The following is a 288358-nucleotide window of genomic DNA, read 5'->3' on the forward strand; positions in this document are numbered from 1 at the left end:
CGCGCTGTTCGGATGAACGTTTGTTTTGCATAATTCGATGGAAATTAGAGGTATTCGAACAAGAATAGAAGAATCGAGAGGCAAATCCGCAGTCGATTGTTTGAACTGAAATGCAAAAATCGTGATCAATGAAAAAAAAAAGAAAAAAGAAACAGTATCGAAAAACCACGTAGATAAATGTACATATATATTTGTAACGTGTGCATGTAGTTCGATCCTACAGCACGTATGGGTAAATATGCAAATTTGGCATCAACCGGTCGGAATTCAATTGAACGTGGACTTTGGACGGCGTCCAATTCGCGTAACACAAGCGGACTTTTGAAAAATGCCTCGTTCCGTCAAAAACGTGTCAATATATCGTTATGTGAAAAAACAGAAATGAGAACGAAGCTAAACGAATCATACTGCCCGTATAATTCGTGCTTTCCGCTTACGCAATTTGCAGAATAAATAACATTACTATACAATATAGTACGTGAGAAAACCACGTGATGAATATCTCCGATTGCATTGATCGTGAAATCTCGTCCTTCCGGCTTTTTATACAATAACGACAATAGCAATATTAGTAATAATAAGACAGGATAATACAACGGAATAGAGCGGATGGTTATAAGAAGAAAGTGCGTAGGTATAAGTGGGTTGTATAAAACCGCGATCTGTAATACGGGTACGAGGTAATTTCTTAGTCGCCAAACCGTAAGAACTCCCATAGCGATAAATTTTAGCGCTGCGGCATAAAACCGGCTCGATCTTTCCGCCGCCCCCGCCGCACTCTCTCATCTTCGCGATCCTACTCGATAAAGGAGTATATTTTAGGGGGATGAAAATCTCTCTCTCTCTCTCTCTATCTCCTTCTCTCTCGCCCCCCAAAGCAAGGTGGTAACCTTGTTTCCGACGGTTGACTCGTGAGGGAACGCTTAACGCTTACATACCTCGAGCTTTCCTCGACGTCGCGAAACCTGAATCGTCGAGGGCGAAGCAAGACGAAGAGGAGAAACGGAAAGAAACGAGTGAAGGAATATGAAAATAAAATAAAATAAAAATAAAGAAATAACCGGACAATACCAAACGTTGTTCAGCCCCTCGACGAATGCGCATCTTCTATTCCAACGCTGCACGTTAGCCATTATTATACAGTGAGCGGTAGAATAGAATTCTACGGTATTATCTACGCTGCAGCAATAATCCCTCTGTATTCTCTGCATCCGAATTATTCCGAACATTCTTGGGACGGGTTTTCGCGTATATCATCCACACACGAGGTACGAAGTTGGCAGGAAAGCTTCTGGCTCGTGTATCCTTTGAAGGGGAAGGGGGTGGTACGGGGTGGGTTAAAATTTTCCCTTGCGTGCGGAGTAAGTTTTTCTAACGTAAGATCGTCGTTACACGCGTTACGCGGATTCGCGTGGACTTGTATTATTGGAAAAATAATACAGATCGTGTTGTTGCATGCTTTGTACGAATACGTAGCTTCACACACGTCTGTTCGTATTGTTTCCCGAACCGAGCGGTTTCAGTGCTCACTGAACTGTTTGGATTAAATTGGATTGGGTGGTGATTTATAAGTACGTTGTGCGCGGAAATAGAGTGGAAAAAAATTTGAGTGGCGGGTTGAAAGGCGGGGAACAAAGTCAACGGAATTTCTTATTAAAAATGTGCGAATTTTCTGTTCAAGTACCGCGAGGATATTTGATTATACTAATTTTGTTTTTTTTCACTCTGATAGTTCAGAATCTGGTATATAGTCGTTTGACGTGAAAAGTTATTCGGCTGAGAGTGCTTGTTTACAGCGCGGTGATTTTGCAAGTAATCGTGTATTGAAATTCGGTAGAAGAATCCACAAGAAGCTAACCTTCGTATTTTCTGATCAAACCGTTTACAATATTGAAAAAATTGCAACTTCGCGAAAGAGAAATGCAAATATTCAAAATTTAAAAAGGCCAACGCTGAGGTGATTATGCAAAATGATCAGGATCGTGAGAATATATTCTTTATTTGTATATAAAATGCCGATCTTTGATGTCAAGCTTATCGGAATTAAAATTTAGGTCGTCAATGTTGCTCGTTCGAGGTCTTCACTCTTTACCGTTTAGACTTCGATTTTCTACATCAATAGACTTCCTTCAAATTTCCATGATTAATATAATTTAAATTCAACGTTTTCGCAAATCTGTAATATTCAACTTTTCACAAGTTACAGTTCCTATAAATTTCAACCTCTGTAATTGAATTTTTATTTTATTTTCTTCAAGATCCACTTCGTACAAACTTTAACGAAACTTAACTTTCGCAAATTAACGCCCCGTAATATTGATCATTTACTTTTTTTGCTTATTGCCAAATTTTTCTCCATCCCCACTAAATATCGATACAGGTTTGTGAAATCACCTGTCAATACCTCGCTTATACGCATAAATTCTGCCAACAATATCTAACTTCTTCGCGTGATTTACCAAAAGTTTTACATTTCATTAATTCAACCAAACACGAATATAAATTCAATAAAAATTTCAGCTATACCGTAAGTTAAATCCCGCTGCAGTATATAAATAAATATAATCAGTTACACGATTATTTAAAGTTTTAAAAAATTTAGGGCTAATTTTCTTTGTTCTTCTTACCAAACGAATTATAACGAATATTTATTACTCCCTGTGCACGTATAATAAATATCTCTCTTGCGCAATCAGTGCTAAATTTTCTCTTGTTTTCATTTTGATACACACACACACACACACACACGTATACGTGTATATTATTTTTTTATTCTTTGTTCTTTATAAAATAACAATCTTTTCTCGTTAAGCTTAACGAGAAGATAAATGAACGTCGAAACATACACAACAGGCAACTTATACAGCACACCGAAAGCTGATATATTACGATACCGAAGCTCTTTTGTATTGCAGAGGCGAGACACGAGTGTAACATTGATCTCACGTGTGCAATGTCGGAAATTAATAAGACCCGCGCGTGTATGCGTGTATATATATATATATAGTTTACGATACATTATATTAGCCTCAATAGTCGGCGAGTGATGTGCGCGAAATATCGCCCTTTCATATAATACGGGTGCATGTAATAAAATTGCGAAAGGTACTATCGGGGATTGTCTGAAATTATCCGAAAGATTGGAAAAGTAAAGGGAAAAGGAGAAGGAAAAATAAAAAAATAAAAAAATAATAATAAACAAGGGCTGCAGGTACATCGTGCTCATACGTATTGTCGGCGAAGCGTCGCTGTATCCAATACAGATAAATGTGTTCCCGTTTTTCGTACGCCGAAGGAACTCGAATCGCTGACGGTGGTGTAAATTCAGAGCTGCCTCATTCCTGCTCCGCGGGTTTTATTCTCCGCAATCTTATAGAAATGCTATTTCCAAGATCTACGGGCGAACCTGAAAACGTATTATACATTTCCGGTATATCGCTTACGCTCCGTCGACCATATTTCTAACGCGTCAAAACATTCCCTCTCCGCAATCGAGTTCCACCATTATTGCAATTCGCAAACACCTCGCATTAATATCAATACAGATCAAGGATACAGGCACAATGCCACGGATAACATGGCTCGAACATTTCGGAATCGAGAAAAAGTATTGGTCGCGTGGATTCTGTCGAGTTGTAATTGATTTTAAAAAAAGGATAGAAAAGAAAGAAAAAAAAAAATAAATGAAAAAAAAAAAGTGTAATCAACGATACATTAATCCAGAATTCAACTCCTTATGTAAGCAAAAAGATGCCTCTTGTTACGCGAACATTGAGACTATCGATGTAAATTTCTTTCACCGATTCCTTCATTCGTTATTCGAACACCTTGGTACGAGAAACACGATTTGTTAAAATTTCCTCATTTCTTTTTTTTACGACGGTGATTCCCGTTTTGTAAGAAAATATAACCTATCAGCGGAATTAAATCCGCCAATTATCTTTACTTCCGTAAAATTGTAATCGAGTGTGAAAAATGCAGTACTTTTTATTTCGGCGATCAATGAAATGACAAAAGCGTGACCGAGCATGCTTGATCCCAATTTGTCAAAGTCCTGGACTCGCTCTGGTCCCCTCGAAGCGGGACTCGTTAGTTTATTTTCTTTTTTTTTTACTTCTCTCTTCTTTTTTTTCCGGTAAAACGTAACAATCATTTAGTCGTGCCTCGAATTTCGCACACGTGTATCTGTTTCACACGGGTTAACGCTTAGGGTCGGTAAAATCACAATTTCGGCCGTTTTCCCGATGGCAATTACGTGAAAGCCAATGATCCGTGACGAAAAGTTTTCCCACGCGACCATTTATGTAGGTATATAGATGTAACGAAGGTACAATTATATACGTCGGCCTACTTTTGCAACCTTTAATTGATAAGTAAACGAGCTGCGACTTCAGAACTGCCGAATCCTTTTACGTAACATCGCGTGTTTTATTCTTTCATTGGTAATTCCAAGCCCCAGTAATTTTTTCGTTAAATTTTCCACCAGTCATTGTGAAGAAATATTGATAAATACAAAAGTTACTCCGTTAGCCAAATTTCTGGGCAACGTAACACAATTACTATTTTATCTATTTGTCTTGCATTGCCGGCTTCGATTATCACGGTGCACGTTTACTCTAGTTCATTTTTCAACCCTGTCGGATTTTGACAATATGGGGCGGGATTAAAGTTCCGAAAGCGCCTAATTCTGTATTATTTGGCGGCGAAACTTGAAGGAAAGAATTCAAACTTTTACCAAACAACTGTTCGTTGAACGGACGAAAATCCGACGGCTCAAAATTCCGAAATCCAAGATTCCGAAAATTCAACGTACGATTGGGCAAAATTTTGACGAGTAAAATTCCGACAGAGTGAAATTCGGAAAGTTGAAATATACTCGCACACCGTAGTTTACTCAACGAGTGGGTGCAAAAAATCAGAAAAACCGAAAATCAGAGTGACCAGGATTCTGAACGTATAAATATCGAAGATGAAAAATAGAGAAGGATCAAAGTGGTGAAATTTCACCAAGTCAGAAATTCACGGAACAGAAAATCTTCGATAATTCGGAATTTCAATGTTTCGGATCTTTAAATTTTCTCGTTCTCGCGCTTTCGGAACTTTGAATCGTCGGTTTTCGGACCATTCGAAACTTTCATGTTTCGCCAAAGTGTCATTTCTATACTTAAAAAATAAAATTTTTAAAATCGGTACTTCAACACCGCCCCCGCAATATAAGGGATCGTTTTCCAACAGCCTGTTATATTACACCTCATACGCGCACGGATCTCGCCGAGTAATTAGCCAAAGTAATTGGCTGGCGTAGCCGTCAGCGAGGCTGTTGAATTTATTAATTATCGATTACTTGTAATTAGATTGAGACTAGGCCCCGATATAAGTAGATTTCAGGAGCGCCCCTGCTCCGATCTAAAAGTACGATTCGTACCTGCCGTCGCACGTGGTTCCATCAAGTGTATGGGGAAATCTACGGTCTCCCGTACACGTGCCTTTACCTACTACGCCTGCGAGAGCACGTGCCTATCGACTAAGACATCTTACATACGGCTGCAGCCTCGGTGATAACGAGCTGTTAACAATTATCGAAGCATTCTGGTATCAGGATTACGATGATTCTGCTAATCGTATGGTTAGGCGTACCTCGTTTTTCGTAATTCCAACAATATTCGAACAGTTCTTTTAACGATACCTGTTTTACTCAATTCTTCTAGTTACTGTAACAATTGAAATTTTTTTCAGTGTATATATCGTCAGCTGTATCCTGCGCATGTTGAATATGATAAAAGTTGACCGAATAGTGGTTTGAAGTTTTTGTTTTTCAAAGTAACAAAATCTCGGAGGTTGGAACAAACTTCATCACGCAAAGGCATAAAATTTCACGATTTCTCTGATCTTTGATTACTGTATCTAATTGGGGTGATTTTTCATGAACGGCCATTGAATATATATATATATACGTGATTGAATATTTGAGGGTAAAATATTTCTGATATTCGTATGAATAATGAATATGGATAATATTTAATTTTAAACCGTACCAAATAATGATACACTCCTACAACGAATCTTAAAAATTGAATACCCGAGTATAATATTCCAACAAAACTCTACATACATGATGATAAACTGGAAGCAACGGCTTGTACTTGTGAACTTGGAAAAACCGACCGATATTGCAAATGCAGTGTGACAGAATTTTTTTTTTTTCTTACGTATACTTTAATATATTTCTCGAAGAGATGAAGCACAGAGTTGCCGTTTCATATTATGCGACGAAGTTATCGTTGACTTTATTGTACGTCTGTCTACCCTTTCCATGCATATGCAGCTGTCCCACATACGATTCGCATCGTCGCAATGCGATTGCGATTTCATTTTATTCCCCGATCGCGAAAGGATCGCGTATCAGCGATGTCGGTTCTTCTGTTCCATGCAAATTTCACCACCAAAATAGCACCTGTGCTTTGATTATATTCGCGGCGGAAAAGTTTTTACTTTATTTATCTTATTGCTAAAAAGAACAACAAACCGCGATCCCCTTTGTTGCAGATACGCCTTTGGCGGAACCCAGTGGCATAGAAAACGGCTGACACAGGGTGGAAGCACAATCGGCTACTTCGCGGGGTAAAAGTGCATCGACGTTGTCTACATGTTATTGCGTATGCAAGCACGCGAAAATAACCGTTGCAAAAAGCCGCGTAAAGAGCGTGAAAACGAATGTACAATATAATAATATTAATAACAATAAGGCTTTACAAAGAGAATTAAGAAATCGTAATTTTCATCCCGATAAGTCACCGACGGTTTTAAGTATAAATATAAAATATATCCTGTACATGCTGCAGCAGCTAGTCATTGACTCAAATTTGATTTCAATTTAACTTTGTCACAGACGTACATGTGATACGATGCGCAAAACGAAGAGAGGGAGAGAGAGACTCGCGAGAAGAAATTAATAACTTACAAGCTAAATAATAAGAAAGAAAACCAAAATTAAAATTAACGCTGTACTAAGATAGTAGGAGAAAAGAGAAAACAAAACTATGGTTAACTAGTGAGTAGGTGAAAATGAATGAATATAAATATGCAGAAACGTAAAAATAAATAGATAAATAAAAATATACGTTACAATATTAAAACAAGATATCAATAAAAGGACTGGTATAAAGGTCAAAATAAAATCAAAATGGAGAAGTGAATAAAAATATGAATACGCAGAAATGGGATACGTGGGTAAAGTAAAATAAAGTAAAGAGAGAGAAAGAGAGAGAGAGGAAGAGAGAGAAATCTCGCGATGGGACAACTTTTGGTAAATTTATTATTGGCCGCGAATCTTGATATACAATATCCGTTTTTTATTCAATCGATTTCTTTGCCGTTCAGTTTTTCACGTAAAAACTTGGTTGTTTATCCACATACATATATGCATATATATATTGTAACATATTTCTTAGTAACCAAACGCGTAACTTGTACAGTTGCTTGAAATAAATATTGATTTTTACTCACGACACGAATCCTCTTCCCAATCCTCATTCCAATTGACTGAATTTTTTAAGTGATTTTCTACATTGTGTGTATATATAAATATATACATGTACTTGGTGATCCCCTATATAGACTTTATACCTATGTATTCCTATATACCTGTATGTATAATAAACTTGCACCTAATTTACGTATAATACTTGAATCGTAGGACATCGCCGGAAGACTAAAATGATTGGGCTGGATCAATTTCACGGTAAATTGGGTCAGATATTATTAATCCGCAGAGATATTCGAGTTTTGTATGATATTTTTTACATCGAGTACGCCGGAGGCTAAACGTACGAATTGGGGGTAAAAACGCGCGTAATTACAAAGTATCAGACCTACCTGCGTGAGTGATCCAGGAGAGATATAAAATTCCGTCTATAAACAGAAGTTTTTCGATCGACCGTGTCGACGGTAAGTTATTAAATAAAAATGAAACACAAGTCTTTCGCCAGTAAATTAAATTTCCAAATTTGCTTACAAAGGATTGCTTACTCAATTAATTATATCCGCATTCGACTTCCCCTTAATCATCAATTATTTGGACATTCATCGACCGTTGTCAGAAAATAGCGAAAACGCGGCTGCGGGTTCCGAATTATAACCTACGGGGTTTTGATGAAGACGAATTTCAACAACAAAAAGAAACTCGCCGTTGTAGGTAGTTACCTACCAACAACTCACTGTTACGTCTGCAGCTGGGGTGTAATTAGGGTAATTTAATTATATCGTTACATCATCCCCTCGCCTTTGCCGGTCCGCACGGACTCCGATGATAACAAAGGTATAACAATAGCGATAATAATTATAAAAAAATTCAACGAATGTTTCCTCGATCGATCTTTTTTACCGGTTCGCAAATTATTTTTCATCATATCCAGGCGGTTTTTCCCACAAAAATTAAACGTAGTAACAGCGACGGATTTGTTCCCGTTTAACTGCGCATCTGCACGTGAAAATTTAATTTATTCGAATAAAGCTTTCGCATCGAACTCGTTTCTCAGGCTTGCCAGTCTCAGCACACACAATCACGTAACGTTTATCAACACCTCGAGGTAGGATTGCTAAGACGACACTTATATAACTGCTGAAATCTCACCTAAATGGGTTCAGGATGAGCAGCAGCGACGCTCATCCGAGATGGATGACAGGTTCTTCGCTGATCGTCTTAAATCGACTATCGATTGTATTCATATACATACATACACACTTTGTATAAGTTCGAGCGTATAATAAGTGAAATTTCGCAGATTTAATTATCAGTGATAAGATAATATTCACATTCCCTGAGTATTTTGACGACTTTTCTGCGCGAGAATAAAAAAAACCAATCAACTTCTTCCGATTCGTTTACATCCTCGAACCCAATTAAGATCTCTTATTATCGTCCGTTAATTGCAAAACGAAATTTTCCCCTCATTTGTCATTTATTTTTCGTCCGAATAACACGTGACAGTTACATTGAAATACTGCCTCTTTTCTGTAATCAATTATCGAATAGAAAAATTCTAATAAAGTTGCGTCATAAAAATCTTGAAGCCCCGTAAAAATTATTACTCTCCACTCCAGCATTACGACTTATTTTCGTCGTCATCGGATTTGCGAAAATCTTGGACGGAGAAAAACCCGTCACAGGCAGACATATTTTCAGAGTTCGGCTCGTTAAAGTAAGTAAGTAAAAGGAGAAAAGTACCGTATTATTTTACTTGTTTACTTTATATTAAATACACCAGCCGTGTAATTTCATTTTTAACAAGGAAATAAATTCCTCGATTGAAAATGTTTAACGCTTGTTCTATTCGGCTTGAGGAGAGTTATCCAGTTTTATGGTTAGACATAGAGAGAACCCCTGGAGGCTCTTAGCTCCGTCAGCAAGGGCCATAGGTCTGTATACCTAAACTCGATACGAGTCGGAGAATGTCTTCTTTTCACCGCGATAGAGTAGCTGAAGCAGGATGAAATGACCCTCTAACGTTGTACTAAAGGCGACAGCTTCTCCCTTCGAGAGCCGTGTGTGCGCATTTATATCGACGATTTAACCCTTCACTTTTTTCACCACCAATCGCTGCAGAAATCCATATATATATACATATACATATATATATATATATATATATATATGTGTGTAAGAGGAACGCTCGCAGAAAATATGTAGGTATACGAATTGTACGTGCGGAACACGGTGGCAATTCTGTTTCCGTGCAAGGAATTATTTTACCCATACTAAACGACATTTCAGACTATTCGAAGCGGAGTTTATATCAAATTTTTCAACAGCGAAAGTTTCGACGGATTGCGTAAATTTGTTGTTTTTTAATGTCTGTACGATAGAATGGGAAAAGTATAAAGATGTTAGTATTTTTTTTTTTCTTCTCAACATTCAAACGAAACATGATGCAAATTTTCAAATTCCTAGTTTTACTAAAATATCGAAACGTACAATTTTCATTTCGTTTATACAGCGTATCGAAAAATATTTTATCAACTATTTTAACGCGGACATCGGAGTTTGAATAGTTTTTCAATATTTTCATACTTACTGTCGATGTCATTTCGGAACAATATAATGATTTTATTTCTGAGTTTGTCAAATCTTATTTAAGAACTAAACCGTACGTAAGATGATAAATTTAGTGAGTAAACTTATACCGTCCGACGAAAAAACGTCCCTGACACGCTCCACGGTCATTCGAAATTAGAATAATGACTTACAAAAATATGTTGGATGTTTAATTTTCCACGCGAATGCTTTGAAATTATCTCATTAACAACTGAATATAATTACCATACGTATATCGGTGTACGGGAAGACGTGATACTCTATAGTCAGTGTTGTATACCTAACACTCGGGAACACGTACAGAGTAAAGATCTCTCGGCGAAGTCGTAATAACGGAAATTATGCGAACGGATGTGAATCCACGCGTGTGTGTATGTGTGTGTTTGTGCAAGGGATGCTCAGTTTGAATTAAGTTACTCAACCTACTTCTGATAAAATGAAAACATGAAAATCTTTGCAAAGTCAGTGACGAAAACTTCTATTCAAGCCAGATTCGATGCTGGCTATAATGTTTCAGATCAGATTTTATCTCCTGACTGTGAGAAATTTTACAGGATTAATAGAACGCAAAATTCACACCACGATTTGTTTCGTAAACCTGACTAGTTACAGAATTGCAAGCAATCGCAAACGAATTTTTGCCAACTTCAATCCCTGGTCTTATTTATTGAAATTTTAAACTTTGAGTGTATCGAAAAATTTTCGAATACGTGGAATAATTTTTTTGCATTTTGCTAGCAAAGTTTTACAATAAAACCATGTTGAAGATCGTTAATTTTCTCGAAATTGCCTCAAGGTAATCAACAACGCAATTTCGAGATAGTTTTTGATCCCTCAACGAACGTACCGGAATTTTTAACTCTCCGATAAGTTGCAATATAGTAAACTTGGCGAAAATCTGATCTCAAAATTTGTTCATCTGAATTTCAAACTTTAACAAAGTACGTAGAAATTACACGTACCTGGAAATTTAATTTTGAACAACAATTTTACTCGACGATCTTTCCCTCTCACCCCGCGAACTAAAAGGAACCGAGTCTGCGCATGGATACGTGATATAAACTATAACAAACAACAACCGAGGCGCAATTAATTACTGGGCTTGGTAAAACGGTTGGTGAACAAGGAAATAGACGTACGCAGAGTGGGACGAGGTGGGAGGAGGGCAGAACTCGAAGGTCTAGCACACCTTTGGGGGTAGTTGTTCAAGTATCGTACTCGTAAGAAGTAACAACCCCTGAACCCGGGGGCCCTTGTATGCCGGCGGGGTGAAAGGCGAACCACCTCTGCCTTAGGATAATTTGCATAATTAAGGAAAGAATTTGTTATTGAGCTCTGACTTGTTGCCAAGAATCTGCTCCGAGCCTCCTCCTCTCACGTCCGTCGAACTCTGTCTCTAACGGCATTCGGCAATTCGGCCAAACTTTTGACGAGAAAAATAAGAAAATATTTTCACCATTTACAAATGTCGAGGAGAAGAATTATACAAGAGTTTTGTAAGTGCTTGTAACTAAAAATTTAATGAAAAAGGCGGTGAAAGCGGTTTTTTTTTTTTTTTTTGTTTCTCGCTGCACAGTCATTTATCGCTTGAATTTCTTTTTTCAAAAAACACGCACCGACGGCCTCTTTTGTTCTCATCTTTGAATATTCTTTTTTTCTCATAATGTAACTCACCGAACGATTCGGATAGATATTTTTTTTTATTCTCGTTAGAAGAAAACTAATTTCTTTTTTCCATTCAAATCGTTGCACTGCGATTAACGACGATTGCACTTTGATGTTTAAATAAATAACACGCGTATACAGGACGGTATTTAAGGTTGGACCGTGTCTGTGAAACTGTATATTTCATAGGCGTACTTAAAAACGAGTAATTGTTTGATTTTTATTTTTATTGTTTGGGCAAATATTCTGTTGACAGAAATAAACGGTGTGTATATGGTTGTGTTGTTAGTTCGCGACTGGGAAACTATATTTATATATGTACTATATTCAAGAGGTTAGTTAATTCCGTTAACTAACAATAAGAGGATAATAATTATTAATTCAATTTGCATTAATTAACATTAAGAGTTTATAAGACAGTGATAGCTAATCGCTATTTATGCCGACTCGTTTTCTATAAGCATTATATAAGAAACGTGATCAACTCTTTTACGTTTAGTTCGTTTCCGTTTGCTGTGTGTGTGTGGTTTTTTTTTTTTTTCTTTTTCATTATCGTTATTAAGTATATATAATGAAATCTTAAATTTAGTTACCCCTTAAATTATTTACACAGAATTGAGGTATGCGTATAATCTATATAATATATGTATGTATGCATACAATCAATATTCATATTCATTAGATTAAATAGAATTTTCTTCTACTCTCTATCTCTCTCTCTCTTTTTTTATCGATTTTTTTTTTTTGTTTTTCTTCAAAGAACGTTAAAATTTTTACCAATGTTTTTCATCACAATTATCATTACCTCGGAATTCAGAAGTCTTCGTATATATATGTACACGCCTTAAATAGGATATCGAAAATGTGAATTACTTTTTTATACTCTGTAATATTAATTTTTTTTTTTTTTTTTCTCTTCTCATTCAACCTCAGTATCGCGTTACAATTTTATAAATCGCATAAGAAAATATAAACCAAATTACCTTTTTTCAGACTTTTGGGTTCAAACAGTCGCGTTTTAACTCCTTAAACTTGTTCTTCCATTATTTTAATCTTATAACAATTATTACATGCATTAATAATTTAGATATTCTTCAAAATATGTACGTAGATGTTTTTTCTTGAAAATATATCGACTTACTCGTGACAATTATATTACCTCTAGACAATATTCATTTGAATTTCTCTTATACACTTAGTGCTGTTAAAATTTTTCAAAACCATGCAAATATGAACGGAATTTTGAAAGGGCTTTTGAAAACCCTCACGATTCAGGTAGACTAAGAGTGCTGGTGGTATACTTTTATTCAATTAATCGTCGTATCTAAATCTTAATCTAGTTGAAGAAGAAAAAACATACGGAAATAATAATTCGTACAGACGTTTCTTCTTCGCTAATTAAATTCATGAACCGCCTCAATTCCATGTAAATTCTAAAAGTCGCGATTTTTGAAAACCCCGGTATCTCTCAGAAATAATTCTGTTTTGCTGTTTTTTTTTTGTTTTTTTTTTCTTTCTTTCGTTCAATTCATCGAATCGTAGAAGTTTTAACGTATTTGTTACATTATTTGTCATGTCTCCGAGTCACTTTACATCGATCATTTTCATTTAATCTACGATTGGTAATCATCACGTTTTATATACTCGTAGTTACGATTGTACAGAAAAATTTAGTCACGCCACGGGGTTATAGAATAATTTTGCCAAGCGATACCGTCGTTTCCGAACTACTCGAACTATTTACAAATCTACAAGCAATTTACATATTCATTTCAATGTTTCGTTTCTTTTTCTTTTTTCTTCTCTTCATATTTTATCAAATATCTAAATATCTTGTAATCTTGTATCTGTTAGGTTCTAAATCTGAGCTAAATAATTACGTTTTTATGGAAAAATACTATATACTAACTACTTATTGATTAATTTTTTTTATAATATACATGCACCTCAGTGTGTATATTGTGTATATATATTTAAATATGTATACATACATATTACAAACCGAAAAGAAAAAATATATATATATATAACGATATATATATATATATATATATTCGTTAAACCATTATGGACAGATTAATCAAAATATTTCAATTACTTCTGAATTGTTTCTTTACTCTATAAATTCAATTAAGTGCGTCTTAAGTGTATATATTTTTTTTCCTCACTCACTTCTACCTTAATATGCGTATAATATATGCGCCGATGTTTATTCATATATCTGTATTATATATAATATAATTACTAATGTATATACCTATGTACATAAAAAATTACAATGGCTATAAGTATCTTTTTGTTTCTCATCATACACTTTTCGTACTCCGTATTTCATATTTATTGTTTTTTACTTTGTACTAGATTGTACTTTAATATGCTCAAGTACTAAATATCAAACGTGTGTTTATAATGGAAATTTCATTGAAATTAGTATACCGTTCGTAAGTCTTATCGAATTGATTGAAGGGGTTGGGTGAAAAAAAAAACAAAAAAAAAAAAAAGGAAAAATTAAGGAGAAAAAGAAACGGAAAATAATATAGGTTTTAACTAACGAATACGTAACAATGTCGCGTCGATCAATAAAAGGAAATAAAAAATTCGATACTGACCGAGATACACTAACACGTGAAGCGATGTATCGATCAAGCCGATGATAATGATACGATGATATTTCACATATGTGAATAAAAGCGAAAAAGAAATACACACCTTGAAACCGACAGGCGCGTGTAAATAATTGATGCATACATGTATATAATTTAATAATAATAATAATTCAAAGATATTCTCAATTCAATATAAAAGCTATGTATATATAATAGAAAAGTTTGCCTTAATCTAAATTCTTGCACAGAACAACGACCAAAGTGGCGTTTCAAGCGTATAAACCGAACAACTTGTAACCTTGTGAAACTTAAGAGTTATGATATATAGTTTACTTAACATATCTGTTAACTTCAACTCAAACTGTATATTATTATGTGATTGCTATTCAACGTAATACCTTATTTCCTCGGTAAGTGATTAGTAACATTGATTAGAAAAAAAAAAGAAAAAAAAAGAAAGAAAGAAAACGAACTACAGACTACTTAGCACCGTGTCTCGTATCACTAATGTTTTTGTTTTTTCTGTTTTTTTTTTTTTACTCTGTGCCCTTACTTTTATAAACAATAATAATATGTTATTTCATATGTACGCATATATGTTTTTTTTCATACGTACGGATTATGTACAATTGGGAAGAAGCACGGTAGCGCGTAAGTTTAAATTGATAGGAAAACTTTGTGAGTGATAAACTAATTAACAATGAAGATTAATATTAGCAAGAAGAAAAATATGAAATTAAACTTAAAAATGGAGACCGTCGCGCGTCGTAATGATTACGTGTTGGACCATTTGGGTAATTTTATTGTTAATACGACACGTCAATGTTCGTAAATCAGTTATCATTTTTGTGTAATTTAAAAAGGTTCGCCTTTTTTATTACTTTTTTCTTTTTCTTAAATAGCATTTACGTTCGATAAGCTGTGTAAAATTCGATTCTGAATATTTAACCCGGATCGTTATGTCAATTTACTTATATTCATTAAAGTCATGCCTCAGATCGTAATTGATTATGGTATCGAAATTCGCAGAGCATGTAAACACGAAATGATTACTAATTGTAAGTAATATTCCACGAAATTTCAATAGTTGCATCAGTTGAAAAACTTGTTCCGCAAGCGTAGAAATTACATATCTATTCATTTGACGAACTTTCACCGTGACCTGTGAGTGTCGAGGCAGATTATTTGATAGGAAAGAATTTTTTCGCATCGTATAGCCGGAATAAACAAAATTTTTGTAAAGGGCAACAACAGACGTCACGCGTGACTTGGAAAAAGCTGGTCCTGACGGCGAAAACTCTTTACACGATATCCTGCGTTCTCTTCGGCATAACTGATTTCTTGAATGGTAAATTAATCTTAAGCGAATAGGCGTTTTCTTAAATCTATGGTACAATCTATCATTACGATTGTTATTATTATTATTGTTGTTGTTGTGTTGTTGTTGTTGTTATTACTATTATTATTATTATTATTATTATTATTATTATTATTATTATAGTATTTTTGTACAACTATAAATCAACGATAAAAATTCAAATATATTTACAATATTTACAGATTCTTTAGCCACCATTGTTTGCATTTAATGCCTTTCGGTGCAGTTTATTATTGCATCTCTTCCGATTTTAGCTGCACTTACCAATCTTGAAGTTGATTGGAATCGGATGAAAAAATGAAAACATAAACAATATTGAAACATCACCGTTCAGTAACGTGTTCCGGCGATAGATCTCGCCTCATTAAATTTAAATACTGTGTGTATGTTGAAAATACAAATATTCACTTGTATTAAAATGTCGTCCCTGTTTCATATACGTGTCAAGTGTTAAACTTGTATTTCATTATGTAATTTGAACTTTCGCGATATTATCTCGTCAAGCGAAGGCTCAAGGTCATGGCGATTATCAAGACAATTTTTATAAGCCGACTACACGGAGAGAAAAAAAATGTCTTCTTGTTTTTCACTCGCGTCATTGTAGCGTTTCAAAATCTCTAAGACGCTTCGCATGACTTCCGCTGGTAAATATTTACCACACAAGGATAATGGTCATATAACACATTTGCCAGGTTTCAAACTTCGTCCAGATTTCTTATTCCATTTTGTCAAATTTATTTCGACAACTTCTGAGTAGGTGTACTCAGAATTTATAAACTTTACGCGATTTAAACGTTGACGAAAATCATTTTGCCAGTCATTGTTCTTGACCCAATTACGAAATCATTGCGTGATATCTGGATGAATGACAGGTGAACACGATGGGTTTTTTTAGGCCAAGATGATGATCTCGCCGCGACACTGACACCGATCAACAATAAGGCCTTCACCGACGACGATGTTTGTCACGTTACACTTCGACTTGAGGTCATATATTTAATGTGATTTTTAACTTCGTCGCAAATTTTGTTACACGGGGTTCTGAGTCGAAGACATTATCATCAATTTAGCAAATTTTGACAGCTGACACGCGATTAAGTTACCCCGGACAACTTAATCCTCAGCTTAAGCTGTTCTCAAACAACACCCGGCTGCATATTCAACAGGTAAGTTGTAGGATCGTAGTATCCGGCTAAATAATATATGTCATTGTTGTCATATATCGTCAAGTATCTGTGGGGCTCTTTGCTCAATTTTTCAGCGTACGGTTCAAGCGGCAGTACTTCGCATTTATGCGATATTGTTTGCACGTCGTTCTCGTCCGTATGAGGCGATTCGAAAAGCGCGCCCTGAAATAAGAAAAAATAGGTCATTAAGTCAAACTGCTAAAAATGCTTGCCTAGTAAATTGTCTGCAAAAATATTTGTGCAAAATCAAGCATGTCCCAAATTTTATTCCGTGCATTAACTTTGTAAAAATATCACTGCAAGAATATGGAAATTCGGAGACAGTAGATAAAAATTGCTTGAATACTCTCTACAGAGTTTTGAGGGGTAATAATGACAGCAATTAAATGGGCCAAATTTTCACAATTAGATATAGAATAAACGACGTCTTTTCAATGTTTCTCAAAATTTTCTATGCTACAAATATTATTTCAACCGTCAATAGACAACCCGCACAAGTTTTTAAGATCAACTCACTGGATATTTCAGGTTTGTGGGACAGCCGACGGTTTCTTCGGGATGATAGAACCATTTAACTTTGACAATCATGTTTGAGCTAGACGTTTCCCACATGGATTTGATCCTTCCGATATAAGGTCGGTCCGGTCTTCCGGTGGAGAGAAAAACGGCGCTGTCACCGATCTGGATGGTCTCGTTTCCTCGTTTTATTGCCTTGTAAAACTGTTTCTTTGCTCTTCCCTTAGCACCTGGCCTCCGATATCCTTTACCCGCCCAACCCCACAACTGTCTGGCTGGCAAGAAAGCTGCCATTTTGCTACGACTTTCAACCGATTCCTGCCGTTCACGAGGCTTTGCTTTTTTATCATTCTTTTTCGACTTGTCTTGTTTCTCTTCAACCATTTCTTCATCTTCCTCAACGATGTCCTCTAGTATCTGCTGTGGCGTTTCCACCGCGACTTGCTTTTCCTCCGCTTGAATCTCTGCTTCTACCTCTACTTTCGAATGACTCGATGATTCTTCCTCACTTTTTTGGCCCGAACAACTTTCCGCTCCACTGTGGAATCAAAGAAAACTGTGTGAGATTGATTGTGAAGTGAAATTTTACAAGGATCACAAGAGTTACGAAAGAGTGATGGATAAGGCCTGGACAAGTTTGTATTTAAAATTACAAAATACATATGTACGGATGTATATAGACTTAAAAAACTAGAATATGGAAAATAGACTCTGCATTTTCTGGCTCCAAGCAACACAATTTACGTAGACAACCAAATGAGGAACGAAAATGAATGAAACAAAAAAATATGTGTTTGAATATTAATCCAGACCCTAGTGATGGATATAAAGACCTTGTGGAACCATAACACCTGATTCGATTTACATATCAAGTATTATTACCTGTTCGCGCAACTTCATTATTATTATATTAGTTTGTAAATTTATCACAGCAAATACTTTAGTTTCGTTATTTTCGTATGTTGTACCTATTTACCACGTATATATTCAATCTAGTTGACAAGGAACGCACCAGCGACTGTATTATCCTGTTTTATGATGATCTGATTTGCAGTTAATAAACACTTGTCTTGCTTCGGCTTTTCCCTCTGCACCGTGAGGGTTTTTATACCGAAGCAAGCGTCTTGTCTTTCCCGCGAAATCATGTTATTTATTTATTCACCCTCTCACTCACTCATCCCATCCCGATTGAAGTTAGAGAAGAACTCTGGTCAAACGACCAAAACATGGTGCCCCGGGTGAGGAATGAGTGATTGGGTTTTTCTTGTTCGTCAAGTTCGTGTTAACTTGTCATCTGGTACTGGCTGGTGCGTGTTGTGTATGTCCTGTACGTGTGTAAGCCGAGACGAGGCTTAGGGATTAGGATTAGCGTGGCACAAAGGCCTTCGCGCGACACTCACTAACAGGCGATGTATTGTAATACGTGGTCGTATTGTCATCGTGTATGCCTATTACCTTTGCTTTCCTCGTTCAGTTGCGTTTGGTTCTTCGACTGTGATACACGTTCGTTTGGACCTTTCGAGTTATAATAGTTTTCAATCAAACTTCATCGCGACATGGCTCCAGTAGCCTTACAGAAGCTTACTGCATTGCAGCGGGCTCGTGAAGGCGAAATAGAAGGCTTGCGGCAGAGGTTATTAAGCAAACCGCGAGATACGCTTACGAAACGAGTCATTAAATCGCGACTTGACGCTCTAAATGAAATTTGGACAGAGGTTCGTAAGGCTCACGCTGAGATCATCGTTCGAGAAAACGCGGATGCCGACCCGTACGTCACCGATAATTGGTTCGGGCGAATTCAGGGTGTATATGAGAACGCCCTTGACGAGTTTTTGGCGCTTCTGACTTCCGCGGAAAAGGTGGAAACAGAGGCCGTCACTGGACCCGCGGAGGCAAGCACCTCTGGAACTACCGGAACAGATGTCGCGAAACTCCCTCGCATTCCTCTCCCAACCTTTTCGGGAAAGTATGAGGATTGGGCAAGTTTTTGCGACCTCTTCACTACGTTGGTGCATGACGTAGCTTCTCTATCTGACGCAACCAAGCTGCAGTATTTGAAGCGTTGCTTGACCGGTAGTGCCGCGGACCTAATAAAGGACGTCGCTACGACCAGTGCGAATTACATCAGCACATGGCAGGCGTTAAAGACTCGATATCACAACCCTCGATTGATAATAAATAAACATTTGGCTTCGTTCATGCGGATCCCGCATTTGAAAAACGAGTCCGCTTCCGAGCTCCGTTCCTTCGTCGATGAAGCTCAGCGAATAGTTCGTGCGTTAGCAAATTTAAAATTACCAGTGGAGCATTGGGATGTCTGGTTTGTCTTCGTGCTCTCTGAACGCTTAGATTCGGAGTCGCGAAGGTTGTGGGAAGCGGAGCTGAGCCAGGGTGACCTCTCGGAGGGTACCAGCTCTCTTGGTTCACTCCCGAAATTCACGGACTTGATAAGGTTTTTGGAACGGAGAACTCAGGCCTTGAATATGATCGCGCTCGAGTGTCGAACGGAGAAGAGGTCGGCTTCAACACCTTCTGCGGGACCCCAACCCCGTAAGGTTTTCCACGCTAGTTCTCCTCGATCACCGAATCCAACGCCGTACAAATGCCCGCTCTGCTCTGGTGCTCACCCCATCTTAAAGTGTTTCAAGTTTCAGGCGAAGGCTCCTTCTGAGCGGTTCGCTAGTATTAGACACTTACGGCTTTGTTTCATTTGTCTGAAACCACATCAGGCGAGAGATTGTCCGTCAAGCGGAAGATGCGCGGTTTGTCAAGGACGACATCACACGATCTTGCATCGCTGCGCTCGAGGAAAATATCAAGGGTCGAGCCGAAGTTCGGGAGGTTCTCGAGGCCCAGAAGGAGGTGGACCTTCGGCACCCCCCCCTGTCGTAAACTTGCATGCGGCGTGTCATTCGGTTGTCGGGCGAAGAGTTCTGCTCGCCACGGCGCGAGTGCAGGTAATGGGTCCGAACGGAAGCAGCACCTACGCGCGAGCACTCCTCGATCAGGGCTGGAAGTAGTCATTTGCTTCGGAATCCATAGTGCAGTTGTTGGGGTTATCAAGGAGACGCGCTTCCGTAACACTGTCGGGACTTGGTTCCGCTGAGACAGGAACTGCGACCGCGAGGACGCAGCTGGTGCTGCGGTCCTGCGGCAATCCTAAATTCGAATTTGGAACAGACGCGCTCGTCCTCCCAAAGCTCACCTCACGTCTCCCATCCGATAGATTTGGTGATCTAGATTTGCAACAATTTGAGGGTCTCGCGCTGGCGGATCCGGACTTTTCGATTTCCCAAAATGTAGACGTGATTTTGGGCGCTGATGTTTATGGCCAGTTGCTCCGTCCCGGCTTGAAACGGTTCCCTACCTCACAACTTGTCGCTCAAAGTACGGCTTTCGGTTGGGTGATTTCCGGTATGGTGCGGTGAGAAAAACGGCGGGCGGACAGAACTCTCTCTTCGTCGCCAACACAGGCACTTCACTGCTCGGTTGAACCGGATTTGGAGCAGACCCTGCAACGCTTTTGGTCTCTCGAAGATATTGCTCCGAATTCGAGTAGGCTGAGGCCCGAGGACGAGATCGCTGAGCATTTATTCAAGGAGACTCACAATCGCGACTCACGAGGTCGGTACGAAGTCCGGCTTCCTGTGAAACCAGACCGCCCTAGGGTAGCTAACGAGACTAGGTCAATGGCGCTTAAATCTCTTTCTAGTATGCAACGTCGATTTTCGCGATTGGCTGAGGCATACGGTAGCTTCATGAGGGACTACGAACGCCTGGGACATATGACTCGAGTCCCGGCCTCAGAAATACGGTGCGAGGACGCGTGGTACCTTCCACATCACGCAGTGATTCAGGCTTCGGGCGACAAATGGAAACTTCGCGTTGTGTTTGATGCCTCTCGGAAAACTCGCGAAGGGCACTGTCTGAATAACTTTTTGTGGTCAGGACCCTCCCTCCAGAGCGATCTGTCATTGATCCTCTTAAATTGGCGAAAATACCGTTTTGCGTTTACCGCGGACACAGTGAAAATGTTCCGGCAAGTCTTGGTCAAGCGCGAAGACCAGGATTTGCAGAGAATTGTGTGGGCCCCGACCGCTGATGCCAGTCCTGTTGATTACCGTTTACATACTGTCACGTACGGGACAACTTGTGCTCCATATCTGGCCATCCGCACGCTTTCGCAGTTGGCTGTTGATGAAGGGGTTAACCTCCCCCTCGGAGCTGAATGTCTCAAAGCAGAGACGTATGTTGACGACACCTTCGCAGGGGCGGAAGACCTTTCTACCGCGGTTCAGAAAAGACTCGAACTTATAGAATTGTTAAGATTGGGTGGTCTCGAGCTCGACAAATGGTCCGCCAATCATCCCGATCTTCTGCCACCTCAGGCACGACAGAACTCACCGAAAGAAATCGACGGCGACGCGTTGGTCAAAACCCTCGGGATCCATTGGATCCCATCGCAGGATGATTTTAAGGTGTATAAGGTGACTAAAGAGTCACAACAGCAGATTTACTTTCTTAACCGGATATCACTCACTCATCCCATCCCGATTGAAGTTAGAGAAGAACTCTGGTCGAACGACCTAAACATTACCTGTGATGACTCGCTTCGCTGTGACTGCTGTGACCGCTGTGATGACTGTGCCTGTGTCGATGTTTCCTATGCTTCCTATGTTTATGTTTTCTGTGTTCCTCGCAGAGATTGTGCTTCTTGTGTTTCTTCTTTCCATCCTGAGCGTCCTGGAGCCTTTTCAGTTTGTCTTTTCTTCGTTTCTTCAATCGTTTTCTCTCGCGATAATCATCGTTAACCTTCGAATCCGCATCTTCAGTTTTCGAAGGTTCATTAGGCTTGATTTCCCTGCTAGTACTCGGTGCGTTGAGAGCCTGTTGTTGATTCCGCGTTGGCACTCGTTTTTCTTCCGTCGATGAGGAAGTCTGTCTGCGACGCTTACCGAGGGTGAGAAGAGGGTTTGGGTCGTATTCTAAAAAATAGGAATCACTGAATTAGAACAAAGAAATTGACCGTGAAATTTGTTTCAGGAGCAAAGTAGATTTAATAAATGAATACTGTGAAAGTATCGTTCTAAACTAGCGTCAGACGAAAAGACCGATCGTTTCGCAAAACAAAATCCAACCCGAGAAAAAGCTAGAATAATCCATTACTACGTACCAACAACCGGATAGTCAGGTTGCAGTAGTCTTATATCATCTAAAGCAATCCTACCGCTATCCCCGTCATCGAATTCCACGCTAACAAATTTCGCATCTAATTCAGGATCAGGTTCGGAAGATTCAACGGATGTTCCCGGGTACAGACAACGATACTGCTGACTCCAGTAGGCGCAAAGTCTCGTTCCGGGTGTTATTTCACTTGTAGAGGCTGGGCAGACTTCCACAATCTAAGAAGAAAGAAAAGTAAACGTCAGTTGAATCGAAGCGTAACTTTTGGAAGAATTAATTTCACACTAAACAGCTTTCTTCGTCGTTCCATCGTCTAATAGACGTCTAAGAAAAAAAGGGGAATCAACTTACAGCATCTCGGAATATTTCTTCTCTCGGATGAATGTGTGGTCTGTTCCCCCTTTCGCCGTCCAAAGTTATGGCGTAAACGTCAGGAGGCTCGACGGCGCTAAGCCTACCGGCATAAAAGAGGCCACCCATTGCTGTAAGAACTCTTAGCTGATCAATAGCCAAGTGAGCGGAAGTCAATTTGCACCTGTTCATGACACTCTCGGTTCTCTCCGCAGTCTTTTCACTTTTCTCAGTTTTCGCGACCTTCGCACATTCCTTGCACTCCTTGTACTCCATTGATTTCCGCCGTTTCGAGTCTTTCGTATCCCGGTCACCCGACTTTCGTCTCTTCGGCGATGATGAGCAGGATTTGCGTTTCTTCTTTTTCGATTTTTCATGCTTATCTTTGTCCCGTTCGCTCTTTTCGACTGGCACGACTTTCGTTTCCTCTGCAGATTCAACCCGCGACGAGGTGTCCGATGGTGGAATATTCTCAGCCACGTTGCTCCATTCCCCGTTTTCGTCATCTTTCCAGGTCTTCAGCTTTGCCTCGGCCTTCAATTTCGGTTTCACCTTGTTCACCTGTTTTTCAAGCTTTGCATTCGTGCTGAATTTTTCCTTCTCCGCTATTATTGAGCTGATCACACTTTTGTTATGCAACGGCGTTTGCTTTGCCGGTTTCGATTTACCTTTTCCCGAATTCTTTGAAGTTTTTTGTACTTTAGTATTTGCCTTTGCGGCAGATACACCCGACGATTTAAATGGCAGAGGTGTGTAACCCGTCTTATTAACCAACTGGAATAAAAACAATGAATATCACTTTCCACTTAAATTCGAATAACGAAATATCTTACTTTCAAATAATTTCGTCGAATACAAATTCACTTTTATCGTTACCTTGTTTTGGAGGTGACGATTTTTTGCTGCCAGTAAATAACTAACCAGCGAGGCTTTGCTCTTCGGTTTCTTTGCCACGATCGTTTCCGTCAGATGCCTTATGCTGCCGGAAGCGCACATAAGTTTCCTGGGTCTTCCGACCTTTCGTTTTTTCGATGCCGAGCTTAGGCCGGTGAGAGTCGGGGCGGGCGAAGACGTGTCGTATTCAAGCTGAAAATATTCAATCGATATTATTGTAAAGATATCGAGCTGCATATTTTCGTAATGTTTGGTACATCTTACGTATTCCCTTTGGATGGACTGCGTTAAACAAAGGGAAAAGTTGCTCGTTTTATGGTATATGCGCATTAAGCCTAAACAAACGATTCCTACCCTTGTCAAACTCTTCTCTTCGGTGTCCTGCAATATTGTACTAGTTGGTAAGACGGTGATTGGTGATGCAACCGGTGGCACTGGGATCGGTATGCTCGGGATGCTATCCAGAAGCTTGATGTGACTTCGGGGCTCACCGAGTTTCACCAAATTCACGTTACATCGTGGCATTCCTACCACGCCAGTTGTCAGAGGCGGCGATACTGCCTCCGGAGAACGCACCCGTGACTTTTGAGGAGATTCAATCACCTCCAGAGGCGGTGACGATGAAATAATGCGGTCACATTCCGAGCTGATGCAAATCAGAGTTATGAGAAAATTACAGAGATCTATCGATAACTTGATATTTCTTTAAAACCTTGTAATTCGAGTGTCAATGAAACGAACGGTTTTATGGAAACCATACTCGAAGTCTTCGAAAGAATTTCACGTTCCACAATTTTTTCTGCAGCATATTTATTTATTTTTCGAAGAGTATCATCACTTCTTCGGATTGAAAAGTGTAGCTCGACAGTCTGTGCAACGTGAAGCTTTCTTTTTTTCAAATTCTGAATATGCAGTTCGGATCATTCTACGGCGACCGATACTTATTGGTGTAGAAAAAGCTCGGTATTTCTTAGTAGATAAAAATTAAGTAAATAAGAATTGTGAACTACTAAAAAATATGAATCAGTCCATAAAAGAAACCTTCAACTTTCACGGGAGTGTTTAAACAAAAAAACGACAATTGATTCTAAGGTATTCTCACCTTGAAGAATGACTCTTTCTCCTGGGTCTTCCAGGGCCCTTTTTGTCGTCCTTTTTCGGTGTCAGCCTGGACAGTTCCTTTTGCTTTTCTTTGTACTTTTTCTGAATATCGGCAAGCTTTACTCGCATATCAAGCTCCATGGCGTCCATGTTCGGCCATTCGGTGTCTCCATCGGGTTGTCCTTTACGAGCGATGAATTTCTTCGCCTCCACTTCGGCCTGCTGACTTCGATACCTGTGATGAGAATCACGGGAGTCGTCGATGGTCGCAGGGTTGACATTTTTCAAACTCCCGTTTTCAGGTATCGAGTGTTTGTTATTACTAACGATACGGTCACCGTCCGGCGCGTTTTGCTCGGCTTCGGAATCCGTGAAATCGTTATCGCGACATCTCTCGTCGATGGAATCCTTGCTGTTGCGTATGTAGTATTCGTATTTCTTTTTGTACGTACCATGGACCCGACCATTTTCAACTTCGAAATTTTTCACAGGTCGGAGACCCCGTTCCTGCCCGTTCATTCCACTGGGTTTAAACGCCTTGCGATCAGTAGACGAATCCACTATCTTTTCGTCCTCTTCTTTCTTAGCCGTATTAAAACCGAGAAAATTTCCGTTCGAGAAATCGATCTGGCGTCTCGTTTTCTCTTTAAATTCGTGCCACTGCTCCGTCGGCTCATCGGTTTGCTTACGTTTCGCTGATTCTTCGTACGGTTTGTGAAGACTGTTCTTCGAGCTCTCGTCGATCCGCGGTTTCTTCGCGTCCTCGTAACTCTCGTCTTCGCCGACACCGTTCTCGGAGTGTTTCCTCTTCTCGACGCGAAACGTGTCTTCCTTTAAAACGGCGTTCCCCTTTCCCAAATTCAACAACAATCTTCCGGCGTGCGATACCTCCTCAGAATTATCGACCGCCGATGATTTCTTTGGCTCATCTCCGACGACTTCCTCCATAAATCTCTGCTCCGCCAACGCGCAAAGCAGCCCCAAAGGACTCTCGACGTTGTTGTTGTTGCTTTCGCTCTGCGGCGATATTGTTCCCAGCTTTGTCGGCGATTCCGGATACTCATTGCCAGACTCGGCTTCCTGGGATCGCGCGGCTTCGAAGCCGGGTTTCAGGTGTTCGAACTGCTCGATACTGTTCGAAAGCAATTCAAGCCCGCTCAAATCGACCGCCAGTTTAACTTTCGAAACGTTCGATTTCGTGGACTTTACCGGAAGCTTTGCTCCTTTGTCCTTTGTCAAAATGGCGCCACTTTTTACCGCCGATATTTTCGATACGTACTCCTTCTTCGGAGGCGAAGGATAGACCTGCGGCTGAGTAACCAAAGATTCGGATTTCACAGATGAAATATCGTTATCGGGTTGTTCCTCGATATTGTTGTTCAACGTGTAATTGTTGAATACGTAATTTTTTTTCGGTGAATTATAACTGTGATTTTCCGGTCGTTTCAAGTTCAGCGTTTTGTTGTTCAAAGGGATCCGCTTTCCGGTTTCGTCAGACTTTCGCAAATGATCGTTCTTCTCCTCGCACTTGACTCTCTCGTTAAAAGTATCCCCGTTTTCCGTCACGTAAGAAACATTCTCCATATTCTCACCGGAATTCACCCGACAACCGTTATCCTCTACTTTCAAAACGCGCAAATGATTCTCGGTATTCATCGATATTCGATTCACCTGTTCATCGTCCTCCGATTTTCTAATATCCTGCAAAGCTGCCGCCGCGTTTTTCTTCAATTTTTCAACCACATTCTCGATACCGGGATGATACTTTTCCGCCGAGTGTCGTTTCGCCGGTTCGCTAATCCTCTCCTGGCACTTTGATTTCTCCGTAATTTGCAGCTGACCGTGATGCAGGATCGGTTGCATTTGCGGTTGCAATTTCTGCGAGTAAATACAATCGGTAAACGTGTCGTCTTTTTCCATTTTGACAACGACTTGCTTGCAATTTTGTTCCTCGGCGTCAATCGACGGCATGTCAAAAGACTTCTTGACAACATCGGAATGATTATGAATACTCGGAGCTTCCAATTTCGCGTGACAGCTCACGCAGTTTGAATTCTGCACCGAGCCCTTCGACGAAGTTTCGAAATTAATCTTCTTCGTCGAAACGTTCGAATTCTCAACTTTAAGTTCATCGACCCTAACGGCGATAGCCTCGACGGTTTCGACCTTGGTCCTGACCTCGACGATGTTCGTTGTTCCGCAACCCTTCTCCTTCCTCTCTTCAACAGGCAAAGTTTGAGTTCTGCCAAGTTCGCTAACTTTCACCGAATGATCGGAGCTTCTCCGCCTGCTAAAGAATTCCAAATTCTCGTGAAAACTGTCGCAGTTCTCCTCCGTGATCTCGATTATCTTGAGCCCGGATCTCAGATCCGAGACCATCTTCTCCTCCTGACCATGGCAGTTGACAACGTGTTCAATCGTTCTGTCAACAGACGTAATGCTCCTCACTACGTCGGATTCCAGCCTCGTTGGACTCGTCGTCGGGTACCTGGGAGAATCGGTAACGCCGATTGACGTGTTATCGTTCTTCTCAACCTTACCGACAACGTTGGAAACACTGATGCCGTTAACGCTTGCGACTTTCACGATGTTGTTGCAGAACTTCTCCGGCGACGAGACTATCTCGAAATTCGTCGTGTTCGCGTTGCCGCTGCCGTTGCCGTTGATACTTCCGTGCATTTGGCAGGGGCTCAAGTTCTGCTCCTGCTTGACGATCGCGTCGAGAACCGGAAGCTCCTCATCGTCAGGTGAATCCGTCTGATTCGAGGCGTCCTGAACACCGATCGGCGTCACTTCCGGCGTTTCGATGACCGGTGTCGGCGTTGATTCCGGAGGCGGTGTGAGGCAGGAAACCGGTGAGGTCGCCTGGAACCAAGGATGAAAAAAACTCGTTAGTTTAATGTGAGAAATTGGCGCGCAAGGCGATTCGACGAATTTCGCTACCTTCTTGCCGATAGTTAATTCTTGCTCACGGCGAGAAACTGAGCGTCGAACCGAGCTCACCTGTGACCTGCAGTGGGCAGGTTCCGCCTGGCTGATTTGTACCAGAGCTGGTGCATGCGGGTAATAATGGAGCGTGGTAACGAGCGGCGAGTCGGGAATCAGTGCGCCGGACATCGATGTCACGGTTTGCAGAGCTTTCGTCGATTCGGCGGATGCTGAAAATCGTTCGAATTCTCAATAATTTTCCAAATTTCACTTCCTTTTTTTTTGTATGTAACTTTATTAAACTCTGAGAGTTGGGCACGAGATACCTATTTCAAGATAGACAAAAAAGTGTCGTGGTTTTTTGTTTTTTTTGATAATCTGCTCCAACATGTTCTAACAAAAGCATTTTGCGTTCTAAGTACATATATGAAAAAAATATATATATATATATATATATTATATATATTTTACTCAATAAGGGTTATCAGGACGCATGTCATGAAAATTTTATTCCTCACTATTCCCGAGGGTTTTTCTTTGCCGAAAATTCTGTTCACGAATAAGAAACTTTCACGATTCGCTACGTACATTGTTGTATCTAATATGAACTACACACAAGAGTCATGTGCGAAATATCCGTACTGTAGAAGTTTTACGTATTTTTTACCCCGAAATAATTTTAAAATCCCCACGAGACGCATAAAAATTTTCAGAAATAAACTTTTCTGACAATTAAAAATTGTCAAAATTTAATTCCAGCTGACGGCCATCCTGATTAATAGGTTCCTTATTTATACATATACGTGCAAAACGTAGGTTGGCGATTTGCACAGTGTTTTGTTTTGTTTTTTTGTCTCTTTCAAAATGAAAACTTGATTGAAACTCAAGTGACAAAACGAGAATATGTCACATATGTGTGTGATTCGAATCATATTTATTTGAGTATCTGTGCTATGAGAAAAGAATAATAATAACGACAACAACAACAATAATAATAATAATAAAGAATCGAACGTTTCTCTTTAACGAACTAGCAATTGACTAGCCGTAACAGAGTCAAGATAGCGAATGAAATACGGTATAAAGGACCTTTATACGAACGGGTGAAACTTACTAATGATAGTAGTTGGACTGTTGCTGCAATCAGCTTCGATTTTGACAATGGGTAAATTGTTCTGCTGTTTCCGTTTGTTGTCGGTGAGGACGATACGAGCACCCCCAATATCACTGAGAAGTTGTAGAGACGGGGGCGGCGGCGGAGGCAGTAAAAGCGGGGGCGGGCCAACGTTGCCTCCGTTGTTACCAGCGTAGTTTGGCCAAACCACGGCCTGCTGAACTTGTTCTGCTGCGGCAAAGCGTGTAAACAATCATTCGTAAGCTGTTGTCGTTGGTTCAACTTTGTTAGTTTGTTAATTTTAGTTTTACGATATTCTTTAAACACTCCATCTTTACCATCCCCGCGTCGGTAGCGAGACAACGTGGAGTGAATGTGACGTAACGGAAGAAAATTAACGACAGCTACGTAGGGTTGCAATATTATATATCTAATACTGGAGAGCACAATTTTCGTTGCGATACATATAAATATAATAATACATCATGCGTGTGTTTGATCATCGTTTATTTATTTTGACACGCGGTGTATATACATACTGCATACAGAAGTATTTATATTTATACGTGACAAGTTCATCGTGCGGGATTATAAACGACGATGAAAATATTTGTAAAGTTGGTGTGTATATTTCAAGTTTAAGCGAGATAAAAATCAAGTTCAATTGTCATCGCGATTCCGTACAATAATCTACATATATGCAAGCGGTATTTGCACAGTGAGTATATGAAAAAAAAATACATATAGACAATTTTTTACACGGATCGCGTTTTAAATTAGGAACTATACGCGCTCTACCTGTATATCGGCTTGGGAAAAACGTCAGGTGATCTATACGATAAGAAAATACACGAAACTTGGGTACATCAGATATCGGTGAAGAATAACGTGTTGAAAATCAAAGAAATATTTACCCAAACACGTAGGTGTATATAAATAAAAAAATTTATATATATATGTGTGCAGGTTAAATTTAAAATTTTCATCAAAGTTCCAAAAAATATAATATGACAAGTGTTAGTCCAACGATCATAGAATACAGTCATTGGAAAATAAATTTGATTTCACGCATAATACAAGTCATAAAATACGATAGAAACCCGACGTTTTCAAATATTTTAACACTTCCGTTACAGATTATATTTGTTATATAGATCGACTGAAAAAAGTCGTTCGGTTCAATAATCACTGATATGTATACACAAAATCAATTATATATATATACAGGAATTTACAGATGATCCACAGTACAAATTGCGTCACACTGAGAGAAATTTTTATTTCCGGTTACCGCTCGGTCCTTAACTATTTTCATTCTTTTACCACAATTGAAAAATATAGTTATCATTAATTAAGTTACGAACGCTCGGATGCAATTCAAAACCGAGTCACACAAACGTGTATATATATATATATAATAAAGTTGCACCTGCCGCTTAATTTTTTAAATATCAATCGATCTTCTTCGTAACGCAGCTGCTCGATTATACACATCGGTCATGCAAACGTGCATGTGTATACCATTTGATAGGAGCACACAGAGACCGCAGGCTGCTGATACGCGTACGAAATATGCGCTGCTGTCGGACTGCAGCAACAGGCCTTGCATTCAGCCTTAGTCCTACATGTCACACGTGTACTCGTGTACGTATAACCGCGTGCCTGAACCTATGACGCTTTAGGGTATATTTATAAAGCGGACGATAATGGTGGTGTGGATGGCATGGTCGTCGGCCAGTCCAGCGGCATAATATAGCCGCGGCCCCGCTTCGTTATATGGCGGTCATAAATGCGATAATAAATGAAGAGGCCGCTGATGACGGTCTGCGCGTATATGCGTGTTACATACGAATGTATGCAGAGAGAAATGTGTAGCCAAGTAAGATGAGAAATAAGAAAAAGACCGAAACAGCGGAAACTGAGGCCATGATCTTTGTATTATCCCATCGCTGACACGCCGTAAAACATGCAAAAAGCCCCGTTTACGAAATTTTGCGGCTAGAAATGAAGAAACAAAAAAAAAAAAAACAAACAAACAAATCCGAACAAATTTAACATGTCTAATTGTAAATCAATGCAACAATATAAAATTGTTTCGCGCGGTTTTGTACATTGTTTTTTTTTTTTCTTATTCTACATGCACATAATACATATGTATTCGTGGACGGCTATGATGTAATTAACCCAGATACTTGGGAATATCGTGCGAATTGTTATTTTTATTCATTTATTTATTTATTTATTTATTTTTTTACCTGTAGCGTGTATGAGAAGAAGGTGGCCGGTTGACGGGTCTCTGACGAGCTGAAGACCGCCTTGAAGACCTCCGATTCCCATTTGAGGGAAGCCCACAGGGTCCATCGGCATCGCTGTCAGATGAAAGACGATAATGAGTTTGATATATAGGCGCGTGGGGAGGGGGAGGAGGAGGTTTTATCTGAAACTCGTTCGCCCGTCAGGCCTTCAGCCTCGAGATCCAGGGAATGGTCTATATGTATATGTATACGCGTATATATATATAAATGTAATAATTTTTTTTTTCCTTCCACAGTTTCTTTTGAAAATTTTAACTGCTTTTTGTTTTTTTTTCTTTTTTTTTTCTCCAACGCTAAGGTTTTTACCCTTCAGCGGGATTTACGACCCACGGTATTATACGTTTTCGAAACTTATCGGGAACCCGGCGCCTGCTTATTAGATATACCTACGAAATTTCAAGTCAGTATCGTGAGCGGATCATTTTCAAGTTCACCGCGTCTAATGATGAATATGCCGAGTGTGTTGGGTAATCAGTACCCTACCTATATATATATATATATACCCATAACCGAGTCAATCGACTCGGTACATACCGACAAAATGATACACCTACTTTATAGGTATATAATGTACAGGGTATGTAATTATAATAGCATCGTTGTATAAGATGCGTTAATTGAGAGCATCATAAATCCGAGGCGAACTATAAAAATGGGTGAATTTTGGTAAGATGCCCGAGTGGTGGAAACTCGTTGATTTTTGTTTGGCCAAAAAAAACTTTCAGAACTAGACACGAAATTCTGGTGAAACGCGTCATTCCCGATGGATAAGTTGTATTTTCACGGCTCGCTTAACCGGGGCACGTTCAAAACTGCGAGACGCGGTTTGGCGCGATTTATACACAAGGCAATTACTGCGGTCCGCGGATCACGTTGGGCAAATTGTCAAATTGCACTGTACGAAAACATTTTCATTATTATTATTATTAATACGGGAATACGATGCGAATCGCGAAGATCAACGATTCTCTCGACGCAACGTCGCTGTATCCGCAGGATCAAAATCAAGAAAATTTTGTTCCTTTAAAGCTGCCGTAAAAATTCGCGTAGTAACGTTTATACTTTAACGCGAACACACATTCATGAGAAAACGTTTTTGTCTTGTAATTTTTGGCCCTCACGCCCTGTTCGGAAACTTGAGAGGTTTATCTTTTTCACAGTAGGACCCCTATAACGGATCTTGACGTCCAATTACAACCTATTCCGGTACTCCGTGTGAGATACTCCTCTGATATTAGAGCCTGTTTAACGTCTCGTGGCACTAAAAAAGTATTAGTGATTACATTATTCTACTTACTCGGAATAATTAAGCTGCGATAAGGAACCAAGGTTGCGAAAATGTAATAATTCAAATATCAACGCGCTATCTGTTAACAAAATAATAAATGAGGCGCCAAACCCAGGACTTTTAATCACCCGAAAAATCGAGTAACGCAATTGATAATTGTCACAGTGTGAAAAATGAATTTAAATTACATTAATTATTATCAAAGTAACGAGTATTTTCTTTTTTTTGTAAGCGAATTTTTGGAAGTATCGCTTTTAATATCCGATGATCGAAATTGATGTCCGTCCTACATTGAACCTAAACGTGGAAGAAACGGAAGTGTCGGTCAAGTTTATGTCTAGAACAGGTTCTCTTTTCATAGGACTCGCGATGCGTACTAGACGAGGATGTAATTTTCAAATCGAGCTGGTACGTAAAGAACTCGATACGATCGCGAAAATACGGACAGCAATTCCGAGAGAAGCTAGGAGCGGTGAACCTGCGTTTTAAACACGTCGTAAAAGTGCGGACAGATGTGTTGCGTATATAATCTGCATAGCCAATGGTATTCGGGGTGCGTGAAAAACCGGGTCAAATATATATAAAACTATCGATACATGTGCATCATGACCATTGTAAGAAGTAGGTGCATTTGTTATACTTACATGTAATTATACAGGATATGTATGTACGTATATGTTCGCATATTGCTCTATAATACGTATAATATAAGTTACGTAACAAAACGTTGAGGCTTTATTGTATTATAATATAGTTTCACGAGAGATCGAAACCTAGATTGAATTGTACATACCTACGTACGTAAAATATATATATATATATATGTATATATACGGAAATAGAGCTGACTTGGTTGACATTTCATGAAACCGTCACAGAATTTATTATCGCACCGGGTCAGATCATTGCCGCGATTCCGAATACCACGTGCTTTACGATTGATAATTAAATCGAAGAAATCAACTGCCTTCCTCAATTAACGGCTATAACAAGTTAGCCACTATCCGACCTTGACCCTGGAACTTTTACCTTCAATTTTTATCTATACATACACTCGCAATTATAGTAATTCTCCGCGTTTCAAGTTTGAGGTAAAAGAAGGAGAAAAAAAAAAAAACAAATGCGCCGGTTGTACGGTAGTTAACAATAAGTGTCCGCAAAGCGATACCTACGCGATTTGCTTTTTTTTTTTTTTATCATTTTCTTTTATTTAATTCTTTTTTTGTTTTCGTCAAAGTTCGATCTGTTTCACTGCACATGATTCGATTCGCATGCATGACTCTTGGAAATTGTATGGGTACTGTCGCGGTAATGATGACTCAGGATTCGATCATTCTCACGGGTTTATATACATAGATATACAGATGTAGAAAATCGACGCGCGGTCTGAGTGAATTTACGGTTTTTGAGGAAGAACCCGCGGACTGACCATTAATTGCTGTTCGATATCGATCGAATAAAGGATCGGAACTTTACACCGACTGCAAGCTTTTATCGTAGAAAAATTCCCTGCTACATATATATCCATATACCTACAAGGCTGTTCCGTTAGGCGTACATACTTTAGAGATTAGAATTCAATAATTATTTGAAAATAATTTTTCAAACTATTTTCCATACGATGAAAAGTAAGTCCCAATTTAAATCCACAGATCGTACGATTTTACGACAGTATTTTTAATTATACTTATTATACACAATACGATAGAATCTAATTTCAAGTGTATTTATAATCACTGCGATTCATCTGTACGGTTTATAGTTCTCAGATTGTCGCAAAAAAATTTCTTGTTAAACTTTTCATATCGGGCAACAATTTTCAGCAACTTTAATTCAATCATTTTCGATCGTAATTAATATCCGTGACATTACACTACAGTTATACATATAATGCAACTTTCCGTAGTCGCATATAAATGTACATTCTGTATAAAAATCGATCAGAAACGAGTATAAATAAACCGTTGAACTATCTCTGAGGTACACGTTCCGCGGAATGATCTGAGCGATGAAATTGGTAAAGGTCAACGCTGTATTCAAATTTCGATATTTAGATTTGGAATAATCGAAAACCGTGACCGTAACATTCGATTTTCTACACTGAGAGAAATTTTTAGCTCCGTTTACCCCTCAGTCCTTAACTATTTTCATTCTTTGACCAAAATCGAAAAATACAGTTCTAGGTAGAAATTGAAAATTAGTTTTCTAGCCGTTACCGAAAAGTCTAGTATCCGTTGCTATTCCTTCTCGTTACGATCGCTGTTGCGAAAATTTAACGCTCGCGCAACGATAAATTGACGTTAAAGCCTGACTGATTTTGCGTCGCGATTAGCAAAAAAGGACCGACGATAGCGCAAAATGTTTAGGCGTGCCTCGTTTTCCCTAATCTCATCAATATTAAAAACACTGTTTTTTCAACGATAACCGTTAATTACCAAATTCAAGTTCAAAGACCCTCTCGGCCCCGTCGTCGTGGTCTTTACCCCTTTACTTCCGGGTACGTCGACCTTCGACAGGGTCGAGACCTTGACCCGACGTCCAACGTTTCGTGACCTCACCTGCGGTTGGATACTGCCAAAAAGTGTGGGGCCAAGCGGTGGCGGTGGTGGCGCCGTTCCCGAGACTCCCGAGGGTTGCATTCAGGGATGAATTGAGGGCGGCGTTGAGCCCGGGCGGAAGTGTGGCTGAGGGTATGGTCAGGTGGGCCGGCCGATCTTCCCCCGCGGCCCCACAATGCACCAGCGTAGCCCCGCCCACTGTCATGGCCGCGGCACCTCCTGGACGCCCCCAGAAACAAACACACAAAGACCCCTTCTTAAACAGCCTTCGGTTGGAAACATGGCCGAACCTTCTACGCCGGCCGCAGATATGCGTTATACCTACACCTATACCTATTCCTATACGTGTACGTACGAATATACGAATATACAAATATATATATATATATATATATACACAGGTACGCGCGTGTACAAATAACTGCACAATTAGTGAAATTGGCGGTGCGTTGTTTGAAATTTTACATGTACGGTAAATCGGTCGTAATTTCTTTTCCGTATCGGTGCGGTTTGACCCTTTCAGTCGCACATTTTTCGACTCGATATTTTGGCCACTGGGGAGGGGGGGAATTTTTGGAGTCACTGATCCCGGATCTGACGTCGGAATTTGGTCATTTCGATATCCAAAATGGCGGATCCAATATTGATGATGTAAAATCGAAAAAATTATAAAAACACGATGATTTTGGTCGAAACTTGTTACCTGATGGGTTTTTTTTGTTTTTTTTTGTTTTTGTTTTTGGGTTATACGAAGTAACGAAGATCATCCGAAATTGTAAATAAACTGTGATAAGGCAGGGCGTGAAAATTTTTGAAGCGGGACGCTGAACGTTTGACGTTATGTTACGTATACAAGAGGAAAGAAAGATATTACAACCGATTTATTAAATCAAATTTCGAACAATTCGCCGCAGTTATCGTCAGTTATTGTGCGGCTATAAGAATCGATTAGTGCACTGATATACCTATAATAAGTGAACAAGTAAAACCAGACATACATATAGCATTATTATATTTGCAATTACAATACATCTGTATAGATTAGGAATCGACATCGAAATTTCATATTATATACTCACGGTGCATGGATCGGTATAATTTTGTTTGAAATTTTTAAATGTACCGCAGGTATAATAATACGATACGGCTCTCTGATGAAATTCCATCTAATTTCCGGGCTTTCTGGACACGCAGCTACGTCATACATAAATCGCTGCCGGATACCGTTGCAACAATAATTGACCGACAAATCGCGGTTTCGGTTCAGTTCGGTTTGGAATTCCTGAAAATTTACTCCACGTTATGCACAATGATCAATAACAGTTGTGCGTTTGTACACGCGAACTTGTTACAACTTCGTTACGCGCATTCCCGTGCAGCGCTAATTGCATTTATATAGGTCAGTTTACCGCAGTGCAAAATGCATATAAAGATTTTTCTATTTCGCGATAAATTTTACTATTATTAGTATCAGAAGGCACCAACTTTGTTTCGCTCGTTTCGGTGTGATGATATAAAAATGCACTGTTATTATATGATTATTATACAAGTAGCTGTAATGTTACATCTTCGATTTGGCATACCACTTAATAAATGACGAGAACTTTCATAGCGCCGTGCAGATGTATGATTCATGTGTGATTGTAATCGCGGACGATTAAACCGGATGTAGGTACATTAATATAACTCAATAACGCGCAGCAACGAAATTCGTCCGCGTCTTTGTTACATAACAGAGCCGAAATTTACAACAATTACACCGAGGAGGCTTGAAATTGCGTTAGAAATAATGGGAGATCAATCGTTATTTTATACAACCAACATAAATTGCGTATAGAAATGTAACTGCGATATATATATGCTATATGCTGTACATTAAGACGATTAAATTGACTTTCTACTACGCTGTTAAAAATTTCTGTACGAAACTTCCTACTCTGTATCAGAAGTTTCATTCGTATACGGAACATTGAATTCACCATACATTTACAGTTTATTCAATTTACTAAACAATTTAGTAAATTCAAATAACTTTTTTCTATATTTCCGTTAAATTTTTTTTTATAATCAAATTTTTATTTCAAACTTAACACAAGTACATAGTATTTAGAATTATTAAATTTGTATCTTGGTTTCGCAATTTGACAACTCTTTCGTACAGCAAACGTATAGTAAATTCCAAATAATTTTTAACAGTTTTAATATTTTACATAAAACCTTCCTGTAAATATATATATATATATATATGCATATAATATTACATATAATCGATGAACACGTATCGTGTAATACACGTATATCATACATGTATATAAGCAGGCTCACTTTCGACCCTTGTTAATATTCCATGTCCGATATTTGAAACATTTCATCCTGCGGCGCAGTCGACGGAATTTCGATATAAATAGTTGTAGCCATGCAGAGCTGGCTGTAGTATAGGTGGGGTATTAACTGAATATCGTCAAATATATTCGTCGTGCACGTTGCATTGAATCGCTCGTCTAATTCGCGACTCGATTAACTTTTCATCTATAAATAACGTAAAACCGCGTTATCAAACGAGTGTCATAAAAAAAAAAAAGAAAAGAAATATTAATTAAACTATAAAGATTTCTCTCTAATTTCGGCGAATATGTATAATTATCCGGAAACACTCGACAATTTATCGATTACAGATACGTACACGGTACTGCGGTGCGGAATGTTATTTTTTTCTTTTCTTTTCTTTCTTTTACGAGAAACTTGTCGGAAAGGATTTTTCGACGGTAATCAGACGTCGTGTAAAGCGGCAGTTCTATTTCTACGTCCGTTGACGGGAATCGCGACGTCGTCGTCGAGAGTATAATATTTTAGGTGTGTATAAACTTGACGTTGACGTCGGCCTGGTTTTCTCGCGGCTTTCAACCGGAAAATAATTAAGGTCAGCCGCGTTGAAATAATAATCAAGGTACAGGTGTGTATGCATGCGATATAACGCGTATCGGTATTAAGGTTTCGCTTACCCATATTATCCGGCTGGAAGTGATGATAGCTCGCGTGATGCGACGTGTGATGACTCAAGGAGACGTTCCTCGTCGTCGACGACGAAGTTTCCTGATGCTGCAGCCTCTGACGGGCGACTGCTATTCCCACGGGAATACCGCTCCCCGAATTCGACACTACGATACCTGTAACGACGAGGTAACGATAAACGAATCAATTAACGTACAGATATTTTTTATATAATATATGGTCCAATTTGCCGATTACGAACGCATGAATGGGACGTTACCGTGTGCACTAAATCAAGATTGAAAAGTTGACAAAGTTTGAAACTTCCCTTGGCAAAAAATGCCACATCAAAGTTTATCGTTTCGACCTAATTGAGTTTTAAACGCGAATTGTTCTCGTATAGTTATAATTGGCGAACCTGGCCCAAATATTTACGTTCAATTCAACTGTTCTTAATTTAGCATTTCGGGTTGATAAGCCAAAGGTGAAGCAAGTAATTGACAAGTGAGAACAAATCGTATTAAACGTAAATTTGTTTATTTTCGAAATTCATATCTAATTCGATTTTTCTCACCGTCCAAATGACTCGTCTAACCTCTAGCTTCTAAAACAAAAACTTGCCCACTTCCGCATGTTGTTCCCAAAAATTTTCATTTCTAAACAAATAATTCATGAGGAAAATTTCAAACGAATCGATCAGGTCATCATTATATAAATCAAACTCATGGTGCCGAAACACCTATAAAGACTCGGTGAATGGGACGATTTTTTTTTTTTTCACGTACAACACTCTACGCCATATTTATAAATAAATAAAATCGCCGATGGTGAGAGTAATACGCGTGGAATGCCTCACATATAATATCCAACCCCCTGCCGCATGCAGGGTGTTTCCGCAAAGCGTTTGGGGGAATCACGATGCCGGTCTTGTGTTTGGTTGGCGATGCGTGTCGCCGCCGTACGGAACGTGAGGCGTTGTTTCTTTTTCATTTTTTATTTTTGTACTTTCGTTTCTTTCTTTTTTCCCTCCACTTGTACCTTATTTATTTCCCTCTCAAATTCTCTGCAACTCTCCTATATGTACACACACACATGTATATGTAATACATGTATCGTACAAATTACTTTTAACGTAGTTATTAATTACATATACTGAGAAAAATTTCATTCGTTACGGTAACTGGAAAAATTGAGTAAAACAGATATCGTTATAAAAACTGTTTGAATATCGTTGGAATTAGAAAAAACAAGGTACGTCTAACCATTTTGCGCTATCGTCGATCCTTTTTTGGTAATCGCAACGCAAAATCAGTTTCTGAAGTTTACTCTAGTTGCAAGAAAATCTAGTAAGAGCGATCGTAACGAGAAAGAATAGTAACGGATACTAGAAAACTAATTTTCATTTTGGTACCTCGAACTATATTTTTCGATTCTGGTTAAAAAATGAAAATAGTTAAGGACCGAGCGATAACCGGAACAAAAAATTTCTCTCAGTGTACGTAATATTGTATTCAACTCTGTGCTACACTGCACAATCCTGTAAGGCTGCAGCACGCGTTTCCTCGACAGCTCTGCAGAGCGTAATGAGAGGGTTTTTCCTGCGTGGAGGGTGCGTACCTCTTTACCTTACACACGTATAACTCGGGAGGAACCCTGATTGGATCAAATCCCGCAAACCCCCGACCATCGAAGGACCCCCCCTTCGCTCTCCCATCTCACCGCCGATATGCCTCCACGTATATAACTGCTTCTGCACTGCAAGCTTCCACCCGGCGTTTGCAAATGAAGGTGCGAACTCGAAGCTCGATCTACGCCCCTTCATTTTTCATTTTTTTCTTTACTCGTTCTCCCTTCGCTCGCAATCACCAGCAATGAGTCTCGGATTAGTTTCAACCACTGCACTTTTAAATATCACCGCATATACGTATGCATATATATACAATATACATATATATATATATATATATATATATATATATATATATATATATATATCATGCACCTTGAGCCGCTATCTGAATTGCAGGCATTTCACGACATCACGATTGGTTTTATAACTATTATTATTATTATTATCATTTTTTTTTTCTTTTTGTATGAAAGTAAAACGTGACGCAAAAAAACGCAGTCGAAATTTTTTATTCCAGAACTTTTCGACCCAGCGTATATCTCAATTATTGTATGAGAATTTGAAAAAAAAAGAAAAGAAAAACAAAACCACTGTCCGAAATCTGAAAAAATTCAGAACGATCTTATAAAAATATTTAAAATAATGTTGACGCCTGTTAGAAGATGGAGATTTCTTTGATTCAAAAAAAAAAATCGTATAATTTTCAGTAAACCGATCAAACACTCAGACATAATAAGGTAAATTCTTTTATACATAAATATTTTTATGTATGTATATACGTATAACATCGCGGACCTAAGAATTGGTTGAGAAAAAAAAAACAAACCTGCAGTGAAGCGAAAACCTTAACAGCCTCGTTCGTAACCACACAACTAATTCTAAATTGTCGTTGCGTAAGCGAATGACAAAATTTGACCCAACGAAATATTTTATTGTATGTATATATATTATATGTGTAAGTATATATGTATACTATATATGCGTATGTACATACAATACATAGTTAGGTATTCGCAGCTGTATGTTTTATAATAACGAGGCGCCACGCAATGTTGGCTAATCTATAGTAATTAATATCAGCGTGTACACATGTGCAGTGCCGGCAAAAGTGGGTGGCTGTCCGGTAACGCCATAAATATCACGCGCAGCACAGCGTGCGGTGTAACATACCTATACCCCTTATATATTATTTTATAAATATTTAGAGGCCTCTACCAATTATTGAAATATTTTATAATTTATTTTTATCTGTGCACCTTACTGACTTATATATATGTCTGTATAATTGTTTTTTTTGTTGTTCTTTTTTTTTTTGTATTTTATGTATACAGGTTCCAAAAAATATGTACTTCCGATAGGCGAAGTGAATTCCTAACGACTGCGTGGCGCGTCCGTCGTCTGCTTAATTTTAATGCGCGCGCGCTACAATTCGAGAGCAATTACCAGGGTGACCGACCCTCGTAAATATAACGTGAAAAACTTTGACAATTCTGCTCTATTCGTAACTGTCAAGAAAATGTAGGTTCAGAGACAGTTGGTCACCCTGGAAAACAGTTTCTCTCCGATAGTTGCGCGGGTGCGTTAAATTTTACCTATTGCGAGATAAATCTGTAGCTAAACATTTAAATATAAGTCAGTTGACTGAAATATTTGTCGTTCGAGGTTACCTGCGGACCAATATTATCGTTACATGCACATATTTTGCATAATTTAAAATTTCCTATTGTGGAAAACTACTTTTTTTTTTTTTACATCGGGTTCGAACAATCACTCGGCACCTGATGAATAATTCACGGTTAGATATCGATGAAACAATTTTTAATAGTGAAAATATATATATATCTAATCCAAATTTTCAACACATTTTTTTTTCTTTCTTCTTTCGTACTTGTCTTTATTAATTTACTTTACAGAAAAGCAACAGTTTATACTTCTTCTGTCGCCATATTATATATTTGTGCGGTTTGTAGTTATAAAAATTATACCTTAGCCATGGATAAAATGGAATATAAGAGTCCCGAGCGCGGCTTTAGCTGTAGAAAAACCGACGCACATATATATATGTATATATATATATATATACCGCCTACTATACAGCATAGCTGTAATCCTAGGTAAGCCGAGCAGCAGGATATTCCTGCCTATTTTAACAGCCCGATGTTCCGCCGTTCTCCGCTTCACGCTATCGTGAGTTTTTTGCTTTGACTTTTTCTTCATTTATTTTTCATTGCTCACCCTTGTATTTACTCGTATTACTTAGATTTTCGCTTCAATTTTATCGATAAATTTTTTTCACTGTTTTATATTTAATCATTTGAGTTTTAAACACGTTATATTTTGCATGTAGGAGGAAAAAAATTAACGCGCAAACGACTAAATTGGAATACCGAAGGAATAACGTAATTTCGCGTTGGTTTTCCTTATATTAATATCGTGGAACTATACATCAACTTCAATATTACAAAAAGATTTATAAACTCGGCGAACCGCAGGCAGGAACGTTACAATAAAAACACACTCATTCTTGTCGTGAATTATTATAAAACTGCAGCGAATTGTTGTCAAACGGCTATGAAAATAGTTGAAGAATAAAAACGACATTTCCTAATTATGCACGCAAGGAAATGATTTCTTAAAATTACAAAATTCGGCGAAAGAATTAATATTCGATTAGGCAAAAAAAAATATAAAAAATTGGTCGGAAGCGGGAATGATTTGTGTTACCAACCGCGAAACGACATTTAATTTTCATTCTAAAAATATTTGGTAAGTACCTGCAGTTAGATTATTTTATTTACTTTCTGTGCAGAATCGCGAACGAATAAATAAATTTATGTAAAGAATAAAACAAAAATTAATTGATATTGTTGAGATACTTTTTTTTTCAAAAAGCTCTGTTTTACTTGACGAGGTGCGTGTGAAAAGAAAAACCTCTCCCGTTCACAACGACGAACTCTTCTAACATTTTATTACAACGTATAATCGACGGTCAGATTTCACCTTAAACCGATTTCCGCAATATTTTATGTAATTTTTTTTTTTTGCTACTATGTCGAAGCTTTGCAGACTTTATAAAACCAGAAACGCGTGAAACTGGAATCATAGACAGGTCGCACTCACCGTTTTCCGACTTCGGTGGGAGTGGTTCGATTTTAACAGCGGTTGCAGTGGCGTGCAAGGACGTGGAGACTTCGGCGACCTGGCACGGAACCGAGGTAATAGGTTCCCTCTTGACGAGGGTTGCCGCCGAGCTGATTGCGCTGCAATTCGTCCCGATATTATCCTGCTGCCCGTTCCAGGACGAGACGATCGGCAGAGTTCTGCTGCATCCGGCGTCGGAATGGACGACTTTCGTCTTGCCTGGAGTAAATCGATGTGAAAATAGATCGTGGAAAAATATGTCGGAAATAGGGGAAAAAGGTAGGTTAATTTCGCTGTTCAATATGAATGAGAAATAAGTAAAATAAACGCAAGGTGCGCGCATTGGGTGAAATGAAAAATCGGATTTTTCGCGAGAGGCGAAATATAAACCTGAAAATATCTACGATATACTTCGTAAGGAAATTTAACGATATTAACTTTTCGAAATATTAAGTCTATAAGAAGTTCGTCATCATCGCTAATTATTCGACGAGGAATTCGGAATCCGGATAAAAGCGAAACCTAAACTGTAACTTTCAGCGACTAAAACCGAGTTGTAAGAAAGTGTTACTTTTCTCATCTTTTTAAACAATTCCTATCTCTCCGCATGAACCCCGTTTCCGTCATCAAATATCTATAGATCATACGTATATCTATCTTAATCGCTTTCCGTTGCTGCGAATCTTTAATATTTAACCGTTCGCAACTCGAAGCATATAACGCGTATATATATATATATATATATATATATATATATGGATATGGTACGTAGATATCGTACGTATTGCAGAGATATAAATATCAAAGCATCGATCAGACAGACTCGGTGTATATTATAAACGAAGTCTTAGGCGCTGGCAGGTTTTCCCTGAAAGTGCGTATATATAACGCCACTAGATCCGATTGCGGAAAATATTCTATCCTTTGTCAGTATCATGCACGTAAGTATCGGGTATAATAGGTACGCAGTTCACAGAAGAATTCCGGATATTGAGTTACCCGATCGGTGCTTCAACATTTCTCCGCACATCGCATTATACCTGCGTATAAGACCTTCGGATCACTGCAGCTTTTCTTGATCTACGTTCCGCGAGTTTCGCACGACGCTTATAAATCCTGCATCAAACTGTAAATCTGTACCTACGTTGTATACGCGTACTATACGTACATATATGTGTATACATTGTGTAATAAAATATTCTGCGTCTCCGATTTCATTCGTACGCACGAAGTAAACTTGAGTATAATTTAATATTAGTTTTGGTAAATCAAAAGCATCGATTTTTACCTATTACGTACGTTATACGTGTATACTGAAATTGTGGAGAAAAGTTGTATCGTTAGATGTCGGTGCTTCGTTTAAAATTGATTCAAAATGGTTAGAAAATATCTGCAACCAGATTCGTTCGACGGTCATTCTTCGATCATGTCTCATTTCATTGGAAATACAAATTTCCATGGAAAAGAATTTACCAAAACACTTTTCATCAACTATTAAATATTACAATGTTGCGAAGATATTTACGTGGATCAACTCAAGTGACTGTGTAAAAAAAATAAAACAGCAGTCTTCCGAATAAAATGTTTCGTCGAAGAATAAAATCGACCGAATCTGTAACGATAGATTTTTCAAAATATTCGAATCGATCTTATCTACAAGCGTAAAATATTCGTTTCTTATTTCATAATAATTTGATAAATACTTAAAATTAATACAATTATCGTGTAAAAAAAAGTATCGATCCTTTTAACAATCTTCATAAGATCCGATCATTATTATACGTCATATCTCCCGAAATCATGTCTGAAATTTGATTCTCGTGATCCATAAAAAACACACGGTGAAACGTCTACGCGGTGTAAGATCGTTAATAGAGAAAGAGAGAGAGAGAGAGAGAGACTCGGCCCGCAGCCAGACCGGCATTTGTTCCTGGTTCTTAATTAGTCGCTAATTACTCACCATTAGTGTTCCTGCAGACGCAAGGCTGCCTGCTTTTGTTTTCAAGTTTAATCGGCTGCCCTTGACTGGGTAAAAAGGCCTCTCTCCTCTTGGCGATGCCCTGGTAAGTCGTTCCCTGTATCAGCATCGCGTTGCCGCTCGTCGTCGCTCCGTTAACGGGCCCCGACGTCGACGTGCCGAGAGACGTCGGGCAGCTGATCGTGTTCGAGGATATCGGCGACTGGTAATCCTGGAGGAGGACGCCCGTCGTCGGCGAGGCTGCCGAATTCGGTGAGGAAAAACTGTTTATCGTCAAGGCAGGCGCGCTTCCGGTAACGAGCGAAAGCTGCGGCGAAAATCCGGCACTCTGGTGAATTCCGCCTGAAAATAAATTCAATCTCGACTGTTGTTAACCTGCACCGAGAGAAATTCTTATTTACGCTTGCCGCTCGGTCCTTGAACATTTTTTGTCACGATCGAAAAATATAGTTCTAGGTAGAAAATGAAGTAGTAGGGAAGTAACGTGCTTTCCGTCAAATGCGCAAGTCGACAGCGTCGATATAAGTAAAAAGAATGTCCATTTGACAATTCTGACGAACCATCGAAGCTTTTTCCTCCATTATACGTATGTATGAACCGATCGACCGCGAAGTTATAAATTTAATTTTACGGGGATAATTAATTCACCGTGATGAAGATGATGAAGCCCGGCGAGGTTTAGAGTGTGCTGAGTGTGCTGAGTGTGCTGGGCGTGATGCAAGCTCCCTACGTTCACCCCGACGCCCTGAAGGCCGAGAGCTTGTTGCGCCGGAGGCGCAAGACTCGCCAGATTCTTGGCCAAAAGCTCCAGCTGCGTCACGGGTCCAGGGCTGTAGGGCGAACCGGGGGGCGGGGTGGGAGCTCCCCATGTGTATCCACCGACGCCGACGCCGACGCCGACGGCCGCTGAAAACACGCTCTCTGAAACTGAGGGGGAAGAAGAGAGAGGAAACGATGAAAAAATTATTAAGCATAGGTAAGGAAGTCGTGGGATTGGTTCGTCGGGGCGGTGTTGAATTTACGAATTTTTCAAGAGTTACGAAAGCAACTTGAAGCGAAGATGTCGAGCTTTGAAGAGACGACAAAGTTTTGAGACGTCGGAAACTCGAAATGAAGGATTCCGAAATAATTCTAATTACGATTGAGCAATGTTCGATAGAGTAAAATTCAGAAAATTAAAATATACTCGCAGAGCGCGGTTTACTCAACGAGCGTGTGTGAAGAATCAGAAATGCCGAAAATCGGAATTTTACCAAGATTCCGAACGTGAAGATGTCGAAAATCCAAAACAACGAAAGATCAGAGTGATGAAATTTCACCGAGTCAAAAATTCAAGGGAATGAGAATCTCGTTTCGGACGATTCGAAACTTTGCTGTTTCGTAAAAGCTTGACTTCTTTGCTTCAAGTTTCGCCATCGAAAAAATTCGGAATTCAGCGCTTTTGAAACTTGTCAAGTTCGGAACTTCAACCCCGCCCTGCTTCAGTTGCTTATAAAATTCTATCGTTCCTATGTAACACACAATGCAAAGTATGTCAACAGTTAAATTTTCATACCGTACAATATCTTTTATTTCCTCATTTTATCTCAACGAGGATAATCTCACCGTATACACATTTCGACATTGACGTACGCGATTATTTTGCAACTATAACCGCTGTCTGCGACTTTTTAATCACTTCGTTTTCATATTTGCACCATTACATTGTCACATAGGTACGTATAAAAAGTTGTAATGATATATAAATGCAGATTTCTATGATTAAAAATGCATAATTATGCGTATATGTTTGTACCATAAAAAATTGCAGCATCTGCAGGGTTCTAACTGCAGTTCAGAATGCGAAACGTATATGAACCGATATGATATAAATTCATTTATCTTTCACTTATGCAAGTGTATTAATTCATCAACTTCTAGCCTGTATTACCGGTTATCCAAGAATCCATTTGTTTCATTTACACATAATAAACTTCGATAAACTTTATTCTCCGATCATATACCACAAAGTTACCGTGCTGTCCTCGACTGTTTCCACTTTTTATCCCGACCGGGAAATGTGATTTCATCATTGAGCTAAGAAAATTTATAAATGATTTAATCTTTCAATAGCAAAGTGGATAAAACGGTAATAACACCGGAAGAAAGTTTAAATGATGTGCGACATTTATTACGTGTGCGTTAATTATTTGAAAAATATTTAATCGTTATCGTGTCCGATACTGTAAGGAATTTATCCAATCACTGTAAGAGAAAACGAAGTTTCACCCAGTAAATAAATCTCTGTTAAATCGAATACGATTTAGTACTTCGTTAAATACTTACATACCTGTGTATATTATATAAACGCCCCCGCGGGCGTCCGTCCGAGGCATGAAATTGCAAATAACAAAGAAAGAATTAGTTTTACAAAAAAATCTTTCAACACGCGTACGTTGATAAAACCTTCTGCAATTAATCGTTGAACAGAATTGAAATATGTAAATATATAAGATAAGAGTGTAAAACTGAAATGCGAGTAAGACTAAATTACACTCTCGAGTAATCCAGACCCTAGACAGCAAGCAGTTCCTCGGTACAAACACGGATTAAAGGAAAGCGCGCCTAATTCAGTCGACGTATAACAAGAGGAAGAAAAAATAACTAAACCTCTGCAGATTGTATATATCGTTTTAGATTCAATTTTAGACAAGTCTTTGATCGTCTCGAAGAGTGGGCGAGTTTGGCAGCCGGTCGGTTGGTACGAATCCATTAGGCCAAAGACTCGATGGTAAAAGAGGGTGGATAATGGTGAGAGGAGGTGGTGGTGGTGGAAGAAAAGTTTAAAGTCCCGAAGAAGAATTATTTTCATTCGCGTGATGCTACGAATAATTGCAATGGAAAATGTGTGAAATGCAACGTGCAACTCTAAGTTGCAACACTTTGCAATTAAACACGCGGTATAGAAATGTTGTAGGAAACGAGTCGAATACCGTAAATTACGTGTGTTAAAAGAAGAAACAAAAAAAAACAAGCATAACATATGTTAGAATCTAGCGACATGAACATTCGCAGGGAAAAGAATAAGAGCGAGCGTGAATTGAATGTGAAGAAAGAGAGAAAGAGAGAGAGAGAGAGAGAGAGAGAGAGAGAGAGAGAGAGATAGAGAGAGAAAAGAAAAAGTGTTGAACGAACTGTGCTGGAAGTGGTATGTATGTATGTATATATATATATATATATTAGAGTAATTCCCTGGTTCTTTTCTTTTACTTTCTTCCTTTTTTCCTTTTACTTTTCTTTTTCTTAATCTTTTACTGCGGATATTTCGCCGGTTTCGGGCACCGGAACTCCGGGAATCCCGAGTAATCCGAATGCGAAGGGGGCGTTTAGGATTACGCCTTGGACAATAATGCCCGACTCGTTAAGGAATCCCATCCTACTACTTGTCGCATTGTCCATGGCATGCAGAAGCTATACACCCGTGCTAAACTTCTATTTACGCACACCTATACATAACGTACGTATATTTTATGTACGTATGTAATACAGTTGGGAGTATTTCGGAACGCTGCGGAGCTCCATTCACATCTATAATTGAATAATTGCTCTATTGTGTGTATATTCTATATACATATGCATATATGCAGGTAACGCAATGCGGGGATTGTAATGAAATAACGAATAGATGATTGAACGAATTAAATTTTTCATTAATACTTTATATTATTCTTCTTTTACCTTCTCTATAAATATTAGCGCCGTTTTACTATATACTTGCAATGTTCACTGTTTTACTCGTATTTTTACCTGTGTCATCAACTTTCGTGATATAGATAGAAAATTATTGATTTCGGTCGGAATAAATTTCTTTTACCACTTTAACCTAAGAATCGCGACTTTTTGGTGTTTTTTTTTTTGGATCTCATGATAAAAAATACAGCATTATACTCGTTACAAAATGTACTATTTCTAATTTCCACGAATCCTTACGTTTTCCAGCCTCTCAAGTCCGAAAAATGTGTTTTTAAACAAACGTCGATCTCGGAAACGGCCGGATGAAAAAATGTGAAACTCGCAGGAACTAAGAAAAAAAAAAAAAAAAAACAAAAAAAAGAAAGTCTGATTTTTCTTTCAAAACTTTTTCACCCCGCTGCAAATTCCTATCGGTTTCAGTTTTTTGTTTTCCACTCAAAACCCTGTTTGTTCCGCCTTGATTTATACAACATTTTCGTTTTCATTTTTTACTACGAACTCGCTTTGCTGAATTAATTGTAGGCAAAGGCCTGCGGAGGAGTGGTTAAAAAATGTTTATAATAAAATAAGAATGGCAGGCGAGATTAAACAATTACCCTTGTGCGTTGTCGCGTGATAAGCTCTGGCAGGCGGTGGTCCAGGTGTTGCCGGTGTTGCGGCAACGTAACCCCCGGGATTACTACCGGGAAACAACGAGTACAATCCATATCGATTCACGCCTGTAACGATAAACCATATAAATCGTTAATTTTTCAATAATTTGTCAAACAAATTTTAGTGCTTGCGATGAGAGAGAAATTGTTTATAATTAATGAAAATGCGCAAAACAGTTCGGGCATAATACATGAGATGCTGTTGCCAAAATATTATGATTTATAAGTGTAACAATAATCAAATAACACTTGAATTATTGACGTCTAATTACGTACGAAAATTTCTTTACGATAGTTTCTTTTTTTCTTCTTCTTCTTCTTTGAAACAAGTATCCAAAATAATTTTATTATACCAATTAAACTTGACGTTATAAAGTTTGTTGAGAAACTCGTAACGATTTTCAAGTGATTAAGTACGCACGTTAAATTGACGTTAATTGGCGACGTGTCGACTTCTGGTTCTGATTAAATTCAAGATTTTCTTGTTTCGTTTTTTCTTAATTAACGGATACAGGGACAAAAAAACATATTTCTCAAAACTTTCTAAAATGAGAGCCACAACGTTACTTGGGCTGTATTATCAAAAACAGTTTTACCCGACTCGTCTTCTCTATCTTGCGCAAGGGGAAGTGGTGGTCACGGATAAACGTATCTGACGATGTAAATTGCGGTAATTTTTTCCATTACTCATTTCGTCATGTTTCACTTTCTTCGCTTTCCCGCAATAGCGGTATTAGATTCTTATCCCCGTGTTAAACGAGTCAGCTGGCCGCAAGAAGGATGATAAAAGAATAAAAAAAAAGTTAACAAAATATAGATTATTTTCGCAATGCGATCGTAACTTATTATCGTTAGCTCGTTCACAGATCGCAAATGCGTTAGTAGAAGGATCGAAACAACATAACGAGCAGGGTCTTATTGTTATTACGGATTTCCTCTGATACGAACAAAACCGCAACGCGTGTCTTTACATGATATTAAAACACGCATAATAATATCATTCTTCAGAGTTTCAAAAACGTCGTTGTTATTATAATAACGTTTTCCAATTACTTCAATTTACACAAACATATCATATCCACAATTATTCGCAAACTGAACTTACTTGATCTCAAAGTTGTTCGAAAATTATTGCAAGACGAGATCATTTTTCATTCGGTGTTGACAACATAGTCACGACAACGTTAATTATATTTAACTTCGAACAGCTGCTCGTTGGAAATTTTCTTCTTTTAATAACTATTAGTTACACACATTAGGTAGACGCAACGATCAATTATTTATTAACGTTTTAATCATTGGTTTACATTAAACACCTGCAAACATTTCCCAGGGTTTTCGGAAAATTGTGAAAATAAACAAAAATAATAAAAAAAAAAAATAAAATAAATCCCCGACCGTTCCCGCACGTTTTAAATTTTACCCTTTTCTGCTCGTATAATTAACAATATATCTATTCCTAGCCAACCGAGACGTTTGACACGTGAAGAAGTGAGTTCAAGATTGAGAATCTTTTGACGTCTCGTGCAGAGTCGTCGTAATTATATAAAATATCGTACAGTTCGGCGCTTGTTATTACGTATTAATGCGTGCAGATTCTCTGCTCGTTCATGAACTGTATTATATTATCAGTAGATATATATATATATATATATGCATGTAGATGTATGATATATCAGATCGCTGTATTCTTATATTAGATATTCTACACCTAGACTTATCCGTAAAATTTCACGTCGCCCTTTTCCGTATACGCGCATAATAAGCGACACCGTGTCACTTAATTAGTTAATTAAATCCAGGTATGGTTAAAAAAAAAAAAAAAAAACATTTCTTTTCAAAATCGCCGACTTTTTCCACGGTTTTCTTATCCAGTTACAAAACAAAAAATCCCCGACTATTCCTGACAGCGCATGAATTTATGTAATTTTTTTTTTGATAACGAAGAAACAAGCTGCGCCGTGACTGACGTTCGTTCGATTCGAATGAATTTGGTGAACATGCAACGTACTTGCTTAATCAAACAAACTACTTTTGTTGGGGTCTCGTTTACGATTCAAAGTAAAGTAAAGCTCGAAAACTGACATTGCGTCGCGGTTAGCAAAATGTGTCAGGCGTGCCTCGTTTGTTCCCAATTCCAACAATATTCGAACATTGCGTTAATATAGGATAAAAGGGAATTAGGGAATCGATAATTACCTTGGGTGTGGGCAGGCGCTGGGGTGGCTGGAAGCGGCGGCGTGCCCTGGGACTGTCCGTTGGGTGGAACCGACGACTGCGTCGGGGTCAAAGGCCAAAGCGCGGCCGCGGGGCCGACGGACTGTTGTTGTCCGCGATTTCCCAGGCCTCCTGCACCGACACCTGCACCGCCGACGGGCCGTCCTGCGGGCCCCTGGGCCACGGGAGGGGCCAACATCGGACCACCCCCTCCCGAGGCTGAAACCAAACGAAACGGAACGGAGGATTATTGCAAATGGCCGACGAGGCGAGGGACGCGAGAGGCGAGAGGCGAGAGTCGGATTTTCCTACCTATTGTACAAAAATATTTGTGTAAGAGCCGATCGAACGTTCGCTGCGAGAGAAGTCGACGTTCCCGATACGTCGCGACGACTTCACGTTGTACGATACGTGCGAACGTTGGTATCGATGATAATAAATAATCCACGTTTTATGTAAGTGGTTTAAGTTTGTCATCAGATATAGGTGCGATGGTGGCGAAATTTCTTGTTTTTCGTTAAAAAGACATTCGTTTTGCTTCGAGATACGTGTTTCGGTAGTTTTCCGTGTAATTCTTTTGGTTGTGCGTGTAATGATAGATATGTACGGAAAGAGAGATGAGAAAATAAAATGTCTATTTCGTCTTACAAATACAAGGATTTTTATTTCACATTGTTATGATAATTTACATTTCATTTAGTTATGAATAATGTCGGCTTTTGTAGCACTTCTCCTTTACGTTCTTTTCGTAATCATCCCGATAATTGGAGCGTGTTTCCTTTTTCTTTTTTTTTTTTTGTTCTACCAGACGGATGAATAAAGAAGAAAGATTCATCGATTGTTGGTCGAATATATTTTATACTACGTAACGACGTTTCGGCAATAATTGTAACAAAATGCTGCGAGGATGAAGTTTGGTAGCGTTATTGTAACGAATAACGTTTCGGAAGAAGCGTTATTTCACAATTACAGGAATTTCTGAAATTCAGTGGAGACGAGTTCATATTTTGAAAATTTGACTACTTCAAAGTCACTATAAACTCGCGAAACAGTGATTTCTCTCCCCCCGATGTGTCTTTTCCGATTTCGGCTTCACGATCATCGTAACAAAAATCGGAAAATTGATGAAAGAATTTAAAAAAAAAAAACACACACACAAAAACAAGAGATTCGGCTACAGAATTAACTTACCCTTGTACATAAATTTCTTTATAAATTCTCCAAACTTTTCTTATAATAATGACAAATTATACGTACAAACACAATTCCAAACTCTGTAATAATCATTTCCCAATGTTGGACATTGTAACATTTATCATAACACGGTGAGAAAATACGATTTGCATGCAGCTTTGTACAGTATTGTCCGATTACAAGTTACTAGATCCGTACGTTTGAAATTTCAGAAAAGAACGCTTGTTCACAGAGTGAAAACACTCTTCTGTACAAAACAATTTCAACGCGCGGTATAACAACATCGTTCATATATTTTCATACAAACGAACTGTATAAATACATATTCGGAATTTCAAGCACTGAAACTTATCGTAGAAACCGCGTGAAATAGCAACAGACGGTATTAAAATTTCGTTATTCATCATCGTTGGAGAAACTATATAAATATATATATTTTTAACTCTAAAAATTCCAATATGCGCAAAGGCGTAAAGTGTCCCCATACAATATAAGTTACCGGTACACCTATATACAGGAATTTACGTAAATTGAATGATAGATTAGCCTGCCGGATCCGACTGTGTTTCATCGTACGTTACATGCAAGGATATGCAACATCACGTGTGACGTTCGGTAATAGAACAAAATGATGGAGAACGGGAAGAGACGTAACGAGACTTGCGGAGCGAGTGCAACGGTCAGGAGAGAGGAAAGGCGAGAAGAGGTGAAGGGAAGAAAAAGAGAAAAAGAGAGAGAGAGAGAGAGAGTGACGGTGAGGGGCAAAGGGGGGTAAAGGGGGGAAAAGGGAGAGCGTAGGTAGAAACCGAGGAGGGACAGCAACAGGTCGACCGGCGTGATAATGCTGCGCATACTTATTGTGAGATAGGTGCAACAGCGTGTGCAATGCTGCACGCCTATATATATGTGTGTGTGTGTGTGTGCGTGTGCGTGCGTGTGCGGAACCGCACCGCAATTCGTACGCGGGCGTCTCGCGACGCAGGGATTTACGTCGGCGAAACTTGTATTATTATTGTTATTATTATAATATCTACCTAGGATGTCTATAGTTGTATACATATATAATACATGTGTTGGGTTGTTTGTGGAAAAAAATAATTTGCGATTTTTCGCCGCCGATTGTTGGACCGCCTGACGAGCTTGTTTAGGTTGAATGAAAGTGTCCGGAAAAAGATGAGCTTTCTACGTTACGCGGAATATCGCGATCAGATGATTTTAAACTTTTGTACATATTTTTTTTTTCTTTCTTAATTTATGAAGAATCGTGAATGAAATTTTTTTTTTTTTTTTTGGTCAATTACGCTTACATCAATCGTAATATCGATTTGCGTCGCTGAGAAGACACGCATTTGTAACGCGAATTATCTAATCATTGTTTTTGAAGTACATCGCTGACGATATTTTCTCATTATTAATTCAATCTCGTAACGTAGTTGTTATTTGTTACGAACTTTTAATTTAAGAGAATAAGATTCCCGGATGATATATCGTTGCGTTGTCGGTCGTGATCTTTGGATTGAATGTAAAGGTCAGAGAAAGAAATAGTTAGTCAAGTGCCACAATGTGTTTCTTCGCATATTCAAAGAAATTGTGAAAAAGAAACAGTGAAAAATCAAATGACCGCGATCTTCCGCGTAACGCGGAACGCTCGTCATTTTACAGAATCTTTCCTACGACCTGAACAAACTTTTCAGAGAGTGCCACGGTGGAAAATCAAAAACAAAGGGGGGTTTTTTTAATTGGTAATTTTTCGAATTATGACTTGTCCCTCTCCCCACATCCGGATTAGTTTCAAATGAATGAATAAAAATCGCCTGCAAAGCACATATCTAATACGGTTTCTCATACAGTTTTATTGATTGCAAGAAAAAAATTAAAAAAAAAAAAAATTAAAAAAAACTGTTACGGTGATAAATCAGTGATCATTGATTCTAATATTGAATGAAAATATCAGCATCGTCTGTAGAGAATTCTATGCCAGCTGTAGCCGATTATAACACAACTTATTTGCGAGTTTGATATCAATGGACTATTGGCATAAAACGCTTCATTGACGATGCGGATATTTTTTTTTTTTTTTTTTTTGTATCAAATATTGGCACTAATGCCGATTGAATTTTTACGCTCGTAGATTTTTTTCAAATAATAACTCCCCCCCAAAAAAAAAGCACCTCTGGTACAAAAACCTTCCGACAATTACATTGAAAATGTGTTCTCATCCTGACCAAAAAAAAAAAAAAGATTGAAATCAGATACTAGCGTACATATCCGTTAATTGACAATGAGAGCCTGATCGAAACTTGATCCTTAGCTTCCACATTTCTCTGGAATCACACTGCTGACAAATTGGGATCGAACTGATCCTAAACTTATCCAACAGCAAACGATAGTTAAATGTGAATAATAAACAAAATAACTTGTACATTGATAAAAATCCTGAACAAAATATCGAGCGTTGATATATAAAGACACATTGTGCTTTTGAGAAGATTTAGATTTACTTGTTTTTAAACAATTTGGGAAGCACCTCGGTCGAAAACTACAAAGTTACACTCTATGCATGTGCGTATATATCTATGCATATGACCCATATGTATCCGGGGATACGGGATAAGCTACATTGTAGGATCTGAGAGCCAATAAAAGACACGCGAGACTTGTTCGCGATCTATTTTAGCTGGAATGTGTGGCTATTCTAAGCGAGAAAAAGAGAGAGAGAGAGAGATATCGATATGCATACATAATACGGGTCTCTTGTGACTACTTGAGATAAAAATCAGGTTTTGCAGAGATTCAAATTCGAATTCCTCCGAGTCACATTTATTATTCAACCGTTATATTATCCGGTGCTAATTCGAATCGTATACACGTATACATATACGAACCTCGCGCAACGTTGCGATAAATATTTTAAGGTTTTCGGATTTAAGACGCGGAGTTTCCTTCGTCCTTCTCTCTTCCTTCTCTCGCATGCGTAAATATTCGGCGAAAATTTGTCTTATACGGATACAACCGGCGTTACGGCAGCTAATATCGCAAGCGTTTCGCACTGCGAGCCCTCTCGACGCGAGTTTGAATCCGTACGTTGGCGTGCGATGATAATACATACGTGTAAATACGTACCCGATATACGTGCGCGTACACGCATACACGCAAGAGCGTATATCTCTGCCCGGCGTGAGGGACCGACGCGTTTTTTTAAGATAAACCCACTGCCGTGCCCTTGTGCGGGATGACGTCCGTGTGCACGCGCGTGCATACACGTGTGCAGCGTGTAAACGCGTGGGTACGCGGCACGTAAGTGTATTCCCTGTATGCGTGCACGTATATTGGGACCACCCCAAGCGGCGACGAAATAGAAGAATAATAAAAAGTGAGGAAAAGAAAGACGGGTGGCGAAGGGGGGAAAAGGAGGAAGAGGAGGTGAAAAAAAACGAGGCACGAAAGAAGTGAGGAGGGAGAGTGAGAGAGAGGATAGGGGAATGCGTTACGCATACATACGTGTGTACGTGAAAGGTACACACACGTGCGTTTCGACGCGAAATATTGCACGATTCCTCTATATATGCACAATATTGTACGTAATGCAGAGATTCGCGTGAATCGGATTGGCAAAATGCACTGAGAGAAATTTTTATTTACATTTACCGCTCGGTCCAGTATGAGTATTTTTCATTTTTTACCACAATCGAAAAACATACTTCTAGGTAGAAAATGAAAATTAGTTTATTATATATTTATATATTAGCTATTCTTTCTCATTACGATCACTCTTGCTAGATTTTCTCGCAACTGTTGCGAAAATTTAACGCTCGTGCAACGATAAATTGACGCTAAAGCCTCGTTTAACTAATAAAGTACAGTAAACCTCGAAAACTGATTTTGTGTTTCAATTAGCAAAAAAGGATCGATGATAGCGCAAACAGTTTTTTTTAACAACACCTGTTTTACTCAATTTTTCTAGTTACTGTAACAAATGAAATTTTTCTCAGTGTGCGTATATATATATATATCGAAATATGCATGTACGACGTTGCAACACGTATAATAAATAAGGTAAACTTATACCGCACACTTGCATGTTGTACAGACGTCGGTAAAATGCGTGGGCGTGGATTTGTGACGTAATCTGGAATCGCTGGGTGATTCGCGGAGGGTAATTCCCCGGTATTGCGTCATTGTCGTGAAACTTTCTGCCCCGGACGGGTTACGTTCTTTATTTTTATATTATGGTTTTACTTTCTTCATTTCTCTATATTTGTTTATTTATTTATTTTTTCTCACCTTTACGTAACGCTCAATTCCGTCCATAACTGGCATTATAATATGCGTTATGTGAATCATGTATATGGACACGTGTATATAGTATAACAACTAACCTAAGACACTGAATAAAATATAATAATAAAACCTATAATTAATTTCAAATGGAAGTTGTAAAATTGATGAAGGAGTGGAAGGTTTTTCAAGTTTTCAAAACTGCCTTCTGTGACTGACGATGAATTAATAATGGAGGCTTGAAAAATCTCAGTACATACGTATGTACAATTTCATTATTCTAAAATTATCGCGCCGAGATCGGTAAAAAGTGAAAATAAACGCGAAACCTTTGACGAGTTTTGTACGTTTATATATTTTAAGAGTGCTTTTGTGGTGTTTTGGGGAAAATGCTAGGAGGTGATTAAACGAAAATATACATGCTGCGAGAACTTTATTCCGACTGACTTCGATTGTGGTAAAAAATGAAAATGCTCAAGGACCGAGCGGTAACCGGAACTAAAAATTTCTCTCAGTGTGGAATATACAGAAAACTCGTCTCTCGTTGAACAACGCATTTCGTACACAATCCGAAAGAATATCAGAGCCAGTGTTGAAAGGTTTGTAAATGTATGAAATATATCAGTAAATATAATTTACATCGATTTTTTCATCTGTAATAATATTGCGGCGTAAAAATGCATCTGGTATTGCTTCGCTTTTTTGAACAACGATGCCTTCAATGAGTGACCCTTGCGATCATAGTCGTAAAATCTGTCCGCAGAATTCTTCTTACAACTACGTATAGTTGCATAAAAATTAGTTTGATAATATCGCTTTAGTAAAGTTTGAAATTCTTACATTTTCAGAATCTAAAATCAAACGTTCGTCACTTCGAAGTAAAATTTCACAAGACGCAACGATTACTTCTTCATCGCTTTATATCGAGGAATCTTCTAATATCAAGTCTCGTGCTACGTGACGTTTGCTATCGAAATTTTTCATTTCCATACTGCCAGATTGAGAGTCTTACCTGGGAAAACGGTTGATAAATTTGTATCGAAAACTAAATTCTGTGATTATTTCACGATAAATATTTGAATAATTAAAACTTGGGTAGCTTGAACACTCGGCAAATATTGGAGCTACAATTTGTATTTGCTAACTTTAAAGGCGCGTCTATTCATCTTAGGTTCGTGGTTCGTTCCCAATTTTAAAAAAATCCGGTCAAGTACCGCTTACTGATTTAATTTTTTTTCTGGATCTTTAATTCCATTAGGTAGCAGTTTACAATCACGCAGTGACAGCAAGATTCTGTACCACACTTATAGTCGTTCGTTTGATTAAAAATTATCCGACATTTACTTGGAAACCGTATATGATTTAAATCGTTTTTATACAAAGTATCATGAGATTTATTTGTGAAAAGCGTTTTTGTTTTTTTGTGTTGAATGTCGTTTATTCTTGCATAACGTGATGGAACGCGTACATTTATTCCACGAAACAAGTTATTTGGCGAAAGGTTTTTGCAACAGATATATTTTTTGCGCGAGTGTTAGATTTTTAATTGTAAATTTAAGAAAATATTTCACGCGGGGAAAAAACATATCGCAAAGTTATGACTGTGAGAACTTTTGTTTTCGTCTTCCCAATTTTATCCAGCTATACGTATACGCGGATTATACAAGCCTGCATTTAATTGGATCCTGAATACAATTGGCAATCAATTAAATTGTAAGTATGTAATCCGCTTTATCAGTTTCCACACCGCGAAGGGTATTCCTATAAAATTGAAATTAGCGCACCTCGCGAAATTACGATAGACGAAGAGAGAGAGAGAGAGAGAGAGAGAGATAAATGGATAGAGATTTATACAAACGGATCGTAGATAAATATTCCTAATGAAGTCGGCGACGTGTAATACAGTTTACAACGGTTCCATTCCAGTAAAAACTTAATCAATATCACAGTTTATTTCTGTTATTTTCTACATGAAAATTTATAATTTACCGTATTTCGGATGATTAATTATTTGGCTAAGTATGCACGCGGTAAGAAAAATTTCAATACTAAATTCGAACATGTCGCTGATTTAAAAGGCGGTTGAGAGAGAAAAAAGAAATACAGCGTCATTTTTTAAATTATTTTCACCAATATCCCGTACACTGGGAGTAAAAGAATACGAGGGAAAATAAATTTACTGAAAAATCTAAGCCAGCTGCTGCACATGTCGCGGGTGTGTTATTATAAGCTTCAAAATTTATTATATATATATACACATATGATCCAATTTGTTACACTTGTGTCGAATATTTTCATTTTTCCAATTTCCTTGTATTTTGTTTACAGTTTACAAATATATATTATACATACACACATATTTTTTTTAATCGAACCTACGCGCCCCTGATATATTCTAGTAATACACATACGTAACCATGCACAAGTCTTGTATCCGATTCTGGGAGCAAATCGCCTCACATCGATCAAAACGTGGGTTACACTGTTTGTGAGAAATTTTTATTTCCGGTTACCGCTCAGATCTTGACTATTTTCATTTGTTACCACGATCGAAAAATATAGTTCTAGGTAAAAAATGAAAATTAGTTTTCCAGCCGTTACCGGAAAGTCTAGTATCCGTTGCTATTATTTCTCATTACGATCACTGTTGCTATATTTTCTTACAACTGTTGCGAAAATTTAACGCTCGTGCAACGATAAATTGACGTTAAAGCCTTGTTTAACTAAAAAAGTATAGTAAACCTCGCAAACTGATTTCGCTATGCAATAACCAAAAAATGATCGATGATAGCGCAAAATGGTTAGGCGTACCTCGATTATTCCTAATTCCAAAAATATTCAAACAGTTTTTTTTAACGATACTTGTTTTACTCAATTTTCCTACTTACTGTAACAAATGAATTTTTTGTCGGAACACCCTTGAATTTTCTCGGTCAAGGCCGAAGGAAGTGATTGAGGGATGGCGGGGTGGGGGAGAGGCGAGGCGCCTGACTTTCCAGCGTGCATGTTAACAACATGCGCTATACGTATGCATGTATATACATATATGTACGTACCTAGGCATGTATAACAAAGTTTAACCACCGCCGGGGTTTTTATATACATTATATGTATATGTATATGCATATATATATGTATATATACAATTATACATAAATATAAGGTCGTCGGCCCGCGGAATGAGAAGACAATATATATATATATAACATAAAGAAAGTACCGACTGATAAATGACCGGGACTATTTAATTCTTATTTAATTATTATTGTTATCATCATCATCATCATCATCATCATCATCATCATCATCATCATCATCATCATCATCATCATCATTATCATTATTATTATCGTCATCACGGAGCTTGGAATTCATTTGCTGTTCTACGTTTTTACTTTTACTATATATGTATATATTTCTTTATTTATTTATTTATTTATTTACTATATATAACATTCGTGCAAAAATTATAAACTGGTACATGAAAAAATAAATAAATAAATAAATAATACGAATAAAACGTTTGGAAAATAATTAATGAATTTTCGATTAATATTCGAAACTAGTGGCTTCGTTTACGATGATGAAAAATGCGTACGAGTGCAAATAAGAATAGCGATTGCAAATGTGTTATAGGGTCGAAGAGACGTAAGCGAAACTCGTTAAACGAAAAATTCGTGAGCCAACAGAGACGAGTGGAGAGAAGCGATGTGTTGTAGGTCTCTTATACATACACATATACATATATATACATATGTATATGTATACCCGCATATATAATATACCTGCATAGGATATAAAGCACTCGGGGAGAAAGGAGAACGGCTATTGCTGGTCAAACGAGGGCATAAAATTGAGCCTAAAAATTTCACGCGGTATGTTAAAAATTGAAAAATTAAGCAATGGCGGTTCCTCGTCGAGTGTTAAGCCATCGTACCGAAAAACAGAGAGAGAGAGAGAGAGAGAGAGAGAGAGACTGACATCATCCTAGGTGGTGGATGCATGCCTATTTGTACATTATGTATGGTAGGCGTGAGTTAATGCCGGCGTGTGTTGTCTCGAGGTGCGGAGGTACGTGCTTAGTCGTGTGGCCCGCGGAGAGAGAAATTGAGGGAAGATGAGGGGGGGGGGGGGGGGGGGAGAGGGGGGGGGGGGGAGGCGGCGTTGTTTAGCTCGTCGCATGCATACGTGTGCTTAGAAATAGGTGTCGGGTGTATTCGTTTATATATATATACATATATATATACCCTGTGCAAGCGCGTGCAGTGAGACAAAGTGAATTATCGCGTTTGCTCTCGAAAAAAAAAGGAAAAGAATAAGGTACACAAAAATGTTGGAGAAGGAGGACTGAGTGAAAAAAACAAAAGCGAAAAATAAAACACAAAAGTTGAGGAAGGGATGAAAAAAAAAATCTACACCGCGCGTCTCACGCCTGTTTTATATAACAAACGAAGTTGAACTTCGTGACTCGACCTAAAACCTATAAATAATAAATATGTATATTTATTACATATATATGCATGTATGTATGTATACATATTCACTGTGAACAACGCACGCGTATAAGGTTGAAGTAATCGTGCAACGTATAACAATGCAATTTTTCTTTCTTTTCTTTTCTTTTCTTTGCTGTTCATTTCCGCAACATTGTACGTACAAGGATATGCAAGATTAGGTAAGTCATATTTCTCAAATTCTGATAATTGGAATTAGTCATTTCGAATTGGTCTAAAATATGTTAATTTTTCGTTCAACTCTGACTTACGTAACTTTGAACGTGCGTAGTGAAAAAAACAAACAAAATAACAACAACAACAACAAACTATCATATCTCACAATTTGTTTGCACATATGGGTTCAATCGACCCATGATTTATGACTATCGATGCTGATTTCTGACAAGAAAATATTCATATACGTACGAATAAAAGTACAATTACCTGTAAGGTGAAATATTTCTTTTTTACTTTATTCCTGCAACGCGTCCGTGGTTTTATATTTTCCCCCTTCTTTGGTTTCCTGATCACTGTCTTTTTTATTCTTCTTTCTTTCTTTCTTTTTCTTTTTTTTTTTTTTTTTGTTATGTTTCACCACTCAATTATCGAAACAAAGGGCGACTAATTGCGCGGACAAAACGAATAAATTATTATAATTATATTTCCCCGGTTCCTCATTCTGTATTCAGTGCGAGGCCAGGACGTCGGGGAGGAAGGGAGGTTGGGTGGGTCCCATTCGGGATTTTTCGTAGCACCTGTTCAACGTTTTCCACCCTAAAGAGCGCCCCTGGCACAGGTAGAGGCAGGCACTCAGTCGCCCACCTCGGTCCCGAGGCCTGACCTAACTCGAAAACCTGTTTCATTCCATCCCGCGACGCGTTTCCACATGCATATGCATGCGCGTGTGTAACGCGTACGTAGGTATCTAGATATAGATATATATATATATATATATATATATATACATACATATATATAATATATAAGAGCGTTCGTTCACGGGGCCGAAAACGCGCGGCGGGCGAGATCGGGGACTAGAAATAAGGCCGCTGTTGGGACTATCGCGCGAAAAATACAACTTGTTGGAATTTCGCGAGTCTCGTCGACTGAGGCAAAAAAGAACAAAAAAAAAAAAAAAAGAACACCAAAGGAAAGGAAAAAGAAAATGGTAAATTTTTTAGAAAATTGATAGTTTTTCACATCAAAGAGGGGGGGCGCGTAAATCAGTACAATTTCTATATTTCTAATTTCGTTTCTTACACATTGTACCAATTTTTCGAGAGGATCGTACGTTTTACACTCAAACTCGGAGAAAACTTTATCCTTTTTGAGAAGAAAAAGAAAATAAAAATAAAAAACACACAACCAATTCGTAGAAGCATTTTGTTGAAAAATTTCTCTCGGGATCGCAATACTTTTGTTGTAAATACCAAAATTAGTGAAACGATTGTTTTTGGAATTGGACAAAAAAAAAAAATTTAATGGAATAAAATATAATTGTAAATACGAAAATTCTCGATATTAATCTAGTCGATTTAATGAAATAATACGTTTTTCACAGTACCATCAATATATCGAATATCCTCCGATAGATTCGACCGAATTGCATCATACAGTTCACTAAATTCATTCGGTGGATAGAGATTATTCAAATTTACTAAATCGCGAGAACTACCAATCGATTACCGCTGTCAAATAACAGGCCACACGGTAAGTCTGCATAATTTTTTCGTTCGAGTGGCAAAATACTATTTGCGACGAGTCGAAGATCCTTTCTCGCAAGAGAAGCAAGATGTGCAGTTATTAGGAGAGGCTCGAGACATCCGTCTAGTATAATCAGCAGAACTAAATCATTCGTGGTCTAATACGATTGAATCGGCTTGTCGAATCGCAACGGCATATTTCTTTGTCGTTGTTTGGACTGACTCTTAATTCATGTAACATAAATTACAATCGAACGGTAATTTTATCAGTTACAAAAATTAAACAATCATTTTTCAATCTTTACAAAATTATTTCGCTGCGTAGATCTGATATAGCAATCGCAACAGAATCTATGGGATTGTGGTTTCGAACCTTTTTTCGGACATTAGTGTAACATTCTGTTTCCCACGCACTACAAAATCAACTCAACTCTTTCGTTGTGTGAAAATAATGTGCCTGGTCGGGCTTATATTAACCCGGAAATTTCGTTCATCAAGACCAAATTTTCCTCATTACGGTTAAATTTTTTGTAATACTTCTACCGCGATACAGTAACTTTGAATCCAACGTTCCGAATAACGATCAACTTTTTTTTATTTTCTACAACCCCGCAACTAGCAGCCTGTTTAATACCAACTTCAGAAACTGAAAATTTCTTTCATCGCGTCCACGATACACATACTACATGATTCAACAGCTTCTCCGAAAAATTAAAGGGCGTGAAAAAAGAGTCGAGTGTGAAAAACGTTATGCGTATATTTCTAATTTTCATCTAAATCTCGATGATCTTAATATTCACTGGCGCATGCTAATCAAGAAATAATTATCCCGTGTATACCCCCGAGACTTACAATTAGTTCCGTCGTATAAATCTAGCATGTAACAAGTTCTGTGAATCGTACCGTTATAAAGAGAAAAAAAAAACAGACTTGTAATAATTGTAAGATCTTAGATAGACAAGCCTTCCGCAATTTGTGAGAAAATTTATGTCATGAAACGTCTTTTGACCCGGTTTACAAATATCTTATATTACCTGCGTATAGACGACAAAATATGTGTGCATAATATGCGCAAATTCGTCATCGTGCTTAAAGCGCAACTCCATACTTCGTCCAATCGATTTATTTTTTTTCCACTCGCTTGGAATAGAAAATAACACAACCTGCAATCACGAAATTCAATCAAATGTACCTTGTCTGAAGTTGGAAAAATAAAAATAAAAATATGTATATATGTAGGTATGTAACATGTCGCAAAAGGAAAATCACTGCGCAAGAAAAGGAAAGGAAAAAACTTCGCACTAATTCTATGCAGGCTTACATGACACATTAAAATTTAAACTTTTGAATTAGTTATTAACGTTATCGTATCGAAACGTTGAAAGAAGAATTACTATTTTACACCATTCGAATAACCGGTGAAGTTGAATTTAAAAAATCTAATTGTAAGTTTGTTCGTGCTTTATTACACCGTCAGCGAAATATCACTAAAGATAATGTCCGATCAGGTTCACTTTTTATTTGTACTATTGCTTACATTTTGCGTTAGTGAATATGACAAAAAATTTTTTACTTCCAACAATTAAATTATCATACTAACATGTGATTCGTAATTTTTCCTTTATTTTCACTTGGTATTCGATTGAAAAAATAATCAAATCAATAAAAAAATTTTAGCAGATATGCTGGGATATTTTTTTTCTAACCGTCCAACAGTTTCCTAAATTTCAGATAATCCTAAAATTGCGAAATAACAAGTTTTTTTTTTTTTTTTTAAATCCATTATTAAAACAACGTTACAAACTTCACCATGATCACAATAATCGGAAAATAAAATTAATCGATCCGATCGCAGCTGACAGGATTAATTATTTTCCGCAATTGAAATTCCATTATTACTACCAATAATTTCCCCACGCAACGACGACGACGACCACGATGATGATGATGATGATGATGATGATGATGTCCAACCGAATGATAATGATAAATTGATTCCAAAGTATATACGGTGGGCGTGCAGGGGTTTTCATTGAACGAGGTGAAAAATGCATACGTGCAAATGATTGTCGCGTCTATAGGACGGTTCAAGAGAGAGACAGAGAGAGAGAGAGAGAGAGAGAGAGAGAAAGATGATGGGGGGGGAGGGGGGTGAAGAAAATCATCCTGTAACAATATACGAAGAGTATCGTTATACATATGTTATACGTATACATGTATGTGACGTTTTAAACAGAGTTAGAGTATGTGAAAGATCGCGGGGGCGCGGCGGCATCTTTTCTCAATGGATTTTACATGTTTTCAACGCAAACGCGGCGTGTCAGCGACTCGCACAAAGAGAGAGAGAGAGAGAGAGACGGCGCGGATGCGTAGTTTTGCCTTGCAGCCAACCGACGTCCCAGGTTTATACCCATTACGTTCGCATAGGAGGAGCCTAGACGCCCGCTATTTGATAAGGCACTTGCTACACGTACGCTTTTTAACGCCGCACACATACCCACGCGTGCGCAATATTTCCATACACTTATATCATGCTGTACGTATACGTAGATATGAGTTGAGAAGCGGCCAGAAGAAGCTCGCGTAACGTTTCGGGGGGAGAAGTTGATACGTGTACGAATTATACATGTAATACGTACGATTCACAGGCGTTCGCTTGTCTAGTTACCGTATAAATAAATAAACATGTTTCGCGATGGATAAGAGGTATAAGTTTCAAAAAATCATTGTTCGTGGTACGCAACGTAGAATTGAACGTATAAGGTAATCCTGTTGGATTCGTTGAAATTACACACCTTGTATTGAATGAATTCGGATCGATCGCTCAATTTTAATAGGATAACTTTGGCAAAATTTTATAATCATACGAATCCACGGAAGCGTACGGGCCTAAATCATGCACCATAGCCGAAGATCATTCCGCGTCGTATGAGAAGAGCGAATTTCGAAGCAGTAAGAGAAAGCTGTGTCGAAGCCGCGTGTAATTAAATATCGGGCTTGCAAGAAGAATTGTTGCAATTCAAAAGGTTGGAACGATCATCTGCTTTGAGAAGAAATCGTCGTCTTTGCTTTTCTTGTGTTTTTTCATTCCAAAAAACATACGAAATAAACTGATTGTTTGATCGAAGATAAGTAATGAAACATCACGTTTAAAAATCGTTGATTCATTCTTTTTTCAAATATTCAACTTCAATCACTGAAATAAATACGTTTTTTCATCGCGCAGTATCTCCATATTTTTTTCTCTCAAATATCTGTCACGTGTCTTCAGAGTTATTACTCGGTCAATTTTCAGCTAAAAAATATTGAATATTCAGCGAGTTGGATGTTTTTTTTTTTTTTGTTTTAGTAGAATGATCCATTTTCCGATATTTTTCCGTTCTGTGAATTTTTTTTTCACGTTCAAAATTTCATTTTTCTGAAAATACGTGATTTGCCTTGAAACATCGCAGTTAAGGAGTATCCCGAAATTTTTTCCCGACCGGCTGACACTAGTTTTATGGGGTAAAAAAGGTGCGCGACGCAAGGGTTAAAATTTTTGAAATTCTTTGTCATCGAGAGAATTCGGAGATCCGAATGAAGAACCTATTGCATAAACGTAGTTGGATGAAACATATTAATCATAAGTCGCATGGAAAAACGAAATATCCTCAATTCTTATCGAGTAAAAATCATAGACTTCGTAACTCGATAATCAATTGTCTAAAATAAAACAAAGTAAAATATTCATAATTCTTCGAAATCTATACCAGCATCCTTAAAAGTAATATTAAATTTTCAATGTATCAAACATTTTGTCGATACCATCTAGATATTTCGTTACGTTAACATTACTAGCTTCAGCCACGTCCGAGCGTGCATACCTATACCTATTATTATATAATTAACGAGATAATCTCAGTGGTAAAGAAAATTCAGCCTTTTCAACAATACACAATACAATCCGGGTGATGATTCAAAGTCGAGCTGGTTTATGTAAGAGTCTGGAGGGATGAGTTCGTTATACGGAGCATACCAAAAGCGTGAGTAGGCTCGTTGTTGTCAGCGGCATTCCCTATACATCGCACAGATTATACAACTATAGAACACCGAACGATCAACTGGGTGTATAAATCCCGGATAGTCCTGCAGGACGTGTTTAGGTGTCGAGGAGTGATACAATAATTTTTGTAGCTGAATTGATCGAAATTATTATTATTTTTTTTTTAATTCAGACCTAGAATTTAACTCAATTCATTTCAATTTACGAATTTCGTAATTTTTTTTTTCCCAACCATTCGCAATAATTCATTCCAATCCAAGTGAGTTTGAATTCAAAAAACTTCCACTCATTGACTTGCACTTTCTGTTAATTTAAATTAATTTTTCTCGATTCAACGAAATTTGTTTTATTTAAATTTTTTCAACTTTTTCATTCCTTCTATAAACAGATAACTACACGTGACGAATCAAAACTAAATCAAATCAATTTGACTTAATTTTTCAATTATTGAGTTTACTTCTAATTCAATTCTCATTATTTAAGTTAATTCGTATACATTCAATTAATTATCGATAATTAAGTTGACTCTGATTAATTCAGGTCAATTATAATTAATTCACAAAACTTATCGTCACGTGAGTTCAGCGAGTAAATTATTACCGTGTCTTTGCGTGCTTGCGTGAGTGCGTGTGTATATGTATATATATATATATAGATCAGAAAGAAGGAAGCGATTCGACGATGTTAAAAAATAAGAAAAATAAGGAGAAAGGGAAGAAGAAGGAGACCTCGCGGGCCTTTTTGCCTCACATATATATATATGTATGTATATATATGTATATATACGTGCCTCGCACATTCTTGCCTACAAACGGCTCCAGACGTTGGAAGTGTAAGAGGTACATACCTACCTATAAGGTGCTTTGGTTTACCGAGTTTCAGCATGAGAGGGAGTGGTTGCTTGGCATACGTTATAGCTGCAGGTATGTGTACATATGTTATATATATATATATATATATATAACCTACGCACAATGCGTAGAGATATATTTCAACGAGCTCGTTCGCGTTACCCGCGGATGCAAAAGCCTCCTCCTCGTTGCATTTGCACAGGGACCATTGTGCTGCTGGGCTGCAACGTCAGCGGCGTAAATTCTTCTACTTCTCTGCCTGCGTGCGGTTTTTGTGTGTGTGCGCGTGTGCGGAGCACAAGTCAGCAGCTAGTCGTCGTCTCGGTGTCGTTTTAATGAATAAGTAAAGCTTGAGGAAAAGCTGTCGCGATCGCAGTTAAAATACAATTATAGTTCGTCTTTTGTACGATTTGGATGACGATGATAGGACAATGAAACTAGTTACGATGAAGAAAAAAAGATCCCTGACGATGATTTCTGATCGCTAACGGTTTGTTGCGTGCCTCAAGTTTCATCGAAAACTCAAATTTTCACCACGATACTCACGCCAGTTTCGATAATTGTAACCTTTTTTGTTGTACGGAGAACAGTATTAGCGATCGTTTGTGTCTCGTTAGTCAAGATTGATCAATCGCAAGTTAAGGTAGTTTGCGATCCGTTAAATAGCAGCTGCAACGACATGTTATGACCAAAGTTTCGTTTGAAACATCGAATTTGAACGATAGTCGATATTTAGTGACTACATTTGATCTTACCGAGATTTATATAAAACCTACCTTCAAGGAAACCGAATCCAGAAATTCTACATTGACCCTCTAGCTTCTAGAAATTTAAGAAGAAATCCTACGTTGGAGTTTAACTCCAATTCCTAAAAATAAAAGTACCAAATCCTACTTTGACGCTCTTACAATTAGTAGACGATTGAACCTATTTTGACGCTGTTCGATCTACAGCTCCACCATTGGACCTGTAACTCATCATATATAGATACACTATCACAGCGACATTCGAGTGTTCGCAATGAACGATCCAAGGGCTGTTTCGACATAATTTCGATGAGTTTCAATAACGTTTGAAAATCAAGTATCGCATTTCAGCTGTATTTATTCAACGTTATTACGAATACAGAAACCATTTTAACGAGAGGAGCTCCAGGTTAATATAAATACAAAATTCCAACATTCATTCGACGCATTGAACCGTACCACCTCTTGAGGATTAAACGAGGTTCGAAACAGACCCTACTTTGAGCCTAAGCTTGGCAAAGCAGGATATTTCGGACATTTTTAGCGTCAAAGTAAGAAGCTACTTTACCATCTTCAAACCTTAAGTAGGTTTCAAAGTAGGCGTTAAATTTCTACTCGCGTAGTCCCATTGCAATACTCTCTGATATGGTTCTAAAATCGTACATACCTATGTCAGAGTTTCGGAATCGAATTGCGATACAATTGACAGTGACTCGACCTCTCAACGTCTTCGATCTTCCCAAATCATCTGCTTTTTCAAAAACCACCACCTCGCCAAGCTGCGTCCCGAATTATCACCGCGACTCGGCCACGGAACGAGCTTTAAAGTCCCTCGCATATAATGACATAAAGCTAGGCTCGCAGTGTACCGACGTATCGGAGCTAGGCGGCTTTCAAGTTCGCGGGTCGATATAGCCGGGACAACACCAAACGAACCCCGTGGCTAACGAGGGTTCTGTGCACGGGAATGAACGAACCATTTCTGGGGGTTGTAGCGAACTGCCTGTCATTCACACCCGTCCAATCTACTCTGTGTGCCGATCTATGTGCTCGAGTTATAGCCGTGTCAAGAGTCTTACGGCGGAAATTACCAGGTTGGACAAAAATGAGGTACGTTATAAGACGAAGACGAACGGAGGAGTCGTCTAACAAACTTTCGAAAGATTCAGGATAAATCGGAGTAAACCGTGACGCCTGCAGTCCGATCACTTTGACAATGATTTCAAAGTCGTAGGTCGTTTCGTCTAAGATACAAGTTTTTTTGTTGTTTTTTTTTCTAACGTCCCGTTCGAAATATTGGTTAAAAAAAAAAAAGTACTGTCGTAAATCCTGGAGGAAGTAGGAAAATATTTAGAGGTTGGTACCGATTATTACTGTGATATTTTTTATTCATTTTTATGTGTAAGAATATAAAAAAAATATTTCAACAATCGGTAGCGATCTATAAATATTTTTCTACCTCCTCCAGATTTTACGACAGTTTTTTTTTGTTTTTTTTTCTCTGTCATTGTCGCAAATTTCTTGAGTGACACCTTGAGAAAGAAAAAAAGTTAACAAATAAACCACCCTAATACGTTCCACACGAGCGCGATATTTAGTCTCAAGTTTACGCTTCCGTTCATTTTTCCATAAATTACCAAGTTCCGTGTGTATAATTTACTATTCGAGGCCTCGTTATTAGATTATTAAAGAATTTTCATGTATACACATACGCTACCAGTACTTGCTTTCAAGTTTTGTCCAAATACGACTGACGGGAAATTTACTCAATTAAATGTTTCTTTTTTTTTCTACACGACAAACTGGAAATGAACATTGAACTGTACAGCGATTCATTTATTCCTGCATTATCACGTGTTGAGAAATTAGCGAAAAACTCAAAATTTGGCACACTTGTCTACATAATCCACTGAAAAATATAAAATTAGGTATACGATTGTCCGTAAATACCCTGCGACAGAAAAACTCGTTACCTCTAATTACAAGCGTTCGTAACGCGTGAAACACGAAATGCAGCGCGATAAGTAAGCCTCGAGTTTTAAGCTCGCCCTCTTGAAACAACGATACACAATTGCACTTCCGGTTAGTGACGCCCCGTAATTTCATATTTGGATATCGTAACGCGGGTTAGGTACGATGAAAAAATTTTGTAACATCTGATTGGTTCGTATATCGTGCGACGACGTCGCCGATCGTGCCTTTTGAAAAAGCTTGCGAATCCCCTCTTTGCCATTGGAGGAGAAGAGAGAGAGAGAGAGTGAGAGAGAGACAAGTAGACCTGCGGTATCGAATCTTTTGCTCTTTTGTCGTTGCGTGACCGCGGCTCGCGTGCGCCGCCACTTTTAAACGTTTCACGACCGTTTTGTGCCTCGCCGATTTTCATTTTCATTTTCATTTTATTTTATTTCATTTCATTTTATTCTCTTTGACTTCAATTTATTTCATTTTTCTCTATTATTTACTCTCCTGTTATTCAATCGTTTTTGTGCAACGCGAGGAATTCCTCATCCTCTTCTCCTCTCTCTTTCGCTCCCTCTCTCTCTCTCCCTCTCTCTTTTTTGTACAATACTCTGATACATTGTACTCATTGTATGATACAAAACCCGGCAGCAGGTGTGTTAAATGCGTTTTATTCCCGCATCTTCGACAGCTACTTATCGCCGAATTATTCATTGTGTTGTACGTACCGCATTGTATGGAGGACGGTGCATTTATCGCATGACTGCAATGCAACGTGTATGTAATATCCTACCTGCCTATATATATATATATATATATATATATATACATACTTATATATATACAGGAAAAATCAAATCTTGCACACGCGGGGTAATTTTTTCTCGACTCGTAATTGTCACGCGCTAGATTATTGATTGCATCTCCTGTATCAAGATCGAGCGGAGGAAACTCAATGCGTTTTAAAACACTCGCGGCTATACTTGATACTTCATTGAGATTTAACACGTTTCGTTAATTTACAATACGAACATGCATTTTTAAATGAAAATTACAATTACTTGCCAACTTTAGGATTGTTCGAAATCCAGCGCACCGTACCGTGAGGAAAAACATACATGCAGTGCATGAGAAAAGTTTCATTTTTTTACAGTAACTAGAAAAATTGAGTAAAACAAGTATCGATAAAAAAACTCTTTGAACATTGTTGGAATTTGGAAAAACGAGGTACGCCTATAACCATTTTGCGCTATCGTCGATCCTTTTTTGCCAATTGAAACGCAAAATCAGTTTCTGAGGTTTACATTACTTTTTTAGTTAAACAAGGCTTTGACGTCAATTTATCGTTGCACGAGCAGCTAAATTTTCGCAACAGGTGAAAGAAAATATAGCAACAGCGATCCTAACGAGAAAGAATAGTAACGGATACTAGACTTTCCGGTAACGGCTGTAAAACTAATTTTCATTTTCTACCTAAAACTATATTTTTCGATTGTGGTTAAAAATGAAAGTAGTTAAGGACTGAGCGGTAACCGGACCTAAAAATTTCTCTTAGATTATACTCATTAATAGGGTCCGGATATACATGTATTAAAAATTACAAAATATGTACATATAATATATAGACTTAAAAAACTAAAATATGAAAAATAGAAACTACATTTCCTGGCTCTAAACACCACGCTTTACGTGGAAAACCGAACAAGGATTGACAATTATTCAAATAAAAACTTGGTTGGTCAGAATCACCGCTGCACAAGGCAATAATCAAGCTGGCTAGGTATGTATATATATATATGTATATATATATATATATACCTCAGTATTTTATCTCAATATCTACAGAGCGATTTCAAGTTCTTGTAAACACAGAAAATTTTCACCCGAGGCTGCGACAGACTCTCTCTCTCTCTACTTTTCGTTCGATAACGGTAGAAGGTGAAAAAGATGTAAAAAAAAAGAAAAAGAACGGAAGGAAGAAAACAAGTGAAAATAAAATTCACCGCGCGTCTCTTGCACATAAAATTCATACGCAGGCTGTGCAATTGCGTAATTAAAAATGTTGTCATTGCTGTAATAATTATGGATAAATTCGATACGCAAGTGATGCGTGAATTCACTAATTGGATTCGATGTTGTTGAGAGATATGTCGAAGACACGATTTTTAATACGCAATGATTGTGATTTACAATATTATCATATGCGTCATCCGTCGTCTCACAGGATGTTAAGTAAAAAAGAGGAAAGAATCTGAGCAAAGTTTTGAGAGATAAAAGCGCAGAAAAACGGAATACACTTTAAACGCCAAAATAATGCGTACTCTTAGTATAAGATATAAACGAAGAAGCTTAATTATTATTCGTCGTTTTTTTTTTAAATTCCTTCTTCCACATCCACGGCATTCGAATTGTAACGTTTCGATGAGTTATATCGAAGTCCTCTATCCATAAAATGATACTCTATTTATTTGATAAATCAAATGTTTCAAAAGCTTGTCATGCGTATAAAATAATATACAAGCTTCGTATAATTATGTATTCTGCAAATCGGATGTTTTCGACGAACTCGATGAGATTCATGGTTTTTACGGAAATTCTTGTTACACGTACATTAATTACGGGTCACTGTATTAATTGAATATAAATCGATTAGCTTGGGTCGAATGAATTATTCAACATATGTTCCACATTTTCGTTATTCGCTTAAAAGATACGCGGTCGAACAGGCTGAAAGTAAATCGACGCAGTTTCCTTAAAACACGTTTGTTAAAGAATTGTTTGAAAATATAATAATCGTTAAACAAGTTCGCATCTTATCGTCGATTATGATATAAGTTGAAAAATAGAAATAAACCGTCAAAGCCGTATCTGATTCCCGATATAAATTACAACAAAGTAATGATTGTAGTTTTATCGAATGGTCGTTATTGTTTGCTCGTATTCTGGAAAATAATCAACGTACATCTAAAATATACAATAAAACGGATAAACAGTTGGAACGGAACGATTACTCCTCGAAGTTGAAGAAGCGAGACAACCTGGTTTTCATTTTCCGATTACGAATTACCGAGAAAAGAGACGGGCGGCTGTTGTTCCGAGGTTGTTGGTCGGTTTCAGGTATCAGAGCCCGCTGAAATACCCGGGCCGCTTATCGTCGCGTACCCGGGGTAAATATCTCCGGTGCACCACCGTAAGCCAACCTTGGGACAAAGAAGGAGGAAAAGAAAAGTAAGAAAATTTAAGAAGCGTACAACGCACGAGACTCGGGATTATTGAACCCGAATGGCCGACATTGAGGGGAAAAACAGCAATACCGAACCACTTCCGCAGGCGTGATGGCGAAGGAACAAAGTCGGAACGTAACTGCAAGCCTGCCTATCAATTTCTTGGAAACACCTCGTTTTCTCTACGTTATATCATATACCCAGAGTCATCGATGCAGTTCAGCTCGAGCATGACTAAAATGCCCTGACTGAATCGCGTAACGACGAATCACGCGAGACGATGGCAAAAAGAGGAAATTACTTGCAGAGTATGGATCGAGGATTTTGATGAAATTTTTGAGCTCTAAGATATGATCCTGTTGTGTGTTTTTGACTTACAACAAAGGCGCTTCTTGCACGAACCCGAATATTTTACAGTTCACTGATTGTTGCTTACAACAAAGTAGGTAGAAACACATGACATTGAACTGGAAAAATTTCAGGCCAAGTTACCGAACATTTATCCAAAAATTGTCGCTTTAAGAATCGTCAAGTTTATGCGGCACTTTATGGAGACGACGCGCTGGCCGCGTTTGTATCCAATAATTTATACGCCGAATATTTCTAGGTGTCCGATGCAAACCGTCGTACGCGTGTAAAAGGTTTTAATAAATCCGTAACGACGATGAAAACAGGGGGACGCCGAATGCTTGACAAAATGATAATGATAAAGCTTGGACAAATTTCACATGCAGAGGAATTTTCGTAACCGCGAATTTTTAGGCGTTATGTTTGGCAGCAAAGTTCGTGAGAAATTTTCGATTCTGGATCGTCGTTGGGTGCAATAATTAATTATACCTCATTTTTGTTAAGAGCCGGTCTGATTTACGAATGATCGAGCCTGATCGATAATATCCAACGCGGATCTGTAATGGGAAAAGAAATGATCTCCTTTTTGCCACTACGAAAGGAAAATTTTTAACCGTCGTTGTTTGAAAAAAAATTTACTTCGATATTTGTACGTTAGACAAATTCAATCTTATTTTAACTGCACTAACGATATTACAACTATTTCTTCTTTCGTCGAAAATTGGTTATCAACCAACGCGAACTGGTCTTATCGATAATGACGAGGTGAAATTTGTTAGTTTTAAAGATATTTTATAAATATTACAAGTATTCGTATGGGTTAGCTTACAATCACAAACGACTTTTTGTTAAGAGAAAAAAACATCATAAACTTCCCGGAGAAATTTCCACGACGCTACTGAAATAAGTCACATATCTTCAAAACTCCCTTAACTGCTCTTATTTTCAATTATAAGTTAAACCGCTAATCGTTTCAGTAGGATGACTTCAATTTTCCTCATACGCGGTATAAGTGGAACTAAATTCTTCTCGACGTCTCAACTTTGGCACAAGTATTTCCCTTATTTTATTTTATGTTTTTCTTTGCAGGAGTTCGTACAACTTCGGGCACAGTCAAAAGCTTCATTCAGAAATGACTAAAGTTCGAACGCTGATGAGAATAAGACTGTGCAGTACGAAAGGATATATAATATATATGAATCGAATGAACGCGCGAAGAAAATTATCGACTCGGTCACAATACCTGCAAATCAGAGTCCAGCACCCGTTCGAATCGAAGGCCAAGCAATGAGAAGCGAGTCATTTCGTCGAAGACTTGTTAAGTTGCTTCATCGTTTCTTGGTACAACGTCCACCGTTTCCTGATGATAATTACGAATGGTGAATAACGAGACTGAGTTTTAAAAATAAACAACGACACGATTGGACTTGTATTTTTCCTCACATTTGCCGAGGCTGACTCAGAATCAGATAAATCAAACTCGTGCGGTGATTCTGAATAGTTACAGGAAGTCTCGGAGGTCGTGCAGATACATATAACGAAGGATTTTGAGAAAGGGTTTTTACAATTGAAACATTTAAAATTGATATAATATTTCGGTGGTTTTTATCAGATTGTTACAGTTTCTACTTATTTTGTTTCACCATTAAAGATCTCCAGAGATCGTCTGAAAGATATTTCACTAATACCTACTTATCTCGAAAGTGAATTGAAAAGAAAAAAAAATAGATTAGCGTAGGTGCAGTACAACAAATGTTAATAAGAAAATGTATACATTTGCTTGTTAAAACTGTAGATACTATACCCAATATAAATTTTATCGTATAAATTTTTAAACAATTTGTAAATATCTTCAGTTCGGTTATAAAAATGAGTCTGTTGGAAACATTAGAATCGTATCAAAAATACCAAAGTTTAATCACTTCGAAGATTTAGATGACAAATACTTTTCGCAAATTATTGATACGTATGTACCTAATTTCTTAGCTTGTTATTCCAATTTGCTCAAAATTTATTACAATCACAAGTTATAGGACCTGGGATGCTCTTTCATTAATTCGTCATTCATTAATTTGTTTTATCGACGGAAAATAAAGTAGACTAGTTACCTCAAAAATTAATTTCTAATTCCCACGATAGAAAATTGATATTTTTAGTTTTTTCCATGTAAAAATTAAAAGTACCCTGACCATTCGAGGTTCTCCGTGACTCCTTTTAAATAACCTAAAATTTCCAGGTTTTCCACGCGTGTGACCACCCTGCATCAAGATTTGAATGAGCTACAGTAACTCAAAAAATTGAGTAAAACAGGTATCGTTAAAAAAAAATTGTTTGAATATTGTTGGAATTAGGAATAAACGAGGTACGCCTATAACCATTTTGCGCTGTCGTCGATCCTTTTTTGGTAATTGCAACGCAAAATCAGTTTCTGAGGTTTACTCTACTTTTTTAATCAAACAAGGCTTTAACGTCAATTTATCGTTGCACGAGCATTGAATTTTCGCAACATTGATCGCGATGAGGAAGAATAGCAACGGAAACTAGACTTTTCGGTAAAAAATGAAAATAGTTAAGGACCGAGCGGTAACCGGAACAAAAAATTTCGAGCTTCTGTTTAGTCCTCGATTTAACATAATTTGCATAATTTTGCAACAATCTAAACGTATAGCTACGGTTCTCCGTAACATTGGCTAGTATGATATTCGCTGACCGAGCGAGTCTATGCGTATATGTACCACGTATATATACATGGTAGACAAGCAAGTAGGCGTAGTTGAAGGCACATCTGAAAGTCCCCGAAGGCTTCCTACCGGCCTCCTGGCAACGGGACAAAGAATCGTCAGAGAGCCGAAGCTGCTTTTCGCCGCCGCCGCCGCCGCCGCCGCCGTTCCCGGATCAATGATGTTGGCGGCTTCGAGTGTTTTCCTCCCGCTGGCTGCTGGCTATGCTGGACTCTATCAATCTTTATTGCAAGGGCCCTGCTACCACCGACGAAACGCTGCACCCTCGAGCAACGTGCGATAATTCTTATAAGGGGGTGGGGGGGAGTTTAGGAAACACGGTCAAGATCCGCAATTCTGCCTGTGTGTGTGTACAAGTATATACATATATATACATACACACACACACATGATCATTGCGCGATTAATCGATGATATGATATTGTAACGACGAATGGAAACACAACGGAGGCTTAAAGCTGGCGGCCAGAATTAGCGGCCAAACGTTGTAACGTTTATCATTTTTTATTTAGAATCAGAATTTAGTGAGATACCTTGAACCACCAACACTTTTACAGAATTATGAGGATAATATTGAACTGATATTTTCTATTTTCTCAAAGTCTTTAACACGTTTGGCCGCTAGCTTTCAACTTCAGGGAAATACAATATTTCCAGCACAAATCTGTGCAGGATACGTTGTATAATGCGTGTAGTGAGATGCGTTCTAAAATGATTAGTGCGGAAAATTGTAGGGAAAAAAGTGTTTACAATCACGCGATTATCTAATTGAATAAAGTATCGTCGTCAAATTTACGATTGTACGTTTAAGAATTTTATCCCGACAGAAATTCGATGTATGATTCGTAAGATCTTGCGCGGTTCTTACAATTAGCGAAGAAAAGAAAGTACTCGACAAATCGTTTGTCCAGAAAACGATGATGAGAGACAAGTAATTTGAAAAGGAAATTATAACCGTAGCAAATAAACGTATATTATAAGTATTCCAGATTACATATTATACCTTAAATATTATAATCCACAGTACCGGAAATGTGACACGAATTTAAATGCAAAAAAATTTTTATTGCGTCACGTAATGCCGCATAAAATGTATATACTGTGTATATATATATATTATATACACACACACATACTACTATAAATCCATGATATCCGCCGGTAGATTTTATTTCCCACGATGCGACGTTCGGTTTTAACAACGTAGCAAAAATTCCTGCAGCCAATCAAACATTGAACGCGTCGATATTCGGCAAATTTATAGTCCAAAAATCCATACTTCCGCATTTTCCCCACGTATCTCTCCATCCCTCTAGATTTTTCTTCCTTCTCTTCCTCCTCCGCATAACACAACGCTCAAATTCGGTTAAATCCTAAAATTACCAAGTCCCGTATACCGTGGATGTAAAATTTTTTCAGCAAATAATGACGATTCGGCGTGTTTTGCAACACGTACGTGAATGCGTTACAGGCTGTGTAGCATTGCCGCGGCATGCGTAAGCCAACTCGCTTGCATATCCGGTTTCCTCGCCTTACCGGCTGCAAGCGCGTATGAATTCACTCTCCTACTTTATTCAGCGCTGTAGAATTTTCCTCGAGGAAAATTCTTCGTTTAAACGCCACGACTATGGTGCAGGTACAGCGGTACAAATACGATCATAAAAAATAGATGTCGAGAAAGACAGAGAGAGAAATGAAAAGAAAATTCAGAAAAAAACAACAACAAACTCACAACAATTAGTCGTATGAGAAAATAAAAAAAAAAAATTACCACAACTTTCCAGGTCCGCGTGGTTAATTAGACTGTGCCAAATATGGAACAGATATAGAAATGAATGTCGCGCATACGTATGTATACACGCACGTGTGTACCAATGTTACATGACGTAGACATATATCGCTGTAAAAGTGGAGCTTTTTAAACATGCCACATGACTTTATGTACGTACAAAAGTTTACGTCTCGAGTATCAATACTTAATTCTGCGACATTTTTTTTTTTGGCATATTTTACAAATTTTCCTAGAGAAAATAACGATGAAACGACGAATAACGAAAAAAAAAAGAAACGAAAATTGAATTATCAAAAACACAAGATTAGCTGTAAGTAGCTTGTGAGACGGTACATAATATAATTTTCCTCTTCACCAGAGACAGATAATTCGATCTGGAAGATAAGAATATGGTATTATGAAAATTTTGAAAATTTCATGCTTCGTAGACCGATGTTAACAAAAATGACTAGGTATAAAATTCAATGATAAATATATCCAACGTTTTAATTTTCACGCTTTGCTAAACGTTGCAGTATACATATACGTATATTATAATATATACCTATCGGTGTTCAATTATTATACACCGAATATCTTTCGTCGATTCGAAGTAACGGTCTGCAACGAAATCGTGTTTTCACATTATTTGAAGAAACGTATACACGTATACACGTATACATGCATACATACACACATAAACACGCGCATATTTATATATATATATATATATATAAATCGTATAAACCGATATCTCGGATGTCAATCAAAATACGCGTCGTCGCGCCGAGTGGAGGAGTACGAACTATCTAAAATCAAACAACCCTATCAACGAACCTTCCTTCTCCCCGTCCGTCCGGCTCCTCCTTCTGTGAATCGAACATCTTCTCGTTTCAAATACATAACTCTCGTTCGGGCTTAGAGACACCCACGTGTGTGTGTGCAAGTGTGTGCGTGTCAAGTGTCACACGTACGAGATGAAAAAATCCCACGTCCGCGTCACCGACTATCCTACGGAAACGTGTTCGAGGCCTTATCAATTTGTCACTGGAAGTGGCGAGCCCTGCGTCTGGATGATAATAAAGCTCGCGTGTCCGATGCTTGGCTTTTCATTGTAAAAAGAAGGTCGAGAATTTACAAGACAACGATAATTAGGAGGGAAAATTGACGTTTACTTGTATAATCGCTCGCACACGCGCAATACGCACTGTACGTAATAAACCTGTGTAATTGAACCGCCGATATTCCGCAGAAATATTTTTAATTCCGGTTACCGCTCGGTCCTTAACTATTTCCTTTTTTTACCACAATCTCATCTCTCGGTGCAGAAAGCAGGACGAATTCGTATCATCCAAATCGAAATTTAAAGTGCTTCTATTTTTCGAAATCTAAGAGTGTTGAGCTTGAGACTTTGCAATGACATCATCACGTTGCATAAAATGAACAAAGTTTGAGCATGTCCGACGAATCCTTACCTCAATTAAATTACCATGGTCAGGAATCCCAATTCAATTCATTATCGCGTTGCGTACGTTTGTTTCAACTTGTATAATTTAACAGTACGAAATTTTACCGTTTATTTCGGATAATCGACGAGAGATTCCTGGAGGAAGGTTTTCAAATTTTCACATCGATCTCTCAGCGATCATTACTCAAAGCTAATTTACATCCCATTTTACATTTACATACATATATTCGCATCGTGTTGCATCGCATCGTGCGCAAAGTTTACAACGGACAAAATATCGAAGGTGTGCGTTAGGCAGGCGAGCAATTAGGGACACGTGATAAATGGAAGAGCCGAATGTGCCGGCATGAGCTCTGCTTTCGCCCGGCTCTTATAAATAGATTACCGGTGAACCGATGCCTAACTTCCTTTTCCCACCGACGCGAATGCAGAGCCGCCTTTCTACAAGGTAGGTCTAGGTGTAGGTGGAGGTATATCCGCGATTTTTCTACACCTAATGGCAGGATACGAGCGAGGTGCGAATTTCTCGCGTCGTTCGCTAGATTCCACTTAACGCGGGCTACGATTTGGTCTCAGGTTAGAGGATTAATTTCTACCGAAGGGGGCGGGATTTAATTTCCGACTTTGAAAAGTTCCGAAAGCGACTAATTCCGAATTATTTGGCGTGGCGAAAGTTGAAGTAAAGAGATCAAACTTTGAAGAAACGACAAAGTTTCGAACGGTCGGAAACCCGACGGATCAAAGTTCCGAAATCCAAGATTCTAAAAATTCAAGTTGCGATAGAGAGCAGAATTCCAAAAATTAAAATATACTCGCACAGCGTATTTCGCTCGAGGAATGGGTGTGAAAAATCAGAAAAACCAAAAATCGGAATTACCGGAATTCTGAACGTAAAAATATGGAAAATCCAAAACAAAGAAATGTCAAAGTGGCGAAATTTTACCAATCCAGAAATTTACGGAACTGAAAATTTCGATATCTCTGATTTTTAAGATTTCTCATTTTTCAACATTCAAAACTTTGTCGTTGCGTCAAAGTTAGATTTCTTTACTTTAAGTTTCGCCACCAAAAAATCCGGAATTTGGCACTTTCGGAACTCTTCACAGTTCCGAATTCCAGTCCCTCCCCTACGGAAGTTGCCACGCAATCCACACCCCGAAAATGAATGTGTGAACGAGGCCGAAGTTGGCAACGTTTAACCTACAACGAAACGTTGACACAAGAATTAACATTTTTCCAGCTTCGGCATAACTGGAGAAGTTAAATTTACAAAGCACGAGTTATTCGACGCTGTGTATTGCGGTTTACTTAATTTCACGTTATTCGAAAGTTGCGAAATAACGAGTGTTTCGTAAACTTCATCATTATCAATAACGTTGCGAGCTTCAATCATATAAATAAAATAAAGTCAGATTATCTCCGAACTTTCCGAGACTAGGAACGTTTTTTCGAATAACTTTCGTCTCAATCGATGCGGTATTTCCAGAATTCCAACCGACTGAATTTCGATAAAAATCCGTCAACCTGTTGCTGAATAATTGAGTAAAAAATGAGACTTAATTTTTGTTCAGCAATAAATTGGACGTCATTCGATTCCGATCTAATAAGATTTAGTAAATTTCACAAGAAATCAGCGTTCAGCACTGCGACGCGGTTCTTTCTCAATCACTTTAGATATCCACCGCTTTAGAAATTTATTAATTCCCTTCTCAATTCGCGTCTAGTTTTGTCCAGAAAGATGTTCTCCCAGCGCATGTGGATTGAAACTCCGGCAATTCCGTAGAGAATTAGTCTCATTAAATTCGTGAGTACGTCAAAGCTGGAGCTTGCGAATCGCGCATCAAGCAGTTTCCGTACGTAACAGTTTCAATTTGTCCGAAAGGGATCAGGAATAATCTCGCAGGCGAGCGCAAAGGGAAAATGAAAAATAGAAGATAGAGGATAGAGGATCGAGGATCGAGGATAGAGGATAGAGGATCGAGGATAGAGGATAGAGGAAAGAGAGAGAGAGAGAGGATTCGGTCAGTCAGTCAGGCAGGTAGGCAGGTAGGTAGGTAGGTAGGTTGGTAGATAGGTCCAAGGGACTCGCCGTTGAGGTACGAGGTAGGCAAGGCAGTCAACTCGCGTGCAGCACGGGTGGAACGCGGTTCGTTCGGTTCTCTAAAAACTCGTTTCCCAGTCTTGGGGCAAAGCGGCTTCGACTCCTACAGCCAGTTTAAGCCGAACGGCGTGTGCCGCAAGCGTGCGTGCGGAGAGGATGGGTCTGTAGGAATGAAGAAGGTACGACGCGGATCTCTAGAGACTAACGTGCGGTAGGTAGTCGTATGTGCAGAGAGAGAGAGAGAGATACATATTTTTATTTATGACTATGGCGATATTAGACAATATGTATTGTATTAGCCCTTGCACAATCACTGAGTAATACGAAGAAAAAAAAAAAAAAAGAAAAAGAAATTAAATTACTCCGAGGTTGAGCAGAGGTAGAGACGGTATTTACATGGTTACAGAAAATAGGAGAGATTAAAAACTAAAGCTACCTGTAAGAGAGAGAGAGGCGCGTACACAGGAATACACACGACCGTGGCAAGTCGACTGTAAACTTCTCAAAATTAAATCCGCGTGTCGCCGGGGAAAAGAAGCGATGGCGTATTTTTCGACTACCCGCTTCTTGTATCGCAGGGTTACACGTTAGACCTCGTGGCATGTATCTGATATGTATAATACGTGATATTAGGGTGGTCGTTATTTGGGGGACGGAAAGATTTTCATTGGGACGACCTCCGGATTTCTTCCGTATCGTAAAGTTTTAAGCTTCTATACGTCTGCGGCTGGAACACGCGCCTTTAAGCTCCGAAAGTTTTAAACTTACAATACATGCGGTTTTTGCATGACTTTGGTTTAAATTAACAGAGTTGTTGATTATAATGATAGGAACAAAAGATGAAAATTACAATATTTTATCATGATTTTATAATGTATTTTTTCTTCTTTTCTTTTTTTTTTTACAAGCACAACAACTCTGCCAAGTTTCGAACCGTTCTCTTAATTTGTAACAAGGTCGTACGAAACGAAATAACTTGTTATAAAAACTACATATAACTTACATTTAAATCTTTCGGAGCTTAGAGGCACGTGTTCCATTTGACGTAGATGCTTAAAACTTTGCACGGATTTCATTGAATCATTTGGAACAGATCCGGGAAGAGCGTGCCAATAAGATATTTTCCGACACCCAAACAAAATCCACTCCAGACTATGCGTACAAAAATATTCATTATTATACCGCCACCACCACTTCCGGTTTTCAACTTTCGATCAAACCTCGAAGCAAAATTAATCTCTCAACTTCGCAACTTTTCGTACCTTGTACATAATATTATTTGATGAGGATCGGAGTTAAGAGTCCTTGTTCCTTGCCAAAGTCGCGTTTGAAACTTGCTAGATGTTCGATAAGTAATTACATCTCATCGTCGATGATTCGTTACTCGTTGCTTTCAACCTCGTGATAAAAATGATGATCATTGTGCAACGACGTATAACGACGCGTCACCCTCTTCAACTCTGTGTGATCGAATTCTTATCGATTTTTAGGATAATGCCAAGTGAGCTAAGTGATAGATACGAGTGTTGATTGGTAGATCTACCAAATGCGGACTCTGCTGCATATGCTCGTACAACGTCGACTGCAGGTACGGATGTCGATATCAAAAACGTGACGTAAACGTAAACGTAAGTCGTTAGAAGAAACTGCAATCCCCAATCGAAACGTCCACGTTTACAGTTTACATGTCTGCTACATGCCCCAAGAGGCATTATCGTAGGTACATAACAAAATCACTTCAACTAAATCCTGTACAGCAAAAAATAAAAAAACAAAATAAAATAAGTATTGAACTAACCAGATACAGTGGCGTTGTATTGAATGTACCGATATCTTACGATAAAGTAATTTTTGATCCTCTGGTGAGGAACAAGCGCGGTTTGACATTTTCTACGAATCGATGATCCAAAGCTACGTAAAGGCAAAAAAAAATAAATAAATAAATAAAAACTGACTTACGAGGCGTGTAATAATCTACATAGCAAAGTGGATTAACCTGACTTATCGTTAGTGACGAGGGTTGAAAGGTTAGTAAGTAACGTTACTTCGTTAACGTTAAATCGTCGTTTCTTCTCGCATCTTTATCAATATCGTCTGAAATTTGATAAACCATGACAAACTGAATGTACCTACTAACATATAATTAAAATCCAAATCTTTGAAAGTTCTTCAAAACTTCATACATCCGTGATTTCTTCCCTGATGTTTCTCGTTACGTTAACGTTACACTAAACTTCAACCCGATGCTCAGTGAAACTTGCAGGAACAGCGAGTTATCCGAACCGTGTTGGTTTCGACCCTTGTAAGAGGATGAAGGATGAACGATGAAGGGTGAAGGATGAAGGTGCCGAGCCCGTTCAAATATAGAATATTTCAAGTCGAGCTTGAGCTTTCGGCCGCGAACAGCGCGGAGAAGTTTGTCTATTCGGCGTGTATATTTTCGTTGATAGAACCGAGCGACTCGATTTCTAAATTGACGCTGCAATCGGTTCGGATATATGCGGGAGAGGAGAAGGGGAATTAACGACCGGCTGACTGACTGACTGACTGACTGACTGACGGCAGTCGAATCTTTGTAACTTTTTTCTATTTTCATGCCTACTGCAACGAAAGGTATGCATTTCGTATAACCGGCTCGAGGAGAATCGCTATGCGACACTGCGGGTCCCTCTTAATGGTGTGTATTAATCCAGAAAGAACCAGCCTGCGAGAACGTCTTTCCAATCCCTCCCTCCCTCCCTCCCTCCCTCCCTCAACGTTTCCACGCCTATAGCACACATTTCTCGGTTTGGAACTTGAATTAATGCGGTGTAAGCCGGTGGTCTCCGCGACTCTTGTGACTCCCAGAGCTACGAGCCAGTTCCTATTTACAGAAAAACGACCTATTATCAATATTTATTTGTCGCGGGGAAAATAAACATATATATTCACGGCATATACATATATGCGTAGCTATATGGTGTACATACAACTCTAGCTGCCCTACTCGGAGCGCGTGTATCATCTACGGTCGATTCTCCGGACAACTGTAAAAGCGACCTAGGAAATATTCGCTCAAGTTCAAAGGATTAGATAAAATATGCACCGTAAGGAAGGCAAGAAAAAAAAAAAATACTAAATTAAAATCGAGGACTGCGAAATGGAAATTGGAAAATGATGTATGTAAAATTTTCGGCAAATACGGTCAAACCTTATTTACTGGAAAACAAATGGTGACAATAGCCTCTCCCACTTCTTATCTCGCTTAGCCATTTAGCGAATTTCATACGCCCGTCTTACCTGTAATCAAAAATTGTAAGACTTTCATTAGCGTTGCAATAAATGTGCGAATATGTAATGGAAAAAAATTAAAATACCAACTGTAATATTTGAAAATTAAAATATGAGGCGTTGATTAAAACAAACTTATTATATTTGACAAGCTTGTAAATTTGCTCCTTTACTTTAAAATAAAAAAAAAAAAAAAATCATTCACAACCACATACAAGGCAAGCTTTTCTTTTCAATTCTTATTACATTAACCAACGAGTGAAATAATGATCGTACAACAATGCGATGCCGTAATAACGTATCTATATATAACAGGTAAATAGTTCGCTTTATTAAATACACGCATAACACTGTTATTGGAATGAAATTGTATTATAATATAAAGAACATAACGATTCCACACCGGCAAGTTTTTCAACCGTGAGAAATAGGGCGATATAAAACGAAACGAAACGAAAACAAGCCCCCCCTCCCCAAAAAAGGTACGTGACAAAAATTAAAAAATAAGACAGATTAAAAAATAGCTATATAACATTATATCACCGTCCGTTTGCAGCAGAGTCAGCAGCAGCGACGCAACGATCGCAACTCCGTCGTCACTGTGGTGTAATAATTGTAAAAACGTAAACATAAAAATTTCACAGATTCGGGCAAGCAAATGCAGCGCTCGGAGGGAGCAGCCTTGAAGTAGTGCGAAATGAACGATCTCTTGGATATAAATTCGCGAGAAAGAAACGAGAGATAGAATTTACATGAGAAAACATTGTAAAAAAATAATATCTAATCCTTACAATTACGTGGGTCTTGAATTTTTATAAATCCCTTCTCGAATCACCTTCCCTCGGTTTGTTCAACAAGAAAAATATATATATATATATATCTTACCACAATCTAAACACGTCACAGTCAAAAATCAATTTTGGAATTCATTCTTTTTTTTTTTTTATATATATATTTACGTTTCGTTTCAAAAATACCCCTCCTTAAAAATTTTCCTTCCACACTTTCCCGCAGTCGGTCGTTGTTGCGTTGCGATCTCAACAACTATTCTTCCGTCCTTCGTCCTTGTTTTTGTTTCTTTTCTTTTTTCTATCGCAAGTATTTTTAACAATTGATTTCAGAGTGTGTTAAATAAATTGTCCAACGTGGCGAAGAAATCTTTCCGTTCGATACTCTTCGCCAAAGAAAGTCGTGCGACCCAGCCTGAGAATCCCGAGGGAAAGAACGTCATCCTTCTACACAAAGCCCGGCGCAAACTTAGGCCTAGCCGTTGCTTTCCAGGCCGACTACTTGCCGACTTGCGAGTTAAAAATATTTCTAAAGAACCTCTGAATTGTTGGATTTTTTTTTTCTAAAATCAGCGTTTCACGATCGCCGTCGGCTTGTCTCGCCGAAAAACAAGATCAGACCAATGAATTTTCATCACCTTCTTTGAAACGCCTCGACGATGATCACCGGTCACATTCGACTAGCGACGGTAAGCGGTCGAAAGACGTGCGGCATTCATACATATATATATATTATATATGTTATATAAATTCGTACAATCACACGTATAACTCTTACCGAAAGAATAACAATACGTGAAAAGAAAGAGTACATTTATACCGGAAAGTTTTCATCTCATCCCAATGTAATGATAAACTTTTCGTTATTTTAACCAAGAAGTGGTCAACGTTGGGTGTAGTTACGTACTTGTGTCGAATAACTATGACAAAAAAATCACTTTTCACAAATCGGAAATCAAAAATGTATGTGTATATATATATATCGTATTTTCAAACCACAATACGTGGAATAAATCCGTAAATTGGAAGAAAAATTTTACGATCGGTACAGAGACACGGTCACACAGATTATAATCGCAAAGCAGGTGAGAGAGACAAAACACACTTGTGCAGGTATAACGTCGCATTGCATGTACCATGCATACGTGTAGCCACACACGCAGAAACAGACACAGACAGACCGATTTACAGCAGCGGTATGAAAATAGAACGCGCATACAGTAACGCCTCTCTGTGCAGCAAGGTTGCTCTTTTGCATAGACCGTGCTTAGGGATCAAGAAGGCCTTGAAAGAGAAAAATATCCTTGCCTGCCAATGTTATTATAATAATGATTGTCAGTTACAGGCAATTACGTACGCGTGTGTAATAGAAATACGCTTACGGTATACGCGGAGAGAAGGGCTGGTAACGTAAAAAGTATCACGAGTAAAGGATAAAATCACTTTTCAAGCTTCTCACTTGGCTAGCAAATTTTTCCACATCCACGAACGGCGGATTCTTTCTTTTATCTTTGTTTTTCTTTTTTCAACCTCTGCAACAACGTCCGTGTAATAATCATGTTCGATTTAGGGTATGAAATAAACGCGAGGAATTTTACGGCTCGGTTTAATGAAAACCAAGAGAATTCGAAAAATTTCGTTACCCTGTGTTCATCGGTAAAATTCATATGATCTAATCCACAAAGGAATTTTATCCTTTCGGCTTATTATTTTTTTTTTTAACGAAATGCACGGAGCCAAAATCCATTACGAAGAAATTCCACGATAATTATTAACACGGATTTTAAATACGCACTCTCCGCGTCGTAGAAAGTGGATTGATTTTCACCAATCTTTTACGAAATCAAATCTTATTATCGAAGAATTGACCAAAGTGGTGAAAAATGAATAAATAAATAAAAAATAATAGCGTACAACGTGTCATCACGTGTACGATCGTTGGAAACTCGATTAAAAAATAAATGAACAAAAGAAATTTCCTTGTTAAAATATTTCCAATCTAACCGGCATAATTTCATCGGCAATAAATAACGACGCGTCAGAATTTTGACGACGATTTCGCCACATCCTGTCGGTTGTCTCAAGTACGTCATCTTAAGCTCCGAGAGACATAACCCAAACCGGAACTAACTGCAAACCTTACGCTGAAGAAAATTTCATTTGTTATTTTAATTAGTAAAATTCAATAAAACAAGTATCGTTAAAAAAAACTCTTTGAATATTGTTGGAATTAGGAAAAGCGAGGTGCGTTTTGCGCTATCGTCGATCATTTTTTGGTAATCGCAACGCAAAATCAGTTTGTGAGGTTTACTATACTTTTTTAGTTAAACAAGGCTTTAACCTCAAATTTTCGCAACAGTTGCAAGAAAATCTAGCAACAGTGATCGTAATGAGAAGGAATAGTAACGGATACTAGACTTTCCGCTAACGGCTAGAAAACTAATTTTCATTTTCTGCCTAGAAATATATTTTTCGTTTACGGTAAAGAATGAAAATAGACAAGGACCGAGCGGTAACCGGAACTAAAAATTTCTCTCAGCGTACCAAAGTTTTTTGCGTACTTGTACCTGTATTTACCCATGTATTATACATATATATATATATATATGTGTGTAAGTACGCAAGTAGACAAGTAGTTATACCTTAGGGGGTAGGTATTTTTTGGCGTTTCTAAGATCGCTCTTCCCTTCTGGTCAGGTACCTGGATTTTCGAAAAGATCATTTAACAGTTACTGTTTCTCCACCCTCCGGGAGGGCCGGCGGTCAGTCTCGCTACCCGGCTAGAAAAAGGCTGGTCAGGGTCTCTGAATTCTCGAAAAGCTGTCTTACCACCGGCAGGCCGGTTTTACAAATCCCACGAAGCGCGAAGCGTCGGCCGGCCGTGTTTATCTCAGGATCGAGGAGCGCGAGATCGAGGAAAGATTTTCTGCTCTATCGTCCAAAAGTACAGGACACCGTGCGAGGAAAAAGGAACGAAACGGACAACCGTGTTGCGATTCAACTTCGTTTCGTCGAATCGTCATACGTTACGACATTCCGCGTGAGAATGACACGTTACGTAACAAGGGAATAAAGTCGACTCTTATTCCTGCGTTACATAAAGAACTTTATTCCCGCCTCAACTCTAGGCGCAATGTTTAGTTGGAAATTGAAACTTTTAGAAAAATATTCTACTTTCGTCCCGCTTTTGAGGTGAAAAAAAAAAAAAAAGTTAAATTTACGGTAGAGTCGGGAATAAAAATTGTTACCAATTAAAGAAGGGAAAGAAAAAAGGCGCAGGTACCTAAAACGATTGATTCGAAAACCATTACGATAATTGCAAATAAAAAAAAAAAACAAAACGTACATACGTTCAAAGAGACATATACTTATTTTTACATGGATATTTACAGGGAGAATTTTCGTTTTTATTTCCTTTTTGTTTCGTTCTTGCAGAAACTTGAAGAACTGAGGAAGTTAAGAAACACGTACATATGCATGTATGTATGTATGTATAAACCTAGGCGATGCCGCGAAGAAGTGAAGAAGGTTCGTTTCGACGAGGAAGCTATGCGAGCGAAGAGTCGTCGGTCAGAGGAGCAAACTGACGACCCCATTACCCACCATGACACGGCCATTTTCGTTAAGAAACTTTCCGAACCCATACGTGTGTATATATATATATATATACACATACATACACATACAAATACATATATACTATACACAATTTTCTTCGTCGTTGAGGATTTCCTGTCGGCCTGTGCAAATCCTTGAATTTTGTTATAAATCATCGTGGATTCGTATACCTTTATACATACATCTACTGAAAAGTTTCCGGCAAACAACCCGAGAGGAAAATTTTCGCCTGATGGACGGACTGGCGAGTTTTTTTTTTTATTTTTCGAGGAACTTCTTACACCGTTCCTGGATTTTCATCGATTATCTGCATTTAGACGTATATTCGTTCCATTCGTTTCTCGCAGCGTTACGAGACCACCGACGAAAATCCCGGATATGATAAATCGCACAGACAAACGCACCGTGTATGTATATATGAAGATGTAAAAACACACGCGTCTCGTTATCACGACGCATACGCGAATGCTGATCTTCCATCAAGTTGGATATTTATACAAGATGAACGAGCACCGACAGACAACCCTCGTTTCTTTTCGCTGTCCAATTTTTCGCAATTCAGTTCGTCTTCTTATTCTCGAAAAGAATAAGAATCACGAAAAATGTGAGTTTACACGTATGTTGGAAAACCGTTCAATTTTCTACGTCGGTAGACGAAGATCAGAGCGAAGCAGCGTTGCATGATAAGAAGCGCAATTATTACAGGAATGTACAACGGCGTTAAAGCCTGACTTTACACCCTTCAAGCTTCTTCTTCGTCTTCTTTTTCCTCTCACCCTCGGTTATGCGGAGAGATAAAAGACGTTGTAAACTACTATACTAGTTTCCTCGCCTTTCCCCTTCGCCGTTTCGTTCAATATCCCTGCGGACGTAAAGCATATACGAACTGGCTACGGGAGGAAAAAGGGTTTTTTTTTTATAAAGGTACCGGTAGGTATAAGGACTTCGGGAGTGTGTCTCGACCGCGTTGAAAGTTCAGGTCGGAGCTTTCGGCCGCGGGTGTTTACGACAACAGGTATTCTTAAAACTCCGTGGCTCGCCTTGTCTACGTATACATTCGTGTATAATGGTTGTGCGTCGGTATCTACGCCCCGTAACAACCACCAAGGAAGAAGGAGAAAAGGTTGTACAGCTGATGGTCGATCAACCCTCGACTTATCGCCGCTCTCTCGTTTAACTCGCCTCACTTCGCACCAGAGAATCTGTATATATATATATATATATATATATATATATATATATATATCGAGTAATAGATTTAATTTCAACCGTATCTTTGAATTCCAATCTGCCGTTAATAATCCTGCGATTAAAGCTACTTTCATACGTTTTTTTCCAAATAATTTAAAAGTCTATGCTTCGTTAACATTTCGCGAATACGAAATATATATATATATATACACGCACATGAATCGTGAGTAGATTAAAAAATATGTGGACTCGTGTACGTAATTTATCAATAAATTACGTAAATTTTCGAAATTTCTTGGATCTTAAATTTATTATTAGAAATAAACATGTTCGTAGAAACTGGTTTTCTTTTTATGAAACAAGTGACGTGTGCTACAGGTTTGCAACAAAGTAACAGCGACACATCGTTGGTTTGGAAACCTTGATCTTTTGTCACACCTACGCCGATCTTCGATTTTACATCCAACTTAGAATCTTATAAGTATATTAGCAATTTTGAAATAAGTAACAGCAATGCGCGTATTCGAGTTCCTTTCACACGAAAACTCGCGTTTGCGTAACTATAATAAATAACGTGGTTGGTTGAAAAAAGGTTAGACGAGGCGACGCAAGACTCATTCTCACATCGATAATGGTGTACACATGTTACGAGTGGACGATGAACGAGTACCTACTACTACGGATACCAGACTTTCCGGTAACGGCTAGAAAACTAATTTTCCTTCGCTACCTAGAACTAAATTTTTCCGTTGTGGTAAAAAATGAAAATGCTCAAGGACCGAGCGGTAACCGGAACAAAAAATTTCACTCAGTGCGACCGCCAAAAAATGTGCAGGTTTACAGGCAACTCGATACCGTCTATAGATAACAAAATTGCGCAATCCCCAAGACGGTTAATTAGCGGGTAACAGTACCCGAGGGTTTCCGCCGCTCGTCCCGAGTTCACCAGGAACACGGACCGGCCGCTTCCCTCCAAGCAGAAACGAACGCACACCGAAGCTCTCTTCGGCGAGGAGAAAAATAAAAGGGACGAAACGAGGAGGCAATGAAACTATGACGAAGGAGGATGAAAGATGGAAAATTGAGCACAGCGGGGATCCTCGCCGAGGGTTTACCGCGGGGTACCGTTGCCAGGGTACCGCCTTCCTTCCGCCTCCAGTTAAGCTCGTCGTTCCAGGTATGAAGAGCGCAACCGGACCGCTGGAGTAACCCATGGATTATGGACACTGCGGATTATAGATTCCTTTCGCATTTTCAAGACTATCCGTCGAGATGAGAGTCCGATCCGTGTCGTTGTTCTTTCGTTTTTCCACAGCTCATTCGATTCGACAATCCGTTCGGCAATTGTAACCTTTTTACGCACACATTTTTCCCTAATATCCGATTAATGTGAAATTTTTGATACACGAGCTTTTGGAGTCGCTGATTGCGAATCCGAACTGGAAATTCGAAAAAAACCTTGAGAATTAGGTGCAAATGAATGTAGCAGAATTTTCGGGGTCGCCCCGATCACGATTTCACAGTCAGATTTCCAAAATTCGAAAGTACGAGCCAACGTGGAATGGTCATAAATTTGAAAATCGTTGGATTTCGTCGAAAGCAATAAAAGGTATACACGTATGCTAATATCGTTCCCCTCGTCGAAGGTTCTTGGCTATTATACACACCGATTCCAAAGATGGTGGTGACTGGTAGTAAATCATCTCCTCTGGTAATTCTATCGATGGGAAAATACGTCAGTGAATAACGACGCGGGATTGGACATCGAATTAATACGTACGTGAATCTGTAGCTGCGCTTCGTCAGGTCCGATAAGTCGGAATGGCAGTGATTTCGGTAAGATATTGCAAACCTTCCGTGAAACTAATTCTCAACTAGGTGCCTACTCGAAGGTAATAATAGAATCGATAGATTTCTAAATCACCTCCTGCATCATTTAACAATTCTGCAAATTCCTATATATATATCCATATATATATATATATATAAGAATGAGCATCCGAATTATCGCAATTCCAATGGATAATTTGGTACTGGAATAGCATGTGAGAAATTATTCAAGACTGGTGTCACACCGAGGATATTACCATTCGAAGGGGATAAAGAGAAGGAAATTTCACTCGACTCAAACGTGTGCTCAGGTTTGTGAACTGAAGAATTGAGACGAGGTGAGGTATTTTGTCGTCGTGGTTACACGTGGATACCTACACACAGGGTACAGCCGGGTTGTACGTAAACGGATCTTCTTGTCCTTATATTCCCCCCCCCCCCCCTGTGTAAGAGGGGAACTGACTTTTTAGTTCCACCGTGGCAATTCGTCAAGTCACTTTTGAGAAAACGGGAGAATAAGAGAATAAAAGACCAAGAGACGAAGAGAGATAGAGAGGAAAAGAGCGAGAGAGAGAGAGAGAGAGAGAGAGAGAGTGGAAGCTCAGAGAGTATCGATCAGCCTACCAAGAAGAAGCCATGCGTCGCCAAAAACGGAAGCGCGGTTATATTACGGTGGCGTTCGATATACCCAAGGGACGAACGGAATTGCCTACGTATACCAAAAAATTTCATTAGATGGGTAAAAAGATTACCTAACTACACGCCTGATGATCGATAGTTAGTCCATACGATGCGTCGAAGAAGAATCCAGTTTTCTGATTAATGGTAACAGCGTCGGATTTATGGTCACTTGAGCTGAATCGAGAAGCTGATACCGACTATATAATTAGATATTCATTGCGATAATTAAATGCATTCGTTATTCTAATTATCCTTCCTTTGTTTCTTTTACCCCTGTACATAAACATTTTTCGATCGACTTTACGGGGAGTTTAAAAAGTAGAGTAAACCTCAGAAACTGATTTTGCGTTGCAATTAGCAAAAAAGGATCGACGATAGCGCAAAATGGTCAGGCATGCCTCGCTTTTCCTAATTCCAACAATATTCAAACAGTTTTTTTAAGGATACCTGTTGTACTGAATTTTTCTAGTTACTGTAACAAATGAAATTTTCTTCAGTGTACAAGGTTTCTACTTGGCAATTGGTTCTAGGGAATAATAAACGGAGTAATAGTAATTTCAAGCACCATTCAACGGTTTCTCAATACAATTAACGATATCAAGTAAAGACGTACGAAGTCGGTGTTGATTCGTTTCGATATCTCGAAAATCTATGACAACACGTAATGCGTACGTATATGAACCGATGCGAGTGAACGAAGAACTCATCATTGGCAAATATGACTAGTGACAACCAATTGCTATATATATCGTAATAAATCATCGGTGATAAATATAAATTTATCGAGTGCAGAACTTATAAGCCGAAGAACCCGAGAACATTGCCAGGTTGTCGCCAGCGATCAAAGAGTAAAAACGAGCGTGGCATCTCGACCGCGAAGATTGTACACCTCGGGGTTTACACATATTTATAAGCGATCCTGAAATTAGCTTGAGAAATATTAGCAACATCATTAGGAAGGTCAATCTGTGATACCGTGCAAAGTGTATCGATTAGGTAGTTAGGTACGTACGTAACTACGTGCGTAACTATGAGAATAGCTTTTACTTAAATTCTCCGTAAACCTTCCGAGTTGCGTTGGTCCGCTCTAATTTTCATTGTCTATTAATTACTAGCTGGAAGTGCAAAAATTATCGGACATCGTTACGATCTGACCAAAAGAATTCTGATAAATATTATGACGGACACCGACGTTGAGTAATCCAAGTTAAAGATCACCGCATAACTATCAGCGAAATACCCCGCAATTACGATCTATGTATAAAATGGTAAATTAAAATGTAGAAACCTGCTCAATGAATGTTAAAAACGAAAAAGTCTAAATGTATAAACGGATTCTAAGCTTACAGCATCCGAGTCTGTTTGATTGATTAAGATAACACGGCGCACAACGAACTTCAACATTACAAAAACATTGGCTCGCTTCGCGTGAAATTTTTAATAATCTCAAAGAATAATTGTAGCGTATAAAAAAAAAGAATATACCGTTACGCTATTAAAAACAAATCCTACACCAATAACGATCTATATCTGTTGGCCAAAGCTTCGTTATCATTAGACAAGGCCAAGCCGATCGCGTTTGTGACACGATGCGCACATTGCACGAGCATACCGCAAGTCTGGTACAAAGTCGACCTTAACGATAAAACCCAATCCCCGGGAGTCCCGTGAAGAAAGCTTAAGAAGAGTCTACGTAATCCCGATGCGACGCGACGCGATGCGTTGCCGAGTATGCAACGGACGGGGACTACCGACGCGCTACGCAATTGCGATGAATAAAGAAAAAGAAAGAAAAAGAAAAAGAAACGAGGCGGCAACAAAAACGAGACTCGAGTGGGTAAAGGAGAGAGAGAGAGAGAGGGAGAGAGAGGGGGGAGAAGGAAACGAGATGAGGTACGTACGTGTACGTACGAAGAAAAAGTCGGGCATGATGCCACATGTGGCCTACTCGCGAGCGTTCTAAGCCTCGAGGTTCCTCCTCCGCACCACATATAACAGGTTATATTCGTAATACGGACTTGGTAAAGACGGCTAGAGAAGCTGCTTCGAGGCGTCTTTAAACGGGCAAGTGAAAGAGCTGCTGGATCCTCCGGGTTCCCTCTCTCTCTCTCTCTCTCTCGCGCTCTCTCTCTCTTCTCCGCGTAGGAGGACTCGATCGTCCGACGGCACCTCCCACAAGACTCTTCTTCCTCCCTCCGCCCCGCGTTCTTCGACGACGATCTTTCATTCCTCCGGATCCCTTTTTCCACCACCACGCAGAGTGCACCTACTACCAACCAACCAACCAACGAAACCTACGATCGGCTCGCCGACTAGTCCACACTACCAACTCTCCTCCCGCGGTGCTTGTAGTCGAGACGCGGGCTCTTTGGCCTCCTCGACTCCACTCCTCTTCTCGCACTCTCTTTATACTCGGGGCTCTCGGTTCTCGGCCTGTGATCGGCATGGGCAGGCAGGCAGGCAGGCAGGTACGCATTGCTTTTTTACTCGTCGAGTGAGATTGCTGCGCTACCGCTCAGCCGGCGGTCGCACCTCGTCGTCGTCTTATAACAACTTCCTTTCTCGATCCTCCTCCTCCTCCTCCTCCGCCGCCGCCGCCTTCTTTATTAACATGCGCAACGTCCGCGCACGCGCCGAAAAAGACGCGTCGTTTTCACGTGTATTCGCAGATTTTCGCTTTGCTTACTCTCGGAATCGACTCCCCTTCGATGATCGAATAGATCTAACCGTACCCTCGACGCAACGGATGGAATTTTCATCCACCGTCGACGAAGCTTTGAATTACAAAGGAAAGGTTCGTCGGTTTTGGTTACATATGTACATAGCAACTGCAAGTGTAACGACAAAGTGTAACGTGAATTATACGTGGCAAGAAAATCACGGTACGTAGTACGGAATCTCGAACCTTCGATTATTTAATAATTACACCCAGCCGTTGACGTTCCGTTGTATTTTTCTTTTCTTTTTATTCCGAGCTGATATTATCGGTCTTAAGCAGTTTCAAATCCAATCTCAAAAAGAGCGAACCCAAAAGCAGAGTTACAATTGTTACAATGTACCTGCGTCTTGAGGAAATTTCTTAACAGGATTAGAAAACTTTGCAAGATGTGCACGTAGATTAGAAGGTCCGTGTTATATTACGGTCCTTCTATTTATACGATCCGCAGCTAATTGGAAGATAAATTTTGACGAATAATTGATGGGTAGTGCAGGATGCAAAATCAAAGATGAAGGGTTCGTACTGCGAGATGCATCACGCAGCGGAAAAAAGAGACCGAGAAAGAGAGAGTGAGAGTGAGAGGGCGAGAGAAAGAGAGAGAGATGAGATGGGACGAGAATACGTATCAGATGGAGAGAAAGAGAGGAGAGGAGAATATCGAGACAGCTTCCTTTTCTAACGACCAACGCCGCGCACGATCAACCATCAATCTGGCCTCCCAGAAACTCCGAGCTTCTTTTTCCTCGTGCTCTTTCTACATTCGTTGCTGTGTTTTATTTTCCATATACGATCTCTCTCAATGTCGCCTCGTTACGTACGCGTGTACCAAATGCATGTACGCCCTTTTAGTCCGACTGCATATTGCGTACGGACTTCTAGCGCGGAAAGAAATTGAGAAAGTGTCCTCGTCGATTTCGACGTTGACGTACGCGTGTGTCCAAATATATAACGATAAATCTACCTAGCGCAAAATTCTGCATGAAATTTTCAACAACAAACACTCCAATGCAATTTCACTTGAGGTAGAAATAAAGAATCGATATTCGATAAAAAAAAATAACGTTTTCCGTGGTATCGAGGAAAAACTTGGATAAATGAATTGAGAATTAAAACGGATATGAGACAAATCAAACATACATATATATATATTAAGATGGTTCTTATTTTGGGTGTTGACGAATTTTTTTTCGCCTCACCCCCGAAATCAACTTCAAATAATTTAAAAACAATCGCCTAATTTTTACCGATTTTTACCCCAACGCTAAGTAAAAGTTACTCCACATTCTGATCAAAGTTTCTCCATGGAAATAACGTGGGAAAAACTTCTTTTCACAGTAGGTATATATTTTACAGTGTAAGTGATAATGGTGGAAAAAAAATCTGTAATTACGAGTTTTTAACGAGCACCAGTGATACTATCTGAAATCCACATCGAAAAGTTTTTCCCATGTTATTTCCATGGAGAAACGTCGATCATATAAGCGGACTATCTTAGAGTCGAGGTAAAAATGTGAAAAAAAATTAAGCAATTGTTTTTCAATTATTTCAAGTTGATTTGCGGAGTAAGGCGGATAAAATTTGTCAACAACCTAAACAAGGACCACCCTAAATTCTATACGATGAATAATTGAGAACTGCAGATCTCTGTGTGTTCACCCCTTACATCTGACAGCAGCTTCGTGCGAACAAAACATAGAAAATGAAATAAGAAAGAGAAAATATGATAAAGAGAAAACAACTAATGTATATAATATATGTATAATATGTATATGTATGTACGAGAAATCGCGAATTAAAGTTACGCGGCACTTCTTGCTTGAGACGGGTTAAATTTCATCGGTTAATAAATGACCCTGCTCGCAGGTTAGAAAGATCAGCCGCCAGTCTTCTTCTCCGGTTTATCTCGTTTGTCGCTGATTCTCCGTCGTCCTTCGTGTATAACTGTAAAATTGCATTACGTACCTGCAGGATGGGTAAAATCAGAATAAATCTCATTCCTTCCTTGATTTTCATCGTGCGGTAAGAAAAAGAAAATTCATAAATCAACTAACGTGGTTGATGTTACATACGTATGCAGTGAAAATGTTAATTTTTATTTTCAAGTCTGTGTTCTCTTACGTGTAAAATGTGGAATAATGAAATCTCTATTCTTGAAATTGCGTATTTATACGCAAAAATCTTATAATTCAATGTTTTTCAGTAAAAAAAAAAAAAAATTTATCCCGAAAAAAGAAGACGATAGTTTTGCCTATAACGTCATTTGAGAAAATGATCTAAAATTCTTCACCTTCGAGGTCTAAAAACTATATAAATGCACGGAAAATGTAACTTTTTATGGTCGTAATCGGATTCCTTGATATGAAAAATATTTAAACCGCATCTTTACGCGATTTTTGGCAGTTACGTGGTTAAAACATTGTACCGGGTACAAAACAAACAGTCTAGTTTGTGAAAGTATTTTAAATAATTTTTTTTTTCAACCTCGCAGCTGCGACGTTAAGGCGGTTTTAATTAACTGAAAATTCGTATTGAATTACAGAAACAGATTAATGCGATGCAATTACCGGAACAATATCGTATCGACAACTGTAATTACATTGTAAAGTTATACACTTAGTTATACACTCGAGCGACGAAATTTTCTATAAATCAGCAAAACATTCGAACTCACGTTATACCTACTTAATGATATTTATTCATTCAACTGTGATAATTTTCTAATACAAATATTAACAAAAAAAAACTAAAATCTTCCACCATTTTTTTTCCAAATTGCGTATGTATCCATCTGACAGCTGAGCATATACGCAATCCCGACCCATCTAGTAAATTTGCGCGTTCTAAAATATTCTTCGAATGAAGAGGGAATGAGAAAAAATGAAAAAAAAAGAAAAGAAAAGAAAAGAAAAGAAACAAAAGTACAAGAAGAAGTTATATCACAAAGGATGAGCAATTTTACAGTTTTTCTATTTTCGTAGCTGTTTAAAAACGTGGACGGTGTAACGCGGTAAAATTTCGTGGTAGGTATGGAAGAAACTAACTATCTCTCCTGTCAGCCAGGCAAGCAAGGCAGGCGGACAGGAGGAGCCTCGGGCAAAGAGAGAAAAGGAGGATGAAGAAGGCACGAGTCGGCGTGACGTAGCATTTTAAATATCTGTTTTTACGGTATCGTCGTTAAAATCTTTCCCGGCATGACCCGCGCCACTTCAATTCGTCGTTATGCCTTCCTGCCCCTTTTATATTACACACACACACACACGCACACACACATGTACGCGGCATTTTGCAACTCAGCCTTAACTCACGCTTAGTTTCCCCGCGTTTTGTCATTAAATTATTTATACGTACACGCGTATAATAAAGATATTCGTCACGTGACGTAAGACGAAAGATGATTCGACGCGTGCATGGGGTAGATTTTATAAACGTATTTAATGTACGTTTATTATATATCAGACCGATGTTATTTTTTGTTTTTTAAACTTTTTTTTCTCATTCTTTTTGCCTACCGTTCGAAAACTCGAGTTTTTAGCCTCAAACGAAGCCTCAAGCGAAACCGGAACTCGGTAGCAAAATTCTAAAAAGTGACTCATCCGGTTTGAATTCTTTTCAAAAATTCTAACCGAAATATCTCGAAAACTATACAAGTTGGGAAGTGGTTTGTTTTTTTTTTTTTTTGGTCTCATTTTGTAAGAAAAGACATTATTTGTATCAGCTTAGAACACGGGTGATATAAAAATTTACAAGATAATAAACATCTTCGTTCATTTATTCAATGCAATCAACTTTAAACGTTCGTATCGAGTAAAAGATGAACACTTAGGTGTATAGTAGTCTGAATCTTTTTTCTAGAAAATTTGAGTATCTACAAAATGAAACCAAAAACATCATCCCAACTCGTATAGTTGTAGAGATATTTCGGTCACAGTATTTTGAAAAATTCAAAACGGATGTGTGTCCTTTTAAAATTTTATTACCGAGTTCCGGATTCCCTTGACGCTTCGTTTGACCCTAAGAACTAAGTTTTCGAAGGATTCGTAGGAAGAAAAAAAAAAAAGATATACATATTATCACACCCGTTATTTTTTTTTTTGTTTATACCAACGATGAAACGTATCATGCAATTTAATTACAGTTTTGAAATAGTCCGATTTTATAATTTTTTGATTCAATTCATTCGCAGCTAACTTTGTTAAATATATAATTTACACGAAAGTTGTTTAAAAAAAGAAAAAAGAAAAAAACGAAATGCCAGAAATCTGACCGCGATTAACGGTACACGTATAATAACAGTAACAACAATAATCGTTAAAATATTGTTTTCGTTTGCGGCTAAAATTTCCACGAAGAACACAACCCGCGTTATAAGTCTATATTATTGTTATAAAAAATATACGTATCGCGTTAAATGTATATTATACATACAAGTCCCGACTGCATAAGCCGCCAAACTTGTCGAACTTTTTTTGGTCTCCGACAGACGCATGCATAACGTACCGGCAAACTACCCACACGTTCGCTGTAGCCAGTGTAGGAACATTCAATCGAATACAGTCACTGTATAATATATTTCTTAGCTTACATCATCAGCTTCGCCGTACGTGTATCTCGAAATTCGCTGCGACAAAACTTTCGACAATTTTTTCATCGTAATCAGAAATACGAAAATCATATTTAAATACTGTCTGAACGATGCGAGCTTTGTTGCAATATATATATATATATATATATACACACACACACACATGTATATTGCAGCACGTGAGATGTAAGAAAAATTTTAAACACTTCTCGTTAGAGACCGCATGATCCTTTCCTTCTTGACAGACGTGCCAGCATCTGCTGCTGCTTGCCGCTGCTTTTGGATCCCGCAGTTATAATTCCAGCTTGAACGACGAACGACGCTCCGGTTATACAGAGGAGTATACGTCTAATATAAGTTATATAGGTATTATATGCGCATGCATATGGCCCAAAACTTCGTCTTCTTCTCGGCGTTGGGCCACATGCAGCAAACCGTGACAAATGAACTTTAGAAATATAACCCGAGACTCGCTATACGACGTTATTATATATCCATAGGGTTTTTCATTCGGTTGACAGAAACTCGACAAGTTTCCTATATATATATAAAATAATAACTCAGGCTCCTACGTATGTACGTGTATATATATATATAAAAGTGTGAATAGTTTCGAACGTGAATTCCATCTCGCTGTGGTGAAAGAATCGGAGATATTTTTCATTTTTTTTTTTTTCCCCCAAGACGCAGCGAGAAGTGAAAAGGGAAGAAAAAGAAACAACGCGGTTTAGTTTTCTTAAAAACCGGCATAATTTTGTATTATATCGCAAAAGAAAAGATCAACTATACGCACACACACACGTATATGAGGTGATCGCTGGAGTTTGTATTTTTGAAAACTTTTCAACAAGGCGATTGTATTGTATAATTTTATAAGTCGCAGGTCAACGAGTTTCATGCCGCAATAATATATATATATATTCAAACCTGTAATAATACGTAGGTACAATACAGGAATTGAAAATTCAACAAAGTCTGAATAGTTCGAGCTCGATCTTAAACGGAGGATTAGCTTTGCTCCGTGAGCATAACGTGAAAAATTTGGAAAATTGTCCTTAATCTTTCTTCTCGCAATTCAATCGTCTACAAATCTTATTGTTAACTTGGCCGAATTTTTGTTACTTCGTTTGAACGGTGGCACGTGAAACCGGCGTGAGTGCGACAATTGCGATTTTTTACGATAGCGAAAGAGAAATCCCAAAACATTGATCGATTATTTTAAACAAAAAAAAAATTAAAAAAGAACTTTTCAAAGAACCGGGGACTTAAACTGGCACGAAAGAAATCGATTTTCTCGAAGACGTATCGCTGGATTACCTCGATGTTTGGGTAATTTGAACGAACTTGAAAAACTGTAAAAAGTACTTTTAGATTTTCATTTTATAATTAATCAATCAAATTCTGGGACAGTATTTTTTTGCTCTCCTGAAAAATCATAATGACGGAAATTTTGATAACTTCTTGAATAAATTTTTGTCAGCCATCGTATCGCTTTGCGATTACGTGCGTGTGAATGTGTTTTTTTTTCAATTTTTCAAGAAAAAAACCGCATATTCGATATTTTATCATTTAAACCGTTTTGCCGTTCCACCCTTCATTCAAATACATGCACAACTTGCACACGTAACGTCTTTCTAGACAGAAATTAAGCTGTGACGCAAAGTTTTACCGACGAGTTAAAATCAGATACTTCGATGATTCCTATAAATAGATGGTCTTAATTTTTAAGGTACTCAATTTAATTAGGTACTCGAGAAATTTCAAATTTTCCGCCACAGCGATCCGATGCGACTTGGATTATTACTTGAATTAAGAAGCACATCTTCTTCCTTGGCATCGGCATCGCGGATCCAATACAAACTGTATTCGTTATTTCCCATTAAATTACCGATCATCTAATCGATCGCTTCAACACTTCCGCGCGTCCCGCACGACATCGTGCAACCTATAAAGAGACTGCGAAACGAGCATTCCGGAAGTGCCACCTTTTGTCGGTCGCGTTATAATTCGTCGGGGGTGAGGGTACATATACCTTATACATATATACAGTGTGGAGTATGCACAGGGTGAGCTTATCAGATCCAACGGGAAAACAAAACGAGAAAGCGACACAACGCGGCTGCAGCAGGTCAAGTTTTAAATATACATATATATATATATATGTATATCTAGTATGTAGGTACACTGAGAGAAATTTTTATTTCCGGTTACCGCTCAGTCCTTGACTATTTTCATTCTTTTACCAAAATCGAAAAATATAGTTCTAGGTTCTACCTGCATGGTAGCTGCGATAAATTTCCGAAAAATTATCTGCACACAACAAATCGTCTGATATAGTGGTAGTATTTTTTTTTTGTCCGTTTCACTTTCTATCTCCCGTAAATTTTGTTTCGCAATAATACGTATTTTTCCATTTTTCTATTTCTTTGAGAAGAGGAAAATAAAAAAAAAACGAATTTCATCGCAGTCAAACGAGTACGAGGAGCAAAAACTGTTCGCACGATTATATCATGCATACAAATACAGCGTGTGTACATATGTGCAATATTTTAGATAGGCCCAACCGAGTTTGCCGCATTAATTGCACGGACGCTGTAATATAACGGATGATTATAATCGCGAGTGCTAGTTTATGCACATATATGTACATACGGTATACATGCATAGGTGAAATTGTAACGAATACGCGTAAAGCGAGAGAGATAGGATACGAGGTAATGCGTGTTGGATCGAATATACCGAAACAGCGTGCATGCCTGAGTAATTCCCTTGCCCGAAAAGCACTGCGCGTGGAAGGAGTAAAAATACGTAGCTTGAATCTGTTACATATATGTATAGGTATTGTGAGTGTACAAATACAGTTCAAAGTATTATATTTTATTTTCTTTTTGTGATAAAATTTTTAATTTCATCCAATACGCGTACCTAAATATTAACATGTATTAACGAATCGAGGCAAGGGCTCGACGATTAGGATAAAAATACATTTTCCAAGTTTAGAGTGAAAATCGGTGAGATTAGGCGCAGAGGCCAATGATAGCCGGTAACGTTCGCCTCATTACCGGCATTACGTCAACTAATTACCAATTACTCCGGGCGTCCTAATTAATCAGGAACGAGTTTTAATTGTGGTTACTGCATGCTGAGCTCGGTTTTATGGGCTCTCAGGGTGCGGGTAGGTTACGTATAACCGGGGCAAATTAAAACGAAGCCACAGCTACTTAACGGTACGGAGAGCAAACCAGTGAAGCCTGGCTGCTGAAAGACGACACGACACGCACTCCTTGTCTGTTTCTTTTTTTTTCCTTTTTTTTGCCTCTTCTTCCTCCACCGCAAACCCTTTTCTAACCTATGGGAAAATCGTTCTTTCATTCACACAGTCCGAAGAACTTTTTGCTTAAAATTTTATACATTGCGTAGAGTTGAATCGTATAAGCCGAAAATTCTGGGCGGGGTTGAAGTTCCGAATATGAGAAAAGTTCCGAAAGCCGCTAATTCCGAATTATTCGGTGGCGAAAGTTGAAGTAAATAGATCAAACTTTGAAGAAACGACAAAGTTTCGAATTGTCGGAAACCCGATGGTTCAAAGTTACGTAATGCAAAATTCCAAAAAATTCAAGTTACAAGGGAGCAGAGTTATGAAAATTAATAAGTTCCGAAAAGTGAAGTTTCGACGGAGTAAAATTCTAAAAATTAAAATATACTCGCACAGTGTAGTTTAGTCAACGAGCGGGTGTAAAAAATGAGTAAAAGGAGAAAATCAAAATGACCAGGATTCCGAACTTAAAAAACATCGAAATCCAAAACAAAGAAACATCAAAGTGGTGAAATTTCACCAAACCGGAAATTCACGGAAGTGAAAATCATCGGTCATTCGGAATTTCGATGTTTCAGATTTTAAGGATTTCTCATTTTCGCAATTTCGGAACTCTGACTTGTCCGAGTTACGCTCTTTCAGGATTTTGTCCTCTCGGATTTTTTCCTTTTCGGCACTTCGAGCCGTTGGATTTTCAACCCCCGGATATGAAAAACATTTTATACTAATTTCAACATCCCCTGTTAATCACCCCTGAATCTTGATATATCCAAAAGGAACCAGAGTATCCAGAAAAATCAAGATACGAGATAACCGATTCGTACAACACGAAGAAGAAATTGAACGACTCGATTCGCCGTTCCGACACAAACGCAACCTATCTCTACATATAAGTTTCGAAGCAATTACTTACATTTATACAGTTTTACATAGAACGACAAAATTGCGCACATACGTAAAATGCAGTTTTCGACAGCCGGAAAAAAATAAAACGTATCTACACATATTCGCAAAGCTAAGCGCGCGTGCTCGTCGTACGCCTGCAATGAAAAAGACAAAGAGAGAAAAAGAGAAAGAGAAAGAGGCACTCCGGTTAAAAGTCCGATGAACGAAGGATCGACGAAACGTATTTTCAAAAGTTTTTTCTTCACCCTCTCTTTAGTTTTCTTATATGTATATAGATGTTGTTGTTGTTGTTTTTTTTCTCTCTCTCTCTTTTCATTCCGTTTGTTTCTTCTTTCAATTTTATTTTCGTTCGTTTATACTCGTTTTTCCACTGTAATCGGAAATAAATTATGCGGGGCACGCGTGCGCTGCAACGAAGAAACGAAACGACCGTCCGTCCGTACCGGCAGCAGTCGTCGTCATGTCAGTCCGATGACAAGAAAAACCCGTCAATTGTCTTGATACCTTTTATATTCAATGATCCTTCCTTCCCCACTTTATACGGTTATTATTCATCCTCTAATAATATAATACCCGCCGCAGCAGGTAGGTAGGTACATTTCAAATCTACATACGAATTTTTGTTCCTCCTCGTTTAGTCCGTTGCTTCACTTTTCATTTATTTCTTCTCTTTTTCATCTTCTTCATCTTATTCTTCTTCCTCCCTCGTCCCGCTTCTATTTCTATTCTTAGCCTTTCCACCCCCGGCGTTTATAACATACCTACTATAAGGTTATACAACGTTTCTTGCATTTCCATATTCAGGGTGGTCAGAAAAAAAAAAAAATCATTTGATTTCAAATAGCACCGATCACTTTTTTCTTGTGTTTTTCTTTTTTACCTCTCCGCATGTAACAACGTTTTTCAGAAACTAATTTCCTTGTACCTCTCCTTCTTTTCTCTCTCTCTCTCTCTCTCTCTCCCCCAGTTTTGCTGTACCTACCACCCACCTATGCATGAAAATTTTCGAACATGTCACGGCAGTTTGTGTATTTTTTTTTTATTTGGAAAATCTTTATCAAACTACGATTCCCGATACGCGTAGGTGTGATATAATATACACACAAACGCCAGTGAGTCATTTATAATAATAACAATAACGGTAACAACAGCAGCATCATCGGCTAAATCAGCGACGAGACAATAATTCATTATTGCCGTCATTCAGCAGAGTTGATTCATCAATTTGTAATTTGCCCAAGTAAATTTATGATATATTATAAGAAAATTATAAGAAAATTCTACAGTCTTTTACAAACCAATGACAATTTCATCTAAGACCCTTTATTCCTGCATACACGTATCAGAATATATCCGCATTCCATGTTTACAACAATATATAATATTTGACGTATAGAATCGAATGAAAACGTGCATGGAATTTTTTTTTTTTTTATTCATTCGTTCATTTATTCATTCATTTACTTATTTATTCATTTTGCCTTTGACGGTATATCAAAATTGGAGGGAGGGAGGGAAAAAAGAGATTCTGAACGCGGTATAACGAACATAGGTGTGTGTGTGTGTGTGTGTGTGTATATACCTATAAAAGGCAGAGAAGACAGGATTCGGGATTCGGAACGAGGACCACGCGGATAAGTAGTTCCATACCGACGGTGCAAGAGAGCTGACAAGTGGTCGTCCTTCGGCACGCCCGACTAGACAACTCTCCCCCTCCCCTCTAAACTCATCTCCCAAAGCTCCCTCTCTCCCTCTCTCTATCTCACCGAAGTCAAGCTACGGTATCTTCCTCCAACGTAAACGGTGAAAGGCGACACACAATCGTAGACGAAACTGCGCCGATGCCCACATAATAATTATAGTGCCGAGAGATAGATAGATAGAGAGAGAGAGAGAGAGAGAGAGAGAAAGAGAGAGGATCCCCATACGTGGACAACGACTAGGCCTGACAAGTGTGGCTCCAGTGGATGATTATAGGTGTGCTGGTACAGAGGCCGACGTTTGTTTCGCCTGGCAGGAGACACAGAGAGTCACTCCTACCGCGTTCGTTTAGGAGAGAGGAGAGAGGAGAGAGTAGGATAGTAGGCGCTGATATGTACGAGGTATGGTCGACGTGCGTGTGTAGAGGAGGAAAGAGAGAGAGAGGGAGGGAGAGAGAGAGAGAGAGGCGGAGGAGGAGGAGGAGCGTGATGATGATGACAATGATGACAATGATAATGACGATTACGATGATGGTAATTCAGAGAGGGAATGAAGCTCGAACATTGTACGTATGTATATGTATAATAATTATAACGCCGTGCGTGGTGGGGGAAAATAAGGAGGGACTTTGCTAAGAGAGAGAGAGAGAGAAACTTACGTAACAACGAGTACGAGTATCTTAAGCACGCCTAATACGCGCGTTATTATGCATAATACGCGTAAACGCGCATATTACGCATTATAATATTATGTACCTATACCTGTGTCGTGTAAAGATTGCGTGCAGTGGTGTGTAAATATAATTATAAACATACACACACATACATATACGTGTACAATACCTAATCTATGAACCATTGTGTGTATATATATATTATATATTATTACAGGTGTAACCTTACGCGGTTAAAAGAAGACCGGTTGAATAAAAGTGCAGGGTAATTTCGAGGCAATAAAGAATAAGATGACGATGATAATAATGATGGTTGTTTTATTTTTCTTACGATCGGCGAAAACGCCGAATGGAAACTAGATGAAAAGGAGTGAATATCGAAAACGGCGTCGCGAACAAATTTACGGAAATTGTATACTTTCTTCTTTCGTTTATTATATAAAATTTAATCGAATTATTCGAATTATTTTATTTATTTATAATTCGGGTTTTGTCCAGATACAATATTAAGTGACTGTTCGTCGTTGCAAGACCGGTCGTTAAAATTCAGGCTACGGTCTTGCGGGAAATTTATAAAGATGAAACTTGTCGATTCGCACACATGTATAATACGCGCTTTTTTTTACAAATATTCGTACCTTCGGTAAATTTCTTGTTACCGGAGAACCGATGATGAGTTATTATAAATATAAGTGGCCGTAAAAGTATGAACAAAATTTCTCTCGTAGTATGAAAATTTGTAAGAACTTATTTGCGCGAGACAATTGGCGTAAATTTATAACGAATTCGCATAACGATAATAATAATGATAGAATACACCGGTTAACCGGACCAACGAGTATGCAAAAAGTGACACAAAAATTATACGACCTGCTCGAAATTTGCAACTACAGTGTATAATAACATGACTTATATTTTTTTACTCGGTGATCCGGTATTTTTTTTTTTGTCTAATTTATTTAAAATTTTTTATGTAACGACAACAGAACGAAATAAGAGGATCAATTTATAGTAAGCTATTTTCTTTCTTGGCACTTTTTGTATATTAAAATATATCTCACATTCATCACAGATTTCTATAACAATCGTTCTGTAACAACAGCTGCTAATCGTCCTTACCTGAAGCACTCATCGGCTTCTTTATACCTATACACATAATGTACGAGATATCGCATCGACTCGACGTCAGATTCATCCCGCGGTAATTCGATAATTCAACTGCAGTGTGAATAATTTACGTTATATACGATACGTCCAACGATAGGTGCGTAATATGTATAAGTGATACAGGTATGATATTCATAGACATGTAACTATGTACATTGTGCATAACTGCACGACCGTATAATGTGCAGTACCTGTAATCTATCCACATCTCTCTTATTTTCTCTCTCTCTTTCTATCTCTTTCACTCTCTTAGTTCACCCTCTTATCATGCAAAATTGCCATAATAATAATAATAATAATAATAATAATAATAACGACGGCAACAATAATAACGATGTAATTAATAATTATCCGTACAATCGTGATGCGGTAAAAAAAAAGAAAAAAAGAAAAATTCACAACAATCCATTGAATTTTGATAAACGGAACACGCTAGGCGGATGCAGAGAGATCGCCTACCTTTAGTTTTTCAAGGGGATAGGCCACGGACTCGCAAGCAACACCGGGATGACATCTACTCGTATGAGTCGGGGTGGCGGGCGTCGTCTCTACACGTGTAGAGATACATATTAGGTATACGTAGACGCGGGGGAGTTTGCGGTGTGCGTTTTGTACAAATCGTCGCCGCGCCGCGAGCTTCCATCCTCTTTACCCCCGGACGGAGATGAAGTGGCGAAGAGAGAAAGGGAAATTGGAGAGAGAAAAAACGAGAGAGAGAGGGGAAGAGAAACGTAACACATACCGTACGACGTATGAGGATACGCATAAAATTGCGGGGCGGGGTTGAAATTCCGAATTACAAAAAAGTCGCGAAAGCACGTAAACTGACAATGAGAGAAATTTTTAGTTCCGGTATTGGTAAATTTATTAATTGGGAAGTTTGTTGGTAAATGAAAATGTAAAAAGCATCGTTCTAACGTCGAGATTTCAAATTACACGGATTGTGATCGCATTTTTCACGAACGATTTTATTTTATACGCACGTAATTACACCTGCAGTTGCAATATTTCGAATTTCCGCGATTATCACGTAACTCGGCATTTTCTGTAGAACAATATTGTATCACATATACCGACGTTAACTCACATTTACCGTTGAAAAATCAAAGAATCAAAAACCGCATCGAACGATGCAAAAACTCTGCACAGGCAGGAATTTCAAAGTTCAAAATGTACGCGAAGCATCCGATGAATCGATAATTTCAAAAGAACGAATCGGGTTGAATATCGAATCAAATTTCGATAATAAATATTCTAAAACTATCGCGATAATGAAATATCGAAACGTCACGCGGTTATTTTTATATACTTTATACACACGTTACACACAGACGATTGTACGAACTTGATTTCAGGAAATATAGGATTTAATAGGATTACGTAATTACGAATGTAGAAGGCTTGCGGTATTAGACAAAACTCCGCCTGAATTATACACAAGACGAAAGACATACGAGAGCAATAATGTGAAATTACGAGTTGGACAGAGGCAGAGGATGAAAATCTTTGTGTGTGTTTCGTGGTTTGTGCAGAGTATATGTATTCGGTATAATATAAAGCGTGTAAATAAAAACGGCAACCGGGATCATACGGGACAACCTTTGACTTCCGGAAACGAGAAAAGTAGGTATAATAATTAATCCGTGTATTATATACACGCGTCGCTTGCGCGTACCTGCATATGCGTACGTACATAGCCACACACACACACACACAAGTTCATACGTTACACGGATGAACGTAAAGTAACGTGGGTCGGTGTGTATAAATAGATATACATATTCAGCCAACCTCTGCAGCCCGGTATATTAAAATTTATGCACGTGTATTTTTGTCGTCGGTGGTATATAAAAACGAACATGTAAGTAGGTACGTCACATTTTTGCAAACGGCATGAATCGCGAGGAAATTCAATTCGTATTTAAAATATTTAGCAATAGTTGAAAAATAAAAATAATATCGGATCGAATTTGTGTATACCGATATAACTGTTTGATTGGAAAAATTCGCGTGCATTTTTTATTTGTCGAAGAAAATGGAAAATGAATTATTCAGAATCAACTAGTCTTGATTTTTGAATTTGTAGTTACAGGTTGATCGATCCACCATCTTTAATGATTTTCATGAAACTCCGTAATTCCGTAAGCATTTTTATATTTGACTGGTATTTTCTGACATGACATTTCATTGTCGTAATTTTAACAGAGTCAGCATCTGAAGAAATACATATTATACATGCGAATCAACTTTATCGGCAGCAAAGTTTGAATCTCGATTATAAAAAAAATATAAACTCATAGAAACCTTTAATATTTATAAAATATCTTTAAAACTAACAAATTTCACCTCGTCATTATCGATAAGAACAGTTCGCGTGGGTTGAAAACCAATTTTCGACGAAAGAAGAAACAGTTGTAATATCATTAGTGCAGTTAAAATAAGATTGAATTTGTCTAACGTACAAATATCGAAGTAAATTTTTTTTCAAACAACGACGGTTAAAAATTTTCCTTTCGTAGTGGCAAAAAGGAGATCATTTCTTTTCCCATTACAGATCCGCGTTGGATCTTATCGATCAGGCTCGATCATTCGTAAATCAGACCGGCTCTTGACAAAAATAAGGTATAATTAATTATTGCACCCAACGACGATCCAGAATCGAAAATTTCTCACGAACTTTGCTGCCAAACATAACGCCTAAAAATTCGCGGTTACGAAAATTCTTCTGCTTGTGAAATTTGTCCAAGCTTTATCATTATCATTTTCTCAAGCATTCGGCGTCCCCCTGTTTTCATCGACGTTACGGATTTATTAAAACCTTTTACACGCGTACGACGGTTTGCATCGGACACCTAGAAATATTCGGCGTATAAATTATTGGATACAAACGCGGCCAGCGCGTCGTCTCCATAAAGTGCCGCATAAACTTGACGATTCTTAAAGCGACAATTTTTGGATAAATGTTCGGTAACTTGGCCTGAAATTTTTCTAGCTCAATGGCATGTGTTTCTACCTACTTTGTTGTAAGCAACAATCAGTGAACTGTAAAATATTCGGGTTCGTGCAAGAAGCGCCTTTGTTGTAAGTCAAAAACACGCAACAGGATCATATCTTAGAGCTCAAAAATTTCATCAAAATCCTCGATCCATACTCTGCAAGTAATCTCCTCGTCGGTGTCACTTTTTGCCATCGTCTCGCGCGATTCGTATTTCTACCTACTTTACTGCATAAAAAAAAATTAAATAAATTCTAAAATATCCGGGTGCGTGCAAGAAATAACTCGAGGACACAACGCCTGGTGAAACCGAAAAGAAAATTAGAGCTAGCGACTAACGGCGCACCAACCGGCCGAAATTCGACACCATAGAGGCCTCTGCCTGTCGCGGTCCGTCCAACAGCAGCTTCGGATGAAAGTCTGGAAGGCAAAACTAAGTTTCTCAGAGCCATCCTGACGTGCCTATATTTGTTTCACCTACTGGGTGACCGTGGCGGAAAAGGATCGGCGTTAAAAAATAAAAAAAAAAATAAAATAAAAGAACCAACGAACCCTACCTAGTCGTAAGACGAGCACAGCCCTCGTTTCGTCTTCTTCTCCCACGTCGCACACCTGTTGTTCTTTGGCCAAAGTTTTCCCCGTCGCGCTAGCGCGAACAGAGCCAATTACTTAAATCCGCAACGTCTCTGAATAAATTATTACAAGCGTGAATTACAAGACTTGGTTTGTAGTTTCTTTTATTTATTTTTTCGTTTTTTTTTACCGACCTACACTCGAGAATAAAAGAGAAAAAGATTATCGTCGAATATCGACAAATAGAACCAAAGAAATATTATTGTTCTTTCATTCAAATAAATTCAGGATTTCTTATTAAGTGTTTGATATAACAAAAATTATTTCAAATTCCTCATAAAAAAAAAAGGAAAAAAAACTTCTATAATACAGAAAAAAGAAATGATAGGTGTGTATATATGTATAATACGTAGGCAAGAATTTCACCATTTCACGCCCAGTACCTACAAGAACTTGATAGATAGCACTTAAAATCAGCCCAAGTTTCAAGTTATACTTTAACTTTCACGTACGTACAAAAAACACTCGGAGAACCGCGTTAGACGGACGCAAGGCGTGCACATATATACTTATGTACGTTAAACCCGTGATGTGGTTCTCTCGTTTTTCATTTCCTCTCTCGAGGTGAAAAAGGAAAAGAAAGGGGTTGACGAGGAGGACGAGGAGGAGGAGGAGGAATGAAGAGAAGCTGCTGCTGCTGCTGCTGCTGTGGATGCAGTGACGGTGTTTTGGCTGGTGACGTCATCGGGTCACAGGACCCAACAACATCACGTAGGTATGTATAAACACGCGTACATAAATTTATTGCGTACCTACCCATGTGTACATATACACACACACACACGTATATATATATATATATATATACACACACCCTACCCATGCAATACTTATACCCGAGATATTATAGAAACCGATTACGCGATCCTGAGCTTGACGTGTTGTTTGAAAAATTCCTCGCTACGTGTACATAAACTTTATAGAGAAGAAACGCAACTGAAGCATTATAAGGACGGGAAATAACGTGATAAGGTTAATGATTTTATCATCATAGTTGAGGCGTTGCGAAAAATTTCATGTTTGATGAGACTCGTTTTTATTTTATTTTTTTTATTTATTTTTTGTTTTTTTTTTCATGTCGAATTTACGCAACCATGTACGAATTAATCTCGAATATTTCTCTTATTGTATTTCGAGCGAAAATTGTATTGTAGGTATTTCCAAACGCAGTTACAGATATTTATTCAAATTTGCGCGTAAGTGATCGTATGCTGTTGAAATTCATTAAACTCGAAGAAAACGAAAGATTCGGACGAAGAACCGAAGTGGAAGATAAAATTAAATAAACAAAGAAACACAAATCCGACAACAAATGGTTTGCAAAAGGTACACATTGTGCTAGTTTTTGCGAAATTTCTGTAGCGTTGTGACGATAATTACTTGATGCATGGTGATCTGATAAAGGTTAACAAAAAAACAAAACAACGATCGGCTGCATAAAAAAAAAAGAGAAATAAATAATGAGAAATTAATAATGTCCTGCAAAAAAAGAAAAAAAAAAGTCTCCTACAATTTTTTGATAACTAAACTCTTTGAAAGGTTGTTCAGGGTTAAAGTGTGAAAACGTGTGAAAATACTCTTTTTTAAAATTTTTTTTGTTACTAGATTAACAGCGAAAATACCAAACTTGTCACAAAATATTGTTGGTTTTTCTCTGTGAAGCATTTCAAATCTTGTCGTTCGATTGATTTTCAACTTGAAGCAAATTTATTTTGTAACTTATCACAAGTACAACAATACGTAATACACGTGTAGGTCGATTTCAAGAGCACCATTTTTTTTTTTTTTGAGGCAAATAATAAATTTTTCCTGGATCGAAAATTAATCTAACGACATGATTCATATCCCTCTATAACTTAAAAAAATTTAAATCCCTCTAAATTATTTGCAAATGTAAATATTTTTTCATCTCACAGTTAAAATCGCTGCACACAATCAACGCGAACGTCATTATCATCGATTATCGTAAGTTTATCTCTTGTTCACGAGTCTCTCGGCACGATCACGTATGATAAAAAACAGTCGTCGCGTTCCGGATAGAAGGAAGGGAAACGGATGGAGATGGAGATAGAGAGACAGAAATGGAGCCGATCCGGAGGGGCGCCAGTTGCCTAGCGACCGACGTCGGGGGCAAGGATGATGCCATCCTCGGCATCCCCCGATTTTCCTGAATATATACGACACGCGGAATTGTTGGGCCAAAAACTCGGCGTCTTTGTCCGCGTCGCGAGACTCCGTGAGATTTATTTTGGTACGATTGATTAGAAATATAAAAAAAAAAAAAGAAAAAACTGCCACTTCGTTGATATTTTTAAAGCTACAAAATTTTCAAACGTTTAATTACGATCAAGGCGAAAAAGCAAAAGGAAAACGGAATTAAATTAATTAAAAAATTACTGTATTCTTAATTTTACAATGATTTTTACGCCGTCTCGAAAAATCTAAAATTTTCAATCAATAAATTTTGGTTGGTAGTCGGCTTGATAAATTTTTGTCAAGTTCTCGACATTGTCCACGGCTAACTCTTTTTAATTGCGAACTTCTTCGACAACGTCTTTCAAAAAAAGAAATGTTAACTTTGAAGATCGCGTTTTGATTTTAAATTTACGAGAAACATTTCGTGCAACGTGAATAAAATTTCAGAGAATTTTTAAAACGCCAGTATTATTAATATTCGAATGACAATTTCAGATGGAAATTGAGTTAACCGTTCTTTAATATCAACTTCATTCAATCTTCCAACGACTTTTTCAACCCCTGTTTTTGAAAAACGTGTATCTCAACAACGAATAAAGATTTGCCAGATTTTCAAAAGCGAAACGAAAGATTCGTTCTTCTACATTCGAGAAAGAAAAAGTTTTCAAAAATCAGTCGACACATTTGGATGTTGTTCACGTTTCAAATGGGCCTCGTTTTTTTCTTATTTTCTTTTTTTTTTTTTTTTTCTTATTATTTTTGCGCCCACCCTGTATACGCGTTCGTGTCTCTAATACCCCCGTGTTTCTCAGATCCCGCACCGAGCAGTCATAAATTCCATTTCGTCTGCAACGTTAAGGGATATGTAACGTTTACAATTGTATCCATTATATATCGTATACAGTATGCATTGAGTACGGCGGTATTTCAAAGATAGGATTAAGACCGGCTCACTGCCCTCGAATTAAACAATAAACCAACTCCGTACAATGATACCTGAATGTATAAATGTATAAATAACAACTCATTATCGGAGATCGATCGTATATTACTCAAGCGGTCTTATTAGGAGAAGATAATACGAATATACACACATATATATATATATCTACGAACGTACGGCGCTGACGATGAGAGAATAATGTAATCTAAAAAGAGAAACTTGACCGGCACGGTTTCGATTCCATAAGAAATATATAATTTACATGTTACACATGTATCTTTTTTTATACCGTCGAAATATAAAAAAAATTTCGCACTACACGGTATCCACATTCATTGCGAAATTCATAAGCAAATGAATTATTTTTATTTGTTCTTACAAAATTTGTATTATATATGTACGTATATTTAAAAATAAAAAGGGTTTGAACATCATCTGTAATTTTATTATCATAGACTGCGATGAAAAATAAAAATGCGATCATATAAGAAACGATTTTTTTAATAACATGGTTTTTTTTCATTTCGTTTCGCTTGTTTATGTTTTTTCAGATAAATCAAATAAAACATATTTAAATATTTATAAAACGAGGATAACATAATTTTCGACTTTTCGCAACGATTGCAATAAAATACCGATTTACAATTTCACTAATGTATAAAAATCGTGTACCTACGGAGTAATCCGTTCTTCGATTCTCCCGTCATTGTCATATACGTGACATGTGACAAAAATCGTTAGGCATACCTCGGTTTTCGCAATTCCAACAATATTCAAACAGTTTTTTTTTAACGATACCTGTTTTACTCAATTTTTCTAGTTACCGTAACAAATGAATTTTTTCTCATTGCATGTATACAATAAATAAACGCGTAAATTTCGTTACGAGTACGCGTATCGCGATTTATATTTCTCGCAATACAATCCGATCGATCACCGCACCGGACGCTACTATCTAGGCCTCGTCTCTTGACGACACACACACACACACACACACACATGCACACACGCAACCCGCGGCAGCTTCGGCATGCACGGCAGTTACACATCAAGGAGGAGGAGGAGACGGGTTTCTGTTCCTTCGAGATAACGCGGACGTCCGACTATCCCAGCCGTACCGCTGCTGCATATTCGTTAAATTATGTACGTAACGCAAAGTGAGTAACAGGCACCGACTGTGAAACTTGAGGAATACGGGAATCTCGTGTTAAACGTCATCGAAAATTCTTTGATTCAATGAAAATCAAATTTTTCTTTGCACGCGACGATGCGAGTATTTTCTCTTTGGTACCGTGTAACAAGAATAAAATCAAATTATTTTTTCTTTCTTTCTTTGTGACTTTTATCTTTAATAAATATAGAACATTTCCGTATACGATTTAACGAATGTTTACAAATTACGGATCGCGATAAAACTTTAGAGATCAAAATTAACCACAGATTCATATTTTGTAACGAATAAATCTTATCTTTCTCATCAAATAGAACTCGTACGATCACTTTGTATACTTATATACATATATATTATAAATATTTTGTAGGCGCAAGGGTAAATTAAGGAAGGAAAGAGAGAAGAAAGGAAAACAAAAAAATCACTGCACGTAGGGCAAAGTTGGAGTAAAAACTTGAACGAACGTTGCCCTGCAGAGGTTATACCATGTTATACCGTATATATATATGTATAGTATATGAAGCTAGAAGTAGATACAGTGCAAAACCTCCCTCAGGCTTCGTATATATAGGCGAAATATAAGTTGCAATTTTCACAGTCAGACACCCTTGGCAGGCCATCGACTGCCGCACAAAGCTGCAATTGCAACCGACAACCGCATCGGCGCTCAATTTTCTTCTTCTTCCTTCTCCTTCATCTTAATCTCAATCATTTTCTTCTTCTGCTTCTTTCGCCAGACCCAACCGACTGCGGAAGAGATCCGATATCTTTTTTTTACCTCCGACCGCGTACAATATCGTTGAAAAGAAATCTCGGTGTCTTTGATCCACCTCCGCCCCCCCGCCCCTAATTTTTTTCTCACCCTTGGGCTAAAATCGCACACTGTATTATACCCTATACATCTATACATGATATCAATCATAAAAAATACTAGAAACGCTAAAGAATTACATGTAGATATGCAGGCATGACGGAATAAGAGTGGATAGAGGAAGAGAAAGGATACACGAATATTTACGTACATGCGCAAAAAGTGGAGAAAGAAATCTGCGAAAAATGCACAATTCTCCGCGCATATCCGTGTATTATTGATATTATTGTTGTTGTTGTTGTTGTTGTTGTTTATATACCTTAATACATAAGGTAAAATCGGTGCGTTGCAATTTGCCGAGGCAGCTGTGATTCAGAGGAAGTACAAGTTTCGAAATTTATACCTCCGAGAAGGTTTCATTCGCGAGAATGACGTTAGACTCGGAATATCTGTTCAATACGATCCACGTTACATCCGTACATGCATACGGATGTATCAGGGTGTTTCGGAACAAAGAAAGAAATTTGCGATTTTCCACCACGGCACCCCCTAAAAAGCTTGTTTTTTTTTTTACGTTGTTTTATTTTCATTTCAATCTTCTTTTGCAAAAAAAATTCTCAAAGGTATAATTTTTCAAGAAAAATCCTCGATGAGCTCCACTTGGGTGCACGCACAATTCGGGGAGAGAAGAGAAGAGAAGAGAAGATGTGAAAAAGCGAGAAAGAGAGAGAGAGAGAGAGAGAGAGTGAGAGAAGAGACGACACAAAATAGCGGATCTGACCTTCTCTCTCTTCATTTCTTTCAAAAGTTTAGTACATGGGTATGTATTTACGTACGTATATACTTTGGTATAAAAGCTCAGCCCCCCCTCCCCCCTCCCTTTTTCTTGCCACTTTAGGGATTGACGATGACGAAGGCATCAGCAGCCCTACGTGGGTATATAATACACTATATATATACATATATATAAATTGGGAGGGCCTAGGCAATGTGGAGGCAGAACGAGCCGTCCACTTCTGGATTTTACTTGTATCACACGTTGGCACCTGGGAGGAATGTATTATTCGGAGAAATTTCACGATAGATCAATTCCCGGTCGATATTACGCGCGGAAAATGAGAATTACTCTCGGTAAGTAATGTTTGACGAAACTTTGGCGATTAGTTTTTTTTTTGTTACGTATACTCGATAGTCTGCACGTTTATTAGGTATATATATATATATAATATACACTGATTGCGAGAAAAGTTTCATTTTTTTTTTTTTTTTTTCTTGTAACAATTGCTAAATTATATTTTTGGAAGATTATAGTCTAATTAGTATATTTGAGATAACATTTGTAAGCGGTTTTTGGATCTCGTTGAAAATATAACGAAAGTTTATCGTATCGAAGAGTATGAAAACTAACGGTGAGAACAAGTTGGAAACACGGTAGATGGAAGTGTGACAATTTTTACTCAGCTTATTACAAAGATTTATTAATCATCATATATTACTTTTTTAATTTTCATTCACAAGTGTTCAATTCGGTATACTAGTTTACCCTATGCAATGCAAATCGAACAAAAATTTGCAGCTTACACTAATTGAAAAATCATAGTTCTAAAATCACGGTGTGAATAAAGTTTCTACCACAACGCGGTAATGGGTAACAGTATTACAGGTGTAATACAACAGTTTTGTACGTCGTACGTATTATATATTGCAACTTTCTTTTACCATGAAAAATAAAAGGATTCTCCGATAAATAAGACGGGGTAAAATCGTACATGTTCGAGTAAATTGCGTGCTCTCAAGTTCAACGTCTAGAGAGATACTGTTTTTACAACAACAGTCGTTAGCGCAGCAACCAAGTAACGATATACATAAATGTACACGTGTTATATAGGTATAGGTACACCAATATGGTTTCGTATGCAACCGAACAGGTAAAAATAAAAAAAAATAAATAAAAAAAAAAAACAACAATAAGAAGAAAACGACCCATTGCGGGGAACACCGAACAAGTCCACCTGTAGACAGCTCGGAGACACGAGTTACGAGATGATGCAGGGAGAGAGGAGTAATCACGCGACGAGGAACGGAAACGAGAAGACGTGTCCATTGACCGCCTCCGCCTTTTGGTTCGTGTCGCGTCGTTCCTCCGTTCAATACGGAAACCACCTCAACGTTTCTTTCCGCCGAAAGTTCTTCTTCCTCTCCCACTTGCTGCAAACCCTCCTTGATTTATCGTCAGAGGAATTACCAAGAGTTCGTCAGCGCGCGTTTCGATCGGTCCAAATCTTCTTTTTTTTTTTTTAGTTTATTTATTCATACCCCTTTTTCTTCGATATATTTATACCAGGATTATAATTCCAGGCGAATACCTTACAGCCTTGTTTATCCGTCATTAGTTTCAACGCGTGCGTTAAAACTCGAAACACTCGGTTATTTACGCACGTGCTGAGCCAGCGAAACGAGGAAATGAGAACCGCTGTGAGGAGTAATTTTTATCGGTCAGTGAGACGTGACGTCATCACGTCACGGGCCAATACAAATTCGTACGAAACGATTTAACCACCGACTGAAATGGTTTTTTTTTCTCTATAAACTACTATTATGCACACTTGTTTTTTCATATTATTATTATACACTTCCGAGTAAAAAGTGAAAGTAAATATCTGTACAATATGATTTGCTTTTGTTCTCTTGTCAGTTGGGTTGGCTGAGAAACATTTTGCGGATTTATACATATAACAAAGTGAATAATAAACTTTGAAATTCGTATCACGCGTCTCACGCGGTGTAATTGTAACGAAGCAAGAGTGGCAGCAAAAAACTATCCGTATACGTGTGTAGAAAAAAAAAAAAATGTGCCAAAGAGAGCGGAGGGTGATTGGTAAAATTTAAACTCTATGAAATGTCTGTATTTCAATAAAATTTAGAATCGAATAAATTTGCTTTCCCTCCTCCTCCTCCTCATTCTCTTCGATAAACTCTCAAAAACTTCTAATTGGCTGCGCCGCGACAAGTTGCAGCTGAAAAAATAAGCGAATGAACACAGAACTGGAAACACAGTTATATATAGATCCGTATTTATGTCACATCACTATCCATATATGCATGTATACATATTATACACATATATTATATTAGTAGATGCAACGTTCTGAACAATTATTCAGGTGCTTTTCAAATCCTAATAAATAACGAATTTAATTATATAACGAAAATAATTAACACAGATATTTATTATATCACCGAATAAAAACAGATGCAAACCATTCAGCCAATGACCGGATGGAGAGGTAAAATGTGCAAAAAATACCGAACCGCTTTTCTGATAACACAACAATGTGGACAGACGATAAATAATTTGCAAATTTTTTCGAAAAAACCGAGCGTTCTACGTTACACGGAAGATCGTCCTAAATTGATTGTTCACTTTGTTTCTATACGTTTCTTATGAATTCAAAAAGAAACACGTTGTAGAACATTAATTATTATTTCTTTTCTGAAATTTATATTCAACGCAAAGATCACGATACGTAATATAACAATGTACGTATCTAACGAGGTTCCAACTTTTCTAAATTAATATTTTATCACTATTTTATGAGATTTATAATGAAAAATTCGTTACACATATACGATACGAAATATCACATTTCTTCTCGGTCTTTTGTGCAATGTAATTGACATTGCGAACGATGTAAGCAATAGAAAAAATTATTTTGTTCACAATTTCTCGTATATTGAATTGAAGAAAAAAAAGATGAGAACGATCTTCCAAATAACGTAAACTACCCTCATAATATCCCATCATTTTTCTTTCAACCTAGACAAAAGCTCTTCTTCAGAAGCTCACCAAGTTGAAAAATCTCATATCGGGTATTTTTTTTTTTTTCCCGAAACACCCGATAATTTTGCGCGAAATTTAGCAGGACATATGCGCCGAACCCTGCACATATCTGCATCTGCAGACTTATACACAGATATATATATAATAATATATATGTATATATACACATATATATGTATACATATGTATAATATGCAACGTATCGCGGCGTGCAGCAGCCGACCTCCCCGTTCGTTCGATGTCGAGGCTGCAGCCCTTTACGCATACGCATACACGTTCGCAGAGATACATTGCAGCCAACATAAACACGGACCTACGTCACGTAACGTCGCAGAACCGGCGGATGGAAGAGACCGAGATACCGAAGCGACCGGGCCTAGGTCAACGAGCATTGTTCCGGCGAGGGTGGAAGGGTCGCTCTCCCTCCGAAACGGGTGTTTGCCCTCGAGGCACCCCCCATCCGGGAGAGAGGGAGAGAGAGAGAGAGAGAGAGAGAGAGAGAAAATTCCTCTTTCCCTGCGTCCAATGTCGGACCCGAATGCCAGCATCCCTTCTTGAATGATTGACGCACGGCAACTTCGCCCCTCCTCCCCTCTCTCTTTCGCTCTCTCGCTTTTTGTTTCTCTTTCTCATACACACGTGCGTGTGTCCTATGGAAACAGACGTATTTCGTCGGGCGGCTGAAACGGAGGTATCTTGTCAGTCGACCCTGCAAGACGTGTACAGAGCATTGTTTAAACTCAACGTGTACAGCGTTTTTTTGGAGATACATACGTCCGTTTTAGCCACCCGACGAAATACGACGTCTGTTTCCATAGGACCCGTCGATATATATATATATATATATATGCGTGTACGTATAAACGTCGGACAGTGGTTCTCGACGGGAGGATTACTCGCGACAAATGCATAGATCAGTTTTTCAATTTTATACAGAAATCGAATGACAGGTGTTTAATTCGTGCCTGCATGTTGGGTCGAAGATTTATAATACATGTACTGAGGAGAATTTAATTTGTGACATTAACTAGAAAGTTTCAGTAAAACAGGTATCGTTAAAAAAACTGTTCGAATATTGTTGGGATTACGAAAAACGAGGTACGCCTAAACCATTTTGCGATATAATGTAAATTATTGTTGTTAACAATAAATTGATTGAAAAACAATCGTGCAAATTGGGAGAACAATTCATTTACAATTTCGCGGTGAAAAAAAAAATTCACATAGTTCGTCGACCGATACGTATATAAAAAATAAACTCGTTTCATCATTCGGTATTTTCTAATTTCTTCCCGCATCGCAGAAACGTTTTTTGTTTTTTTCAAATCAAGTGTTTCTAGATTCGCCAATTTCAGAAAAGAGCGGATCAGAATGGAATAGAATTTATCGACAAAAGATATACATATAATTACAACATCCGTTACGATAGTTTGAATAGTTGGACAGAAGCGTAGCAGCGGAGCAAAGTTACATGCAGTCAAAATTTCGAGTCTCAAAGATCAGTTGTCTCGAGAAGTTGAATGGATTATACAAAGGGACTCGATAAATTGCACAAGTTTACAACAAATGTGTTATACGATACACAACATAGTTGCACAAGTTTATATATACCAGAAATCTGTTCGTTATGCATTTCATAATCGGGACTGTTTCGTCGAATCTTATTGTTACAGTTTCGCGAATACATGTAAGTTTAAAGAATAAATTTTCATATTCAAGGACGGAACATGAAAAGACGAAGAATTACGTAATCGTTAATAAAACAAACAATAAGTAAGTAGAAAATGATGTTGACGATGAAAAAATTCGCAATACGCGTTTACGTTATATCTCACCTTGTGCGTTAATAAATTATGAAAGCGATTCGCGATTTTTTCACTTTTCTTCCGTTGCCGGTCACGATTTGCACATGCGATCATTTTTCGCATTGATTCCTTCCGTGGTTGTATAATCAATTTGTAGAACTTTGGTCTTCGTTGCTTCGTTACTACGAACACGCTGTGTACTATAAAATATACGACCACTCTTTACACAAGTAAACAAGTAAATAATCGCGTTTTTGTTTCACCAAATTTCAAACGGATATTTACAGGACCCTATATCGCATCGCACACTATTTGTACAATCATTTTTTTTTTTTTTTTTAATCTGTTCATTTCTAAAATTCAATTCCTACAACGCGAAATGTTAACAAGTTTGACAACGATTACGTAAAAACAGCTAATGTAACAAAATTAAAACTTTCTCGTGTTATATCAATAAAGCTTTCCCGACTGTTTAAAAGACATTTTTCCCTTGTCATTCGCGCACAGAGTACACGCTTCAACCTGCGATCCGTACAACAATTACATACGCTTATATCCTCGTGATATTACATTACGTATAATATACGATCACGGTTGTGGAGGTGATAAATTAAAGAAGGATAAAAATAAACGAGCATAATATACCTTGTTCAAGCAAAACCAACCCTAAGATATACGCATATATTACATATACATAAGCATTGAACGTCGTACCGTTTACGTAGTGCAAAATCGATCCATTTTCCAGACAACAAAAAAAGACAAAAAAAATCATTAAACCTATTTCGTTGTTATTTTATAATGGTCCAAAATTCAGTATACGTCATACAATGATACGATAAAACAAACCATAACGATACATCTTCTCCAGCTCTATATAATAATATATATATATGTATGTGTATGTATATAAGTTGCGTTCCTATGTACGTAATAATACACAAGCTTCTTCTAAAAAAAACTTGTCATTAACTCCGAAGTGGCGCGGGTAAATAAATAAATCATTTTGCCGACAGGCTTACTACACAGCGAGCTCGGTCAGCATCGGCATCATCTCGAGGCTAAAGAAGACCACCGGATCACTTGGCCCGCGAGTCTCGCGGATCCGTGAAGCATCGTAAGAGTGAGTGAGATGAACAACACAACAGCCGCAACACGAACGCTCGATTGGTTCTATGCTCGAAGCCAAGCCTGCGTCGTCTCGTCCCTCTCCCCGATTCGCGGGTTGATTTTCGTCTTACTTTACGACAACAACGACAGCGATAATAATAATAATAATAATAATAATAATAGGAAAAAGAAGAAGAAGAAGAAGAAGAAGAACAAAAAAGTAAAATAAAAAAAAATAAATAAAAATCGGGGGACGTCGTCTTCGTAAGCGCCTAAGCAGGTAGCGCCGAACAGCATCCGTTGTATAATGTGTACGTATTCACGTGTATACGTATATATCATATATACGCGATGGATGTATATATATATATATACATATATGCACATACGTACGATACGGCAAACGGCACGCAAACGCGAGTGTATAATATAATGCATATTGCGAAATGAAAAATGCTTCTGGGAATTTGCGGGGAGAAAGGAGCGAGGCAAACGTTCCGGGACCAAGTCTGACGCCTTTTTCGCACAATTTCAACAACGAAATACCTAACGAAAATACTACCGCAAACAATTGCCCTCCTCGGCGTGTAACGTGAAGAGAACTTTGTAATTTTCACCCGCCGACGATACGTTATTCGTTACCTATACGTATACAAAAACATATCATGCGAAACGGAATTGCCGATAAATGGTATAACAACAACAACAACTATTTTAATAATATGTAATTTATAGCCATATGAGCTATTTTCGTTCTTCGATTGATTTTTGCAAACAACCCCGAGTTCAAAGGGTTACGTACATTTATAAGTACACATATTATGCAAGTGTAAAGCAAAGCAAGTTATTATGTTTGCAAATAAGCTGCATGTTTTATAATGCGTTACATTCATAATATTGATATTCCAACTTTCGTTTAGTTTTTTTTTTTATTTTTGTTTGTCTGCTTTGTCAAGATTCAGAGTCTAATTTCCAAGTTTAAAGTATTATATGACGATATTACATAATATATGCAATAGTACGTATAAAACCGAAGTAAAAAAAACCGCTCGTGAGAAAAAAATAAATAAACACACGAAAGAACTAAAAATAGTTTACAAACATCAGACGCGCAAGACCCGGACGAAAATGTATATATAATTGTAATATACGTATATTGAATTACGTAGTTCCTGCGGATGATTGAAAAAAACAACTGGTCTATGTTAATTGGAAAGAAGGGAAAAGAGCGAAAATATCTCGTATTTTCTTTAGCAAACGTTTCGGAATTTACGTACATCTCACTGATCGATATTATAATATCATGTTCCGTATGCGATTCGAAATTAGATAATTAAGATGGTGCAACGGATGTGTATCTGTTTGTATTTATAATAATATTTGACGGATCATTTCAATGCGCGCATGTGGTGATATTTTACTATTGCGAGCGATTTGTGAGATCGTTAACGTTGTTCAATAGATCTTTGATTAATAATAATGTACCGCGTCAATCGATAACGCGAAGCAATTGATGAAGAAAAACAACGACACCTGTTAGAAATTTTTATATTCGTTGTAAATAACGTATTACATGCATATGCGCATAATTATAATTTACATAATACGTAACATTCATGAATTAAAAAAAAGAAGAAACTCCGATAAATTCTGCGCGAATACATATATTTGTAACACTTCAAATTATCATTCGCCACCCGCAAAAAAGAAAAATGGATCGAGATAAAATTTCCGGTGTGTATATATATATATGTACGTATGTATGTATGCGTGTGTATGTACATATGTATATATATATACAATATAAATGCACACAATGCAGCAATGTACCGCATTTTTATCATTTATCCTTAAACGTATTTTGACCGTGGCAAAAATCACGAAAGGAGAATGATAACCAGTTGATACCAAACTTCCGTTATTCTAATATACTATTAGTGTATAAGTAAATAAATAAATATATATATATATACACATACTCCAGTTATGTACTACTAAGAATAACTGCGTAAAACAAACGTTCAAAGACGATCATCCCCAGATATTGCCTCTCAAAAGTTTCAAAAAATGTTCCACAGACGATGAAAGAAAATCTTGGCCGTATAGCGACAAGCAACAATTGACCCGAGATTAATTAACGCGTTACAATTGTTATTGTAATGTTGTAATCGTGCATAATACGTATGCAAAGAAAATGCCGATAGGTAGATGAGAGAGAGAGAGAGAGAGAGAGAATTGCTGCCGCGGCGAAATATTCAACAGGTATCTGAGCTATCGATTTAACACCCTTGTAGATATTGTGTACTCGACTTGGTACAATATCGTGATCACGATACAAATACGTAACGACATCCACGCGTAAAACATACCTTTTATTCGTTCGCGAAAATCGTTCCGAGGAAAGTGCAAACCTGTAATATGTACGTACGTATGTAGCACGGTAGATATAATAACTAATTGTGAGTATAATCGGCACGCAACTCACTTGTTACACGGTGTAACATGTTACGCATATACCAGAGGGCCCAACAGCGGCTCTCGAACGCCGAAGGGTTTGATACGTGGAGGAATAAAATTCCACGACATTTCCAACTTTTCAAGACATCTGAAACCTAGCCTCTCCCCGACAATTTTCCAATTCTAGTAAATTACTAACAATAAAACCTAAATCGTTCAGCTTATCGACTCTGTTTAATCGTTTCAGATTCAATACGAATTGAAGAAAAATACAATGTAGGTAAAAAAGAAAGTCATTTTAAGCAAATTTGTTTTCTCGACGATAAAAAGTAAACTCGTTACCTCGAAAAATGATTTCTAATTCCCGTGATAGTAAACTGATGTTTTCAGTTTGTTCTATCACCAAATTAAAAATTTCCATGTTTTCCATGTGTGTAACCATCCCGTATACATATGTATATGTATGTAAAATCCTGAATCGCGGTCATATTATGAGCGCAGCCTAGCCGGAGGCGGAAGGACCTCAGCGAACTTTACCGTAACTACATATGTATGTATATATATATATATATATATATAGCAATAAATGTGTGTACATATACATGCACGCATGCGTGGGGGACGAAATTAATTATACAACTATACACGGGATATTTTGTATGCATGAACATGTATTGTATATTACACACGCACGTAATATGTATATTCAAGCTACACCGTAGTAAATTCTCCATTTTCTGGATCATGCATGTGCACACATACAGATCACAGCGTGTATTACGATAGGTGTAATAAATTTGCAATGTCTGGAATCACCGAGATTGAAAAACATAAACTTTGAATTAAGAGAGAACGTGGATGTGAAAATTAAAGAAGAGAGTTGTAGAATATAAATATATACAAGGTGATTTTCAAATTTTTACCCGCAGTGTATTATATATTATATATATATATAATACGTATATTAATTACTCAACGTTATACATACTACGACTAACCTGCTATCAAATATTCGTATTAAAACTATATCAATTCGTTCCTTACGTGCTTCTCTATCAATAACACATAGCGATACTTATTACATAGATTTTCTCACTGTTGCCCGTGGCCCGTGTTTTTACGTAAAAAAAAACAAACAAAAACTGCAATAATTACAGCAGCATCACGGCGCCTAAATGCCATATAAAATCTTTGTACCACTGCATATACAATATTTCATTTACATTGAAATTTTTCCGTTTCGAGAAAATCCACGGTGGAATTATATATATGTGTACAATAATATGGTGTATATGTTATATATATTATACAATGTATATAATATATACTATACAATACTGATGTAGGAATTATTACAAAGACGTATTTGTGCGCACCCTGAATTAATTGTGCCTCGCGTATTGGGCACGTTCGTTCGTGAAATTTCCGCTTGCAATGAAAAACGTGAAAATTTCAACGTGAGAAGATCCGAGGATCAATTAAATCTCAACGCATTCTAATACATCGAACACCGCGACTGTTTTTAATGTACGTTGCTACGTGATCGGTGTGAGAAAACACGTATGTTACATACACAAGTAGGTACAATGGGAGTGTTATAACTAGGCAGTGAATATAGGAAAAATGAATTATACCTGCATGCGAATCGTGCAGAACGAGTTGAGCGAGACAACGGCTCAGCAATTGCAACACATGCTGGCTGCGCTAACGCGATTCTAATGAGAATATATGAAGAAGGAAGAAAAACAAAAACGAATAGTCAGGAAAAACTTCACGTCGAGTTATTCAAATGGGGGGTGGAGGGAATAAAGATAAATATATAGAAAGATTAGAATGTACAAGGATCACGATTGTTATACCTGTGAAACCTTCGGGAACGTATAGAAAATCGCTTTTCTTGAATTTCCAAGTGTAGGGGAAAGATGCGTTGCGTTATTGTTTCCTACATATTTGTTTGTAGGGAAAAGTTGATTCGTAGAAGCCAGGATCAAAGTATACATGTACATATGTGTGTGTGTGTGTGTGTGTGTGTGTGTGTGTGTGTATTTTGAATTTCCATGCTATTGTTATACGTGAATTTGCGAAGAAACACGTTGTAGCACTTCAGTTATTATTTCTCTCCTGACATTTATATTCAACCCAAAGATCACGATCAATAACACAACGATATATCATCCGGGAATCTTATTCTCCTAAATTAAAGATTCATACAAAATTGTAACTCTTTCGTAATATTGAATTAATAACGAAAATATCGTCAGATACACTTCTTAATCATCAACTGGAAACTTAATATTACAAGTACGAGTCTTCTTTGTGAGGTAAATTGATGTTATGATTTGTGTAAGCGGTAGACAAAAAATTTACTCAAAATACTTGATAAATTCAAAACAGTGTAAAATAAAAAAGTGAAAAATCAACCAAGCGATATCTTCCACGTAACATAGAACGCTCATATTTTTCCAGAACCTTTCTCTCGGTCTAAAAAAAACTTTTTAGGATATGCCGAGGTGGAAAATCGCAAATTACAACTGTGAAAATTTTCAAATTCTTTAAAATAGGTCTCCGTGTCTTTGATTCTTCAATACTGTAACTCTTCTCTTTACAGCGTTTCACACATGATATGTTTTATAATTTCTTATTCAACGAAGTTATCAAATATTTTGACCAAAAGTTTTCGATTATACTTACAACACTGTCTCTCAATTTTTCGTCTGCGGCGGATATTTGCTACTCTCTTTTTTCATTCAAAGTATAAAATAACAATTAATATTCATCGAGGTGTGATGAACTTCGTACAGTTCGTTTAACCCAATTTTGTAATATTAATTATTAAGGACACCGCGTGCATAATGTTATACCACCCACGTGTTCTTTTGTTTTTCACTCTTATCGCGAACGAGGTAAAACTTTTTCCCTCCTTACTTCCTTTCTTCCTTTCATACTTACTTACTTACTACGTCGTAAAATGTCGTACAGTCTTATTCCTAGAACGGTGCTGCTGGTCTGTCTCAAGGTTGAGGGCAGCTTCTATGACCGCTCTAACCAGCGAACACTTTACATATACAAGGCGTCTCTTTTTTCTCTCTACACGGGAATTATACCAACAAACGTCGCGGCAGCATCGGCGCAACGTTAAAACTACACCCAAGTTTCGTTGCCGATTGGATGCAGCAACGATCGTTGCGTCGGCTCTTGAGAATTTTTAGAAAACTTGAAACGAACCATCGGCAATCCCATTCAATGAAAATTTCACGGAACGTGATTTTCATTCATTCGTACTATCGTATTATCGATATATTGATACGATACGAAACGTTTACAGTCGTCTTACAATTAGTCATACACTACGCAAGATGAGTTACAAGTAGATATTGTGATTACGAATTATACAGTAATTACATAACACAACAATTACGCCTTTACAATGAAAACTTTTCTCTCGGTCTACTCGTGTTCGATTTTTATCATGTTGAAGTTAGTAACGTTACGGTAACGATTCGTGCTGTGAAAAAACCGTTATTTTGCAATATTGTAACAGTTTGGAATCCAGCAAACCACAATGAAACAAAATATACTCGTATAAATAGTAATTTTTTCCTAATATTTCATTACGACAAAGGTTACTGACTTAAGCATCGTCGATCTTTCGGCTTCAATTTGCCGAGAATTTGTTCGATTCGACGAAGATTACTATTACGAAACACAGTCCCGGCATGTCCGTATCGTAAAGCATAACGGAGAGTGAAAGAAAAAGAGAAATAAAAGAGTCGCGGTTGTCCGCCTGTGTTTTTGGCCAACCCAAATCCTAATCTCCCGATTGTATCTTCGTAGAACTAGTTTTGGTTCGAAACCGAAAAGCGAGAGGTGATTCGTGTTTCGACTTGGAGAATCGCGATTCGTTGCGACGCTTTTTCCGTGTTTTCATCCGGCATGCAGGCTCTGTTCTAAACATTGTTTACTCACATCGATTTCGAACGGTGTGTAAAAAAGTTGGAACAGTTATTCCTCTATATTTATACTGTAATTGTAATATTATTACGTGATTTACGCTCATTCACGATGGGAATCACGAAAGCCAAGAAAAAGAAATATCGTTATGACACATTTCGTATTACGATGATTGTGAATTGCGAACTCTAGTAAACTTGTAACATCGGGAAAGAACAGGAAATTTTTCGCTACGATATCCAAACTTTCAATTTTCACATCTTACAACTAACATTGTACGGACAAATCTTTAAAAGTTTTATCTATTCGACGAATTCGTGCGTTTTTTACTTTTTGCGTTTTAATCCGTGCCGGAAGTGAAACAAGAATAAAAAACTAGGAAAAAAAAAGTATATATCGTACTTGATGTAGGTATAATCTATAATGTATTAAACGAGATGGATTTACAGTTTAAGGTTGATATACGCTCCGGTAATGTTGATCAATGCCTTCCCTTTCCGTCTAACTTGTTTGCGGTTTGAAACAAAATGCGAGTCTCGATTCTATTATGCGAATTTTTTGACAGTGATCGGCGACGCAGCCGACGTGAGAAAGATCGGAAGTCATTGTCGCGTAATTCGTATAGAATCGAGACTCGAATTTTGTTTCGGACCGCAAACAAGTTAGACGGTAGAGGGAAGGCACGTTCATGAACATTACTGTACAACGGTTTGAATTGTTACAGCCGGAGGATAAAATGAAGAATCGAGTTTGACGACGAGAGTGGATAAAATAATTGCCTGCTCCAATTTTCTCGCACTCTTTATTACAGGGTTGAAGTTAATTAAGTAAAACTGTGCTTCAACTTCAACTTCAACCGCGTTCGCAATTTGACCGTTGATTAGTAATGAATTCTAAATAAATTTTCTCACCTGCTATGAAGCAAAACTCCAGGTTGGCGACGATTACGCCGCGGATGAATTCTCAGGGCAGCGAGTAGTTTTCATCCCCGGAACAGGCGCAGCAGGTTGCGTATCGAAGAAAAATATCCATGTGAGTTACTCGGTCATATTATCGATCGATATTAACAGGCGTGTCTCTGCAGCATCGCGATAAAATGAAAAGATCAAAGTTGAATAGTAAGATTGAGAAAAAAAAAAAAAAAAACGAAAAATAAACCACCCAACACTTAATTCCGACACTGCATGCGCTTCCTTCTTAAAATTAATATCCTCGTACAGTCGATTTGACGATATTAAAAGAAATAAACGTCGCACTGATTCACCTTGTTCATGAATGTTTATGCTCGTCGTCGCAAGAAAAAAAAAACACTCGCGAGACTTTTGTCTGATTTCAGACGTCGAGAATCGTTGTCACTTTTCTTAGGAATATAAAATGCGAAGTGACAAACGTAGAGGCAGAAGAAACTTGACAAGAGTTTAAAGAAGAATTTACCGGCGAATCTTATTCACAAGTTGAAAATTTCCCCGGAAATACTTCGTATCGATCGGAGTACTGTTCGTATTTCCTCGTTTATAAAAACGGCGCCCATAATCTTCCGAGCGATTTCCAAGAGTCCTTTTTGGTAAAAGTATCAGTTTTGCGAAAGGTAGCGAGGTGCGATCGATTCGCGACGAAATACCTCTCGACAAGGAAATCCAATAGTTTTATTCGGCGGTTCGCGGTCTTTGGATATATTCCCTTTAACTCGGCACCCGGTGAGCTCGGAGCGGTCGAAACCCGCTTAAAGGGATTCTCGAAGCGTCGGAGAAATCAGTTCCCGCATCTCTCTACTTCGACTCTCCACGATCATTTACGCCCGGCGTCTCGCTTAATATTCCTCAGTAAGAATGAAAAAAACAAACCAAACGCACGTTTCGACCGATCGTTTACTGTTCAGCGTTCAGTTTAAATATCCGTACGAGTACACAAACCTGCTTTTTTTTCTTCCCCGGCGGATAAAACAGATCGCGGGCACCGCACACTTCGATCGGCAATAAGGCGGAAGGACGAAAGAAAGAAAGAAACGAAGGAAGATCCTCGTCGTCCGTTAGTTCCGCGTTTCGTGACTTCGAGTATCCGCCTTGTTTTTTACCACCGTAACAATTTCGTCTTCAACATCGGCTCGGTGTCGCTTTTATTTCCGGTTAAAACAACGCCGCATTGTTCACGACCCGGCAAAGCAACGTCTACGCTTCCCGACGGCTCGCTTATGACTGCAGGTTGATGCGCCCGCGACTCCTGCCTCCGCCGCTCACCCCCCCACCCCCCTCCGCCCCGACGCGCCCCTCGATTCGGCCCGCCCCCTGGGGGCGGCAACGTCATCAGACCACGCCCATACTCCGTCGCACCATCTATTCCCTGAATCTCGGCCCACGCTCCTTCCTCGGTAGGCGAAGCGGACGCTGCTGCTCGTGATAGATTTTCACGCCGCTTCCGACATCGGATTATGCATTGTAAAAAAAGTACACTCTCTCACACACGCGCCGCTCCTACGCACCAAACTTCGCACCGTACTGAGGAAACCGGACTGTTTATAAACAGCGTATGGTTTTTCTCATTTTTTTATTTTTTTTACCCATGGGGGTAAAAATTTTCATGGAACCTCACACGCGCGTGTCTAGGAGAAAGATAAACGATTTTTCGTGTCCTGTGTAAGGGTTGGAGGGAGCTGGGGTATTTCTAAATGTAACGAACCTTTACATGGGCGGCGGGGAGGGTGGTCTAGAAAAATATCCCGATAGGTATAATTTTATATAATGAACAATCCCAAGTTATTATCTTATTATACTTCATCGACTCTCACGCATATTGCAGCTTTGTTGCCGTACGCTCGACCGTTGCCGGTGTTTACTTGACCAATTTGTAATGATTAGTCGTTTACAAAAATTTTTAGTATCGGTTTCGATTGGCTGATAAATTGAATAAAAAAGTAAAACAAAGAATTCTGTTTGTTTCGAATAATTTAGTCATGCAACTGATAGAAACCGATACTAAAAGTTTTTTGTACATATATATATATATATATATACATATTCATATAATATGTGTGTAATATAAAATTGAGCTTAAAAATGCTCAAGCCATACGTTGTGTATATATATAATTATATATAAATCATGTTTGTATACAAATAACATCGTCCTATAACATTGGTTGACAGTATCATTACTTAAAACTTAGAAAACATAAGTAGGTCGTTCATTCATTCGAGAAGAAAACATATTTAATAATAACATACACTAGACACGTGATGATTTTTCTACGTGATTGATTAGAACCATATCAGGTATAAAGTATTCTGTATTTTTTTTTTTTTCGAACATCAAAACTTTTAATCCTGTACAGAATGATTGGAATCATCTGTAGCGCCATATGCAAATGGCTGGAGCAATCTGGAAAATCGTTATGCGTAACACAAATATACCTACGTTATAAGTATCATCTTTTATCCGTAGACTATAATCGCGATAGTACAAAAATACCGAGCAATTCTATAAAATAAAGCACATGTATAGATATTTTATGGCTTATTTTTACGCGCTTGCTGATTGGATCGTTCCCTGCCGAGCACGAAATGTATATAACATTACACTCGATTTTAACTGGCTATAACTCACGCCATATGCGTCGACGCAAAATATACACCCGATTCGTAACATCTCGCTAAAGTATCATGCTGCAAGGACTGCATATATTATATGTACTCCCGATGGCGCCATATGTAGCAATATATGTATATATACAATATAGATCTTTGTAAACGCGTGCATTCAATTTCAAGTTGTTTCCTCATTGACAGTGTGTCTGCAGTCTGGGTGTAAAAACCATGCGTAGGAAATAATTCGACCGCTTACAAAATTCCGAATGTCGTTCAGGGGAGGAAATCGGATTTTGTTGATAGGAGAAGAATATTATCATTATATCGAGACGTTTGAATAATATTATGATTTTTCCCATCTCCTTCAATAAATTGGGAACCACCCGAGTGCAGTATAGTCAGGAGCTGAGGTGTCATTAATAATCAATAACATATATATATATATATAGGTATTAGTACATCAATTTTTATCGGATGAAGCGACGCATCAGCAAACAGAGAGAGAGAGAGAGAGAGAAGACTATAAACTCGCACGGCGAACAGGTAACATGACAGGATGTCGGCGATCGTCGCGCATGGGAGTCGGTATTAGAAAATTAACGAAGCGTTTCGGAGCCACGCGTTCGAGTCGTGGCGTTTCTTGTCGTTCCGAGTCGTTGAAGCCGGTGCGCCGGTGTTTTTCTCAACTCGTTTCGAACGTCTCATTTTCACCCGCGCGGTCAGCGAGGCAAATAGGCGATGATCCGAAAGCGCGCGAATGGAAGGAACGAACGCCCGTAGGTCGTGGGTAGAGCGCGACAAGGCGCCGTGGCAGCAGCCGACGATCGAGAGACCATTCTCCGTCTTCCGAAGCGACTTTCGCTCCGCCCAGGTTCTCGCCGACCGACCGATGGGCGGGTGTTTCAACAATCTGACCGCCGTCATCGTACACGACAGTCATTATCCGCACGGAAGCGCCGAAACTCTCATCGGCGAGACGAGACTCACGGCGGCTGCTGACCGCCTCTCACTCGTAGAGAAATTTATTCCGCCGGCGCCGCGCCTAAAAGCCCAGGTGACAGACGCGATCAGGCACCAAAATGGCGCCGCGCGATTATACATCGCATTATCCGTGTCATATATTATTATATACGCGTCATATTTTCGATGGCGGTCGCACAGGGCGCGCCGTAGATTCGAAATGAATCGCATACTTCTTGCCGTTCGAAATTGCCTTCGTGTGAACGTAGGCACAAATAGTGCGCGATACGTACGTGCGAACCCTCTGAACGTAGCTGCACTCGTCGCGCTTTTGGAACAAAAGAGCGCGATTCGGTTATCCGTTATAACATTAGACGTAAAATACCTGTATACACAGATTTTCGAGAATTCGGATCGGAATGGAAAAGGAGAAATCTTATCTCGTCATCGAGCCGGCTGCAACAATGTCCGCGAGTTTTGTTATATGATTATACATCGCGATTTATCCCCTGCAGCCATGCTGTGCAGCCGGTGCGCGCGGCCATATTGGACTTATCCCCGCATGAATTAAGAGGCTTCAAGCTCGTTGCGTATGTATAAAGAATGCTAATGAGTACGTCATGTGCCGCCGCGGCGTGCATCCTCTACATGTGTGATACACCTCTAGTCGTTTCTCTTTAGCTCCTGCACAAGCTGCATGATGTACAGGTGTATACGTCACCCTTGCGGATCGCGTGCTTGATATATATTTGGCGTATACCGTAGGGAACACGCACGTTTAAATATTATACATTATTGTAATGCACGAAACGATCGGAGTGCATGCATGGAATCGTTGACACGACATTATGTATCCTACTCTGCAACATTTCATCACGTCAAGTCTTGTATTGGAAAATATTCTCATGACGTCAGAGTCTGATTGTCGGCGCCATTTTATCACCACATAACGTATGTTTTTAATTTTAATGGAAGTAAAACGTAATTTAGGGGGTTTAAAATTACTCGTGTCGCACACATTACTGAAATGAAATTAATAATATACCTGTTCTATCACCCACACGCGAAAAAACACGGTCAACGGTCACCTGTCAGCCTGGTTGCATTAGTTTGATTTTTTTCCACCAGATGAGACGCGCTGCAAAGTGACAATTCCAATATGCGGCACACTTTTGATCGTGCACATACTAATAGAATTCTGTTTCTTCGCAGCCTTATGCTACCGGAAATACCTGCAGTATGTCTATACTCGGGTATATCTGCAATTTTCATTCTTTTCCGTAACGGAGAAAACTCGAAGTTCTACATAAAAATTGAAATGAGTAATTCTGTAACTCTAGACAGAAAATCTAGCATGTGCTTTCTGTTTGTAATAGCCTTGATGGATAGAATCACTTGTACCGTAATATTTTATCGTTATTACTCCTATTATATGATGTCGATGCAATGATCAAGTAATGTTGAGGTCTAATTTAACTGAATAATGTATGGTAAACTAATCGAACAGATTAGCGCGATAATTACTATAGATTTTTGTTGTACAAGTTCCACAGCCAACTGCAATCACAGTAAATTTAGTCACTTGGGAGAGATTTTACTATAATTGATACTACAGTTATGATAACGATTTTAAAAGAAATAAAACTTCTTGGAGTGAAACTTAGAGCGTCCATAAAAACCAAATTCTCGTTTGTTCCCATAATTTTGAACACGAATCCGACTGTAATCTTATTTACAATGTTCAGCATTATACACGAGTTATACATATACAATAGTGGGTATAATTTTGATCGCTTTAGACAAGAACTTATGAATAGCTTTGGATATATCTATATAGTTCAGAAATAATACTAAAAAATTGTAAGATTACACTAATTCATTCCATCAAAAAGATATCAACAGGATTTTATAATCACGTCATAATTTGTTTACAATACAATAATCATCAAAGCTTAAGAGAAAAAATACTGCAAAAAGTACATCAACTGCCGAAACCCGGGATTGAACCGGGGACATTTAGATCTTCAGTCTAACGCTCTCCCAACTGAGCTATTTCGGCGGATATCAATGGTATGTTGAAACCTTTACATAATGCAAAAAAAGCACATATCGAAATGTGATCCTTCCTTCGTTTTGTTGATTTTTATTCCGGGAAGCATGAGTGGTGCATTGACATCGTTTTCAATAACGGGCAATATCGAACTGGGTGACATTCGATGTGACAAACATAACCTCGTCCATCCAGCAGACGAGAATCAGCTGTTCCAGCTGACTTGACGAACAGAAATATAGAATTCTTCGTGCGGAAGCCAAAAGCTGCCCGCTCCTGCGAATTATTCATAATCGTTCACCACAGTTCCAATCGTCCGTAAGTATATGGCGACTAGTTTCATTGACCCTGCATAAATTCGCGATTTGAGCCGGTTAGAGTACGTTAGGTTAGGTTACAAAGTACAGTTATACGTCGAGTCATAATTATGCACATCATTCCAGGGTTGCCTTAGGCGTCAAGAGGCAAGAATTTTTTTCATCCCGCATATATTGTGTATTCGCATGACCTGATTTCTCCGACTACTGACGGTGTAAACATTATCTTGAAGACAGACATTGGGAATTAATCGATCATCTAAACTTCTAACTAATTGGATAAAGCTGAAGCGTCGTTGATCGTTGCATCCGATTGGCAAATAACCCAGAGTGACAAAGGAATTTAAACATATCAGACTTTCAAATTCGAAATCGGTTTGAATTCTTTTTCAGAAAATGCAGGAAGCGTTTTTAGACCTGAACGGTGTTCCGACTCACGTTACGTCGGAGGGTCGGTGGGTCGAGGCTGGCCTCGCAGCTGACGGTCACAGAGATGTGGTAGTTGTCATTCCAGGCAACCCTGGACTCCCGAGCTTCTACAATGGGTTTATCAAGACCCTGAATTCAAAACTCCCAACGGAAACGCCGGTCTGGATGGTCGGGCACGCGGGGCATGTTCAACCCAGCAAAACAAGCCTCCGAAGCTTGCCTAAATACGAGCACAATAGGCACTTGTACAATCTGGATGGTCAGCTTAAGCATAAGGTACGCAGGTCCCAAGTGATATTTTCACATTTTCATTCCTTGATGTTGACTAATTTTTTTGTCTTTCAGGCTGAGTTCATCAAGAAATACGTGCCTAAAGACGCTCGATTACATCTTGTTGCCCACTCGATTGGCAGTTGGTTTGTTTTAAACCTGCTTAAGGATGAAGAGATTAGAAATCAGGTTGTAAAATGCTACCTATTATTTCCAACTATCGAACGCATGGCAGAAAGCCCGAATGGAAAATTTTTTACACGATTCGTAAGAACTTTTACAAAACTTGAAAATGACGTGTTAGAATTTTCATACATACATTGCGGTTGACTCAATTTTTACTTTATTTTATTTCAGGCCACACCTTTGATTTCGATACTGGTGTTCCTTTCCTGGATATTCACGTTTTTGCCTTTGATTATTCAAATTCTTCTGATCGAAGTAGCCAGTTTCTTTATTGGGATTCCTCGCAAGTGCAGGAACTCTGTTTTGCAGCTGGTCAATCCCGCTGTTCTAAGACGGGTGTTTTCATTGGCAAAACAAGAACTGGAAATTGTGCGAGAGTTGGATCATGAATTGGTGTCAAAAAATTCAGACAAACTTTGGTTATATTATGGCTCTAAGGACGGTTGGACTCCTGTAAAATATTATGAAGAAATCAGAACTAGATATCCAAATCTCAATGCTGTACTGTGCAAAAGAGGAATTTTGCACTCATTTGTTCTTGAAAGCGATACGGAAATGGGAAACATTGTTGCAGACGTTATCAATGATAACATTATATAACACACCGTTTCAATTTTGTGATATTCAAGCAATAGACCCAATGATACTAACACTATAAGTATTGAGTAATAACAACAACTATCATTCCAAGCTTCACGTAAATTGAAGTTTCTAGAAAAATATACACATCCACTGCAGTTTTTAAAATTTTGCACTCGTAATGGTTAGTGGTACGTGGAATGGCGAAGGCATTTTTATAAATATGATATTATTTTGTATGGAAAATGTTCATGAAGTTGCAGTATCGCTAGAGAGTTCAGTGTAGAAACTAGCAATAGGTACTAAGTAACTGTTTTTTTTTATTGTATCATTAGATCAATAAATCGATCTTGATACTTCATTGGTACAGTTGATTTCATGTACGAACCGATTAGCGAAGACTAAAATCTGCAAGCAATTGCGATTAAAAAATGTGGTGAGTAACGAAGAAAGTGATTACTATATAGTACTGGTTTAATTCATTTTCTAGTGTTCCTTACAATACAGTGTTTCGTTGAATTAAATTAAATGTTACTATTCCTTAAATATGTTATTAATGTTAACATTCAGGTTTGTAGTTTTGCCTTTCTCTGTATCAGCCACTGAAGTCGTTTCTTCAGATGGTTGAGGCTTGTCGATTCGTGATCTAACCGCCTGGCCAATTACTTGAGAAACAGCAGCTTTGTATAGTTCTGATTTTTGGGCACCACCCTGTTATAAGAAATGATATTGTATGGTGAAAATATTTCAAGGTGTTGAAGGACATACGTAATTAGGATATCAGTTATAAATCAAATAGCTTCATAAGTTTTCAGGAAATTAACAGTCGCTGCTACTGATCAAGCTGAAATAATTTTAAATCGACTCATTCAATTGAAGCATCTCAAAGTGTATATGCCAATCTATACAAACCTCTTTTGATAACTCTTGATATGTAGCTATAAATTTTTGTGTTTGAGACAAACGTGATGTATCGTTCAGGTGAACGAATGGTAGAGAAGGATGATCCTTGTGGAACTTTCTGTAATACATTACAAGCGAAAAAAACATGGATTACGACACATTCTCTAGCCCATCATCCTGCCATACAGTAAATCTTATTTGGCTTTGTGTAATTTGGGATTGTTATAAATATTGGGTGTATTGAATTACGCTCGAATGACGTCCTCCTCATAGAAAATTTCTCTGATATTTCCCGTGCTTATAGGACGATCGAAACGAGGTTCATCCTTTGGTTGGAAAGCTTCATAAATGTCGAACCATAATGGTTTATCCTCTTCTTTCATAGCCCCAGATCTGAGAAGACCGCTTGTTCTAGAAATACATCAATCGGTTCTTCAATGATAACATAGACTGAGAGAAATCATGATGAGCAATTATTAAGGAGTTGACTAAATTGCAAACGGAAAACAGTAACATTCAAGTTGATGCTCAATTATGTGAACCATCAAAATTGTTTTTTAAAGGAGTAAGTAACTCCGGTACTACGGTAGTTCATAACCTTCTTTCGTGTTTTTTCGCAGGGAAAAATTGAATTAGTAGTTTAGGATTTGTTAATAAACCCTACATATTTTAGTATTATTTAGCGGATTATGCGTTCGCACTTTACCTCGAATGAATCGTGCCAATTTTTGCTAATCTGCTACGTGCCATTGTTTCCAAATTTTATTTAGCCTCAGTAGTTGCTAGGTTAGGTCAGGCTGCATTAAAAAATATGACAACAGCGTCAGATGTGAATGCACGAGTGTGGTAATATTCTAGTAATTTGCGGGCATCGGTCGGTAGTGCGTTGATCTATTATATCTTGCGACTATTGATCATTAAGGCTGAATTTACGTACTGTATGATATGTGTTGAGTTAGTGAGTCGCAGTTGCGTTTTTTTCGTAAGAATAAAAAATCTAGGATAGTTGATTTGAAGTAACGAAATAAATCATAAATATATTAACAAATGATGTTATTGAAGTTCGAATGATTGAAACAAAAAGAATTGACTACAAAATTTTCATTGGTTATTGTTATCGATTGTATCGTGAACCGGGCCGTAGGACGTAACTATTATATCAACGAGTCAATTATAAATCCAGGCAACTCGGAAAATGAAAAGTTTACCCCCGAGACAGTGAGGGTAGTGCTCCGAGGGGTCACTGAACCCCAAGACACGGTACAAGAAGTGAATGCAATGTGCAACGGGCTGTTCTGAAAGAGAGAACGCAAAGATGCCTGTGTCACTCAAGTACTCGCATTCAAAGTTCGGGGTTGTCTTGATGAATATTTCGGAAGAATAACACTACCTATGTACGTACACTACCGAAATATGGTAAATGCGCGAAAAATCTGTCCAGCGGGTAGAGGGCACCACCGGCAATCGAAGCGATCAAACTAAAAATCGGAGCGCTCGGCGCGAGGGAGCATTTCACAATTATCGCTCAGCGCGACAAGTCGCTAAGCGGGACTCGGAGCAGCCGATACACCCAGTAACAGTTATCGTTGTACGCCAATTTGTACGCACGTGGAGGAAACTCACTGTGATCATTTGAGTCTACGGCTGCTCGGAAGCGACTGATGCCACACTGCGCTCGGGAGCAAGTGTGGACCGGTTGGAAACGTGATCAGATCTTCGAAAAATTGCTGTTACACGCAGCGTCAAGCGTCAATTGAAATTTTCTTACAATTTATAGCCAAATAACGTTTATCGAAGATACATTGCAAAAACGATTCTGAGACGAAAAGTTTATGATCCATGAAAATCGGAAACAAAGGAAGGTTAACCCCTTCGGATGTCTTTGGTCAAAATTTGGCCCATTCTTTGATGCACTATATCAATGATTCTGCGAGAAGAATCGATTGCGCCCAGTCCGGATACGCCATCAGCTACTTCATCTCGCTTCTTAATTTTCTTCATTTCTTCACACTTTCAATTAACAATCCTAGATTTTTAAATTCTCTAGGGTTACCCCATCTCTCTCACTGAAAGGAAAGCTTTCGACCAATCAGGTGTAGAGCAAGAGAGATAGATTATAGCCAACATATACCTCTCTCTCTCATTCGACGCTACACATTCTGCTTTCTGCTGTACACGTGAAGTTATCTCCAGTTCGGTGAGTAGTATCAGCAGTAGTAGGGGTAGTAGTATAGGCCAGTATAGGCTGGTATAGGTACGTTCCCTGTAGCACTCAGTTGTTCACATAACCTCAAATCCGCGGTGCAGCTGAGTTTGGTGGTAACATCTGTTCTGTGAAACTGTTTTCGTTTTAGAACACATTATTTACAAAACACAAGTTTTAAACATGGTGAACATCGAGGAAGATAAAATAATCAGTATTGGGAATGTTTTGAACGATGAGACGAGACCGTTGAAAGAGAGATTTCGAGCTCTATTCACGTTGAAAAGTATTGGAGGTTATACCTCGATCAGTCAAATTAATGACTGCTTCAAAGATCCATCGGCACTCTTGAAACACGAACTGGCCTACTGCCTTGGACAAATGCAGGACGTCAGAGCTTTACCTTTTCTAATAAACGTTTTACGCGACATGTCCCAGGAACCAATGGTCCGTCATGAGGCTGGTATGTATCGAGGTCTGCAACTTGCTCTTATACTCGGTCACTTTCGAATTGGCGTAGACAGTGAAGGAAATTGCAGCACCAGTAAAAAGACCTTTTCAACTATGTAGCGCCATCCTTTATTTATCAAATCTTACTAGGAACTTTTATTGAAATCATTGCTTTTTTGTTAGGTGAGGCGCTAGGAGCGATCGGTGATATTTCAGTCATACCGATCCTTGAAGAGTACAGCAAGGATCCAGTTGTCGAAGTAGCAGAGACCTGCCAGCTTGCTCTAGACCGATTGAAATGGATTTCAAACTCAAAGAACACATCCCAGAATCTTTCTGCCAACCCGTTCGCATCTGTCGATCCTGCACCACCAGCTGCTATAAAAGATGTCGCTGAATTGAAACATATACTACTGGATGAAAAGGCTTCACTATTCGATCGGTATCGAGCCATGTTTTCACTTCGAAATTTGAGGACGGATGAAAGCGTGCTTGCATTGGCTGAAGGTAAGAGATTGAATATAATTGGTTGTTCATCTGGTTGTATATTTTGAAGGGAAATTCACTGATTGAGAAATGTATTTCAGTCGATATAATCGTGATAAGAAAAAATAACTTTTATCTCGACAGAGTCAGATAACACGCGTTAAGTGCAGAGCATCTTATAAATAAAGGAAATAAGACTGTAGTCATAAGTATAAAATTTAAAAAATTGTGAAACATGAAGCAATCACAGTTTTGTAGGATTCCGAACTCTTTATATTATAATTTAAATAATATTACTTCTACCTGATTTTCATCAAATCCTGTTCACCTGCATTATTCTTGTGAGTGCAATTTAAAAGCCGAAATGTCTAATTCACTTTTGATTCTTTACCTGGGTATCCGGTATATTACAAATGAAAAACATCATTCAATTTTTGTTTGATCGACAATTTGGAAATACGATCTATATTAGGATTTTAATTTTTTTTCAGCACTTAAATATGGCAGTGCGTTATTTAAACATGAGATAGCATTCGTGTTGGGGCAACTGCAGGAAGAAATTTCCGTTCCTCATCTTTGCGCCGCATTAGAGGATTGCGAAGAAAACGAAATGGTCCGACACGAGTGTGCCGAGGCTCTGGGCTCCATTGCCACTCCCGAATGTTTCAAAGCATTGAACAAATACCTTGGGGACACTAAACGCGTCGTTCATGAGAGCTGTATTATTGCATTAGATATGTGCGAGTATCAAAACAGCCCTGAGTTTCAGTATGCGGACACGCTCACTAAGATCTCTTCGTGAATTCCCCCTACATCAATATAAAAGAAATTATATTACATTTATCTATTTAGATAGTGTATTTTATTCTGTACATACATGCATTTACATCTATAAAAGGTGTTTTTATTCTAGTGATACAGGTTTGTTTCACACAAGCAGGCATGTTTATTACATTGATATTGTTTTGTCTTTTTCTCAGCACAAATTTTCTTTGACAATCAATATCAGAAGTTGATTGACATTTCAAATTATGACAAATTTGGTTGAATTTTACATTCAATTAAATTGCATTTTCGATTAATATGGCTGAATAAATAGTCAATTAATTGTAGTTTAAAAAAAAGTATATAGTAATTTCACGAGGAAGTTGAATTGAAGGAAGAAATGGGCAATCGTGGGAGTAAAGCACCAGGGAATCAGGAATTTTACTGTTTGAGGCAACAAGACATCCGTGTTTTCGCCGAAATTAGTAAATCTCTCGAAGCTGATTTATCTCACTATGGAACTGAATTCTACACTTTGTAATTATTCAAATAATGTTTCTATACATTCGGTATTCATTCTCTTTACTTTTTTCCGTATTAAAACTCCTGTACGTTGAAAAGTTAAAATTGAATGTCTACTTTTGGGTGGGACTTTGGCTGTGTCCTATTATTATTCGAAATTATCGAAATTTCTGTCTGATTTGAGAAAGTTTCTCTCACACTTGTAACAATCTAAAATTTGAACTCAAGGTTCTCTTCATCGCTAGACTAAAATATACCAACTATATTTCTCAGGCTTTTCCAGAATCATCCCAAGTACTTGAAGTACTTTCAGCAAAGTAGCCCACACGAGTTTCAGGAGTACTATACGCTATTACGGTCGAAATTCAGCCTGACTTGTAGTACTGTCGCAGCGCTGTTTTTAGACTACACGCACAAACCTCAACCCCGTGAGCACTTATTGGGATACATCGCAATGGTGCACAGGGATATGGATTTGGATCAGAAGGATATGGAAGTTCGTATTTCTTCACAAAATTGAGACCAAAATGTCTAGTTTTTTGATCTAACTGTACGTAATATCGTGATGCGCATAGAAATGCGTCATGCTTCAGCCTCAAATATTTGCAGAACTTCATGATGGACTTCATGCAGATGTTGACCCTACAGTTTCCTAAGCAAATGACAGGCGAGTGTTGTTTGGCTTACATGAGATACACAGCATCTCTGGTATCACGTATAAATGTCCTTATGAAAAGGCATCGAGAGATTGGGAGGATGAGCAGAGGAAATAACCAAGCTAAAAAAGTGTGTAAATACCAACCTGAAGAAATGATGTGAGAAACTCAACTGAGAACTCTTATAATGAATGTAGAGATGTCCAACATTCGGATGCTGCCGCCTGCCGAATTGCACATGGTCATCTTTCAGCCAGCGCCATCTTATTTATGGCCATACTCCAGAATACTGGGAAGCAAAGAGGCGGCATTGGATCGTGCAACGTACTGTATGGGCGACGACAGATGGAGAGGGACCCTCTCAGAAGCCACAGAAAGATACGACCAAAAAAAGAAACATTGTCAACAGTTCTGTGAGCTCATTCAGCGGAGACAGCTCACCTAGTCAGTTCCGCTGTGAAGGCGTTAAAAGATGTGCAAATTTCTGACACACTTACGAGGCTGGTAGAAAATCAATTTACTCGACTTCTGAGATGGTTTCTACCAGTCCCTAATACCGTGTGAAATTAGTTTCTGTGTAAATACAGGTGACGAAAGCTGCGTTCGAGTGATCAAAGAGCCGAATAGCATGAGCCATGAATGGTGGACAAGCGATCAGGAGATGAGTGAAAAGATAACAAAATCGAATAGACAAGTTCGGAAGGAACGTCAACCATTTATGTTGTCAAAAGACGATACGGCTGACACAGAAAAGAGGATCGCTTCGACACGAAACGACGTAATGCTGACCATTTTTCAAACCACTTTATTATCATGTGATTAATTTACCAATATATTTTATTTAGTTTAATAATTATGAACTAGTGCAGATATTACTGCATAGTTTTTCGTATTGGAATCTAATCAAGTTTTTCGCTCCAGTTGCAATCCGAAGGGAATATTAGGAATGTCGTGGAACCTGGAGAAACTGTGATACAAGCTTTGAAGACTTCCATGAAGACTACGAATAGTGGCAAAGATACCGATTTCAAAGGTTAGAATTGTTCTTAATGCTTAGTAGAAATACCGTCATTATACGCTCTGCAACAGGATTGTAATAACGAAGAGAAAAATGCATCTACAGCTGATCGTCAAACGAAACAGTCTAATCGTAGAAACTTACGGCGGGTCTCTATTGCTAATTCCACACCCAGAGAAAGAAGACGACAGAGTCTACAAAAAGATCCCAGTTTGGAAAGCCATTCAGTGCGTTGATACATTTGAAAAAACTCAAAAACTGTTTTGCTACCACAACGAATTCTAAACAAATGATTTAAAGCTCCAGAAAGTGGCTCTACGATCAGTTTTACATAAATAATGAAAATATATTCTGCGTTGTTTTGTCAGCAGCATAACATCGAAGAGTTGAAATACCCGAGGACACGAAGATTGACAATTCAGAGTGATCCGAGAAATCACCATAATTCTTCTGTGACCGACGTAGAAGGTAGAAATTTTCGTTCGGATCTACTGAAGTCTTTGAGCGTTGCTACCAATGAGATGAACGACCGAGGAACATCCATAAGGTTGCCTTTTCATAAGGATTTCGAGAGCTTTAAAAGATCTTGGATCATTCTATTTGATTTTATGTATTTCAGTAACGTGTCCAGTACTTCTGGAATGTTGGGCGGAATTGATCGGACGGGATCAGTAACGGTTAATATACATTTAAATATATCAAGTTTGTATTTATCATGGTATCATACGGGCATGAAGTTTATTGGCAACTCATGTTTTCCAACAGTACTACGACGGCCAAAGATTTCGTACTTCATTCTCACCCAGAAATAAACCCCGCACTAGTATTATTAGCACAGCTGGTTCTGGGGTAAGTGATGTATCTTAAATTTCAATCGATCAATCTTGATCGAAAACTCAAATTGTCATTAACGCTGACTTGCGACGATGAATTTCTGAGGAAGTAATGAAATGAGGTTGACTATCTAAGAATACGAAATAATGGTATTATGACTAAATACTATTATCGATCTATTCCTTTATTATTGGGACTCGTTTCAACGAAGCTTGATCGATTGATACTCCAGTTACGTGGTGAGCGATAGTACGATTGTAAATGGTTTGCGAAAATCATGTCAATTGTTTCCTCTGTCTGCCAATTCCAAAATTTATTTGACATGCATATATACGTTATGTCACTCGCAGGGCAGAGCTAACAAGATTCCCAAACGCGTGTCTATATCAAATGCTCACTGGACTTCGTCCAAAGAATCTGACTAGTGGAAGAGATCCAGAATAAGGTGGTCGTCGATTCGGTACTTGGACTATGTATGTATGATTAAATCCACTCAAATTATGTGCTTAAAGTTACTTGTACACGTTAATGTGACCCCGTAAACAGATTATTCCTTGGCACAGAAAAGCCTTTAGCACATGCATTTGATATACTTAACATGACTGCAGATTACAAAATTGTTTGATGAATACCCCTACCGCACTTTGATGAAAAATCGCAAATCAGAGAATTGCGCATGAATTTTCATCATTGATTGTTATCTTTCGGTTATTTGATTAATTAATTTTTATTGTTCATGGCAATGAAATATAACGAGTTATTTTTGTTAGAATCGTGTATACAATCTCTTTGCAGTATGGGCTTCGCTTCCAATCGTTCGTGAAGCATCCGTTGAATTGCTCCGAATAATTTTCGTTGATTGTTCAACAGCTGAAAATTGAACTCTCATACCTTCGTATTACCCCCGAAAAAGTACCGATACGGATATCTCATCTGTTAAATTGCAACAGTCAATCTGGATTTTCATGTAATTATTATTACTGAGAATCATCGTCGACTCATGACGTGAATAATTACGCTATTATTCTATTTTTCGATTCGGAAACTTAATGGAATATATCGTTTTCTGAAATACTGCGAATAATCGATGATAAATATGGTATTACGAATTTGAACTGATCTAACACTGTTTTATTGATCGTCGTGCACCCAGTAGGCATTGTCACATGTCATGAAAAGTATAATAACTATTGCTTCGTTATGTGTGAGGCCATGTGATAAGTCTTTTAGAAGAGTTTAGTCTTATGTAAATCGAATGATTTCAGCTGGTACACGATTAAAAAAATATAATTTCATTTTTAACAGCACAGCGTCGAAGATACAGGTTTTTTTCTAGGGTGTTTACGAGAGCCAGTGATAGTTATTATTTTTGGATGTATAATGTGAACATGGTTTTCTCAAACAACACCATCTCCATAATATTCACCAGATGTAGTTGTTGAAGGAATCGTACATTGTCAAATCAACACACCACCATATATTAAAATATATTCTCAAGAGCACAGTTCAAAGTCGGCATGGCCCATCATATGCCGTTGATACGACAGCCAACTCGCCACGTAAAAGACTGATAATTGCAGGAATGAATTAGGGTTGTTAACAATCTCTTCAATGTGTCTTGTATAATGGTTTTTCCAACAACAGTCTGTAGTAATTTTTGAAAACCTGATAACTTGTACATTGTCAATTCAGAAAGAGACTAAAATCGACACAATTCCTGTTTGCCAAAAGTCGCAAAACACACCTGTGACCAATTCTTTCAATGACGCCATCATCGAACACCTACAAGGTAAGTCTTCCACCAACTGTCTAAATGCTGGACGAGGTAATTCCTCGTTTGGGTTTGTTCTGTCTTCCACGTACCAGCAACTTGCGAAGTCCTTGTAACAGATTAGATGTGACTGTTTCAACGAAAGCAGGTAGTGCATTCATGTCGTTACTGGTTCAAGTTTTGCATCACCATCATATCGGCATGAGAATTTGAAATCCATTCTCGGCAGACTAGCAGTGTCGAAAGTTCCATATTACATTTTTGGCCAAGAGAACACCTTCAGCAGTCTCTTCGGCTCGGATGGTTCAGCGCCTCGGCAGTGAGTGAATAAATGCCATTTTTTTATTTTCCTCTCAAGCAGTTCTCAATAAATTTAACTGCCTAACGGTCCCAAAAATGAATGACTGCCAATAGATTCCGGGTAATTTCCAGAACATAATTATAAAAACTAACAAAAATGTTTCTGCGAAACGAAAATGAAATTTTATTTGGTTCATTTTGTTATTTGTATTTAAAGTTAAACGTAATCTTTGAGTTAGACGGTTAGTTAATTCAATTCTGGATGTCAATACAATATACCGAATTACTTCGGGTGCATTCGGGTGTAGGATCTGGTTGCATTATCTGATTCGATTCGGATCGCTTGTGCAGCATCAGTTGAATTTCACCAAATGATTTTCGATTCGTTTCGGGCAGGTAGAAAAACGTGATGATACTAAAAATTGCAAGGCATATCGTGAACCCGTAAAATGCGATGTGGATACCATAATTGTTCACTACGGTCGGGTAGAGTTGTAAAATTACGGTGAAAAGAACCGAGGTCCATACGACAGTAATTATCGTTCCGTAGGCCTTGATGTTACACGAGAATATTTCAGAGATAACAGACCTAGTCACGCCTCCCAAGCCTGCGGAGAAGGCACATAAGAAACTGACTAGTGCTGTCGCCGGTAGCCACGAAATTCCAGAGACATCGTTTCCATTAGCTTGCAAGTGAAAGTACACTGCCAGGGCTGCATTGCATAAATCGTATCTTTTAATCAATCATACATTATTTCTTTAGTTAGCACATGCGTTTAGTGCAAAAAAACTGACGGCAGATAAGGTTTACGGCAGTTTATACACACCTGTCAGAAATACCATGCTGAAAAACATAGACCCAAGTAGCAGAGGTCTCCTGCCGATCTTGTCGGCAAAAAAAGTAACCAGGATGGATACGACGAGTTGGACGACACCAGTTATGATGATTGCAGTGCTGGAAGAGATGTCGGAGTCAACTTCGTTCAAGATGGTTGTACCGTAAGACGCGATGACTGTAATACCGGACAATTGTTGAGCGGCGATGAGTACGAGGGTGAGCAGTAGTGCCTACGAATCGTTGAAATGGAATTAAGTGTTTCCGGTGGTATTTTACAGAAGCCAGACACCAACCTTTCGATTTCCCCTGTCCGTTAAGAGCGTCTTTAATGTCCCGACATGTTGGAGATCAAATTCCACGTTTTTCTCGATTTTTCCAATCTCCTCACCGATGTCCGTTGTGCTCCTCAAGAATTCTAGACTCTTCCTGGCGAGTTCTGGCTTACCTTTCATTGTGTAAAAGTAAGGTGTTTCCGGTATCCACGGAACGAGCAAGAGAAACACGAGTGGCATTAGTATTCCAAACGCACTGAGAACAGACACGCTAATCCAAGGTCCAACACAGTAGACTAATACAGTTCCCGAGTTAGACAAAACCGCCATCAAGATACTCAAGCCTCCGCGTCTTGTGTCCTGTGCAATTTCTCCGAGGTACATTGGAATCACTACAGAGGTAAATCCCATCCCAAGTCCGCTAGCAAACCTTGGAAACAGTCGTGTAATAAGTCTTAACAAGTCTTCAACGCCAGGTCTCTTATCTTAATTAAAAAAACTGTTGTAGGTGTATAACAATGATAATTCAACAGTTTACCTAGCGACATAGTACCACCAATAGCTTCGAGCAAAGGTGGTCATGATACCTGCGATTAGCGATATAATCGCTCCAATTATCATTGAAGTCTTTCGTCCCCATTTGTCAACCGTCAGAGCTACACAAATTGGGCTTATCATCCCGCCCAACCCCATCATGCTAACAATCAGGGATGCCTGATCCTGTGTCACTGGGACAGAAGTGTCTTCCAATAGCTTAGGCAACGTCGACGATGGCCAACCGATATGGAATCCGGTAATCGCCTCTAGTACAGTACCTAATAAAAAATATAGGGAATACAGTAAGGTACTTGTTTTTTATCCATTGTAGCTTATTATAAATACGTTCTACCATCATATATATAAAATGAGATGGAGAAGTATTTGGAATGTTGAGTCGATTATTGTAATACAACTTGACTGGCGTACTTTTAAATGGGAAGCTAACACAAAAGCAGTATATTTGAACGACGTTGATGAAATTTTTTATAACATTACTTGTGACGGCGGCGAAAATCTGCGGGGCAAGCATTTCCACGCTTCTTCCTTCCGAAGAGCAAAAGAGTCTGAATCCTTACGAAATGACCCAAATTGAATGTTACTTTTAGAATTGTAGAGTCCACTACAGGTTTCAGGTTTTGAAATACAGCACCTGAAATGTATTCGAGTCTTACCACGTCAGAATATTGAGATTTGTCTGTTGTAAATGTTGTAAAAAGACACTGATAATCTGTATCCATTGGTGGCTCCTAAAAACGTAACGTAACAGATGATCCGGATTTAAAGTTTAACGGATCAATATGTCCGTTGTGTGATTCGCATAATTTTGGAAGCTAACATTGTACTCATAGCTCAGTGTCAAGTAAACCTTTATTCGCACTTCTTCTTCGCAAAGTTAAAGAAAGTATCTATGTATAAGAAACAGTATTGACAGTATACAATTACCGGTACACTCAAAGCCTACGCTGAGGATTATCAATTGTGATGTCAGTTAAAACCTGGTAATGACTAAAAAAAGTGGCAATCGAAAAAGAATAAGAAGGTGTCCCAACCAGGTACGTTTGATTCCATGGACAGCTCAGTACTATTAATTAATCATTTTAGAACTCAGTTACAGGTGTGGCGTTTAACGGATCGAGAAGATCCAAGTGGATTTCAGATCACTGATTCGTCGAGTTCTGATGAATGGTTTTTGTGTTGGATTCCAGAGGTTCTCATATGTCCGGTGAATAATAATTTATACATGGTTCTCATCTGATCATAAAATGACTCTTTCAATGCATTAATGCACCATTCAGAATTGAGATTTTGGATACATATAGCCATGGTATCTTATACTAATTGAAAACTGAAATACCAAATTTGTTATGTGTAACATAGAAGTAGAAGCGCGATGAAAAATGGGGTGTTGAATCCAACACCTATAATTTAATTCTTATGGTGTGGTCTGCACTAAGCTTATTGATTACTTAGTTGCAGTTCAATATGATCTGATTTAAATGTGTCATATTAAATCGATATTCGTAAAAGTTTACGTTTGAAAGCACAGAGCGTTCGAAAGTGTCTACACGGTCCAACGTGACATATAGCAATGTAGCACCGTTATATCGAGGTAGCAATGCAAAAGTGATACTTCCATTGTAATATGTTGACATGCAACGTCTCTCCTCTTAAGGCGCGTAACATTTATTACTTGGACGTATTACATCGTGACATTGAATTTGCGTCGTCATTTGTTTCCACAAGGTTTACGTAACGCCAACATTACGCATTCTCTGGATTCCCGGGATGTTTGTTGAATTTTATGGAGCGAAAAACAATCTAACAAGGCATAATGCACTTAATATTGCTCTGTCAATCAAACGAACCCGCAATAATTATACGACGACCGCCTGCAAATCAAGACGACATTTGAAACTATTCTGGTGAAATTTCACAAAACTTGGTCACAAACATTTCGATTTCCTTTGTCTGTGAACAGTCACTTCAATGAAACCACATTCTGTAGATCGAATTGTACGTTCCTTTTCATCTGCACCTTGTCGACGTTCGTTGTGCACCTGAATCATCTGAGATTTCACCTTGCCAGTTATGGCTTATATCGTGTAAAAGTAAGATCTTGAGAATTGGAGAATCGGCAATTGTGTGAATATTGCAAGGAATACGACCGGAATGGTCGTTCTCGGTTCCGTTAGTAAAAGTACGCTTATCCAGGGTTCATTACTATAGACCGACACCGGTTTTAAGTTGAATATAATGATCATTCCAGATACCCGCCTATTCTGGAATATTATGAATATGAAAATGACGTGACACTGCATTTTTGATTTGTTAGTTGTATAGGCAACGTAGTATATATATTATTAAAAGTATACCAGTTATTTATTTTATATGTTACAGCGCCTTCATTGGTCTTTTTATTTCTGTGGTTTCAAGATGTTAGGAGTACTGAATGATGCAGTTACTGAAGAGAAGAAGGGAAGCGTTATTGGATATTGAAATTTTTCGTGTTCTAAATATTGTCCTAGTAGATAACTAGGTATTGGAAAATAGGTGGATGAATAACATAATAAAACTGCGTTTATACGTAAATCGATCTTGACAGTAATTCGAAATTAAACTTGATTAAACGCGAAGGGTACAAGCCAGTATGCACTGTAAGAAATACAGTTTGACGAGTAGCATTACAATGTCGAACAAATGTATGTAGGCTTTCGTCTTTCATGTTAACAAGGATCACAGGTTGTCGTTGATTTTCAAAGTGCCACGTGAAAATACTTTTCTCGAATAGCACCCTCAGTTTGACATCAAAAGGATTCGTTGAAGTGATGATATGTAAAATCCAAGCATCGTCATATGTCGTGATACGATTTCGTAGGATATTCAAGAGTCTGCGTCATTCGCGATGCCATATGCATAATTCAGGAAGCAAGCTGCCGCTCAAATAACAGCCAATTTGCCATATAGGTCACTTACAATTGGAGGACTTGATGAGGCTTATTAGCAACCTCTTCAATATGTTTGGTATAACAGCTTGTAACAACAGTTTGTCCATTCCTTTCGAACGAATACGTCTAAATTCTTTGAATATTCATTACCAGCCATTCGTTTAATTGTATTTATGACAATTATGGAAATGATTCAGCCCAATGATAGAAGACATTGTGAATTTAGAAAGTGACATAATAGTGAAATAATTCCTGTTTACCAAAACACTCTTTTAACGTATTAATTAGCGTATAGATTTCTGCCCAAAAGCCAGTATTATCCAGCATTATCACCAGCGCGAGTACTTCGATGATGAAAAAACGTAGTTTGGTTGTTTATACAGCTTAAAAAAATCTTTGCGATAATTTTCACCTTTTAATGGTAACAAAAATGATTGAAAATCCAGGTAGTTTCCCGGTCAATACTAGGATATGAATATCGAATTCAGAAGCACGTTTCTGTATCATCAAAAGCCCATTGAACCGCGTTCAGCGACTTTGCATTAAGCGAATGAGGTTTTGAATTAGGGTAATTAACAATTCAGACTAAGTATGGTTAAATTTCCTCGAATTAAGTGAATATTTATTTCGTTTTCATAATTGGACCTGGTCCTTGAATTAGTTGATTACGTAAAATTCAATTCTTTCCGATCGCAATACAATATATCGAATTACTTCGGCTGCATTCGGGTGTAGGAACTGGTTCCAGTTTCTGTTCCGATGTGGATCGCACACGTAGCATCTGCTGGATTTCACTCAATGATTTGTTTTTGGTTTCAGGTAGATAGAAGAATGTGGGGATTATAAGAACTGCAACACAGATCGTGAACGAGTAGAACGCAGTATGGTTACCATACATAATTTTTACAGTCGGATAGACTAGCGAAACCACGGTTCCAATAATCGTAGACCAGGTAGTAGCAACTGGTATGCCGTAGGCCTTGACGTTGCCCGGAAGTAGTTCGGTGAGAATAGGTAAGCCCATGCTGCCTAATCCTACCGCGTAGGCCGATAAGTAGCCAACCATTGCAGTGACCGGTAGCCACGAAATTGTAGAGACGTCATTTCCAATTGCTTGCAAGTGAAAGTAAGCTGACAGGGCTGTATAGCAAAATTCACATCTTTCAATATGGTGTATTACCAATGACGATTTCTTTCATTTGTACGTACGGCTAGTTATCACATGCAAAAAAAATTTACGTGCTGGTAAGTCCTGCAGCAGATCACACATACCTGCTAGAAAAACTACGCTGAAAAACATCGATCCAAGGACTAAAGGCCTTCTACCTATTCTGTCAGCAAAATAGACCACTGGAAGCGATGCGATCAGCTGAACGACTCCAGTTATGATGACGGAAGTACTGGAAGATATGTTGGAAATGACTTGATTGAAGATGCTGGTATTGTAATATAAGATAATTGAAATCCCGGACAACTGTTGAGCTGCGAGAATTCCAAGGATAACCAGTAGAGCCTGAAAATAATCGAAAAGTGGATAGTAGTTCAAACAAAATTTCACAGAACCTAGACACGGACCTTACGATTTGCTCTGTCCATTAAGAGCTCTTTAAACGTCCCAGTATTTTGGAGATCGATTTCCACGCTTTTCTTCAGCCTCTCGATCTCCTCGGCGACGTCAGTTGTGCCTCTCAAAAATTCGAGACTCCTCCTGGCGAGGTCTGGCTTACCTTTCATCACGTAAAAGTAAGGTGTTTCCGGCATCCACGGAACGAGCAAAAGGAACACTAGTGGCATCACTAATCCAATCGCTCCGAGATTAGACACGCTAACCCAAGGTCCAACACTGTAGGCTACTACAGTTCCCGAGTTATACATAACAGTTATCAAGATACTCAAGCCTCCGCGTATTCTGTCCTCTGCGATTTCTGCCAAGTACATGGGAAGTACCGATACGACATTTCCTGTAGCGAATCCGCAAGTAAGCCTTACAAACAAACATGAAACTCATTGTAACAAGTGCCGAGTGCAACAGTTCTTATCTTAAATTACCAAAATGTTGTACCTACGTGTATAACCGTTATATAGTTACACAACTCACCTTCCGATATAGTACCACCAGTAGTTTTGAGGAAAGGTGAGCATGACGCCTGCGATCAAAAATGCAACCGCTACAAGTATCATCGTAACTTTTCTCCCCCATCTGTCAACCGTTAGCATCATTGAGATTGGTCCTACAACCGCCGCTATCGAAAAGCAACTAACGATCAAGGAGGCCTGATCTTCCGTCACCGGGACGGAAGTGTCTTCCAGAAGCTTGGACAATATAGGCGACGACCATCCGGTGTGGAATCCGGCAACAATATCAAGTATCGTACCTAATAAAAAATTTATGCCAAGTTTTTATTCACGTCTATACTTTGTAACGACCTAGCATTAGATAAAGGAACTTGAAGGCAGGGGGGTCTAAAAACATACCTATTGTTAAAAGTTTTTTTTTTTCACAAAATGAATACATTCTGAGCAATTTCAGTTTGAGGTCTTTATTTTTTAGAGATTCAAGAACATTAATAAACTATTCTTAATTGAAAAACTCTTAAAAATAGATATGATTTTAGACCGTCCATGCTGTACCCTTTCCTAATAATTCGTGTCCTGTGAGTGAAAACATTCTAGCATCATTTTGGGTTAGTTATTTTAATTCAAGTATATATTATAATAAAAAAATTTCCCACGTTCATGTATTTCTTGCGAAATTAACACAATATCAACATAATGTACGAGCTACCTTGATAAGAAATTGAGTCATTTTACTTGTGATAGCCGCGAAAAACACCGGTACCAGCGCCATTTTCTTCATTTTTTTTCTTTTCCGAAATGGCAAGGGCCTAGATCCTCAGGAAGTGGCGTTACTTCGAGGGTTGTAGAGACAACTGCAGGTTTCACGCGCTGAACCACAGGACGTGAAACGTTGCTGATTCTTGCCGTGACGGAAGATTCAGATTGCACACTCTTAAAGGTTCTGCAAATATAATTACAGCCCTTTTCCATTGCTACAGATGTTTTTATTCACTACTCGTATCTGGGAAATGATCGGTTAAGAGGGTGCATCTGTAATCAGTGTTTACGTATCGTGTGATATGTGCCTCATTTTCTCTAGTATGAAAGCCTTGCGAGTCGCTGATGTAAGAAATCCAAATGCAGTATTGAATATAAATATCTGGAGATTTTTTTGTTTCGCGCAACACAAATTACATTCTAAAAAAAAAAAAAATAGATGCACCCGCTCAAATGGCGAATGGTTCAGTGTTACTACTAGGTGGATCACTGGCTATTGTGTAATTTTCATAATTTTTCAAACTAACATTCTAGCCGAACCTTATTATTACGAAACAAACCTTTTCTTATATTTTTTCTTCGCAAGACAGTCGAATCTATATACTTGTATAAAAAACGGATGGACGGAATATAAAACAAATACCGAAAGTCTCTGACTCCACTTCGAAGAAATTCAACTTGTAACTTCAGCTATGGCCAGGCAACAGTCAAAATCTGTCGTGATAGGAAAACTGTAAATGTCAGTTGCGACCGCCTACTTTTAATTGCGTGGATACCAAACAACTAATAATCATTTTAGAATCTGACTGGTGGGGCGTTTAACAAATTCCTGATCACTGATTCATTAAAATCTCAATAGAAGATTTTTAATTTATTTCAGAGATTCTCATCCGTTCCGCCAATAGTTTATTCGTGGTTCTCATCTGCTCGCAAAATGAATCGTTCACACCGAAAAAAAAACCTGTTGGATCTACATGCGTGACAGTTATTACAAGAACCACTTTTTTCGAGTAAATAGTACTTCGATTACCGTATTTTTTACAAGTTAAAAAAATATTTGCCAATATAACTTCAACATACTAATGAACAATTAATTCTTTCCGCAATCCGGAAAATTCTCCTTCAAAAAAGTATGGTCCATAGAATCACCGTCACAAATGTAAATCGAACGATGGTTTTTCGGGTCAGTTCGCATGCGTCATCTCATATTGAATTTTGGAAAATGTTTCAAATATCGAGACACAGTTAATACTTATTTATATACAGCACAAATGGAATAAAACGAGGAAAAATGAGATATTGTAATTGATACAATGTCAATCACCATACAGAAAATAAATAAACATGTATCGAATGAATCACGACTGTTCATCATACGTTTCATGTTATAAAATTGAAAGCACAGCCCTGCAGGTATTCAGAAAATGCGTAGCTTCAGCGTAACCTAATTCTGTTATGTAAACGAATAATACACATTCAATTTAACATAACGGAGGACAATACGTTCATACAATGCATACTGCACGACCGGCATTAACGCCGCTGACGATGAATTGTAATACAACGAAGCTTTTCTAAATTGTGATACAGCGAAGCCTTTCAGGCACAGCGATATTAACGTCAGTCGTATAGTACGCATTGTACGAATGTATTGTCTTCCGTTATATTAAATAGCATGTGTATTATTAGAACACATAACAGAATTAGGTTACGTTGAAGCTACGCATTTTCTGGATACCTGGGCTGTACCTTCAATTTTACATCATGAAACATACAATGAACAGTCGTGATTCATTCGATACGACTCTTACAATGCTACGATCCTGTACCACTTACGGGTATCAGATGATGTGCCTCTGAAATGCAGATGACAGCCACTCCTCTGCTTATTGTAGTCCTTTTTATACTATTTTATCCGGCCTTAGCACGATGAAATGATGCCATCGTAATAATAATCATAATAATAATAATATTAATAATTTCAGTCCCGTCGTACCCAGAGAGAGATGGGTTTGTGACCATCGATATGCGTCTGCAACTGTCTTTTAAGATATTCAATAGAAATACCCGCGTTTGCACAAAATCCTCTATAACTTTCACAGGATAAAAGACCCGAATGATTCCCATCATCGCACCTTCGAGAAGACGGAAGTTTTCAATCTAAAGAAGAGCGGAATCTGTTTCTCGCCCCTGAACATCACTTCCGGAAAAATGGAACACCGAGAGACATTTGTAAGTAGGAGTGTGCGAATAATGCGAAATTATAAATAAATCTACACGATTACATTCAATTTTACTCTTTAAATAATTGTAATGTTTCGAATAATTCGATTTTCAGTTCACACATAATGAAATCATTTCAACCTACTCGGGCTATTCCGTCGTCGAACAACCGAATGATTTGAATAATTCGAACGATTCGAATTATTCGAAAGTCGAATACATGAATATCCGATTCCAAAATTGAATTTCACCATTCGATTCGATTGGATTTCACCAATATTCGAACACCCCGTAGTTGTGAGCTTGCTCTTCCGGGAACAGTCTACAGAACGGTGAACGTGATTTCATTGGAGGTGAGTTCATTTGATCATTTATTTATTATTTTTATTTTGTAATAAAGATCTGTACATGCTTAAGGCGATCAACACGTCGTTGCTGATAAAGGAGTTATTGATCAGATGACAATTTTTACAGCAATATTATTTCTTTATTATATCCTTATGATAGCTATGGTATTTTCATAAAATTATGACGTAGGAAAGTTTATAAAAACCGTATCTCTAATATTATTTGCACAATTAATACCTCAGAACATGTTTAGTACTATCAATTCAAAGAGGATAGAAAATAATTGTTTTCGCAGTATGCATTATTATTGAATGAAATTTTATACTGTGAGAAAAAAACAGCTTGCAGTTTTATTGACGCATTCTTTTAAGCAGAAATATTACACCTACGGTATATATAATACATATGGGTCTTGCAATCTGAGACCAAGAAATGAAAAGTGTGGCAGTTTATACCCACCATAAGTACGAATAAACACAAATTATTCGTTTGAATTTTATTACAGCAGTCTGGTACAATCGCTTGGTGCCCTTGAAGTGAAAATGTTCGCGATTATTAGTTTCCATAACTGAATAACATCCTTCGGACAATTGGTTACTTAATTACGTCGTTAGTGGAGATAAAATATATTGAGTTATTTTGGCTGCAATCGGGCGTGGTGACTGGTTGCAACGTCTGGTTTGATTCGGAGCACTTACGCAACATCAGCTGAATTTCACCCAATGACTTCATTCTGGTCTCAGGTACGTAGAAAAATGTGAAAATTATGGAAACAGTCGTGCAACCCGCAAAAATGTACAACGTGATGTGAATACCGTAGGCATTCACCAGTAATGGATACAATTGTAAAATGACGCCTTCGATGAAGAAGACGTATACGTTCATTATAATCGAGGCGTAAGCCTTGACGTTACACGGGAAGATTTCGGAGGCTATGGACGTCGGTATCGTGCCCAAGCCCATCGTGAAGCTGCAGACGTAGCCGATTATTGCCGTCACGGGTAGCCACGAAATTACTGAGACATCGTCCTCGTTGGCGAGTAATTGAAAGTACGCTGCCAGGGCTACGTGAAAAAAAATCATATTCTTCGATATTGATGTCGTATCGTTAAATGTGTCTGAATTGTCAGGTACGATCGATTATCCATAGCGGACACATATCAATATGGGTAAGATCAACGGTGGCACATACCTGCGAGAAATACAATGATGAAAAAAAGGGACCCAAACAGCAAGGGTCTTCTCCCTACCCTGTCGGTGAAAAATACAACGAGTACCGAGACGATCAATTGAATGACGCCAATTATGATGACGGAAACGCTGGAAGTTATGCCGGATCCAACTTCACTGAGGATGCTGGTACTGTAAGACGTGATAACCGCAATGCCCGATAATTCTTGGGCTGTCATCAGTCCGAGGACGACAAGCAATGCCTGAAAATTGTCGAAAGAGGAAGAACGTTTTAAACATCATTTCAGAGAACTTACGGCAGAGACGAACCTTTCGATTTCCCTTGTCCGTGAACAGCTCTTTCAGTGCCCACGAGTTCTGTAGATCAAATTCTACATTCTTTCTCACCACCTCAACCTCCTGGTCAACGTCCGTTGTGCCCCTCAACCATTCGAGACTCTTTCTGGCGAGGTTCGGCTTATCCTTCATCATGTAAAAGTAGGGTGTTTCCGGCATCCGTGAGAATATTAAGAGGAACATGACGGGAATCGCTGTACCCAGAGCAGCGAGCAATGGTTTGCTAACCCACGGACCGATGGTGTAAGCCAACAAGAGTCCCAGGTTTAACATAACCGACGTCGTCACACCAAGGCCTCCGCGTATTCTATCCTCGGCGATTTCGCCAAGGTACATGGGTATAATTGTCCAAGTAATCCCGCTCGCAAGTCCGCAAGTAACCCTTGAAAGTAGCAACGTAAAAAGTCACGACAAGTACCGAGGTTGGCTGTCTATCAATTTCTAAACACGTTACGTTGTACCTTCTACAGAAATCGAATTCACAAACTGACCTTGCCACGTAGTACCACCAGTAGTTTTGAGCCATGGCGATAAGGATGCTCGACACAATGAATGGGATTGACAGGAGCAACATCGTCGTCTTCCTTCCCCATCTGTCGACGGTAACGATACTGAGGAGCGGACCAACCGTACTTCCGAATGATAAGAGACTTATGATCAAAGAGGCTTGGTTCTGTGTCACTGGGATAGAAGTGTCTTCCAGTAATTTGGGCAACGTTGGCGATGACCATCCGAAGTGAAATCCAGTCGCGGTAAATAGCAGCGAGGCTAATCGAGGTAAATGTTTGAAAAGTTCTTATTCACATCTAAGAGCGGAATGGATGCATGTGCGATGTAAGATCGGGAGGTCGATGCCACTATGCTTGCCTTGTTAATTTACTACGGACCCATTACTACCGCGAAACGAATTTTTTTCTCGGGACTGCAGTGAGCGAACATTGAATCTAATAGGAGTGAAACATATGAACATTTTCCATTCAGTTCAGCTGTTTGAAGCTAACATGTAATCGGTAGTCAAACTCTGACGACAAGAAGTTTGAGATTCTCACCCGTTACGACTGCAAAAATTTGTGGTCTAATGCTTGTCTGCTTCATGTTTCTTTCTTCAATAGAGGACATCGATATGTAGGTTCTGTGTGCGGTGCGTCCCGATGTTGATATTCAGATTATTGATCGCTGTTGATCGCGGTAATTGAAAATCAGTTTCAAGTTTTTTTTTAAATGATTTTTACGAAGCAGGAGGATTCAGATTGAAGCTTCGTAAACCCTCTGAGAAACTATTGTAACTCTGTATCCATTATTAATTCCATAATTATTACCCCGAACCTTCATTTAAACTGCAGACTACAGCAAGAGCAAGATCAAGACTACAGCAAGAGTAACACCTTATTTTCAATTCGCGGCTGATATTGAATCGCAGCAGATCTTTTATGTTGCACTGTATTCTTCCACAAACTCCAAGAATTAGCAATTTTCGTAACAAAAAGAATAACGCACTTTTTCAATTGCATAAAGAACTGATTCACTTTAAATGCAAGTGTTATTTAAATCTGGGGCTGTACGATTTACTGTTAGTATTTATAAAACTAGCCGACTCGATTCCACGTTCGAGAATTTCGTCTGATATTCGAAAAATTAATTGTCGCGATGGCTTACACTTCATGAGAGGAGTGCTAATGAGAATGTTTAGTGATATGCGTGAAATTTAACGCCAACTCAATGCATTCAATATAAATTGAATATTCATTGTCGCAACTGTCTTTACAAAGCTATTTCGACGTATTTGGTTGGAAAAGAAAACAAAAAACATTGAATTGCTAAAAAAATTTTTAAGCTGACGCAAAGGAGATTCAAATTATATTGATTACCGAGAGCCGTTAACGACCGAAAGAATGCGCCGTATGAAGACTGACTGAATGGCGGAAAGTCAGTTCAATTCCGTATCGATTCCAAGCTACCTGTAGGGGATCAGTCAAAGAATTTATTGTTACAGGTGAGCATTTTTGCATACACTAGACGTTCATGATACGGAGGCATTGCAATGATTGACTTATTTTTTATATCCAGAGGTTCTCAAATACTTTATCAACTTTGTGTATTCGAGGTTCTTATAAACAAAGAGACAGATTTCTACACTCCTCTGAACCCACAGGTTTTGTTGACATACTTGAACAACTTTGCCGCTGATAAATCTAATGATAACTGCAATATTGATCCGTCCATAACACCTATCATATTTATTCACATCAATCAAAGGCTTCAACATCACTTGATTGTTACATCTACGACGAATCATTGCAACAGTTGGCCGAATACGTAAAAGCTCGAGTCACACGTACCACGTGGTTTGGTGATGATTTCAAAGAATATTTTAATTTTTTATCTGGACCATATTTCATCGATAATAATATAACGTAACAGTAGTTGCAGTTTGTTGTTAATAAATATATATATATATACACTAGAAGTTCATGATACGGAGGCATTGCAATGATTGACTTATTTTTTATATCCAGAGGTTCTCAACTACTTTATCAACTTTGTGTATTCGAGGTTCTTATAAACAAAGAGACAGATTTCTACACTCCTCTGAACCCACAGGTTTTGTTGACATACTTGAACAACTTTGCCGCTGATAAATCTAATGATAACTGCAATATTATATATATATATATAGTGGCGGGTTAACAAGTTTCTTCGGTGCGCGTAATGGCCGGTAATGTTCTCGAACTTGCGATATTGCATTTGAATTTGTTGTCTTATTGCAACGGCCGCCTTTAATTCGGATCCTTTGTGTAATATTCACTAAATTTCACCTAATGATTTCCACTTTGTTTCGGGTGAGTAGAAGTATGTGGGAACCGTGAAAACAGTGTTGATTATGAGTGGATAAGACGCAACGTGAATACCACAACTTTTTTCAACGAGCGCATAATTTCTCACAACGACGGTTCCCAATAAACGGAAGAGACTTGAAATAGAATGAGATTTTTCCATTCGATTCAATCGGGTTTCTTTATGCGGTAATTCTTATAAGAACGAATCGAAAAACGGCGGTCAGAGTATAGAAAAAAATACAAATTAGCTATTTTCGTATGAAGGACGTAGAGGGGTTGTCAGATATTTGAAGAAACAGGTTTGACAAGTATGATGGTCAATTCCTTTCAATTCTTATCCGTTTGTTGGGTTGCGACTAACGCGTTTTTTTGATGTTGAAAAGAAATATCGTCGAACATAGTGTTGATCACATACACGCACACAACGCGAGATCAAGTGAAAAGTAAATTACTTTTTTCTTTTGCAGTAATTATAATAGCATTTACACTTCTCGGACAAAACTGTGATCAACGTTTAATTCGATGATCGCATTATTCGACGCCTAGTAATTTAAAACGAAAATATTTTTCAAAACTAAATATTGAGTATTGAATAAACTTGCAACATCTAGAAAATTGTCTTTCAAAGATTTACGACGTAAGTTCAAAAGGCTGTGTCTAGAAAATAATTTTTTAGTATCCCAGCAAAGAATTTGATTTGTATTATCTGACAGGAGTTGTTATCGGTTAAACGAATATCCGAAGAGAGCTTTATAAGTGAATAACATAAGAGCCTATTTAAATCCATCGGGTTCATACTGTTGGTGACCTGTAAAAGCGTGTATTGATGATACAAGTGGAAGTTGTTCCGAAAAATAATAAATTATCGACGCATAAGCATCTCAAACATTGACTTAATTTAGAGGTTCTCAATTACTCTAAAAACAATTAAATTGCGTTAACTGCAGCTGCTATTACTTGTTGACGAAACAAAATGAATTGGCATCGCCTGGTTTCAAGTTGGAGATTATTCGATCAGTTCTGAATTGCTAATTATTAATTATACTTCATAGAAAATACAGCATTGAATTGAGTTTTGACTGCTTTGCTTCATTGCGAATCTTGAAATTGAAACATTGCGTTTTATATATTGATATTTTAACATATAATATTCTTGTCATATTATATGTATACTCAAAATATACAATGTTGCAGCTTGAAAATGCTTCATAAAGATTCCGTGATCGTTCAACAGGAATGTTGTCACATAGGCGAAATATTTGCCGTAAAAAATGACGTTCATCAGCTCCGTTGGTTTTCAATTGGAAGTACGACGCCATACCTACGTTACGAAAATCACACTTTTCAATGACGAGGTATCGGATATTACATTCACGGCGAAACCGCCACAACATACATACTTATTAGAAATATGATGCTGAAAAACATGGATCCAAGCAGTAATGGTCTTCTGCCTATTCTGTCGGCTATAAACAAAGGCGCAAACGAGGCAACGAATTGAATGAGTCCGATTACGATGACGGAAATGCTGGAAGTTGCACCGGATCCAGTTTCGTTGAGAATGATTGTACTGTACGACAAGACAGCGAGTATACCGGATAATTGTTGACAGGTGAAGAGGACAATAAGGAGCCCCTGCGAATCAATGGAAAGGTCAAGGCGAATCAGGTAAAAAATTGCACAGAACTTGGTATCAAACCTTTCCATTTCCTGGGTCAATTAACAACTCCTTGAATGTCCCCGCGTTCTGTAAATCGAACTCTACGTTTTTCTTCACAACCTCGATCTCCTCGTCGACGTGCGTCGTTCCCCTCAGCCATTGAAGACTCTTCCTGGCGAGTTCTGGTCTATTTTTCATGATGTAAAAATATGGGGATTCCGGTATCCAGACGAAGGTAGCAAGGGATACGACTGGAATCGCTATCGTTGCGAGTGAAAGTAAGCTGACCCATGGACCAACGCTGTAGACCAACACCAGCCCCGAGTTGTACATAACTATGACCAGCAGACCAAGACCCCCGCGAATTTTGTCCTCTGCAATTTCTCCTATATACATAAGGATGACGACGAAGGCGACTGACCCCGAAGCGCCGATAACGAACCTTGTAACAAGTAATGTAGATCCTCATTATACGAATTCCAAATTTAGTGGCTTATCAAACCTTGGAGCCAGTATGCCTGTTGCAAAGATCGATTACATCGCAGCTTGTACCTGTACCTTGCCACGTAGTACCACCAGCAGTTTCGAGCAAAAGTTATAAGGACGCCTGAGGCTAGACATGGAATCGATAGAAGTAACAGTAACGTCTTTCTCCCTCATCTATCGACCATCAGGAAACTGCACGGTCCTCCGATGGCCCCACCGAATGCCAAAGTGCTAACGATGCAGGGGACTTCTTTCGAATTTATTGGAAAGGACGTATCTTCCAGTAGTTTAGGCAACGATGGCGATGCCCATCCAATGTGGAATCCAGCGGTAAACGACAGGATTGTGCCTAATCAAGGAAACGTTTTCAAAGCTTTTTTTTTTATGTAGGTCATAATCTGGCGTAAGTTTTGTTAATTTTATAATTACACAATAACCTGAAGCGTCGATCAGACTTTGAGATATTTGTGTTAGTTAACTGTGATCCTAATTATGTTAGAGAAATTTCACTTAAGAAGCTCATTTGTACTCAAATTATAATGCGTAACAAGTTCGACAAAGTTACCTGACAAAGTCGCCAAAACTTGCGGGCCAATTAGTTTTATTTTTTTCATAGTTCACGCTTTAAAAAAGTTGAGATCCTCAAATCCTGCGAACGATGCGATCCAGATGTTGATTTTTTGGTTGCATGCGTGAAATCCAGCCGAATGTTTTGCTGATTTTTAAAAAGTTGATCAATCAAACCGTTAGCCACTCAAATGCAAAGACACTGACAATTTGTATTAGTCGCTAGTTTTTTTAATATTGACTATTCCGGAATCACGGTTCGGAAATTATACGAGCATAAACAGAAAAATGTGGTGCATCTTCGACTTGATGAGTCTTTATATTTCCAAATGTAACGTACATTTAATCCGACAGGTATTGGACAAATGAAAATTTCTTCTCGAACATCAATGGAAGTGGGGATTCTTTTGACACGTAAGCATGTATCTTTTCAGATTCTGATGAGGTGACGCATCGATATCTTAGCAATTGTATTTTGTGTCTCGATTCAAAAGTTTTCAGTTGCTTCGGAAATATTTCGTGCCGAATGCTTCGCATTCACTCTAAACTTCACACATTTGTTAAAAAACAGGAATGTCAGATAAGAGCCAAGCCCTCTGTGTTAAGTTATTTATCTTTTCGACTGAGTAATGCTGCATGAAAAACAGAATAGAGTTTTGATCTTCAATTTCCTTTAATCTTTAACACAAATTTTTCATAAGAATCTTTGTGCCAATAGTTTCAAGTCCTGTGTTACAGGGCTAATCTCGGGGGTTTCAAGACTTAGACGGTAGAAGACATTTTCAAGGAACAATCGGCGATGTAATAGTGGATATTATGTAAAAATGGAACCTTTTAATTGGACCACTGTTATTGACTAACATTCAATGTGAAAAGTAATTTAAACATAACCCGAACAAAGTGTAATGCTGTATTAACGGGTGACGTCAGTCATCCAAAATTGAATTGAATCAGGCATACCATATTACTTCGTGAAATGTGCGATGCATAAGAACTTCATATTGTTGTAAGATTACGGACTATTATTCCTGGTGGAATGCGAATATTGGCAGCTTGGAAGGATTCGGGTAAGTGTATGGTAGATTATTCATTTGCATTGAGTTAAAAAACTGTCATCATAATTTCTGCCAGCTCGGGACTGCGAGAACCATTCGATGTGTTTGTGAAGCTAGTGCCAGTGGAAGTTGGAAGTGTCGGAAGTGTCGAATAACACAAGTTATTCGGTTCAGATTTCTTGACTTGTACTAATGTACCAGGATCGCCTATAGTGTCGGGTTAAAGATAAAATTTCCTAATATGGCGAATGCATTTGAAGGTCGTTTATTATACATATATGTTACATTGAACGTCATATGACTGCATAATATATATGAGATACTGAGGATACCGTTTCGTTGAATGTCCGCACTTGAAAGTCCTCATTTCTAAGCGTCGTCTGTCACTGTCAATGTCGGAGTACATGAACGAGTGCATGACAACGTGGAAGTTATAAATATGAGGTTCGGCAGCAGAATACAGATATGCGAGAAAGGGCTTTGTATTTTCATTCAAATTGTCAGAAGTTCGTCAATTTTACAACCAATGAATTGATTTCTTCCTTGCATTATAGAACATCGGCATTTCTTTTTCTGCTGCCTCCGGATGTAGAACTCGATTGCAACGTTTGATTTTATTCGGATCCTTTTTTCAGAATGTGCCGAATTTCACGAAACGATTTTCACTTGGTTTCGAACACGTAGAAGAGTATGAACATCACGAAAAATGAAGTGCACATCACGTAGAAGTAAAATGCGACATGCATACCGAATGTGTACGCCAAAGCTGAATATAATTCCAAGACCCCAGCTGAAATAAGGCCAGTATACACGACGACCAATATTATACCGTAAGCCTTGAAGTTGCATGGAAAAATTTCGGAAGCGATCGCCATGGGCACCACATCCAAGCCTATTGAGTAACTGCATGTGAAGCTGATTATTGCCGTCACGGGTAGCCACGAAATTCCAGAGACGTCAATTCCGTGGGCTCGCAAATGGAAGTACGGGACCGAAGTATCTTTCAGTAATTTGGGTAATGTTGGTGATGCCCATCCACAATAGAATCCAATTGCTATCATTAACATTGTGCCTGATGAGGAGAAGGTTCGAAAATTTCTTATTCGCACTTATCTGAGGCTACGATAAACACACGAGATAATGAAAGGTGTACGACGATGTCGTGATTCATTTCTTGTATACTTTCGTCATCAATGGCTAATTGAAAGTTTGTGCGTATTCAGTTACCACATGTCAGCATGAAATAGAGACTTCTTTCGGAAATCGAATCAGTAAGCCATCAGAAGTTGGTGCACACGAAAAATACGAGTTTTCTTGCTTACGTTTCAATTTGAAAACTTGCACTGAATCAGTGAGCTGGGTTGAATTGGAAAACAAACTCAATAACAGTACCTGCTAAAACTGCGAAAATTTGGGGAGTAGGTTTCAACTTCTTCATGTTTTTTCTTTTCAAAACTTCAAGATTTTTCCACCCTAACTAGTTCAGGCAATTTGCAGTTTATCAAATAATTCGGGGATTCTCTCCGAATTCCCGCCAACTGTCAGAGAATTCAGATAAATCGGCTTTGTCACGAATCACCTCTGTCACAACTCTCCTCGGTCTTCCCTACTAATATGGGAAACAGAAGACTTGTTATTTAATTTTAGATATTTTCCGGATAAATGGTTCACAAAGCTGTATGATCCATGCCGTTTCAGAAGAGAACAGCAGAGATAGAATGTTGAAAATTTCAAATTTTTCGCAGTAAAAATTCACCCTGAAATCCTGGTCGCGAAATGTTAACGATCGAAATGATTCGCGACAAGAAGTCTGTAAGTGAGTAGCAAGATGATACGCTTGATATGTCAATATATTATCGAATTCTATAAGCTATGACGCAATAACATTATTGGAGAATTTTTGCAAGTCGAAAAAACGAATTTAATTATAAGATGCTGAATAGGTGAGTCACCAAAATCACAACAATTCACTTTTATTTCTTATTTCACAGGTTCTCATCTACCTCATAAATTTGGAATAATTGTGGTTCTCATTTGTCCATAACATACATGATTGGCATTTGAAATACCCCAAAGCTGTTCCTATGTATGTCCTTATTATTACAGATGCGTACTTCTTATACATTTGATAGTCGCAATGTTGAATTCAACACCGATTTGCATCTAGGATACTGTAACGGGAGTGAAGAGTGAAATAATTTAAGGGTACATACGTTTGTCAGATACTATAGACGCATAGAAATTCGATCTCTATTATTATGATTTACTTATGATCTATTTATTTTTAGATTCAATTTCAGATTCAAAAAATCGTGGTTCCAATTACTGAGGTATCTCTCAATGTCTTATGAATTACCGATTGCAGGACCTTTCTAGATAACGTAAGCTAATCACCTTTCATTCGTCCTTACCGATCGTAAGTGGCTGGTCATCGGTTACGAACGAATGAAGTTATGGGTTGTGGTGAGGTCTAATTTGCATTGACTGTCGATTTGGAACATCATCCATTTCATTCATATCAATAAGTATGACAGCCTTGATAAGTTACGAGTTAACTGCACGACGTAAAAATATTTTGAATAATTTCAATCCAGTAAATCGAATTGATAATATTCTTAGAAATGTAGGTTAGTAGTGAAATCGGGTCAGATCCGTTTCTCTTTATATGCGCATAATATATACAGTACATTGTATAAGTATACATATCACATATTGAAATAAAATTATTTGGCATCAGCTCATACAATACATAACAAATAATAATACACGCAGTACGCGAGAATCGAGTTCAAAAAGCTTCATTTTCTTTACCGGCACAAGAAATGGTTTTTGTGACGGTCTTAATACCAACAACGTAAAAGCTACCGGCCATGACCACTGAGGTAAAGTTTCGTCCACTTTTCTCACGTTCTTCCGCAATTAGATTCAACACCATCGCTCGTTTTCTTAACAAGTTTCAGTCGAAATTATACGTGTGAATTTATTCACAACATTGGTTTCGTGACGCCGTGAAGTTCGTCTTGAATCTCATTTAGCGAACGCCTTTTCGTCTCGGGAACGACAAGGAATATGAAAGCCGTTGACGCCGTGCTACAGACTGTGAAGATATACAATGCCACGTGAATGCCGTAAGCGTCCGAAACGATTTGGTACAATTTAGTGACGCAAATTCCAGCCGCACACATGTAGGTAACAGCGGCAGTCATGGCTAAGGCTTTGACTTCGCAGGGAAATATTTCGGCGGCTGTGACCATCGGTATAGTTCCCATGCCCGATGTGTAGCTGATCAGAAATGCAATCATTGCCACCAGTGGAAGCCACGAGACTGATGTCAAATCGGTACCGTTGGCTTGCAGATGAAAGTAGACAGCTTCGGCTGTTCGGCAGATAATACAACACACGGTCAAGGACGGCTCTGTCACGTAAAGAGTACAACATACAGCATCGCTGGACAGCTAAATTTCCTTACCGAGTAAGAAGAGTGTGCTCAGTGATATGGACGCAAGAAGCAAAGGTCTTCTTCCTGCCACGTCAGCCACGAAGATCACCATGGCGGCAATTGTCAGCTTAACGATTCCCAATATGATTATGAAAACGCCGGTACTTAGCCCAGAGTCCACCTGGTTGAAGATGATCGTCGAGTAAGCTGAAATTGCTGTGATTCCGGAAGCCTGTTGGCAAGTCAGCAGCCCAATCATGATGACTAATGCCTATAAATATCAACGAATAGCTCTGTACCAGCGTTAAGATTCGGTACGTAATGGACATGCCAATAAGCCTTTGGATCAGCTGTAGAGTTGTTACTGATAAGATGAGCGGATATAATTCAGACTACCTACTTTTTGATTACCCTTGACTGTGCACAGCTCGGTTATCGATCTGACATCCTTTCGCTTCAACGTAACGTTAATACGAATTTTTTTCACCTCTTCGGTAACGTCGGATATCTCTCTCAGCCATCTTAGACTCTTAACGCTCTTTTTGTGAACACTCTTCATCGCGAAGTAGTACGGCGTTTCGGGCATCCAGATAAACGTCAAGGCGTAGACAACGGGAACGATAGCTCCAACCATTGCAAGAGTAGCTCGGCTCACCCAAGGACCAATTCCGTATGACACGAGGGTTCCTAAATTCATCATAACTGTAGCCAGGATCCCAAACGCTCCGCGCATCCTGTCTTCAGCAATTTCACTTACGTAAATTGGCATGCCAGTGAAAATAGCACCATTGCCAATGCCAGCGGTGAACCTGAACGTAGATAAGCAGATCATGTACGTTAATTCACACGGTTCTTCGAAGCGTTAAATTGTAATCTTGAAATGGATCTAGACGCATCAAATGAAGACAGTGGGAATAGGGAATGAAAAAACTTGTAAATCTTACCGTGCCAGGTAAAACCACCAGTAGGTTTGTGCGAGAGCGATCAGTACGCACGAAACGAATAAAGGGATTGACATCAAAAGCAGTAGCGTTTTTCTGCCCCATCTGTCGACCACCAAGAGAGCAAGTATCGTACCGAAGATACTACCCATTAGAAGAAAACTAGCGATCCAAGAACCTTGGCTCGACGTGACGAAGATGTCAGAGTCTTTAGCTTGCAGCTTTGCCAAAGACGGAGACGCCCATCCTATGTGAAATCCACTTGCAATCAAGATCAGAGTAGCTGGGTACAAAAAAGATATGGTGTGCTGTTAATTACAGAAGACCAAAGAAAGTTGTAAGCTGGAGTGTAAACATATTGCCTGATTCACTTGGCAAAACCCTAATAATTTTCAACGCGCTGAGATTACCAGGTGCGTACTATAAAACTTATGATATCATTGTATCACGATCATGAATACCATCAAGGCTTTTTTTTTCTTCTCTTCGTTGCGCGCGGTAATCAGTTAACTATCTTCGATATTAAGGTGCTAGGTATGTGAAACGATAGTTGGATATGTTACGATAACGTTTGAACGACTGTCGGGTAAACTCGGCCGATAAGATTTACTTGTCATTTTTATGTTACGTAATGGATCACGCGAGGATCTTCATCTCACCAGATACGGCTGCGAAGATTTGACGGGCACTTTTCGATTTCTGTATAATTTTTGGTTTCAGAAATCCGTTGTCTTGAGATCTTGATGAATCCATTTGGTGCCGGAAATCGATTGCAGAAAATACGTGGAGAACTGAAGAAAAAATAAATGTATTCAACGTAAATGTAATAATTCACGAAAGTCTACATTCGTGCTTTTGATCTCTGTGGTACTTGTTACGCGTAACTAAGGGAATTTCGGACCCATTGATAAGGCCCCGTAATTCTTTGTTCGTTGTCTGATTTATTGATTTTAATGTCTCTTGCCTTCTGTACCCAATGTATGTATCTGATATAATGCGGTAATGGGGCGATCGGACGAAGTTCTAATCAGGAGGGTAATCGTCTTAACTCGAGTTGTAAAAATAGAGATTGCGGATGTTTCCAGCTTTGCTAAATTGTACCGGTCAACAAAAAGAAGTTTAATTCGTGGGTCTGGGTTTAGTTCATCATATTTTTATTTGTCATGATTTCAAAACAATGAAAAAATAAATACACTTCCGTTAAAATTTGCCTTTGTAGTCTTGGAAGACACGATAACGATTTATAGTTTCGATAACCATTTGAGAGAATTCTTTGCAAAATTATCAGACTCTAAGGTCAAGGCTGGACTACCTGTTGGATCACAGATCGAGAAAATTATTCACAAAACCGCTTACGAATCGTCAATGAAAATCTTGAGAGCTTGAAACTGTAGATTTTTAAAAGTTTTCAAATAACATTCTCTTCGCTGTAAGAGCAAACTTTTTCTACAAATACTAATTTACCTTTGTTTAGTACACCTAAACCTTATAATAATCACGTACACAAATTTCAGACACAAAATCCGTGTAGCCTTGTGTCGTTTACAAGGGATTACCGGTAAGCTATAAAGATCTTGGTAAGTTACTCGAATGATCGGCAAATTGAAGAACCGGCTCTTTATACCGTAGCTCTGAGCTCAATCAGACAGACCTCTTGTGAGAGATGTCCTCCCGGAAATCTGCTCAATTCAAATTACACATGTAAAAGTGTGTAAAAATCTACCGAAGGCTAAATCGTTTTATGCGAGAAATCACTGTGATGTTATACGACTGTAATTTTCACTTCAATGATTAGCAGTTTGAAAAACCGGCTCTTATACCGCATGCAAACAACGAAGCGCGTAACTGAAACATTCGCATAACAAACATTGTAATTAATCGAAGCCTCTACAGCCCAACTGCACTATGCGTGCAAGCTAGAAAAACTCGTTTCAGGCCTTTGAAGAATCTCATTATCTTCACCCTGCACTGATTGAAACGGACATCTGTACATAGACGAAACATGTAACAGTGAATATGCAATAGTGAGTGAGCTTTGTATTGGCTGTACGGTGGGCTTTACTGTCAACAATTGAATCCCAGTTCCATGAATATCAAATTTTATCGACGAAACTTCAGTCCGGCAGGTTGAGTTTAAATTATTCTATCGCCTACTGATTATACTCTGCCAATTATACGAATGCTCTTACAGATACATTTTATGCAGAAGTGAGAAAAATTGATGTTCTCTATTTCGTACGAGTCGTTTACCGTGAGAAGCAGGAAAAGTTGGAAGACGGAGGGATCAGCTTACTTCCTTCTAAATCTCCAGCTGCAGCAATTAATGCTCGAGCAATGTCAACAAGTTTCAAATGTCATTCACAAAAGTTGCACACTCAAAAAACATAGGAACGAAATGATTAGCTGCAATATTCAGTCGAAGGTGAATTTTGGTATTCGTGCACTTTCATCGTTGCATTAAATTCGAGAATTCCTGCAAGGACAGTTTGTACGTCTAGATTTCAAAACCACGGTTAACAAATGAAAGGTTTTTATTTCAGTTACAGCCCTCCGATATTTTCCATGCCGATCAAAGTATCACGCGCGTGAATTTTTAGTCGTAATCTATTTTTGCACAGATTTTAAATCATACTCACGTGAGCTACTCGGGGGCTGTAATATCTCACAGTAATGCCCGATTGCAATCCGTTTTAAACTTTCTCAAGTGATGGCGCACCATATGTTTGGAAGTAAATTTACCGCACTCTCGATCTAGGCGGCAATAAAGAACACAGTGATCATTATCATCGTACCGCTCTAGCGAAACTGTAGAAGACCGAAGCTGTCTTGTATTCCACATAATTTGAAAGCGTTAAAGTTTAGTTGAATGACATTATATAGTATGTATTGGGTCCTTGGATTGTAGAAAAATACTCCATTAAGAAACCTGCTTTTCACAGCCAAGAAACGTACAGTGGACCCTAGACTAACCAGCTTGTAGACTAATAATGTGATTTTTATTCGCGTTTTTTTTTTAAATTTTTTGCAGGAAATTCGTCGTCTGCGAAATATAGCCGTTTAAAATTGGTCAATCTTGAAGCATCTGATCGCTCACAATCAGTGTGAGAGTGTTTTCGATTTGTCTGCGAATGATCTCAGTTTGTCATAAAATTTCATTTTAAGGTAAGACCATCTTTTAAATTATTTTAATAAACAATATATGGGGTTATATTTTATACACAGAGATAGATCTTGCCTGAATTCATTTTATTGCTGACATTTAGAATCAGGTTTCAATGTCGATGAAATTCCGTTAACCTGTTTATGATACTTCTATCAACACTGTGGATCTTCTAGTCTTTCGAAGGTGAAGCTGGAAATATTGCAAGATCTGATGCAAGGTAACTGCCGACTATAGAAAGTGGAGATAACGCTTGTCTTTCTTGATTCGTTGCTAATGTGATATTCGGTAACCCGGCAAGCCGTTGTGCGGAACGAAAATGGCATAACAGCAAGATGAGCGAGAAAAAAAACATGACGAAAAACGATTTAAACTCACAGTATCGATGTAATAACATTTGCAGCTATTGCACGCGTTATCGCAACCTATTTAAATAATCAGTGTAAAACCACGTTTGATAAGTATTCCATTCTCTGATACACTTGGATTTCCCAAGTAGAATAGTCGTCAGAAGTCTAACGAGGTCGTTCAACTTACAGAATCACAATGACTTGTCGAAAAGTGATTCGTATTCATTAATATTATAATTATTCTAACGTCACATATCTGTTCGGGAAATGAGGCAATACCTACTTATGGGCTTAAATTCGAAGATCATATCGATGTATCTCAAAGATCGAACATCAAGAAATGTTGGCAATGAAAACGCGGTACCTACATCGTAGCTACGTAAGGTTAGGAATCAGCGTGAACAATAGCTCGATAATTGTTTTATAATCGTTTATCGATTTGCATCTCACATTTTGCAGGCTACATGTAACAATGTAATTTATTCCAGCTCATAGGTTATTATTCCAACAGTATTACGTTTTGCACAACGAACAAGTCAGCATGTAGGTTTGCGATTTCACTCACGCGCAAGTACAAAAAAAATAGGTATTACACGATTCGTTTCGCAAGTTTTTTTGGTTACAGGTAATTAGAGAACAGCAAAAGTTCCGTCAGATTGTTCATGGTCGTTGAACATTGTTCCAAATCATTTTTAAAATCGGACGTACCTACGTTTTCGTTTTAACGAGCACCGATGAATTCCATTGATCAAGAAAAGTTGCGTAACTCCGTAACACCACAAGACACATGCATATTGTACCTGACAAAAGAGTGATCAGAAAACTGTTCGAATGATCATTACGCGATCTGTTCGATTCCTACAGGTTAGGTTAAAAATTATGTTTTTTTCGTGGAAATATTTCGACGAACATCGCCATTGGAACGATTTCTAATCCAATAGTCTAGTCGATAAAATCATCCAATCACCGCTGCATGTGGAAGCCACGAGATGCCTCAGCTACGAGTCGAACACGGCAATGACAAGCAACGAAGCGTCTAAGAGTCTGATTTGCGAATATAGAAGGACGAACGAATGTCCTCGGTTGTTGTGCTAATACGTGTCCTTGTCGCAAATCTGATAACCGTGGGAACGGCCGAGTGTGGCGGTACGAAAATCAAGTTATGGTAAAAAGCTCGCGGCAGTTGTGAATAAAAATTAATCTTAATTCAATTTTATCACACCTTTACGCTTGTCTTATTCCCGGCCTTACATTATATTTCAGGCTATTACTGACGCCGCGTGATATTTCGGCAAAATTTTGTCAAAGGATAGGCAAATAGTATCAGCAGACGAAAGGTTGCATAGATCAAGAGATCCCCCCTCCCCTATTACCACGGTAGATATTGATGTACCTGAACCTGGACTTTCACCCCGAAAGATTAACCTTAATCATTTTATAAACATATGTCAAGCTGGATCAGTCAAGATTAATTTTGAATAATTAAAATCTACTATTATCGTCAATCTTGTGCCTGACCGTATTTATTCTCGAGTCTCACTCTGATACATATTAAATGAGAGTAAGAAATCAGTTTTGCATAGAATTTTTAGAAGCAAGAATAGGATACCAAACTTTGAGTTAAACGAGAGTTTCACTCTAAATGAAACTACAAACACGAGTTCAAGAAAATACCTGACGTGATGAAATTTTTTGACCATTACTTCCGGTTTCAGTGCGCAAAAATCTATAAAAAACAGTATAAAAAAATCTGTGCAGTTTTTTTCTAGCAGGCCTGCGCAATGGCAATACTGGCCCTAATACCGAAATCAACATTGTCAAAGATGATGGTCGAATAAGAGAGAAATGCTGACATTTAGGAAAAATCTCGATGACGCAACGTTCCAAGATATGTAACAAAAAATGCTTTACTAAATCGAACGCGAAAGTGTCGAGATAATTTTCATCAAACTTTGCGGCGAATAATTTGTTACGTGGGGGTGAGACGGTGATAGTTGTTTAAACGTTTGAGGCTAAATTATAATAATGATATAGGATAGGCGATCGTTTAAAATAAATGGTTAAAAATGCATTAATCTGGCAAGAGTTAATATACATTCTTCAAACGAGTTGGTTATGAAAAATGAATGATAACAAACGAATTTTAATCAAATAAAAGGAGTACAATGATTCTCCGTGAGAATATAAAAGAAGATAACGTCGACAGCGAATTAATATTGAAATACAGCCAGCTCTTCGGCAAGTGTTGTATTTATCTTACTGATATTTAGTGGATATATAATCGATATCAAGAAACATCTAAGCTGAACGATTATTAATTCTACACTTGGTCGGTTATTATAACATGGTGTCTCTTTTTGTAGATTAACGTAGTTTTATATATAATACTTTCCAGAACTACTTTTGCTCGGTAGGGCTAAACTCGGTCTTACGTTCACGCACCTCGCGACTTAATTAACAAATGTGACAGACGTGGCTTCTTGGGCCTGAGAGTCCGAGAGTCTGCAGCTGCAACTAAGATGTATAGCAATCAGCCAATGAGGTGAGAGAGCGACCTCCTGGTGCCGCTTTAGATGGTCAGCGTTACTCTGGAGTGCGACTCAAGTGTAAAAATATTAGCACGTCTTATCTTAATGTAATTTTCGCATATTTCGTATATTACTGTTTACTAATTGTAAGTAATCCATTTTAATTTTATGGATATAATGTGAGCGATTCATCCTAATTGTTGATGAGATATTCAGGTTAAAAAGAGAGAAATTTCTTATGTTGAGCTTCCTTACGTCCAGTTCAGCGTTTCTTAGCTCACAATCAGATCTTGATACCGGTTAATCTGATATTTTATAAAACCTAATATACCTTGGACCGTACGCAACTTTTTCTAGAAGGCTAGGGGTGGAAATCTTTGGTATGGGAATATAAGAATGAAATAATGTATGGTGTGATAAATGTCACTTAAGTGGCTAGAGAATAACGCTCGATTGTTTTACTTAAAATAAGAGTTTTTATAAATTGACGTCGGGACGTAACAAATTCCAGTTTGTTCGCCGCGTTGTTTCGAGTCGTCGCGCGTCGTGACGTCCTATCAGATTTTTTCGACTTCCTGACACCAGAGTTGAAAACTAGATTTCATAGTCACATGACAGTGGGTCATAGATAAATTCATTTTTAATCTGTGCGGCCGTGTAACTTCAGGTCTATTTATGTTCAAGAACTTCGCAGCTGCAATCTCGAAACCTTCGTAATTTCAACACTTGGAAAACTTACATAATTTAGATTGATGAGATTCCTTATACAACGATAAAATAAAAATCGGGATCGATTTGTAACGATTTTATATTGCTACAAGGTTTGCACGCACGTTGTTATCTGAAAATTTTTGGAACAGGTGAAAAATCAGTTTGTGTAGATCGCTTGGTTTGGTGCTAGCTTTAATGCGAAATTTGTTTGTTTAAAATTTTATTCGATACACGTACGGCTCCTTAAACAATTACTGTTAGTTATAGAACCATAGCAAGGTACTTAACTTAATTTATAGAAAGTCTTTCGTATTTCATAAATTTAAGGGTAATGAGATAGTTTTCATATGTGGCACAGTGCGTTTCTCATAACGCCGGATACCATACATCGAAAATTCGTTTCAGTATCATAAAGGTGGGTAAAACATAAAATCACGGTATCGCAAGAATCGGACATTCTTAAAACCACGATATGACACAATATCACCTTTATCTTTCCCTCCAAATTGAAAGGTATTAATACAAGTACAATACCTTAGACAAAGTGGAATTAATATAGTGACGTAAAGGCCATCGGTGTAAACAGCTCTCCTATTAACTGTTCGTACCAGATGGAAAGAGGGAGAGGGTCGGAAACACGATTTAGAGAGGGACTAATTTAGATTATCGTCGAAGTTGATCTTGAATTTCGCTGAGCGAACGTCCTTTTGTTTCAGGAATCATTAGCACCGTGAAAATTATACCTACAGCGGAGCAAGCTGCGAAAACGTAAAACGCTATGTGAATACCATAAGAATCCATTATGACTTGGTAGAATTTGGTCACGCAAATTCCCGCCACACAGAGGTAGATGGCACCGATGGTGATTGCGAAAGCTTTCACCTCGCACGGAAAAACTTCTGTGCTCACTGCCATTGGAACGGTTCCTAATCCAATCGCGTAGCCGATTAAATAGCCAACCATTGCTACGACCGGAAGCCATGAAACTCCCGTGAGGTCAGAACCGACAGCTCGAAGTTGAAAGTACAAGGCCTCAGCTGAAAGGAAAGGAAGGTCAGTGAGTATGGAATATCACTAAGACGTGCAGATATCGAATATGGAATGGACGTATCAATTCCGGTATGCTGATTAAGATCTTAATAGGTGATAAAGGACTCGAGGGCTGACACTTATCGCTATTCAGAAACATTTCAAAATAATGCGCATCGCACTGGTGTAATAATGTGTTGAATGGAGTGAAATTTATGTAACGAATGTAATGGAGAAAAATCCTATTGATGAATGAATGAGAGGATAACTTCAAGTTTCACCAATAATTTTTACTCTCCGCAAGCTGTGCTTGGGCTTCGCACATTCGAATAAAGCCCATCGAGAATTCGAAAGAACGACTGGTATTACTAGTACCGAAGAAATACTGTGGAAACTCTTTGAAATCGATAGAACCTCCGTCTACAGAAAAGAAGATACCTTCACTTATATTGACTCACCCAATAAAAAAACTGAGCAGAGTGACATGGAGGTGATGAGCAAAGGTTTTCTCCCTGTTTTATCCGTTAAAAATAATGCCAAAACGCCAAACACAAGTTGAACGACCCCCGTTATGATGACGGAGACGCTGGAACTGATCCCGGAATCAACTTCATCGAAGATGATGGTTGAGTAAGCCAATATTGCTGTTGTACCAGAAAACTGTTGAAAAGTCAGCAACCCAATGACGATACCCATCGCCTGCGTGTTAAAAAAATGTGAAATTATTTGTCAAAATTTGTTCCCAGACACTTAATGTTAGTCGCTTTGCAACACCGAGCCGTCAAACGCACGCACAGATTTGTGCGAGAATAACCGACCTTTCGATTGCTCCTGACGGTGAACAGTTCCAGCATGGTTCTCACGCTGTTACTCTCGATCGATACGTTTTTTTCAATACTTCTAGCTTCCTCGAGAATGTCGGGGGTTCCTCTGAGCCAAATCAGACTCTTTTCGGTCCTGAAGGGGCTATTTTTTATGGCATAGTAATACGGAGACTCGGGTATCCAGACAAAAGTCACGACGTAAAGAATCGGTATAACAGCTCCAGCTGCTGCGAGGGTGGTTCTGTTGACCCAGGGACCAATCGCGTACGCCACGAGGGAGCCGGTATTCTGCATTACGGTTATCAGAATTCCGAAACCCCCGCGCACCCTGTCCTCGGCGATCTCACCCATGTACATAGGAATAGCTGTGAAGATTATCCCGAGGCCGAAACCGGCGATGAACCTACGTCGAAGAATCAGACGTGAGTAGGTACGTGCGGTTTAACCGATCGAGAACAATTTGTATTTTTTTTTACTTTCAGAATACTTACCGAGCGACGTACAGCCACAAGTAATTCATTGCGAAAGCAATCAGCAGACACGCGATGAACAAGGGCGCCGAGGTTACCAGAAGCGACATTTTCCTACCCCACCTGTCCACTATTGGAACGCCAACGATCGATCCAAAGATGCTACCGACGTACATAAAACTAGCGATCCATGATCCTTGGTCAGATGTGACCTCGATGTCCGAGTCCTCGGCTTGCAATTTGGCCAAAGATGGTGATGACCATCCGGTGTGAAACCCGACTGATACCAGGATCAGTGAGCCTGTAATCGCAAAGAGATAAGGTAGACGTTGATTAGTAAATGAACAATTGTGTCTGAAACGAGCGAACGGCTGGATGCTGGAACTAATCGGCTCACGAAACGAAAGATTTCGTATGTGACAATAATTGCGACGAGGTGTTTGAATATTTTAATGGGAATTCTTTGCGTGTGTGAACTAATATAGAGGACGGTAATCCTCGGAGTAAAAAATTTAAGGATATAGGTATTTTATAGAACGTATAAAATAAATTATTTTTATCTCACTTGTTATGGCAGCCAATATTTGTGGAGAGGTCTTGGTGCTCTTCATGGTTACTATTTGTTCAACGAAAACTATTGCGCAATTAAGATCACCGGTATACGAGGGTTGGCCGGAGACTGCTGATATGGCAACTGAAGATCGTAGTTCACCTTGATTTCAAAGGTTGATTCTAAGGTAGAAAGAAAACAAGAGCTTTTTGGATGAACGAAGTAATAATCTCTGATTAAGAGGACATATCGATGAAACTCTATAATATTTTGATTTGCCTGAAAGTCAACCTCATTACCAAAGAATGGTTTCCACCCAGTTTCAATCAATTATGTTTCACACGTCTACAGAAATCATTTAAAAAACTTCAAATAGTCGCGTTTTTCAAAGAGATTATTGCAATGCAATTGTAGTCTTAAAAATATCCACGGAAATCACGATCCGACAATTTACTACCTAATTGTGCCGGTAATTGGCAATTGACAATTTTCGCGCAAACTTTGTGAATTTAAATTAATTGTCGATTGCGAATTATTGGCACAATTCAGTGATAACGTATCGGATAGCAATTGCTATATCAAGTTGTGTTCTCTGCTCTCCTCCGATAACCGTGAAATTGAAAAAAAAAAAAAAAATCGCGTGACAAGAATTGTACAAGGTACAAGGAGCTCTTTGAATAACATCACTTTTGACATGATTTTGAATAACATCTGGACACATTGTGAAAAACAGTTGATTCAAATTAGGTAAAAACCATTTGTATTACGAAGATTTATTGTGTAAATCGAAAAATTATAGAGTTTCATTGATGTGTCTGAAATAAAAAAATGTTAATATTGAACGCTATTCAGATATCGTTGGATTTTACTTTTGAAAGCGTATTTTATACCTGGTAGTCATTTTAATGGTGACAACTTAATTTCACTAAGCAACTCCCGGTCGTAGAACAAAACATATTTCCGATTTTTACTGTGGTTTAGGTGAATTTTGAACGACATTCACATGCGGATATGAGAAAATCTCGACGGTCTGAACATCCCGAGTTCACGCAGTCGAATGAATGCGCAATCTGCGATGGTCGCCTTTTCTGGGTGGATTTGTACTTTTTTACCGATAAGATATGGATTCATTGCAGTCTGTACCGCAAGCAAATCTTGACGATCAGACACTTCAAGTTTTGGTTCCACGTCTAGCTTAAAACGGTTACCCAACTCAATACGCTCATCAGCCATTGGGTATTACACAGAGCTAGAATATAGTGTACGTATCTTACTACAAATCGAGAAATGGAATTAACCCACTTGACAAAAAGTGATATCGAACGAAGGGTTGCGTCGAGTTGCGCAACATCCTGATACAAAAAGTGTATTTAATCGCTAGTTTTGCGATTAACGTAACCCTCGCTGTCGTGTAACGCGATTCTCTCTTTTGAGTGTCGTAATTCAAAGTGTCAGTTTTCATCTCAATGACACAAGTACGGTACTATTTATAGAAGCCTGTCAAATAATTCGAGTGATCAGATTGCGAATGCTGTATCCTATTCGCACACTGAGAAAAAAATCATAATTATCGTAACAAAAGTCAGTTTCCACGAACGGTCAGAGACTTCGATTTCAGATTTCATCTTCGATGATGCCTGTAAATCATGCTGTAAGGCAGGCGTACCAGTTATTGACCTTTCTGGTTTTATCTGTTCGATCCTGAGTTCTAAAATTACTAAAAAAATAAATTTGCAGTGTCTAACCCACCAGCAATTGGTTTTAGCCATCGAGAAATTCACAATTTCTGTCGTCAATTTATAATCTTGGAAATGAAAAGTGTCAATCATTGGGTCTAAGCGTGTCAATAATTGATACACTTACCTTAGTTCGCTTGGCAACTGACCTCCGGTTCTGTTAGGATGAAGTGTTATACAACCTAAGTCTACATTACGGTACAACCGCTTAAATTGATAACATGGTTTTTGCAGACCCATCGTACAGCTACAGTTTTATTGACGTCAAATATATCGCCACTTAATCAGAAGTAAAGAGCCTCAGCTGTAAAAAGAAAAAGTGTCATAAAGAGAGACTAATGCCATGAAGTACTACGTATGCCTTTGATCAATGGCCGAAGTACAACTTCAAGATCAGAGCGTTCGTGCAACACGTACTTGCCGATAAATGTAGATCATCTGACCTAAAATAGGTAGTGACGTTTTATCGAGTTAGCCAATCGATGATTACCTTAGGATAATCGTAATTTAACAAGCCTTATAATTGCTTCCAATTATTACACTTCCCTATCGTACCAGTCAAGAACACTCAGAAGAACGGAAGACGTTCATTTTATTTTTAATGAACTTGGTACGATCGGCGACTGCCGATCTATAAGCCTACTCTATAAGCATAAATCCAAAGTGAATAACTCTCACCCTCTACGATCTTGCAGGGGGTCATGAAAGTGACCGAGCTCAAAACGTTGAATCCTAGCGTAGATCGATAAACTTCATGGAATGGATCGCCCTGTATTTTTTTCTGTTTAAAATATTAATTCCATATGTTTAGTGGATATTTAGGCAGTTTGAAATTTTGGAATTGAAAACTTGACCAGTACAAGACGAAAGGTAAAAGATGAATTGCGAAAATATTCGGACGATAGGCGCCAACAAGAATCCGGATGTAATTTATAATTGTGGAAAGTTCAGGGGATCGGTCGTGATGTTAAACATTCGGAATACAGATTTAAGATTTACAGACGGATTATAATCGTCGATCCAAGCATGTATGCGCACTGAACGCATCGAGATAATACGTACCGTTATACATCGAAACGTTTACGAAAAACCTAAAGAACAAGATCGAGAAGATGATTATAAATCTTTTAACAACCAAAGAGGAGACAATCGTATCAGACAAAGAAAAGATCAAATTGCAGTCAGTAATATCGTTGTTTATGACTGGGATCGCGTGTTTCGGTATCGTTGAGATGAATGATAACACGGCGAACGTAAAAAATGATATAAAAAAATGGATGTACCATGTTGAGAATCTGATCGAAGATTATTTTTTATATACAGACATCAACGAAAGCTGTCTGATTAATATTATAGCCGCAAGTCTGACGCTAATATCATTATAAAATTCATATCTATGATACATCGGGAAATTCCAAGTTTGGAAATGCAGTTGACCAATAATGGTAGAAATTTTTCAAGCACGCGTAATTAGCTAGACAAACTAGGCTGTTTGTTGAATGTGCTGAAGAATTTCAAACCGTGGGAATGAATTTTGTGGCACATAAATCTCGTACATTGATTCCATTTTCCTATGTTATGTAAGATTTCATTTCAAGCGAGTATTGAATACTGGTATTACATCTGAAAAAAATACTATCGAGCTTATTGCACATATTGACGACGATAATCGCACTTTAATCTGCTCGTCTATCCGATGAAGGATTGGCTTGATACGTTATTCAATTGCCAGATGGTTGGAGTTAAAATCAAGTAGCAGGTACACTGAAATGCATAAATACCTCAATCTTTCAGCTAATTTCTTTTCGGTCCGAAACAAGCTACGAGTTCAATTCTATATAAATTATGTGACTATGACTATAGTAGCACAATCCGCATAGAATCGAAGTCGCATTTTTATTTCAGACAGAAAACAAGTTGGTCGTACTTACTTTTCTGGTTTTCTTCACTCTTCTGGCCGTCTGCAAGAATTGAATTTTTGTTTTTTTTGGATCAAATTGACTGATTTGATTGAATCAATAGGTGATGGAAAGATTTTATCTGTTCGTGAATTTTTATTGTAATTGTCATGACACACAACAACTTTGCGATTCACGATGTTCTTTCGCAAAAATTATTATCTCCGTTTTGAATATATTGTTGTTAAATTTCTATATTTCGCAAATCTTATTTTGTAACTTTCGTCGGTATGTCAAAGCAACTCTTGGACAATTTTCAAAACTCCCCGGAATAAGCGGGGTATTATCATTTTTAGACAGCTTGGTAGTCAGTCATTGTCCGACAACAACCTGACTTGACTCTTGTTGCAGTTAGGCTTAATGTTTCCAGACTTATCGTGCGTGTGGGCGACTTCATTATTTTTTTTCCAATTGGCATTATTTAATTTTTTATCATTTCGTACAAAGATTACGGTTTTATCTCAGGATTGATCAGAGACAATTATTACGACAATGTACGTACCTAAGTATAGTCTTAAACCTGAGACTAAATTATATTTACGATCAAGAGTTCCAATGATTAGATACATAATCAAAGGCAGTGATTCTTTAACAGGTCAAATACTGTATTACAACTGTATTGTGTCTCGATCGACGATCAACCGTAACAAAGCTCTTACATCTTGAGATTGTTATAAAATTCGACCTCTGTAAGAAACGATTATTGTAGCGACTGCCTTTACAGAACCCAGACAGTACAACGAATGATATATGATCCCAGTCGATTGAATATGTCACGATTTATCCAACGATCGTCACAATCGGGAACCAGGCGATAGTCACTCAGACTTTGTATGTATAGGTATGCAACCTTTTTTATTCAGATGTTGTGTTTATAGGTTGTATCGAAATGGGAGTAATTTAGTCTTTACTCATTGGCAACATCGATAGAATTAGAAATTCCAAGACTTTGAGTAAACACTTTGAGATGAGATTGAAAGGCGAGAATGGTACCGTGATCGATCAATTCAACACACATCGTTCCGACGAATAGCTTGTACGTATTTCGGTTTAACGGCGTGTTTATGTATTTAATATGGTCATTAATGCCGAAGACAGCAACTAATTTTTTACATATTAAAATATTTTGAGAAAGCATTCTTATGTTATGTTGAGTATAAGATATGTTAAGTGGAGAACTTCGTGACAAAGAAACGTCGTGGAGGTAGAGAAGAAGCCAGAGCTCCCTTTCGAATTTCGTTGTCGCCCACACTTGAAGGGTCGCACGGTAAAACGATCCAAGTGCCCAAGTATCAAAAACTCCTTTGTTTTTCTTGAAAAATTAACGAAAATTCACATATATGTAAAATATTTTTTCGAGAAGTTACAAATAGTTGATACGGCATAACGGTGTAAGTGCCATCATTATCATTTACCAACAGAGCAAGAAACTGTCCCCAAATTTCATTGGTTAATTTAAAATGATAATCAAAAAGTACTCCTTGTATGTATAGGTAACATTCAGCTATGAATATATGAGGTACTGTGAAAGTTTCGAAAAAAAGCTAGAGATACGGTTTTGTGATAAATTGATTAAACTTTAAGCCTGTGCAGTCAGATTTGCAAACCAAAAAATGTAACCGTAGGAAAACGTGCTTCAAGTTGACCGTACCGCCCAGCGTTATTTCAGTACAAAGAAAAATTTGGGGTCAAAATGACCGCGTAAAAAAACAGAGAACACATTTATCCATATATACATACTATGCATTGGTCTAACGTTTTACATCGAGTGGCAGCCGACACTTTTGCACGTTGTGCATTCGTTCAAATTGTTTGTTTAGGAGATCCAAATTAGCTATTTACAGTCACGTACGTTAGTCGACGAGGATTATTGCGAGACACCAGCTTGCCTTGGGTTAAACCACCGATGATTATGACCAGGTCCCGTGGAGAGAGACAGAGGGGTGGAACTTCTTCGGTGACTTATCCTCTCGTGGTTCAGCAGGCCGGGGTTGAAACTGAAACGCGAATCTCTCCAGGTCCGACGTCATGAGCACAGTTGCAGCCTCCAGCCTAATTGGTGAAATAAAAGACTCTGACCTCGTGTAAAATTTTTGCGAGCAACTGGATTTGATGAGGCGATGCAAACCTTGAATCTTCCTGACCGGAGGATCCAGACCGACTGCCTTGATCATCGCTGACTTTACCGTAGTTGGCTAATTTTATTTGTAACCTGGGTTTCTTCGTCTCTCTCTCTCTATCTCTCCCTCTCTCTCACTCTCTCTTTCTCCTCTTCTTATTCCGATACATCACACAGTGCCAGTGTAAGTTCGCAGTTCGTGTTAACTTTTTTTTTTTACTTTGGATGCTGATTAAGAATATGTATTGGTCTTTCTCGGCGATCAGTCTTGAACTACTGTAGGTCTTAGTTCAAAGTTCGCAAAATCACTTGACCTTACGACTGAAAAAAACGCGACCTCACCGATATGCTTGCTTGCCTCCGTAAGTCAGACGGTTCTATCAAGAGCTACTTCAATAAAATTGAGTTACTGTACTGTTCCACTGATTCTCATTAAAATTTCACAATTTCGTTACAAGTTTACGTTCATTTTGGCACTTACACCGTTTTCAACCCCTCTACAGTCCACCATTTTGCCCCGTAATATTCAAAAATTTCTAAGACTTTGAAAATCTACAACTAGATCTTATTCGTTAATGTTCAAGCTTTTAATTCATATCTGTTTTGTAAATTTAATATCGCAGTTGTGTTTTCAATCAGTATCCAAAGCTAAAAAAAAGTTGGCCCGAGCCGCGGACTTATAACACTGGCTCTAAGAAATACTTTTCGATTTTTTTAACAAATTAATCCATCAAATTTGGGGCAGTTCTTGTGGTATTTTGAAAAATCATAACGATGGCACTGACACTGTTTTGCCGTGCCACCCTTGACTTCATTTTACGTATTACACAAGAATCACTGCATTGCAATCTGTGGTAGAATGAATTTCATGATTATATCCAAAAATATGGACCAGGTGGTGAATGTTGTAAGTATTTGCAAAAACTTGATAAAGTTTTATGACCATTCCCATTGCCAGCAGCTGGAGGTAGAGAACCACTTATGTAATTAAAAAAACAATTTTATCGGTTCCGAAGGCAAATTTGTGGTTGTGTTATCGGCATCATGTTATACGTTGATATTGTTACACGTTGATAAAATAAATTGCACCTTATCTAAAAAAATATGACTGAGCCACAGACGGTTACCGACAGTGATGGTCTTCGTCCTATTGCAAGTCGCCGATAAAGATGTTCGACCCATTACTGAGAAACTGGACCAATCCAATGGTAATAACTGAAATACTGGAATTCATTTTGGATGCAAATTTCTAAAATGATATCTAAAAGACAGCGGGTAGAACGTATATCAGAATACATTTTTCAGAAGTGGATGGGCAAGGTAAAGCCATTATAAAGATCAGTATAAAAATTTAGAACATAGAAAAATATGGTATGGGCAAGATGGGATACCGTTTATAGCATTGCCCCCTCTTGCCCCGGTAGTTAATTAAAAATAAAAACCAAAATCGTGACAGAAATATAAGCAGTGAAATTTAAAACCCATGCTCTCATCTACTGGTGCACTAATTTCTGCTGAAAATAACACCTGTTTTCAAATTATTATGTTAAAATGTTATATCAATGTCACATAAACTATTTAGAGGGATCATTATAAGAAAAACGACGAATTATCGGTTTTTTCTGCAGCAGTGAAAGCTTTTGGTTGCGGTCATTGGTTGCGGTCCGTGAAAGACACTAAATGTCACTTACGCTTTCGTGGTTAGTGCATTGTCTTGCGTGCTATGACGTCTGTCCCGTCTTACCTCACCTTCCCCTAAGCCAGAATTATGCCAAGTAGCGTAATAACAATTTTTCTCGAGTACTTAAATCAGTCCCAAAAGTGTACTTGCCGCATCGTAGAATAAAATAGGAAATTGATCTGGGAAACAGAAGAGCAATGACTCACTCCTTCTTCTTCTCTTTGTACGATTCAGGTAAACTGTCCGACGAGACTTGTTTGAGACGTGTACCTTTCACGGAAGATCTGAGTGGAACGCTGTAGCTTGGGTAAAGCAATTATTCCGATCACTAGTTACTTTTCGATTTTTACGGTATGCGGGGATACTTGCATTTGAATTATTTGGATTTGAACGTAAAAAAAGCGGTATTTTGTTTTCTGACACGAATACCACAGATGATCCGCAATACAGTTTAATTCTTCGGTCAAAATACTTTGGTGTTGAATGCCGGAAGATGAACGGTTCATAGAAGGAGATTTACTATCAAAACTAACAAACTTATAGTCTGTATTACTATGACCGTACAGTGAAAATGTCTCTCAGCCACGTGAAAAAAATATACGATACTCGCACATCGATCCTAGTATAATCGCAACTGTATTACTAATTATACTAGATACAGTAATGTTCATTAATGCCTTGGGCTTCGAGCTGACTTGTTTTCAGTCCGACACGAAACGCGAGGTCGATTCTATGCTAATTATGTGACAATGACTCCCAATCTGTCACTTCGGAAAACAAGTTAGCCCGGATGCCTAATTAGGCATTAATGAATATTACTGGACATTTTTGTAAAATTTTCTGTAGTTTGAAAATTAATGATATTCGGCGAATGAAGACTGGAATTTTATAATCGAAAAGGGAAACCTGGAACTATAAATAATGTTTGTTTAATTACATCTGCATATTAACTTATACTCGTATAATTGAGCTTTAGGAGAAACTTACAACTACACAGAAATATGGTTATCGATCCTGAGATATACCGATTTGTTCGATACCCAAATTCGTCCCAATGGCTTATTGCACGTTATCTTTGTGAGAAGAAAAAGGTTCTGTGTAAACAACCTCGTTCAGTTTTCAAGAAAATCATTTCTCTATTGCATTGAGTAAATTGCCTAATGGATTAATAATAAACAAGTAAATGTAAGAAGATCCTTGGAAAATATTAGCCGAAGCGATCAATTAATAGTGGTGGAGAGCCTCTTACGGTGGCTCTACGATGAGAACTGTACATCAGGAATTGAACATTGTCACCTCATCGTGACTATCCTTTTCGTAAGTACACCTCTGATAATTTCACCACGCTTATTAAGTATCGTCGCAGGTTCAAGATAGTGATCAAGGATCCAGCGACTTGTCTGACACCGTTTTAAACTCCGTAGTCTTGTGGAACTCCTCTTGTATATCGCGCAGAGACCTCTGCTTGGTCTCGGGGATGACGAAGTAAATGAATATCATCGAAAATACGGTTATCGCAGCGAATCCCCAGAACGAAGCGTGGATTCCGTACTCGTCAGCGACGACTTGGTACAGCTTGGCAACGGCCATTCCACCAAGAGCCCCGAATATCGAGGTAACCATAGTCGCCAACGCTTTAACGTTGCATGGAAATATTTCCGAAAGTACGACGTAAGGAAGACATCCTAGTCCTATCGTGTACACGATTATGTAACCAACGATAGCGGTAACCGGAAGCCAAGAGATCGAACTGACATCGACATCGACCGCTTGGAGCTGGAAGTACAATGCTTCTCCTGTGGATTAAGAACGATTTTTCATTATCTCAATTTCATTGACAAGATCAAACATACTATAATTATATTCAGAATCGCTATTGGGTTGGTCTTATTGTTCTTATCACTGGTGGTGAGTGTTGTGCTATCGTGTCGTTTGATCGTATTATGAAATGTGCATATACCGAAGGACGAATGTGCGTAACAGATTAGTGTAATCAACACTACCGTATCGATAATCTATAGGTTGAGATATCGAAGTAACCATATATCATAAAGATAAGCTGACGTGAGGCCAGCTAAGAGCGAATAACTGAATGGGTCAAAACATCGCGATAATTTTTTGGCAAAGTTTGTGATGAAAGTTGATATCCTACCTCCGAGAAACAGGATCGAACCACAGGCGGAAATCAACAACAATGGCTTTCGTCCTGCCAGGTCAACAGTGAATATGGTGAGCACTCCACTGAGGACTTGAACCACGCCAATAATGATTACGGAAATACTTGAATCCAGACTGGATCCCGATGCTTCGAATATGAGGCCACTGTAGGCGAGCACAGCCCCAATACCGCTGAACTGTTGGGCTATCATCAACCCGATGACGATGATCAAAGCCTGGCCAAGTGGATTTGTAAAGTGTATTCACGTTTTTGAAACTAGAAGTTGGAAATTGAGAGGTTGGCGCAACAATAAAACGGCGCATAGTACGAACCTTGCGATTTCCAGGTATCATAACCAGCTCCTTAACTGTACCAGCATTTTTTTGATCGAACTCTACATTCTCTTGAACCTGCTTGAGCTCCTCGATCACGTTACTCGTCCCTCTGAACCAGAGCAAACTTTTCTCAGCGCGATCCATCTTTCCCTTCATTACCAAGAAGTACGGTGACTCTGGCATCCAGAAGAACATCAGACCAAACAGGAGTGGAAACGCTGCTCCCATGCCAGCTAGAGCCACGGGGCTGACCCACGGCCCGACACAGTAGGTTAACAAAATACCGGCGTTCAGCATATGGTTTATCATGGCACCCAGCGCGCCCCGAATCCTGTCGTCCGCAATCTCTCCCAAGTACATCGGTGCCACGGTGTAGGTGATGCCAGAACCAAGACCGGCGATGAACCTTTAGGAGGAGAGAAAGGCGCGGCAAAGATGTGAACAGAAAATTTCCGGCTCGTGAGTTGGTAGAAAACCTGGTGATTGCGGGTTAAATGGAGATGCAGAAGAACTACAGCACCTTGCTATGGCAAACCACCAAAAACTCGGCGCGAATCCAATCAGGATGCAAGAACTGAGGTAAGGCAGAACCGTGAAAAGTAGAGACCACTTTCTGCCCCATCTGTCCACCACTGCAGCTCCGATGAGTGGACCGAATACACATCCAAATGTAAAGAAACTCACGATCCATGAACTTTCATCCGATGTCACGGTAACGTTGGAATCCTCGTCCAAAAGCTTTGGCAGCGAAGGAGCGGACCATCCGAAATGAAAACCGGCGCACGCCACGGACATGGTTGCTGGAAAACGCACATGGTAAATTCCGGCGTGATGAACTTACATGAAAGATAGATGCTCGAATAGCGTCTTGTTCTTTTTCAAAAACAAAGTATCGTCGTACACGCGATCTCTTGGTTTTTAAAAATCGCACTTACTGACTACCATCTATTGATCGAGAGCGATGTTCCCAAGCAATGCATACATCAACACCCTCCAAAGATTGCGTGACATTATTTGACAATTTTACGTTACTTTTGCAGAAAAGCATACATCAATTCCAGCATAGACATTGGCTCTCACCTGCGAACCCGGCAACTGATTGCGTCATTACCTTTGACTTTTCCATATTTTTTTATGGACACGAACACGAGCGGTGGACTTGAACACGAGCCAAAGATCACTAAACGCGGCGAAGCAATTGTTATCGTTGAAATATCTAACCGAGCATAGCGGATTAAACTCCTTAAAAATTCACCAATCCCTTTTATCACGTAGGTGGTTAAGGATGAAGATCGATCAGAAGTACTGATAACGATAGCTCTAATCGATCGACAACTAATCCCAGACCATAACCAAGATCCAGCTTTACCACTTTGTTCCTTGAAGCTCTGCTCACACTAGACTGATCCTCGACTGAAACTGACTCTGCAGGCGACAACATTCTTTTGAACCCTGACCCGATTCATTGGAAGTGTAAAGTTGGAAAATGTGACCTCATCGGTTAGTGGTATCCGTCAGAATTTTACTTTCAAAATCGTTGTACGTATGCTTGTGTATCGAAGACAAAGTGAGATTAGGATGTAAATTGTGCACCGACGATCTTGATTGCCAATTCGAGAATTCTAAGTGGACTTTCACTGCTCCTAAAATTTAATTGTCCATGATCCAAATCGCGTCCGTACAAGCACAATTATTTCCCGCATGCAATGCGTGCGGCTTCCACGATTTCGGATGTGCAATTGGTCAGTGAGGTAAGGTAGAATATCAAAATCCCTATAGAAATTGCTTCGTGATAATTTATGGGTTTTTTCGAAGGCAATTGATTCGGGTCTTAACCGCAAATTCAATCTTCCAAAGATTTTGTAGTAACATTTCGACATGCGTAAAAAAATTTCTCAAGCTCTTGAAAGGAATGGTTATAAGAAGCTCTGTTGGTATTGCGACGACAATTTTTATTGCATTCGTCGATTTTAGAATTGTTCTGTTTATGATTTTCTTAGACTTTCTATCACATGACAGCCAGTAAACGCCGTAGCATCGCTAGGAATGGCATATATTTAGGAAGTGACAGAAATTTGAAGAATACAGGTGTTTTCGTTATTATTTTATCTTAATACTTTAATCGTGGATTTGTCATGCAATCATACAAGTTAATCAATCAATTTTTGATCAGCTTGTAGCGAAGACTCTACCAAGTACGCCGTTCACATTTAACTTTCCGTTTTCTGTTTTCAGAAAAGAAGAATTTATGAGTGAGTGTGTGTATGTGATTAATGTTTTTGTTCGACAATATCAGAAACCGGCAGAAAACATTACGACCAACGAAACGCAGACCTTGTTAAATTTTCACACTTTCAACTTTTGGTCGCAACCTATAATCCATTTCCGAAATTCTCTTACGGCTCAGTCAATGTACTCTGTTCGCAAGAATATCTAAAATCACAAAAAAATGTCAACTCGCCCATGACTAGTGTCAATTTCAATCAAGCAGATTGGCTAATGGTCTCCTCATTCGCTAATTCCCGTTGGTCACTTACTCTATAGCCCGTATTGATGCAGATTAAACCAAAGTGCCATTCTCACTCAAGTGGTCGCTCTCGTCGTTCGCGTGTTGTACGATATATCTTTGCACACCACATCTGAGTAATACGATCGATTCCGTCTTGGAAATCTCAAAAAACAAAAAAAAAAAAAATACTGGGTATTATGGGCGATGCTATACGGAGCAAACTGAATGAATTATTTAATGAAAGTCTGTACGGAATTATTGTTCAAACATAATTTTCAGGTCTGTACAGTATATTTACTCAATTACTGTACACACCGTTTCTAAGCCGCAATTGGCAGCACACGAATGCTATTTATAGACCGCTTACCCACTTTTGCAAGGTACCCAATTCCAATACACCTTGCGTGGAAACGAAACCCCGCGAATATCAGGTTAAACCTGCACCGCACAGGTAATGTTTGTTCTGCTTTAATTCCGCTTGACAACCGCAAGTGATTATTTACGGATGGATTATTTTAATTTACGATTTTATTCGGGAACAGCGCGTTTGGTCGTTAGATTTTCGTTAAACTGCAACAGTCAATAAAGGTACTAATTGAAATTTTTTAAACGTTGCAGATGGAACAAGTTTTTCGTTAAACCACAAGCAAGATCTAACAAACTTTGAATAATCAACAGAAATAAACGCAAAATTAATGATTCATACAATTCTTGTCTATTAATTTCAACGCAATTGACGGTCTATATTATTTAATTATTGCACGTTATTTTCTTTATCACGATTAACAATGCCGATTGTGAGTATTGAAGGTATCTATAAACAGTTATCCCAGCCACGCACGACGAATTACTAATACTCGTACCTTAGTAAACATTTAAGGGCGATTAACGCATAAAAAAACAACCACATAGGTCTGAATAACCGCTCACCACTGGTTTAATTAAAGCTTGAATAATAGCGTTTGATCATGTCTAGCTATTTTTATTGTAACGTCTTGAATACTGGCAAAACAAAATCGTGAGTGTTAATATTTTAGTAATTTATGAAGAAACAGGAATCGAATTGAGAGGCGTGGTGCTTCTATGTGGTTTTTCGCGTTGTACAATCGTACTCTTTTCGTTTCATGTACACGTTCCTATATTGTAAAATTTATGGGACGCAAAACGAATCCCTGATGTATGCCCGAAGGTCTTGTCTCGCAGGTAGGCAGGTACGTGAAATGCCTTCGTAAATATCCTATTCTCCTCCGTCTTGCATGTAACTACTTAACCAGATACTGCAATTCGTCTGCTGCAGGATGTGCGCGCCATGCGCTGGTATGACGTCAACAATATAAGAAACATTTATCGTGCGTGTTAAGATTTATAATCCAGTACATTCGGATACAACGCAAATAGAGCAATGATTCCTCTCATCGACCGTTCATTTTTGTAGGTCAAACCGTGCAATTCACAAATATGACAGAGCAGCACCTGCAATGCAGAAAACGACTGGGCGAATTCAAATCTTTGTATGAAACTTGTATAAACTAGGATGAAATTGTTGATACATAAAATTTTTCAGATGAATCGAAACCACGGTATCACAAAATCAATACGGCCGCCGTTAACATGGTTAAGATTCTATTTCGATATCTCATCCCAAAAAAAATCGACGGCAAGAATCGTGGACTTCCGAATTCATCCCTGATGACAATTGTCCATGAAAAAAGATCTCAGCGTGATGCGAAATTTGCCCGTATCACTTGCTACGGAAAACCATAACTGTCCGTGTTTCGGAAGGCGCTCCTCATCCATGGGACGTTTCGAAGAGATTCTTGATCTTCGGTGATCGAAGTGTAAATTTTCGAGGTTCGGTGGGAGGGTTGAATTAATTGAGCTTATAATCTACGCCGACGTCGAAGCGTGGCAAGGATCATCGATCAGCCGTCGCATGTGCCGTACTTGCGTGCGTATCATCGTGTTAATTAGAGTTGCAGCGCAATTTAAGTGATGCAATCAATGCTGCGAGGCGGCGAGGGACGTCGAGGGCGTCCCAAGAGTCATGAGCGTCGTCGTCGTCGGTTTGCTCGGCGGCGCAGGGTAGGGAGGAGCAGTAGTGTCGGTATATTTATGTGACCGTCCTGGCGGGCTGCTTCCAAATACAATTCAGTGAAAGCATCGCAGGGATCCGCAGCAGCAGCAGCAGCAGAAGCGATAACCCGAGTACCAAGAGTGCGGTGCACTGATATGACTTTTTAATTTTATGTATCTAGCAAATTTACAACCGAGCAGACAGTAGCTAGAATATTCTAATAAACTGTTTCGACACTACGCGAATAATATATTATACTATAGTGCAGTGACCCTGTTAAATAACTAGTTTAGACGTACGTAATTTAAACAGTACGTTGTGCGCTGTGACAAAATAATCGCAATCAGCTGACACGTGTTGTTCGACAAGCAGTCTGGGAAAAAGTTAATTCTATCCATCCCTGCATCCCGTTTTTCTACGTGAGTATTTCTGCAGCAAGAAAACAAGAAAACTGATTCAGCAATTTCAGGTCCGTTAAATTTTAGACTGAAAACTATTCGTTTCCCTTCAAAGGACGTGTTCCGTTCAATCCTGGAATGCGATGGAATTTTGTGATAGAGGAATTCCTTTGGTTCAGTTGATTCGTTTATCTGGAAACTAGAATCTGCATTTATTTGAGAATTGGACGATCCAGAAACTAGGATAGTAATCATTTCCTGCGTATTAATGTTCACCGCTTCCTTTCTGCATGCTGTAAATTAATTCGGAGAGGATTAATTAAAATCACGTGGGGCGTTCGATCTACCGGTGAAATTTTTAGCGCTATGAAATATCGTAATTACAAAATAGCTTTTACCCTAGTAGAGTTTGAGTCTTCCGTGAAATTTTCAGTCGATTCATTCATCCCGGCTATTCTCGCATTCCCATTAAAAGTTGCACGTGTTGCTCCCCGGCTTTTTTGAAGTGTACTCCAAAACCTTATCGTAAGTCGATGCCTTGCTTATCACTATCGTATTTCTACTCCCTCAGCGATATGGGAGGTTTGTTGTCTTCATACTGGGGATATTCCGGTGATGACGAATTAGATCCGGCCAGCGGTCTGACAGGAAAGCAAAAAAGATTGGTCACAGAAACGTGGGGGATCATGCGACAGGATCCTATGAAACTAGGAATAGCAGTTATGATGAGGTGAGTGATTTTTATTATATCGCCCTCGAATTTATTACCTGATGTACGATTCTAGTAGCCTATATTTCATTATCGAGCATGAGAATTTACTGACACAATGATTTCGTTATAATTTAAATAAAATTTGCTAAAATTTGTATCTTCACCAGATCTGGGTTAGAAGTGTATACTTACGATCACAGTATGCTTACAATGTAAGTCTGATTTCAATGGCTAATCAGCAAATCGGTAGCAAGCACTGATTTCGATGCGCAATTTAATCTTGCGGAAATATTCTTATCTCATTATTACCGATAAACTATGACTTTTTACGATATGTAATCAAGCTAACTTGAACTTAGATACGAATTTTCCTATTCGTTATGCAGATAGAAATCATTCTGAATTTCAGCCTCCATGAGAATCAATAGATACGTGAACAGGGTAATCGTTGGATCCAATCCTAGTCAGATCATTTTTTACTTGACTGATTAGCACAAATGTGACGGAAGCAGACGAGTAATTTCGCGGGATTTCTACTAAGATGAATTGTGCTTTGCTACTTGATGGTGGGATCTTGTTGCTTTTTCTTTCTTCTCTGACAAAACCCCGATACAAGTTGTCCCTGAATAACGTCTACATCCGGTCTATATAACCCATAAGATGTGGCTGATTACGTGAGGTTGTTCAAACAACTTACCTCTGACATATTTTCAACAGATTATTCACCAAACATCCCGATTACCGGAGCCAGTTTCACGCCTTCAAAGATACACCCCACGAAGATCTACCGAAAAACAAAAGGTTTCAGGCTCACGCATCGGCCATCGCAAACGCGTTAAGTACCATCATTGATTCCCTGAAGGATCCAGGCTTGCTGGAAGCTATTCTAATATCCCTTGGGGAGAAACACCATAAGCGTGGACAGACGGTAGAACAATTTAACGTGAGTTTGAGCTTTGACTTATTATCTTGACAGGTACGTTGGTTTTATCGGAATCGAGAATAGTCCAGGACTTTAAGCTATCCATTCTAGCTATTGAAAATATTTACAAAAATTCGATTCCGTGTCCATTGCTGATCACTACACGCGGCTTCTTTGTTGGAAATTTAAATTGTGCTCTATTACCCGCTCACGAACTGTCCTCGCCGGTTGACTGTAACAATGGTCGTATTGATTTAATATTCAGTTCGCGTCTGATTAGAAATTCCCTATTGCCAAGGTGAAGAGCAACGTGCTTCAATCACGATGCGCCATAGAGATAAGCGTGCCTTGTTAGTATGCGAATAATTACAATGGACACGTATTACATCTTGTTCGATCCTTCGTTAATAGAAAAGAGCGAAGCATGAAAAGCCACCTTTCATACCTACGTCGTCAGTATTACAATTATCGAATCAAGCAACTTGCTTCCCAAGTATTATTTAAAAAAATATTATACAGTATGCTTGAGAAATGAGATCAAAGTATTAGCGATTCATTTACTGCCAGTGCCAATGCTCTGTGATAATTTCAGAATCTAAAACTGGTACTGTTGGTCGTCTTCAAAGAATTTCTGGGCTCGAGGTGGACGCCAGAAGTGAATAATGCCTGGAGCAAAGCTCTCGACTTGGTGTACAGCATCATCTTTAAGGTCTACGCGTAGTGATTAACCCCAATAAACAAGGCTGAAGGCCTCGTTCTTCGGGCGCAATATGTTGTTGTTAACCATAACCGACGTTCACCGAGTTTATCGGCGTAGAAGGAATGACGTTCTTTTTTACATAGAAATGTTATCGCAACAATTGTTTATAATACTGCTCCACCTCAATGTAACTACGGTGGCCTGAAGAACGATCCCACTTATATCGTAAACACATGACGATATCGAGTTGGCACGTTGCTGAGTTGAGAATCGTAGCAAACGAATGTGACTGAGGGTTAATTATGATACGACGGATATGCAATCTGAAGGAATTTACACGTTTCTTTTTTATTTTTATTAAATGTATGTCTGCATATTTTTTATTTTATTTTCTTTTAATAATAATATAAACAATCAAAGTTTTTCAAACGCCCGTTACTGAATTTCTCCCGCATTAATCATTCGGTTTGTACTCGGTAATATTAAGGAATTACTAGATTATTATACCATCGTGGTTCTCCCTGCAGGTGGATTTTAACACATTAAAAATATCCCCTTGACCGGAGCTTTGTGAAATTCAAACCAGTTCACGAACTGATTGCTACAGAATCAATAAGAATATACATGTTTTCTTCTTGCCTGGAATTCTCTACAAATATACATGTGCCTAACAAAATTTCTCAGCTGCGCATCAATATTGTATTGAATTTAAGAATCTTCGAGGGCGTTTAATAAATGAAATTCGATCTCACTAAATCTTTGCATTCGCATCACCATGGAGTTTGATTTTTACACTTACTGTTATAAATTAATTATTATTCATGCAACTTGGCTCGTTCACTATAAATAAAAATAAATGAGTACAACGGAACGGTTTCCGTTTCCTTTTTTCATCTCCTTTTCCTGGGCTCTTTCGACATCATTAAATAACGTAATCACTTGGTGACCGGTACTGAACTAACAAAGCGGCATTAAAACGCAAACGTTCAAGCAATAAAAGATAATGCGATGTGATGATGAATATCTGTGCGAGAAGTCAAGTCGAGGGGTTATCCAACCCTTTTATTAGAAAGCAGATAAACAACCTTAACACCGCTCCAGGTTTTGAAGATCTCATTAATTAATCGAGTCGGAAAATTCGTGTGAATTAATTTACAAAATTTGATTCTACTTAGGCCGAGTACGAAGCAGTGGATCAATATCGCGTAATGGATCACACTGGTATTCTCCAGCTTTCCCTATTCAGGAATAATTATTACATCTTGCGGAAACTGCACGTACGTACCGTGCCTTCCTTGGCCAATTCACCTCGATAGTGAATTAATTTAAGCTAATTGATTGATACAGCCAAACTTCTAATCTGGAGACTCTCCCTGCACTCTATTTGATTACGTTTTCAGTCTGATTTGATTCTTGATTGAATGTCTGAGTATCGTCAGTTGATAGTTCAGGTCACATATAATAGTACAATTCGCGTGATGTTGACTTTCCAGAATAAAAATCATTCTGGACCTAGGGTAAAAAATGTATACTGAACATCAATTATGCTACCAGACTTATACCTCATACTTCAGCCTCAGAATTCAAAAAATTGAGTTAGTAAACTTGGCTGACAAATATGTACAATAATCGGCAAATCATTTTGGACTAATTATATTATTAACGATAAATTATAGCCCGAGGTTTTTGAGTCAGAAGTATACAGGTAAGCAAATTGAATTCTCTTGTCAGACTGATATCAGGTTTTTATTTCAGACTGCCAAGCATAAATATATTGATGATATGATATAATCACAGTATGTTACACGAAACACCGCAGCAACGTTTCTTCTTCTGCAATGGCGGAAGTGAATCCGTGCTTGGTAGTAAGTTTTTCTTACTGTCACTGAGGGTAATTGAGGTATTTTGCTTCTTTCGTTTTTTAATCCTTTTTTTCTTTTTCTGTTTTTCGCCTCTCACGATTGACCCGCTCCTCCCACCCTTTTCCTGGTCGATGGCGCTTGAATGAGAAGTTTACATGCACATGCATTATCCGAACTAATCGAGCAGTCACTGGATATCACGAATTAATTTCACCCTTTCAACCAATGTACCAGCACTTCCAGTTGACTGTACTCCACAGGGTAATTACCTATTATTATTCCGCTGTTCAAGCGAAAGCCTGACATGGTGGAATACCAACAAAACGCAGATCACCGCCAAGGCAGTAAGCGATAAACTTAACGTGGCAAACATGAGAGTGTCCACAGGAAGCCAAGGATCTTCTTCAGGGGGCTGATCCGTTGACTCCGTCGTTTCACCAGATCTGAGGTAATGAAAAGTGCTTGACTAATTAGCATTGTCCTTATGACTCGTGAGGCGGAAAAGGCACTTGCTTCGGTACTGGGTACTTCACGGTCTACAAGGCACCGGACTCAACTTGTAAAATACGTGCAGGGTTTGAGTAACGTGAAGTAATTGAGATATTGATTGAAAATTTAGACTTCTATTCAGATGAAAACGAAATTCCACGCGACTCAACATTCGGGTATACCTATGAAAGATAGGAACCAAGCGTGCATAGAAACTTTACCGCACAAATGTGATCGCGGTATTAATTAGGAAAGAGATGGAAGAATGGAATGTACGTAGAATCGTTGCTTCCAACTCTTATGTCGACGGTATCTTCTGACTCCTGGTCACTGAACGGATTGCGCAATGCTCTATCCAGATCATTCCGAAGCTGCTTGAACGTTGTTTTTCCTAACCAATCGGCAAGGTCATTGTGTTTCAACTGACGCAGACGGTGTTCGACGTCTTCATGAGTTTTCCCACGACCCTCGCCTGGAGAACTATTCCAATGAAGAAGTTGCCGAAGGCAGGGGATATCATCGTTCACTTTTCTTTCTAGGTAAGGGAGCAATTAGGTATAGTAGTTTCGAAACTGTGCCAATAAATTATACGGGGGAAAACTGTAGACATACCGGCACCTGATATACTTTCTGGAAGTTCGAAAGAATTGTAATGAAGTGCCGCTACCAGACGTTGACATTCCGAGGGGTCAAGATGTCCAGCTAGATATTCGAGCTCGGAAAGATTGATGTCAATGGTGCACAGAGCTCGGTCAACCTTGCTCGTGGAGAAATACAGAAATAAGAGGGTAAACATATAGGTTGTATAAGTGACGCGTATCATCTTGCGCGTTTCGGACTAAATTTCCGTGACGGTAATAAACATAAGAACGAGGTCTCTTACGAAAATGAACGTACGAAATGTTGCAAGTCACTGTTGGTGTTACGACAAGAACGAAGAAATATGTTGGCTTCGAAAATGCGATTTCTATTCTTCTGTAAACCACTAATTTAGCCCAAGCACTTTCTTGTGACCAGTATGATCAAAATGAGGAGGCACAATAAGAAAATTGTGGAACAAGCTGCTGAGAGAATCCGTGCAAAATAAAAAAACGTTTGCCGATTTATGATGGCCGGTTTGACTGTATTTCTTGTTTCGCTAGTCGCCGCGATTTGAAACGATGCGCGATCGACAAATTCTCTCCGAAATCACGTCCGAACAATGTCTGAGTGAACCGATGCTAGCTCTTTTCGAGATCGGCCAAAATTATATTGGAGAGATTCAGAGATTCCAAATTTTAATGTTGCGAATTATACTGATTAAATACAATAAATTAAATTGAAGGTCCCTTGTCCTGGTCATTGGGTGTCTTAGCGGTGTCAAAAAAATACAACATTGTCGTCCGAATGACTGTAAAGATGTGACGAGAATGTTGTGATCTCCAATCGCAATTTCTGAATCGTTCATTCATTGTTCAAGATTCTTTACATAAAATTACATCTATATAGCGCTATAAAGCTTCTGTCTAGTATCACTTAATGAAGATGCCATATATCTACGGACAGTCACGAACATAGGAAATTAGAAAGTTGTGAAAGTAATTTTCTCTTCTGCGATATAAAAATTACATTTAGTTTTAGAACAGAGTCGCTCGGCAATGCTCAGAGATGTTTCTGAAGGTTACCTAAACGCTTTAAATCAGGAGAGGAATTCTGTAATAATATGGATAACTGAATATGGAGTACCTAGCCAAATAATATTTTATTCAACATTATATTCCAATAGCAGTTACATACATATTCATATTAAATGTAAATTACAGCAGTAACTATTATGTTGTATACTCTGTAAAGTCATCCATGTGGACCCTTCTGTTTGATCTGGGAGACAAATCGTCAGATGGTCCGTCAGGATTACTGGCTGCACACTCTTGTAGGACTTTGCTTCTTAATTGCTTAATACGACGCAGTCTTTCGAGCCAATTTGAGGCGTATGGATTATGTCCTTTAGTTTTCAGAGACGAAGAAACCATTGAGGCAAGCTATAAATGAATGGAAGACATATAAGTAGCTTGTATTTACCAAAGTTGTCCTGTTGATGTATGCAACCAAAAAGGCACTTACATTGGCATGAAGAGCTAGCTGTCGAGCAAGTATAGCGAGATTTTGGTCAGAAATAATTTTGGGTTCACTGTGACCTATGTGCTTTGCAAGTTCCTCGCGTGCTTGCACTGTAACTCTGTTCGTGCCATGATCAAGAGGCTGAATGACTACACAGGCATAGTTGAATTGTCCCTATGAAAAAAAAATGATTGGTATTTGGTGGTGCAATTTGAAGTTCCTCTGATCAAAATATAACTGATACTTTTAAAATGTGTATTAACCAACAGTCGTGAAATCAAAAATTCTAGTGAAACAAAATTGGAAATCTGTGAGAATTAAATGAATAAACTCACTTTCACAGTTTGTATGTTATAATTTTCCCCACTTTCGTTGTACACAATGTTGACATAATTGTTCCCGATGTGTAATTTTTTTCCAGTACACTGTGGATCACTTTCCTTGGTTGGCATCAACGTAGCGACGTGAAATACGACCTGTTTACGTTAAATTCGTGTTAACGGAATACAAAACTTTCGAGGCATTTGAAGATTAATTCAATACTCGAACCATCCGATATTCTCTGACGAGAGTTTTGGGACAAACCTGCATAACATCATCCTGCCATATGTAGGCGAAGTTTCCATTTTCACCATTCCGGTCAAGGCCTCCAAGAAATATACTTTGTGAATCGACATCTTTTAACTTTATCAGCGTTCCCAAACGCTGTAAGAATTCCGCATACCTTAAAGACCCGTGTTGATTTGCAAGTATTTCAACTTCGTTCGATACCTGGCCAATTCCGATATATATTACACCAATTTTATGAGTTTCGTACGGAGGAATTGCGTCCAGAACCTTAACAGCTCTTTGTACAGCTGCTGTTTGAGAAACTAATAATGGTTTTTCCGTAGTAGTGCCAAAATGAGCAGTGTGATATAATTGCAAGAATACAAAACTGTAAAAAAGAAGGAATGATCAGTAAGAATAATTGTACAGCAGTAGATTCTAATCACAAATCACGATAGTAACGATATTATTTATGCTAGGAAGCTGCGTTACCATTTACCTAGGATTTATGCCAGTTCTCGGAGGATCTTTGTTACGTGGTGAATTTCCACGTCTGATATTATCCCATTCACCACGGGTTTTTTTAGCAGGGCTCATCACAGATATGGTATGACCTCGATCTCGGAAATGTAATGGTGGTAAATTGGATGGGTCGGGTTTATCATCTTTCTGTAGAATTAAGAGCGATTTATGTTTCTGAAATATTATTCAATCGTAGAATTTGTGTACTCACTTTGTCTGCAAGATGATTTCTACCAATTGGAGGTTTTGTGTCAATAGCTAGTGGGGACTGCTTCAATCCAGAATCGTGGATGTTGCTCAAACGGGGGTAAAGTTGCGTTGGAGATTGTGGCGGTTTTCCAGTAGACACTTGTATTTGCGAATGGATACCAGACATTAGACTAACACCTCTATTTTGAAGAGACAAGAAGTTTCCTGGCGCCTGCGTTTGGGGCAAGAGAACAAAAAATGATAGTAAATGTTTAGATTCGCAGTAGAATTAACTCGTTCACCAGTCATATATCACATTTTAGTCGTGAGCAGAATATTGTAGTTGAATTCTTTCATTTAACGTGATAAATTTCATACTTGTGTGGCTGTGGGAGAAGGTGGGACAGTGTTACTAGTAGAAACGCTTGGTGTCTGAGTTGTTTGTGTTGCTCCAGGGTACGAGTGTTGCGAACGAAGTCCTGATGGATGATGTATAGAATTCTCCGCAGACGGCGGGGTGGTTCCAGTTCCGGAAATTTCTTCTGGTATTGCTTCGCAGCTGACCCTTAAGATGCAAACATTCTTAATCGCAGAATTTACCTGATATTCTGAAAAATTATTATCCGGACCATACAACAAGGTGGGTACCTTACCTCATATCTTTTGCATACGTGGTCTTTGTATGTTTTTTAATTTCGGAGTCAACTTTTCCTTCCGAATCAACCGCAACAAGGTCCCGATCATTTTGAAGACTCAATTTGTCTTTATTGAGGAATGGATTTTTCCAATTTGCACTCATTTCAGGACTAGAATTAGACCTCCGCACAGGATTTCGGGATCTTCTTAAATCTGGATGTGGTATATTTATACTTTTTAATAGTAAAATTTTCAAGCAAATTAGACAGGCATATTTAAAACAACAATTACCTTCGTCACCTTCTTCTAGGCCTTCAAGACTGTCGCGGGAACTCTGGCGAGATGGACTGCGACGTGCTGGAGATCCTGGGATAGCGATCGGACCTGATGATATTGATGACGAAGCGACTGATTTCAGCAAGCCAATTTCAGGCTCCATATTCAGGTGGTTAAAATTGTTTTCCAACATATCCTGCAACAGTTTACGAAGTCAAGAACCGATATCCATAGATTATACTTACATTGCCTCGAAACTTAAAACCGTTTTCAGTGAATAAATATAATGTAAATGGATTAACATACCTGAATATCTTCAGCTTGAAGATCTTGATTATGATTGTAGGTATAGGTCGGTTGTTCTAGATTTTTGTTTTCTGTCGATTGCGGTGTAGGCATATAAAGTGTTGTGATATCATTGACAGGAAAGTCCAAAGGGGATGTTTCAAATTGCATTGAATTCTGTATCCGCATTACCCAGGACATGTCGCCGGTTGGTCTCCTGACATAAATCTCAGCCCAGCCCTGGCACCAACATGCACAAGGAATATGTTCCTCTTGTTTTTCACTAGAAAGTATCTGTTCAAGCTTTGAAGGTTCAGTCACGTCTTGCTCAGACTTTTCGCTGGGGAATTCTAACTTCAGAGTCTCTGGTTCTTCAGGCAATTTCTTTGATTCTTCAATTGGAGAATTCGAGGTCGTGTTAGTGTTGGAACCACCATACCCAATGGATGATTGTCGCATCAATTTATTTTCCTCCTTCGAACCCTGTATAAAATAAAATACATTTAAAACTAAGTAAGAAACCAGTAATGTTGTTTACTGTTTCCAAAGATAACTTTTCCATTAAACTCACTTCTCCACTAGACGCTCGTTGCAACGAAGATTGTGTATACCTTAGAGTGTATTCTGGGGAAAGAGATTCGGACTTACAGGCAGTCCAACAGTTATCGCATAGTCCGCCACGCGTCGCTTTACTACTACATCCACTTGTCGTTATGGTGATTAAACGGTTTCCCAATAACCAAGTCATAGACTGACCTTCTTTGAGTAGAAATTCTGCTGTTGGAAGTCTGCAATGAATTTTATTACAGAAAGTGGTTTGATCAATTCTGTCCCACTATTTCAGTGAACCACGAAAATATCGTGTACCTCTTTGGCAAGGCAGAACAGGTAGAAAAAGTATACCGAGCCATTAGGTCTATACAAGTTTCTGTGAGTTCAACGTGAAACGTCATTAAAGCTTCATCAATTGGTGGTTTAAGATCTAGTGCTCGTCCTTCTCCGATCATACGATTAGCAATTATAGGCCGTTCTCTGCGACCCCTGCTGCCCTATAGTATAGAATCAAGTCTTATTACTTTGTACCGATATTTACAGCTATGCTTCATAATTATCTTTCGCTTGCATGTACAGGTATAAACTAGTTACCTGTTCAGTCAAACTAGAACTTCGTTTTCTGCTGGATGAATCTTCGTTTATTAAATTTAAATCTGATTTCATCAAGTGACCCTCTTCGAAAGGAACCAACACATTTGCTTTGAGTCCCTATAAATAATGTATTATTGTAATTTCCAGCTCAGATATAGTTATATCACAGATAGACTACTGTGAAATACTCACTGTAGTAATGAATTTTACAAAATCCCTTCGGAAGGGAAGGCGACATTTTAAGAACCACACCGCTATTACGTGGTGTGCCAGAGATACCGTGTAATGATTGTACTTGAAGGGATTGGTGTATGGTAACGATATTGCAAATACAGACATATACTGGTCGCCAATAAAGCTTGCAAACACTTTGGGCAGTCTTGTAAGAGCTGTAATAATCATGATATACGTGAATATCCCATAAAAAAAAAATAAAACTGGTAACTAGTATGCAAAATTAACTTTTGTAAAATAGTTTTTTATTTATAAATAATATTATTGGTATAGATACATGAAGGATGATCAATAGAAAACGGGCGGACCTATAGTTAACTAATATCGGTGTCTTTCAACCTAAATCTCACATATTTCGTAAAATCGTAAAAGCACTTACTTGACAAAAATTCGAGTATTGGGATAGCAATGTAAACTGTTGCTGAGATTTTTGATAGGTTCAGAAGAACCTCGGATAGAAGCTTGTTCATTGCATCACGCATTTCTAATGTACAAGTTGTAAGGCTGGTTACACATTGACTGGCACATCTTGTGGTGAGGCCAAGCTAAGAATGTAAGGAAATGATTACACTTAAAGCATATACGGCTATAAATAAGTGAATCCGCTGAGTACTTGGCTTTATGAATAGGTTTAACAAGTTTGAAATCATATTATTACCTCCAAACACTTTATCAGACGCTGCTGCAAATTTGGCTCAAGGTGTGCGTGATATGATGCCAAAGATGCCAATACCGGAAATACAAATCCCCGGAATTCAGACACTGTGAACTTTGGAGGCGTGTTGTATAGGGTCTCTGGTAAGCGTACAGATTTGTCACTCACCTACCAAGATCATATTCACAATAAGATTCACTGTATAACTGATACAGATAAAAGGATAAAATGTAATGCCTGAGAATACTCACCGTTACCATGGAGCACAGAGCTGCAGCTAGACAATCAATATCATTGCTATGTCTTGAGAGGATGAGTGCTTTGTTTTGCATAACTTGAGGCATTTCTCTTAGCAACAAGTGAAGAACTCGCCAATCTGGTAAATCGAAGTAAAACAGTACAAGATTTTGAAGGTATGAAGCTTCAGATAGTGGTCACTAAAACGTGCACTTTATATTATCTGATTTTTTCTCTAAAACAGACAAGGACAAGTACCTTTTTCCTGCTTGAGACACATTACCACACATTTACAGGCATGGGCGAGCGACATATGAGTAACCTGGCATGAAATGTGCTGTGATGGTGCAGGACTAGCTGGTGGTGGACTGTTCCCGCCTCCGCTGTTTACATTATTTCCAAGTCTATCAGCCGGTGCATGTTCCAATACCAGGTAAGGGCTAAATCGTGTTACAACACCAGTAACAGCATCAGGATAGCCAAGGTGATAGCAGGTATTGGCTCTAATTCTTAAAAAGGCCTCAAATATCTGAAATACGAAATATTTGTTTATATTTTCTTTCCAGTAGTTGAGATAAAATTATGAACTATAAATTTTGCTTGGTAGCAGATATAGTATCGAAGGCCATTGGGTGAAGTAGAATCTTAGATTTGAGGTAAAATAAAATATAGTTACTTACTAAATACCTGATGGTTGATACATTGTGGAAAATCATGGGTTCCTTGTAATGCTGTTCAAGATGATTGACCAATAATTTGTAGGCTCGTATTACATGGCTTGAGGGTAAATGATACATCTTTATGCTCAGTAAATTTATCACCCCAACCACAGCAGTTTTTACGTCTTTTACATCAGTATCAACGGTTATTGGAGTTTCTAATGTAAACGGTTTGTTCACTATCTAGAGAAGAGGATAAATGATCTTCAGTTTACAAAATATAATCACACAACGAACGTAAGCCCGTTCGTATATATCAAATATTTTAATTGCACTGCAGAATATCGCCTGAAATCCTAATAATGATCGTGTTAACTGGCACTCACTTTTTCCAATATATCCAAGAGCTCTAAGCATCGCTTTGTTTCACACTCAATACATAGATCAATCAGTAAATGAGTAGCAACGTTACGTATAGTAATATCAGGATCCATATCAAGGTGTTGTAGATATGGGACAACAATCCTTTCGATTAGCTCATCCTCGTACTTGGATCTGGAAAAACAGTTTGATAAGTAATATTTCAGATTAATGAGTCATTTTATGGTAGGAAATTTTCATACCTGTTGATTTTTATAACCTTTGTCAATACGTCTAGAGTTTTTATTCTGATATTGGTTCTGGTTTCATTTTTAAAATAGCGTTCCATTAAAGTGCTCAGCTTTGATAACCACAAATGACGAGTTGGGTCTATATAGTGAGACAAATAGCCAATCAATCTGAGTACAGATATTTCCTGAAAAATATTGTAATTAAACTGAAAAATTATTTGAAAACGTCTATGGTAGTACACATCAAATTAAATTGCTTCAATCAATAAATTGAAAAACGGAACTTCAAGCTTTTCATATGACTATGAAACTTGCTCAACCAACTACAGAACAATTTCAAATAAGTAGTTCTGAAAGTTTAGAGGAAATAAAATCTTTGAATTCAATGCAACTGAAATGAGAATCAAACATCTCTAATTTCGTCTAAATGAAAATGATGAAACTGTCCTTTCTACAATTCACATAGCAGGGAAAAGCTTTTATAGTAGTATAGACCTCTGGCATTGCTGTACACGGTGGTAAATACTTACTGGACGGGAGTTTGAGCAGCGTTCAATTAGCTCATAGAAACGCTGCACACAACCATTGTAATATCCATTATCCAGGAGATTTTCAATGCTATTGATTGTTTCGTGTAGACTTACTGATACCTGTTCAGAAGCTGGTTGACTGCTAGTTTCTGAAAAAAAAAGTAATGAAAAATTTGTGTACCTTAGTTATACGCTAATTAATTGTGATATGTAACACACACCTATATGTATGATTACTGCCTCTATTATGTCTAATATGATACTCCAAGTAGGATCATGCAGCTCTTCTCCATATTTATTGACCAATCTTTGGATGCTGAGAGTGACTTCGTACATAACTATTGGATGATTGCATTGCAACGCCTTAAAAAAAATGAGTAGATTATAAATTTCAATTAATTTTATAGATTGATCTTTGCATTCACAGATAGTTACTTTGACATTTTTTCGATTGAGGAAAAGTTACTTAGGTATTTCTCTGCATAAGGATACAGGCAGACCAGCTGCAAATCATTTCAAGACGTATTAAACCGCTTGAGAAAATTTAATGCGTGCACAAATCTTACTGCAAAATACATACACATTCATATCATATAGTGACCAAGAATTTCACAAATTGGCAAGTTTGATTTTTCAAGTGGAGTATTTGTATTATACCTGGAGAAATGAAGGCAAAACAGATGTGGGTGTACATTTCAGCTTCGGCACTCTGTGAGTCCCCCAAAGACCCATGTTAATGTAAAAGACAGCTCCGCGCAGTAAACCGACATCTCTCTGAACGTTTGGATCCTGCAGTAATCTGCACATTGTATAGAGAGCTGAATGCCCCTTGTGCGTGCCTAATAAGTTTCGCATTATCTAAAATGAAAGAAAGTTATCGAAGAATCAGTTTACATTCACTTTCATTTAAATCATACATTATGCTTCAATTTGTAAGGAAATTATAGATTACAAATCGAAATTACCTTCCAGCTTATCTGACAATAAGTTTCTACATTGACGCTGCGGCACAGGGCAGTAATGAATGTGGGCAGTGAATCCGGCTGTAAATTACCATAGCAAACAACAGCGTCAAGGGCTTCTAAGCATCCAGAAACTACCTCAGCACTATTACTGCAATAGCACAAATGGCAAATGTATCTGCAAAAACATGAGAAATATATTTGCAATGTGAAATTAACTTGAAATAATTCAGTTTCTCTGATATATAACAGTCGTCAAATCACTTTAAAGGAGCAATTATCTTAATACTTGACGGAAACGACTGATAAGGATTGTTCGTGACATTTTACTACAAATAAAAGGTTATGGTAATGGTTGTCTTCTATAAATGTAGAAATTCACCCTGTATTTAGAAAATCGTACAAAATACCTACTGCACTAGATTCGATATAATATCAGCATCTATGCAAGCAGAATTGAATTTAATAACATTGACAAGCAATGACAGAAATTCAGCTCCTCTTTTGCCATCAATTCCAGTCACAGTCGGCATCCAATCCAGTAAAAGTGGTCCTATCCTTTCTTCTAGATGTAATATATCTTTTCCATTCTCTGTTAAACTTTGGAGCAGCTCCAATCTGCAAGGAATAGAAACAATTGTAGTTACCGAACTGATTTCTAAATCATATTCCAACAGTCCCCATTTTACAACTTAATTTCTGGAACTTCATTTCAACAATTAATCTTATCAATCAAGCAGTACCTTGGTCCAATGTCCTCAGGTATATCGTGGTTTTTAACTACCATGAAAAATTTCACTCGCATTAAGGAAGACAATTTGGTATATTGCCCTTGCACAAGACACCGGAGAAACTGAAGTGTCAAATGTCTGCATTCTCGTGGTACATCCTTGTCCTTAACTAGCAGATCTTGGACCAAGAGCCACAAGCGCTCCGCTGCCGTCTAAAGTAAGAATGAATTGGTAGTCAATTTAGTTAATTTTTTTATTTGAATATGCAAGTTGCTTTTAATTGTTTTCTGTCTTGTTACAAGTATGAAAAAAAATAACTATTTGCAACGAGAAAGAGGAACAAATTTTCATGTACCTCTTCCCATTGATGATTCAGGACTGAATCACACAGGTCCTTGAGTCCTTTGGCTCGATGTTGTAAGGGAGCATCTGGGCCGATTTCCTTCTCAATCTCTGTGGTAATTGTGAAATCCGCTCGACTTTTGAAATTTCCTGTTCAGGCGTAAGAATGTAAAGCAGGAATGAAATATGGATAAAAAATTACCGAAATCATTGCAAATCGACTGGCTTAACTGTTTTTAAGTGTTTTTATAGATGTGTGGTATCTGTTTAAAGAACGTAAATAGAGAACACAGCGTCGTTTTAGGTTATAATCACTACTCGTCTATTTAGTATGCGAGTCGTGAAAGTTGGACGTGATTCCGAATAACTAGAGGATGGAATTCTCAATTGTATATCTATTTTTCTATACACGTATAGATATGTTGACATGTTAAAAAATTAGTGCGCAAACTAATGTTGTGAAATTAAAGTGATACGAGTCCCGTAACTAAGAAATAAATGATAATTGTTACCTTTGTTTAAACCGAAAAACTGCTTGAGTTTATCGTGAAAATTTTTGTTATCCTTATCCTTCGAAGTCATTTTTGACATTGTTTATTGTATATTTATTTACTATAACGTTACTAAAAATTGCGGATGGAATTCGGCATCGCGGTAATCATTCGTCATATCCACAGACAACTTTTAGGTCATGTCAAACGGAGTACAGAGAGAAGAAAAGAACCGTCCATAAAAAACGAAGCCGAACGATAGACCCTGAACAGCCGTGAACATCTAATACAATTGTACAACCGACAGATGGCGGAAAAATCGTCTGCGAAAATGGAAAAATGGCGCCTATTCAAAGGTTAAAGCCATTGACGTTGACTGAAGAAAATAAAGACGGATACCCCTGGGTAAATTTTTGTGACCAGTTTTCGGCGGGCCATCGGGCCCAGCTAGGCCTGGAAGCGTGGGAGGGTTTTGCTCTATCGAATCTACCTAACGGGCTCGCACCGACATTCGTAGCAGCCAAAGTAGTGTCGGTATGGAAGCTTGAGATTGAGTCGGTACAAAGTAAGTATATAAGACTACTTGTCGACTGTGACTTAGAAATGTCGATCAGCTTGACCAGCCCGTGAGAAGACACGTAACCGCGTCCACCACCAACCACCCCCAACCACCTCCGAACCCACCACGTCCCCCTCAGCCTTTTTTACCTCCTACGACCCCCTCCGCCCCTCGTCATCCTCGTCCTCATCGACTATCACCGATCACCTCCGACCATCTCCAAACACCTCTTATCGCCACCGAACACCTCTAGCCACCCCCTACCACCCCCCAGCTCCCCTAACACCTACTACCACCCGGTACCACCACCTACCACCGCCGACAATCACCTTCGACTACCACCGTCCTCCTAGTTCACCTCGTCCTTCACTTCCTCCGCTATCTAAGTCGAGTAAATCTGTGATTATATGAATCCTTACGTAATGTTTTTGATGTGTTCTTATACGGGAGAGATCAACGGGAGAGAAGATACGAGGAAAAAAGCACCTGCTGAAAAATGTCGAAAACACAGGTTATCGTTTTTTGGCTGTAACTTTCGATGCGTCGATCGCAGCGTATTGGGACTGCGCCCAATCGATTCCTCTCGCAAAATTACGTCGGAATAGTGCCACAATTAATTTATTCCAGCACTTTTGAAAATCGCGAAAATTTTTGCCAAAAATGCGAAGGGGTTAGCCTTACTTTTTTTTCATTTTTGGAGCCAAAAATTTGTGGTCTCAGATTCGACTTGTATGACCCTCCCTGACTAATTGGATCCCCAGGAACTCAGAGAACGCAGCGAAAAGAGCGTGGGATCAACAGGAAAGAAGTTACGAAGGAAAATGCACCTGCTGAAAAATGTCGAAATCTGAGGTTCTGATTTTTTGGCTGTAACTTTTTATCCGCTGCTCGCAGCGTATCGGGACTGCGCTTAATCGATTTGTCTCGCAAAATTGCGTCCGAATAGTGCCAGAAAAAATTTATTCCAGCACTTTGCAAATATTAATCCTCACGTAATATTTTTGATGTGTTCTGATACTGAAAATATTTATTGCTATTCCAGGTACAACCCGAGGTGGTTATCGGTGGTTGTTCGAGGTGGTTGGCGATTGTTGGAGGTGGTCGGAGGTGGACGAGGAGGAGGACGAACTGAACTGAGTCTCAAAGCCCTGTTGACATAAAAGCAGCTATTCGATAGAAATTATAGTTTATAGTTTACACAGCCCATTGCATGATATTTCATTATAAATACATATGTTTCAATGTATTTAGGAATAATTTATCAAATATACAGAGGTCATGTGCAAATAATAAATGAATTGATTCGACCGCAGTTTGATGTATTCATTAGAGCTTTAACAATAAATTTAAGCTTTGTTACTTCTTTTATTTTATTATGGATAATCGAAAACATTTCCGACTAATCGTGCTGTGGAAGTATAGGGATTAAACCAAATGTAGCAAAAGATTAGAAACAGTGTATGTAGAGTACGGGTATTTTTATAATAATGCAAATAGAATAGAATACCACGCGTTGTGAATTGGCTTTCCATTCAGAGATGAATGATGAATTTTAAGGACTGCATTATCGTTGTTGAATACTCTATGCCTCATGGGAAAAGAAAATCTGTAACGACAAACTTGATGCACCGGATCATCGTCGACTTTAACTTTTGAAATGTCCTACCATTTTCGAACGCCTCCTACCTCCCCCTGCCACCACCGACCATCAACGGCCACTTTCGAGCACCCCCTATCACCTTCTGCCAGCGCCGACCACCTCCTACCATTTCCGAACACCTCCAACCATCCTATTTACCTATATTACCAGATTAGCTATGATATGAAAAGAGAAGAATTATTCATTTCGAAATGGGATTCTATTCGACGCGCGCTCCATATATTCCATAACATTAGTATTCATAATTATTCCAACAACTTTTCTTTTGCTCTCTCGATCTTGAATTTTCATAGGCATAGAATCGAAACGTTGTTTTAGCTGGTCGCAAGTGAAGTATCTGCGTTGGGTGGAGGAGCAGAATTGTTTTTCGAAAAGTATTCGGATGGAAAAAAATTCAGAGTAACTGTAATACATCACGGATGCGTTAATTTTGAACGAGATGAAACGGATGCTTCGTATATGAGACAGTATTTAACGCTGCGTAGTGATTGAAAGACCTAGAAAGGTGATAGGGAGAGAAAGAACGACGCTTCTTAACATTTCGAGTGTATTTTAACACACATTTGAAAGATACGAGCGAAATTTTTCATCATCCAACTGTCGCAGAACGGCAGCGTTATTAGCCGAGCCGTTCACTGAAGAATATATCCTCAATCAACGGCTGACCATCGAAGGGCCTGGCCGCTTGAGTCTGGAATCGGCAGGAGAGATGAGGTGTGTATTTCTTGTATGAAACGTGAAAACTATAAGCATTATACATCATATCATATCATCATACATCGTACATCGTACATCGTACATCATACATCATACAACATCATACCTAGTATTACAGTTCGAAACCAAAGTTTGAATTTTCGGATGTTCGGAAAGTGACGTCACCAATCTAAAATCGGCTAGCCGAGTTCCTCAGTCTGGTAACAACCGCGCAGTAGAGCGGACGGTTGAGAGTCGCGCTCCGCAAATTTCGAGTACCGGGTTCTCAACCTCCCGGATCCCGCGCTTCGGGTTCGCTACGTATTTCGAGTACCGGGTTCTCAACCTCCCGGATCCCGCGCTTCGGGTACGCTACGCGGTGAAACTCGACTTCCAGGATAAGCGCTCCGTGGTTCCTGGTTCATGTTTACAATAAATTACTTCAATTCGTTTTTCGCGCAACCCCAAATTCGGTAGCTGTCGGTCCGCTAATAAAATTTCTCGACTTCCAGGATAAGCGCTCCGTGGTTCCTGGTTCATGTTTACAATAAATTATTTCAATTCGTTTTTCGCGCAACCCCAAATTCGGTAGCTGTCGGTCCGCTAATAAAATTTCTCGACTTCCAGGATAAGCGCTCCGTGGTTCCTGGTTCATGTTTACAATAAATTATCTCAATTCGTTTTTCGCGCAACCCCAAATTCGGTAGCTGTCGGTCCGCTAATAAAATTTCTCGACTTCCAGGATAAGCGCTCCGTGGTTCCTGGTTCATGTTTACAACAAATTATCTCAATTCGTTTTTCGCGCAACCCCAAATTCGGTAGCTGTCGGTCCGCTAATAAAATTTCTCGACTTCCAGGATAAGCGCTCCGTGGTTCCTGGTTCATGTTTACAATAAATTATCTCAATTCGTTTTTCGCGCAACCCCAAATTCGGTAGCTGTCGGTCCGCTAATAAAATTTCTCGACTTCCAGGATAAGCGCTCCGTGGTTCCTGGTTCATGTTTACAATAAATTATTTCAATTCGTTTTTCGCGCAACCCCAAATTCGGTAGCTGTCGGTCCGCTAATAAAATTTCTCGACTTCCAGGATAAGCGCTCCGTGGTTCCTGGTTCATGTTTACAATAAATTATCTCAATTCGTTTTTCGCGCAACCCCAAATTCGGTAGCTGTCGGTCCGCTAATAAAATTTCTCGACTTCCAGGATAAGCGCTCCGTGGTTCCTGGTTCATGTTTACAACAAATTATCTCAATTCGTTTTTCGCGCAACCCCAAATTCGGTAGCTGTCGGTCCGCTAATAAAATTTCTCGACTTCCAGGATAAGCGCTCCGTGGTTCCTGGTTCATGTTTACAATAAATTATTTCAATTCGTTTTTCGCGCAACCCCAAATTCGGTAGCTGTCGGTCCGCTAATAAAATTTCTCGACTTCCAGGATAAGCGCTCCGTGGCTCCTCGTTCATGTTTACAATAAATTATTTCAATTCGTTTTTCGCGCAACCCCAAATTCGGTAGCTGTCAGTCCGCTAATAAAATTTCTATAACTTTACAATCTTCTCATAATCTTTTTGGTAAAATATGTCGATAAAAAAAGTATATCAAACCTTACACATTATTTTTGATTTGTTCTCACGCTGAAAATATTTATTAGTATTCGAGGTATAACTCGAGGTGGTTGGCGGTTTTCGTTGGAGGCAGTTAGGGGTGGTTGCGGGTAATCTCGGTGATTCAGGAGGAGGGGGACGAGGATTTGTGCTCGGTGAGTAAAACACTTTTATAATATTTCATGGCAATTGTAATTATATTTCATCTGAAATATTACAAACTTGTCACGTTTACAATAATATATTTCAATTCACTTTTCGTGCAAGCACATATTTAGTAGCTATGAATAATCTTACACAATTTATTATATTATTAATTAATTAATTAATATTCTTATAATATTTGATGGCAATTGTAATTATATTTCATCTGAAATATTACAAACTTGTCACCTTTACAATAAATTATTTCAATTCATTTTTCGTGCAAGCACAAATTCAGTAGCTACGAATAAGCTTATACAATTTATTATATTATTAATTAATTATTTAATCAATTACTCAATTATATTAATCCTTACACAATATTTTCGATGTGTTCTTATACTGAAAATATTTATTACTATTCAAGGTATAACCTGAGGTGGTTGAAGGTGGTCGGAGGTGGACGAGGAGGAGGACGAGGAGGACGAGGATTTGTGCTCGGTGAGTAAAACACTTTTATAATATTTCATGGCAATTGTAATTATATTTTATTTAAAATATTTCAAACTAGTCATGTTTACAATAAATTATTTCAATTCATTTTTCGCGCAAGCACATATTCAGTAGCTATGAATAAGCTTATACAATTCATTATATTATTAAATAATTAATCAATTATATTAATCCGTATACAATATTTTTGATGTGTTCCTATACTGAAAATATTTACATTAGATCATTTCAATTCATTTTTCGTGCAAGCACATATTCAGTAGCTATGAATAATCTTATACAATTTATTATATCATTAATTAATTGATTAATTACACTAATCCTTACACAATATTTTTGATGTGTTCCTATACTAAAAATATTCATTACTATTCCAGGTATTACCCGAGGTGGTCGGAGGTGGACGAGGAGGAGGACCAGGTGGACGAGGAGGAGGACGAGGTGGACGAGGAGGAGGCGGGGTGGGTCGTGGGAGAGGACCTCTCCTCTCCTCAGAGGAGAGGAGGAGGCGGGGTGGGTCGTGGGAGAGGACCTCTCCTCTCCTCAGAGGAGAGGAGGGGGAGGGGGAGGGGCAGGGAAGGGGGAGAGGTGGGCGGGGAGGGGGTGGGAAGGGAAGGGGTGGCGTGGGGCGGAGGGTGGGAGGGAGAGCGGGAGGAAGGGTGGGAGGGAGGGCGGGTGGGCGGGAGGGAGGGAGGGAGGGAGGGCGGGCGGGAGGGCGGGAGGGAGAGAGTGGAGGACGGATGTCGATGCGAGCCCATTAAAGTTAATAGAGCAAAACACCCCCCGCCCGCCCGCCCGCCCGCCCGCCCGCCCTCCCTCCCTCCCGCCCACCCGCCCGCCCTCCCTCCCGCCCACCCTCCCTACCGGCCACCCTCCCCCCTCCCCCCCTTCCCCCCGCCCTCCACTGCCCCTTCCCTGCCCCTCCCCCTCCCCCTCCTCTCCTCTGAGGAGAGGAGAGGTCCTCTCCCACGACCCACCCCGCCTCCTCCTCTCCTCTGAGGAGAGGAGAGGTCCTCTCCCACGACCCACCCCGCCTCCTCCTCGTCCACCTCGTCCTCCTCCTCGTCCACCTGGTCCTCCTCCTCGTCCACCTCCGACCACCTCGGGTAATACCTGGAATAGTAATGAATATTTTTAGTATAGGAACACATCAAAAATATTGTGTAAGGATTAGTGTAATTAATCAATTAATTAATGATATAATAAATTGTATAAGATTATTCATAGCTACTGAATATGTGCTTGCACGAAAAATGAATTGAAATGATCTAATGTAAATATTTTCAGTATAGGAACACATCAAAAATATTGTATACGGATTAATATAATTGATTAATTATTTAATAATATAATGAATTGTATAAGCTTATTCATAGCTACTGAATATGTGCTTGCGCGAAAAATGAATTGAAATAATTTGTTGTAAACATGACTAGTTTGAAATATTTTAAATAAAATATAATTACAATTGCCATGAAATATTATAAAAGTGTTTTACTCACCGAGCACAAATCCTCGTCCTCCTCGTCCTCCTCCTCGTCCACCTCCGACCACCTTCAACCACCTCAGGTTATACCTTGAATAGTAATAAATATTTTCAGTATAAGAACACATCGAAAATATTGTGTAAGGATTAATATAATTGAGTAATTGATTAAATAATTAATTAATAATATAATAAATTGTATAAGCTTATTCGTAGCTACTGAATTTGTGCTTGCACGAAAAATGAATTGAAATAATTTATTGTAAAGGTGACAAGTTTGTAATATTTCAGATGAAATATAATTACAATTGCCATCAAATATTATAAGAATATTAATTAATTAATTAATAATATAATAAATTGTGTAAGATTATTCATAGCTACTAAATATGTGCTTGCACGAAAAGTGAATTGAAATATATTATTGTAAACGTGACAAGTTTGTAATATTTCAGATGAAATATAATTACAATTGCCATGAAATATTATAAAAGTGTTTTACTCACCGAGCACAAATCCTCGTCCCCCTCCTCCTGAATCACCGAGATTACCCGCAACCACCCCTAACTGCCTCCAACGAAAACCGCCAACCACCTCGAGTTATACCTCGAATACTAATAAATATTTTCAGCGTGAGAACAAATCAAAAATAATGTGTAAGGTTTGATATACTTTTTTTATCGACATATTTTACCAAAAAGATTATGAGAAGATTGTAAAGTTATAGAAATTTTATTAGCGGACTGACAGCTACCGAATTTGGGGTTGCGCGAAAAACGAATTGAAATAATTTATTGTAAACATGAACGAGGAGCCACGGAGCGCTTATCCTGGAAGTCGAGAAATTTTATTAGCGGACCGACAGCTACCGAATTTGGGGTTGCGCGAAAAACGAATTGAAATAATTTATTGTAAACATGAACCAGGAACCACGGAGCGCTTATCCTGGAAGTCGAGAAATTTTATTAGCGGACCGACAGCTACCGAATTTGGGGTTGCGCGAAAAACGAATTGAGATAATTTGTTGTAAACATGAACCAGGAACCACGGAGCGCTTATCCTGGAAGTCGAGAAATTTTATCAGCGGACCGACAGCTACCGAATTTGGGGTTGCGCGAAAAACGAATTGAAAGAATTTATTGTAAACATGAACCAGGAACCACGGAGCGCTTATCCTGGAAGTCGAGAAATTTTATTAGCGGACCGACAGCTACCGAATTTGGGGTTGCGCGAAAAACGAATTGAGATAATTTATTGTAAACATGAACCAGGAACCACGGAGCGCTTATCCTGGAAGTCGAGAAATTTTATTAGCGGACCGACAGCTACCGAATTTGGGGTTGCGCGAAAAACGAATTGAGATAATTTATTGTAAACATGAACCAGGAACCACGGAGCGCTTATCCTGGAAGTCGAGAAATTTTATTAGCGGACCGACAGCTACCGAATTTGGGGTTGCGCGAAAAACGAATTGAGATAATTTATTGTAAACATGAACCAGGAACCACGGAGCGCTTATCCTGGAAGTCGAGAAATTTTATTAGCGGACCGACAGCTACCGAATTTGGGGTTGCGCGAAAAACGAATTGAAATAATTTATTGTAAACATGAACCAGGAACCACGGAGCGCTTATCCTGGAAGTCGAGAAATTTTATTAGCGGACCGACAGCTACCGAATTTGGGGTTGCGCGAAAAACGAATTGAAATAATTTATTGTAAACATGAACCAGGAACCACGGAGCGCTTATCCTGGAAGTCGAGAAATTTTATTAGCGGACCGACAGCTACCGAATTTGGGGTTGCGCGAAAAACGAATTGAGATAATTTATTGTAAACATGAACCAGGAACCACGGAGCGCTTATCCTGGAAGTCGAGAAATTTTATTAGCGGACCGACAGCTACCGAATTTGGGGTTGCGCGAAAAACGAATTGAAATAATTTATTGTAAACATGAACCAGGAACCACGGAGCGCTTATCCTGGAAGTCGAGAAATTTTATTAGCGGACCGACAGCTACCGAATTTGGGGTTGCGCGAAAAACGAATTGAGATAATTTATTGTAAACATGAACCAGGAACCACGGAGCGCTTATCCTGGAAGTCGAGAAATTTTATTAGCGGACCGACAGCTACCGAATTTGGGGTTGCGCGAAAAACGAATTGAGATAATTTGTTGTAAACATGAACCAGGAACCACGGAGCGCTTATCCTGGAAGTCGAGAAATTTTATTAGCGGACCGACAGCTACCGAATTTGGGGTTGCGCGAAAAACGAATTGAGATAATTTATTGTAAACATGAACCAGGAACCACGGAGCGCTTATCCTGGAAGTCGAGAAATTTTATTAGCGGACCGACAGCTACCGAATTTGGGGTTGCGCGAAAAACGAATTGAAATAATTTATTGTAAACATGAACCAGGAACCACGGAGCGCTTATCCTGGAAGTCGAGAAATTTTATTAGCGGACCGACAGCTACCGAATTTGGGGTTGCGCGAAAAACGAATTGAAATAATTTATTGTAAACATGAACCAGGAACCACGGAGCGCTTATCCTGGAAGTCGAGAAATTTTATTAGCGGACCGACAGCTACCGAATTTGGGGTTGCGCGAAAAACGAATTGAAATAATTTATTGTAAACATGAACCAGGAACCACGGAGCGCTTATCCTGGAAGTCGAGTTTCACCGCGTAGCGTACCCGAAGCGCGGGATCCGGGAGGTTGAGAACCCGGTACTCGAAATACGTAGCGGACCCGAAGCGCGGGATCCGGGAGGTTGAGAACCCGGTACTCGAAATTTGCGGAGCGCGACTCTCAACCGTCCGCTCTACTGCGCGGTTGTTACCAGACTGAGGAACTCGGCTAGCCGATTTTAGATTGGTGACGTCACTTTCCGAACATCCGAAAATTCAAACTTTGGTTTCGAACTGTAATACTAGGTATGATGTTGTATGATGTATGATGTACGATGTACGATGTACGATGTATGATGATATGATATGATGTATAATGCTTATAGTTTTCACGTTTCATACAAGAAATACACACTTCATCTCTCCTGCCGATTCCAGACTCAAGCAGCCAGGCCCTCCGATGGTCAGCCGTTGACTGAATAGATTCTTGCATGCACTATGTCGACGTAATTTTGCGAGAGAAATCGATTGGGCGCAGTCCCAATAGGCTGCGATCAACGGATCAAAAGTTACAGCCAACAAACTAGAACCTGTTTTTTCGATATTTTTCAGCCGGTGCTTTTTCGCTGGCCATTTCTCTCCTGTTGGTCCCACGCTCGTTTCGCTGCGTTTTCTGAGTTCCTGGGGGTCCATTTGGTCGGGAAAGGGTCATACAAATCAATTCTGAGACGGAAGATTTTTCGGTCAAAAAAAAAGGAAGGTTAACCCCTTCGCATTTCTTGCGAAAATTTTCGCGATTTCGAAAAGTGCGGGAATAAATTAATTGTGGCACTATTCGGACGTAATTTTGCGAGAGAAATCGATTGGGCACAGTTCGAATACGCTGCGATCAACGCATCAAAAGTTACAGTTAAAAACGTGAACCTGTGTTTTTATCTAAGACAGCGTTTCCATTCTATGCCTACGAAAATTCAAGATTGAGAGAGTAAACGATAAGTCCTCGCAATAATTATGAATATTAATCTTATGGAGTACATCGAGCGCGTGTCGAATAGAATCCCATTTTGAAACGAATAATCCATCTATTTTCATATTATAGACGTATTATTGTAGATAATCTAGTTTGTCTCCCGAAAAATTATAAAATTCACAGTATGTATCACGTATGAATCGTAAATGGATCATACATATTAATATAGTACATGGACCGCATGTACATGTATACTTTTTGGTGTCTGCATCATTATTACAACTGATCTCTTATTATTTTCCGAACTATGTATACATTCTTCTTTCGAGTACCTATACTTCAATTAAATCACTGTTTTGCTACAAATTTCGGAAGTAATTTATTCTTATTAATTTATTGTATCGCCGGCCTAGGCTTACGATTGCGAAGACTGTGTTACTCGGAAGATGAATGCAGCCAGCATCATGTCGAAATCGGTAACTCTCTGATGTTCTTCAATAAGTTCTCAACTCTACCGTTGCAACATCTCAGGGGGTGAAAGCGCACGACGATTTTCGGTTGTCACACCAAAGCCGATTAGGAGAACTGTCGTTATATTCCTCAGTCAACGGCACGGAGTTCATTTCACATTCTTTCATTTCTACTCTTTACTTCTTCAAGTCACGAGTACACTATCGAAAGATTGAACAAAAGTTTGCACTGCGTTTGGTTCAGATAATGATTTTATTGTTTTAGATACAAATAAGTATAGTTGATACATTTCGGCGACTGAAGTGTTACATGACCAAAATACGCAGGTGTATTTGACTGTTGAATGCATGTGTGTATTCAAAATAGTTATTCTCTCTACCGTATTCTTCACGCTGTATGTCATTAACATGATAAAATAAAAACCGAACTTCCTGTACGAAGTTTTCCATACAATCACCGTTTCTTAAATTACCCAAAATGCACTTTCAATCCCCAGACCTCAATACATGTGTATGTTCCGGATTATCCGAATTACGTGAAGTGTCTCTTCCTCCCTATTTATTTGTTTTGAAATTCATACAACTTCAGTACACTTTGTTATTTGACGTTATTATTCCGCTGTCAATTTCCAATTGATATCGACCTTATGTTATGACAAGACTGCAGTTTCTGTGAGTATTCTTCCAGATCTTGTGTCGCCAATACCAAACCCCTTGCAATTACTTATGAAATTCGTTATTTTTACCTATGATGACAATTCAATTGACACAGATAGAACGGAGCCTGATGAAGCAATGCTGACAATGAGGTGCCGACTACTGAATCCTGTGTCTAATGGTTTTCTTCTGTTAGGCCGCCGAAGTGAAATCTTACAAGCACATGTACCGAAAGCCACAATATACAACAAATCTAGAATTGGCAACCGAGAAGTGGTTGGATTCGGATTTAACGGCGATTATTCGTACATTGATCGTACAGACTTTCCATTTCCTGCAATACGTTTCAAAAAATCAACTCCCGATGTTTTGGTAACTGTTTCACTTAGCGGTAAAACTGTACAATTTTGTACTAAATCTAAATACAGTATCGTACTCTGACGACGGATGGGTATTCGGATTCATGAACTCCATTTTCGCAGATTTTGAATCGAACCGTTACATGAACGATCGTCTGTTAGAAAATAATTTTTTTTCTCCCTCTTATTTTAATAACACACCTTTCGTAGGTAGATTCATGAATTTATAATTTCGTTAACTGCATCGGCAATCTTTCGTACGTGAAGTTGACCTAATAAGGCATTACACTGATTTATTTAGGACTCTATTGTGCATATCTATGTTTTGTTCAAGGCGTTAAGAGAAAAAGAGCGCGGTGATTGGCGAAAATTATCTATAGAAGAGAAGAAAAGTTTATACAGAATAAGTTTTTGTCAGACATTCGCAGAAATGAACGCACCGGACGGAGAATTAGGGGGAATTATTGGTTGGTCTCTGTTCTTCATCTCAATCTCATTGTGGGTGCACGCGTTGATCGTATCCAGTAAGTTTTTTTAATAGTATTAAAAAATGGCGTCGCCACAGGAAAACTTTCCGGGGGCGAAATTATTACGGGGTAAAATATTAATTGCAAAACTCTGTGTATTATCAAACTTTAGCCTACGATTCTGCACCGACCTCTTTCAGTCCTGAAGCTAGAATAGCTCAGTATCTTCGTCAGGAGGGTATTAACAATCAGCCAATAAGCGGTAATTACAAACCACCTGGCGTTGATGAGTGGCTAAAGGCCAACAAGGCCCAAGATATGGAGGAATGACCGGAATGAGCAGGAGGAACGAAATAGAACGAATCTGGGTCTACAGTGATAGCATAATTATTGCCATAAATAGACAGTATCCCATTTTTAACGATATAAATTTAACCATTAGTACATAGTGCCGACCGTTAGTATCGAATGAATATACTGCTTCCTCAATAATTTTGAGTTTATATTTATACTTAAATTATTGATCTAGTATAATGTCTATGGTAATGTGAATGTAAAACTAATTTCGCACGAAAGAGTAAATAAGAAAATAAAATAAATATACTTGAATGTAAATAAAATGAGAGGTTTGATCTGCTGTCACTCAAAAACTGCTACTTGTGAGAACTGTACGTAAGTTTTGATAAGACCAACATAAACTGCACATTTATCAATCCGCGGAATCAATAAATTTTAACGTTTTTTTTAAATACTCATAACACGAAAAATGTTCAATAACGAGTGAAATATTGTATAATTCATGGTTTTACAAACATCACAATTCAAATAATTTTGTAAAATTACCGAGCTACAATAAAAAGATGAGTTTCTATCTTTTGCAGAATAAACTAATTCCCAGAGGTTCATGGAAATGAAGAATTAAACGGATGTATCTATATTGTTGTATATTGATGTATCTATCTATATGTATAGTTGATACAAATATTGGCTGTAGCGATTATTACAGAGATATTGAGGATAAATAAATGTAGAACTGACTGTAACAAATGAAATTTTATTTAGTACTGTAATTTTGTCATCACGTTCGTTTTCCTAGCAAATGTCAACGGATTAAAAATCATATGTATCATGTTTACAATTGTAATGATTTTTAATCCAGGATATTTATTCAAAGCTTCGCTTTGATTGATTTAAAAAAAATTTACATTGCCTTCAGCTATTTATTAAGGTATGCAATACGTACATATAAATTATTATCAAAAGAAGTGCACTTGTTTAAAGTCCCGTAGCAAGATTCTGAACAATACACTGAGCAGTTATAACTATACTCAAGATTCTCATGTGAGAAGGTCCGGATTCCAGTAACAGATTATGCAAGAAAATCGAATTCAGTGGATTCGAATATTTCCGCATACATCAAAAATCAAACAAAATCATGAAAATGCGAAAAACAGAAAAAGTATTGGAAATGCGTAGTGACTTTTTGTTCGGTTCGCAAAGATATATATACACGGTTATTTATTTATTGCTAAACACCGAGTACGACTGACGCAACAGTTTTACCTGGTGCCCACATAAGTGGCACTCTCTTCCACCTGGCTCTCGCGTCCAGTAATGAATAAATAACACTGTATTTGAGTATAAAATCTGAGTTGAAAAAAAAAAATTCATTGTATGTATCCATCGTCAAATTATAATTAATATTTACGGCCATATTGTATTTTGGCGAAGACTAGTAAACTAACCGGACTCTATTTATTATTTAACAGCTAAGAATCAATCTGCTCCAAGTGCATTACCAGCTGCATGGTTTTCAATTATGTTTGAAGAACGTAGTACCATTAAGGCCAAAGTAGTAAAGTTAATCATTAACATCATAATTTTAAATTAGATATTGTTACAATTCCTGAATATGTAAAAATGTGAGCGAAATTACATTTACATATCTACGTGAATGTACTGCTACATTGTAACGAAGTTTGTTTCTGTAAAGCCATATTTGACAGGTAGCATGATCTGCAATATATGCAATAATGTATGTGAAAATCTTGCTATGTAGATTGTGGGTAACTCAGATAAATAGTGCTTGATCAAGGCACACACTGCTGTATCTAGGACATACATAAATTATGAAATATATTTAAATATTTATAAAATATCTTCTTTCATCACCCCAAGATTTTTATTTACAAACCCTTTAACTATCAAGTACGAAACAGTATAGTCACATACATCTTTCGATATAAGTCGATGCTGAAATCGTAGGTATAAAAATAATCACATTTTTTCTCGATTATCTGTCGCAGAGTTGGTGCGAGTCGAAAAACTTTCGTTACAAATAGAAAAAAAAAAAATCTATGCATCAATCAATCGTTTTTGTTTTTCTATAAAAATTCTCTTTAGTATAACAGAGGTAATTATCTTTCATAAGTATAAATAACTAGTTAAAAGTAGTGTTATCCTAATACCTAACTTATCACAAACCTACACATAAGTATCCACAATACTTATATGTATACATATATCGATTTATGTATATAAACCAATTTTTGTCGCTTATTGTGCATGGAAAATTTAAATATTGGCGTCGTTGGACCAATTCTTTGCTTTTACGAAGCTGTGGTAGTCGAAATATGTTTATTTCTTTGCAAGCTTCGTTTGTGGTCTAAATATGCGACATCTTGATAAAAATTCATCAAGTTCAAAATCAATTTTGAATTCAAGCGTCGAATGAAAAATAATAAATATGTTTGAATCAAAACTAATAATATAGTTACAGAACGATACAAGCTAATGGTGGCTTTGAAGTGAGTAAATAAATTAGATAATTTTCAATAGTTCGTCAACATAAATCGACCGAACCATCCTTGTGAAATGATTCTCTTAGATATTATAGTGATTGGCAATAAGAATAAAATAATAAAGAGTGGCGAACATGCGGCGTTCTACCCTAATACTGGTGCCTAGACGTCGGATGAAATTGGTTTATCCAAAATTTCAGATTTAACTCAAAAAATATTTAACTATAAAATTTATGTCAATTAATAAATTGTTAGGATACTTCTAAGCGTTCTTATACTTTACAACTGGTATCTGTAAACTTGTACGATTTTTTGGACATTCTATGTAACGGCCGAAAAATACATTAACTAATACTTGTTGAGATTGAATTATTACAGAATTTAGATGTACATATACAATACAAAAATCATAATAATTTACCTTGTATAAATCTGAAAAAATATTTCTACTTGTACTTCGTATAATATCCAACAGATAGAAATGAACATGATTTTTTCACAATTTCTCAACTAGTATAGTCAGTAATTCTGAATAAAATATTTATCTTAGATTGAAGCAAACCATAGTACACATTTTTTCGTCATATAACTAAAACGAGGTTTGCATGATAATTCAAAAGACGTTTTAACCATTTTGTTTCACCCTGTTTATCAAGCCAATTTTTCATCAGGCTGAAGTGTAAGCTTTGTGCCAAGATTTAAAAATAGTGGTAGGCTTCAACTTTCGATATGAATAGAAAAATATATTTCTGCCAAATGGCTTTCACATCTCAGCGATGGTTTTTCTAGAACAAGATTCATTTAAAAGAATAATTTCATCAAATAAATTAGTATGAAGAACCAGTCACAATAATTTTCGTGAATATGACATTCTGTTGTAAGAGTATTATCATACGTAAATGAATCGTGTTTTAGAATTGACATTCTTGTGATAAACCTAATTCGTAACTTTATGCTCTTGACAATCTCAAACATTAATCTGACAATATTATTACGGTTATATACGTACTGTACGTTTTGAATGAAGTGCTCAATGCAATAATTAAGAATTAGTAAACACGGTCGAATGAAGAACGAATACTAAAACCAAGTATAATACCATCGGTATATTAAGAGTTTTGAGTGACGTCGTGATTATGAGCACTCTAAAAGTTGTCGCCCGACACTACAAATCAAGTTGGTAAATTCTGTAATAAGACTTCTTTCACATATTGTTATAATTCGTGTTCTATGGAGTAAAAAGAAAAAAAAAACTTCAAGTCGAATAAAAAATTTATTCATAGAATAAGATAAGATAACGGAAATATTTGTGTGATGAAAAATATATAACAATAACCGTTACAATTTCCATGATATGAAACCAACTGTCATTTTAATCAGTATCACTGTAGAAGCAAATTATTATTATTCGTATGAACAGCAAAATATACAACTGAATAGAGATAATAAATATTATGGCACTGAGTACTTCAAATAGTAATCCTAATAATCTTTTAGAAATATAATTTACAAATCGTATAATAACGCGGTGAAGTGTGTATGAACAATTTATAAACCATTATACGATAAAATACGTATGTAAGCTATATGATGTAGCTTCGTAAAGTATGCGTACATGTATGTGTCCACCTAGGAGACATGCTTTCTCTCACGCTCTCTCTGTCATTGTCACACTGTTTTCCTCTCTCTCTCTCTCTATCTCTTTCACTCTCTCTCACTCTATCTCTCTATTTAAATTTTTTTCCATTCATCATATGTATTATACGTTTATCATTCTCATCACTTTTAACACACAAGTCGATAATCATTAATACATACGTTGCCTACCGGACAAACTGCGCCAAATCGATGTATAATCGGCACAAACACTTCTGGCTTTATAAATACAGGGAAGACTAAGCTCCACTCATGGTTACGTCACATGTTCTAGAACAACATATATCCATCTGTAAATTGAACTTAGATGCACAATCGTCGCTTGTATTCCTTCGAATTTTCCGTAACAGTCTGGAGGGAATGAATTGTTGAAGCCAGGGTAATTTAAAAACTCATTTAAGGAGAGCATGGCTCTTATGACCGACGTTAAATTCAATAGCAATGGGTCAGTGCCGAGTTTCGTTTAAAGCTTGTGCTCCTTCGATATCTTTCTTGACTCTCTTTGGCTTATCTTTCTCGGGATTATCCCACGGTTGTCTCACTCCTGACGCGAATAGAAGGTAGAACGTTCCGCAAGCAATGTACACAACTGCAGATATCACAAACACAATCCTCCATTGCGCTTGCGTTGGCTGAAAAAAAAAATTTAACAAAGAGATTTTTAATTCAGTCTAATTATTGACTCACCAATGTTCATAAGACAGTTATAAAACTTCTCATTGTTATAATACGATATTAATGGGTAGACTCTTATCACAAGATACAATTTGAATGGTGGAATAGAAAACAAAATTAAAACAACTCATTTTCTGTATATGAAAATCGATTAAGAAATTCTTATTTTGTTATCTGTAGATTTTGGATAAATATGCGGAATTTTACTGTCAAACGTTAAAAGTTAGCGATTAGGTAGTATCCACAGCAAGTTTGCTATATTTTTTCCCAGTTAAATGTAACATAGATACAATTGTATAATGAAAGAAATGTAATTTACCTTCGATTCAATTATGTATCCTGCAGTCATGGGGGCTAGGAGCCCAGCAAGATTGGCAAGACAATTGGTGAATGACATGAGGATTCCTGCAAATCTTGGCGATATGTCGAGGTGGTTGACCTTAAAGCCAGAGTATATACCACCATTGAGTCCTACACCGATGGTTAAAATTGCAACAGTAAGCGTAGGATTGCATCCAGTGTAGGAGGCGGCTACTAAAGCAATCGCAGGCCCAAATTGACCAATCGTGTTCAAAATTTTACGCGTCACTTGGTGAGAGCAGATATTGTTAGAAATCATCCAGTCGGCAACGTGCGAGATCAGCATGGAGAAGATCCACATTGCCAAGTATGGGAGTGCGGATACCGTACCATTCTAAAACAAGAATTCATCATGGTTTGTAATTGATAGATGAAAATCAATATATTTCAGAGACTTGGCAATAGATCCATTCTTGAAAAATTTCAAGAAAACCCAAAAACAATATTACGTACCGACTTGATGTCGAAATGAAGAATTTGCTTCATGAAAGTCGGTAATTCAGTCATCAGTGTTTCGTAACCGTAATTTTGACCCATGTGAGCTATCAAAATAGCCCAGAATGGCAGCGACGTCAAGATAGATTTCCAAGGAACAGGCGGTGACTGTAAAATAAGAACGATATTGTATGACAATTTAATTGCAATGTTTATCATGCATTGATTGAATTGTGAACAAATATATAAGTAATTTTCAATGACACTAACAGATACACCAGCACTTCCCCACACTGAACTGAGGATGTACTTCTTTTCATCCTCTGCAATACTCGGATGACACTCAGGATCTTCATAGACGGTGAAAATGAAAGCGATACTCCAGATGGTACCAACTAGTCCAAAAACGTAGAATATCGACGGCCATCCTCCGCTAAATCCGTATTCAGAAAGTAGACCACTCAGGGGCATAGAGACAACAGTTCCAAACTGAGCGCCTAATTAATTGAAGAAGAATAAAGATTATTTCATATAACGAAGTAATTAGAGATGGGATGATAATGAGCGATAGTTAAATCATTCTAATATTAATAAAATAAATAAAACATTATCTAAGAAGCGAAAATGAGGTATGAAAGTGATGTAAACAAGTTTGGTACTGTCCGGATCACAGGGAAGAGAAAAAAATACACCGTTGTGGGGACACACAGCCTGTCTCTGAGAAGAACCTCTGGTACATTAGTGCAAAATGATCCGAACGAGCTTACCGGCATAGACGAACGCTCCCATCCTGCTCCTTTCGTTAGGTGGAATCCACTTGGCCAGCAATGCGTGCGTACAAGGCACGATAGGACCCTGTAATAGGGATAATCCATTCCTAGGGGGAGGAAATATACCCGAAGTGTCAAAATGCGTTCACACTCAACAAGTATTTATCCTTTAGTCTATCGCTAATAGTATTAATCAATTAATTAATTTTGATTACTTCATTAATCTCCGTAATCGGGACCCAACTGACAAAGTAGTGAGCAGCTCTAAGCTTACCCAATGACTGAATGAATGAATGAATGAATGAACGAATGAACGGATGAATAGGACATCTGAGAGGTTTGAATAGGTGTTTCGTTTGATTGATTTTATCACTTGGAAGCCTTTTACCAATTCTAATTGGTGTAGTGTGATAGTACACACAGCCAGTGGCTTTATCAACTTTATTAATCATATCTAACAAGGCTTACTACTCCGTAATGCAACAATAATTAGAATGAGAATAAAAGTTGGCAGGTGGACGAAAATTCAAAAGATTTCAAGTAATTCAACAAATTCATAATAAAAATAAAACTAATAATAATAATAATTGTTATTGCTAGCCGAGCAATTGTTATCTAAACAGTTTTGTACTTTATATGATATGAAATTGTTATTCTGAAACTGAAGACTAGCAAGTATCAGCAAACTTGCCAACGTGTGCGTTATTGTCAATAATTATTTTAGATTCTTCAATGAAAAGAACAAGGCTCGCACTTGTAATTATTTATATTAAACCCCGATACTTTGATGTTCTGTATTTATGCGATCACCATTGCTGCTGTACGTCGTGATCCGGCTCTGCAGTTGGTTAATAACATACCGCACGTCAGATACATGGCAAAGAATTGACCAGAGAATTGCGAACATCCTTGCGAAACTGTTTTAGAGTAGGTATAATTAGAAAGGTGAGGGCACTGATATATGGTTAAAGTATAAATTCGAAAATGATAACCTGAATCAGTACTAAAAAAATATCAATTGAAACTTTTCAAGACTTTAAAAATTGTTAAGAAAAAAATTTAACCCATGCATTCCTTCCACTTGCATCGAGACAATAAGAGTTTTTCCATGTGTACTTACCTCTCCAAGGCCTTGAATGAAGCGCACAAGAATCAGTAACCAATAACTTTGCTGCGCGGCAACTGGTACCAGCAGGCCAAAGACAGAGTTGATCAGCATACCAATACCGAGGAAGTACTTTGCTCCGTACCTTTTGGCAAGAATACCAAAAGGAATTTGTGTTAGTACGTATCCATAGAAGAATGAACTGAGGATATATCCTTGTAAGCTTGTACTCCATACAAATTCTCCGTCGGATGAAGTCTGCAACGAATAAGTAATGAAAAAATTAATTAAGCAGCCATTGTACCAATGTAACGATGTATACATATATTCGAATCATGAATTTGCGTTTTGTACGAACCGATAATAATTGTACAAGTACATTATTGCATGTTTATTAGCTGCACATAGAAAGTAGTGGATTGTGTATCGAGGTGTTCAAGATGTGATTTTGTTCGAAAGACTTGGTGCTTCTGTAGCTTAAAAGTTCAGTAAAACTGCACAACTTACGGAAGAAGAACTGTTGTACGTCCCATCACACTCGTCAGTTTCAGTATCATTGTCCTGTGGAAGCGCCGTGTGATTTACCATAGCAACGATGGCCACAGACATGTTTGTTCTCATGACATACGCATTAGCCATTCCCAAGAAAAGCATGAACGCCACTACGTGACGTGACCCCACCATAGCTGAAACGAAAAGGAAATTGCATAATTAAGTAAATCATTCTGTACTGCTGATCTGATGTACTCCGCTGGTAAGACTCGACAATAGAACTCAATGACGTTACAATCGTAGGTACAACAAGACGTAAACTTCTCAAGAGTTCTAGATGAGTGGTTACGAAGATAAAATCTAAAAATCTATCGTATTACAACCCTCAACGAAACTTTCTCCCCAAAAAGAAAATCGGCGACAATAGCCGACTTGATTGCTAATAAGATTTTTAAACGCTCTTCAAATTTCTTGCCTAAATTTCTCGGGTTTTTCAAATATCTATTCAACTGTTATAATATGGACTGAAGCAATTTCGGTTGAGACCAAGAACGGAAACTTGGCCAAGAATAGTTTTAGTTATTACACCTCTGAAATAAATTGAACCACTTTTCATCTCTGTCGAGTGGTGCATGCACTTGTAAGCAAACTTGCAAGTAATATTAGATCCACTAATTTTGAAATATACAAGATGGAAAGTAATATATCGATGCTAATCGTGATCTTTCCACTGTGCAGGCTTGTTGAATCAAGGAGTTGCTCTGCAATTATGCGATATAATAACGCCTGCATGCCAAACAGTAAATAGTATAAAAATACCTTTTCCACCTGTTCATTGTAACTGAATTGCACGAGGAATGATAAGAAGTTTATACATTAACGACGGAAAGTTGTGTCTGTGTGTTATTTACGCTCTTCGATCTATCATTAATGCAAATAACGCGATATTGTATTATTGCAATACTCTGTTGCATTCCGTGATAAGTTGTACATTAAATTGTGATAAATAATGTTCTTACAAACATAGTTGATAAAGAATATGGAAACAATTTATCACATTTACGATAAGTGTTTCAATTTCTTTTCAACGTAAAATTAAAGGATATTCGTTTAGTTGAAAGAAAAAAAAAGAAAAAACACTAAAACACAAAAAAACTATAATACGAAGGCATCTATTGATATGAAAAAAATTGTGAGTATGAAAAAAAAGTTGTAATTTGCACAACGCTGGCCTTGCGAGGTATTTGGCAACGGTTGCACAAACATGCACGTAAGAATTATTGTATTTTTGGAAAATTCACGCACACGTTTGCATGTAGAGCTGAATACCTTGTACCTTACACCAATACGCAAGGTGTATAAACATATTTGCATGCGTTAAAATCGTCCCGGAATTCATAATTTACGATTCGTCTACTCGGTTCACTCGGATCGAACGCATATTGATATACGGTGAAGAAGATTGCAATGTCTTAATGCCAGTATGAGGATAAAAATATCATCGTTTCGCATCGTGAGGTGAAGTTCGATAATGTTATTAATAACAGTAACAAAGCGTTTGCACATTTGGCAATTTTAGGATCGTCTGAAATTCGGTAAACCTAATGAAGTAAAACGTATACTGTAATATTTCAGAAACTAAAATTCTTTTCAAGTTGTTTCCCAGTTAAAAAATAATGTGGAGTATTTTTCATTTCAATAATGATCAGCGAACGAGTATTTTAATCAGCTTTGATAAATGGGAAAAATACTCATATTCAGTTAAATTATAATTTATTGTTTAATAAAGCATGTATTTTTGCCAATTTGTAAATTATGAAAACTAAAACGATTTTCTGTCCGATATATATAACGTACATATATATTCGATTTCCGAACGTTGATTACGAAATAAATTTCGAGGGGAAAAAAAATGAACCTCGTGCCTAAATTATTGAACAAATCTCTAAACGGATTTCGAAACGTTTAAATTCTCACTATCAGTGACAATGTGCAATGAACTTAATTACCTCACAATTGTAAACTGTTCTTATGCATCCATAATTTATCTTTGCTATTTGACATTATTATTCAAATACGGTATAACAATACAGAGTGCTTCTGAAAGATAATAATACTCATTAGATACAAACAACCGATCATTCCAGTTAATTAAACATATTGTATTATATTTTGACAGACTTTTCAGGCGGCCCGTAACTTCGTAACGTCTATAAAGTGGCTGTTGCAACTACCACTAATCAATACGAGGAAAAAAGCTGACAATTAGCCAATTACACCGAATAAGAACAATGCGTTATTTATTTTTTTTTTTGCACGTTATAATTTTACGCGACTAATATAGCTGCAAATCTCCGTACCAACAATAATCATGCATCAGTCCCATTTTCCAATATCATTTTGATTCTTGTTTTCATTTTTATAATTTTTTTTTTTTTTTTAACTCTGATACCCAAAGAAAATTGTATATACGAGTCACGTACACTACGTAACGCAGTGATGAGCGTCGCAAGAAGTACAAAGTTGAAGTCAAATTAAATCATTCGAACAAAGTCCAGGCTTTAATAATAATTAATTATACGTATACCGAGGATGCGCGAACGAGAGTTCGATGGAATTTTTATATTTTTTCATTTTTTGTTTTTTGTTCCAAAATCGAAAAAATATATAGAATACAGATTGAAAAGTGCAGTGAAAGATGAAGGAAATATCTGTTCGAAATAGAGTTGTTACGCAGAAATGTATGCATATTATAAGTCTTCTTCGAATACTTTTGTACTAAACAATTGTCCTGTTTCGATTTTCTTTTTTCTCGTTTTTTTCTTCATTATTTACAAATTATTATTATTATTATTATTGTTTCTTTTCGACACTCGGTAAATCAAGCTGTAAAAGTGTAATGATTCTACCTAACCACACGCCTTGACAACATAATACATTAACACCGTTATATCCACCATACCGTGGTATTCATAGGTATATGGTATATGTATAATGTATATCTATGTATAAACGCTGGGTACAAACCGAGATTATGTAACAAGTAATTACCGCGAGCCAACCGACCAAACATGACATTGGTACAAGTAACAGTGGCTGTCAATTGCTGCAGGCGAATCTTGTGACTAACCAGGAACAGAATGAACGTCTCGTGGTCGAATAAATTAGGGGGGAGGGACGGGGGATGAATGAGAATAATTAACGAACGAAAAGGAAATTAAAAAAGACTTTTCAAACGTCAAATCTATTCCCAGACTTGAAGGCAGGACGAAATATAAAAATAGACGAGTTTTATACATTAACTAGGTACTACTAATATTCGGTTTTAAGAAGAAACAGTTCTCAACGTATAAAATGAATAAATATCAGTAATAATAACAACGACAATATTAATAATAATATTAACAACTACTATCGTTATAGCCAGAATAATTGAACATTTAACGGAAGCGAAGGTCATTCGGTACATTTATTGGCCAGAGGCCATTGAATCGTCGATATTGGATCTTATATGACGATGTACCGATATATACTAAATGATACAAATACATAGCCATGAGTAAAGTGTACAATATTCGTACATGGTCGCATAATAGATAGAAAATATTAACAATTTTGTCTTTAAATCGCGCCGCAGATGTAGCAATAAATATTGTACGTTTTTCAGTTTTTTATTTCAAAAAAAACACTGCAGAGATAGACTGTTGTAGCAGGAAATATGCATTTCGTCTTAAGGTTACAAAACGAGGCGACAATTTGGACAGAATTGAGGTACGATTAGATTACACAAATGGAACACATGCGAGAAGTATTATCATCTATCGTTAGTGAAACAATTAGGAGTAAAATTTGTCGGCAATAAGGTTATAACGTAGACACTACAGTATTACACTATACTGACGTCAAACGTACATAACTATATCTATATGTATATATATATATATTTCATTTACGCAACTGTTGCAGAGTCGCCAATGCCGAAAGCAGCTGAGCCGTATCGAAGGTATTTTTACTGTTTTACAATTGATAACGATGATGTTTGCAATGTATTGCCGCCATCTCCGGTCATTAACAACAACCATAATTGAACGTCCAAAGGAGAAAAAAATAACAAGAAGCAAACATTGATAATAATGATGAGGCTGATGTTAGTAACGTTAACGTAAGGAAATAATATCATGGAAAAATTCGTTATTGCGTAATTTTAGAATAACTTTCTAGGAGCTCGCTTTGGAAAATATCAGTTTACTTTATTTATCATGGTTTATCAAATTTCAGACATTTCTAAAGGCGCGATGTAACGATTTTTTTTTTTAAACATGGATCGTTACGGTAACGTTACTAACTTCATCCTCATTAATAACTTCGTAAATACGTAGTTGATGACAACAGCGAGGGTAATCATCGAGATTATCGAACGTAGCAGATGATTTATTTTTGGATTTCCGCCCATCGAACCCTGAGCGTTTAATAGCAGAATCGTCTCCTTGCGCGCTTATTCGCGGATAACTTATACTCGTTATTAAAAACTGAGTCAAGGAAAACCCGGCAACGGTTGGCTTATTTTTGTTGCGGCTATTAATTAAGTTTTTTTTTTTAAGTTTTCGGTCGATCAGGCACCATCTTGCTTCACATGCATGTGTATAAAACGAAAGAAGGCATTATCAAAGAAGACGAAAAGAAACATTGCGACACCGTGAATATTGAAACTCTGAACAGTAAATTTTGCAAACGTATATGAGATATGGGTATGGTCAGGCAGATGCGATGAATCAATACCGCATAATGTGTTTCATTGAAATTGAAAAATAAATCAAAGTTACCGAAGGTGCGTTCATGTGTAAAAATTCAAATCGGGTAAGTGAGCATATAAATCTGTGAATTTTCGCTCCGTTAATGCCACGAAATTCCTCAGCATTTTTACAAACGTGCAATTCTGACGAAATTTTCGGAAATGTAAAAATAAATAAAATAAAAAAAAAAAATTACAGAAATAGAACGAGACCTCGTTGAAATACACCTACAACATGCCGCTAATTTAGACGGTCTCGTCGACGACGATTGAAGGCGTGTGTATCACCTGTAGACTCTCCTCAAGTTTTATTAATTTCATTTCGTTCTCCCGTTTCAGTGCAAATCTAAAAACGAGGATTTTTAAACGTATCCCTTCAAAAATAATTACCCGTTCAAGCAAAAAATTTCCGTCCAAACAGCAATTACTGCAATGAACCGGAAATAATTAGCAAAGCAGGAAATTTCCGCACGACAGATTTGTCGAAAGGGGAGATAAATAATGAGGTAAAAGTTGAAAAAACGCGTGGAAACGTGACGCTAAACTATAATACAGGATATGACGTAGGCTTGAAGCCATTTCGGTAAAAAAAAAAACCATGAATCATGTAAATACACGTGAAGTCTGTAGCCTTGGCACGTGCGATAATGATTGGCTCTTTTCTCTCTTTTTCTCTGTCTTTCCATACACCTATATTGAATTTCATTTCCAAATGATACGTAATTAATTACACCACTTTGCAACAACGAAGCGCAACGCAATACAAAGTTCGCCATTTGTCATATCAGCACGAGACAGATCGACTCACTCACGTGCGCTGCCCTGTCTTTAAAAATTCAAGATTCAAATCGATCGACACGTGATTATGTCCAGAGTGATCGAAAGCTGAGGAATCAATGAGAACTGAAAAGAAGGGAGGGGGGCTTGGTACGGTTAGAAAGTTGTAACATTTAAATCGTTTCAATTTTACAATTAGTCATTTGCTCCATCATTTTTTTACAATTGTGCCATGTATAGGAATAATGAAAAAAGAAAAAATTCGTAGTGTTTAACGATGATTCACGTCAGACTTCGCTAAATGAGAAACAACCTACGCAACGGGACTCGGATAGCGTCGGGTGTCTCCGTCAAAGATCGGGTTGACCGCCACCCGGATAGCACGTGGCGTGCCGGTGCGCTGTGGAAATAGCACCTTGAGTCCCGAGAAACGGAACGACGACCGACTGCAGTATATACGTAATATTGTTGCCAACCCGTTACAAAACCGATCATGTACTTCGCCGGTTGCCTTCGCGCCTACCTGGCTTTAAACGCTTTGTGACAACCGACAGTTTAGGTATAATTCCGGGAAAAGGCCTGGCTTTCAATAAGGGTGGCTGAGGGAGCCGCGGCCGACTCGGCGGCGTCGTTCAAACAGGTTATCAATTTCTAATTCTGCAAGAATTTTTCGCGCGACGAATGAGCCATTATGTGTACCATGGGCGCCGATGCCCGTCGCTCGAAGAGAGATCAAGTTCGCGATAGCTCGAACCACGTGTCTTGTTTAGTCGGCCGCCAAGTTCGTACGGATTATTGAGCGTGGATATATACATACATATAAAAGGTATCGGATTCCAGTAGATAAACTCGTTTCATTGGTTGTTCATTTAAGAATGAATTGGAATGCGATAAGATGCAGTTAAACCCTTGACTATGCACGCAGCCGGCTTTTGCGTATCTTCCTAATGCAAGATTAATCGCCGCGACGGCGTATACGACACGTGAACATCGAGAGCAGAAAACAGTATCGTTTTTATAATGAAACGGGACACAGACATTGTTGCGTCGTGTGGCGACGGAGAAAAGCAAAAAAAAGCAAAAAAAAAAAAAAGAAAAACAGAAACACGGGTTTAACGGGCGAATCCCGAGTGTTTCCTACCTGCTTGCTTTTGCGGAGGTCTGTTGTCCGGCTCATCAAGACCCGGCTGTTCCCAAACCAGCACGTGGCCATTTCGGTCTCTGTTCCCGCCGTTGGCTGTCGCACTACTCATGGCACCCCAAACAAGACGTTTGTCGAAGGAAGTCACGCAGCAGGTGTACAGTCCCTGACTATAAACACACGGAGCTGTAACGGATACCAGTCACCGCCGGCTTCTGAGCTTGCACTGAATTTTTTTTTACCCGAACGGTCACGAAACGCGTAACAGACTAGACGGTGAAACGGCGCGAGCTTTTTGGAACTAGGTTGCGAGTCTCGCCGCGAGGTGGATAAACGAAAGAAAAATCGAACGACCAATCCTTCCGAACCTCTTCAATGCTACGTGTTGTATCTTCTTGATAGCGAATTTCTGTCCGGAGTGCAAGGATACATCAGCGAAGATGTTGCTCTGCCCTGCGGTCGCGACGAATATCGTTAATATATAACTCAGTTCGGATCGACTTGCAGTTCTCACAGCACCGGGCGACACCTGTCGGCGAGATTTGATGGCACGATAATCGATAGCGAGAACCCGGTCTAATAGCGTCGTGTGAACCTCGGTCCAACTCCCGTCTTATACTCTTCGACTAACTCGCACTATTGCCGCTTTAACTTTGATCGCCGTTTACCCCCAGACGAGACCGCGCTCTTTATAAATGTGCTCACGGCAAAAGTTTGTCGTCCGCGGGTCGGCGGCGGGGCGGGGGGATTCGCTAGAATCACGGAAAAGGGGGGAGCATTCGACAGATATACATTACGCCGAGCTGATTATAGAAAATTTTGGAGGTGGGGCACTGCCGCTCCCCTTTTTTATACGACAGCTGATTTTTGCGAAATTACCATCTCGCGACTAGGTCTCGCATCGATCGTCGGCATCTCGCATGTATGTGAAAAGCATACGTGCGCATGCACACAAGTGTGGCTATCACACGCATGACACACCCCTCGAGTATGAAGCTAGACACGCTACCAGAGTACGTAGTTGGTAGACTAACTTGCATCATTTCGTGACGATGAAAATTTTTTTTTCCTGGCTTTAATCGGACCTTTTCACTTACATGTGTGTAATACATATTTTTAGCGCGATGCATTCTCGCTTGTGTCATGAATCACACGAATTGATAGATGACTATGCGGGTGGAAACTTTTTCACGCTTATTACCTCTCGTTCGAACTGATACAGACGATTAAACATTGACCATTTATTTTCTTCTTACAAGATTATGTATATACATACTTTATTGCGAAACGCGAATAATTGCACGATATTACGTACATACTAGCATATCAGAGAAATTGATACTGATAATGATAAAACGCCGGACGTGTACTCTGACAGAGGAGTAGTCGCGTCACGGCGGGGATTTGGGGATATGAGACGTCGTCGCACGGTTATAGATCAAATATTTACACGCCGTAAATCATCGAGAATACATTCGTCATTCTCTTAAGCGTTGCAAGCGTTTCCAGCGATTGTAAATTGCGTGCATTATTAAATAAGGGTACAGAATATTAAATTGTTTGTTTCCTCTAACACAGTTTTTTGTTTTTTTTTTCCATTTCTATTCTCCACAGCAACGAACTCGTTACATGCTCACACACTATGGTGTGCAATAAAACTATATGACGTCGTTAAATGTTATGTGCATGTATCATAAGTGCTGTTTTATCTCTATAAAATTTAAAAAAATGTATACATCGTATCAGCTTTCAGATAAAAACGATCTATCCGATCGTTCACGAAATGCGGGAGTACACATCATTTTTTCTCTTTTATTCGTTACGCTAATAAAATGAATAAAATTTCACGACTTTCCAATCAAATGAAAGGAAAACGCCGCCGTAGGATTTTAATTAATTTCCATCATTGCACGTTGAGGATCAATCGTCGGGGAATTACGTTATACGCTACCCGTTAAATTATGGTTATAACATTCGCCCGACGCCCTGAGGGCATATCTTGATTTGAAAAGGTATAAACTCACACACTCGCAGATGCACTCAGAAAACGTTCACAACAACAATTAACCGCTGATTCAAACGTGTTCGAATATCTGTTGCGTGATATTTTTTTTTACAACTGGCGCAGTATAAGCACGTGGCGGGTTTAATTAATACCGGACAAACTCTGCTGTAGCGTCACGTGATTTTCGTGTGACTCGGCGAAAGGAGCACGTGTATTATACGATATATAGATATAATATAGATATACTGCACAATTCTCCGGACGTGGACGGTTCGGATTATACGAAGAGAATGGCAATATACTAGCAACTCGATGGCACTCGCATGCACGAATTTTAAACATTGGCCGTTACATACGATCGAAATACCGCCACGGTGCAAAAATTATATGGTCAACGTTCGAGAAAACGAGAATCGAAGATTTAGTCTGGTAAGATATCTATCGCGTAAGATGAAGAGATTACCGGTTTTCCATAAAAGGTGTAATCGATAATCATTCGAAAACCGCGCAAATCTCTCGGTGATCCGGTATAACATGATTCGGCTTAATCGACTTAATCGAGCATCGGTCAAGGTTGGCGGCTCGGAAAGAAATCGCTCTGCTATATATTACAATATCTCTGCAAGTGGCAAACGAAATGACGGAAATAAAGAAGCGGCAATCGAACTTATAAGTATATATGTACGAGTAACATGAGTTGATCTCTGTCGGTAGCATGATAATTTATTCGTTGTCAAGGTCAATGATTTTCGATCAGGCGACACAGGTGTAATAAATAACCGAGACCCGAGTGGATTGATCGCTCACTGATTATCCGTGCTTATAGTTATAAGGATTTGCCTGCAGATCAGTGGTAAAAAGGCTGAAAGCCACGGACTTGGTATCGTGACGATTATGTAAAACCGTTCATCGTCGTCATCGTCGTCGTCAGCATGACGAACGTGCGAAAGAACCATCGAAGCGGGGAAAATAGGCGTATGCGCGCATGCGTACTTGGCACGTACGTATAGTTTCTTCCATTTTTTTTCCCCGCGAAAAGTTCGCGCTAAGTACAAGCCGCGTGTATGAAATGGTGTACCGAATCGAAGAGTCACTGCCGCCGCTGAAGGCTGCTGTTGTAATAACGTGTAATTTTCTCAATTGGCCCCCATTGTTTCTTATAAGTATTCTTTTGGTGTTTTTTATTATTATAATCAAACCGAGATCGACAATCGCAACGAGTATAATAGTATAGTTGAACATCCGTTTTTTTTGCAAGTATCACTTACTGCAAATCAAACCGCGCGGAAAAGAATAATATTTCATTGAAGTAATTGAAGATTGTTAAAACGAAAATTTCAAAATCTGATGCCTCCCTCCACACGCGTATACACACATACACGAAGATCGAGAAAAAAAAGAAAAAACATATCCAAGGTGAACAATTTGTAAAATCTTCATAAATATCGCCCCAGGTACCCGTTTTACGCAATTCATCACGATTATCAAATTATCCCAATGACAACTAGCGCCGTTGCAGCAATTGCTCTAGTTGCAATAAGGGGCTATAAAAAGAAGACCCCCTTCAGTACTGATCGTATAACACATAGGTATATACTTTCAATAGAGTGGTAGGAATTCTGTGCTCCTTGGTGGATGCGAAGATGAATTAAAATGACCCATTGACAAGCTAATAAGACCCTCCTAGCTCCGACTCCTACATCTATACTGTTTGCGTGTCCAAGATTGCCCAGGCCGTGACCCGATCTTGTTAACCAATAAAAGGAGTACGAGGCGCGTAGCACGGTCGGTCATGCAGAGGCCTAAGTGCATCTCAACCGTGTCACGTAAAACGAGCGGGAGGTTTCGACCACCTAATTTCCATTCCACATTTTCGCAGATTTTCGTACTTTCAGCGTCATTGGGAAAACGGGACATTGAAACAGGGTAAATCATTCCGATGTCAAATTTTTATTCATCTCGCAATAATTCCAGTGTGTTCTTGTAACATTTTGCAAGTTAAAAAGAAATCTAAACTGACACATATACACGCACATATATGTGTATGTATATATATATATACCTGGAGGAATATTTTGTTACATGGATTTGGAGTATTACGATTTTACATGTATCTTCACAGGCTTGGATAGACTTATAGACCGCTTACAAGGTGTATAAACTAGCAAGCTAAACTGGAAGTATATCATACGCAACTTGTTAAATCGACAAATTCGACATGCGCACGTGAAGAAGTTGGTTAAATCTCTTTATTTCGTTTTTTTTTCTCACGTGTATCAGTTATCCGTACATCCTTGTAGGTACACGTACATACCTATCCAGTCATAATCGCATTACGCAATTATCAATCCATAGCGGATTTTGCGTGTATATAACGAACGATATGCCAATAAGAACACCGTGCGAGCAAACCTAATCATCTTTTCTGGCTCGAGGTTCACGTGCATGGAACGTACACCGCAATTATCAATTCCGTTGATCGCTTGAGTTAGCGAACACTGACGACGAGCAAAACTAGTTCGCATCTATGTAATACATGTACGAACATCAGACTTCAGACATCGTGCGTGATCGTATGTGATATACGTTAAGTTCTTGCAACACGCCTTAAACAATGTTGCGCAATAGATTTTTCGAATATGGCGGGGTTAACGAACGTCGTTGCAAAAGTATCGAGTCGACATGTCCGCTGATGCAGGCAAACTTGGATACATTTTTCTTTCAAATAACTTTGCCCGTTGCGTGTCACGTCGTTTCGTTGTAAATGTAGGCCAGACTGAGACCTCGCTTCAAGTTAAGTTTATTTTGAAAAATTTACAAGGTCTTCGCAAAGTCGGCTTTACCTCATTCTCATTTCCCTCGATAACTCATATTTTTCATTATATTTATGACATTCTTCGTTTATACCATATCAACGACAAGCTAACATTTGACATAAACGTAAAAGGTTTCTTTCTGCACAGGAATATTTTTTAATACATATGTAATAAAGAGAAAGCGCTTAAATTATAATACTGTATGCTCGATTTTGCCACGTGGGCAAAGTTTTTAAAACTATTTATACAACTCGAATTCGAAGTGAAAGATTCGGAGGGGGAAGAAAAAAATTTAAATACGTACATAAATTACCTGCAGAGATGGGAGCACTCGTGTACATACCTATAACTGCACATAACATCATGCCACTCAAATAGCAGACTACATATACATGTTTCTTTTTACTACACGATGCCAAAAAGGAGTATTTCACAACTTTCGAGAAGTTGCCATTTTTTTTTTTTTTTTTTTTTAATATCATGAAACAGAAGTAAAAACTCCAAATCTCACTGCAGGTATGAGATTAGCCGTTAAAGTTAAACAGTCGGGATCAACTAATCTCAATATCCCGTTTTTGACTGATATTAGATGAGAAAGAGAGAGAGAGAGAAAGAGCTTACAGAAGACTCGATAAGATACCATCGAATGAAATCCATTGCGCAATAAATATACTACTTAACACCTTCAGACTGTCGTGTACGTGGGTATTGGTGTTGAAGTTGTGTGGATTATAATTGTCGCATATTCCATTTCATTGCGTCATTCATCTTGCAGTGAATTCTATTCATGGCATATAACAAGCACGATACCGAAGCACCGTGAACCATGCATACGTGGAAATGTTGCCTCATTGTTGTTAACGATCCGTCGAATACATCGTATTATAATAAGAGTGGTAATCATCGAATGATTCGATAAAAATTTTCCAACAGTCATCTGCACGATAATTGTAAGTAAGAAATTTGATGAAGAAGGATTACAAAGACACGGTCGTGGAAACAAGTAGATCTTCTCTGTTCTCGACCTTTAGTTTTCGAAATTAATCAAATCAATTAATGGTTTCATTTATTACATATTAAAATGTTCTAATTTTTATAATATATCACTGCGTAGCCAAATAGTCGCGGCGATATCCGAACGCGTGACTCATCGCGGATGTAAATCAAAAACTCGTGAAATCGGTGAGCTGGTAATTAAAGCGCAAAACTCGCTATCTACAAACGTATACTTGTATCCCGTTAGCAATTTTGCTGACAATACATCATTGCCGCGATTGTTTTGTCACATGAAAAAAATTGCCTACTCTTGCGCTTCTTGAAAATTTGGTAATTTTCCAAAGAATTGTCGGCCCCTTGTATAGACGTATAGTAATAGTATTACTCAACCCTTACAACAGCATACATATCGCAGACGAATTATGCAACTTCGATATTGTCTTCCGTTATACTCTAAATACGTATAAACAAAATATCTATGCAGTACTATGCTATGCGTAAGGATTAAAATTGCGTAATTTCAAAGTATGCATCGTATATTTACCTACAGTTTAGTCAAGGAAAAAACAGCTCTTTTCATACAGATTCATCGATACGGTTTTACAAGTAAACATGGTTGCTCATGTGCAGCTGTTAATACGCATATCAAGCTTTTTAATTACAACGAAGTTACCATCCATCAAACAGAAAACAGCCGCAAGTGTACTCTACGAAATGGTAAGTATTCATTTAAATACCAATTCATTCCAAAGAAACGATAAAATCGGGGGGGAGGTATGTAAATAATTGTCAGCATTTAATGAAAGTAATTTCTCCTTCTTTTCTGCCATTTTCCTACCCGATCGTACCTATTCGACACAAAAATCCGTGACCTCTGGTTTCCGAATGACGTACGTCACGTCGAGTATGTAGCATTGTCTTTAAAATTGTCCGTCTGGCTATAACTCGACATATATCTGCAAAAATCCTAATGCGTAACATTTGTTGTTATACCTGTTCAACGGCTCTCTGTAACCGACTGAAATAAATGTACTGGCCAGATATGCATACGTCGCAGAGAGAAGCGGTAGCTATTTTCAGATCATACAGTGTCTGCCAAAAATTTCCACTAACCACTGCGGGTGTAACCGAGCGATCATCATCATCATCATAACGATCATCATTATCAGTCGACGAGCGTCACCGAGAAAACACGTGTATGAAAATGTGCTTACAGTTACAACGCACGTGACACGATACATATGAATCGTGGAAATATTCTTTAACAGTCGTTAATATTTTTCTTCCTTTTCTTTTTCTTTTTTCGTTTCACGCGTCATTCACGCCTCTCAGTTTTGTTCGCACCTACGCGAAACTAGGACGATTTGCAAAAAATTTTCGGACTCGAGTGAATGGAGAAAAAAAAAAAAAAAAAAGAAAATGAATTAAAAATATTTTTTCACGCAACTATGGCTCGCGTACCTAACAGTTGCTAAATTTAAATTTACCAGAGTCAGTATTCGATTAGCTGACGGGCGGTTATGAATAGCTAGGTATCAGACACATTTATTTAGATATAATTTGCGACGATCTTTGTATCGATCAATGGTCGTCATTTATGTTAGAATCTTTTGCAAATTTTTTTTCATTCAATTCAGATCATGTGAAACTCCGAAGGCATGTTAAAACAGTCGTCAATGTATAAACTCTTAATTTATTATTGATTGAAAAATACAGTCACAAGAATAGAAAATTTTTGCCGTGTTTCTTATAAACTGGAGTTTGTACCGTGATATTAAGTATATTCAATTTTGGTATTACCGTTGACCGTAAGTTGTTAATTTTCAATTCTATTGTCTGCTATTAATTACAGGACACGAAGTAACGACGTTTACGATATAAATCAATGAGTTATAGCGTACGAAAGTAACAAAGAAACATCTGCATCAATTTTCAAAAGTTTTATACCAAAGAAGAAAAAAATTATACCAAATTAATTTCCGTCAATTTCTTGAAACGTATTTCGTACATACATGCCACGTATGTATTATAAAATTCTCCATACATCTACGTGAGAAAATTGATTCAATATGAGATATATTTAGAGCTGTAGATTATTTTGGCAAATTTTCATAAGCAGGTATGTTATTATATCTGCCGACGAGCACGGTGATATCTCTTAAGCTTTCAAAAGCGTGAACGCCTCATACTCGGCTTATAAATCATTTTACCGAAGCCTGGAGCTTACTTGTCAAATCGTTTGCGTCAAATAGATTTTATCTAAATAAGTAAGGACGGGTTGAAAGAAAGAGAGGGTTTCTCGAATACGTTATAGATATGTGTCGGGAGATTCGGTTTTGGCTATCAAAGAGATAACAATCTGCAACTATCTGCACACGACAGATTATAGCTTTTGTCTGACAATACGGAATTCGGTATTACTAATATACTGATATACCGATATACTACATTATTGATATTGACACATTGCCATGAAATTATCGTCTCATCTACGTTTTGAATTCATGGATAACCTGTGTCACGACCGTAAACAATAAATACAACCATCTTATAGATAAGTGACACAGCCACGTGCTAGTACAGGTATCATGACATTTTTCAACAATTACGTACGCGTGCAGGTCATACTCATTTGATTGCACGATTTCACGATTTTGTGTACAGAGTAAAGAGCACCGTAAGATTAGAAAGAAAAACATGCCGAAATTACATTGGTTGGCAAATATATTTATCTTTAAAAGTATACCCGAGTACCGAGAGAGGAGCCAATTCGTATTTTCCATTTCACGTAATAATCAAATCGTTGCAAACTATGGGAAATGATATTAAAAATTGTAAAATACCGTGATAACCGTCAGCAATTGAAATTCCGTACGTTACTAAACGATCAGATACGGATTTTCTGCAAAATCTAGATTTTTATAAGTTATATTTTTTTTTCTTTTTACTAGACTTTTTAATACAACAATTAACATGATGAATTTATTGGGACGGGATCGTATATTACGAGGTCATACGCGAGAATTGAATAAGCATGCGTGAGTGATCGAATGATGTACATCGAGGATGAATCTCAAATTTTCGTGCGACTAATTTTGGACAGTGAAATGTGATGATTTGGACAATATATAATAATTATAAATAATCGATTGTATGCGTATGATTAAAACACGATACGTGTAGAAAATGATGTGCGTAGAATCCGCTGGCGGTGACAGAATTGCTTCGAAATTGAAGAAGCCTAGCTTTTGAGATTACGATCAGCGAGTCGACAATGTCATAAATGTCATTCAACGAGGCTTTACTCCGTATTATACACAGGTGTAAACGGGTAATAAACAATCGCGTATTAGCTTATTAGCCTGCGCAAATTCTATTTGTGACAAGTTAGCATAACGCCGCTACGACAATGGCGAATTCAATTTTATTTGCTCTTTTACGTCCATTCTGCACGTTCCTAGGGTCGTTAGCAGGAGCACGTAGCCTGATTCACGATCTCGTTTAAAGTCTGCCGTGTAATCAGTCTCTTACAATGGGAAGAATAGAAGAAAAAAAAATGGGAAACAATATCCGTTGTCTTGCTACAGAATCTCAAGTAAGTACTGGCGATTATAAGATATTTCCAAAACGTGACGGATAACGATCCTCCACTCGGCCTGTAATAAATTGTAAATTCAATCAAAAATCAATTGAAAAAATGAAAAAAAATATCACGATTTTTAACTGCGCCTCTTTTTATTAATTTCTTTTAGCCTTATTTTCAACCGAGGTTAATTGTAAAAAAAAAGTTAACATTTGTAAAGAATTTCTGATCAATATCCACGTACTTCATCATCGCTCGTTACCGTGCTGACTGTCTCATCGTGTATAATTTTATATTTATTTTAGAGCGGGTACGCATAGTTTGTTTTCTGCATTTATATTAACTAAACTCTCTTATCGCGAAAATATCGGCGTCGTTCGTTCGCTCGTTCACAATCTCACAAGTCTCGGTGTCACTAACCTATCGTAACGGTGTAATGTCATTAAGACAATTGCGATCACGATAATAATGATAGTAATAATAGTAATAATAATTGGAATAATCGGAGTCATTCTCAGGGATAAATCAATCATTGTTTCGTGTAATCGAAGGTCGATCGCAGTATGCGTGACATGACATTTTTTTTACTAGTTGACGATAAAGATAATTTACAGAGGTATTTTTGTAACCGAAATTTGTGTGCCAGTTGTTCAAATCAAATTGTCAGAAGATTCGAAATATCTGTAAATTTACTCGTCGCGGATAAATATAGGAGACTCAAATAAATGTAAGTTAATGATAGATAGAAAGAAAGTAAAATAAAATGACCGCTGACGCGTTTCAAGTCCGGGTTTTCCCTCGATACGTACGATTAATGGAGAAAAAGAGAGCAAATTATATTTTTTTCGATATCATCGCGAGTTTGATTAATCTTGAAGAAACAACAAGTGGATATTCGCGGAAATATCTGTGTTTTTAATTACAATTTTCGCAGATATGTAAGGCACAAACATGCTTTATGCGTCGAGTATTTCTTCGCAGTGATAATCTTGAAGGTGGAAAATAAAAAATATAACAAATGCAACAAAGGCTATTGGGGTTATCTTAATTGCATTTTCGTCACGATCAAAATCAACCAGACGAATCAGATGTACGCAATACCCGATATGATCTTAATTTTATCTCCGAGACCTATTATTGAATTAAAATGATGATTCGAATTTGACCGTAGCGACGAAGTCATCTATGACTGATTTTAAAAACTGAAACATACCGTGTGCCGGTCGGTATAACGAACAATCGATATCGATTTTACCGATAATTGGGATTTACCATTCGTACCGACGACCGATAAGCCATTGACGTTACCAGGCGATGTTGGGTAAGCTGAATAAATAACTCTGTCGGTAATAGAGACATCAGTCTTACAATCAAATGTTTGAAATGATACCGGTATGCTCGCCAGGAACGTGACACGCACCTCGTTATATTTATGTTTACGATTAGTAAAATTCCTCGAGAGCTGATAACTAACTAATCCAATATTCACACTCAGTTAGCATCGTTTAAAATTCCGATCACCTCGGCCAAGAGCGTCGTTACGATTTATTCATCGGTGCAATTCAATTTATATTATATCTACCTATTTTCTCGAATATCTAATGCGTTTTAAATACCCGATTATTTATCCGAACAAGATAGGAGACGTAATTTTATTAATAATTCTATGTAATCTGAGGTCCGTAGTGGAGCCTGAATCTTGTCTAATAACCCGTCTTAGGAGTAGAAATAAACGATCTTAAATTGTTTATACTCCCGAGATAACAATAGGTCTCGGTGTACACAGATTATTTTTAATTACCTGCTACGTGCGATGGTGGTAACTCTAGCTAGACGATCGATTACCTCACGACACTCACGACGACGTTGATTCAAAATCGTTTTTCAGTAAGCTCGTACAAATTATGGTGAAAATGTAAATTTATGCAAAAAATTTTCACGCTGACAGAAAGAAAGGTGTTGAGAATATGTAGATTTTAATTTCCGTAGGCTAGATTGCAATGAATATTATTTACCGCATAATTGAGTGTTTCACGTTGTTGCAGCTTACGTGGACGATATGTTTTTTGATACTTCCTTCGAGTTGGCGATTCTTCAAAGAAGGATGTGGGCAATTTGCGCAATGACGTAACTAGAAAATTCACGTGGTTTATGGGATGATGCATTGCAGTCGACTATGTAATTACAATAATTGCTTCTGTTGCGACTTTATTTCAGGAGTAGAGTCTGATTCACGTCAAGATTAACACTGCAGTTTTCATACAAAAATTAACCCTACACGCCGCACGTTGTATGAGGATGTGTGTCACGCGAATGACAAAACAGTATGAGCTACCAAATCGTACAAGAAAGAACGCATTCAGGAATAATTTTTACTCTCCCTGTCAAGTGATAAAAATTGTTGAATTTAAAATAATATTGTCGAAAGTAACTTTGAAATTTCAAAATCCTTTGCAATTTACTCACAGCTCGATCAATTCTCCGTTAGATGCAAGAGTATAAAATATCTTAAGATGTGTAAATATTTTACGATTTTCATAAGATGTGGAAGATCTTTGAGTACGTTTTTCGCATATTATGTAGAAGTCAAATTCTGTCCAGATAATTTGAATCTGAACTAAATACTATAGGGATAGGGTGAAAGAAAAAAAAAAAAAACCAACTACCAACGATATCCAGTTCACGAAGGGTACGCGATTATTCGTAGGTAATGAAATCCCGCTATCTGTGCTATTAATAAACTTCATTGAAGAGAACCGGCGGTTATTTCGAGCGGGAAGAGTAGATCAAGTAGCGAAAGAGTCTATCTATGAAACGTGTCGGCAACGAAAAAAAAAAAATTAGTTCACCGATTAGATATGGAATACAATTGGAAAAGGGTTTTTACAGCCTTGTGAAATAGCCGAGAAATTTGTTCTCCATAACGGGCTAGATAGTTAGAAAGCCTATAAGTAGAAAACAGATAAGCTGTTGAATTTGAAAGGTGACAAGTGCAACTGGATTTCCAAACAACAATACCGGTCACCTCGGTCACGCATCAATCTTCTATAGAATGATAAACTATTATACCTAGGCGTAGATTTTAATCTCTTGGCAATAAGAAACACCGCGTGGCAGATGGTTAGAACATATGTTGACAGACGTGTTTTCTTCTCCATCAATCGTCGCGCAAATTGTTCAAATATCATTACGAACTCACGTGCCATTCCATTTCGCGTGATGGAATTGATTGACGAAGGTAGATGCAGGCAAATAAAGATAGATAGATGGATAGATAGAGTTTATTACGTGTGAATTATGCTGTACAGTAATGAAATGAAGAGAGAGAGAGAGAAAGATAGGGTGGAGAGGGGGAATAATTTGCAAACGCCGTTGCAAATCGCGTGTCGAATATGTATCACACAAGCACGAGGGTAGAAAATGCTTGCATAAGCGCGTTCCTTTCCTCGCTACGGACAAAGTTATTCAAAAGGTGTGTACAAGTTGAACCGCGACTATAGTCAGCGCCTATTTATAACATAACACAACATGACATAACAACGAGAATGCCAAAGGAATAATATATTTCGAAAAAACATTTTTAAATTCCTAGACGAAGCTGATATAGCATCGTGTAAAGTTCATCCTTTGGACATGTTGTTGAGACAACAATGATTCGGCCATAATAGACCGGCCAAACGATGTGCTCGAATAGTTTGTATTATGCCGGACTTATAATCCAATGCTAAAAACCCGGGGACAAAAACACAAACCGACGTTAGCGATTTTTCAAGCGGAAATTGCAGCACAGTTTACGTTATAACCGAAGGACAAATCGTAAAGGTGTGTATAATAAAATGCGCTACAGTTACTACGAACTTCGTTTAGAAAAAAAAATATACCTAATACATATACAGGTATACACAGTAGATATGCGTAATTGCCACGAATAGATTGCAAATGTTGTTTAAAAACGTCTTATATTCGTAGAGGTTAATAATAAAGGTGGAAATAAATTTTAACGAGAGAACAGAACAATGCAAATTATTTCCTCCTCATACAATCTCACAACACAAACAGCTTTTGTTACGTTTTACGTTCGCATAGAAATTACGATTCGTTCCTTTTTTCGACAATGCAAATTTGCGGTGTAGTGAATCAAAAGCTTCGTGGTTTAAATGACAAGAAATTATTAAATTATTATATTTATTTTCACGCGAATACGTTTAAAGTATAAAAAAAAAAAAAATCAAGTATTCCCGGATTGTTTTTTGTTTGCTTTGCGCTTTTAAACTTGTTCCGTCGTATTATCGGCGTGCAAGTGACTATGCATACATATATTATCACCCTAAAATGGGTAGTGGAAAATTCAATCGCGGCAACCGAGACACATTCGAAAAAAGCAAAAACTAATGACGAGAGTCGCATATTCGATGATCACGCGGTAATCCGTTGACACAAAAAAATAATAACAATAATTTCACGTAGTTGATAAGAATTTCAGCAACGTTGCAAAAATATTTATCGAATAATAAAGTTTTTCTTTATCCGTATAGCCGTCGAGCTGCAGCCGCGATACGGAGGCAAAATCTGGTACACCTGTAATATGTAGGTGAGACGACGACGCGATGATTTCGCTGGATCAGGCGAAAGTAGGCAGAATTTTTTATAAAGTCAATTTACATACGTGTACGAGATAAGACACCAAGTGGATTTAATGTATGTATATATATGCACACATGCGTTGCAGTGCGATACAAGGTGTATATATATATATATATATATATATATATATATATATATATATATATATATATATATATATATATATAAGCGAGAACACCTTGCACGAAAAGCAAACATCACCGCGCTAATTTCTGCGGGACTATTTTATTAGCTAGTATAATAATCGTGATATGAAGTGATAATTACTTGACGTATAAAACAATTCACGTGTCTATGCTGAGGTATAAATTGTGTGCGAAAAAATTTACGCGCACAATTTTGACTTCGCATAAAACGAAGAAGAGAGAGAGAAAAAAAAAGAACTGGATGAATTTCGTAACGTTAGGTCTTCGGAAGAAAAGAATAAAAGAAAATAAAATTATACGTAAATACCTAGACTGAATTGAGAACATTTCACTCTTGTTGTTTGGATATTTTTAAAATTTACACTTGCAAATATCGAATATTACAAGTTGGGGCAATTGTGAGGCAGGACATGACGTTCAGCGAAATGCTAAATTGCGGATGTATTAGACTGTGAAAATATTTTTCTTCAATCCGAGAAACGGGTCCAGATTTCCTTTAATTAACGTCTTCGCTATATTTCGGTGCGAAAATGCGTTTATAGGTGTACACGATAATCACATGCTTGCCGTACGTAACATATTGCAGTTTCGCGAATCGCGATATGGCTGCGGCTGCATGCGACCGGTTTTCGAAAAACCCGAACACATGAGCCTCGCTAATTGCTTTTATCACCATTGCGCAAAGCGGTTCGGTCCATAAATTATCTCGCGTCAATAATTGTTGATTAATTAACGTTTCGCCGTATGTATATTACGTGCATACATTTGTTTATTGCACATATATTTGAAGTAGGTCACGATACGCCGTTACTATTTTGTGAGGAAAAATAACAAAAAAAAGTGGAAATATTTGTGCGCGATTCGGAAAACGAGAAATGAAAACAGAATGGTAAATAAATAAATGGTTTCGGAGGTAAGCAATAATATTTTTTACAAGAAAATTTCGCTAACAAATATTGATTGGAAAATTTGCAAGAATCGAGTCTGCCGAAGATTCTCTGCGATGATCCAAATATGAGAAGGTCTTTAACAGCAAGTTTAAGTTGAAAATAAAGAATCACGAGCCTAATATGCTCGCCATGCGGATGCAGAGACGTTTTTACAGAAAAAACAATTAAAACCAACGAGCTTAATTAGTCATGAATGGATAATTGGCTGTTTAATAATGACAGACGGCGGGCTAAGTTCGTGATATGTTTCAATGATATTATATCCTGTCAACCAGCTGAACGATTTATCTTGAGATAAGATCTTTCAACTATGTAATCACCGAGATTTTAAAGACAAGTTATTTATAACTTATTGATGATACGTGCGAAATTTACCATTTATCTGTACCTACTTGTCATTCATGAAAATGATTTCGGTAGTTCGCTATCGTAATAAATGATAATAATAAATGATCAAAGCATTTGACGTGTCGTTTGTCGAGTAAGAGCTTCTGTTATTAAATTTAATACACATCGTAATCGATCGACGTTATTTAACGATTCATCACGCGTATACAGCACATATACATATAGGTATGTTATGCAGCTGTGTTCTTTTTAATGTATATTTCTATTCTTCTTTACTCGCGTGATTTTTTATGCATACTTGACTGACAATGAGAGAAACATGCGCAGTTGATGCGACTACGGTCACGTTACAGTATTTCCAGAGAATATGAATACGAACTTTTGTTCCATCCTTCCGCCATTATTGCGATTATAACTTTCGTATATAACTTTTCATTTTGACAAGGTAGAAATTCAGGATTAATACCGTCATAATAAAGATTTTCATTACGCAAATCGCATGGAATTTATCTTTTATGAAATTGCTGAATACATCGAAGGCCAACCTTCAGGACGTGCAGATAAGAGGTAAAAAAAGAAAGTCATAAAAAAAGCTGTTCTGGAATAACTAAACTTTCGAAAGCACCATCGAACCTTGGAATTTCCCGAAACTCGACGTAACTCACTGTAACTCAATCCGCTGATTCGTCTTCATCGACATAACGTTCTTCCCAATTTTGACATCATTATTGTCACGACCGACGAGGATTGGGTTGAACATCGAGAAGCTCGAGGCTCTTTTCAGGACGTCGCGTGACGGGCATGCGAAAGCTGATTCTCAGGCGGCCCATAATGGTTCAGAGTGCGTTCGCCAAGCTCTGCACGAAGCAAAATTTTTCGTTCCATCGTCGAGGCTATTGATCCATGCTTTGAGGGACAGTGTGACGTAAGCTTTGCGTTGTTCGTAAGGCGGACAGGTAGAGGATACACGGAATGACGGTCATCAGCCTTAACCTTCGGTGTCTGACAATAAGGCTCGGAAACGCGAAGCGAGTCGAACTCCCTGCAAAGTTAATCCAGGCCGTTGGGTTTGCTCTTTAAACGGCAAGTAAACTTCCGTACATTCCGTGCACGCCATAAAACTACAGCGTTCGGTCCCAACGCGTGATTCTAATCCGCAATTTTAAACCCACGGTTCTTCGGTTTCCGTCCTTCGCTTTCTCGCTTCTGTGTATGAGTTGTCTGTACACGTAGAATAAGGTTACATGCATGGGTATACACCTTACATCCACGTACCCGTACCAAAGTTCCTCACAATTCGCACTCGTTCCCATTCATTCGACGTTTCCGCTTTCAATTCACCCTTGTGCACAAATTGCCCCGGGGTCAATTCGGGATGGGTGATTTTTTTCAACCTCATTTCATCTCATCTTTGTTTTTTTTCCCTTTGACAAATATTCATTGTGCTGCTGCTCGCAGCATTTTTTCGATAAATGTACGATGTGCATTTTCATCGAGGGAAATCGTGAATGCAGAATTTAGAAGAAAGACACGCTTCAAATGTGTTCAAAACGGATGATTACACAAGTATACCGATAGCTGTAAAATAAAAAATGAAAATAAGACAGCAAAACACTGCTCAAATATATTTCAACTACCTACATGGTTTTCTTTTTCTTTAGTTTTATTCGGGCTGCGCGATTTGAGGCGCAGTAAATGATAGTAAACATGATTATTCAAAGGTAGGTCTATAACTTAAAATTATTGCTCAATAATGACGGTTGTTAAATTTGGGTTCCTCATCTAACTAAATATATATAAATTAAATTATACGACGAGTATGCGGAACTCTAGCTTGTTCGTCAGATAATTATTTTCTCACCGTTCGTCTGATGAGTGACGATAAATTATTCTAGTCGTTTTTGTTTTACAAAGCAAAGTTCTTTGGCATAAAAAAGGTATGCATATACAATTCGCAAAAATGAAATATGACAGTGGAATTATTCGATCGGTGAAAGAAAGTCCCGCTGTCTGCATTAGCATCTTTTTAGCTGACTACGAGCGTAAATAATTGCAACAGATATTAAGAGGAGGTCACCGCGACTTCTTTCGCACAAGATAAAACGTGCAACGAATCGTGACTTGGTTACCGATGAGGCTGCAGTGTGTAGAAAAGAAAAATATGAAAAAAGGGAAGAAAGAAGTAAAACTTTTGTCCGCGTCTTAAGTTTGCTTTACACGACCAAGCACTGTCTTCACCCAAATATTTGATTATCGACAGTTGCGTAAACATAAAAGGTACACTTATAATAACTCCTGTATACGCGACTCTGCGCTGCGTCTTTAAGAATAAATTTTTACCCAATAACATTCGTACATTCCGTTGTTTTATTGCGACAAGAGTGTCACTCTTTTATTATATTATATCTTAAGGATATTGTAAACTTACGGAAAGTAAATAATAAGGAAGAAAAATTCACGAATATTAGTATAACGAAATATACTGTAGCATTAGACACTTCGAAATCTAGGTATGTACCTACAAAATTTATTCACTTCGCCAATATTTACGTAGATTTGAATGCACACATATTAGGTTCAAACGTCAGAAAGTTTGATCATTTTTACCTGAAGGTGAAAACGCGAGAATTTTCTATTCAATTTTATAGCACAACAATTTACAAGAATAGAAGAACGTAATCCGCGAGAGTTTTTTTTTTCATATACGTACTGAGATTAAGATTTCGCGATTTGTTACGGAAAACTGCTGAGAATATAAATTTACGTCTCTTGATTGTACACGAGAAATTGAACTTTATTTTTTGCGTACCTTCAAATCCATTCGCTTATCAGAATAAATGATACGCTATTCAGATCATGATTAATGGGATTGGTTCTAACGGAATAGAACCATTCTCTTATTACGAATTAGAAAGCCTCCCCTGCACTGACGTTCATGATTCACATTGCAGGCGTATACTTATGATAAGAGTAACGTACTGCAATCGGTTCCAATCAATAACACAAAAGAAAAAAAAAAAAAAAAAAAAATAAAGGGAAAGAGAGACGAGGAAAAAAAAGTCGTCTTGTTTTAAAAATACGAAATTGTTGTATCAATACAAATTGAACTTCTTCTAATTTATATTTTGTTGAGTCTAGTGTTTAACGGTTTGAACACGCAATGAAATTTGTTGTTACAAAAATCTTTTGCATTGATTGAACACGTTAGAGTTATTCAAGCGCAGAAAACGTACTTTTCGAATCATAATCATTGATAATTCTGTTGACTCAACATTTAGTGGGATTTAGCCGTTATTCAATGGGCAATAAGTAAAGTCATCGTATTTGGACCAAATAACGGATACTAGATTGAAGCGAATGGATTCCAACGAAATCTATTTTCTTGTTTTAAGTATTCCTTTCCCTCCATGACATTTCGTGTAATAGGGCTTTGCTCTTTGGAGTAAGACGCGCGGTTGGGTTCTGGTATTTTATGAGCCGTAGGCGTTCGATGAGCTGACGGCAAAAAGCGCGAACTTCGTAGAACAGCTATCGCGCGAAGGTACGAGTTGATTGTTTCTTCTATTTTTTTCTTTTTTCTTTTCCGGTCCCACCGATTTGGCTTACAAGATTAACCGCTACTCTGTGATTTTTTTTGTTTCAACTCTTTGCGCGGGTCCATTGAGGACGAAAAAAAAAATTCTAAGCTACCTTTTACGTTGTAGAATTGCGACCGTCGAGTATAATTGATCAGCACTTCGTCGACCTGAAAAGGTCAACGACATTCAGACGCAATAACTCGTTGCGACGGGAGTTTCCGTTCACGATTCACAATCATTTATTCCAATTCAGTTTTTTTTTTTAATCATTCATAATTTAAATTCGGTAATCCCGCCGAATCCGACTAGGATAAAAACTCGCACCAAGAATCCAGTTTCTCATTATTTTATATTCAAGATTCAGCTGATTTATTACAGGATGAACATCATCTTTTTTTTTCTTCTTTTAATTAGGTATCAAAAATGGTCTGTTCTGTTGTACATTCTTTTTCTTCGTGAGTTTTTCGGTATAGGTATTTTAATATACGCACAATCGTTATAATATACGTGAACATTGGTATAATATAACATTGAAAATTACATTGATTGCTATTTATATTTCATTGGACGTATAATGATATTGCCCAAGCCCTTAAGCAACGCGGAAGTGCGAAAAGACCGCTAGTGTTTCTTTTACACACGCGTGAATCCTAATCATCTAAACCGAAGTTATGATGCGGAAATTCATTACGAGCTGTTTTTACGTCAGGACGCAACCGCTGTTTACCGCGTGATTAAATACGCTGGTGAAATAGATTATAGGTTACACGAGTTTTCGGTTAGAACATATCTTTCGAGATAATGTAGGAACGTAATTTCTGTCTGATAAAAACCCAACGAAACGAAAAAGACTACGAGTATTACTGAGAGATACGCAAATTTGGTTATTTCGTCACGTTTCGCAATCTTTTCAACACGCTGTGTCAAAATAATTTGCAAAATAATGAAACAATGTGAGTTGAAATGCAAATTGAGAACTGAATGTTTCGGAAATTTGTTTTCTATACTTTGTTTACCCGTTCATTCTACGGATTAACATTATAAATCTTCAATTCGGCAAATATTGGCTAATTTCAATCACACGATTGTTGGTGTCGAATTCAGGCACGAATTCCGAAATTCAGGCATGTAGATTGATCGAAGCGACAAAAATTTGCCGGTTCAACTTAAAAATCTTCCAATATATATATATACATATATATAGCGAGGTGTTGTTGCATACACGAATAGTGATAATGCTGGGCTCAATCCTGCACGCAGGTACGTTACAGACAAAACAAAGTTAATACACAAAAAATGGAGGTGAAACTTGTTTCTTTTCAACTCCTTCGAACAATGTTTTTGCATGCTCGTTCACCAAATTATACGTTATCACAGGCACTGGTTAAATTAGCATTTTGCTGGAGTCGCGCGCTGATTCGAGACAGGTATGCCGCATTGTAACTTGGTCGCATTGTAACAAAAGAATTAGAGGTCGTACAGTTAAAAAAAAAAATAAAAAAGTGCGAACAAAAATGTGATGTAACGTAACGTCGTAACGGCTGCGAAAATCTTTAGAAACGGAAAAAACTCGTTACTTAAAATTCCTCTGGCAAGTCCGCGAAGTCGGTGCAAAATTAAGGGAATGAAAAAATCCACAGCTTCGGATATCGAACTGGGCTAATGGCGAGCTTTAATAACCTTGGAGGTTGCGCGTCTACGGTTGGCGAACGAGGCCAGGTGAGAAGTTGCGCTTTTGCCAAGGGGATAAAACTGCGTTGGGTCAACATCGTTGCATAAAAGATGGTGGCGCGAGACAAATATGTTTACTACGAGTAAAGAATAACCGCGCAAGTCTCGTTTTACGCTCAATAGTACAAAGGAACGAAATTACACAAAGGCAATTCAGGTAAGGCTGTTCTTTACTGTCGATTGCGTTACCCAATCGAACGACGATGGTCGAATCGTATGTGAAAGCGTCGAAGTTCAACACGGATTTTAAACAATCTCTCTTTTTTTTCACTGCGTTTTTTTCTTATTCTCATACTGTGCGATCGGTAGTAGAACTACGATAGAAAGTTGCGTAGGTACGATACCGAGAGGTAAAATTCATCCGATGATGCCTGGCAGCCTATTTTACAACCGCCATCGATCCATATTCGTACGACCGAATGAATCTGCGCCGTTCTCTACGATGACGCAGATGTAATATTATTGTACAGCGTACGTGGAGCGAAATTCGTTCCAATTGTTGACATGGTTTAACCGGCTTTATTGAAAAGTAAGCTGATCTGACCTCTCTGAATTCAAGCGGAACGAAACGTAGTCACTTTCGATGGCGTATTTGGGAGCACGCACCCGTTCTTCTGATAATTTTCACTTTCGATGATGATTTCTTTTTTTATACGACGGCGAAAATTGAGAATGACAATGGTAATTTTATACGGGCAAAAGAGGCTATTTAGTCGTGGAAATTGCAAACCTCTTTTTAATAAATACCTCAGAAATTGCGTGAAATCGCTACGATTAGTTTGAAATAATTTGGTATTACTTTAAAGGCGTTTGTAATAATTGTGAAATCGTTTAGAAATCAGTTTTGAAACAGATTGTAACCATAGGCGAAACCGCTTATAATTATTTGAAACCGCTGCGACATTGTTTTAAACAGTTTGAAATTACTTTAAAACAATTGACAATCGTTTGTCACTTGATCTGCAACTGAATAACACCTCGTCCCCGGGTAAATTTATTTTTTAGAAATAGATTACCGAAGATAGGTACAAAACTGTGAAAAATATTACTTTCGACCAAATATCCGGAATCACATTAGAAATTGATGAATTTTATTATAACAACGATAAAATAATATGACAATCATTACAAAATTCATAAAACAAATATAATCGCACTGTACGAGGAAAACTTTCACGTCCTATTATTTATTTATTTATTTTTTTTACAATGACTGACGTGTTGTATCGTAATTACATGTACAATATACTTACAACACACGTGCGTGTAAACGCATTTGATTACCTACAATGGTGTCAAATTTTATTACGTCACAATTAATTGGCTCCGATAAAATAACCGTTCGTCTTGAACACTAACTTTCTCGATTCTGTGCGCAGGTGATACGCATATTCTTACGTACTCGAATAAAAGGATCAAATGTAATTAATTTCTCCCTCGAAATCGGAACTGTGGTTCAACGACGTTCTGATATAATTGCCGAAAAATGCGCACAAACCGTTCGCTCTGGAAACCAGGCCGAATAACCAATTTTCCGATTGGCGATGGGGGAATAAATGGTGAAAAATAAGAAATTGGAACAAACTTGGACACGTTTGATTGATTGGAAAAATAAATTTAACTGCACGCGGTCTCTGGCAGACTTTTTGGAAATTCAATGCCCACGTCGAAGAAATGAAAATCAATTATACATATAATCAAAATTGGATCTTTACTTTAAAAAAACACGCTCGTATTTAGACCTCGAAGTTTCATCCAGATTGCCTTCTACGATCCAACTGCAAATTCCGATCAAAATCCGGTCGCAATTTTTGATGGCAAAGAAATTTCACATGTTCATTGCACAGTAAGACTTCTCAACATTCATCGAATCAATCGTCTTATATTTGACTGGGTCAATTGATCGAATTTACAGATGAACTCGGCGATATTTGCGAACTAAGGGTACAAGAAGTAAAAGCGTTATGCTTCTTTGAATTTTTCAATTTTCTGTAATATAATTAAAAAATGTATTCAACAATTTTCAATACAGCGATTTCACAACTACCCCAATTTTGTCCACCTCAATTTCAAGTTATCTCGAAGGCAAAGGTCAGTATTTTCCATATCTTCTTTTTCAAGTTACTGAAAGTACAAGCGCACGTTTATATACCTTTGTCGTATAATCGATCGAGATCTAACGCGTTACACGAACCAATAAATTTCTCGAGAGAACCGCGCGATGCAACGATCATATTTTCTACGCAATACTTGCACTTCGCTTTCGGATATTCTCCCGTAAACTTAGAATGCAAACACGCAAGGAAAGTGCTTTTCTCCTTAATTTTCTCCTTAATGCACGCTCCGATCATCGTAACGCAAGCAGGTTAAAATAGCAGTCTTATCGGGACCTTGAGCTGGCTACTGGACTACGACTGCATAGATATATCTCTTATGGCCTCTTTCATTGGACGAGCTGCATATTTATGTGCGGTATTAGGTATATCTAGATACACAATATATATGTACATACATGTATATATATATATATATATATATATATATACCTAGATGGAAATTAACAGACGATTCTATGCAATACATATTGCAGTAGTTCCCGAGTTGCAGCTGCTGATCTATGCAGTGTTGTACGGTGAAACATAACCCGCGCACTAACGGCAGTATTGCGCAACTGTTCGACGTTGATAAAAACGAAAAATAACTATTAGAAATTAAAAAAATTGCATAATTGTACGTGCGAAATTATAGACAAGTGTTTTTTTTTTTTTTTTTATTTTTACTCTTGTATAATATACGTGTAGGTAGATACAACGTATAAGCTGATAATTATGCCAGCTGTATCAATTCTGTTGTACCACATTTTTCTGTCTCGACGAGACGACATTCGCCTAAAACCAAGGTGATTATTGTACTTCGTGTAATCCACGCTTGCAATTTATTAAACGAAGAACAGTAAAGGAAATTTATTATTTTTCAACAGTAGAGTTTTACGATTACGGTGTTGATTCCGACGAGGTGAAATAAAATAAATTGAAAAATTTAATTATTGGTTGAATAGAAATTATGAGACATGTGAAAAGGTCGTAATTATTCAGTTGTATAATTAAATGAGAAGGTTCCTGCTAAACTTGTCGGTTATTAGTTTTTATTTACCGTCCGGTGAACTTTACTTTTATGACCATTCAACGTCAATTTTATAAAAATATTCCATGCATAACAGTTTTAGCAGGCTAATAAGGATGATGAGTACTATATGATTTTGTTGTTACTCACGTATGTATACGGGTCAATTTTCATTGTTATGCAAAAAAAAAAAAAATTGAAAAAAATTAAAGAATCAATAAGATTCACAGCGTAGAAACGGGAGAGAAATTAACATCAAAATTAAAAAATAGCAGAGAAATTTTCCCATACTACCATGTGTTTACGTTTCATATAAATCAAGGTCCTTTCGGAGGATCGAGGATTAACTTTCGAATGAACGAGTCCAAATTTATACGTTTCAAGATCAACGCATTCTATCGTTTATTTCACGAAGAAAATTAATTTTAAAAAATAACTGTCGAGTTGCCTTAAAACGACGTTTCGCAAAGTCTTACATGTACTAATGTTTCTTTAAAATATCTGTATATGGCATATAATTATCAGCTTCGACAAACGACTGATTACAAATGAAAAAACGAAACAGAAAAATATTCCAATTCACAAGGAACATGGAATCCACCTGCAGATATATTGTACCAAGACGTAACAACCTCGTGTTAAACCCGGCAACAGGTAGGCGGGTATACACGTATAAATTCGTACGAGATTTACAAAAGTTCATGAAAAGAAGGAGTCGAGGTGGGGGAGGGGGGGATAAAAATTTTCGTCGAGCAAAAAGATTCTTCGGTAGGTAGATTATAACACGTAGCAGTTAGACACAGTCTGCAATGGCATCCTCTGGCATTTCGCCAAGTGACTAGGGTTATCTCATGGCAGATCGAGGATTTAGAAATAACCACGTGCCGTCGACGACGTGTCCCGAAGACAACTTAAAGCGCGTTGAGATCGGTGCACAGTGGTCTGAGACAACGAAATTTTCGTTTCAGAAATATTTTTGGGGGGGGGGGGATGAAATCTTTCGAACGCGTTGAAAAGAGGTAACGATAAAATGACTAAATTAAAAATCAGTATATCTATATATGTGTATAGATTACAGCGGTTGTGCGAAAGGTTTTTACAGCTGCGTATCATTTGACGTACCTGGAGGATTCCTTGATAGTTAACGACGCAAACGATTCTTCCGCCGTTACATAGACAACCGGAGTTACATCTCGCACGCTTGCTGCGTTCAATGCGTAACTCCGGTTGCCTATATGCCGGCGGAAAATTGTTCGCGTTGTTAACTCTCAAGGAATCCTCACGATAAGGTAAGTGTCTACCAATTATTGACCTTTTTCGGTTGCATCTGTTTGATCCAAAGTTCTAAAATAAGCAAAAATATAAACTCGCAGCCTCTGATCCTAGAGCAATTGCTTTAGTAATCGAGAAAGTCAAAATTTTTTGTCGTCAATTTATAATTTCGTAAAATAACAGGGTCAATAATTGACAGACTTATCGTATATATCGTTTGAAATATTCGAACGTTGTGCGGTTTCGTTGGATAAAAAAGAACAGAGACTCACCATGCGGCCTGCTCGGTTCCTCCCCTGTCGGCATCGGGGATTTGACACCGTTCTTCGCCTCCATCTCGGTGCCCTGTCCAGTTCCGTTTCCGGTACCCATTTCGAACGGAGAGCGCGGGATTTCGGCAACTTTATCCGGCGATAGATTTCGACTCGGTTACTCCTCGTCGCGAGAGGGTTTTCTCGATTTTCTCGGTTTTCTCGGTTTTCTCGGTTTTCTCGGTTTTCTCGGTTTCCGTCAGACACAGCTCGTCAGCCTAGCGCCAAAGGCTCCGTGTCGCTCACCTAGGCAATGCTCACTAACGAAAACTCGGCGAGCACCGCGCCGCTAAGAACCTCGCGTCCGTCGCCGATCAGCCAATCACCGGCTTGCCCGTTCGCCCCACCCTCTGTTTACCTCCCGCTAGTCTTCATCCCCCTCCCTTCCGCCCTCGCCGAGCCGGCTTATCGGCAACTCTCGCTGCGAGGGATTAAACCTAATCCGTGATAGCGCGAGTCTCGGTTGACCGTTCAAATTGCGGTAAAGATCGTTCGGCACCCTCCGTTTTTCGGCTCCCAGAGTGAGAAATGCGATTCGGTTTATACCTAAACGCGGTATCGTCTGTTGCTACAAAACGGATATCGAAGGGGAGAATTAGAAATTTCGTTTACACCTTTGTTTTCAAGTCTCTTCCGCAACCTTTAGCCTTTCTAGCCACGGTTTGTATGGCATTGAAAATAAACGACGTATCAGTTTTCTTCGATCGAAACCGGAATTCGAAGGCAGGAATTATTTTTATCCAATATTGATAGGGTTACGCCTGCAATCAGCGATTCGCGGATATTTATCAATTTCTTGTTATTATTATTGTTATTATGCATAATTGCTTGAAGAATGACGGTATATATGTGACAGGACATAACGTGACTTTGACGCACGGGAAAAATACGGTATTGCAATGAGATTTTATAGCTCTGCTGTGCGTTATAAATATATATATATATATATATATATATATATATATATATATATCGTAAAAGGCCTAAGATTATTTTCATTTTCATTCCGTTAATTATCCACTTTTGCTAATTATGTATAATGCGTATGTGCGTGTAATAGAGAATTTTTCTTGTCAATATTTTTAGTGCTACGATTACGTGGCGTTATTCTAATTTATTATATTTATTGTATAGTTTGCGCGTGAACTGGAAAAATTACAAAGACACAGTGTGTTTTATTTTTCTTACGACAAGTGTTTTTCTCACTCGTAACCGACGGATACTCGCACCAAGCGTCGGAAATTTATCACTATTGAATTCAAATTTCCCTAATACGGAAACGAAAATTTGGTTCAAAGTTGTGAAGTGTTGGAAAGAAAATTGCGCTATCTAAAAATTCGGGAGCGATCAATCAATCCGAAGACGTGATGTCAAGAATGGAGAAAATAATTGCTAGTTATAAATCTACACTGACAACTGACCAGTTTTAATAAAACGAAATATAATTTGACGGCGTTTTTCGCAACATGCCAAGTCAACGTGACGGAACGAAAGTTTTTGAAAAAAATAAATAAATAAGTAAGTAATAATAAAACGTAATCCAACCTTAAACCTATAAGCTGAGGACTCTTTTTCGCGGTTTATTGCAGCTTTGTCAGTTACGCCCGTATAAGGTTATATGGTTATAGATTTTGCACACCTGTTGTACGGTTCTTTAAATTACAACGTTGTCCGCTAGTTTTTCTTATCGTTAAACCATTAAACTCTGCGATGCAGGACGGCAGGTCAAAGAGAGAAGGAGAGAGAGAGAGAGAGAGAGAGAGAGAGAGAGAGAGAGAGAGATAAAGAGACGGAAGGGATAAGAAGCATTTAAAACTACGACGTAAAAGGAAAAACGCTCTTACTTTCAAGGAACTAAATTCAGGTTTATACACCGCTTCAACGATCGCCGCAGCGTCTCAAATATCACATACGTGTATTTACATGTGCCTACGTATAAACCTGACTTCGACCAGTTAACATTGGGCTTTATAAATACGCGATGAGACTACTTCGCACTTGACGTTCCTTTCAAGGAATTCTTGGGCTCCGTAATTCGTCACGTTTATACGAGGTCAAGATCGCAAGTTTTAGACCTGGCTGCTGTATATACACAGGTATGCATTGTGTACGCTGGTATACCTGACCATAGAAGAGATACCGCTGTGTAAACACAGTGAGAGGTTATATTTTTCACACTGTAAATTCCCCGGAGTTTTCAACTCGGGCTTTCCTGCAGGCCTTCCGCGAAGTTGCGGAATACCTCTGACTATAAATTTATTATATTTTTCCAGGTTTGCTCCTTTTTCTGCTGCAACGGTCGAGGAATCGACGATTTTTCACGTCAAATAATTTTTCTCGTCAACATCTTCGTAGCTGATTATATTCGGACGATCAAGTTTCTCAATACGTGCACACTGTTATGAAAGAAATGTCTAGTTTAAATCACTGTACACAGTCCTCTAACTATTAGCAATTTGTACCATAACCGAAGTATACAGTTTCGTAAAAAAAAAAATGAAAATAAGTTTTATTGCTGCAACCATAAAATCCAGCATCTGTTGCTGTTCTTTTTTATCGCGATCATTCGTACTATACCTATTTTCTTCCAACTGTTGCAATACTCTTATGTCGGTGTAAGGAATAAATTGTCTTTAAGGCCTTGTTTGACGGGGAAAAAAAAAAAAAAAAAAAAAAAAAAAAAATAGAAAATCATTAAACTAATCAACCATGAGATTCAATGCTGCGACATTTGCAAAATGTAATATCGACAACTATAATCAGAGGCTACAGGTGAACTCTTTCTTCCCTCGAATCCGGATCATTTAGCCGAGTGATCGTTAACCTTATCAGCACGTTACAGTGTGCGGCATCAGACGCTACGTAGGATAAATTTTCTCCTCGTTTTAACTTCGTACTGTGCTCTCTGTTAAGAGATTGATCGTTTGAGGCGTGTCGGCGCGTCGCGACGTATATAAAGCACGTGCCGGAGAGTAGGTCAAGCGCACAAATACCCGGAACGATTGACCGATTCGATCCCGTGATGATAAAACACGGGGTCGCGCCTTGCCGCCGCTCCGTCGGTAACGATGACGGATGAGTCTGCAAGGTTCTGCTCCGGGCTCCTTACGACTACCGATCGCACGATCGTATAAAAAAAAAAAAAACAAAAACGAGACCACCATAGCTACGGATCCTTGAACATCCGGAATCCGGATCCGGTGTCGAAATTGTTTCACCACCACCAGATTTTTAGTACTTTTGGCTGAAACACATTCGTTCGTCCATCTCGATCCATTGCACGATTTTTCTATGCGCAAGTAAAGGTTTGACCCTCGAACCTACTACGTATATGCCCAGGAACCTAGGCATATTCAACCCTTTACCCTACATGTATACCGTTAAACTTTCACCCTCTGTATATACGTCCGTCTAGGGATCAGGAATCCGACACTAAGCCGTATATATATATTCTTGTACGTGGAAAAGCCTGACTCTCATCGCCTTCTTTCCTCCCTCCCATTCAAACCCGAAAACTGGGGTTGGCGAAGCACCCCTAATATATATATATATATATGGGGGTGAAGAAGCTGTTTTGAAATCGGATTCGGATTCAGCATCACCAAAAATATGTAGGTATGATGGTTCAGTTCGCTGGATAATAGCTAAAAATAATCGATGGATCGATTAATCGGGTCCAAAAAAATTATCGAACACGACTCGATTGAATCGGTAAAAAATAATCGATTGATCGGTTATTTCGTAATTTTTTGAAACGGTGCATGTGAAATCAAAATTTCGTAAACTTCAGTATGTAGTCATGCGTACAGAAGTAGCGGTGAAATTTTTTGATAATTTACAGTTTCATTCAAAATATTTTTCTATTTCAGGTGAAAATATTCATTTACATTTCACTATTTATATCAAATAGGTACTTAGTAGGTAAGGCAATGATAATAATTGATACTCTCATCACATAAATTGATATTGTATTGCGTCGTTCGTGGGAGTAAAAAAACAAGAAACGATTCTGAGGAAAAATAATCGAGTCGAACATCCATTATTTTTTATTATTCTTACTAGATAAGACGCTTCTTTTTTTCGGTGCCTGTGTTGGTTACTCGTCAAGATGAACATGTGCTCGATGATTATGGCAGTAATGCATCGCTCGGCTTGCACTGCTTATACATTGCGTAAAATAATCGCTTGAAGATTATACCGCCAAAATGGGCAATGATCCGAAAAAAATGCAATAAAATGAGCATGTTCTTTGACAAAGTAGATCTGTAACGATCGATATCTTACAATTAAGATATGTAGATTTTGCTTTATATATATATATATAGTATAGTATACTTGAATCGGCTCAAGAGTTGAATTTGCGATTCAACCGTCGAGGAGGAGATTCGGGGTTCATACGCTTTTTGAAATCCGAAAATCCCTGAGTTTTCAAGGCAATCAAATCCAAAAATAGAATTTTTCCAGTAACCTTTCAAGAAATATAAAGCTGACTGATGACAATTTTTTTTACATATTAATACCAATACCTTGATTATTACCTAGAAACTATCTCACTGTCTGACTATCAATTTACAAACAATAGTCTGAGACTTTTCGCGCGTAGAAACAAAGTTTTGAATCCGATCTTTTTTTTTTCTTTAAGATCGATAGTAATTCGTACTTTTCGTACTAATTCGAGTTTATTTCTTCGACCGACTTGAAATTCCAGTCTTATTTTAAAAATTCTCTGACTTTTATCCTGCTGTAAGAAATTCCCAGGGTTTTCCCTGTGCGTACGAACCCTGAGATTGAAACACTTGGTGCTGACGTAAGTTTGTCTAACGTCATTTTCCGCTCCATGTGCCGTCTCGGCGCAGATCTGCAAATATTTTTATTGCGCACTCATTACGATTCATTACGATTTATCACAGTTTCTTTCCTCCTAATAGAAATTTCGAACACGAGATGCTGGCTGGAAGGGTTGAGGTATTAAACTTGTCCGACGACACGTATTCTGAATCTTAAAAGAATTCCTCGAATTCTTGCTCGCCGTAAAGTCACGGTCAATACTTTTGCTACGTCGAAATGTGCTAGTCGTTTTATCATGCCGGTAACGATGAGTAAGTAACCCATTTCGTCTTTTTACCATCAAGGCCAGGATCGGCAAGGAATACTTAATATTAGACGGTGATTTATGCAGGTGAGTGAACACGACGCGGAAAATAACAGAATTTGTTCTCCTTCATGTTTCTTGAAAATCTATACAAATAATTGCATTGCATGAATTTTACGTTACGTTGTTCCGGACGTATACAATTTTTATGTCTATCGTCCTACCGTCAGGGCTAGAATTTTCACGGATTCGTCGTCAAGAACCTCGAAAAAATTCTAATACAGGTCAAAAAAAATGTCAAGCGGTCCCAGTGTTACAGTTCTATTTATAATATTCGCACGAGTGATAATTAATAATTCAAAAAAATTATTAACATCGCATTGGCATTACCTGTAGCCATTAGAATGTCTATTATAAGCGCGTGCGACAAAGTACAAGTTTTCGTTAATTAAGCATAAGGTACTCCTACGTGTATTACCTTAGCTTTCCGGGTAACTGTCAAGTGAGCATAACGCATTATTAAGATTCAAATTATCTCCGGAATAGCAATTATTTTATAAACGTACGAGGAAAATGAATTGTTCATATGCTATCTGAGATATGATATTGTGCAACAATTACATAAGAATAGAACTCGCTGTTTGTATCGACGCGATGTCCGTTTCGCAGAATATCATATCAAGTTCATTCTCACCAATTCGTTACAACTTTCGACCGCGTTTTTACCCCTTGTCGTGTGCCGTGAACGCGATATTGATCGTTGTCATTTTTCGAAACATCCTTGTTAGCAGAATAGCCAATCGTTGTTATTAGACATGCGTGATTCGGACGAGTCGATGACTCTTCGGCACTGTTACAGCTGCATTACGAAGTGCAGAATCACCTTAAAAATGAGCACGTGACACTGACGTATGAACCGTATTTGAATCAGTGCGAGTTATTGATTATCGATCTGCATTGCCGCTTAATATGTCTATATATATATATGTATATATATACGTCTCGTAGATTGCGATCATGGATTAGGCGCTTAAAATGACAATTGGCGTTGAAGCCATCTACGCGTCAGTTAAAAAAAAAAAAAAAGAAAAATGTAATATACAATCTTCGAGTATTTTGATGGATCGATCGATCCGTCTCAATCCGCACAACAATCTGCCATCGTGATAATCACACTCATGTATATATACGGCGACCGAATTGGTCGCCAAGTACCTTTGATGCTCATATTCTCGGGGATGTTTGAATTTACTAGTTACGTACTGAGACACTTCGATCACTACGACAATTGCTACGACCTGGATCTCGGAGAATCGGTTCAAGCTCTCCGTTTCAGATCAGTGAATATTATTGCCTGTTAGTCCGCATTGATTATAATGCTTTTTGTTTTTTTTCTCAGTAATCGGATATTAATTTGATTTCCGGATGAAATTTCACTGGTTTCAAAATTTCAAACTCTACAACTGGAATATGTAACCGATCGAATCGTTTCTGCGTAATAAAACGCAAGCGTGTTTCTATATCGCAACGTTCACTTCATCTCCAGATCTTACACCGATACGCAATTGATAATATGCGAACGAGAACCGAGTTCCTACCGAGCTGAAGTTGTCAAATTTCACCGACCAATTCGCACTTCACGAAAAGCCATATTCTCGGACTTGTCTGCTGCCGCACCAGCACGTAACGTACCTACTTCGACTATCTACGAGGAATTTCAAGGTTTACCAGAGTGTATGGCGGATGTCGTTTGGACCGTAGTGCCTTTTCGCCTGCGCATAAAATCCACATTCCATGCAGTAGAAACGGCAGTCGTACGCCAGACGCAAGAAACAGCTGCAGCTCCGCAGGCCGCCTGTATTTACCGAGTTGCACAATCTGTGTCAAGCGAAAGCTGTTTTCCTGTACCGAAAAAAAAACAAGAGGAAATTATCAGTTGTAAAAATGAACATTCAACAATAAACGAGACGAGTCCGGTCACTTCAGTATCACCGCGAATGAATTTTCCAATCGTCGCGTCGTCGCAAGGAAAATGTCTAATCCTTGTGTCTTCGTTCTTATTTTCTCGTACGTTGACCACGTCGCACGTAGAATTTCTTCTTGTTTGTTTAACAATAAGAATTCGACGTGTACATATAATAGAAGGATTAGGTTTGCGAACGGCTCGCAATACGAAGCATTGATTAATTTCATAAAGTTTCGAGTTCAGGACAATAACGAGAAAAGAATTATTAATGAAATTTAGGGTGTTAATGATTTAAGGATCGGTGGTGTTAATTGTTTTGCTGGACCTGCACCTCGTGTGCAAGTAAGACATGAACACGGACAGTTTCAAGAAAAGGGAGAAAGTTGCTTCCCCTTTAGATTTGGAAAAGGACGTTTTTCTTTCAGAATACTCTTGAGTTGGTCACGCAAGTTAAAATCATTATCAATCTCTGACAACTCGGTACTTCGAATCATTTAATCTTACAACACGAACTGTACCGGAACATTGTAGCACACCGAACGTGTTCACATTCATTCGAACTTGAACCTTGAAATTTATCGAAGTTATCAATAGAACGGTATAATCATCAACTCTTTAATTACAAGCTTACTTTAGAACTAATAAAATTTATATCTAGATACTCTCACAGTTTTGGAATGTAAATTTTTAACACCTCAGCTGTATCGTGAACTTTGTGGCGGTAAGATCTTTACTTTTTACCCAGTGCTGACAAGTCTATCTCTTCTTCTCTACATATATAAAATCCAACATCGTTCATTTATAACTCCAGAACTGCCAAACAGATTTTCATTCTTTTTTTTTCTGTAAGTAGCTACAACGTCTGGCTAAATTTTAGACTGTATTTTGTTATAACTATGTAAATAGTTTTGGTGATAAAACGATATTTGTAAGCCAAGTCGGAAGAGGATCGCACAATTGTGCCAAAGCTGTCTAAACTCTTACCGATTGAGAAAAGATACGTTGAAGAGTTTTCAAGGTCTCGATGAGCTCTGCAAATAAGTCCACGTCTAATAGTTTTCCCGCAAGAAGCATTTGAAAATATTAACGCGACGGTTCGCTACATGTATAAGTAAACAGGTACGTTATACGAGAAAACGTCGCAGGGATCGCTCGGATCTACGAATCGTGAATTAAAAACAATGTACTCGAATTGATTGGACGCGCAAGTGTTAATTTTGTCAATACACGAGCGAGAGCGTGATGCCGTTATTACAGGCATTATTCGAGGCACGGGAGGCACGTGATATCGTCGGAATTTCAAATGTATACCCGAGACCCCGGCACGTGACTACGTAAGACGTCGGATCAAAGTTGCTAACATCGCACGGTGACGCAGATATTATTTTACAACTGATTGCCGGTGTGTTTAACACGTGGACTCGAGATGTCGAGTCGGATGCAGATGAAACGTAAAAAAGCGCTACGATTGAGGGTCTTTCGTGGTTTTTCGTCTAATGCGCATCTAATCTTGCACAATGTTGTCGCGCAACGAGCGCACGCGAGTTTACATCCAAACTTTATGGTGGATTTTAAGAAGAAGAATAATGCACGCGTCGCTCAATGTTAACATCTTGGCAAATATGATGTTTATTGCATGCGTTTAAAAAGAGAGGAAATATAATGCAATGTATTTAAGTACACAATGAATGATGAATTCACGTTTTACTGAACATGCTAACGTGAACTAATAATTAATAATATTTAATCAAGTAGGAATAAATTGATCAGGATGTGACTATAAATGGCATTTCTGCCATTCCTAGGTACTGAATCCGTTTGCCAATAAAGTTTTCAAAAAGGGTTAGCTATCGTTAAAACACGGTAGTGGGAAAAACAAGCAAATGTTACCAATCGGTATCATAAAATTTGCAAAAAATGTGTTAAGTGATACTTGAAAATCGAGGAAGGGATCCATAGGACTTTATTCCGTTCTCTGGTAAATACGGAAATTTCAACAAATGCTGATAATTGGGAAACAGATTTTAATGGGATTCGGAAAGTCTAACCTTGCGTATACAAATTGGCGTTAGATCTAATCCTGCAATCTGCATAACATTGTCGATCTACAAGCGTGCATTTCCACGAACCAGTGAATTCGTGATGAATAAGAGGAAAAACGTCTCGTGTAGTAATTCAATTAAACTAGTACCAATGCATAAATCGTTTCGCGAGATAACAAGCGAGTATTTTTATAACAACGAATACTTTTTTGCTTTGTTACAGGTATACTTTCAGTGTGGAAGTGGGTTCAAGATTTCTACTTCGATATTGCGAAGCAAAATTGAATCACTCTTCCTCGGGGTACATTACGTAATTTCCGGTTACTGCTATAAAATCACACATTCTTAGCTCGCTCATATTTTCGAATCACCTATTCTTATTCCACACGAATTGTTTAGCAAGCGGCTTCGTTAAATATGCAGGAATATGCCGCAGAGATTTTGTGGTTTGATTTAAATTTTCGGGTAGAATAACACGCACAAGCAACGCACGCTTCGATATTATTATTACCATTATCTACGCCAATAAACTTTCAAGAGAAAAGGAATTTAGCGTATTTTTTAAGCAAATAAAACTAAATCGGACAAATACTCGTAGAAGTCTGCGAATGCTTGTACTATAACCGTATGTGCATGGAAGTTGAAATGCGTCGAAGCTACTCGCACGTGATTGACTCTGACAAGTTTCGACGTTGACGCGTTAACGTAGCGACCCAACAATTCGCTGATTAACGATGTCACTCCTCGATATTTGCACGTAAAGAAATTTGCACGAACGGTGTGAAAACAATATTCAATGTCAATAAGAAAGTCGCGGCTGTGTGGTTGAAAAATGTGGAAATGATCGGCGACGATATTTGTCGATATAACAAATGTTACAAATGATCGGATAATCGTTTGATTCGCTGTATATGAATTACACAGATAAGACGCGTCACGCTTCAGCTGAAAAACATTGACAACAGAGAAATTTTCCCTTCATTTATTAAGATTCCTTTCTTTTTATTTCATTTATTACCGCTGTCCTTGAAAAAACACAAGACAATGGCAGCGTACTTTTGTCCGCTATATTGTACGAAAAATTAATTAACGTGATCACGTAACGCGAGACGATATAAAAGACTTTTCGAAATCCTTGGCTGCACGTTATTCTACGTCAAATTTGCGATTTAGTTTAATAATTGCCCACGGTTATAAATCGCGATTAAACGGTGTTGATCAATGGAAATAATTCGACCGGAGTATCATTACTATGTCCAACTTGAATAGTTGTTTATAATCGATAAGCCGAGAAATTTCAAAGCTCGGATCATTCTCGGCACGTTATATACACACTTGGATCTCGTGTTGGCACAGTGACTGTCACGTGTGCTTTCGTTAGATTGCAGGTCTGTTTCGAGACGGGCCCCTCGTCTTATCGTCGTCACGATAATTATACCTATACATATACGGGATATTAACGGCTAACAATAATTTATAACGAGAGTCTGACGACTTTGGAGTCTTTGCAGATATATAATAATAGAATTAATATACCTAGGTATACGTAACTGTGGGTATATATTAAAGCGGTGGGTTAACTTATTACATTTTATTTGTAAATTTGCCGAAGGAGGCTCGTGCCGATATTTTTTTTTTTTTTTTACGAGTTTTAAGCTTAAGGATAAAATTTTTGTGTTATGAAAATATTAACGAAAATTTATTATCTGATAATACTGTCCTTCATGTTCAAAAGACTACGTGAATTTACGTGCGAAGTTGAACCCCAGTTTGTCAAAAATCTTACGTAATCGTAACGTCAATTTGTGTTCGGATAAAATTTTTATCTCAATTCAAGATCAGACTTAATGCTTATCATGATAGTGCAGATTTAACACCGAACTAAGTCGTCTCGAATGAAATTTTTACCGCTTTTACAAGACTCAGCTTTTCACAGACTATCTTGGCGTTATTTTCGCACGAAGAAGAAGTCTTGGTATAGTTTTGTTCGCGGCATTGTACGTAGAATTGCGCTTACTGTGACATTTTCGCATCGGTAATTTGATATTTATAATAGTAAAAATAAGTGGAATTTTAGTCAGTTGGTAAAGACCGACTACATCATTCTCTTGAGTTGAAAATCACGGTGCATTGTGACAATCTATTAGTTATGGGATGAAGAATCTGTGAAAAGGTGCAGTATTCGACTAGACGATGTAGGAAATCTGCACTGAAGGTGATACACGTATGTGAATTGTATTATTTGTATACGTATACTTATGTACGCGAACGTTAACGACTATCTTGATTTATGTACCATGAACGTGAGCGACCTTTGCCGTAGCTGTAGGTAAGTCGTATATGCGATAAACCGTGGAATGATTTCACTGAAAATACCTTTATAGCGTCTTTATCCTTCGCTTTGAATACTTGTCGCAATCTAACACATATTGACACACATTCAGCCGTCTCGTATTAATTAAAGCCGGGGAAAAACGTGGTCAGTGAGTCAGAATCTTGTAACAATATACCAACATAAACGCGGTCACGATCCCCTCACGAGCAGGTGATTTCGTTGAGATTAAGTTGGATCAAAACTGCAGTAGAAATGGGCGGCGCCAAAGCGTCGATTACGATTAGCTGGTTCCGTTTGCGTTGCTCAATTCCCAATTTCGAATCGCCCAACATGGAGTATAGACAAGTTTAGGGGAAGTAGACATACAATGGTTTTGCTTTTTACGGAATTACGATTTGTCTAGAAATATATGAAATATAAGGAACTCGAAGAGAAATATCGCGGGAGCTGATTTCTTTTAATTGCAAATTTCATCTACCACGCACGATACTATAGTATAGATACATTTTGAATTCGCGTGTCGACTTCTTTCCAAGGAATTTCATTATGCGAAACATAATTCATCCACGAGCGTCAGCTGCGCTCTTCAAGTTTATCGCAAACGTATAACATTTTTATTCGCACTTATTTGATACAGTTTTGAATAATCGACACATAATTCGTTACAGATTATTGATGAAAAATAAAAATTGGATTATCGAGACTCAGCTGTACTTGAGAAAGAATTACAATAGAGACCGACCTCCACTCGGCACCGAATACAGAAATATGCATTTTCACGAGGCTGACGAGAAATTGGATAAAAGGAAACGCTATCTCAAGTGGATAATCAAAATCGAGACGATTCATTATTAAAATACAAGGTAACGTATACGTACGAAATTGGGTTGCCGGTTTCTGACCATCGTAACTTAATGTTTGCCATTTGATACTCGGCCAAAATCTAGCAAGCTATAATTCGCGTGCGCAGGAATTGTTGTAATCGCATACAATTAGGACAGGATCGAAGCGATTTACTTTAATGATGCGGTAGAGAGAGAGAGAGGGAGCACGTAATGCTTACGCTCATAATGTTTTTCAATTCGATTCCGCATGATTCGGCAAAGCAGTGATTACGGGATGCCATGGATTTGCCTCGTCCTCGTGGATTCGTGCAACGACACGCGTTCTTTCATGAATATTCGATCGGGAGCCGAGGTTCTGGTTATAAAGGACCTCGGACATTACCTGCGATGAATAATCGCCCGAAGCTTTTGTCGCAACGGTCGAAAGAACCGAAATGTGGGAAACAACAACGTCTCGCTGTTTCGTTCTGATTGTAATAACTCGGGGCTGCCTATGCTATGGGGCAATTAATCCTGACGACGTATCAGTCATGTCTCGTTTTGCTATTGACGCAACAAAGGCGGACGGAATCGGGACAAACCCGTCAGCGGTTACTGCGTTTCTCTGCTTGGAAAAAGGTCGGTACACGTATGAATAACATTGCTTTGATACACGCATCTTCGTTGCGTAATTAACGTGGTTAAAAGATTAAAAAAAAAAAATGAAAATAAGAAATAAACATATTTGCAAGAAGTTGGCAACACGTTTCAGACGAGCTTGTTCAACTGGTTCACCAGGCCTCAGAACGAAACGTTTTAATTGCTGCCAAAACACCACGCGCAGAGTTTGATAATGACATATCTTGACCAGATCTGGATCGTCATCGTAACTATTACATAATTGACGTCGATTGTCCAGGTGCTTTTGATATCTTGATAGAGGTGAGAGATTTTTCACACCTTTTTCAATTGGTGGCTCGAGTGCCAACAATTTTTTTCTTTATTATTTTTGCACATCGATTATTGAACTCGCGATACAAATTACACGACACTTGAAACCAACGAAATGAAATTAACGTCATGGAATTGGCGGTGGTAGTTTTATTCTAGCAACGGAACGAAAATTTCTCAAAACGAGAATTTCATGATATCTTGAATATATCGAAGTATCGTTAGCAATGAAAATACTGATTTCCGTACGCCAATTCGTATCTAGTCCAAACGCGCGGCATATACTGGATTAAAACGTCAAACATAAATCAAAATGCAGCCGATGGGCCGATCCTCAAATTACGTAATTTAATAACTTGTACATAGGCGGTGTGTGAGCCGCGTGTCGCTATCATGACATCAATTTCAATCGCTAATAACGTGGCTTTGTTATCTCGATGTATGCGACGTCAAATGACCTATTCCGTGTCAGTTGATAATCCATCCGTCAATTAAATGTACTGTTTTATCTAAATCTTGGATTCCGAAACATGACGGTATCAAACGAGTCCCGATTTTCTGTCAGCCGCGGATGATCTCTGGCAAATCATAATAAGGGATCGATTCTACGTGTAATCAACGTGGCCACACCACTACCCCTTCCAAATCCGGTTGAGACTGTGTGAAATATTTTTGTTAGTTAATAAGAGATTTTTTGTACATTTCTATTCGCGAGTTACAAATAAGTACGACTTGGAAACTGTTGATCCTAGAAAAAATAGTTGGGCACAATGGAGTTTCAGTTTTGAGTGAACTTTAAAGGTGTAATGTGCAAAAAAAATTTGAGGCCCCTTAAAGTTGGTATAAAATCAAAAAAAAAATGTATAATTTTTTAAATTTATCGGAACTATACTTTCTTTCGTTCAAAATTCGATATAATACTTCTGTGATAGTGTGAATAATCATGCGTGAATTTCACCGTACAGCGGGATTTAGTTTAGAAGCTTTTCCTTCGTTATTTTTTGAGAAAAATTTTTAGTCATGAACGTAAAAGAATTACTATAGTACTCAATTTTAAATTATGCGTACTCGCGTCTTTCTAACTATATAGATAAGTTCGACGTTCGACTTCTGTAACTGAAATAACAATATTTGTTCGTGTGTCGTGTTATCATCCTTAAATGGCTGTACAGCACTCTTGTTTCAGGCAAACTCAGCTGGCATGTTTATAGCACCAACAAAGTGGCTTCTGCTCCAAGATTCAAGGAGTGGCGGGAATGTGTCCGATAAACCGTCACGAATTATGGACCGAGAGATTTTTGAGCTATTTGCGAACATGTCGATATTTCCCGACAGCGACGTGATTATCGGGCAGAGAGTAAAGTCGGACTTCATCAAATTGATTTCGATCTACAGACCAAGTAATGCGCGCAATCTTGTCATCGAGGATCGAGGATACTGGAAAGACGGATTAGGCATAACCTTAACCTCAACGCGGATTTCCTCCGTTCGAAGAAAGAACTTGCAAGGAACACCGCTCAAGTCATGTTTAGTCGTAAGTAAAACCTCAGCAATTTAAGCTTCCGGTGCGAGTAAAACCATGTGTTAAACTGTTCTTGCCATCATTTTTCGGGGTGTGAAGAAGCCTTCGGTAAACTGTGAGTGACGGATACGATATTATAACGAAAATATGATCGCAAACGAGAGTGGACCGCAGCCATGTTGGTTTTTGGACCATCATTTTAATGTGTGCTATGCGGCATAAAACACTTAACGAATCATCTGCTTAATTACCCTGATGTTTTACTTTACACTGTATATTTTAGATTCCAAAAAGCATCTCTCAAGTTTCGAGGATATGTAAAAATGCTTTTCATTTCATTATCGAGTATTTAGTATTAAGGGATGTATATTACATTATTACTAGTACATACTTGCATTCATTCTGAGAAAGAGAATGACTCTCGATACCGTTTCAAAGATCTTTATCATTAGATTACAGATCCCGATTCGATCAACCATTTGACTGATTTCGAGGACCGGCATATAGACACGGTAGCCAAGGTGAATTATCCGTGGATACTTTCCTTGGTGGAAATAATGAACGCAACGTAAGTGATTATTTCAGTCTTATGGGGTTTAAATTACGCCTCGCCTCTCGGGATACACGTAAAATATTCTGCATAGCGTTATGTACTGCACAACCGATACGCACGATGAAGAAACATTTTCATTCAACTATAATATCAAACAGCTCGTACGTTGGAACCAACAACGAGCAGCTGTAATCCAACCCGCGTTCCATCTTCATTACTCGACGAAACGCCGTCGGTGTAACGCTGACACGATGTACGAAGCGCAGAAAAAAAAAAAAAAAAAAAACATCACCGTCTGGTTCCGAATGACATTTCGTGTTATATAATGCATATACGTTGTACTCTCACAAGTCAGTTCGTCTTCCATGCTCTAATACTGTGTGATTGGAGAATAAAAGCTTCTGATTCACGTACAGAGCTGAGAAATGCCTCATTTCAAAAATATCCTGAGGATATTTATTTGAGGGTCTTCTCAAGATTCAAAAAAGACTGCAAGATTGCAAACTGCCATTAACTACTGTCAATTAATTGATTGAGGACACATTTTGTTTTTTGTTTTTTTTTTTTTTTTTTGCTGTCGCAAATTCAGAGTGAGCTTCGAGACCGTCGAAAGCTGGGGCTACCGAGCCTCGAACAATACGTGGAGCGGGATGATCGGTATGCTGGATCGAAAGGAGATCGATTTGGGAGGCACGGCTTTGTTCTTCACTAAAGAGAGAATCGACGTGATTCAGTACATTTCGCTCTACACGCCCACAAGGTGATGATTATCCGACAAGTATATGAAAGAATTATGAATTTATAATCAGAGTGTACGCCTCGGTAGACATAGTGACTTTTGGTTCTGATACATTGTACAGTACGAAAGAGATGATAAGGATATTCACTGTACTAACAAGTCGACAGTTGACAATAAGCGGAACAACGTCTTCCTTTGTGTTTGTTATTATTATTTTTTTTTTATTTTCGTTATTTTATTTAAAAAATTTTTTTCATTCGGTTTTAATCACTTTTATTAAGTTTATCTGGGTGTCTAGTGTCAATAGCATAACAAATTACCTGACATTTCCCGGTTTTCCAGACAAAAATAAACATTTTTCTAGGGTTCATGCTTGATTCATGCGAATTAGTTAAAAATTAACCATTCAGTTCAATTTTGCGTAAACTCAATTACCAAATACATCAATAAACACTCCAATTTTAAGAAACTAATGGAAGATGAGGATCAGCCATTCTTTCTCAACATGAAGGTAGAAACGTCAATCTTGAGAGTATTAACTGTTTTTAAGTACTTGTTTATATTTCTCAACATCCATTCATCGATTTTCAAAATTCCTGCAAAAATCATATCTTCGCCACTTGTACCTTTTTTCACACTAACCACCTTACTTGTCTCACGGAGAGTAACTTTCTACATTTGAAAAAATCGTACACTAGTGAGGAAGAATATACAAAAATTCCAAAACACATGCCCGAATGCCCTGAGATTTCCCGATTTTTACAGACACATGCTTTGAATTGATTTACTTCTGAACTTTCACACAGGCAGGCATTTTAAATTTCGTTAGATCTTTGAGATTAATTATTACAGTTACAACCAAATTTGAAAGCTTTGGTTCATTTATTATAACAACCCACCAACTACTTCAAGGCTTTGTCCTGTGTAGGCCTCCGTTTATACGTTGACGAGGACCTTTATTCTTTCTTCGAGAATCATGTACCCACCCATCAGCGACCGTTGTTCTGCTCAGCCGTCGACATGTCAGTTTTCGAGTACCTTCAACTATACCGATTATCACGCGGCACCTTATTCACGTACAACAACAATTCTACAACAAGGATCAATTTCTGTTTTTTCTCCATCATTTAACGAACAGGGCAAAGTTCATTTTCCGACGTCCGTCCTTGTCTTACGTTAGCAACGTGTTTGTTTTGCCATTTCGACCGACCGTATGGATAGCGAGCATGGTGTTCATCATACTGGTATCCGTTCTCCTGTACGTCGCCTGGAAATGGGAATGGCACACTACCCCGAATGAAGTGAGGGAAAAGCTCCTCTTGTCCGGAAATACAGCTCGCATTTCGTTCAGTGACAATATGCTCATTATGATCGGGGCAGTTTCTCAGCAAGGTACACGGTTTACTCGACTTTTTTAGCTAAACAAGGCTTTAACGTCAATTTATTGTTGCACGAGCATTAAATTTTCGCAACAGTTGCAATAAAATATAGTAACAGTGATCGTATTGAGAAAGAATAGCAACGGATACCAGACTTTCCGGTAACAGCTAGAAAACTAATTTTCATTTTCTACCTAGATCTATATTTTTCGACTGTGGTAAAAATTAAACATCGTTAAGGACTGAACGGTAACCGGAACTAAAAATTTCCCTCAGTGTATAATCTATGTGTTAGTATTTTTCTGATTTTTTTTTTTCTCGTTTAGTCGATTTTGATTTTGTAGCCAACATAACGATTCAGGATCTACGTTCGAGCCGCGCCGGGTTTCCACACGGATTATCGTACTGATGATGTTCATCGCGCTTTTGAGCCTGTACACTTCGTACACCGCAAACATAGTCGCTTTACTCCAATCCTCAACTGGTTCTATCAATACCTTGGACAAGCTTTTGCGCAGTTCTTTGAAGATCGGGGTCGCCGATATCGTCTACAATCGTTACTTTTTACCGGTAAGAATTTTGTACGCAGTACATGAGACTCTTCGCGATACGAATATAAAAGTAATTATGAAAACAATGTGGTACCTATAGCAACATCTCGTTACATGTATAAGCGAAATAATTCTACATTTCGGTAATCCAGGTGGATTTGAGGGAGTTTTGATAAATGATTGATCATATAGGCAACGTTAATCGATCGATACACGTATAAGATACGAAACGAAAAATCCGAGAAATGAATATATAAATTTTACGACGCTTTGTTAAAATTGCGCACAACACCCGGTTATCGACTTAATCCGGGTTTTGGAAAAGACTCACGTTATCATATCGTAGAATCTTTTCCTGCAACGACTAAATGACCCAAGGATTTTTCATTTCACGGCGTTGTACACTCTAATCCTTATATCACAATAACGAATTTCTCTATTCGTCCAGACGTTTCAAGACCCAGTTCGCAAGGCTATATACGAGCAAAAAGTTGTACCAAAAGGTCAAAAGCCAGCGTGGATGAGCATGGAAGAGGGAGTGCGAAGGCTGAGGAACGGGCAATTCGCGTTTCACGCTGAATTAGGTTCGGCCTACAAATTGGTGCAGGAGACATTCCACGAGGACGAGAAGTGCGGCATTCAAGAAATCGACTATATGAACATCCTCGATCCTCTTTTAGCTATCCAAAAGCGCTCACCGTATCTGGAGATAATAAAAGTTGGGTAAGATCACGTTGTAGAAATTGAAACGTACGTATCAGGCGGATGTAATACAGTTTTCGACAGCCTTATCATCGCTCAGCTTCAATGAGATACGTTGCTTGGGCGTTTTTTAATGCCGCCTATCGCAAATTACTATTCTTCAAATTGACGGTATAACTAATGAGAAAATCATTCTCACTCGCAGGGCGCTGAAGTTGCACGAAAGCGGATTACAGACCCGTTACATAACACGATTATACTCAAAAAAGCCGACATGCAACGGTCACACCAGCTTCGTGAGCGTTGGCTTGATCGACGTTTACGCACCCTTCGCAATAATTGTTGGTGGCGTATTATTGTCGCCGATTGTTCTCTTATTCGAGTTCATCTGGTATCGACGAAAAGTGCAACGCGATGCTGCGGGGAAGAAATCATCCAATAAACGCAGCAGACATTCCTTCGAAGATTCTTCTGAGTGGTCGCAAAGTAGTAAAGTAGTAAAGTAGTACAAAGTTATTCGCATAATAGGTCTCAGATTTGTCTTTTTTCCTAATTATTTGAAACTCGAATATTACACAGACTTGTAATATCAGAGTCTTATATCAACAACGATTAATTAAAACTTGTATCGCCAAAGGTAGCCATGTAAGACTATCGCATACTAGACAGCCTCATCATCAGAATTACTCTTATCTACGATTAACTTTGTAAAATCTCGAGACGTACTTGGCGCGGTTATCTATCTACACACTCGTAAATTAAATTGTCGTACTATGAACGTAGAAAAAACTTTCTTGGTACATCTGTATCTATCAATTACTACAAACTCCGTTTTCTTTTTCGACTGTGTACAGGTTCGATCAAATGGTGTGACAAACGCGAACTTTGGACGTATTTTTTACCCAAGGGAACATTGATCGACAGTAAAAGATGAACAAGTATATATACAATCAGTCGCTGAATACTTAATTAATATTGCAAATTACACGCAGATTCTGCAGCTAAGAACGAATTGTATTTACCTTTTTGATTTTGGATTATTTTCTATATTGGAATAACCAACATTTTTGTGACAGTATTCTACATTTTCAGCAAAACTGTCTTCTTCAAATGTCATCGGTCGAGATATTTTGAGAAAGCTACTTAAAATGGGTCCAGATTTGAACGATGAACTCGAATCAAAATCGAATTTATTAACGTAATATAACTGGCATTGAAATTCACGGGGAGATGGATTATTGAAGAAAAATGAAACAAGATTTGTGCACAAATTGTCTTGCACAAGTGTATCAATATACACAAGACTTTTAATTTTACTGGTAAAAGTTCTTAGCGGGCGATAGCGTGTCACCATATTTGCCCAAGATTAAGAATTGCAACTATGTGCGGACAAATTGACGTTGACGGAACGTTTCTAGAAGCCTACTAGCACCCGTATACTGAGCCTCGCACACGTTGTCAGAAGTATATTGTACGTTTTTTTGAATCGTTTTTTCACGTTTCTGAAAGTAGATTTTAGTAAGCACGTTTTAATGGACTTACAATTAGAAATACCAGGTCCATGAAACAACTAATATAAGTTGTAGAATTTACTCCAGTTGTCGCTAGTCATTGCCCAGTTATTCGAACATAAATTGACACAATTGAGAAAGGTCACAAAGTATGCTCAAGTATCTGCTTAATAAAATCTTGATAAAGAAAGATAACGATTGAATGCAGTACGCTCTCTCTTGTCTATGTAGTAAGCAAAAATATATGTTTTGAGTGCACATTTAAAAACCAGAAGTAACATTGTTGGTTGGTTTCAATTACGAATGAAACTGCAGTCGCATGTATTTCATATCACAATACCGTTCGAATAATATATTCTTTCGTTATAAATAATAAATTAGTGGAAACTATACACGTACAGTAGTTAATATCGCATTGACACACGTTATTTTAACGCATAAGGAAACAATTCTGCCTAGCCCATTTCAATTAGTCACTGGATTAGTCACCTTTGTCGGATTGTGCTAAACACGTAAAATTAGCTTCGCGCGATGCGCTGATGCGATTTTATTAAAAGATTTTGCCCCAGCTCAATTCAAAAAGCATATCAAGTGTCTCGCAACACAAAGGGTACGGGAATGAGTTACAACTGTGTCCACTCACGTAAGTGTGAACGAGCAGATCGCAGAGATCGATGGATCGAGAGCAAAACACTCGTTAGATTACCGATACAATCAAGTTTCAAACCAGCTGTCAAGTGATGTAAGATTTGATTTTAAACTCTGGCTGGTAGAAAATGCTGATAATAATTCTTAGTGTAATCAAGCATCAAATCTAAGGTACACTCAGGCAAATCCTCTACGCAGGTAGCGGGATTGCCAGCAAATCGTGTGAACGAAGGCACGACAGTTTCCGGAGGCACCACAGCACCATCCTCGATGAAGCAGCAGTCTTTCAAAATGCATCTCCTTCCCTGGAATTTATTCACGGTTTTAGCTTAAAGAAACATGAATGTAGATCGCGTCGAAATGAATACATCGAGTGATTTGAAATCGCGAATTATAAATGAAATTGTCTAAGCACGCCTTTCCTCTTCTCGTTGCATTATAAAAATATACGTACAATCAGAGCATCCTTTCCTATGTGAACGTAAGAACCAACGACTGCTGCATTAACAACTGCTCGCTCACCAACGAACACGTGATCTCCCATTTGAAGAGGGAAGAAGGCTACGCTGTGGATATCGTGTACGAAAAATTAAACTTTGTTCGTACGCAATCATGAGGAAGAGAAATTAAACTGGGGAACTTGCAGCCATGAGCTGTTTGTGTACAAAAGTATTGCATTGCTTTAGACGAATTATTAAACATTAAACCAATTGAAAATTGAACCAAAGCAGGAGGAGTGGTGTTCATCAGAAGTAGCGGTCACTATTCAAATGAGTAATTTACTAGATTTTGTCAGCGGTCAACAGCCTACCATTTTCCAATAATTTGCTCTCCACATCTGGTTACAGATATCGATAGTGAAATGCATTGCGTTGAAGTACTAATGCAAGGTTGGTATGACATAAAATCGGATATCCGTCTTTGCAACAATGATTCTTATATTCTATAAACTTATGTTAATTTGAAAAGATTGTCAACGAATGATTCAAACTAAGCAATGTCAATTTACTTAAAAATATATTAGTAAATCATAAGAAATTTGCTAAAGTATATACCGTTTGGAAGTCATTCTTATTGGAAATACAATATGAAATTGATGCCGGCGATCAAAGTTGACGGTCACGTGCAGTAAACTTGTTATGAATATGATAATTCAGTAAGGTAATACGCAAGATACTCTGAAAATATTACCAGCTTTCCATAAGGTTTGATAAAATGTCGTTTGCTTGACTTATTTTAATGAAAACAGGAATTTTGGGTGTTAACTGTTACTGTTAGCTTTAACTTCATGAATATAACCACAACTTATCACTTCCAAAATAAACAGAGTTGATTAAATTCTATGACAACGTTTAAAAGATCCATGATCGACAATATAGTTTATATTTTTGGTTGACGGCTCATATTTCAACTGCATCTAGCTGCGAGACGTGGTAACAACGCAACTGATTCCAGCTTCTCTCTAAAGCAACTATTATACTATAAAAATGCGGAAATTCTAATCACAATTGTCAGTTCATGAACAAATGCCTTAGTTTAAAATGTACACAGTTACCTATAGGCCTAAAATTTGATACTAAAGAATCGCTGCTCGACAAACGTGTCGCAATTGTTAGAGATCAGTTTTGAAAATGGTACCGCTTACCCCTTGCTGAATTTTTTGAACGGAGGACGAATAACGACGTTCTTGCTGATGATGCAGTAACGGCCGGTTCTAACATTCGCCAGGTCACCTCTGATAATAGCGTCAGATTGAACGATAACTTTACCATGAAGAACTATGTTCTGTGATCCACAGAGCACTGTTTGCCTGCTCACTTTGTTACCCGAAGCCTGTTTAGAGAATTCATCAACATTCGGAATTTCAGATTGAGGTTATAAGTTAGGTTATGTTAGGTTATGTCTCAAGGCTTCAGCTGTCAAATATACGAACCGTCTCGACGTATTCCGCCTTGTTGTAATAAATATCTTGAGGCTCCATATCTTTTTTTTTTCTTTCAGCTGCTGTTTTGTCCGAGTATCAGCTATTCACAATTACAACAACCCCGTTACCGAATTCTAACGATGACACAAGTTCCTGGCCTGGAAACACCCGGAAACGTCAGGAGCTAGGCGTGATTTTCTGACAATTCTGACGCGCGATAGTTCGATTAAAGAACGCCAGACGTCGCTGCCATCGACGAATCCATACGAATACACACGACATTACAGCGCCTGAAAATGCGTAATACGTTGTACACGGAAATAATGCTAAGCGCGATATGTAAGGCGTTATTATCAATCATCGAAGTCGGTATTACGCAACGAAATACAAAGAACAAATGATATTACTTAGTTTATTTATGTCTCAATCGGAACTTATAGCAGATCGTATTTTTTGTCAATGTAGTATCAATATACGAAATTTCTTGGTCTTCTGTAGCATTCCGATAGATTTAGCTACGAAGACAAATACATTTTGTATTCTTACAAAATTCGAGTATATTTCTTTTTTATCTATTTAAGCTTACTCCGATTTTCTTCCCTTCACCACTGGATGATCTATGGAACTTTTCGAAAGTAGAAATTAGGGTTAAAAGTAGACTCAGGTTTACAGTAAAAAGATGAAAACAATCTACTTATCTTACTTATGCAATAAATTATATAACACTGAAATAATGAATTCCACCAATAGCAACTCCGTCAAAGTCGCGTTGATTAAACAGAGAGGGATAACACAAGAATTTTTGGACTTGTTTCAACTTTTATGCAACATTACAGAGAATCGATTCAATCATAATCAAATTACCGAGAAAAGCCTG

General features: G+C 38.2%; 18 protein-coding genes, 4 long non-coding RNA genes and 1 other non-coding gene across 58 annotated transcripts; 9 read left to right on the top strand and 14 right to left on the bottom strand.

Moving 5' to 3' along the window:
* Window positions 1–10827: 10827 nt before the first annotated feature.
* LOC124182332 lies at window positions 10828–132974 on the bottom strand. 3 transcript variants are annotated; one of them, XM_046569442.1, is made up of 19 exons: window positions 131709–132974; window positions 51503–51739; window positions 49247–49369; window positions 45567–45845; window positions 44901–45260; window positions 42920–43159; window positions 38181–38345; window positions 35179–35397; window positions 31273–31386; window positions 29018–29245; window positions 27979–28133; window positions 24977–27840; window positions 24229–24520; window positions 23857–24066; window positions 22981–23754; window positions 22619–22847; window positions 22043–22430; window positions 17446–17983; window positions 10828–17091 (listed from the first exon to the last, which is right to left on the bottom strand). In XM_046569442.1, exons 2-19 carry the CDS (start codon window positions 51717–51719, stop codon window positions 16879–16881), a joined length of 7608 nt encoding a protein of 2535 aa, XP_046425398.1. In that variant the 5' UTR covers window positions 51720–51739; window positions 131709–132974; the 3' UTR covers window positions 10828–16878. The 3 variants fall into 3 exon arrangements, with proteins under 3 accessions (XP_046425398.1, XP_046425399.1, XP_046425397.1); XM_046569443.1 differs by having other exon boundaries at window positions 22673–22847; window positions 29018–29248; XM_046569441.1 differs by having other exon boundaries at window positions 29018–29248.
* Window positions 132975–137323: 4349 nt separating this feature from the next.
* Window positions 137324–137396, bottom strand: Trnaf-gaa. Its single transcript has one exon. It is a non-coding gene; the product is annotated as a tRNA-Phe (tRNA).
* Window positions 137397–137487: 91 nt separating this feature from the next.
* On the top strand, window positions 137488–139529 carry LOC124182348 (lipid droplet-associated hydrolase). Of its 2 annotated transcripts, none has more exons than XM_046569488.1 (4): window positions 137488–137705; window positions 137831–138409; window positions 138479–138670; window positions 138761–139529. In XM_046569488.1, exons 2-4 carry the CDS (start codon window positions 138101–138103, stop codon window positions 139187–139189), a joined length of 930 nt encoding a protein of 309 aa, XP_046425444.1. In that variant the 5' UTR covers window positions 137488–137705; window positions 137831–138100; the 3' UTR covers window positions 139190–139529. The 2 variants fall into 2 exon arrangements, with proteins under 2 accessions (XP_046425444.1, XP_046425445.1); XM_046569489.1 differs by having other exon boundaries at window positions 138098–138409.
* A 95-nt stretch (window positions 139530–139624) lies between these two features.
* On the bottom strand, window positions 139625–141465 carry LOC124182350 (probable 28S ribosomal protein S23, mitochondrial). Of its 3 annotated transcripts, none has more exons than XM_046569491.1 (5): window positions 141280–141465; window positions 140778–140868; window positions 140321–140482; window positions 140081–140189; window positions 139625–139879 (listed from the first exon to the last, which is right to left on the bottom strand). In XM_046569491.1, the coding sequence occupies exons 2-5, from the start codon at window positions 140819–140821 to the stop codon at window positions 139703–139705; spliced, it is 492 nt and encodes a 163-aa protein (XP_046425447.1). In that variant the 5' UTR covers window positions 140822–140868; window positions 141280–141465; the 3' UTR covers window positions 139625–139702. The 3 variants fall into 3 exon arrangements, with proteins under 3 accessions (XP_046425447.1, XP_046425448.1, XP_046425449.1); XM_046569492.1 differs by having other exon boundaries at window positions 141412–141430; XM_046569493.1 differs by lacking the exon at window positions 140778–140868.
* An 825-nt stretch (window positions 141466–142290) lies between these two features.
* On the top strand, window positions 142291–144102 carry LOC124182349 (deoxyhypusine hydroxylase). Its single transcript, XM_046569490.1, has 3 exons — window positions 142291–142737; window positions 142908–143231; window positions 143702–144102. The coding sequence occupies exons 1-3, from the start codon at window positions 142458–142460 to the stop codon at window positions 144010–144012; spliced, it is 915 nt and encodes a 304-aa protein (XP_046425446.1). The 5' UTR covers window positions 142291–142457; the 3' UTR covers window positions 144013–144102.
* A 127-nt stretch (window positions 144103–144229) lies between these two features.
* On the top strand, window positions 144230–147684 carry LOC124182344. Its single transcript, XM_046569481.1, has 11 exons — window positions 144230–144512; window positions 144771–144993; window positions 145107–145283; window positions 145351–145597; window positions 145741–145931; window positions 146075–146186; window positions 146277–146398; window positions 146543–146718; window positions 146791–146848; window positions 146937–147020; window positions 147356–147684. Exons 1-11 carry the CDS (start codon window positions 144376–144378, stop codon window positions 147428–147430), a joined length of 1602 nt encoding a protein of 533 aa, XP_046425437.1. The 5' UTR covers window positions 144230–144375; the 3' UTR covers window positions 147431–147684.
* Window positions 147685–149243: 1559 nt separating this feature from the next.
* Window positions 149244–151868, bottom strand: LOC124182347 (facilitated trehalose transporter Tret1-like). Its single transcript, XM_046569487.1, has 6 exons — window positions 151669–151868; window positions 151222–151375; window positions 150725–151001; window positions 150208–150616; window positions 149904–150144; window positions 149244–149789 (listed from the first exon to the last, which is right to left on the bottom strand). Exons 2-6 carry the CDS (start codon window positions 151253–151255, stop codon window positions 149329–149331), a joined length of 1422 nt encoding a protein of 473 aa, XP_046425443.1. The 5' UTR covers window positions 151256–151375; window positions 151669–151868; the 3' UTR covers window positions 149244–149328.
* A 1407-nt stretch (window positions 151869–153275) lies between these two features.
* Window positions 153276–157281, bottom strand: LOC124182346 (facilitated trehalose transporter Tret1-like). Of its 3 annotated transcripts, none has more exons than XM_046569485.1 (6): window positions 157150–157281; window positions 156483–156690; window positions 155770–156046; window positions 155247–155655; window positions 154944–155184; window positions 153276–154811 (listed from the first exon to the last, which is right to left on the bottom strand). In XM_046569485.1, exons 2-6 carry the CDS (start codon window positions 156526–156528, stop codon window positions 154348–154350), a joined length of 1437 nt encoding a protein of 478 aa, XP_046425441.1. In that variant the 5' UTR covers window positions 156529–156690; window positions 157150–157281; the 3' UTR covers window positions 153276–154347. The 3 variants fall into 3 exon arrangements, with proteins under 3 accessions (XP_046425441.1, XP_046425440.1, XP_046425442.1); XM_046569484.1 differs by having other exon boundaries at window positions 157067–157224; XM_046569486.1 differs by having other exon boundaries at window positions 156457–156690; window positions 157067–157222.
* Window positions 157282–159155: 1874 nt separating this feature from the next.
* On the bottom strand, window positions 159156–162355 carry LOC124182345 (facilitated trehalose transporter Tret1-2 homolog). Its single transcript, XM_046569482.1, has 5 exons — window positions 161654–162355; window positions 161096–161372; window positions 160578–160986; window positions 160270–160510; window positions 159156–160141 (listed from the first exon to the last, which is right to left on the bottom strand). The coding sequence occupies exons 1-5, from the start codon at window positions 161721–161723 to the stop codon at window positions 159672–159674; spliced, it is 1467 nt and encodes a 488-aa protein (XP_046425438.1). The 5' UTR covers window positions 161724–162355; the 3' UTR covers window positions 159156–159671.
* On the top strand, window positions 161260–166342 carry LOC124182352. The gene is made up of 3 exons (XR_006870750.1): window positions 161260–161381; window positions 164636–165109; window positions 165258–166342. It is a non-coding gene; the product is annotated as an uncharacterized LOC124182352 (long non-coding RNA).
* Window positions 166343–166409: 67 nt separating this feature from the next.
* Window positions 166410–167352, top strand: LOC124182353. Its single transcript, XR_006870751.1, has 3 exons — window positions 166410–166568; window positions 166893–167221; window positions 167286–167352. It is a non-coding gene; the product is annotated as an uncharacterized LOC124182353 (long non-coding RNA).
* A 2669-nt stretch (window positions 167353–170021) lies between these two features.
* On the bottom strand, window positions 170022–176359 carry LOC124181920 (facilitated trehalose transporter Tret1-2 homolog). Of its 6 annotated transcripts, none has more exons than XM_046568634.1 (6): window positions 175812–176359; window positions 172249–172380; window positions 171593–171872; window positions 171049–171457; window positions 170679–170919; window positions 170022–170585 (listed from the first exon to the last, which is right to left on the bottom strand). In XM_046568634.1, exons 2-6 carry the CDS (start codon window positions 172340–172342, stop codon window positions 170194–170196), a joined length of 1416 nt encoding a protein of 471 aa, XP_046424590.1. In that variant the 5' UTR covers window positions 172343–172380; window positions 175812–176359; the 3' UTR covers window positions 170022–170193. The 6 variants fall into 6 exon arrangements, with proteins under 6 accessions (XP_046424590.1, XP_046424591.1, XP_046424593.1 ...); XM_046568635.1 differs by having other exon boundaries at window positions 175808–176359; XM_046568637.1 differs by lacking the exon at window positions 175812–176359 and adding an exon at window positions 173054–173373 and having other exon boundaries at window positions 170679–170880.
* Window positions 176360–178402: 2043 nt separating this feature from the next.
* LOC124181923 (facilitated trehalose transporter Tret1-2 homolog) lies at window positions 178403–188734 on the bottom strand. Of its 5 annotated transcripts, XM_046568644.1 has the most exons (7): window positions 183626–184240; window positions 183075–183251; window positions 181227–181393; window positions 180683–180962; window positions 180186–180594; window positions 179826–180066; window positions 178403–179375 (listed from the first exon to the last, which is right to left on the bottom strand). In XM_046568644.1, the coding sequence occupies exons 3-7, from the start codon at window positions 181270–181272 to the stop codon at window positions 179002–179004; spliced, it is 1350 nt and encodes a 449-aa protein (XP_046424600.1). In that variant the 5' UTR covers window positions 181273–181393; window positions 183075–183251; window positions 183626–184240; the 3' UTR covers window positions 178403–179001. The 5 variants fall into 5 exon arrangements, with proteins under 5 accessions (XP_046424600.1, XP_046424603.1, XP_046424601.1 ...); XM_046568647.1 differs by lacking the exons at window positions 183075–183251; window positions 183626–184240 and adding an exon at window positions 188716–188734; XM_046568645.1 differs by lacking the exons at window positions 183075–183251; window positions 183626–184240 and adding an exon at window positions 186758–187086.
* Window positions 188735–189618: 884 nt separating this feature from the next.
* Window positions 189619–192759, bottom strand: LOC124181922 (facilitated trehalose transporter Tret1-2 homolog). 3 transcript variants are annotated; one of them, XM_046568642.1, is made up of 5 exons: window positions 192310–192759; window positions 191719–191998; window positions 191196–191604; window positions 190858–191098; window positions 189619–190501 (listed from the first exon to the last, which is right to left on the bottom strand). In XM_046568642.1, exons 2-5 carry the CDS (start codon window positions 191991–191993, stop codon window positions 190086–190088), a joined length of 1341 nt encoding a protein of 446 aa, XP_046424598.1. In that variant the 5' UTR covers window positions 191994–191998; window positions 192310–192759; the 3' UTR covers window positions 189619–190085. The 3 variants fall into 3 exon arrangements, with proteins under 3 accessions (XP_046424598.1, XP_046424596.1, XP_046424597.1); XM_046568640.1 differs by having other exon boundaries at window positions 192279–192758; XM_046568641.1 differs by lacking the exon at window positions 192310–192759 and adding an exon at window positions 192134–192239.
* A 3044-nt stretch (window positions 192760–195803) lies between these two features.
* Window positions 195804–199381, top strand: LOC124181924 (hemoglobin-2). 3 transcript variants are annotated; one of them, XR_006870661.1, is made up of 5 exons: window positions 195807–196200; window positions 196751–196909; window positions 197609–197834; window positions 198406–198876; window positions 199041–199381. XR_006870661.1 is itself a non-coding variant. In XM_046568650.1 (4 exons), the coding sequence occupies exons 2-4, from the start codon at window positions 196755–196757 to the stop codon at window positions 198532–198534; spliced, it is 510 nt and encodes a 169-aa protein (XP_046424606.1). In that variant the 5' UTR covers window positions 195804–196250; window positions 196751–196754; the 3' UTR covers window positions 198535–198936. The 3 variants fall into 3 exon arrangements, 2 of the variants coding, with proteins under 2 accessions (XP_046424606.1, XP_046424604.1); XM_046568650.1 differs by lacking the exon at window positions 199041–199381 and having other exon boundaries at window positions 195804–196250; window positions 198406–198936; XM_046568648.1 differs by lacking the exon at window positions 199041–199381 and having other exon boundaries at window positions 198406–198936.
* LOC124181926 lies at window positions 195963–196787 on the bottom strand. The gene is made up of 2 exons (XR_006870665.1): window positions 196564–196787; window positions 195963–196472 (listed from the first exon to the last, which is right to left on the bottom strand). It is a non-coding gene; the product is annotated as an uncharacterized LOC124181926 (long non-coding RNA).
* A 1725-nt stretch (window positions 199382–201106) lies between the features above and the next one.
* Window positions 201107–201660, bottom strand: LOC124183269. The gene is made up of 2 exons (XM_046571549.1): window positions 201477–201660; window positions 201107–201399 (listed from the first exon to the last, which is right to left on the bottom strand). Exons 1-2 carry the CDS (start codon window positions 201658–201660, stop codon window positions 201107–201109), a joined length of 477 nt encoding a protein of 158 aa, XP_046427505.1.
* Window positions 201661–202586: 926 nt separating this feature from the next.
* Window positions 202587–212271, bottom strand: LOC124181919 (tuberin). 4 transcript variants are annotated; one of them, XM_046568629.1, is made up of 29 exons: window positions 212041–212266; window positions 211542–211678; window positions 211199–211398; window positions 210870–211073; window positions 210459–210633; window positions 210151–210351; window positions 209715–209856; window positions 209494–209642; window positions 208976–209148; window positions 208739–208907; window positions 208374–208595; window positions 207952–208222; window positions 207708–207832; window positions 207460–207624; window positions 207181–207346; window positions 206760–206956; window positions 206568–206684; window positions 206289–206470; window positions 205993–206209; window positions 205443–205904; window positions 205152–205332; window positions 204878–205073; window positions 204603–204789; window positions 204247–204456; window positions 204013–204182; window positions 203550–203901; window positions 203300–203440; window positions 202968–203138; window positions 202587–202885 (listed from the first exon to the last, which is right to left on the bottom strand). In XM_046568629.1, the coding sequence occupies exons 1-29, from the start codon at window positions 212117–212119 to the stop codon at window positions 202676–202678; spliced, it is 5571 nt and encodes a 1856-aa protein (XP_046424585.1). In that variant the 5' UTR covers window positions 212120–212266; the 3' UTR covers window positions 202587–202675. The 4 variants fall into 4 exon arrangements, with proteins under 4 accessions (XP_046424585.1, XP_046424586.1, XP_046424588.1 ...); XM_046568631.1 differs by lacking the exons at window positions 202587–202885; window positions 202968–203138; window positions 203300–203440; window positions 203550–203901 and having other exon boundaries at window positions 204065–204182; window positions 204243–204456; window positions 212041–212271; XM_046568630.1 differs by lacking the exons at window positions 210151–210351; window positions 210459–210633; window positions 210870–211073; ... (1 more) ...; window positions 211542–211678; window positions 212041–212266 and adding an exon at window positions 209929–210010.
* LOC124181925 lies at window positions 204734–210673 on the top strand. 3 transcript variants are annotated; one of them, XR_006870664.1, is made up of 6 exons: window positions 204734–204864; window positions 205171–205305; window positions 206715–207599; window positions 207672–207869; window positions 207938–208126; window positions 210466–210673. It is a non-coding gene; the product is annotated as an uncharacterized LOC124181925 (long non-coding RNA). The 3 variants fall into 3 exon arrangements; XR_006870662.1 differs by having other exon boundaries at window positions 207478–207599; XR_006870663.1 differs by having other exon boundaries at window positions 207478–207599; window positions 207990–208126.
* An 11150-nt stretch (window positions 212272–223421) lies between the features above and the next one.
* Window positions 223422–224975, top strand: LOC124183309. The gene is made up of 3 exons (XM_046571640.1): window positions 223422–223781; window positions 224103–224292; window positions 224408–224975. The coding sequence occupies exons 1-3, from the start codon at window positions 223479–223481 to the stop codon at window positions 224563–224565; spliced, it is 651 nt and encodes a 216-aa protein (XP_046427596.1). The 5' UTR covers window positions 223422–223478; the 3' UTR covers window positions 224566–224975.
* Window positions 224976–225273: 298 nt separating this feature from the next.
* LOC124183306 (putative inorganic phosphate cotransporter) lies at window positions 225274–265064 on the bottom strand. Of its 2 annotated transcripts, XM_046571638.1 has the most exons (9): window positions 264939–265064; window positions 264704–264902; window positions 232545–232723; window positions 232053–232295; window positions 230930–231017; window positions 230433–230659; window positions 230181–230330; window positions 229687–230061; window positions 225274–229324 (listed from the first exon to the last, which is right to left on the bottom strand). In XM_046571638.1, exons 2-9 carry the CDS (start codon window positions 264801–264803, stop codon window positions 229139–229141), a joined length of 1548 nt encoding a protein of 515 aa, XP_046427594.1. In that variant the 5' UTR covers window positions 264804–264902; window positions 264939–265064; the 3' UTR covers window positions 225274–229138. The 2 variants fall into 2 exon arrangements, with proteins under 2 accessions (XP_046427594.1, XP_046427593.1); XM_046571637.1 differs by lacking the exons at window positions 264704–264902; window positions 264939–265064 and adding an exon at window positions 239240–239908.
* On the top strand, window positions 246569–285475 carry LOC124183304 (glutamate receptor ionotropic, delta-2-like). 10 transcript variants are annotated; one of them, XM_046571631.1, is made up of 10 exons: window positions 265248–265263; window positions 265877–266260; window positions 266459–266838; window positions 279139–279486; window positions 279927–280042; window positions 280617–280787; window positions 281905–282158; window positions 282507–282715; window positions 283145–283419; window positions 283604–285475. In XM_046571631.1, exons 4-10 carry the CDS (start codon window positions 279154–279156, stop codon window positions 283902–283904), a joined length of 1659 nt encoding a protein of 552 aa, XP_046427587.1. In that variant the 5' UTR covers window positions 265248–265263; window positions 265877–266260; window positions 266459–266838; window positions 279139–279153; the 3' UTR covers window positions 283905–285475. The 10 variants fall into 10 exon arrangements, with proteins under 10 accessions (XP_046427589.1, XP_046427587.1, XP_046427586.1 ...); XM_046571626.1 differs by lacking the exons at window positions 265248–265263; window positions 265877–266260; window positions 266459–266838 and adding exons at window positions 276847–277040; window positions 277287–277640; window positions 277774–277943; XM_046571627.1 differs by lacking the exons at window positions 265248–265263; window positions 265877–266260; window positions 266459–266838 and adding exons at window positions 276847–277040; window positions 277774–277943.
* LOC124183308 (dynactin subunit 5) lies at window positions 284884–287700 on the bottom strand. Its single transcript, XM_046571639.1, has 4 exons — window positions 287491–287700; window positions 287203–287390; window positions 286012–286123; window positions 284884–285862 (listed from the first exon to the last, which is right to left on the bottom strand). Exons 1-4 carry the CDS (start codon window positions 287536–287538, stop codon window positions 285665–285667), a joined length of 546 nt encoding a protein of 181 aa, XP_046427595.1. The 5' UTR covers window positions 287539–287700; the 3' UTR covers window positions 284884–285664.
* Window positions 287701–288358: the final 658 nt, after the last annotated feature.

This window comes from Neodiprion fabricii, chromosome 5 (assembly GCF_021155785.1).
Source record: "Neodiprion fabricii isolate iyNeoFabr1 chromosome 5, iyNeoFabr1.1, whole genome shotgun sequence".
Taxonomy (NCBI): Eukaryota; Metazoa; Arthropoda; class Insecta; order Hymenoptera; family Diprionidae; genus Neodiprion; species Neodiprion fabricii.

What these genes read in the sequence shown, in the direction of transcription:
- LOC124181922 (XM_046568640.1), bottom strand. Translation starts at nt 192,324, where the DNA reads ATGGAAAAGTCAAAGGTAATGACGCAATCAGTTGCCGGGTTCGCAG. An exon ending in ATCAGTTGCCGGGTTCGCAG is followed by an intron (nt 191,999 to 192,278) that starts GTGAGAGCCAAT and finishes TGCGTTTTCCAG; the next exon opens with CAACCATGTCCGTGGCGTGC. An exon ending in TTCGATCCTGTTTCTCGGAG is followed by an intron (nt 190,502 to 190,857) that starts GTAGGATATCAA and finishes CTTAATCCACAG; the next exon opens with GAGAAGCATTGTACTTCCAG.
- LOC124181923 (XM_046568647.1), bottom strand. Translation starts at nt 181,272, where the DNA reads ATGAAGAGCACCAAGACCTCTCCACAAATATTGGCTGCCATAACAA. An exon ending in CCGTCAGGAGCAATCGAAAG is followed by an intron (nt 180,067 to 180,185) that starts GTCGGTTATTCT and finishes TTTAACACGCAG; the next exon opens with GCGATGGGTATCGTCATTGG. An exon ending in CTGCTCAGTTTTTTTATTGG is followed by an intron (nt 179,376 to 179,825) that starts GTGAGTCAATAT and finishes CTTTCCTTTCAG; the next exon opens with CTGAGGCCTTGTACTTTCAA.
- LOC124181919 (XM_046568629.1), bottom strand. Translation starts at nt 212,119, where the DNA reads ATGTCAAAAATGACTTCGAAGGATAAGGATAACAAAAATTTTCACGAT. An exon ending in GTGTCTCAAGCAGGAAAAAG is followed by an intron (nt 207,833 to 207,951) that starts GTACTTGTCCTT and finishes TCGATTTACCAG; the next exon opens with ATTGGCGAGTTCTTCACTTG. An exon ending in GTTCTAGTTTGACTGAACAG is followed by an intron (nt 206,471 to 206,567) that starts GTAACTAGTTTA and finishes TCTATACTATAG; the next exon opens with GGCAGCAGGGGTCGCAGAGA.
- LOC124182347 (XM_046569487.1), bottom strand. Translation starts at nt 151,255, where the DNA reads ATGCTTGCCCCGCAGATTTTCGCCGCCGTCACAA. An exon ending in CGGACAGGGGAAATCGAAAG is followed by an intron (nt 150,145 to 150,207) that starts GTTGGTGTCTGG and finishes AACGATTCGTAG; the next exon opens with GCACTACTGCTCACCCTCGT. An exon ending in CAGCATGGTATTTCTGACAG is followed by an intron (nt 149,790 to 149,903) that starts GTGTGTATAAAC and finishes TATGCAATGCAG; the next exon opens with CCCTGGCAGTGTACTTTCAC.
- LOC124182348 (XM_046569488.1), top strand. Translation starts at nt 138,101, where the DNA reads ATGCAGGAAGCGTTTTTAGACCTGAACGGTGTTCCGACTCACGTTACG. An exon ending in ATGGTCAGCTTAAGCATAAG is followed by an intron (nt 138,410 to 138,478) that starts GTACGCAGGTCC and finishes TTTGTCTTTCAG; the next exon opens with GCTGAGTTCATCAAGAAATA. An exon ending in GAAAATTTTTTACACGATTC is followed by an intron (nt 138,671 to 138,760) that starts GTAAGAACTTTT and finishes ATTTTATTTCAG; the next exon opens with GCCACACCTTTGATTTCGAT.
- LOC124182345 (XM_046569482.1), bottom strand. Translation starts at nt 161,723, where the DNA reads ATGTCCTCTATTGAAGAAAGAAACATGAAGCAGACAAGCATTAGACCA. An exon ending in CGGACAAGGGAAATCGAAAG is followed by an intron (nt 160,511 to 160,577) that starts GTTCGTCTCTGC and finishes GACAATTTTCAG; the next exon opens with GCATTGCTTGTCGTCCTCGG. An exon ending in CATCATTGTATTTCTCGCAG is followed by an intron (nt 160,142 to 160,269) that starts GTATGTGCCACC and finishes TTTTTCACGTAG; the next exon opens with CCCTGGCAGCGTACTTTCAA.
- LOC124182350 (XM_046569491.1), bottom strand. Translation starts at nt 140,821, where the DNA reads ATGGCACGTAGCAGATTAGCAAAAATTGGCACGATTCATTCGAG. An exon ending in ATTGGCACGATTCATTCGAG is followed by an intron (nt 140,483 to 140,777) that starts GTAAAGTGCGAA and finishes ATGTATTTCTAG; the next exon opens with AACAAGCGGTCTTCTCAGAT. An exon ending in ATCAAGAGTTATCAAAAGAG is followed by an intron (nt 139,880 to 140,080) that starts GTTTGTATAGAT and finishes TTCTTATAACAG; the next exon opens with GGTGGTGCCCAAAAATCAGA.
- LOC124183308 (XM_046571639.1), bottom strand. Translation starts at nt 287,538, where the DNA reads ATGGAGCCTCAAGATATTTATTACAACAAGGCGGAATACGTCGAGACG. An exon ending in TTCAAAAAATTCAGCAAGGG is followed by an intron (nt 286,124 to 287,202) that starts GTAAGCGGTACC and finishes CGATATCCACAG; the next exon opens with CGTAGCCTTCTTCCCTCTTC. An exon ending in TAGGAAAGGATGCTCTGATT is followed by an intron (nt 285,863 to 286,011) that starts GTACGTATATTT and finishes AATAAATTCCAG; the next exon opens with GGAAGGAGATGCATTTTGAA.
- LOC124182346 (XM_046569485.1), bottom strand. Translation starts at nt 156,528, where the DNA reads ATGAAGAAAATGGCGCTGGTACCGGTGTTTTTCGCGGCTATCACAA. An exon ending in GTTTTTCGCGGCTATCACAA is followed by an intron (nt 156,047 to 156,482) that starts GTAAAATGACTC and finishes ATTTTTTATTAG; the next exon opens with GTACGATACTTGATATTGTT. An exon ending in CAGCGTAGTTTTTCTAGCAG is followed by an intron (nt 154,812 to 154,943) that starts GTATGTGTGATC and finishes TTTGCTATACAG; the next exon opens with CCCTGTCAGCTTACTTTCAC.
- LOC124183306 (XM_046571637.1), bottom strand. Translation starts at nt 239,351, where the DNA reads ATGAGTAGTGCGACAGCCAACGGCGGGAACAGAGACCGAAATGGCCAC. An exon ending in ACCTCCGCAAAAGCAAGCAG is followed by an intron (nt 232,724 to 239,239) that starts GTAGGAAACACT and finishes TTTTCGTTTCAG; the next exon opens with CTATGGTGGGGTCACGTCAC. An exon ending in GGGGAAGTGCTGGTGTATCT is followed by an intron (nt 230,331 to 230,432) that starts GTTAGTGTCATT and finishes CTTATTTTACAG; the next exon opens with TCACCGCCTGTTCCTTGGAA.
- LOC124183304 (XM_046571633.1), top strand. Translation starts at nt 279,154, where the DNA reads ATGTTTATAGCACCAACAAAGTGGCTTCTGCTCCAAGATTCAAGGAGT. An exon ending in GTGGAAATAATGAACGCAAC is followed by an intron (nt 280,043 to 280,616) that starts GTAAGTGATTAT and finishes TCGCAAATTCAG; the next exon opens with AGTGAGCTTCGAGACCGTCG. An exon ending in CTGGAGATAATAAAAGTTGG is followed by an intron (nt 283,420 to 283,603) that starts GTAAGATCACGT and finishes TCTCACTCGCAG; the next exon opens with GGCGCTGAAGTTGCACGAAA.
- LOC124181924 (XM_046568650.1), top strand. Translation starts at nt 196,755, where the DNA reads ATGGGAGGTTTGTTGTCTTCATACTGGGGATATTCCGGTGATGACGAA. An exon ending in GGAATAGCAGTTATGATGAG is followed by an intron (nt 196,910 to 197,608) that starts GTGAGTGATTTT and finishes TATTTTCAACAG; the next exon opens with ATTATTCACCAAACATCCCG. An exon ending in AGACGGTAGAACAATTTAAC is followed by an intron (nt 197,835 to 198,405) that starts GTGAGTTTGAGC and finishes TGATAATTTCAG; the next exon opens with AATCTAAAACTGGTACTGTT.
- LOC124182332 (XM_046569441.1), bottom strand. Translation starts at nt 51,719, where the DNA reads ATGTTGGCCCCTCCCGTGGCCCAGGGGCCCGCAGGACGGCCCGTCGGC. An exon ending in TCACGCGACAACGCACAAGG is followed by an intron (nt 45,846 to 49,246) that starts GTAATTGTTTAA and finishes CTTCCCCCTCAG; the next exon opens with TTTCAGAGAGCGTGTTTTCA. An exon ending in GCTTCATCATCTTCATCACG is followed by an intron (nt 45,261 to 45,566) that starts GTGAATTAATTA and finishes ATTTATTTTCAG; the next exon opens with GCGGAATTCACCAGAGTGCC.
- LOC124182344 (XM_046569481.1), top strand. Translation starts at nt 144,376, where the DNA reads ATGGGCAATCGTGGGAGTAAAGCACCAGGGAATCAGGAATTTTACTGT. An exon ending in TGGATCAGAAGGATATGGAA is followed by an intron (nt 144,994 to 145,106) that starts GTTCGTATTTCT and finishes AAATATTTGCAG; the next exon opens with AACTTCATGATGGACTTCAT. An exon ending in TTAGCACAGCTGGTTCTGGG is followed by an intron (nt 147,021 to 147,355) that starts GTAAGTGATGTA and finishes TGTCACTCGCAG; the next exon opens with GGCAGAGCTAACAAGATTCC.
- LOC124183309 (XM_046571640.1), top strand. Translation starts at nt 223,479, where the DNA reads ATGAAATTCGTTATTTTTACCTATGATGACAATTCAATTGACACAGAT. An exon ending in AATCAACTCCCGATGTTTTG is followed by an intron (nt 223,782 to 224,102) that starts GTAACTGTTTCA and finishes GTTTTGTTCAAG; the next exon opens with GCGTTAAGAGAAAAAGAGCG. An exon ending in GCACGCGTTGATCGTATCCA is followed by an intron (nt 224,293 to 224,407) that starts GTAAGTTTTTTT and finishes ATCAAACTTTAG; the next exon opens with CCTACGATTCTGCACCGACC.
- LOC124182349 (XM_046569490.1), top strand. Translation starts at nt 142,458, where the DNA reads ATGGTGAACATCGAGGAAGATAAAATAATCAGTATTGGGAATGTTTTG. An exon ending in AATGGTCCGTCATGAGGCTG is followed by an intron (nt 142,738 to 142,907) that starts GTATGTATCGAG and finishes CTTTTTTGTTAG; the next exon opens with GTGAGGCGCTAGGAGCGATC. An exon ending in CGTGCTTGCATTGGCTGAAG is followed by an intron (nt 143,232 to 143,701) that starts GTAAGAGATTGA and finishes ATTTTTTTTCAG; the next exon opens with CACTTAAATATGGCAGTGCG.
- LOC124183269 (XM_046571549.1), bottom strand. Translation starts at nt 201,660, where the DNA reads ATGTTTACCCTCTTATTTCTGTATTTCTCCACGAGCAAGGTTGACCGA. An exon ending in AGAAAGTATATCAGGTGCCG is followed by an intron (nt 201,400 to 201,476) that starts GTATGTCTACAG and finishes TCCCTTACCTAG; the next exon opens with AAAGAAAAGTGAACGATGAT.
- LOC124181920 (XM_046568634.1), bottom strand. Translation starts at nt 172,342, where the DNA reads ATGGATTCATCAAGATCTCAAGACAACGGATTTCTGAAACCAAAAATT. An exon ending in TGGTGGTTTTACCTGGCACG is followed by an intron (nt 171,458 to 171,592) that starts GTAAGATTTACA and finishes ATCTACGTTCAG; the next exon opens with GTTCACCGCTGGCATTGGCA. An exon ending in CAGTCAAGGGTAATCAAAAA is followed by an intron (nt 170,920 to 171,048) that starts GTAGGTAGTCTG and finishes TGATATTTATAG; the next exon opens with GCATTAGTCATCATGATTGG.